Source organism: Peromyscus leucopus, chromosome 8b, assembly GCF_004664715.2.
Source record: "Peromyscus leucopus breed LL Stock chromosome 8b, UCI_PerLeu_2.1, whole genome shotgun sequence".
Lineage (NCBI taxonomy): Eukaryota > Metazoa > Chordata > Mammalia > Rodentia > Cricetidae > Peromyscus > Peromyscus leucopus.
The window spans coordinates 59,987,009-60,272,389 of NC_051086.1; the positions used below are offsets into that span (position 1 = coordinate 59,987,009).

The following is a 285,381-nucleotide window of genomic DNA, read 5'->3' on the forward strand; positions in this document are numbered from 1 at the left end:
GGAAGGCAGACATGGACGGTTTGGGGGGGGGGGGGGCGGGGAGGAAGCAGCTCTCTAGCTGCTGGGCGCCACAAGCAGGGGCTGTTTTCCCGGGGTGGGGTCCTGAGGGAGCATTGGCAGGATCACCAGGCTGGGCAGCCAATGGGCATGGAAGGAAATGCTGAGAAGCCCAGACACGGGAGGGGAGCAGGGAAGGAAGGGTCTTAGGCAGCAGAACAAAGTGGGTCAGGTTATGGTGCTGGGTTCAAATCTCAGTTGGCTATTTACTAGTTGAGGCCCCCTGGGGAAGCTCCTAACCTCTCTGAGCCTGATCAGATCTGAAGTGGGAGCATCCAGTGAAATAATCCATGTCAAGATGAGAACATCGCCTCCACAACCACCTCAGACCTACCTATCGCCCAAGAACTGAAGCTGGAGTGCACATGGTCCATGAGGCTGGCTGGAGGCTTAGTCCTCTCTCCCCATGCCTTAGGAGGATTGTCCACGCCCGTGCTTGGAGGCCCTGCTTCCTTCTGCTGCAGAAAAAAATCAGTGCCTGGTCTGCCTGCTCTATACACACGTGTGGGGGAGTTCATGAACAACCATCCCTAAGGTAGATCTGGTAGCACAAACCTGTAATGCCAGCTACCTGGGAAGCTGAGGCAGGTGTACTGAAAGTTCAAGACTAAATTGATTGCTGAATAATCTCAAGCCCATCATCCTAGGCAATTTAGGGAAGTCCCATCTCAATATAAAAAGCCTCGGGACACAGCTCAGTGGTAGAGCACTTACTTAGCACATGTGATGCCTTGGGCTCAATCCCCAGCAACACACACACACAGGTATACACACACACACACACACACATGCACACCTCCCCCTGCCTTTATAGTATCCTAGTCACACCCCATTCCTTGGTACCTGCTTCCTGTGGGGTCGATGGGGTACCACATGATTAGCAGCTAGCTCCCCTTCCACCTGGTCTCACGTTCAGTCCTCATCTGTGCAACAAGCACCCTCCCTCCTACATGTGATGTGAATGCGCGAAGTGAGGCAGTGGGTGAGGAAGACACAGCGCATACTCATGGGGACCTGTGTGGGGTTTCCAGAGCAGGAGGAAGTCCCAGGGTCTGCCTGGAAGGGGAAGGGGGGGGGGAGGGGGGCTTTCCTGAGGGGTCCCTCCCTCTCTCCCTCTCATCACAAACTTGTACTAAAGACTTCCTGTGTATCAGGCCCGGCACTGGATGAAAAGGACAGGCTTCCTGGATCACGTGATCTTTGATCTCCAGGAAAGCTCTAGGCAGGAAGGGGTGGTTTTGTTGTGGCTGGGGGAGCTGCCTGGATCGGAGATGGCAGCAGTTTAGCGGCCTGTCCCAGGAGGTCAGGGGAAGCCATCAGGAGAGTGGCCCCCTCAGGAGCTTCCCCCCCTGGTATCCGGGGGACAGGCAGCCCTCTCACTGTCTTGTTGAGTGGTAATTTCACAGTCAGAGTCGTTCTTCTTGAGACTGGCCCTGGGTAAGGTGCCCTGGGTCCCTGGGGTCAGGCTCTAGACGTCTGCATAAGACACCCCCACTCACATTCCAGAGGGCCCCGGCCTGATCGGTACAGTATGGGCCCTTGCTTCATGCTTGCCTTTGTCTCTGAAACCCTAATAATGGTACCCCCGTAAGGGCCTGTTCACCATAGTGTTGCTGGTGACATCACCCTGGTGGCATTTCTCCTTACTGTAGACCCTCAGTCAAGTAGGGCTGGAGCTAGCACTTCCTTATACTGGGCACCAGCATCATCTTAACCCTCCTAACACCTGTGAGAGGGCTCATTCATTGTCCCGAGATGAATCAGGACTCAGAGGCACAGAGTTAGACAGGGAGAAACAATGGAGAAGCAGAATGGTCCTTGGAAAAGTAGGGTGGGGGCTGGAGAGAAGGCTCTGGGCTTAAGAGCACTGGCTGGACCTGGGTTTGATATCCACTGCTCATGGCAGCTCACAACTGTACGTAATTCCAGTTCCAGGGGATCCAACACCCTCTTCCGACTTTCATGGGCACCAAGCATGCACGTGTTTTCCATACACACTGTTAGGGTCCACAAGACGTCCCACAAAAGACCACTGGACACGTATGCAATCAGCAGGTGTTTATTATCTCAAGAGTAAGAGTTCCAGCATGCTGAGACCACACATCTGACACAAAGGCAAAATGGTGACCCTGAGAGAAGCTCCCAGGCTCCTTTTATACACAGCTAAAGGAATTCTAGAAGCAGTTAGGTCATCCTATCTATGATTGGCTTACGTAAGTGGCATCTATGTTAGTACATTTCTAATTGGCTAGGGCTAGCAGGGGCTGGCTAGGGCTAGCAGGGGCTGGCTAGGGCTAGCAGGGGCTGGCTAGGGCTACAGCTTTACCATCGTTGGGCAAGTTTGGTCAAGTTCCAAGGCGGGATAGAAGATTTGTCTCTGGTCATTGCCTTGAGATGCTGTAAGGGATGGCCCAGGCTTGGTACATGCCATCTCCCTCATCCCTGCTGTCAGGGGTGTTGAAGATTGATTGTCCACGGTTCTTGGTTCTTACAGGAACTGCTTGCTCAGTCTCAGGAAACTGAAACTGAGGCTTGGTCTCTGACAGAAGACTGAGTGAGCAGCCTGTTATGGCATCTGCTTGCCTCTCTCATATACATGCATGGAAAACACTCATATACATAAAATAAAATTAAAAAAATTTTCTCCTAAGACAGGGTTTCTCTGTATAGCCCTGATTCTCTTAGAACTCATTTTATAGACCAGGTTGGCCTTGAACTCACAGAGATCTACTTGACTCTGCCTCCCAAGCCACCACTTCAGGCTGCTGCTGCTACTTTTCTTCTTCTTCTTTTTCTTTTTCTTTTTCTCCTTCTTCTTCTTCTTCTTCTTCTTCTTCTTCTTCTTCTTCTTCTTCTTCTTCTTCTTCTTCTTCTTCTTCCTCTTCTTCTTCTTCTTTTTCTTCTTCTTCTTCTCCTCCTCCTTCTTTTGATTCTTCTTCTCTTTCTCTTTCCTTCCTTCCTTTCTTTCTTTTTAAAGGAAATAAAAGCAGTATGGGTTACAGGAGCCTCTCTAGGCCTTAAAAAGCCTCCATAAAGATCAACAACCCGGCAGTGGTGGCACACACCTTTAATCTCAGCACTTGGGAGGCAGAGGCAGAAGCAGAGGCTGAGGCAGATGAATCTCTGTGAATTCGAGGCCAGCTTGGTCAGCAGAGCAAGTTCCAGGACAGTCAGAGCTACACAGAGAAACTCTGTCCTGGAAAAAAAAAAAAAAAAAAAAAAAAAAAAGGAAAGATGGACAACTTCTAAGATGGCAGGCTTCTTCCTCACCCTCCTGCACTGTGACTAAAGCAGCTTGAAACAAAGGCCTTGTGGACGTTTCCTTCCAGGAATACGGGCCCCCTTCTGATGGACCAATAAGTTCAAAGCCTGGTCAGGACACAGTTACATAACAGCTATGGCTCAATCAGCCACCATCTAGACTTTCTTCAAACTGATCAGCCCTCAATTAGGGAGGAAGATCCTTCGAAGACATTAAAAAAAACAAACCAAACCAAAACACCAGCCTTGGGGGAGAGGCCGGGCTTCCTGCATGCCCCCTCTGCTTTGGGCAGGGTCTTTCTCTCTGTGTATGGGTGCATTTCCTTTCTCCTAATAAGAGACAGGTGCTGGCTGGGGAGTTGGGGAGCTGGGGACCTGGGGAGCCTGGAAACCTGCACTCTCTTCCCGGAGAACTGGTCGTTTTAATGTACGTCACTACAGGGCTGGGTATATGACCATCGCATATGGTATATGACCTCTGCCTTAGGGATGCATGACAGCCATCTTTTAAAGAGCATTAACGCAATCCCTGAAGGTCCCCAGTAAGGAGAAATGCCACCAGGGTGATGTCACCAGCAATACTATGGTGAACAGGCCCTACGGGGGCACCATTATTAGGACTACAGAGACAAAGGCAAGCATGAAGCAAGGGCCCATACTGTAACGATCAGGCCAGGGCCCTCTGGAACCTGAGTGGGGGTGTCGTATGCAGACATCTAGAGCCTGACCCCAGGGACCCAGGGCACCTTACACAAATGGCCAGTCTCAAGAACGACTCTCACTGTGAAGTTTACCACTCGACAAGACAGTGAGAGGGCTGCCTGTCCCCCAGATACCGGGGTGCACAGTGGTCCTTGGATGATAAGAATGGGGAATCTCCCCCTCAGCTGCTATGAAAGTACTTCCACCCCGTCTCTGTGGTGATGTGCCCTCTGAGTGAAGTGATCCCCTCTTGGAACTTAACCATTGCCTTCACGTAATGTGTTTCAATGCATTCTCTCCCGTCCACTTGTGTCTTAGTAAATTCTTTTACTGCCCAAGTCTTCAGTCTTTCCTAAGCTGTTTCAGATGACTGTGACCACACCACTTGGCTTGGTGGTCTGAAAGTGACTCTGGGACCATTTGCCTGAGACAATCAACTTTTGGAAACGTAAGAGTGGACCGGAAGGAACTTTGGAACCAGCAAGGGGGAAGCTGGAGCCCTCAACACAGGAAGTTTCAAATGACCGAGGTTGTGCTAAGGACAGAGGGTCTCCCTTGTCTCCCATGGGCTCTGGCATTTGAACACCCCAGTTGGTGGTGCTGTTTGGGGGTGCTTAGGAGATGTGGCCTTGATGAGAAAGTGTGTCCCTGAAAGTGGCCTTTGAGAGTTTAAAGACTCTCTCCACCGCTAGTTCTGTTTCTTGTTGCAGTTGAAGATGTGAACAAGCCCTCAGCTTCCAGTGCCTGCCACTATGCCTGCCCCTTACTGTCACGGTCCCCTGCCGTGACCGACTCTTATCCCTCTGGAACTGTAAGCCTGCCTGATAAGCTAACTTGGTCACGGTGTTTTACCACAACAATAGAGGAAACTAACACACCATCTGTGCACAGGGCGATGGTTCCCCACCACCCAAGGAAGCTGACAGAAAGGACAAGAGCTGTATACATACGAGGGTCATGGATAGCATTGTCTTAAGACACAGCCTGGAGGCCTGTGCATCCTAGAACCTGGTCCCTGCTTCCTGCTCCCAAGTCCCGGCTGTCTTTCACCCTCCTCCTCTGACCCACAGCCCTGTTTGCCCGGCAGCGAAGCTCAGGAACCTCGTGCTGGTCACGTGTCTCCAGCTCTCAGTCCTGCTGTCCTCTTGAGACTTTCAGGCCATAGAGAGGCACCTCAGGCCTCATCTCTCCAAAAGTCCTCATCTCAGGTGACCTTCCCTGTTCAGTCTTTTCCTGATGGTGCTGGGGATCGAACCCAGGGTCCTGTACATGCTTGGCAAGAACTCTACTCCCCAACCATACCCCTCCTTCCACTGGTCCCTCTTAGTCTCCTTCCTTTTAAGGGTTTATTGTAACAACCTGAGAACACCCAGGCAGTCTTGCTTCTCAGACATCTTTCTTGCTTGAGATGCACAGGGAAGGACAAGATAAACCCCAGCTCAGCTTAGTGGGTGTTTCTTAGCAGTGGAGAACTTCACCCCACTTTCTAAAGTGTTTGCCAGTAAGGTCGCAGCCCAGGTGTGAGGGTGGGAGGCTCAAGGTGGGTATATCCCCAGATCGCAATACCTGAGGGATGGTAGGCCTTCTGGAAGCTTCCTCAGGGCAGAAGGAAATCCAAGCAGGTGTCTGGACAGAAATTTCTACTTACAACCGAAAGAAGGCTCTAGGCTCCCGAGGGCCTTTTTTCTCAGCCTCCAGGACTAGATGGGGCAGGTGGAGGAAGGCACCTTGGGAGACTCATTTCCTCCTGCATTCCTGGCTGAATAGGCATTCCCATCCCAGAAGGGGTCCAGGTGCCATTCCCAAATGGCTCCCGGTAGGCAGAGGAAGCAGGGAAGTTGCAAGAGACCTTGCTTCCTGTCTGCAGCCCCTGACACTGACCCTGAGCCGCCGCCGCCGAGGCCAGCTGGGTTTCAGAGGCCTCAAGTAACACCCCACAAGCGGAGCAGAGCACAAGCCTTTCCCCAGAGCCTTTAGCAGCTGAGTGGGTCAACTGGAATCTGGGCCCTGCCCAGGCAGCTGCCTGCTGCATTATTGATGTGCCGCCTGGCCACGAGGATGAATAATTCACCAGGACAAGGAAATAGGAGGTTCACCAACTGGAGGCATCCCGGCTCTTCCCCACCCTCCCCTGGCTTTGGGTTTACGTTTCTTGTCTTAATGGGTCTATCTAAACCTCAGGTTTTTCTTCCCACCTATGGGGGAGGCATGGGCATGGCCTCCTACACTTGAAATTGGTCTAACCCAGGATGGAGCTGCCAGCCACCTGGACACACGGAGCCTCGCCTCTCTGAGCCTCTGAGCCTCAGGGCCATATTGGAGACTATGCTATAATGTGGATGAGTGGGGCATCCCCGGACCTGCAGCCCATGGTTGTGAAACGTGCTGCCCATGTTGTTTATAATTAATGTTGGTTCCCGTCAGTGTCACCAAGGGCTTGGGAAAGGGGACGCGCTGGACAGCTCAGTGCTTCAGGAGAGTGGTTGCCTCTGAGAGTGGGGAGCCCAAGCCAGGGAGTCTTTGGGTGGGGTGGGCAGGAAGGATCAAAGGGCAGACATTGGAAAGTTATAGAATCACCCAGAATCCTGCAGTGATTTCTCCTCCCTGATCAGAGTTTCTGAAGTCTAGTCTCGGGGGGCTTCCCTCTAGGCTGGAAAGACAATGCCATGGAGCTACTGCAGGAGGATAACAGTGGATCTGGCCAGCTCAGTCCTCATACATTAAAGACCCTAAGCTCAGTTCTGGTCAGCAGAACATTACTGAAGGCAATAGAATGCCTGACTCTAAGGCCAAACTCACTTGTACAAGAAATGGTGGCATTTCCTTATAGTCTAACTTAATTGTCCCCATTCTGCCAGATGGATGCTTTAGTCAGATCCCTGAGGGTTACAGCAGGGTCACAGTAGGCTAAGGCAGAAATGATTTGGCCCTTTCATTTGTCACCGAGATCTCTCCATTCCATTGTCCTTAATACCTGTGATGGTCCTGAGTTATCTGTCCCTGGTGTGGATTATCATTTTAACTATGTAAAGATGTGCTACGTTTGTTTCTGCTGTGGAATATTACTTTACCAACTTGAAGGTGTGTTATATTTGTTTCTGCTGCCTTTGTTAAGGATGTAAAGATGTGTTACATTCATTTCACTTTGCCTGCTTAAGGCTGATTGGTCTAATAAAAAAACTGAAGGACCAATAGCTAGGCAGGAGGAAGGACAGACAGGGCTGGCAGGCAGAGAGAATAAGGAGGAGAAAGCTAGGTTTCAGATGAACGAGACAAAGAGAAGGAAGAGAGAAGGAGGGAGAAAGAGGGACATGCCCTCCAGCCAGCCATGGAGAAGCAGTGTAAGATATACAAAAGGAGAGAAAGTGAAAAGGCCTGAGACAAGCCATAGATGAAGAGAAACAGGTTAAGTTATAAGAGCTAGCAAGAAATGAGCATAAGATAAGGCCAAGAATTCATAACTAATAATAAGTCTCTGTGTCATGACTTGGAAGCTGGTTAGTGGCCTAAAAGGAAGCCAGATACAAGTCTCCAAACTGTTCTTCTGCTCTCTCCTGCTCAGGGACGATTTAGTTAATTCCATTAGGAAACATGTTTGGAATATTACTTTAAAGTAATGCACAGGCCTTCCAAACACTGGTGTAGACAGGATAGGATTGTTTTGTGCTCACTTAGCAAGAATGATTTAACATGGTCAGGTGCATGGCTCGGTGGTAGGGAACTTCAGACCCAGCCTTAGGTTTGATCCCTGGTACTGAAAGGGGAAAGAAAGAAAGGGTCCAGACACAGGCAGTTCAGGCAGGTTCAAGGCCTCCACGATGTCATCATTCATGTCCCAGGCACCTTCATGGCATTTGTCTAGCTACAGACTACCTCGTGGCCACAGGATGGCTGCTACAGTTCCAGCCATTGCATGCATCAAGGAGGAAGAAAGGGGGAAGGCATACGGGCATATGGCTGCGGAGTGGGTGGCTTTTGAAGAGCTTCCCTAGAGGTTCCAACTTCTGCTTAATGTTCTCTGACCGTGATATGCACGGCACCAACCCTAGTTGTGGGTCAGTCACCGAGAGAAGAGTTGCTAAGTGTCTCCTGTGTGACAGCCTGTGCTGAGCTTCCAAACTTACCTTCCAGTGTTTAGAGGGACAGACAGATGGACACATACTCACAGTGTGTGTGGGGGATGTTAGGAGGCATCTATGAACATGTGTGCTGCGGGACCACCTGATGATCAGCGACCTGAGGAAGACGCTTATATCATCCTGGCATGTGGAAGGGCAGGTGTCCAGTCAGAGGCAGGCCAAAGGTCAAGGTCCAGTCAGAGCAGGCCAAAGGTCAGGGTCCAGTCAGAGGCAGGCCAAAGGTCAGGGCCAGGCCAAAGGTCAAGGTCCAGTCAGGGCCAGGCCAAAGGTCAGGGTCCAGTCAGAGCCAGGCCAAAGGTCAGGGTCCAGTCAGAGCCAGGCCAAAGGTCAGGGTCCGGTTGGGCCAGTGTGGGGTGCTCCTGTGGCCATGTCAGGCCGTGGCTCATGCCCGTTCAGTGATGCAGCCTGGTGTGGGTGGAGGGATGACAGGGCAGGTGGAGTGACGGCTGACATGCTGTGCCATTGGAAGGAGAAGGGACCGTGAGGTCCCCAGCAGCCCTGTCCTATAGAAAAGGGCTTTGTCACCCAATAGAACACTCTGGATTAAACAAGTTGAGCAAGTGGCCAGAGTGGTGAAGACTTCTCTGAGCCTTTAGTGGGCTGATGGGCCTGAGACCTTCCAAGGTCGAGAGAATAGTCAGTATTCCCCAGTTCGTGGGAAGCTGAGCTTTCTTTGAGAGGCATTTCCCCCTCAAAACCCATTTTAGATTTGCTATCCCAAGTATTTCTCTCTTTTATTTAAAAACTCTTGTAAACACCCTTTATTTATATATTTCAGACTCCCTTATACGGATTAGGTTGAACGCAATGGCCCCTGCTTCCGCTAACTGCTGGGATCACATCCTTTTAAAATGGCTGAATGTACTGTGTGAACCATACCCGTTTACTGACCTGCCTTTCCCCACAGTGCTGGGCATCCCCATGTCTAGCCTTGTTCTCCCCACTTGTTTTCCTGTCTACAGGTTAAACACCAGGCTGTGAACTCTGAAGGCACTTCAGGGCATCTCCTGCTGCTCACACCTGAGTTGCTTGCTCTTCTGGACCGGTGATGACATCCAGAGCCTGGCTTCCCACAGGGGCAGCTGACCTAGTCCCTGTGGCAACCCAGGAGTCAGGAACGGGGAAGCTGCTCTTGGATGGGGCTGGAAGCCCATACCAGACAGCCAGGAGCCTGGCCCTGAGGTTGTCTAGACCAGACCGTTGGGGATCCCTTGGGAATGATAGCAGTCATTTTCCTCATGACTCTGGAGAGTGCCAGGCAACCAGAGTCTCAGCTAGAAACCTTGTTCTTCCCTGAGAGTGCCCGCTGGGGTGAAGGTCAGGCTGGGATGTTGAGTGGTTGGGGCTGAGTAGCCTTCACTCCCACTCAGGGCCTGGGTACCCTTGGTCCCTAAAGGTCTGCCTAGCCCCTGCATTTTTCACTGCATGGAGATTTTCTTCTAGAAATAGTTCAGTCTGGTTTAAATTCTGGGGTTCTTCAGGAATTTGTAACAGGGATCCCCTTTTGCATAGTGGACTGGGTGAGAGGAGACCTTGGTGTTCTTGGGACATTTCTGGGAATGTAGCCAGCAGGGGACCAGTGTCCCAGAGGTCCGTGTCTGGGGGTTCAACCCTCACCCGACTCTCAGACAGCTGTCCAATTCTGTACAAGGGTGGGACTGGGGGGGCAGCTCAGACGCTGGCCTGTTGTGTGTGAGTTTCAGGGTTCCATCCCCGCACCTCACAATGAAAACCAATGCAAGTTCCATGCGCCAGGCTGCTGGCTGCAGTCACGTGGGGTGGGCTTGGCCGGGGAGAGGTGAGGAACCCAGCCTTTGGGCTTTTTGTTTTCCAAGACAGGCTTTCTCTGTGTAGCCCTGGCTGTCCTGGAACTCACTGTGTAGACCAGGTTTGTAGCTCAGAGCTCTGCCTGCCTCTGCCTCTGCTGAGATTAAAGGTGCGTACCACCATGCCCAGCTTTTTATTTTTATTTTTTTTTATTATATCTTGTTGAAGCCTTTGGGTTTTTATTCCAAATACATCACATCATCAGAAACTTACAGCAAGCCTTTATTCCTACATTACTTTTATAATTCATAATTTAATTTAAGAAATAAGAATGTATGAGGGAGGAAGGATTATTCCCCGTGATCCATTAGCTGAGGCAATCAATGTGAATATCTGAGCATTTGTCTCCGGGCTTTTAAAAGGGGGTTTGTTTTGAATATATAGTGAGAGCCACTTTGCGACAGGCCTTGGCTAAGTGCTCTCTGGCCGCTGGACTTCACGGGCCTCTTCTGTCCCTGCAGCCGGCCTCCTTCAGATGTTAACCTCACACACTGAAATGCAGGAGTCCTGGGAAGCGGAACAGCCTGGGAGGTGTCAGAGAGGCTGAGTGTCCTGGGCCTGCTCCACCCACTCGGGGTACGGGGGACGCTGCAGGGAAGTGCCCAGGCAGCTCACCACCGGGTCACACAGGGCCCACGCCGTGGATTTCATGGTCCTGGAACTGTGCGCACCCGCCTCCTGTCAACAGTTTCCCCTAGGCCCCACTCTGTCTTTGTCTGAACACTGTCTTCTTGCCAATCCAGATGCAGAGGCCCAAGTCTGAACCCCGCCCCCTGGCTGAGAAGCCAGTCCCTAGGACAGGGCTGGGGCAGCAGAGGAGGCTTTTTTCCCCCCAAGTCAGATTCTAGAGACCTGTCCATGTTCACGTCACCTTCCTTGACTGGATTCGAATTCCCATGGAAACGCCTCTGGGCCCATCTGTGTGTGTGTTTCCGGAGACGGAGGAAGAAGACCCAACCCGAATGTGGGCAGCAGCATCCCTTGGGCTAGGGTCCCTGACTGAATAAAGGGGAGCAAGCCAGCTGAGCACCAGCATGCATCTCTCTCTGCTTCCAGTCCAGCAGCCTCCCCTTCCCTCTGCCACGCCTTCCTCCTGCCAATCCTGATGAATGGTACTATCAAACTGAGCCCAAACCCTTTAGTCCTGAAGTTGCTTTTCTCCGGTATTTTGTAACAACAAAGAGCAAAGTAACTCATGTACCCACCCATCTGTTGGGGGTTGGGTAGACTGGAAGGCCCTGGGCCTGGCTGGGAGGTGGAGACACTCCCCAGAGAGGGGAACACACAGTTCCAGGCAGGCCAGGCTGTCCTCTAGGGGACCCAGGCTGGATGAACTCATGTTTTGATGGTGACCCGTGGGAGCTGCTCTTGGGATGGTTAAACAGGCAAGAGGTAAACACATGCCAGGGTGACAGAGGAGGGTTTCATCATAAGCACAATACAATGACAGCAGGGCAGACTTGGGGACATGGAGTGGGGGGGGGATACTCTCTCTGTACTTGTGGCCTCCGTGATCTGCCTCTCTGGGGCCTGGCTGGGGGGAGGGGAGCTTTGTTTCTTCCCTGGTTTCGTTTTCCTCGCATCATCAATACAGTCTCACCGCAGCAAACTGGGAGAATTCGAACGTGCAGGGTAGAGAACGACGACCCTTGCCCCACTTGCTCGGCGGACCTCCTCACACTCAGAGCCTGAAGCCCTTCCCACAGTGGTGGCTCCTCTTGCAGACTTGTTGACTGCCGGCTTCTTCCTGCTGCGCTCCTAAGTCCCGTGAGAGCAGGGGCCTGTCTGCTGTTTGGGGGGGACGGGACGGGACACACACAGAGTCGGGGCTCGGTTTGCTATATGGTGGTTGATCGGTGAGCGTTTGTGCTCAGGTGTGATCACACAGTTCCTGCCATTTTGCACACGGATTCCTACCCTTCCTACCCCTTTCTCCTTCCCTCTCCTCTCTTCCCCTCTCTCCCTTCCTGTGCTGGCTAGTTTTAGGTCAGCTTGACACAAGCTAGAGTCACCTGATAGGAAACAGCCTCGGTCTGAGAAAACGGTACCATAAGATTGGGCTGTAGGCAGACCTGTAGGGCATTTTCTTTGTTAGTGATGGATGTGGGAGGGACCAGCCCATGGTGGGCGGAGCCACCACTGGGTTGGTGGTCCCGGGTTCTGTAACACAGGCTGTGCAAACCATGGGAGGCAGGCCAGTAGGTAGCACTCCTCCATGGCCTCTGCATCAGCTCCTGCCTCCTCGTTCCTGCCCTGCTCGAGCTGCTGTCCTTATTGCTTCTGACGATGAACTGTTGTGTGGGGATATGAGTGAAGTAAGCCCGCCCTTCCCGTCTCAGTCACTGTTCTATTGCTGTGAAGAGACATCACGACCAACACCACTTCTATAAAGGAAAGAATTTAACTGGGGGCCTTGCTTACGGTTACAGAGGGTTAGTCCATTATCATCATGGGAGGGCATGGCTGGACCATGGCAGTACTCACCATGCTGGAGCAGTAGCTGAGAGCCACACCTTGATCTGCAGGAGAAAGAGACTGGGCCTATCATGGGTGTTTAAAACCTCAAAGCCCACCTCCAGTGACACACCTCCTCCAACAAAGCCACACCTCCTAATCCTTCTAATCCTTTCAAACAGTTCCACTCCCTGGTCTATGAGGGCCACTTTTATTCAAACCACTACACCTCCCCAAGGTGCTTTTGGTCATGATGCTTCATCGTAGCCATAGTAACCCTCCCTCAGACACTTCTTTCTGCCTTGTCTCACTGGGCAGTCACACTGCCCTCAGACCTGCAATCCTCTTGTCTTAGCCTCCCATCTGCTGGTGTTGCAGGTATAGACTGTTAACACCCAGCTTCCTATACTAATTTCTTTTAATTTGTTATATTTATTCCCCACATGATTGTCATTTTGTTGTTTTTTAATTTAAATATTGTTAGTGTGTGTGTGTGTGTGTGTGTGTGCAACACGATATGTGTGTGGCCATGTGTCGTCCACAGTATCATTCATGTGTGGCAGGTCGAAAGGACATATCTTTGGTTGGAGTCACTGTGTTGCTCTTCTCTTCACCTTTTTTTTTGTTTGTTTTTTTAAGGTTTATTTATTATATACAGTGTTCTGCCTGCAGGCCAGAGAGAGCACCAGATCTCATTACAGATGGTTGTGAGCCACCATGTGGGTACTGGGAATTGAACTCAGGACCTCTGGAAGAACAGTCAGTGCTCTTAACCCCTGCGGCATCTCTCCAGCGCTCCACCTTTTTGTAGGTCTCGGTTGGACAGGCTAGCGGGGCAGGTGCTGAGCTACACTGTCGGTCCCTAGACTAACTTTACTACCCGAAATGTCACTGGGTTCTTCACCGCAAGTGGGATGGGGCTGAGGTCATGCCCAGGATGGCGGCTTAGGTTCAGGATAGACAGGGGGGGCACAGAGAAGGTTGGTCCCCAACAGGTGCTATTACAGTGAGATGTTACCAAGAACTCCGCTGAGAGGAGCCGAATGGGAGCAGGCCCCTGTCAAATCCCTACCTCGTGGGGTGGGGGGCTCCATCCTTGGGCCCCCAGTGGTTCTGTACATACATCACAGAGGATCACTGGACCTGAGGTCTCACAGCTGGTCAGCAGTGGAGTTGAATGGGAGCCGCAGATCCAATAATGAAAGCGACCGCTTAGGGAAAACATCAAAGCAGAAATCTAGGCCATGTTGTGAAGAGGCTTTCAATTACAAAGGAACTGGGAGGATGTTTCAGAGTGCTAAGCGCCTGTGCAACCGGGACTCTGTGGAGAGCCTTAGTCTGGGCCGGTGAGAAAATGGAGTTCATCAGACTGACTACAGGGGCCAGGGCTGGCCAGCTGATTCATGAACTGAGGCAAAGTTCCCAGGGACTTTAAGATGGGGTGACCCTTGTTCTTGTATGACACGTGAAGACGAGGAGGCTGGCTGGCTGGTGTAGTGTGTGGGCTTTGCCCGTCTGAACTGCAAAGCTCTATAGAACACAGGCAATTGTGGAAACATGCAATGGAGGCTGAGTGGACCAAAGTCCCTCAATTATATACATTCATCACCTCATTCAAACAAATATTAATTATGCTTGCTAATTCAGAAAGAACTTTCCACAGCTCTTGGTCTCATTCTTTCAAGACTACAAATTTCTCAGTGGCTTCAGAGATGGCCACTGAAATGGGCAGGTGCCACCAAGAGGTGACCATGCTCCAACAGAGAACCCTTGACTTCTAATTTAAGAACCTTAGGTCAGGGGCTGGTGGTGGCTTAGCAATGTCCCTGACCTTGCAGTGACCCAGGTACAAGTCGCTGTGTGTAAGTGTTTTGCCTACATGTATGCATGTGCACTATATGGATGTTTAATGTCTGTGGAGGTCAGAAGAAGGCATTGGATCCCCTGGAACTGGAGGTATGGATGGTTGTGAGCCCATGCGGATGCTTGAAACAGAACCTAGGTCCTCTACAAGTGCCCTTAACTGCTGAATCATCTCTTCAGTTCCCAAATAAAGAAATACATCTTTAAAAGAAATGCACAGATAGGTCTTTCAGCCTCCCCCCCCCCCCCCCCGCCCCCCCCCCACCACACCCAGTCAGGCTTCTTCCCTGTCTGCCTCCTTTCTGGTCACCTACTGCTGTTTATTACCCAGTCAGAGCTGTCTCTGGGCTAGATTTACTTCCACGGGCCACACTATATCTTTGGTTCTTCTTTTGGTTGTGGTTGCTGAACCCAGGGCTTTATGCATGCTAGGCACAGGCTTTTGCATTAAGCTATACCCCAGCCCAATTCTGGTTTTATTTTGGTTTGTTAAATAAGGTTTTCATCCTCCTGCCTCAGCCTCCCGAGGGCTGGGTTTCCAGGCTTGTCACCACCAAACCCAGTTCCCAACTTTAATGAGAAGCCCTAGTGTTCTCATCCCTGGATTCCTGCTCATGTTCCTAGCAGCTTGGAGCTCAATCCTGGCCTAATTAGTGGTCCCAAATGGTCCATTCGAATCAGGGGCAGAGTCCTGCCTGCCCAAGGGAGTCCCTGAGGAACTTGTGACGCAGCAGGTGGTGCCCCAGAGTCCTCTGCCCTGCCTCCCTTACCCAGAGGCTTCTCCCCAAGCAGATGATGGGGAAGCCGGCCCTGGAGGCTCATCCTCTGATAGACACATGGTCCTTCAAGGGACGGAGTCTCCTTGGAGTCTTCTTTCTGATGGAAGGAGGGATTCAGGGACACAGACATCAAGAAGCTTCCAGGATGAAGGCACGGCAGGGTATGTGGGTGGAGAGCAGAGATGAGCCGGTCCTCCCTGTTACACAGCGGGGGAGAGGGAGATAATGGGCATCGGGAGTCACGCCCATAGTGAGCCACAGATCATTTTCACTAACTATCCTATGCTTTGGGTGAGTGTGGCATGTACTTGCCATGGTGTGGATGTGGAGGTCAGAGGACAACTTGTGAGAGTCAGTTCTCTCCTTCCACCGTGTGGGTCCTGGGGGTCAAACTCACGCCGTCAGCCTCGGCAGCAAGCTCCATTACCCATGGAGCTATCTCACTGGCCCCAGACTTTCTTTAAGAGAGTCACATACATCAGGTGTGGTGGCACACACCTTTAATCCCAGAATTTAGGAGGCAGAGACAAGTGGATCTCTACGAGTTTGAAGCCTACATAGTGAGTTTCAGGTCAGCCAAGGCTAGACAGGGAGACTTTGTCTCAAAAAACTAAAGAGAGTCATACAAGCAATGCTTCATGAGAATCTACTGCTCACATTCACATACCTTTCATTTGAACCTCATGACTATGTATTTTATTTCTAATTTTTTTTTTTTTGGTTTTTTGAGACAGGGTTTCTCTGTGTAGCTTTGCGCCTTTCCTGGAGCTCACTTGGTAGCCCAGGCTGGCCTCGAACTCACAGAGATCCACCTGGCTCTGCCTCCCGAGTGCTGGGATTAAAGGCGTGCGCCACCAATGCCTGGCTATTTCTAATATTTTTAAATATTTGTTATTTGTGTGTGTGTTTACATACACACACACACACACACACACACACACACACACACACACACACACATCATGACCTGAGTATGGAGGTGAGAGGACCTCAGGGCAGGAGCTATTTCCCTTGCCCTTGTTGGTCCGGTCTCTCTTGTTTCTGTCACTTTTCACACTCCAGATAACACTTCTGTGCTGTGGAATAGAGTATTTGTTTAACTATGTAAAGATGTGTTGCATTTGTTTGTGTTACAGAATAACTGTCTAACTGTGTAAAGATGTATAGCATTTGTTTATGCTGCATTTATTTAACTATGTAAAGATGTGTTGCTGTTTTACCTTGCCTGCCTAAAGCATTTGATTGGTCTAATAAAAAGTGACCAGCCAATAGCTAGGCAGAGGAGGGATAGGTGGGGCTGGAAGGCAGAGAGAAAAGGGGAGCTGGCCAGCAAGCAGGTGGGGGGGGGGCAGCCAGCTGGGGGCCAGACAGACAGGGAGGGAGGAAGCAAGGAAGAAGGATAGATAGTATGTAGATGAGGTAAATAAACCACGGGGCAGCGCATAGATGAATAGAAATAGGTTAATTGAAGCTAAAAAAAAAAAAAAAAAAAAAAGAGAGAGAGAGAGAGATAGCTAGAAAAAAGCCTAAGCTAAGGCTGAGCATTTATAAGTCTCTGTGTAATGACTTGGGAGCTGGTGGTCCAAGAAAGCCTGCTACTCTTCTGTCTTCCCCTCCCATCCCCCTGTACAAGTGCTGGGGTGACAGGTGCGTGCCACCAAATAGGACTGTTCAGGTCCCAGGCTTCAGATTCAGATCATCTGGCTTGTGGGGCAAGTGCTTTTCTCTACTGAGCTGTCTCAAGTTAATTTAACTAATTTATTTTTTCTTATCACTTTTTGCAGCATTGGAATTGAATCCAGCACCTTGTCCATGCTAGGCAAGCACTCTACCACTGAGTTATATCCCCACCCCCAACAATGCATTCTATTTTATCTATTTTGAGACAGGGTGTTTCACCCTGTGGGCCTGGCTGTCCTGGATCTTGCTCTGTAGACCAAGTTGGCCTTGAACTCACAGAGATCCGCCTGGCTCTGCCTCCCCAGTGCTGGAATCACCCCTGGCCCCAGTGTCCAAGGGCTTCTAGTTTGTCCACATCATCACCAGACCTTATCATTTATTTCCTTTGGTAGCGGCCATCCTAGTGAGTGTGAGTTGTAAGCCCATGGTTTTATGTCCTGTCTCTTGTCCCTATTGACAGGCAGGCTATTAAGGGGACGTGCATGGACCCTGTCACAAGTTCCACCAATGAAAGACCACGAAGTATTAATGAGATCTAAGGCAATGGGAGAAATGTGTGTGGCTGGTCGGTGGTCAAACTGCAGAACTGGTGTTCCAGTTGACTTGTAGAAGCAGGCAGACCCAAACCAGAATCCAGCAGGGTTTCTAGGGACCTACGATGTTCTGAAATGGAGATAAAATTGCAAAGGATCAAGAAGTAGCCCAGACAGCCCTGGGCAAGATGAACATATGTGTAAGATTTATGTACCTACATGTCGAGATACATCATACCATTTTAGTAATTATGATAATGTGGTAGTGGCTCAGGAGTAGGAAAATAAACCCGTGAGAAAGATGGGAACATCTAGGAGGAGACAGATATACTGGATTCCCAGCACAGTGGGTGGTCCAGTGCAGTGAGGGCAGGAAGGCTCTCCATAGGAGAGGGAGTCTCATCTCCTGCCTCACATCATCGACAGAAATCAACTGCAGAAAAATAAGAGCCCTAAACATGAAAAACACAACAGTATGGCTCCTGGAAGAAACCACTGGAGCATGTCAGAACTGGAATGTTCACTCATGGGTGGTTGAAATGGAGACTGGACGGCCATTTAAAAAGACCTGTCAATAGTACAGCCTGAGACTGAATATTCACATACTCCTTCTCTAGAATGTTCAGAGCAGCATGGCTTATAGCAGTTCCGATTTGAGAGTAAAAGGCAGCCTAAGCTCCACATGGTGGCTTACACCTTAAAGTCAGCACTTGGGAGGCAGAGGCAGGAGGATTGCTACAAATTAGAGGCCAGCCTTGGCTACATAGTAATACCCTGTCATACATGCACACACACACACACACACCCAACAAACAAAATAAAAAACCCAAACCAACAATCAATTAACCAAAGAAACAACTGACCAACCTAGCAATAATGTCCCCAAACTCCTGGTCCTCCTGCCTCTATTTCCTGAAGGCTCAGATTACAGGCATATGTGGTACTGGGGCTTGAACACAGAGCTTCAGGTATTCGAGACACTTCATTAACTATCTGTATGTCTTTTATTTTTATTTATTTTTGTGATAGCCCTCACTATGTAGCCCAGGCTAGCCTTTAACTTCAACTTCCCAAATGCTGGAGGCTTTGAGTTTAAAAGGAGCCTATTCCTTTCACTTGTCTGACTGATTAACCAATTCATTAATCGACACAGACTTGTATTCAATGGTAGCCCAGGTTAGCCTTGAACTCAAGACAAGCCTCCTGCCTCTGCCTCCCAGGTGCTGGAATTACAAGTCTGCATCATTACACCTGGCTTTCTGGCCTGCTTTAAAAGGGGCCTTGCTCATCTTCTCATTTGGAGGTCCTTTGTCAGTATATTCTCAAGTTCAAAAAACAGCTAAGCGTTCATTAGTAAACTGCCTCAGTCCAATTCATAAAACAGACAGAATGAAAGGAAGAGGCTGTGCACTTAGCAGCAGAGGAGTGCACAGAATGATTTGTTTTCAGGATTTTTAAAAGGAAAAGTCAGTGCGGCTCATTTATTTATAATGGGCTAAAACTTGGCAGGCATAGTTTAAAAGTGTGCGTGGGGTGGGGTGGGGATGTAGACTTGAAAAATTAATCAGGCTCGGCCATCTGCAGAAGGAAAACAGTGCAGCTTTTGCAAAACATGGTGTGGATGAAGAATTAATGGCTCGGGAAGTTGTGGGCATCGTTATGTGAAGACGCTGGCCACAGGCAGTGTGGGGCCGGGGCGCCTCAGTGGCAGAGAGCTCCCTGATATGTGAGCATGCCCTGCCCTGAGGAGAGAGGGAGGGAAGGGGGAGAGAGAAGGGGGGGGGGATATTTTTTATGATACATGATTCAATTTTGTAAAAGGGCTGGAGAGATGGCTTAGTGGTTACGGGCACTGGATGCGCTTCCAGAGGAATCAGTTCAGTTCCCAGCACTTCCATGGCAGCTCACATGCATCTGTAACCCCAGTTCCAGGGGATCCAGCATCCCTCTTCTGGCTTCTTTGGGTGCTATGATGTACAGACATACTTGCAGGCAATCCACCCATACAACAAAATAAAATTTAAAAATATTGGGAAATACATCTTTTTCCCCCCCTAAAACTCAGTCCATGTATTCTACCATGAATAAACACTATTTTTTGTTGGAAAAATGTAATCTGGTCCATAAGAGCTCGCCATTTTCAACAGATTACAGGGAGCTTTTGGGCTCCATGAGGGCCTGTCTCAAGGAAAATAAAAAGGCCTCAGTCTAGGAGATGAATTTTAATTTATGTGAAAATTTTATGATCTAGTTAATTAATGGATTGGATCAAAGAGCAGGGCCAGAAAAGAGTCTCTGTGAATTCTCCTTTGCTTTTTTGGATGAGGTCCTTGCCTAGTCAAGGTCTCCCACACCTTCCCAGATCTGTTACCTCTGTAAACCCGTATCACACCCCAGGCAGGAAGCAGAGGGGCAACAACCCAACATGTTTTATTTCATTATGATTTTTTTTAAGTCGAAGCAAACTGGGTCTCTGAGAGTTTGGAGGTCATCTTTAGCAGGGACAGGTGAGGACATCACAGGAACATCATTCCTTCAGTACAAATACTAGGTCCTGCTTAGAGGAATCCTAGCCCAGACATCTGCCAACTGGGCAGCACCATAAATGATTGAAAACAATCGGATGCAAGATGCTCACGGTTCCATTAATGGCTCAGCGCTCCAATTTCCTAGCAGCGAGGAGTTTCTGAAGCGCTCCTGGCTAAGCAGGCAGCCTCTATACATCCATTAAGAGACACGCCTTCAATACTGATGTTTTCAAAGCAGCCTATTTCTTTTTATAAGAATGTAATTTAGGAGGCTGGGGGAAGAGGGAGGGAGGGAGGGAGGGAGGGAAGGAGAGACAGAGAGAGAGAGACAGAGACAGAGAGCTCAGTGGTTAAGAGAACTTACTACTTTTGCACTGGACCAGAATCTGGTTCCCAGCACCCAGACGGTTGCCCACAGCCCTCTGTAACTCCAGCTCCAGGGATATGATGCCCTCTTCTTGCATTTTCAGGCACTGCACAAACACGGTGCACAGACATACATGCAGGCAAGATACTCTACATACAAAATTTTAAAAAAAATTAAAGTTCAAATGTATCTAATTTAGATTATTAAAAAAATACTATCTGTGTTGTGTATAGAATCAAATCCTTCTTGTCTGTCTGGGACTTCCAGCCTGTCATTCTTTCCCCCAGGCCACTTTGTAAACCGTTTTCTTGAATATCTTTCTCAATAGTCTACATATAAAACAATCTGTGAAAATGGGTAAAATATTTGAACAGTCAAGCACACTGTGGTGGTGCACACCTTTAATCCCAACACTCAGGAAGAAGAGGCAGGCTGGTCTCTGTGAGTTCAAGGCCAGACTGATACAATGTACTTGAATAGTTATTTTTATCAAAGAAGATATGTAGGTGATAAGCAAACTCATAAAAACAAAACAAAACAAAACAAAACAAAAACCCCAACATCCACAGCAAACAAAGAAATTCAAACAAAGACTCAACGGGCTGTCTAAACACTGGTGAGGATGGGGGTGAACTGGGGCTCCCTGTGTGGCATGGCACAAGCTGAAGAACAGCTTAGCATTTCTTAAATACTCAGGCATACATTTGCCACTGTTGTAGTTAAAAACGGTGGGCAGTGGCCTTGGCCAGCGGCTGGGAGCCAAAGGGCAAGGCAGAAAGTCACGCACACCTTGCAGACAGTACTCCCATAGAGGATTTTATTAACGGAAGGGAAGGGATGCAGAGTGCACCTCTGGAGATAAAGGCTGAGGAGAGAGGAGGAACGAGAGAGGAAGAGAGAGGAAGAGAAGAGACGGAAAGGGGGAAGAGAGGAGGTGTAGGAGCAGCCTCGTGGGAAGAGAAAGGAAGGGAGAGAAAGGTGGGCAGAGCCCACCTCTTAAAGCAGGCTTCGAACACGTACAAACGGGCTATGCAAATGGGGCTATGAAGGAGGACGTTGTCAGGACCCTGAGTGGGCCAAGGTACTGCCTGCCTACTGGCTAGGTTCCCAAGGGGCCGGCCAGGTAACGTCTAAATGCTAATATTCCCCCTTTTGTTTATTATTAAAAGGCGAGGAGTTAGAATCGGGTAGCACGTGAGGTGGGGATGGGGAGCTGAGTTCTTGAGACTGCTTCCTGCTGACTTGGGACGAGGTGGGAAGAGGGAAGTTGGGAGTCAGGGTCATGCACAGAGGGAGGGAGGTGTGAGTGAAGAAGCATTCAGTTAGCTGTCATCCTGGAGAACTCAGGCATCTGTTCCTTGAGGGAGTTGAGAAGGCAGGCTGCTAGGAGAAAAAAACAGATTCTTATCATTGGCCCCATGAGCTGGGCTAGCCATGGGAAGAGTGATAACTGTCAGAGAGAATGAAATGGAGATGTGCCCTGGTTGTACAGAAGAGGCAAGGGTGAATGAGCCAGATGAAAGAGTTGATATGCTCTTGAGTCTGGAGTGGTGGTACCAGCAGTGAAGTCCCAGGAGCTTGGAGGGATGGCACACCGAATCGAGGGATGATGTATTCCAGGGGTACAGGGGCCGTCACATCTGCTGTTTTTCTGGAGATGGGAAATGCTTCTTTCCATTCTGTAAAAGTGTCAGTAAGTTAGGAGATAACAGAGTTTTTATAAGTGGGCATGTGGGTGAGGTTAGGTTCCTGCCGGTACTCATCTGGTTAGTGTCCTTGGAGCTGGTACAGGGGCTGGCATATCTGGAGGACCCCTTGTGGGTTGGCCCTGGCATAAGTCTGGCAGGAGGGGTGGACCTGTGCAGGAACCTGCAGGTGTCTAAAACAACTGCAACAGATTTACATCTTGGTGTCATAGCAAAGGGCTAGAAACTTAAGGACTCCTGAAGATAGTTTATAGTCAGTACTCTATCAGTTTATCAGAACAGCATTTATCAATGCTAAAATTTTGAACCGCTGAAATTACATCGGAAACCAGTTTATCCTGTACCCTGAAGTCTGTGAATGAGGCATATCTGTCTGTACTTTTAACAGGAAACTTAATAATGAGCTACCAAGGTGCTTGTAGCCTTGGGGTTGGAGGGGCGGGGGGGGGGGAGCTGTAAAAGTGGCAAATCTATTAATACCTTGGTCATCAAACACTGTCAGATCTGAGAAGGACAAGTAAATGAGGAGTGAGACAGCTTTTCAGCTACCTAGGCACTCTTAAGTCTCTACATGGCTGTTGGGGGTAGGGGCCATAAGTCTCAGTTCAGCTGCTAAGCCCAGAAGATCTGACAGATTTTTTTTGGAGTAGGCATTTGGGGAGACTGACCCACCTTGACTTCGCAGCATGGGACAATCAATTCCCCAATGTCCTTTTTTCTAGTCCTGGCAGGATCTAGGTAGCGGTTGGGGTGAAAGGTAGTTTTTTGCTCAGTGGCTAGGGTTGCCACATCCAAAGCAAGCCTCCAGGTGAAAGCTCTTCCGTGGCCATACATCTTCTTGGAGGAGATACAGGATTCTGCCAGGAGCTGGCATGTCTCTCTATCATATTAAATGCCATATTCTCAGATCTCTAAAGGTATTTGAGGATCAGGGGAACAAAATCTTTTAGGTATATCTAAATTAGACAAATGTACTTTGTGCTTAACTTTGAGAGCATATATAAGGTAAATCTGAACATATAATTTTCCCAATTAGTTACAGCTTACTAATGTTAGTAAAAGCAAGATTAGGCATATATTTTTAAATTGGTCTCTGTTAGCCCGAATAGACCTTAGATAAGGAGAGAGACTAGGTATCATCAAATAGGAATATCTCAGTCTCTGGCATTTAGCTGTGGTCCTAAGATATATAAGGCAAACCAAGTTTTAACGTTGCAAACAATTTAGTTTCAGTATCAACGGGCTTATTCTTAGGTTACACAATCTGGCTGCCAGCAAGAGTCATCCCTGTACATGAACGCAGAGTTGCAGCTTTAGTATCTCAGGAAACCAGCATTCTTTTAAATCCTATCATTTACAAACCTTGTTTTTAGGACAGGACAGGAATTATCACATAGAAATCTATTTAATCCAAAATAATTCGAAGACCTGATGTCTCCTGGTGGACCCGTCACCCTTACTAAAGATGGTGGTGAGGTCATGACTCTTTTTAACCTTAGTCAAGATGGCAACTGACCACCTGATCACCTCCTCACCATGGCAGACCATGTGGTGTTTTCCAGAGCAGTTTAATCTGGAATTACAAGGTTTTTTTATTTTTATTTTTATTTTTTTTAGGTCTTAAACCATACCAAATTTCTTAGCTTTTTTTTTTCCATAATGAGGTAGAACAGCATAAATAACTTTCTCTGTCATGATAAAATCCGAACCCAAGTGGCTAGAGAGCACAGCCGAGCTGTTAGCAAGACACACGGAACAGGTGATTAAAAAACAAGCCAAGCATACTGTAGCCACACTCCTGCACTCCAACAGACAAACACAAAGTTTTCAAAGGAAACGGTGTCAGCTGACCAACTTAAAATCCTAAAATACGAGTTTCCAGTATAAAGCAGCACGTGAGAGTCCATAAGAATAAAAGACGATTCCTGGCCAAGGTGGCGGAGGCTGTGGCGCGGGATGCTGCTCTTATCGGGCCAGCCCACTGCTGGGCATTGTCAGTCCAGGGGCAAGCGGAGGCGCCTCATGCAACTGGGAAACAGAGTAGCAGCACAGCTGGGCGGGAGGGAGGGGAGGGACCCCATCCCTCCCGGGCTGTGGCAGGAGGGAGCAAACAGTGACAGGGCAAACAGAGTCAGTACAAACAGAACGAGACATGTTGAGCGAAAGCATGAGACGCCAACAGGCACAGAAGCAGGGAGCAGGACCGAAGAGCGGCATCCAGCAGGCCAGAGCCCAGGACCCATGGCTTGGGAGAGGAGAGCGAACAGGACAGACAAGCAGAACTTTGGAGGAAGCGTTCCTCAGTCTGTCGTTATCACAGGAGGGTGGGGTAGACATTGTTGTCTTGTCCAGGGAAGGAATTTTATCATTCCTTTACACACTGTGCTAGACACTGGGGGGCTAGGGATGCTCCTCAATAGCCTTGACAGGTCATTCGTTGTTCAGAAAGCCAAGACAGGCTGCTACGTGCAGGGGGCCAAAGAGGACAGACAGAGGCAGGGCATGCCCACAGCAGGTGCCAGTCGGGCAGTGAGAACCAGCTCCAATTTGTGACCATGAGGGGGAGAGGGAAATGGAGAGGATGGTAGACTTATTTAATCTAGGGTGAAAAAATATAGAATGCTATCTTCACGTTGAGGTCTCTCATTTTTAGGAGACAACTGTTTAAACCTTAACCTATTGGCACTGGGTTAAAATCAGGTACCAACCATATTGGTGTGCTCAAGAGAGAAGAAATTTCTGCAAAAGGTTGGGTGTGTAAAAATGTACAGAGTAAATGGGTTGAGGTAAGTGCTCATTTGCTAGAAGCCACATCTCTGAAGCAGGCAAATGGAAAACCACAGAATGTCAGGGTGACGGTTATCAAAGGACCATGTGGGAGGGAAGAAAGTCTCCCAGCCATCGTGGGAATTCTTCTAAGCAGGAAGTTCAAACTACATCACCTGGTCTTTTTAGATTCTAGTGTCTTCTGAGAGTTAGACTAGAACAGAGATTTGCACACTGAGCAACTCTGCTGAGCCAGGAACTGTAGCCAAGGCGAAGAATCCTGTTGGTCGCAGCTCAGCCACACCATCTGTCCTCAGGACACTTGCTTTTCTCCCAGCTCTCACGCTAAGGAAAATGTCCTGATGGCAAACATCTTCAGTGAGCGTCCAGTCATCTCTGGCTATGAGACCAGGGTGCCCTGGGCCAAGCTCAGGGCCTTTCGTGAGGAAAGAGTTGAGCAAGCAGCAACAGCCTCCTTCAGAGGACTCCCCTTCAGCAGGGTACCTCTGCCTTCTCTCTTGGATGGCCTTGGTGCTGGCCAGGGCTACGAGTGAGGGTGCGGGAGGGCGGAGAGAAGCTGCACTCTGTCAGTGGCCTAAGCATTTCCTTTGACTTCACTGCAGCCCAGCAGCACCCATAAGAAACGTAACTTACAGATGGGACCCTCTCAACAGCACTTGGATAGTGGCATGCCTTTGAAATCATAAGGCTATGAAACTCTGAATGATTACTTTTAAGCAAAATCAGTGATTTTTAATTTCCCTTATTTCTTAATCAGGCAGCTAGAGTTAAAAGATCTGGAAAACTAGTGTTAAGATTTGACATCAAAAGTCCTCAAGAGCCAGGGGCATAGCTGGGTGGTCGAAAACTCGCCTAGCATGCACAAAACCCTGGGTTCCACCCCCAGCGCCGGGAAAAACAAGCCCTCAAGACTCGAATCCTTTTACCACACACTCAGTGACTGGGCAAAGCCCCGTTGTGCTTCCTATCTATGGGATGGAAAAGCTTCCCGCACGAAGGCGCTGGTCATTATCTGTGTCTACGTGGCAGTGTGCACACACATGGCAGCACACAGTGGTTGTAAGAAGGTTAGGTCCCCAAGGAAGAGGCGGGTGGCGCCTCAGAAGCCATGCCGGTCAGGAGGGGATGGCTACGGTGCTGAGAAAGGAGAACCCTGTGGTCGGATACAAAGGACTGTGGAGCGTGGGCTGCTGTGGAGGGCGGGGCTTCTCTCTGCAGTGAGGCAAGGCTTTGGCCAGTCTTGCCGTTGGAGAACTGGCACACTAAAACCCCATCAGTACACTTTACGAGGGCAAACTTTACCTCCATGGACTGCACACCTTATACTGTAGTTAGTTGATTTCTGTGGTCCTGGGACTCAGAGCCAGGGCCTCCTGCATGCTCAGTGAGTACTCTAGTGTTGAGCTGTAGGCAGCCCTGACAGTGTTATCTTACAAAGAGACAGAAAACATGACTAAGAACATTTGGTTCAAGACTGGGAAATGAGCTATTTCCGTTTTCTGGAGAATCAAGTTCAAACAGTCATTTAAGGAGGTGAGGGCTTATGTTTCTGACTAAAATACACATCTTTAGACTTTTGTCAGAACCCCTGACATGTTACGATAAAGATACTCTCCTTCATTAAAAAAAAAACGGTGTGTAGGTAAAGCTACCTTCATGTATGTCCATTCATGTATGTCATGTATGTTCAATTCCCACATATATGCTGGGAATTGAACCTGGGTCCTCTGGAAGAGCAGCCAGTGAGTGCTCTTGACCACTGAGCCATCTCTCCAGCTCTTCTTTCATCTTTGAGCTCAAACACCACCCAACTGTTCATTCACAGCTTGGGGCACCTTGAGAAGTCCTACACAGCCGTGATGTCACAATCCCAGAGGGGCTCAAGGTTATCTCGCCAGTACAGACAACCACAGGTCTGACTATTTAGATATTTAATTTATTAAATTATATAACAAAGTTTCTTCTATACAGTCAGAAAATGCACATTTAGATGAGAACAAAAATTAAGTACAAATACAATAATATTGGTTCCAAGAAGCAATTTTAAAAGCAAAAAATTAGAAAGTGCATTTGGAAAAGAACAGATTAAAAAAATCAGTATGGCATTTTTCATGAGGAAATCGTCTTCCATCAGAATAAAGTGTGATCAGAACTGATTCTGCTCCCATCTCTAAGAGATACTAGGGTGTGATACAAATATTTTGGTACTACAATTTTAGATCAGATGCCAAAAGAAAAAAAAAAAGAAAGATCCTTTAAGACAGGGCTCAGCCTCCCCAGCTTCTCACCCAGACACCATGCTTAGACCCTGCTTCTTGTTCCTGACTCCCCGAGAGGGGTGTGGGGGCACACACAGGAATGAACAAGTCGAGTTCGGGAAACTCCCCATCTTTTCGGAGACCTACTGTAAAGGAGAACGGAGCACACTCAATCACTTGAGCAGGTTTGACTGCTCTGTCACATTTACAAGTGACTGGGCACAGCATTTACCCCAACAACTTACTATTACAAGTTTGAAAACTCAGTGACTTTCCAAAAATCTTGTCTAGTTAATGATAGATGATGAAGTCAGAAAGGTCAGGCCCATTCTTAAAAGCCACTTCCTTAGGTTCCAGTCATCAGCGATGAGACAGGGTAGTAATGGGGGGGGGGAGACCAAGGTCGCTCAACTCGATGGCCCCAGGTCACGGCATCACGGGACCAGAGAGCACTTCCACCCACAGATCCACACCAACCGGGAGGTGCTCAGGTAAGTATCGGGTTCTAGGTACCTGGTATCCTCAAGGTAGTTCTTTGCTTCCCTGTTTCCATTCTTAACTCCCAAGATTCCCACATTTGATCTGAGTACCAGAAGAAAGGGAAAAGACATTCTCAATAAAAGGAAATTTGGTATCAAGGAGAAGGGAAAAATCCAAGGTGACTGATGTAGGTGGCAGAGAATCCCTCAGCATCACTGAAGTCCGGGGACAGCCAGGGCAGGCAATCTGCCGCAGTTGTGGATCTCAGGAACAACTTAGTGAACGTCTTTACTAAGTCACCGGTACACAGCCAGACAAAACTGTAGGAACTTACTGTTGGGCCCCGGCATGGTGGGCGGTCTGCATCAGGTAGCAGTCCAAGGTTCTCAGGAGGCTGAGGCAGGAGTCACTCTCGAGACAAACACACACTTGGAATTTTCTCCTGTTTGTTTCCATTTTTTCTATCTTTTAGTGAAGTGGGAAGTTTTGAATGGTTACTAAAACTTTTTTTAAAAAGGTATTCTGTAAAAATGATGGCTACGGGAATAAATCTTTCCTAAGAAGCAGCATTTCACTGGGATCACAAGTCAAAAAGGCCTCTGACCTCAGGCTCTGACCAGAACTTCTTAACTGCCAGCTCTTAAGCCTGAAAACTGGGTATGTAAGCCCAAAGGGGAGAAACGAAGACAAGCTGAAAAGTTACAGGTCATAAAACTGACGTTCCTATAGCTACCACAGGGTCCTGGAAAGGGCAGAACCGGAAGGGAAGGAGCCCCCTCCCTCTTGAGCACCGCACTGGGAGGTCAGTCAGACCCCAGCCTCTACAGCGAGTGTTCTCGGCATCCTTGGAAGAACTGGTTTACTCAAAAGGAAAACAGGCAACATAATTCTATTCGCTCATCTGAGCACAGCCTCCCGGAGCAGCCCACCCGGCACCAGCTGCGTCGTGTGCTGTGGCCTCCTGGCACCAGGCCCTGCCCTGGCTTCCTCTCCCTCATCAGCTTTAGTGGATGAACCAAGCAATCAAACCAGTAGAAGACTGGCAGTATATTTAAATAAATAACTTTATTTAGGATACTTCAGGTTTTATATACGCCCACTATATACCAACCAAACTCCCATAAAGTCTAGCTGAGGCACAACCACCAATCAAGGCCCTTTGAAAAAAATCAAAGATAATAAAGTGTCAGGGAAGAGAAGTTCTGTTCTCCCAAGGAGAATTTAACAAACAAATTTCCCTGATTCTTTAAGGTCCACAGTGGGAAATTTAATTTCCTTTTAAGGGCATACCCAGTCAACAAGCTGATTAACCCATACTTAGAAAAATAAACCCCATAATTAAGAAAAATATATCAAATGCCTCTCATACCCAGAATGTACTAACACTTCAACACTAGAATGACAAACCTCTCCTCTCAGTCAGTCCCAGACCGGATGTCAATCTACCCATGAGCAGCACTAAGTACATCAAGTCCATCCTGTGGCACCATGCCCACACCATGAGGTGGTCAAGAGCTATACCCTAACATCCTCTCATTGCCCGGGGTGCCAGAGGCTACTCCAGTGGGACTAGCAGCCTTCTCTCTCAGTGAGCGGATGCCAGAGGTCTATAAAGTATCTGCTAGTTCAGTAAGACAAGTTATCGATTTCAGATGCTGAGAAATGGCTAACCTCAAAAAGCCTTTACAACTCTGTCACTGTCCATAGCAATAAACAGGTGCAGACAGGAGTCACAGGCACCTTCAGCAACGAGACTGTGGCCTGGGGTGCAGAGGATCCTAACAGATGAGGAATGAAGAGATAGATCCTCCCAGGGCAGAGTTCCTGTGAACCAGGCTGCAGGGCACTGTCCCATGGGATGACATGGAGAGCCACCCCTCAATGTTTTCTCACATGTGGCTCATGAGCAGACTTCACTGAGAGCCACAGTTCCCTCTCAGTTCCTAGTACTAATCTTCACATGATGAGGGACCACTAGGGGCAGTGACAGGCACTGGCTGTTTGTCTGTCAGAGTGGAAATGCAATTTTATCGTATAGAAGCAAATATTAACCCAGGGGAAGCAATAATAAACAATGATCAGCTCTTCGGTGCAAGGCCTGCACTCTTGATATATTCCCGGTCGGTCGTATAGCTGACCCAGTGCTCACAGTGAAACAGAAAAGACACGCCCTTTCTACAGCGCTCTCCATTTCAGACGACCTCAACCATGATGAAGCTGGACTATCGGCATCTTACAAACTGGTGCAAAATGGACTTTTTCTTGACTGCCAAGAGTTAGGGACACAGAGTAGAATCTAGATCACAGAGTATCAGCCAAGGACCGCTGATTTCTCATCACAAGTGTTAAATAAAAGGACAAGAATTATTTTTATTCACATCCAATCTCGTGGCTGAAAGCAAAGCCTTCTTTGGATGTGGAGAGCCTGGTGCTGTGAGGAGTCCAGCTATGAGGCCCACTGGTCATCAGGCTCCACCAGTAACTGAAGCCCAGTTCTCGGCTTTTGCTTGCTTACCTCCTACGGAGACACAAGCAACTGAAAACCTTTTGTTGTTGTTGTTTTTAAAATTAAAAACAGAGTAATGTGTATTAGAAAAGCTAGCACAGAAAAACTGTGGCTTCAGCTCAGTCTGACCAGGTCCGAGTCATGGGTGGCATTAGAATTCATCTGACTGGCAGGCTTGTGGCCAGGACAGTCTTTCCCTTCCTCGTTTCCCCACTCCAGGGCACGGCATGAAGGCAGTGGGCAGAGTCCTGGGGCCGTCCTTTCAGTGGAATGCGTACAGCAGCAACAGAATGGTACAGACTCCGATGACCCCTCCAAGGATGAGCGAGTCGCGTCGTTTCCTAAGGTTGATCCTTTGTATCAGGCTGTTCACGGCAGGAAAACGGTCTTTGAGAAATGTGGTTAAGGTCATACTTGAGAAGTCTCTTTAATGAAAAGGCACAGGAATCCCAAACAGTAAATGATCCCAAACAACAAATGTCGAGAAAGCATGGGAAAGAGAAGAGCAACCCGCATTCCCAAACTGGGGGAACTCAATCCACGCAGGCTGCAGGGTGCACCAGCAACACGAACGGGCAGAAGAGAACCAGTGGAGAAACAGGACATGCAGAGTCCGCCAGGGCCTCTGGGCCGCCTCTGCAGTTCCCTTTCTGTCCTGTGCCCTCCCCTCAGAGATGGGTTCCGAAGAAAACCCAACCCTTGCTGCCCCAGGAAGGACTCCTTCTTGGACTCAGGCATTTGGGCACCAGTGAATTATTCAAAATCTTAGGTTTACTTTGCAGCACTCTGTAATAGGAAAATGGGCTAAATGCTCTAGCTGCTCTATTTGGGGAACATTTTTAAAAAAGAGAGAGAGAAAGAAATTAGGAAATTTTCAGTATCGGGCTTTGATAACCACCCCGACCCTATTTTAGTTAGCACGTCAAGTCATTATCACACTCCCTGCACGTGCAGACCAGAGCGGCCGCACTGCTCCGTTTTTCTGGCGACACACCCTCTCTGTTGGCAGAGACATTACACCAAGTTCAGAAAGAGCAATGACCATCCTCTTCTTGAGAAACGTCAGTCTATTTCCCCCATGACTATTACAGGGACACGTTTACTTGTGTATGTACAGAAGCTACATCTTGTATGATCATGACTCTAAAATGTCTTCAATGTCTAGAGTACATACTCCTGGCATTAGTATATTTCTGAATGGGAAACAAAGTGATAACTGATAGAGAAACAAGTTTTAAAATCAGGAACAGGACACACATATCAAAGTGACAAAACCTTTTACAAAGTAAAACCTTTTCACAGAGAAAAACCCTTCACTTTTTCGTGTTCAATGCAGGGACAAAGGAATTATCAGGGGCAGGAGAGATAGTCAGAGGTTAAGAGTGCTTGCTGCTTGGCCAGAAGACTCAAGTTCTGTTTCCACAACCCACAACAGGCAGTTTAGAGCCACCTGTAACTCCAGTTAAACCTTCCTTTGGCCTCTGTGTGAGCACACACACAGAGAGATTAAAAAAATAAAATAGCATCAAATTGTAGTATCAGAAAACCTTGACTGTAGTGGATACAGTTTTTAGTTTAATCTCTGGGAACTATTCCTCTCGGTTCTTTCTTTCTTTCTTTCTTTCTTTCTTTCTTTCTTTCTTTCTTTCTTTCTTTCTTTCTTTCTTTCTTTCTCTCTCTCTTTCTCTCTCTCTCTCTCTCTCTCTCTCTCTCTCTCTCTCTCTCCCCCTCCCTCCCTCCTCCCTTCCTTCCTTCTTTCCTTCCATCCTCCCTCCATTCCTTCCTTTCTTGTTTCAGTTTTTCGAGACAGGGTTTCTTTGTGCAACAGTACTGCCTTTCCTGGAGCTCCACTTGTAGCCCAGGCTGTCCTCGAACTCAAGAGATTCACCTGCCTCTGCCTCCCAAGTGCTGGAATAAAAGGCGTGCGCCACCACCCGTCTCCTCGCTTGTTTCTAATAATGCAGTTCAGGGTAAGGCTGAACTTAGGCTCTCCAGGCAGGAGCATCTGTACTCAGGTGGTAAAGAGTCCTCCCCTCGGCCAGTGGCTTTGCTAGGAATGGGCACTGGGATAGGCTAGGGGATTTGGTGACAGCTGTTAGAAAGTTAGTTCTTTCCCTTTGGCCCTCCAGCTGTGTTGTAACCATCTGTCATCATAAGGGGAGAGGCAGACTAACGGAGAAAAAAAGAGATCTGTGACGGGGAAGGGCGGAGACACCGGGAAATGACAGCCTCCTGCTGATGGTTACGCTGATGCTGTCAAACCCAGGTCCTCAGGTTTTGTCTTTTTGTTTTGCTTTTTACCACTTAGCCATCTTCCGAGGCCCTGAGCACACACTCTTTTGGAATAATGAGTGCTTTATCTGTGGTAAGGAATATACCGGGCTTGGATACTGCTCCTATAGTAGGACTTGGAGGACACATACATTCAGAGAGAAGGCACAAAACACAGTGCTAACAGATTGGAATGGACAACTCGGTTTCAAGCAGTATGTAAAATAACCCAACTATCCAGCTGCCACTTCAACTTTTTATTTTTTGAGAGAGGGTCTCACTGTGTAGCCCTGGCTGGCCTGGAACTTGCTTTGTAGACCAGGTTGGCCTTGAACTCAGAGATCTGCCTGCCTCTTTCTCCCAAATACTGGAATTAAAAAAGAATTGTGCTACCACACCTCGTTTCTATTTTATTTTCAGTGGTTACACAAAATACAAATACCTTTACATTCATTAAGTTGGTTCTGCTCTTGCTAGTGACTAAGCTTATAGTTTATAATAAATATAGTATGCCAGCTTCTTCTGGGCTGAGGCAGGAGCATCACCTGAGTACCTGAGTCTAGGAGATCTTACCAGGCTCTGTGTTATTTAACAGTTTCCTGTGAGACTGAAACATTCCATCCAGAGAAACTGAAAGCTTCCATGGAAGATCCTTAAGCCAGGAGGTGAACAACTCAGAAATAGCTTCAGGAAGTCCCTGAAACTGACCGATTCACTAGGCCCCTCCCTGGGAGAGGAAGCAGAGCTAACATACAAAGAAGACTCTTAAAACCAGATCAGCTACCTACAATAGGTTTAGACCAAAGTCACCTGGAAAGGACACTCTCTAACCTGTTGAGCTGCCTGCAGCTTGTGCTGTGTGCTCCAGGCTTCCAGCTTTTATGAGCTGTCACCCATGCTGGGGTGGGCCTTGGAAATACAGCTGTCTATGAGTCACTTCTGCTCCAGTAGTAACCCTGCATCCATATTCCTGTAAGTAGCAACAATAAAACTCATTGGTTCACCAAGCTGGACTTTGGTGGTATCTGTACTCTGGTCTATAGTGGTCCCCATATATGGGGTGAGTAAATGAGTATGTTGCATCACCCCAGAAATGACATGCATTGACCTTTTATATGAGTTCTGGAGATGCAAACTCACACTGGGGACAGAGCGACATCACCTGAGGGGAGGAGGAAGTATGGTAATGATTTGATTTCGTGGAAATGCATTAAAAGTGCACTGGGGGCTGGGGAGAGGCCTCAGTAGACAGACATGCTTGCTGTACAAGCTTGAGGAACTGAGTTTGAATCCCCAGGACTCACATAAAATGTCAATGCATAGTGCAAGCATCTGTAATCCTGGTGCTCCTGTGGAGAGATGGGGAGGTAGAGACAGGAGAATCCCTAGAAGCTTAAGGGCCAGCTAGCCTGAGGCATATAACTTCATACAAGAAACCCTGACTGAAACTAGGTGGAAGATGAGGACAGGCATCTGAGGTCGTCAGATGCCACATGTGTGCCGCAGAAACATTCAATGGATGCATGTATATACACACACAAAGAAAGAAAAATCATGGGAATTTAAAATACAAATCTTTTTATATATATATATATATATATATATATATATATATATATATATATATATATGCCAGGCCACTTTTCTGAGCCTAGCTCTTTATCTGCAAAGTAAATAATTTTCTGTTTTTTCCCTTTTATGGAAATGACAAAATGAGATATGAATAGTACTGTAGAAATTGTATAGCACTATATGAACTATGAATGACTTGGCATTGTGGTTTTTATACTAGACTAAGAAAACTAACAAAGGATTAGAAAACGTCAAGCAACACATGGTATATTCTTTTTTGAAGGGGTCGGGGGATAGATTATCAGGATAAAAGTACCCTTAAATTACTGTGGACCAGATGAGTTGGGAAGGTAAAAATGTAAAAACTAACAAGCAGAGGCTGTACTCTGCACTTGGGCATGTGTGGTCGCCATGTTCTGCCAGCAGTTATGTGCACCGCAGTGTCCCCTCCCTTCCAGGTACCTGTGACTGACTCCAAAGTGGCAGGTTAGAAACACAGTGTTGGGGAGGTTAAGAATAACACAGGCAGGGAGTACTAACTTGGATCCAGAACTTTTAAGGGCAAGGAAAATTTGTGACAAATTTTACAAATCTAAGTCTTTAGTATTAAATCTCTGGGGTGCTGTCCCCTAGAAACGGTGCTAAACCTAAGTTTACCACACACAGTAGGAAATCCTCACAGGATTTAATTGCTTAGGGGTCTTATAGTTACTGACAGTGCTGGTGACCTGCACCCCACCCCATAAAACAGAAGAAAGCAAGAAAAAAACCTCACCCCACCAACAGATTTCAGAAAGGATACTGGCCAAAGTGTTCATTTTGCTGTGAATTGACTTGAGCATTCCTCTCTGGGAAGTCATGTTTTCTTTTGTTGCCATAGCAATGCTTCAAGAAAGGGGGAGAAGAGACAACTGAGTTGGCACTGGAGAGTCACCTTGCTCAATTCATCACATCTCTAAAAGTACAGTGAGCAACCAATCTTGGAATGACCAGGCAGGAAATGGGTGCAGACCACCCAGCTACCTTTCCGTTGTCTTTTTTTGACTTAACGTTACCACTGTTACCCAATGTGGTCTTTGTTATGAGTCACCTCGCGTTTTCTTCAAGTAACTAATGAAATGAGACACTAAGACACAACTCACCCTTACAAAGTGCTTCTAAAGGCTTGAAAAGGACCAACTACAAAAACACTCTTCATCAGGAAAAGCTGCTAAGAATCACAGCCATGAAAACAGCCCAGGTACATCTCCACATTCCAGCAGCTCTCCACAGAGACAAATGAGGTTTCAAGAGGCTAGGCAGGCAGTAGGCAGATTTGGGGTTTCACTAAATGTAAGGGAAAATGTCCATTTTTCACAGAATGTAGCCTCTTCACGTGACCACTCTGACATCCTGTGGAGAATCTGAGATAGTATTCCTTTTGCTATCACTTCTATGACCATGTTTTCAAGTCTTCCTGCCCCAGATATTAGACTCCCAGAGGGCAGGGTCAGTATCCACTGTGACATGTGACACATAGGGGAGGAGTGCTTTAGATGTGAATATTAAGAAAGTTGGAAGGGGGAAGTTTTGGGTAGGTATGATCAAGAATCACTGTACATATTTGAATAGTCAAAGAATGGAAGACACTCTAAAATGTATTTTAAAAGAGTCATAGAAATTGGGGAAAATGGTAGCTAGAGACACTGTCCTGGTTTACCTTTGACCCATTTTCCCCCACGGAGTGACACCAGAACAAAAGTACTCACGCTGGGGAAAACCGTCTCAGGAAGACAGCCGGCTAGAGGGACTCATGTACCTTCCCAAGCGAGAGACCCGAACAAACACAGGGAACCCGACGTAGGAACCTGCGAACCGTGTGCCCTGAGGTTACAGTACTGGACTCAATTCCCCCTGGCGTCTGTACTTGCGGGGAGACTTAGGGGCTACTAGTGAGGTGCTCAGCCCCGAAGGGGACAACCCATGGGGCCACCATTGCTGGTAAGCTGCTGGTCTCCATGGGCAAAGGCTCACAGAACCAACTACCAGGTGTTCTAATGAGGGGGTGCTAGAGGGATGAGAAATTAATCAGCACTTTAATTTTACGATGGAGACGACAAAGAACGTGTAAGGGGATACCTAAAAGGGTATTTCCTGAAGCATTTTAGAATAGTGGGGGAAAGCAACAGAAAAAATAACAGAAACACCCCACAAAGCCAGTGACCTCACAGAACAGAATCGGAACGGCAAAGGACGAGCTCAGAGTGGCCCAGGCTCTTTGGAAAAACCAAGGAGTAGCCGTCAGGAGATGGTCACTGAAGCCAGGAAAGGAAGTGAGAGCTACTGACAGGCCAACAGGCGATACGTAAAAGGAGGCAGAAGAGTGGACTGTCCTCTGCAGTGCAGCCAGGAAGGCCCAGAAAGGCAGCTGTGGGGCTCTGGCCAAGGAAGGCTCTGAGCAAGCTGTCTCTACAGCACACGAACTCTCCACTGCTGGCCTTGTAAATGGCCAGTTCCCTAGAGAGGCAGTGATGAAGGCCAGACAATGTCACGAAGCTCCTCGAATCCAGGCCATCAGCTGGGAGCTGAGGCCTCAGCTTCCTGAATGCTGGGATACAGGCATGTGTCATTTGGCTCGGAGGATCAATCCTTTGAAAATATCGGGAAGAAAGGGAAGCAGCAAAGAGATGGACCCTGACCAAATTCTGCCTGACAGGACAACAGGGCCGGGAACCAAGCACTCCTACTTTAAAGCAGCACTATGGTCTTACAGAAAGGACCAATTCAAACACATCTGAGTCGTGAGGACCATCTGAAACACAGAGGCCTCTGTTTCTTAAAGGGGGACTACCATTATCTCATGTGCACTCTGACTCACAAGTGGATAGACATTAAAAAATAATTTCCACAAAGCACTTTGTATTCCTTGGAGAGTAGATATTACATTAAGTTATTACCTTGTTGAATATGCATGATTTCCAGTACCACATAAAGTCTATCTAGACATACTTTCCCATCTTATCCCATCATCTGGAGTTGAGCTGAGTGAAATGTAGGCTATTATTTCAAGTCAAATACTTAGAGATAAAACATAAGCTTCATATAATATATAATGCTTTAAAAATGATAAATCATTTATATATTTACTGGAACTTCAGATTTCTTACCAGTATTATGAACTAAAAGCATAGTTACCTAGCTAAAAAAATTAATTTACCTTGTGTGTATATGTGTGTCTGCATGCATGCATGTGTGCATGTGCATGTTTCTGTGTGTGTCACATGTGCATGCCAAGGTCAGAGGATAACTGTCAGGAGTTGGCTCTCTTCTTCCACCAAGGAGGTCCCAAGGGTCCAGTCATCAGACTTAGTGGCAGACACCTGTATCCTTTGAGCACCTCACTGTCTCAGAGCACTGGTTCAGTAGAGATACTGCAGCTCTAGAGTTACAAGAGATTCCAATTTGGGGAGTTGAGTACTTATTAGTCATGTGACCACAGCAAAGTCCTTAATTTCTTTTCATTTTGGAGACAGTATCTGCTGATCAATGTCTATCTCATGAACCGGTTACTAAGAAGATTAAATGTCCCTTATAAAGGGAGGCCACAGTAGAAGTAAGTGCATTACCATCTAGTGAAATTCTCATCTCTTGAGGAGCATGACTGACCTTCCCTTTTGTGAATGGGTTGACTTGATCTGTTCATTGATCTGTGCAACAAACAGCAATGAAGTAAAACAAAAACTATTCCTACCTTATTGTTTCTTCTATCAGACGGTCAGAACTGAAAAAAGGGAAGAAAATTCACAGTTTGGAATTATTAAACATATACTTAAAAACATTTCTTATTTTTTCTATGTTTATAAACTTTACAGCCTTTTCTGTACATAGAATAATTAAGATTTTTTTTAAAGTGCATCTTGAGAAAATCCTGAACTCTGAAATTAATTCAGCCACACGTGAAATAATTTACATTTTGCTTAACTTAATTTAAACCTTCGGTTTTTTTGGGTGACACTCCTTATTATTAAAGTCTGGCTAGTTTTAACGACAGTATCAAGAAGCGAAAGTTCTTCAAGCTACATAACTCAAAGTTGTCACTACTATCCATTCAAAAGGTAAGAAGTACAACCAGCTTGTTGAGACAAGGTAACACTGTTCTGGTGCCTCTAAGTAGCAGTGTTCAAACCTCAAAGTTCCTTCCTTTTTGGGGAAATAGTTTTGTTCTGTTTGAAAACAAATAAACAAACAAACACAACTAAACCAAATCTCAGCTCCTGAAACTTGAGAATCCAAGAATGTGAACAAAGAACAACCATGCCCCCAACAGCTCACACCAAGTAAGAAACAGCCACTCCAGGCTGAGATAAGCTTGGGACTTACTTATGGGCCTTTACCAAGCTTAACATCAGAAACAGATTTCCAGAATTTGGCATTTATCTGGCAGCTACAAAGCATGGAGTAGCACAGAAATAAATATTTGCATTTCCCCAGCCACTTTCTTCCAAAAGAATTACTCTGGTTACAATTTATCAGTGATATAAAGTTCAATAAAGATGAGTTCCATAAGAATGCCATAAATACCTTACATAAGTTCTACAATTAAAAATTTTAAAAAGTATCAAAGATAGTGTCTTGGAACTCACTACAAAACCCAGGCCGTCCTCAAACTCAAGAGATCCACCTGCCCCTGCCTCCTGAGTGCTGAGATTACAGGCCTGCACCACCATGCCTGGCATACTTCAAAGTATTTCGATCAAACATTTTAGTAGGTAAAATAAAGAATTTAAGCCAGGCGGCAGTTGCAAATGCCTTTAATCCCAGCACTTGGGAGGCAGAGCCAGGTGGATCTCTGTGAGGCCAGCCTGGGCTACAGAGTGAGATCCAGGACAGGCACCAAAGCTCCACAAAGAAACCCTTTTAACTATAACAGAAATGAAGTGCTTCGGAGTTTCCATTTATTTTCTGTTATATAATGTTTAAAAAGGATTGGAGGACTGGGAATGTAGCTCAGTTGGTAGGGTGTATAAACTAGGTGCAGTGGCACATGCCCATAACTCCAACACTTAGAAAGTAAAGACAGGAGAATCGCAAGCTGAAGGTTATCCTCAGCTACAGAAAGAGCAAGGTCAAGTTGGCATACAAGAGACCTTGTCTCCAACAAACAAACAAATGAACAATCAATTAAAAAAAATGAATAGGACCAGAACTTTGAAAACCAGATGAATCACAACATTCTATAAAATAGCACTTTGTAATTGGTTTTGAATCCTCTTATATATAGAGTAAGAGCTAACCAGAAATACATTTTTTTTCTTCAGCTCAACCTACATTATGGTCAAGGTTCAAGTGTGTGGCTATCTGAGCCCATCTCATGGACTTTTCATACCATAAGGTTAAAGAAAATAACCTAAGGGAAAGCAGCTTGCAAATGGCGTAACCTATAAGTCGGCTTGCTCTAGATCAGGCACTCTGATGTCTCTTAGCTGCTCTTTAGTCTAGGGTCTCCTTTCACAATTCTAAAGACTTACACATGTAGTGTAAGCGTGTATGTGTTTGTGTGTACAGGTGCCTGTGGAGACCACCAACAGGCAGGCCATCGGATCTCTGGAGCTGGGAACGGAATGCAGGCCTCTGGAAGAGCAGCGAGAGCTCTAAGTCATGCAGCTTCCCTCCAACCCTCGTAGTCGTTCCCATAAACAACTTCCATCTCAGTCTAACTCAAAAGCTGTGCCCTTATGAAGCTTCCCCTTATGGACCAGTGTATACAGGCAAAACCATTCTTTTTTACATTATGACAGTATGTCCTCACATCAGTTCACTCGAGAATATAATATGTAGTGTACTTCGGATATTATGCTACAGAGAAAGAAAAGGGAAGGCTTTGAAAATACACCATCTCAGAGGATATCACACTTATTTGTTTACTACTTCTCTAAGCAGTGTGAGTTCCCAGGGGTAAAGACTGAGTCTGATGCATCTTTGATTCCCCAGAGTCTAGAACAGTACCTGGCACACAGGAGATACTCATTAAATGCTTAATAAATGAATGGATAAAACGAGTAACAGACACTTCTTGCATTAATAAAATATCAATCAAGATTAGCACTGAAATAATCCTTATAATCCTATAAGTTTTCCACAGAAGCACACACACACACATTTTATAATCATAATTTTATAATTCCTCATTAGACATAGTTCCTCCATTTGAAGTCTTTTGTTTAAGAAAGGCGTGTGCCAACTAAAAACAGATTTCACTACTGAACCAGCAAGTTCAAAGTAAAGAAAAATGAGCTGTGTGTAATAGCTCATAACTATGATCCAGCTGTGGGGCAAACCTATAACCCTAGTTCTGGGGACATGGAGGCAGGAGGATCCGAAGTTCAAGGTCATCCTTGGCTAACCAGGTCATTCTGCTTTGCCATTTATTTCAATATTGGAGGTAACTGGACCATTTGAGACAAATCTGTAACAGAGAACCTTGAAATAGCCCATGAATAGAATGAAAGACACACAACAGAACAAATTCTCTACTATGCAAATGAGCCCTGGTAGAGCTGAGGGATTCCTTAGGGTTTCTTCAATGTGCTTCCCAGGTTTTCCCTTCAGAACGCTGCTGTCTGAGAACTACTTAACTACCACCATGTCCTTCTTGTCACCTGGGCTGACAACTCTGAACTCAGGAGCCAAATCAAGTCTTGGATTCCCTTTAAGTTTCATCTAGCTGGTGATCATAGCAATGATAAACATTTTTTTATCAAATAATGCTTTGTAAACATTTTCTCTCTGCCTATGGTGTTCTCTCCTTGGAGTAACATTTCACACATGCATGCACAAAAACAAAGACTATGTATGCATGTACATAAATTGTTTCCTTGTAGTTACATGTGAATAACAACAGGAGCAACTAGGAACTTAGCACCAAGGCTGATGTGTAAACCTGCTGTCCAGATGGGTGAGTGGGACTGTTAACCAGCCAGCCAGGCTTCCCTGCCAGCAACCCCACAGCATATAATACTCAGTAACACTCAATACTCAAGAAAGCCAAGGTCAAATCCTTAAATGCCAGGATTCTGTATTATTTCTCTCATTGATGTTATATCTGACCATTATATAACTTGAATTCTGTGATACTTATTAAACTACCTCCAGTGCAACCATGTAGAAAACTTTTGAGACTTATTTTAAATTATGCTACTTATGTGTGCATATGCATGTGCTGAATGTAGGTGCCTGTAAAGGCCAGATGCATTGGTTCTCTTGCAGTCAGTGTCACTGGTAGTTGTGAACTGCCTAATGTGGGTGATTGGGAAATGAAACTCCAGTCCTCTGCAAGAGCAGCACACACACTAAACTGCTAAGCCATCCCTCAAGCCCCCATAAACACACAAACACACACACACACACAGAGCATATAAAAAGGGTTGTTGGTGTAGTCCCTTTCTCTTTCAGTATTTACAGTTGTCTTGTCTTTCTGGCTGTGATCCTAGCCTTCAACGGCTAAGCCATCTGTCAGACCTACTATTTACTTCTGTTGATCTTACACATGTACCATGTTCTTATGTGCATGCAGGATGGGCTGACAAAACCTTGGCATGCATTATCTCTGCAACCCTGGGCGGTCTTTGCATTCAGAACCACTTTGAGGAATAGCACAGAAACAAAAAATCGGAGGACTTGGACTCAAATCTCTGTGAGTTCCAGACCAGCCAGTACTACACAGTGAGACCCTGTTTTTCAAAACAGAAAGAAAACAAAACGTCTAGTGGTGATTAGCAGAGTACTTGCCAAGCATGCATGAAGCCTGAGTTCAAACCCCAGTGCTACATCAGCTGGGCATGGAAGCACACACCTGTAACCTCATCACTTAGTACAGGCAGGAGGATCACAAATTCAAGATACCTGACTATATAGTGGGTTCGAGGCTAGTCTGGGAGATACAAGACCCTGTCTCAAATAAAAAATCAAGCCTAACTAAAATATTTCTGCAAAAAACTTTAGACTATACAAATGACATGGCTGGTAAAATTTAAAATTAAATTAAAAATACCAAAACGCTAAACATAATTGAATAATGTATATGAAAAATAATCAATAGTTAAAAGGCAATAAAATAATTCTTTCCTCATTCACAGACATGGTTAGACCTAAGGTAACACAAATAGATATGTGTACATTCTCAGTGTCTGCTAAGCGGTCAACAGAATGAAAACAAACAAGTTATCAACTACACATTGTATGACGTGCTTTGTACAATGGTTCTGCTTCTGAAAAGTTACCGGAAATAAATTCTGTGACATTTCAGAATGCTGTTAACTTTATCAAGTGACTTGACTTTAATGGCATTCATCTTTATGTAACACAAGCTTGCATTCCACTTTAAAGGTGAAAAATGAAAGAAGCCAAGTAATGCGCTTTCATAGTAACTGGTCTTTCAGTTCTCTATAAAATCAGGTCATGACGGTTCCTTGTTACAACAAATATAAAAATTTAAAGAAACAACCCACAGGAAGGCAGTGAGGCCTGGACAAATAGCAAGCATTAGGAAAGGTATGTTAAGTAAAAGCTACAGTATTAAACAGTTATGAGACCTCGACCTACATCCTCTCCAAGTCTTGTTTCTTCATCTGTACACAGAGGGACGCTTCTTAGAGACTTACTGAAGAATTTAAATTTGCACACTTTTCTCTCTCTGTGCGTGTGGTATATGCACATATGTGTACAAGTGCATGTGTTAGTGGACATGCAAAGCCAGAGGAGGGTGTCAGGTGTTCGCCTTTTATCACTCTCTGCCCTAGTCCTTGGAGGTATGGTTTCTTTCCGAACCTGGGGCTCATGTTTTCCAGCTAGCTGGTGGTCAGCAAGCTGCAGCAGCCTGTCTCCGAGCTCGGGTGCTGGTCCCAGGCACGTGTGAGAGCACTTCAGAGTGCTAGGAGTTGACTCTAGGCCTTCATGGTTGTGCAGCAAGTGCTCTGAACCAGAAGCTATCTCTCCAGCCCCAGAATTTAAAATTTCAAAAGGAATCCACTTTACAAAGCAAAAGATAACTGGTTACATGAATAATATTTCCTATAGTCCTTAAAATTAATTTCATATTTGTGCATGTGTATTAAGTATTCAATAAGTGTTTGTAGTCTTCTACACTAGGGTATAATGTGTACTCATGTTTATGAAAATAAAATCAGTAGCTTTGCTTAAAATCACAGATGCATACAGCTAGGTGTTAAGTGTTATGGGCACAGCAGGGGCTGGTGAACTAAACATGCTAACGGCAGACTAAGTTCTCCCTCATGAAATTCACATTCAAGAAGGGCCTGAGAGGGAAAGGACAGAAAGAACAAAGCGTCAGACACTGTCATGAGGCTTTGTTAGGCCATAGATGGGTGGCCTGGCTGAGTTAATGCGTAGACATGGCCTCCTTGAGGAGGGGCAGGTAAGCACAGAACCTGAACTTGTCAGTAGACAAGCTCTCTGGAAGAGCAAGAGAACAGTGGATCACACAAAGCAAAGACACAAAGAGGATGACAGGGAAGGGCTTGGCCTCTGGGGAAGGAAACGACCCGCATGGCAGGCAGCTAGCTGCAAAGGGATGAAGATGGAAGTTAAGACGGTTAGGTAAGATGACCCACATGGAGGGCGCTGCAGACCCTGGGGAAGTTAATTCAACTGAGGGAACGGGGGAGGAGGGGACTATCAAAGTAGAACTTCTTTCAGGGAGTGGATGAGGTGAAGAGGCTCTGCTTCAGCACACCATGTCTGCTCAGTCTGTAGGCTAGCAGAAAACAGAAAGCCCAAACGGATGCTACCGGCTGGCTAAAAACCTCACCGGAGCCCTGAGCATACCCACCCCTCTGGCAACAAGAATGATTTATGCCTCACGCTGAGCTGATTACAGTGAGCCACCTACTGGCCAGGGATATTCAGACTTCTTGCCCTTTATCTACAGATATCCACACAACTTATAGCTAGGAAACCTTCCCACAAAGGAAACCCCGAGCTGGATGGACTCACTGCTAAACCCTACACACGTAAGAAGGACACAACACTGAGCCTGCACAAACTCTTTCAGAAAACAGAAGGGACACATCCCAAGTCACTTAAAAGGGACAGTATTACTCGTGATAAAAACCACACAGGGACATTCCCAGGATAGAAAACCAGATTATATTTCATACAAATAATGCAAAATTCCTTAAAATAAATCCAGCAGTTACAGAAAAGAAGTATTTCATGATCAATTGGGATTCCATAAACGCAATACTAGTTTAATGTTTGAAAATAATGTAACTGATCTATATTACAGTAATTAAGGAGAAGCAATTGTTCTCCTCAACAGTTGTAGTTAATTAATTAATTAAAACACTGAACACCATTCATGATAAAAACTACTAGCAAAGAGGAGCATGGAAACAATGCCCTCAATGGCAATAAACAACAACAAACCCTCCTTATGCCTATATCTGAGCTCCTGAATAACACTCGCTAATAAAAGAAACTGAGGCTGCTTAGTCAAGTGGCTGAGCTGAGGGAGGAAAATGTAGCATGAGCCATGAATGTTTCATGCTACCAGATGTCAAATGACAGATGCTAACCCAAATGAGGCTCCATGATGTAAGTAACAAAGTAACTACAGTCCCAGACAAAAGCATCTGACTCTATGCTGAGGAACATTCAGACTTCCTTACAGATCTAAAATCAACGGAAGAAGGACGAAACAACAACCAGGAGAAAACACTGCAGGAAGAGTGAGATCAGACAGGAAGGGTAAACGGACAGAGTGAGAACATTTTGAGGAGAAACAGTATTGCGGAGTCTCCAAGAATCTTCTTTTATATCTGTTTTTTGTTTTTTTTTTTAAATTAAGGACTAGGGGTCGGGGGCTGGAGAGATGGCTCAGCGGTTAAAAGCATTGACAGCTCTTCCAGAAGTCCTGAGTTCAGTTCCCAGTACCCACATGGTGGTTTACAACCTTTTACTACAATTCTACAGGTCTACCACCCTCTTCTGACCTCTTCAGACACCAAGAATGCATGCAGTACACATATATGTAGGCAAAACACTCATACAAATAAAATTACATTTTAATTTATTGTGTGTGTGTGTGTGTGTGTGTGTGTGTGTGTGTGTGTGTATATACATACAGGTGTCACAGTATACAAGCAGAGGTCAGAGGAAAACTTCTATGAGTAGATTCTTTCCTTCTCCCACGCAGGTCTTTCCCTTGACCCCAGGCTTGGTGGAAGACCTTTATCCACTGAGCCATTTTTCTAGCCCTGCTTCTTATTTTGGGACAAAGTCTCAATATGTTGCTCAGTCTTGCCTCAAATTTACAATCCACACATTTCAACCTCCCATATAGATCTCATTATACTTATTATAACAGGAAATATATTTAGCACAGTGTACACACACACACAGAGTCATAGGGCTAGGGGTGTAGTAAGTGATAGCATGCTTGCCCAGCATGCAGAAGGACCTCTGTCCATTTCTCCTGGAAGAGGAGGAACACATTCATCATTTCTAGCTGTGAACTCTGTAAGCTACAGTAATGACTGGCCCAGCAAGACATGCCCACCGGTGCAAGAGCAGCATGAACACCATGGGGCTAACCAACTACTTTCTGACCAGATGAAATCTGGACCTGACACCATTGTGAGGCTAAGTACCTATGGCAAGATACATCATAGGCTAAAGGAGAGAATTTACTGTTGTTATTCTGATAAAAAGGACTTAATATTAAACCATCATTATACCCATGGATTAAGGCATCTCTCAATCCTCAAAAGAGAAGCTTCTGTTTGCAGCAGGTGATGATTAAAACAGATCTGAAACTAGGAAAGATGCAGAGAATAAGAGATGACAGAATTTTCATCTCTAAGGGATTATATACACCACATCCCCTCTTCCAAGTCTCAGGATCATTGTGGAGGTCAGGGCAGAAAGTGTGTAAGAGCCAGAGTCAGCTGATGACATGGTAACAATGTTTCTGAACGCAGCAGGGCAGGCACACATAGGAACTCACACCAGTTGTGACATATGCACAAGATTTGTGCAAGCCCAGGCCAGACCAAATCCCAGCAGAAAGAAAGGGTCAGTTTCCTCTAAGAGTGTAGCCCATGATAATGAAGCACGTTCCAGCAGAAGGACACACCTCCAAGAATATTTGGGCTGCACAAATTGGTTTTGATGGGGGCAAAAAAATGACACAAAGTTGGGTGGGAAAGGAAGCGGAAGTGTATCTGGAAGAGCTGAGGAAGGGTAAGACCAGAACTCACTGGGAAACTGTGTTCTGACACTGAGAAATGACTAAATCCTCTAATCAAGACCCTGCTCCATTTCACTTCTACTTGCCTCTGTTTCTTTTCTATAAGAATGTTGAAAGGAATACATATAAAGTACTTTGAAACCAAGATACATTCTATTTTCTCATCCTCTTTTATAACTTTTAACAATTAGATTAGATACATGTACTTGAACTGCTTCACTTTTCCCTGTAAAATAAACAGTATCAAACTCTTACAAGATTTACTGTGAATAATCAAAATAAAAACACAACTTCCTGAAAAAACTATTATAAAATATAGTGTAGGAAATATTCTGAAGTCTTGAAATAAAAGTATTAACATGAATTGTTATTTTGGTATACTCCTTTAGACAATAATTTTAAAGTATTTTTCATACATCTTACTTATTTTTGTGTGCACACGTGTACGATTGTGGGCATGCACATGTCACAACGCACTTGTGGAGATCAAAAGACAATTACTAGGAATCAGTTTTCTCCTTCCACTATGTGGGTCCTGGGGATCAAATTCAAGTTATCATGCTTGGCAGCAAGAGACTTAACCCTCTGAGCCATCTTGTTGGGTTTCAAATAATTTTTTTGTCTTATGTGTGTATATGTTTGATATGAATGCATACGGTGTGTGTGTGTGTGTGTGTGTGTGTGTGTGTGTGTGTGTGTGTTAGTGTTAGTGGGGGCATATGTGTGTGTGCAGAGACCAGAGGACACCCTCGGGTACCACTCGTCCTTACTCACCTTGTTTAGGAAGGGTCTGTCTCTTGTTGGCTGCTGTCTACGGCAGGCTAGCTGGCCCAGGAACTGAGCTCTCTCCTGTCTCCTCCCCCTCCTCCCACCTCACTGTTGAGCACTGGGATCACAGACACTGAGAAATGACTAAATCCTCTAATCAAGACCCTGTACCTGGTCACTGGCCACTGTACCTGGTCGGAACTCAGGCCCTCATGCCTATGCAGGAAGCACTTTCCATATGCCGCACCAGCTCTCCAGCCCAAATCACTGCTGCTGGAGGAAACTATTGGATTTCTGATGTCTTCCTTACTTTCTCGAGAGACGGTCCCACTGCATAGGCTAAGTTGACCTGGAATTCACTACGTAGCTCAGGCCGGCTTTAAACTAGTGAGCCTCAGGCTCCTAAATGCTGGGATATTTAAACAGCCCAACTGACTGTATTTTTTTGAGGCAGTAAATACAGGAACACTAATACAATCTGATTTTTTCTTTTGTATTACTTGAATATAGTACCTTTTGAATTACTCTGTACTCTAGGAATATATTGATATAGTTATGGATGCAATGAAAATTCTTTCACAGTGGTCTTACCCAACACATAGACAACTCTCAAGGCCTATAACTGTATACTCTAGAAGAGACTGCCCCTGTGGCAATCAATATGCAACAACTAAAAGAACTAGGGCCCAATACGATGGTTCAGTGTGCTGCCAAGGCTAGGGACATGAGTTTGAGCCCTATAGCCACATGGTGGAAGGAAAGAAGAGATTCCTAAACCTTGTTCTCTGACCTTCATGTGCACGCTGTGGCACAAACCCTGCAAACACAAAATACATTTTAAAATTGTAATTTATGAAAAAGGAGCTGGAGAGATGGTGTACTGGTTAGAGCAACTGCCATGTAAGCATGATGACCAGAGTTGAGACCCCAGAATCCATGGAAGTACCAGGCGGGTGTAGTGGCCCAGCTGGAATTCAAGCTTCTGCATGAGGAGACAAGGGGTCCTAAGAGCAAGGTGGCCAGAAAGACCAGCTATACTGGTGAGTCAAGGGCTTGGGAGACCCCGCCTTAATGAATAAGGTGGAAGAGTGGGAGAGGATCAGCCCTAGCCTCAGGCCTCTACAATCATATAGCCACACATGTGCGTGTGTACACACACACACACACACCCCATGATGGATAATAAAACCAAAAAACCAAAAACCAGTTCTAACACTAGAAGAATCATGGCTCCTAAAGAGATCTTAATTGGCCAAATTGGTAGTTCAGAGGTGGAGCACTTGCCTAGCATGATTCAATCCTCAACACCCCATACAAGACTTGATATTACTCTGTGTATGTGTACATGGTACACACAAAGTGTGCTGAGATATGCTCTTACTCTGTTGCCCAGACTGGTCTTGAACTGGTGGGTCAAAGCAACCATTCTGACTCACTTTCCTAAGTAGCTGGGATTGTAGACATGCCACCACACTCTGCTCTATATTCCATTTTATTTTTATGTGTATGTGTGTTTTTGCCTACTTGTGTGCCTGGTGCCTGTGTAGGCCAGAAGTAGACATTAGATGAAATTACAGACAGTTGTGAGCCGTCATGTAGATGCAGGAAATTGAGCCCAGGTCCTTTGCAAGAGCAGCTGGTGTTCTTAACTGCTGAGCTATAGCTCCAGTCCCTCGTGTCTTGATTTTAACAGCTTATATTTAAAGTGGTGGCCTTTACAGGGAAATAAATTCAACAGTACCTTAAGCTTACCAGACATAACCAACTAATGACATTCAGTAACAAACAGCAGACGAACTCCTAACATTGACTATTATGAATACTCAAGAGCTGACAAGCTGAGTTCAGAAGACCATTTTGATCCTCAAGTTCTACCACAAAATACAAACAAGATAAAAAAAAAAAAATCATGGAGAAAAATAGATGACACAAGAGCAGAATGTGGGGACTTGTTTTAAAACACATCTATACTTCATCTAATCATCAACTGAAATCTCGGGAAAGAAGCTTTTTTTTTCATTTTTTTCCTTTCTTTTTCTTTTTTGATATTTGGCCTTGTTCCCCTTTACAAAGCTTCATTAATAAGGAAGTGGTACGAGACCATTCCAGCGTGAGTTATCAGTATTCTTATGGTACCATTAGTAACTTGCAGAAGGGTAGCAGCAGCACAGCAGCAGTCTGGTAAAGAGAAGACAGGCAAAGAGCGGAGTAAAATCCTCAAAGGCTATCTTTTAATTATGGCCGATGAGCTGGCATCCATTTCTACTGAACCCACTTGGAGCAGAGATAAATTCTCACCAGCAAAACCCTTACTCTATCTAACACAGGCAGCACTTACTTCCGAAGGTGGTCATGTTCTTTCAAAAACAGTTCTGTTCTCCTGTTGTTCACTCCAGACCCACTTTTATACGACCTAGAACAACGTCAAGAAAAGGCAAGAACACTTTAGAAGATGCTGCACCATCAGGTGAAGGGGCTAACCCTGAGATAGCAGAAGAGACCACAGTTTCCAATAAACAATCAGAACACAATGCTTTTCATTTCCCTCGAAAAACACTGTTACAGACGTCAACACAAATGCTGCTCCAGATTAGATTTAGGGGTGTTCTGGTCTTCACCAGCCCAAGCCAATCTTAAGAGAGGACCTTACTTTCCTTCGTGAGCTATCTTCTGCATCATTTTCTCCAACAGAAGCAGAACTTTACACTCGTCAGCACATGGCACACTGGGCAAGAGAGCTACTCAAACGACGTAAGCCTTCCTAGCAGTGCCAGCCTGAGGAACACTGAGACCCAACTGTTCCATCTTGGCTCACTTCAGGAGTTCCACGTTCATTGCTAGCACAATAAAGTTACCAAAGTGACATTTACTTCTATCAATATTATCTTTTTCCTGCTTTCCACTAGTAGTAAGAATCAAGAACACTTTGTTTCTTTTGTTTTTCTTTTCTTTTCTTTTTGAGGCAGGGTCTCTCTATGTAGCCCTAGCTGGCCTTGAACTTACAGAGGTCTGTCTGCCTCTGCCTCCTGAATGCTGAGATTAAAGGTGTGTGCCACCACAACTGGCCTTTTAGAACAAATTTTTTAAAATTCTCAAACCGTACCAATGCCTACAAAAACAGGATCTGGTGAAGGTATCGAAGAAAAGAGCAAATCTCATGGACTGAGGTCATTGTAAAATGCTCAAAGCCCTTAGTTTCATATAAGGTTTTGATTTTGTATTAAACCTGGGAACTTCTACCCACATACAAACATATTTCAGAATTTCAGGGATGTTAATAGTTATCTGAATATGTAAGTGCTAGGGCAACAGAGAGAGGCCAAAGTCAGGGAAACGGACAGTTACTGGCAATCAGCCATTCTTAGCACATCATTCAAGCTGGACTTAAGACCAAGGTTGGCAGGGGCTCCTGGGAAGACTGGGAGAGGGCAAAGCAGATTCAGCCCATACTGTAACAAGGCACAGAGGACAATGGAATGGAAATCAGAAACCCCAAATCTAAATCCTGGTTGTGCTACTCAATTTGCAATTAACCACAGATGTAGCCCAAATCCACATAAACATTCTATGAACATGAAAGGTAACTTACTCAATATCTTTTCGTACTGATCCCATGAGATTCTCCCTTTCCCGTATTGCCATAAAGTTTGCTTTGGTTTTATGGAATTCATGTGTATAATCCTGAAATAAATCAATATCCAGTCTCAACACAAACTATTAATGTACTTTTATCCCTCTAAAGTAGCTGTGCGTGGTCATCAGGTTACACGATTCAAACACTAAGCATTCTACCACCTAGTACCATAGCACACAGAATTATAAAGACAAAAGTCTAAGACAAAATGACTTCAGATAGCACAGGATAAAAGAGCAGAGAGATTCTTCTACTCAGTGATGTACTTAATAAGACTCATGGCTCATTTTTTTCAAACCTTTGCCCCCATCCCCATCTTTCCCAGAGTGTTGGGGATCCAACTCAGGACTTTACAAACGAAAAACAAATGCTCTACCACTGAGCTATACCTTCAGTTCATTTTCAAGTAAGTTTATAGTTTTTGTCCATTTTCCTATTTTGTCTTTTATATTTATATGTTTATATTAATTTTGTGTATATTAAACAAACGAGTCATTTGTTGTAGTTTCTGACATTAGATCTTCCTTAGCTCTTTACTGCTCAGAAATTATATTATAAATTTCATCCAGGCTCTATTTGGAACTTTGATGGTTTTTCTTTCCTCTCCTCCTTTCTTATGCTTTTTCTACATTTAAATCTTTGGCCTGGGGGTGGGGGGAGATCTGCCAGTGAAGCACTATCTGATCACAGCTGGGCTGTCAAAAGCTGGGTGTTGACAGTGTACCCCTGTAATCCCAGCAGTGAGGAGACAGAGAAAAGAGGAGCCCTTGGGCTCACTGGCTGGTCATCCTACCCAAATTGGCAAGCCCCAGTTCCTAGTGAGACCCTTCCTCAAAACCTAAAGAACAACTACTAAGGAGCAACAAACAAAGGTCGACCTTTGGCCCGCACGCGCACACACGTGCGCGCGCACACACACCCCTTTAAAGAATTTTTACAATTTATGCATGCATGTTTGTATGTGGGTGCATGTGTGCATGTGTGGAGGTCAGAGGACAACCTGCAGGGGTTAGTTCTCTCCCTCCACCATGTGGGGTCCAAGGAGTGAATTATCAGGCTTGGCAGCCAGTGCCTTGACCCATGGAGCCACTTGGCTGGCCCCTAGATACAAACTATCAATTACCCTAATTTTTAAACAGGCCTTAACATGTGGTAGAATTCAGTACCCCTCTTGTGCACTTTCAGAACTGTATTAAGCTGTATTCTTGGTTACTCTTATATGATGGACTAAATGGACTTTGGTGTCATCTTGCTATTCTAAAATAAGTAAAGAAAGTCATGCTTGGCTGCTGCACACCTCTAATCCCAGTACTTGGGAGGTGAAACAAGAGGATCAGGAACTCAAGGTCAGTTTGTGGTGAAGGAAACTCTGTCTCAAAATAAAATTAATTCATTAATTAAAAAAAAAACAACAAAGAGTTGGGTATGGACACACAATTACACACTTGTAATGTTAGCATTTGGAGGCTGAGGCAGGAGGATGAAAGTTAAGGACAAGTCTGGACTACAAAGCTAGACCATAGAGCCTGCCCCAAACAAAAATCACTTCCCATGTTTCCCTTTATATATGTGTATATAAGTTTTCATTTACCCCACAAGAGGGTTTTGAACTCCTGATACTCTTGTCTACCTCCCAAGTACTGGGATTACAGGTGTACACCATCACATCTGGCTGTGTTTGTGTGTGTGCGAGAGAGAGAGAGAGAGAGAGAGAGAGAGAGAGAGAGAGAGAGAGAGAGAGAGAGAGAGAGAGAGAGAGAGAGAGAGAGACACACAGTTCATTTTCTGGTGCTCATGACTGAATAAGGACTTCATTTACACTATCACTATGCTGCCCCACCCCCAAGCCCCTTTCATTATATTTTCTAATAAGTCATTGTTTATACAGAGGATAATGGCTTGCTTTAGATATACGTCTTTACTGAATTTGTTTCTAGCTTTTCTCACTTAACTTCTTGGTTTATCAGACATATATGATCTTATCATGCCACATATTAGGAAGTTTGCCTCTTCCTTTCAAATATTTATTTCTCAGGTTTTATTAACTGTACCAACAAGAAACTCCAAAGCAATGTCAGACATTTATGTTGGTTATAAGTACTCTTTTCTTGTTTTGTTTTTTTTCTTTGAGTCAGGGTCTAATTTCGTCTACTGTAGCCTTGAACGTCTGATTCTCCTGCCTCTTCCTTCGAGTGCTGGGATTATAGGCCTGCACCAGCACATCAGTTCTACGCAGAAGTGGGACTTGCACTCAGGGCTTTGTGTATACCAGGCAAACACTCTGCTACCGAAGCTGTATCCCCAACTCCCTTTTTCTTTAGTGAGAACGCTTTTAGTGTTCTACCATTGGCCATAATCCTAGTTCTCAACCTGACATTCACATTTTTGCATTAGGCAAATTATTTTTAATCCTTCTTTGTATGTGCGTTAGTGCATATGTGGTAGTTTGAAAGAAAATGGCCCCTAAAGAGAGTGGCACTATTGGGAGGTATGGCCTTGTTGCAACAGGTGGGTCTGGTTGGAGGAAGTGTACTGCGGAGGCGGGCTTTGACGTCTCACATATGTTCAAGCCATGCCCAGTGAGACAGATCACTTCCTGTTGCCTCTGCAAGATGTAGGACACTCAGCTACCTCTTCAGCACCATGGCGGCATGCATGCCGCCATGTCCGACCATGATGATAATGGACTGAACCTCTGAACTGTAAGTGAGCCACCCCAATTAAATGAGTTGCCGTGGTCATGGTGTCTCTTCACAGCAATAGAAATCTTAACTAAGACAGCACAAGTACACACTTGCACTTCTGGAGACTAAACTTGGAGCCTTGTGCATGCTAATCACAAACTATTCCTTTTTGTTGTTTTTTTTTCTCCCCTCAAAACATGGTCTCACTATGTACCCCTGGCTAGCCTGGAATTCTCTACACAGACCAGGTAGACTTCCAACTGTGGCAACCCTCTGCCTTGCAGGTGCTGGTCAGCTACATAATAGCTACGTGCCACCAAACTCAGATTCCTAGCTGTGAGCCAGCAAGATGGCTTAGTAGGTAAGGGCACTGCTGCCAAGCCTGACGATCTGAGTTCAAGCCCAAGATAGAAAACTAGAACTGAATCCTGCAAATTGTCCTCTGACCTCCACACATGCACCACGGCACATGGACTGTGACACACACACACACACGTACACACACAAATAAATGTAAGAAAAGAAAGTTTTAAAAAGATTCCTATCTTTGTGTGTGTGCGTGTATGCATGTGCATGGTGTATTTCCTATACATATGTATGCAGAGGCCAGAAATGAATGTGGGTATCTTCTTCTACTGTTCTCCCCCTGCTTTTTGAGACATGCTCTCTCAGTGAAGCTTGCTGTCTTGCCTAGGATAGCTGGCCAGCAAGTTCTTAGGATCATCTGTGTCAGTCTCCCACAGCACTGGAGGAACAGGACATGTGGCCTCGCCTGGCTTGTATGTGGGTTCTCGGGATGTGAACTCAGATCCTCTTGCTGTCATAGCAAGCACTCTGACCAATCAGCCATCTCCCCAGGCTCCAATTACCACCACCGCCACCACCACCTCCACCACCACCTTTAGACATGGTCTCACTCTGCAGTCCTGGCTGACCTGGAACTCATTATGCAGACCAGGTTGGCCATGAACTCACTGAGACTGGCTTGCCTCTGACTCCTGAGTGCTAGGACTTAAAGGTGTGCGTGCATCAATTCTTTTTTTCTTTTTCGAGACAGGGTTTCTCTGTGTAGCTTTGCGCCTTTCCTGGATTTCACTCAGTAGACCAGGCTGGCCTCCAACTCACAAAGATCTGCCTGATTCTGCCTCCCAAGTGCTGGGATTAAAGGCGTGCGCCACCACTGCCTGGCTTAATTTTTAAAGAGTTCTTAGATAGGCTGGAGAGATGGTTCAGCAGTTAAGAACCCTGGCTGTTCTTCCAAAGGACCCTGATTCAGTTCCCAGCACCCACAGGGAAGCTCATAGCTGTCTGTTACTCCAGTTCCAGAGGATCTGGTACCTTCACATACATACATACAGGCAAAATACAAATGTACATGAAATAAAAATAACTAAGTTATTTTAAAAAGTTTTTAAATTGTAATGGTTGATTACTTTTCTTGGTAATAAAAATGTTTGCCTTCCAATTTTCACTTCTGTATTTTAATACCACCTAATAAATCTTCAAACATTTATGTTGTTTTGCTATACTTTGATATTCTAAACACAGTTAACTATTCCTCTTCCCTGTTACCTTGACAACATAAATACTATGCCGAACACATTACCTGTAGAATGTCTCTATGTCGCTGCAACGTATGCATCAGTGCTGCATTCAAAGAGGGGACCCCTGCACTGTTGGTATATTCTGCCATTTTGTCATTCACCCCCGTAAGCTAGGAAGAAAGGGAGAAAGCATCTTAAAAAGCACCAAAAACAACGCAAGTAAATCATCTGTCTACATGTCCTCTTGGCGGACAGAAAACAAGGTAAGACTCAGTCAATCAGCATTTCCAACAAATGACATCTGTTACAATTTGGATGGCTGCCATTAAAATTCAAGCGGATGGAGGAGAAACACATCTTGAAGGAATAAATGGTTTCAACAAACAATATAATTCAGAACCATATCTAACAAATAGCAAACTAGCTGTTTACCAAAAGCACTTACCCTTGCCAAAAGCTGTTCAATTTCAATGGCCATTGTCTCAAACATTCTATCTTGACTTGATCCATTTAATAGGGGTGTTGTGTCAGAACTAAAGAAAATTTAAATAAAAAAAAAAATCCATTACTTAGTGCTTTAAAACAGCCTTAAACTAATGAGGTAATTTTTCTTTTCTTTTTTTTTTTTAAAGGTAGTTTTTCTTAAAGAGGTCAAATGAACCCTGAAACATCCCTTCTGTTTCTTTAAAGATTATGCTTTACAGCCAGCAAGATGACTCAGTGGATAAAGGTGCCTGCAGCCAAGCCTGATGCCCCCAGTTCAACTCCTGGGATCCACATGGTAGAAGGAGAGAACTGACTCCTGTAAGTTGTCCCCAGACAGTCCACACTGTAGCCCTCTACATAAATAAGTGTAATTTAAAAAACAAAACAAAACAAAACTATGATTTTGTTTTTCTTTATAAAAATATCCCACATGTCCTAAAATACTAAACACAGTGCAAAATATAAATGAATATAAAGACATTCCGAATGCTGTGTACTATTCCCCAAATGATAGAAAATAGCTGAAGCAACTCAAACTCTGAATCTGAGAGAACAAATAATGGGAAAGAAGCCAAAAACTTCTTAAAATGGTGAAGAAAAAAATGGATTATAGATTCCATTTGGAGCCTGTGAGAAATAACCTTTAGCTTTTTTCCAAAATTAGTTTACGCCTTTAAATTCTCTCTTCCTCTACTGACTCTTAATAAGAAATAAACCTGAGATTTAAGTGACTTGATTAGATAAGCAGTTATTAAGGAGTCAGGAGCTAGCATTCAGGCCAACAGAGCCACGACCAGCACACTTTCATACCAAGTTCCCACATTTCCATCGTAATACGCGTTCACCTCATACTATTTTACAAAAACACCTTTAATGTCTTTTTATACCACGATAGCCAGTCAGAAATCTGACTTTTTACAGATGAAAGATGTCTGAGACTCAAATTTTAAAATCACATACCCTGAGAGTTTCATTTATTTCTTCTGAAAAAAAAAAAAAAACAAAAAACCAAAAAACAAAACAAAAAAAAAAAAAACCAGTACCTTTTATCAGGAATCCAAGTAGTGTACATATAATCACACGAGCAGCTTCATAAAGATCAGCTATTCTTCACACAAATAAAATGGATTACACTCTCCAATCTGACTTAAGACCTTTTCCTGCCCGTTTATAGCATTTGAATGTGGAGACTCAAAGAATAAATCATCGATTCATTGTCAAAAAGAACCTCAACTACCACTGTTCCCCTATTTACTTTCACAACAAAACAAATCAGTGAAACAGCCAAAAAGTAGCTAATGAGAATTATTTAAATGATTATTTATTTTACTTTACGTTTTTTGTTTGTTTGTTGGCCTATGTGAGTTTACATGCATCATGTGCATGTAGGAGCCAGAAGAGACCCAGAAGAAGGCATCAGATTTCCCGGACCTGGAGTTATAGGCAGTAGTGAGCATGGTCATGTAGTTGCTGAGAGTCAAGCCTGCGTCTTCTGCAAGAGCAGTAAGAGCTCACGGCCATCTCTCCAGCCCCAGATTCTTTGTCCTTAAAGACAGAGGTTTACTTTGTATACACAGGCCAAGCTAGCCTGGAACTTGTGACCTTCCTGCTGCATTCTCTTAAGTGCTGGGATTATAGACATGTACCATGCCTGGCTTTAATAAGGATTCTTATTAGACGTTTAACTGGGTTTTAAGCTTTATTTCTTCTTCAAACATTCCCATATATATTACGCCTTGCAACATGACATAAAAATATCTAGTTCTTAGCCAGGCATGGTGGTACACGCCTGTAATTCCAGCACTTGGGAGGCTGAGAAAGGAGGTAACAGGGTTGAGTCCAGCTTGGGCTACACAGTGATAAAAGAGCATGGTGTAGAGACTGGGATCAGTTCTTTACTGTGTCACAGCTAAGCTAAGGTTGTGAACGTATCTCCTAGAATGTGCAACCACAAAAAAGCTGTTGATTGCTAATATAAACTCTCCCCCACCAGGTACACTTAAAAGAACAGTGGGCCAATAGAGGTCAAGGAAGGAAACTGCCTCTGTCTGCTTCATAGTTACATGCCTCGCACCTGGCAAATTCTGACACGTTACTGTTCTTTAAATATTTGCTGAATGAATGAGTAACAGGGCATCTCTACTCTGGATATTCCATATTCATTATTCTTAGGACAGTATAGAAGTCCAGGGAAATGGTCAAAAACTCCATCTCTACAATATTAGGATTCTGTTAAATTAATTCACTTGATAGTATGTGATGATCCACAGACCTTCTGATTTTTTTTAACTAATTAATTAATTTACTTATTTATTGAGACAAGGTTTCTCTGTGTAGGTAGCCTTAGCTGCTCTGGAACCTGCTTTGTAGACCAGGATGATTTTGAACTCACAGATTCGCCTGCCTCTGCCTCTCAAGAGCTAGGATTAAAGGCGTGTAACACCACTGCTCAGGGACCTTCTGATTTTCGACATACAGCAAAACAAAAACAAAACAAAACAAAAAACCCCCAAGATTCCTAAAAGCTCTGGTGACTGCTAACTTTATTCATGTGACATGTGACATGCTTCCAATCTGGGCATCAAACAGAAGCCTCAGCATTCGAAGTCAGTCTTCATTTTCCAGTGCTGGGGATTACAGCCAAGGCCTCACACCCACCAGCTAAGTGCCCTGCCACAGAGCTCCAGCCTCAGCCTGTGTGCTCACAGTCTTAGGCTCTCTAGTGAAAGCAGAATCAGTCCCAGTTTGTAGCTGAACTCAGAATGTTTTTAACACATTGTTTCTTTTAAAGGGAATCTAAGCAGAGACCACAGAAAAAAAGCATCCTGCAATAGTATTTCCTGACAGACTTGAGTTTTAAAATTGTATACTTTTTGGCAAAACCAAATGTGAGCTTTAAATCTGGTAAAAAGCTTTCTGAACAGAAAATTTATTCATTGGGAAAAAAAAAAATCCTCACTCCCTCACTCTCCTTACTTAGTGAATGAAAGTGTGCAAAGCAATGCCTTGCACTGGAGTCCATGGGGTATGCTACTAACATTTTTAGGTCCACAAAGTTAGACTTTGCAAGCCACATGTCCTTATAAAAAAGGGACACTTTTGTTGTAACAGTGAAAGAAGCTCTTGCTGGAATGTGTTTAATACAGTGGCTTTTAGAATGTGGGGTGGGGGTGGGAGAAACAGGGGGGGGGGAACAGGGGCAGGAGCCGGTGCACGCCTTTAATCCCAGCACTTGGGAGGCAGAGTCAGGAGGATCTCTGTGAGTTCGAGCCAGCCTGGTCTACAGAGACAGGCACCAAAACTACACAGAGAAACTCTGCCTGGGGGTGGGGTGGGGGGGTGGTGAGAATGTGGGTTCTGGAGAAAGAAGGTATAAGTTCAGATTCAAGCTCAGTTTTGTTGTTTTAATTATTAGCTAAAAAATATCCATCCTCCACTACTCTTTGAAAAATACAGAAATAACTGCCGACTAACAACTGAAAACTCTGCTATCAATGCTATCATCGATTGATATATATGATGGGCATATACATAAGTACAATCTGGGTGGAAATATTTACAGCAGCATTTTTACAAGGCTCTAAGAATGGAACTTGCAATACAGTGATTACTCTATGTTAGCTATTAAAATTATTAATAAGCAAAAATTAGAAATGTCCATCAAATAGCTAAATCCTAATGCAGTTGTTTAATATGTGAAGCAAATGAAGACAGTAGAGTTAAATGTATCAACAACTGAACCTCAAAGATAATGTTAAATAAAAAAAACACACTGCAAAATAGCTTTTGTAAGATACTATGAATTGCCCAGGAATACTAAGATATGTAACAAAAATAGTAATATTTATATGTAAATAGGAAAGACAACATGGTATGCTATTAGGGGCTTCACTGGAATCTGCAATGATTATTTTTTAAAAAGAGACAGAAACAAAAAAGGGTTCATTATATTATTCCTTATATCTCTCTAAGCATCTCAAACATTTCCTGATTTTTTTTTTTTTAATGAAACAAGTGGATAACTTAATCACAAGACTTAAAAATGTGAATAAATTTTTCTTGGGTTATAATATGCTAGTTTCTCAAAAAAGAAAAATATATCATTGTTCTTCAATTGTTATCCATTCAGAAATTACAAAATAAAAATCAGTCAGGTGGTTGGGGGCACACTCCTTTAATCTCAACACTGGGGAGGCATTGGCAGAAGGATCTGTGAGTTTGAGACCAGCTTGGTCTACAGAGTGAGTTCCAGAACAGCCAGAGCTATACAGAGAAACTATCTTGAAAAAAAAAATCAAACAAACAAACAAATCATTGTGGGCAAATCAGACATTTCCGTGGACCGAGACTGAAACTGCTCTGGATTTGCTATGGAGCCCAGATGAGTTTGCAATCATGTGGCTCCTGTCAGCCTCCACATGTTCACAGGCCTGGCATCAAAAACATTATGGATATAAACTCATTTCTAAACTCTAGAAGTTTCCTCCTGAGCTATTACAATCTTGGTCTAAAGCTCTCAAATGTTAGTCTTAAGAATTACAATTTCGATAAGACACCCTCCACACATACACCACCCCCACAAAGACAGTGACAAAGAAATTAAAACATCAACAATTCACCAGCACACCAAGTCATGGAGTTCTATAGCTCGGTTTACTTTTACAAACGTCATACAGTTAAGGTACCCGAGAAGCTGGCAGTACCTGTACCTATCGCGGCCTCCATCCCGAGCGCTGCTGTGACTGTGACTTGTGCACAGTTTACTGAAGGAAACTAGCTTCAGGTCAAGTTCATTTTCCAGCTGTCGAGCTTGTTTCCTGAGATCTGTAAGGAAATTACAAAAGCAAATCATTTTCCACCAAGAGACATTAAAATCACAAGACAATTTTGAAGAAAGCCAACTATCGTATACTGATCTCTGATCTAGTTCTCCAGAAATGGAAGACTTACCCAAGAAAGTAAATTAGCCATGTCTTTAAACTTCAGACAGGAGCGCTAAGAGAAGCAGCAGTAGGAGACACACAACCTGTCTGCCATTCTTTTTTTTTTTTTTTTTTGGTTTTTCGAGACAGGGTTTCTCTGTGTAGCTTTGCGCCTTTCCTGGAACTCACTTTGTAGACCTGGCTGGCCTCGAACTCACAGAGATCCACCTGGCTCTGCCTCCCGAGTGCTGGGATTAAAGGCGTGCGCTACCACCGCCTGGCTGTCACTCTTCTTTAAGAGACAGCTTGACAACCAATGCCCTAACATTCCTGAGATTACTTTTACAGCAATAAACCAAAGTTGTAACTTGAAGGAAAACAAGAGAATATAAATCACAAAGATATGAAAATGGTTTATGACCACCACATCAATTTACCAGCTAACTTTATAAGAAGCCTGCATTCTTTTGGTCTTTTTTGTTTTGTTTCGAGACAGGGTTTCTTCATGTAGTTTTGGAGCCTGTCTTGGATCTCGCTCTGTAGACCAGGCTGGCCTTGAACTCACAGAGATCCACCTGCCTATGCCTCCCGAGTGCTGGGATTAAAGGTGTATGCCACCGCCCAGCTTGCCTGCATTCTTTTTGAAAGAAATTTCCTTTTATGTTTCAAAGCTTTGTTAGGATTTATTATACAGGTAAAATACCTTAGCAATTAAACACAAAGAAAAAGCAAGTCAACAAAAATTAAAAATGCTTTTTCAAAAACATAGGGGAAAAATAGAGGTTAAAAACAAACTGTTCTATGAACAAGGCGAAATACAAATCTAACAGGTTTATTTAAAAGCATATGTTTTAAAAGTAAAAGCAAACAGATAAAAAGGTGTAACAGCTTGGCTTCTAAAGGGCTGAATGAAAGAAGCCATACCAGGAAATTCATATATATATAAAATCTGAGTATTCTTATTCATGGTAGAGTTCGAATGAAAGGCTAAAATACAGGAAGGAATAATGTAAGAACGTCTTAGGAATACAAATGCAGTGAAAGGCAGGAAGCAGAATTATATGATGGAGTAAACCTACCCAGCGACTAAATCCCACTTCGAATGTCAGCTCTGCCACCTACTGTCTTTGAGATTTACTGATGATTCAGTTCATCTAAAAACTTCAGCCTTCAGCTTAAAGAATCTAGCACAAGGTATATTGCCAATAATGACTTGCTATAATTATTACAACATAGTGTTTCATAGCCTAATGACTGTCAAAGATACCAGTAGCCACTTCTTCATAATTTAAAAGTAAATTTTAGCTACTACAACTATTCCCAATGGGCATTTGAAATACATATTTTAAGCTCTAGGCATGTTTCTCTAACTATAGTTTTGTCCAATGAGAAATATCAAGTAAAAAGCACTTTGAAAATATGACAGATAGGAATTTAAAATTCAGTCCTTTATGTCAAGAGGTTGATGATAAGAATACCATACTTTCCAGGGGCTTCATCAGTCAGAAAGAGGAAATAGGTTAAAAAAAAAAAAAAAAGAAAGAAAGAAAGAAAGAAGCAAACAGTTAAATGAAAATGTGAGCCATTTCTGATCGTTGTGGCTCATCGTGGTCTAGGAATGTTTTATATGACCTCACTTGATGGGACCAGATTTTCAGGAATTAAACACACCTGAATGTTCTCTTGGTGAGAGAAGGATAGCAAATGTATCAATTAGGACTCTTTATCGTCTTAACAAAACCGATCTTGGACTCCAGGACAGAAGGTAAAGTTATTTTCAGTATTCTGTCCCCCCATCCTCGGTGAAGTCTCAATCTTAAATTGCCAACAGGGGTCCAGGAGGAGACATTCCACGCAAACTTTGCCCAAGGCCGGGACTGACAAGTTCCTCTCGCTCTTAGTTTTCTGACAGTGCCCGCAACTCCCAGGCTCTGACTACTCGTCTTCCGGGCTCCACACTCGTCTCCTGGCAAGAGTTGGTCCCCAAAGTTCCACCGCGGAGTCTCACCACCCCTCAGCTACGTCCACCGGAGCCTCGGGCGCCTCTCCCTCCCCTTCCCCGCTCCCTCCACGCCGCCCAACCCCTTCCCGGATCCGGCTCACTCCGCCCCAGCCTCTTGCTCAAGTTCCCAGGCCCGGGGCTCCTCCCGGACCACCTCCTCCCGCCGTGTGGCCGTTCCTGAGGTCTGCTTCTTCCCTCTGCTGCCTTCCTCAAGACCCAGCCCCACTCAGTCCCCTGTGCACCTGGCAGGAGCCACCCGGAGGCCTCGCCCTCACCTTCCCAGTAATTGCTGGACCCCGCCGCCATCTTTGTTGCCCAACGTCAGTCGGGACAGGAGAGTAGAGGCGTTGCGGGCCAGAGAGTCACCTCCACGCCTCCTTCCACCCAGAGCGCCAGGGCTGATGGGACGTGCGAGTCTCCGTCGATAGCTCCACCTGGTGGACAGTTCGCTATTTTACAGCCTGAAGTGGCACGTTAGAAAACTTCGGTTTAGCTTATGACGCGGCCTGAATCTCTCTTTTTACGGCCTCCACCTTCGATTCGTTCGTCTTAGGCTTGCTCCTCCTTTTAGCAGGTGACTGAGAGGAGAGACACTCACAGTTCTCTCATGTCCCCCTAACTAGATGTTTGGGCACTTGGGGGGTGGGGTGTAGTTTAGTGTGTAAGATGTCTGCCTTAGATGTATGTAAAAGGCTCTGGGTTCGATCCCCAGCACTCCGTAAACAGAACATGGGTAGGTAGCACATGCCTTCAATCCTAGTACTCAGAAGGTGGGGATAGGAGGATCAGAAATTTAAGGTCATCCACGGCTACGTAGGAAGTTCGCAGCTAGGGATGAATGGAACCCTGTCTCAAGGGGGAAAATGCATCTTCAGTCAGCATTTTCCTTTCTTGGAGCTAGAGGCTCTTTGCCTCATCCCACCTCTCCACCTGTGCCTATCTTCCTCTCCCCAGCATGTGAGGCTTTCTTCACTCCCTGGTTTCCTTATGTCTACAGCAGAGCTCAGTCTTCTGTCTCCTTTCTAATCAGCAAGGGTGTGCTAACTGCTTCCTTCCCTTTCCTAATATGCCCACAACCCGAAGCTCACCGATTGGGTTAGATTGGCCGGCCCGCGAGCCCCACTTCTGCTGCCCCGTGCTGGGATTAGAGACATAGGCAGCTCTGCCTGGCTTTTCATGTTTGTGCAGGGATCTGAACTCACATCATGCCTGTATGCCAGGCACTTTACGGGTTGAGTATCGTATGCATTATATTAATAAATGGTTATGTGTTGTTTATTGAGAAGCTAGCTGTGGACATAGGGTTGCCACTTCCTGCCCCCCCCCCATACACACACTTCATACCCAAGAATGTCTCTCTTAAAGTGTCTCATCAGATGGCCCGTCTGGGGATGGGCTGGCTGGCTGGTCCTTTGAGGAGGGAAAAGTAGAACAGCAAAATGGCCCAAAGAGTCAAAATACCATGTCCATGAGAACAGAAGAGAGTAACGTGTTTGAGTCTAAACAGTGTGTCCTTGATCACAGCTGGAGGGCCAATCATTCCCATTCACCTTCCCAGAATAAAGACGCCTGTGGTGGGGACAGCTCATTGGCAGTGTCACCTAAGAGAAGACTTCCTTCCTGGAGCCCTTCTGTGGATCAGAGGCTCCAACTGACTGTTTCTGTTCTCCAGGCTTCCGCAGTTGCTTTCTGCTGGATGACGTAAGTGTCTGATCTCATGAACTATTACCTCCTTCCTGTTGGCTGTTTCATTCTTTTACTTCCACTTGCTGTGTACCTAAAAAGTGCATTCATTTGAAAAGAGCATGGCTATTGCAGATCATTCTTCAGACAGAACACTGAGCCCTCTCCCCTCCAATGCCCACCAGTACTCATTTCTAAAACTCTATTCCCCGTTGTTCTGTTGGAGAATATCCATTCTTCTGTCTACACGTTGATTAACAAACAACTGGGTCCTTCCTCTGCCCCCTCCATGTCGCTGCTGAACCTATTTGGTGAGTTTATTTCAATGATTGAATTTTTCAGATCTGAAAACTTGCACTCACATCCTCACGTTCTTTTCCTTGTGAACACAATTTCCTGCTGAGACTCTGAAACATCATTTGTTGCAAGTTTGTTTATAGCCGAGTGTGGTGGTGCACAGCTTTAGTCCCAGCACTTGGGAGGCAAAAGCAAGTGGATCTCTGTGAGTTCGAGGATGGCCTGGCTTACATAGTGAGTTCCAGGACAGTCAGGGCTGAGTAGAAAGAGTCTATCTCAGAGAACAAAATAAACAAGCAAAATCAAAAGAGTTTGTTTATAAGTGCTCTCCAAATTGTTTTCATCATAGGTGTTTTTAATTCTTCGTCAGATAATCCTGACATCTGGATGTTGGAGTCCATTGGTTGTGCTCTTTCATTAGTTTACATTTCCTGGGGTCTTGGTATGAGTGATATATGTCTGTCTATGTATGCGTCTTGAGTATTTTAGGGTGGGGAAAAGATGCATCAGTTGGTAAAGCAAGCCCAAGGACATGAGTTCGAATCCCCTACCATCCATGCACCTATGTTAAAAATAAATAATCCAGGAATAGTAGATTGAATTTGTAACTCTAGTGTGGGTGTTGGGGGTAGAGTGGGGAGATGGCCAGATCGCAGGAGCTCATTGGCAGCCCCCAACCTTGTGGAACCTGTGAAGCTCCAGGTTCAGTGGGTGACCCTGTCTCAAAAATCAAGTAGAGAGTGATTAATGGAGACATCCAGCATCCATGTCAGGCCTCCACACGGACACAAATGCATGCATATCTGCATGTATACACACACACACACACACACACACACACACACACACAAATGTATCTCTCACACAAAATAGAAAATTAAAGATTAAAAATGTATTGTGAATATTTTAGGTATTATAAATTTCATGGTTGGAATGTAAAATGTCCTCCCACAGAGTCATGTATTTGAACACTTGGTCTCCAGTGGGTGGTGCTATGTAGGTTGTGGAACCTTTAGGAGGTGGAGCCTTGCTGGAGGAGGTGGAGCCTTGCTGGAGGAGGTGGAGTCTTTCCAAGTAATAACATATTAGAAAAAAATAGTTTTCTTTAAATGAGCCCATGTTCCCTCGTTACTAGGCCTCTGAGTTTGTTCTCCCATGGTAGGTGGGGAGAGCCCCACAGCAGCTGTGCACGAGCCTAAAGTCCAATGGCACTTTAGACCTCAGCTGAAGACCAGCAAAAAACATCCATATGCAGACTAGAGATGGAGACATGAACCAGGAACTAGGGGAGATGGTTAAAGTGTTGCGCAAATGTAGGGACCTGAGTTCAGATTCCCAGCACTGGCGTAAATGCCAGGCAAGTGTGGTTGCTTGCCTGTAATCCCTGAAGCAAGCTGGCTAGCTAGGCTAGTCAATCAGTGAGCTTTGTTCAAGTGAGAGAACCAGGAGAGCAGTGAGGAAGACACTTGACAGGAACCTCTAGTGTACACATGCACATACACATGTATGTATGCCTATACACATGCAAACATGCATATATACATGCACAGATACCACACAAACATAGGCATGCAATATAGAAGAATGAATCAAAATCCATGGTATCTTTTGGTGAGTTAGAGGATCTGCTCCTACAGACTTAATAATCTGTAATTCTACAGATCTTAGTCTCGTATTTACTGCTATTAGTGGTAATACTGAACTGAAGATTTCTTGAGGTGTTCCTGAAGCCCTGGCAGACAGCTTTTTTTAACTGTTCAAAAATGTGCCATGACTTTCCAACAGAGTGTCTTCTTGGAAGAGACAACAGGGTATCGACATTGGGTTTCCTACAGTCTCTGTCTACATTGAAAGGTAGGGTTTTCAAACACAGATTTACACATAGAAACCAGGTTGTGTGGACACCATGTGTGACAAGAAAGCAATGTTCAGGTCAATCTCATTTATCTAGTAGAAGACATGGAAGCCTCTAAACCTATCCCTCTTAGTCTATTGAGAGTTCCTTTTCATGCTTCAGGGTGAGTATGTAAGCAGGCTTCCCATAGAGTGGTTCAGAGGACCCAGTCATCTGAAAACGCTTCATTAATTTGAAAATGAGAAGCAAAGAGCTATTCTCCTTTATTAGACCCTCCTCCCCATTAACATGTAACATAAGCATTTATACTTTTCTAACATAGAAACACCAACACAAATATGTAGCATCATTACATAGCAGTTCTTTAATACAGAACCAGTTACTCTAAGGGTGTGCAAGAGATTTAGAAAAATATCTCTAATCAAAGCTCCCAGCACTAGACCATGCCAAACTTAGAATGTTTGCCTTAGAGAGCTCTTTACCTGTTTCTTTGGATGCACCAAAGATCCACACCAGGCAGCTCGGCAGCACAGAGGTGTGCCAGCAGCTCGGCAGCACAGAGGTGTGCCAGCCCCAACAGGAACTTCGTTGTCAGCAAACTCACACCTCAGGGGCAAGGAGAGGAGACACTGTGACTGTGCCATTTAGGACCCAGGAAAGGCCCTACCTAGCTTGGAGGACCTGAGAGATGAACCCTGGCAGGGGGAATGAATGGGAAATGTCTTAGGGTTTCTATTGCTGTGAAGGGACAACCATGACCATGGCAACTCTTATAAAACATTTAATTGGGTGGCTTACAGTTCAGAGGTTTAGTCCATTATCATCATGGTGGGACATGGTGGTGTGTAGGCAGACATGGTGATGGAGAAGGAGCTGAGAGTTCTTCGTCTTGATCTGCAAGCAACAGGAAGTAAACTCTGTCACTGGGCTTAGCTTGAGTATAGGAGACCTCAAAGCCCACCTCCACAGTGGCACACTTCCTCCAACAAGGCCATATCTACTCCAACAAAGACACACCTCCTAATAGTGCCACTCCCTTTTGGGGGCCATTTTCTTTCAAACCACCACAGGAAATGATATGTTAGAGGTGGGAAGCTGGATTCTCTTTCAGACTAGGAGGAGATCCTGCCTGTAGATAAGGTGTAAGAGTCAAAAGCTTTACAATCATCATGTAATGGAATCTCTATCACATGAGACAAACAGCAAGGACTCTGCTCCCTGACTGATTATGGCATCCTCTAATGCCTGGCTCAGCAGGTCTTCAACACTGTAACCCATGAAAGAGTCAAGGAAACGGGCACTAGTGCTGGGTGTGTTCTACGAAGCTGTCACTAAGATTGTTGGGGTCTCACCAGGTCATTGGGGTTCATGTTGGACAAACCTACAGATACAGTATGAGTGCCAGGGGATAATCTGCAGTGTTCTATGAGTCTTTCCTGATCAAAGTTTTCAGGAATGTAGGATATGATATGATATGATATGATATGATATGATATGACATGATATGGTAGCAGTACAATAGTTTGGGGTATTCCTTGGCTTGGCAGAAGAACTACATCCCTAGTAGTAACTTTTGCCTCTTCCATAATATACTTCTGGTTTTGGAACAGGTAGCCACATGGGTTCAGATCTCAGATAGAGTGGATTTTTTTCCCTATAATGCTGGCATTGGACCTAGTCTTCCACATCTAGCATGTACTCTATCACTGAGCTATAACTCCAGCCCTTGTGCGTGTGTGTGTGTGTGTGTGTGTGTGTGTGTGTGTGTGTGTGTGTGTAGGCCAGAGGTTGAAGTCAGTGTTTTCTTCAGTTGTCTGCTTTATTTTTGGAGACAGGAGCTCTCACTGAACTGATCTGGCTAGACTGGCTAGCCAGCGAACCGAAGGGATGGTCTTGTCTCTGCCCTCCCAGTACTGAGAGTGTGTGCAGCCTCAGCCAGATTCTTATGTGCGCGCTGGGCAATCAAACCAGGTCTTCATGCTTGCACTTTACTGAATGAGCCATGCCCACCTCCCCTTCCCTCACCAGCCCTTTTTAACTTCAAATTTTGCGACAAGAGTCTCACTAAATTGCCTGGTTTAGCCTTGAACTTATTCTGTACCCTAAAAGCCTTGAACTCTTAATCCTCCAGAGTAGCTGGGGCTATAGGCCTATAGTCTGGCCGGCCCGTAGGAGTTCTCAGGGTATCTAGATGCCTCTGTTCTTTGTTTACTGCTTGGGTGCCACACCTTGGATATTCATCCTGCTCACATCCCACGACACTTAGGTTTCCCTGGCTTCAGACATTCAGGTAACCAGAGTAGCTCTCTCCCTTGCTCCCCAGCACTCCTTACCCCATCTCCCCCCAACCCCTTTTGAGATGGATGGTTTCAGTTTGCAATTTAGGGAAGGATATTGGCACACAGGCAGCCATGGTGCTAAAGAGGAGCTGAGAGTTCTACATCGTGATTCCCAGGCAGCAGGAGAAGACTGTCCGCCACACTAGGTGTAGCTTGAGCATATATGAGACCTCAAAGCCTGTCCCCACAGTGACACACTTCCTCCAACAAGGCCACACCTCCTAATAGTTCCACTCCCTATGGACCAAGCATTCCAACCCATGAGTCCATGGGGGCCATTCCACTTCAAACCACCACACCCCCTGAGCCATTTCTCTGACCCAGAATTTACCTCTGTCTCTTGCAGACAGTTGGAGTAGGGACAGATCAGCTCAATTCACTGTGGGTGGAACTGGTACCAGGTGTGGTTCTCTGTGGAAGTTGATTGCTTTAGGTTAGCCCTTACTTTTACTGTGAAGCTCTTCCTTTTCTAACAGAAAGCAGGTCTACCTGTGTCCACTGTGTGACATGCTGGATTATTGTCTGTAGCATGAATTCTCATTGGTCTTAATAATAAAAACCCAGAGTCAGATGTTGGGGTAAATGCTGAATGATCAGAAAAGCAATAATTACATTAACAATGTCTAGTCCATTAGCATTTGACAAATTCAGAGAAAATACTCCATTATCTATCATAGCTTGGTGAATCCAAAGTGTTGTACCTAATTTACTTTCAATCCTAACTTGCATTACCAACCCCAAACTAACTTTTTATGTTTCTCAATCTTATACACTTTACATTTCTTTAGTGAATTTCTTTTCTGAATATGTTCATAAGGAAAACTATAACTATAAAGTCTCCAACTCTATCAGAGACCAAGAAAGAAATAATATTACCCAAGTAAGCAGGAAATGCAAGCAAGTGACTTCTAAAAACTGTGAGAAATGAAAAAAACATCTGGCTGCCTGGACAGTCGCCCAAGATTCCTCTGTAACATTGGGGTGTCCATCTTTGGCCTACAGGTCTAGCATATCTGACAGACTTTCCTGTGAAGCAGGATATTCTGAAGGGCTATCCCACCTTGCCTTGGCAAAGTTTGGCAGCCACTTTCTTTGTGTTCTGCTTGTCCAATTTGGAAAGCATATTGTTAGCAGTTGAGGCAAGAGCACTTTCTTGCCCAGTGGCTTACTTTTGCCACAAAGAAAGTAAAGTCCATGTGGAATTTCTTCGATGCCCATCATCTTCTCTGAAGTAGATTGGTGTTTTCAGGAGCAGACATGTCTCATTGCCATAAAAAAAAAAACCTGTTATTAAATCATCTTAAATGTCATATTCTGTAGATCTCTGAAGTATTTGAAGACCACTTGCCTATCTAAAAATAGCTCTCTGTTTGACCTTGAAAACATACCTAACATGATTTTAATAGGTGGCTAACTACTAACCTGAATTTCTTTATTATCCTAAATAGTTTGTAATAATAACTTTCAAGGACTAGAAATTTACATTACATTGTTAAATGAGCTGTATAGGTACAACACCTTGAACAAGAATAGAAACGTATGTACAATATGTTCTAACAAAAATAACCTTAAATTTGTATCAACATACAAAAATTCATATTTAAGACTATTAGTTGCTTTTTTTGTTTAAAAGTAGATTTAATAATGTACCCTTATCCTATCATATCTATTTCCTCCATTTTTCTTTTTAAAACAAGAACTTTGAATCTAATCTCCTTTGTTCAACTTTTTTCCTGACCATTACCAATAATAACTTATAACCAACCACCCTAAACGATGACAGATATCCATAACCCAATGAAAGACCAAAAACCAACCATTCTACCTTTTGGGAATGTGGGTGTCATGTTCTTTTCTTTTTTTTTTTCAAGACAGGGTTTCTCTGTGTAGCTTTGCGGCCTTTCCTGGATCTCGCTCTGTAGACCAGGCTGGCCTTGAACTCACAAAGATCTGCCTGCCTTTGACTCCCAAGTGCTGGGATTAAAGGCATGTGCCACCACTGTCTGGAAGGTGTCATGTTCTTAAATTTACTTCCTGCTGTCTAGCATCTTTAGGGGATCCTGAAAAGAAAAAAATTGGGTTAATTATCAAGTCCTGGGAGAGGTAGCTGTACCATTTTTTTTTAATCCAGTTTCTGCATAATGGGAAAGTGCAAGGCTTGTCTCAAGTCCTGGCTAGAGTAGTCTGTAAGGCTGGATCATCACAGTTAGCCACCTCAAAATGTTCCTGAGCAGTTAGTAGTCCAAAGCTAATCTTTAGGTGGTGTTTTTCAACTTAGTGGTGCTATTGTATTCCTGTTGGAATCCTCATTGTGGGACCCCATCATCCTTTTGGGGACTTCAAAGGTCACTGTTAGGCATGGTCAGGGTTCACTGCAGAAAATATAAACATTTTAAAAGTCATATGCATCAGATGTCAAAGAGGTCAATATTTGCAAACCTGAAATCATGTGCAGGAAGCTAGATGAAGCCTTTTTCTAAAATTAGTTAGTACTCTATATGACCATTAATATCATGACAAAAAGTTCTAAACATATACATATTAATCTTATAAATATAAATCTTATAAATCTTGCTATAATATTTATACTTTAAGAAAAGTTTTCAAGAGTCAAAATAAAACCAAAGGATTATGAGATTAGTAGCAATAGAATAGTCCCTTAATTTTGGTTTTCTTCTGTCCCATATCAGGTGGCTCTTCTTACATGAGACAGAGATTTTGGATTTTCCTTCAACAAGCATGCTTGGGTTTAGAGAAGGAGAGAGCCACACTTCAACTCCAAAGCCAGCTTTAATTTCCAATTGGACTGAGACTACAAAAAGACTTTTTTGCATTATATGTTGTAGAGAACAGCAGAAACAAACATTTAGGAAGATTTATGGAATTTTATCCTGTTGGAGATGTGATATACCAATAGGCCAATATACTCTTTTTCTTGGGACATTTTTTTTTTCTGGATGATTTGTCCTTTTCCTTCACATGTCTCATTTGTCCAGTGGTCTTCAGATTCCTTAGCTGGATGCCTTCGTTCTCCTGAAAAGACAAAAACAAAACCCTTCCCCAATCCTAATTTTGAGGAGGTTCCTTTTTGGCAAGTTATATCTGATCAAATGAAAAGTGTTTATTAGTTATAAAGTTAGTCTAGATTGAATGGCCACGTTGTTTGATGAACTATAATCTCTTCTAATTAAGAGGTCTCTCTTGTTCATATTGAACCTTTATCAATTTTGATGGTATCCATAGCTTTTCTTCTCCTGTGGAAACAAAAGCAAAACCTCTTCTTCAACGCAACACATATCCTGGTTTCCATTCTGAGGTCAACACATCTTTAAAGTATACAGCCTGATTTAATTCTGTAGTTTTTGTCTGTTATCCAATGGAAAATTCAGTTATTAAAGCATTATGCAGTCTATTTCTGGGGGTCTTTATTACTCCTTTCTGTTTATTTAGCATATCCATTAGAGTTCTGTTTGATCTTTCTATAACTGCTTGCCCTATAGGATTATGTGGTATACCTGTAAATATGCTTTATATTGTAATAAGAAAAATATTTTTTTATTTTACTAGCGACATATGTTGGAGCATTGTTAGTCTTAATTTGTACAGGTATTCCCATGATGGCCAAAGGTTCTAGCAAATGCAGGATTACAGAATCGGCCTTTTCAGAACTCAAAACAGTTGCCCATTGAAATCCTGAACAGGTTTCAATGGTGTGATGTACATATGTTAATTTTCCAAATTCTACAAAATGAAACACATCCACCTGCCATATTTCATTCCTATGAGTACCCTTTGGGTTATTTCTTGCAGGTAGTGGAGTTTGGTTGTATAAAGAACAAGTAGACATTTCCTTGGCTTCTTGCCAAGTAATGAAAAAAATCTTTTTTCAAACCTTTGCTAGTGACATGGTGTTTTTATGAAATTCTGAGGCCTCTAGCACATTTCCTATCAATAGTTTGATCAATTTCTTCATTACTTTGTGCTAGAGGGCCTGACAGACGCATATGGGATCAGATGTGTGTTGTATATATGGGATGATTCTTATTCCTGATTATTTTTTTGTAACTGAATAAATAATGAATTCTGACTCATCAAGATAAATTCAGCAGTTTCAATGTGTAAAACAACTCTTTCTGCATACTGAGAGTCAGTAACTATGTTGAGGTTCTGTAAAATTCACTAATACCATCAGAATAGTGTTGATGTAACTAACCGTCTTATAAAAAAAAACAAAACAATGTAAAAGAGAAAGCGAAGGTCAGAGCTCAGAGCTAAAATCTCACCTTCGCTGTGTGTCTCAGCTTCCGAAAGAGGGCTACTTCCTGTCTGTACGTTTTTTTATAGTATTATTGTTCTGCTTCTCATTGTTGTAACCCACACGTGACTGCCTCGTCACTGTCTGAATGTACAGCCCCTATCTTAAAGGCATATGTCTCCAATGCTGGCTGTATCTGAACACACAGATATCTATGGATTAAAGGCGTGTGCACCACGCCACACTCTGTCTATGGCTCTATAGCTCTGACCCCTGGCAACTTTATTTATTAACATACATTCAAAATCACATTTCAGTACAATTAGAATACCACCACAGAATAGCATATAATTTTGACTTTTGGACAGAATCATAAGGGTTTTGAGCCACTTTACTTAAATTTCCTGACTTATAGCCTTCCTTTACTGACTTGTTTGCATCAATATAAAATGTAGGGCTCCAGAAATTGGAATTCCCATATGATATGAGGAAGAGTCCAGTCAGTTCTTTTATAAATTTAATTCTTTTGCTTTTGGGGTATTTGTTGTTAATCTCTCCAAAAAAAACTACTGCAAGCTTTTTGCCAGTGTTCATCTTCTGCCCATAATGAGTCAATTTCATCATTAGTAAAAGTTACTGCAATTTCTGCTGGGTATATTCCTGCTAATTGACAAAGTCTCAATTTTTCTTTTAGAATCAACTCAGAGACCTTTTCCACATAGTTTTTTTTTTTTTTACTCTTTTTATGTGGTAAAAAGATCCATCCCAAGATAATATCTTTCCTCCTGCATTAATATTCCTGTAGGAGAATGTGTAGAGGGTAAAATAACTAGAATGCAATCAAGCTCTGGATCCAAACAATTCACATGTGCATCTTGTATTTTCTTTTCAACCAAAGCCAGTTCTCTTTCAGCTTCAGCTGATAATTCTCTTGGACTATGTAAGTCTTTGTCACCATTTAAGGTTTTGAACAAATTACTCAATTCATCATTTTTTACCCCAGTGTGGGCTGTAGATTAGAAATGTCTCCTAGCAATCTTTGAAAGTCATTAAGAGTCCACAATAGATCTTTCCTAATTTTCACCTATGGGGTCTAATTTTTTTGTAGACATATTTTATATCCTAAATAATCAATAGAATCTCCTCTTTGTATTTTTTCAGGAGCAATTTGTAATCCCCAACAAGGCAAAATTTTCTTTACTTCTCCAAACATTCTTTCTAAAGTATCTACATTTGAATCATCTAGTAAGAGTAACTATAGATTGAGGAAATTGTTACAAATCATTTCCAATGGCTGATGTACAAAATATTGGCACAGGGTGGGGCTATTTAACAGTCCCTGTGCGAGAATCTTCCATTGATATCTCTTAACAGGCTGAGAATTATTATAAGTAGGCACTGTGAAAGTAAATTTTTCTCAGTCTTTTTCTTGTAAGGGTATTGAGAAGAAACAGTCTTTTAAATCAATAACTATAAGAGGCCATCCTTTAGGTGACAGAGAAGGCAAAGGAATTCCAGACTGTAGAGAGCTCATTGGCTAGATCACCTTATGAACAGCTCTTTTATCTGTTACCATTCTCCATTTTCCAGAGTTCTTTTTAATAACAAATACAGAAGAATTCTTGAATATGCTGAGCATAGCTGCTCCTGTACCAGCTGTTCTAAAGCCTGTAATTTCTCTGATGTTAAAGGCCATTACTCAAACCCATACAGGTTTATCCATTAACTATTTTAAAGGTAGGGCTGTTGGTGCCTTTGAAAGATTAGCAGCTGTGTGTCTTTTTCTTATACAACCTGAATGATCAGTGACTATTCTTTATAATACCTTCTAATATTTCCCCAGACACATATGCTAATTTATGGTTTATTTCTGAGATTAGAGGAATGTTAATCTGAGTATTCCATTGCTGTAACAAATTATGTCCCCATAAATTCATTGCTATGTTAGCCACATATGGCTTTAATTTTCCTATCTGTCCTTCTAGCCCTATGCATTCAACCCATCAAATGCTCTGTTTTACCTGAGATAACAATTCCTAAAAGCTGAACATTTACCTCCTGAAGAGCCCAATTTGGATGCCAAGATTCTGGTGCAGTTATTGTTACATCCACATCTGTGTCTGTAAGACCTTCAATGACAATGTCATTTATTTGTATTTTAATTTTGGTCTTTGTTCATTTATAGAAGTTTGCCAAAATGTTCACTTTACAGTTTCTCCTGAAATTTTTGTTCTCTCTTCTATAGCTATTCTATCATCCAGAGCTGTATGATTTTTTTACAATAGGCATTAGGTTCTTTAATTGCTCTAGGAAGGAGTTTCCTCCATGATGATAGGAAATGACTGAATTGAATTTGACATGGAGGCCTGTGAGAGGCCCCTCAAGGTGTTTCCCAATGGCAAAGGATTACCTTGATTGTCCCTTGTTAATCTATATTCATTATTCCAGCGTCTGCCTTTGCCACACCTTCAGCATACTCCAGAAGGGAGGGGCTTTCTGTTGGGATTATTCTTAGAAAAAACATTGGTTTTAGGAATGTCCTGTTTAGAATCCCTTTGTAGGTGACCTTGTTTACTGCAATTGAAACATTTGACATTACTACTTTTGTTCAAACATATGGAAATCACCTCTCCTACCCAAGCATCATTGTGGTTATGAGATTCAATATTGACTGTATCTAGGATCCATTCCTCTAAGGTACTGATCTTGCATTTAGTGGCCCAATTATCCTTTTGCATCATGCATTAGCAATTTCAAAAGCTCAATTTTCTTTCTACTTCTTCAATTCTGTCCCAGGCATTCAAGGCTGCTGTGTGGTATAAAGCCAGGGTGTGGTCATCATATAGAGATTGTCTGTGTACATTAGCATAATCTTCCTCTTCAAGAAGTTGGTCTTGGGAGATTTCCATGCCTCTAGCCCTACTTCATTGTTCAATGGTCTTAGCTTCATCTTTCTACCAGGTCCTCCATTGTAACTGAGGACCAGGCTCCAAGACTGCTGTAACCAAGTCTCTCCTGTCTTGAGGTATAATTCTATTACAAATTGCCCACGAGTTTAACATCTGCTTCACAAAAGGTGAATGCATGCCATATGAGACTATCACTTCCTTGAATCTCCTCAAATCTAACATTTGCACAGGAATCCATTCAGCTCTTATACAACCTTGGGAATATCTATCATTTGGTAATTCCTGTTACTGGATAAATTAATGTTGGTTGTTTGAAAACCTTAGGCTGTTCCTCTCTAACCTTATAATGCAATGCTGAGATTGGTTCTCCTTTAAATTTCTCTGTCTGGGTCTGAATATCTCTATGATCTGTTTTAATAAGTTTTCCCAAAACTTTTATCTTGGCACACATATTAACCAACTTTAATGATTAAACAAAAATGATCAAACAGATAACATTTATAATTGACATCATGTAAATCCCACCTAAATTAATTGTCCTCTCATTTAATTGCTCCATTTCCAAACTGGCCAAAGTATTATCATATAGAGACCCAACTCCCTCCATTGTAATAGTGTTTCCCATTTTTTAATGGGGGAAAGGAGTCCCTCTTTTAACTAATTTCCCACTTTAAGAATTCCCAGTTGTCTCACCAGATCTGCCAACATGACGACTCAGATGACAGTCAAGTGTGGGGCTGACTGCTCTGCATAGAACAGAAGCCTGAGCAGTTTTCAAGGCAGCTACCTAGTGTGGCAGCAGCCTGAGGAGGGGGCCCAGGGAAAGCCCACAACCCCCTGGGAGAGAAGCCAGAGAGCCTGCCATCTGCAAAAGGGAACACATGAAGGCAGCTAACTCCTGTGGATTTTGGAGTCCAGAAGCCTATGGTGTTTGCTGCAGAGAGGCTGCAACTGAAAAATCCCAACTCACTCAGAGGCTTGAGGAAAACCTTAGCAGGCGGGGTGACTCCGGCCTCGTGCAGCTCCAGCCTGTCCTGGTGGCTGCAAAGCCACAGGCAAGAGGCTTTTTTGTGAATTCATGCCCAAAAAGTTGGATGCCAGATGTAGCACTAATTGGTCTTAATAATAAAAACCCAGAGTCAAATATCGGGGTAAATGCTGAAAGATCAGAGAAGTAAAGGAGCTAGCCACTAGAGAGCCTCTACCAAATCCGCTGACCAAAAAGGAAGAGCTCCTGCCTCCTCCCACCTTATATTCCTCTCTCTGCCCAGTCGTATCACTTCCTGTCTCCACCTCCCTAGTGCTGGGACTAAACACATGTGCCTCTAAAGTACTGGGATCAAAGGCATGAGATCCCAAGTGCTGGGATCAAAGCTGTGTGCCACCACTGCCTGGCCTAGAGGTTAACTTGTGGCTAGCTCTTCATTCTGATCTCCAGGCCAGCTTTATTTGTTAGAGCACAAACAAAACTTCACACAATTGTCAGTCAGTGACAAGGCCCAACCTATTGGGTGCTCTGCTCTTGCTTGGCTTCTCTGCTGTTAGATAGCACTCCCCCCCTCCAGACAGGGTTTCTCTGTGTAGCTTTGTGCCTGTCCTGGAACTCACTTGGTAGTCCAGGCTGGCCTTGAACTCACAGAGATGCACCTGGCTCTGCCTCCCTAGTGCTGGGATTAGAGGTAGATAGCACTCTTTCTCCTCACTCCATGTAGGAAACAGCAAATGCCTATGGCAAACATTTTATTATCCTGTTCACAACTCACTTGCTTTAGGCTACTAAGCTCTTAGTAGTTCACCAATTCTTTAGTGTGTATTTATTTTTCCTATCCCAACTTTTTTTTTATTTTGACTCAGTGGGACTCACAAAGTAGCCCTGGCTGTCCTGAATCTGTACATAGGTCAAGCTGGCCTAGAACTCACAGAGGTATACCTGCCTGTTTCCCCAACTACTAGGATGAAGTGTGTGTGATCATGCCCAGCCCAATTTTTGTAATTGCTCTTAATATAGTCTGTTTCAACTCAGTCTACCCAGAGTTACAAGTAGAACTAAATTATATTATTTATAATTTGTAAATTATTTTGTATTTTCATATATAATCATATTATCTGCAATTAAAAGAATTTTTCCAAAAGAAGTTATTTTATATGTAAGAGTATTTTACCTGCATGTATATGCACTATGTGCATACTTGGTGTCCAAAGATAGGAGAGGGGTGTCAGATCCCCAGGAACTGGAGTTAGAGATGGTCAACCATCATGTGGGTACTATATACTGAACCTGGGTCCTCTCCAGTAGCAACAAGTGCTCTTAACCACTGAGCCAACTCCCAGCCCCTGGTATCCATATCTTATTTTCATGCAGAGATTTCTTGTCACAGAGAAAAGTTCAGCTACTTCCGTAGTGGTTTGGTTTTGGTGACAGGGTAGAAAGTCCTCCGACTCTGCAGTTTTCATCTGACAGGATTCTAAAGCATGCCTTTTGCTTTTCTTTCATCCCCAATTGTCAAAAGGGTGCTTCTCCTTATGTGTTCTACACTTCATTAGAAGCTACATCTCAAAGATGCCCTCAAGTCACACCTAGCCAATTCAGATCAGGCTTACATTGAAGCCCTGACTCTCCAGTTTGTGGTCTGCTCCACTTTGACGTGTTTTAGACCATGTGGTGATTCTACATGGGCCCAGCAACCCAACATATGCTTTATAGAGTTGACAGTGGTAAGAGGTTTCTGAACATGCCACCACTAAGAATTGATCCAAGGCCTGGAGAGGTGGCTCAGTGATTAAGAGCACTGGCTGTTCTTACAGAGTACCTGGGTTCAATTCCCAGCACTCACATGGCAGCTCACGACTGTCTGTAACTCCAGTTCCAGAGAATCTGACACACTCACACAGACATACGTGTAGGCAAAACACAAATGCGAACAATATAAAAATCAATCAATAAAATGGTGTGGAATAATCATATAAAAAAGAATTAATTCAAAATCAAATATATGCCAGGTGGTGGTGGCACGTGTCTGTAATCCCAGTACTTGGGAGGCAGAGGCAGGCAGATCTCTGAGTTTGAGGCTAGCTTGGGCTACAGAGTGAGTTCCAGGACAGCAAGGGCTACACAGAAAAACCCTGACTCAAAACGGACTCCCCACCCCAATAAAGTGTGCAGCGATTCCAAGGTGTCTGGAGCTGTGCTTGCCTGTCTTCTCACAGTACTTCATGAGTTTTGGTTCGAGCACACGGCCCAGACTTTGCACCGTGCATGACATCACACCACACAAAGGCAATGACAGCTGCCTGAAGCATCCAGCTCAGATTCGAGACTATGTTATAAAGTTCAGTGGTGGTGCACGCCTTGAATCCCAGCATTTGGGAGGCAGAGGCAAGTGGATCTCTGTGAGTTCGAGGCCAGCCTGGGCTACTGCGTGAGTTCCAGGACAGGCTCCAAATCTACACAGAGAAACCCTGTCTAGAAAAGAAAAAGAAATTGACGACGCTGTGTCAGTATCACAGATTTAGGTAAAAATAGACAAGTGTATTTGTCTCACTAGCATGTAAGTGTTTTCATCTTTAATGGTGAAGTTATGTGTACCAAAGAATTAAAATAAATTCTTTATGATTGACTATCACTGGATGCTTGCTTTGTATATCTACTCTTTGTTCTTATATGCCAGGATTGTATGAAAATTCCTTGGGCTGCAAGTGGACACTGTGAACAGCTCTATCAGACCCTTCAGATGCACAGCCTTGTCTGTCTGGCGGTAATTCTAGATCAACACTGGAGCGGCACATCCATTTGCTGGCATTCCTGTCTTCCTCTCAGTTCGCTTCCCAGCCTGGTGGCGCCACTGAGGGGGGGAAGGGTAGAGGGGTATTAGCAAGGACATGCTGTGATGTTTATTTTTCTCATCTTGTTCAATTTTGATTAAGACATTCTCTACTTTCATATTATATCAAGTGTATGATTTCTATATACATTTTTCTTGGAGGCAGGTTCTTGCTATGAGACAGGCTGGCCTCAAATTAGGGGTCTTCCTGCTTTCTTGCCTCAGATTACTGACATTTCAGGTGTGTGCCCCCACGCCCGCCCCTTTTCTGTTTTGCATTATTCTGAAATGAAATACTGGGAGACAGCCAGGCTGCTGACAGTGTTTCCAGCTATCTGCAAGTTCATCTTCATCCTTGAAGAATGTATTACATTCTATGTTGGAATCACTCAGGCATCAGCCAGTATTTTCAAAGTAGACTTTCAGTCTATGTTTGTTTGTTGTTGGGAATGAGTTTTCCTTCCTTCCTTCCTTTTCCTCTTTCCTCCTCCTCCTCCTCCTCCTCCTCCTCCTCCTCCTCCTCCTCCTCCTTCTCTCTCTCTCTCTCTCTCTCTCTCTCTCTCTCTCTCTCTCTCTCTCTCTCTCTCTCTCTCTGAGACAGGGTTTCTCTGTGTAACCCTGACTGTCCTGGAACTCACTAATAGACTACACTGGCCTCGAACTCAAGAGATTTGCCTGTCTCTGCCTCCAGAGTGCTGGGATTAAAGGCATGCACCACCACCACCTAGTTAAAATTTCTTAAGACTCCTAAGAATGTCTACAAGTCTATCTTCTGGCCAAAACAACTCTCTAAATTTATTTTTCATATCTTGTTTCCAGAAGTCTCTTATTTTATAGTTTCTTGTGATAGTCCCTGTTGACTGTCTTTTGTTTCTTGTTTTATAGCATTTGATAATGCCAACACCCGAAACAAAGAGAAGCTTTTTTATTTGTTCCTACGGTGGTGAAAAAGTTGTGAGGTCCCCTCTGCCTCTATGATGGAGACACCTTCCACAGAAACTGAGCTCTGTGTAGCTGGGCAGGCTCTAGGCATCCTCCTTCCTATGCCCGGCTCCTCCTCAAATGTACCATCATTCAAGTCCTGTTTAAGAGAAAACAGTACAGAGTCCTTCCCTGTACCCCCCTGACACCCACATCCTCCACATTAAAACTCAGCAGTCAATTCTGCATTCGCTTTGCAGATTCACTATCCGAAACCCCCAATCCAGCAATCCTCTAATCCTGCCATTACCATAACCTGCCCACACCTCACTCATTCCATACTGTCTTTAGGATTAATTCTAGGTTCCTTATGTCTTTTCAGATCCTAACCCAAAAGCTTGTTTGAGGCTGGGCTCTTCCAGAAACAATATGATCATCCCAAGTGACAGTGTGTACAGATGCTGGAGTCCTGGGAAACACTTGGAATTCTAACAGGTGGTGATGCTCAGGCTGAACCACGAACCCTGGGCCTTCTCCATGGTAGGCCGCTGCTTTACCACTGAGCTACGCCCTCAGCTCTGCTCTAGCAGTCTAAACTTCCCTCACACCTCCTTCACTTTGGCTCAAGCTCAATAACAGTCCTAGAATATGAACAATGTTATCAACAGTGTGTTTATTCTCTTCTGTTTCTAAATGGTCCACCTTAAATGTATACAACTATCAGTCTTCTTTTCCACTACAACTCTGACTTTATCTTGGTCTCTTCATACTCTTCTATTTGAATACATTATTTGCACTAAAGTTGAGGTATCCATTCTATGCCTACCCCTGCCTTTGGAGACAAGGGGTCTGACTATATAAACCAGGTTGGCCTTGAACTCATAGAGGTCCGCCTGCCTCTGCATCCTGAGTGCTGGCATTAAAGGCGTGCGCTATGCCCAGCTATACTGACACTTTTAATTACTACGAGGCCTTCAATCTATTCATGAACCTGTACCCTTGTGTCTTCAGTCTTCTTCCAAGAGAGACTCAAAACTGCACTCGACTCTCACACACTTCTCCATCACTCTGTTCCACTGAGGCCGACCTGTCATTCTTATTCATCTCATTCCCATTTGTTTACACTGTACCAGGGAACCAAATTCCATTTGACCTAGCCAAAAGTACTAAAGAAGTAGCGTGCTTGCTTTAAACCTATTACTGGGTAATGCTGGTGGAAACTGTAATTTTAAATGTCATTCCATTGCTTTTTAAGTTTTAGGTCACTGATGGCATAGTTATTTAACATTTATACTAAGTAACAGAGAATCAGCAGTAGAGTTGGATTTTAAATGGAAGTGAGAATGGGACATGCGGATCTGCATGCTGGCTTTTATTCATAACTGAGAAGTGTCTGAGCAGTGACTACTGTATTCACAATGCTGGTAACAGCTCCTAGACATCTGAAAACTGAACACAACTGGTAGACCGTGTTTATAAAAAAAACCAAAAGACTTCTGGATTCAGGCATGAAAAAAAATGGTCAAACTCAGGACAGGATTTCAAACAGTTAAACAAGCTTTTACCAAAGAAGTGTAAAGACAACCTAATCTCACCTAAGGACAGTCTGAAGCGTCTGGAAAATTAAAACTTCTGCCACACTTCAGACCACCTACTGACCCACACGGTAGAAGAAAGTTCCAGCAAACTGTCCTATCTAAATATGTCTTTTAAACTGAAAGGATGACCTCTAAAAGAGCTTTGTTCATATTGCTGGAAAAGTCCTTTCAAGTGGATCAGGAAACAGATGAAGGAAAATGACACCGGCCACTCCAGGTATCCAGTTTTGAGCCAACTCCACCTCATCAACCCACACTGTCATTCTACTGAAGACTTAACAAACATGAAAACGAGCCTCGGAGCCTGATCTGAGAGTCCTGAAATTCAAGGTCACATTGCATAGGACATCAATCCCAGGCTGGGCCAGGCTGAAACCTTTCCGAACTTGCTCAGGAGACTTTCTACTGAGAGATGCTAAAGGCTACCGAAGCACAGTCTAATGTCATTTCTGTTCCTCTAGTCTGAACTATGAGTTCCCTGTCAGCACAGCCCATGCTTGTTTACATAACTGTTTTCCAACTCGGTAGAACAGCAAGAGCGAAGAAACCTGTTAAATAACAAGGGGACACTAAATGTTATCACCGCCACGCCTGACATCAGGGCAGGTTATTCTAAATGGGCTTCACCTGGAACAGGGACCATAATTTTAACAAACAAGTTTAACATGGGTCTATAAACCTCTCGTGCTTTCCTGATCTGAAGGACAGCACACAGAATAGACGTGTGCTGGGCACAGTGTTAAAACCTGGGTTGTTACTGTGTGTGTGGTACTTCTGTGGAGTGGCTGAACACATCATTCTGGGCGAGCTACGCAACTGTGGCTGCTACGTGATACCGTCACTTCTGAAACAAAACCTGTTTGTCAATTCCTACAGAAAGAACATTGGATAGGTGACTCCCTGTTCTCTGACTTTGGTACTGTTTTCTACTTAAGTCAGGTAGAAAAACTTAACTTAAAACTTTCAAAATTAGAGCAATAACTTTTTTTGGCCTATTGTTTTTGAATAAAGATTATGAGACAACACACAAAGAAAGACAAACATCATAAAATAACTTTTATACAGGATTAGTAGATCTGTTTACATATATAAAAAACAAAGGACCTCATTACAGTTAGATTTCACATAAATTACACAGATTAACTTTTTAAAACTACTATTCAATTCTTTTAAAGTTCCTTTTAAATTTTTCGTTTTGAAGGCACAGTGCATGAAATCCAACAAAGACCAAAGCACTTAGGAGGAATGGGTGTCAGGCATGCCACAGAAATAGCTAAGGGTGGTTTGGGAGCTGGGGAGGATCATTCTGAAAGAAAGCAGAGAGGTGAAAAGAACATAAAAAATTCCATGTCATACCTCCAAAAAATCTGCAGCACAGAATGTAGCTAGTACATTCATGTTATGCCACTTATAAACATCGTCATTGTCTATATTTACATAATTTTTATCCAACTGCCTCAAAATGGTAACCTACTTTCAACTTTCAGAATCAACCAGGGGAGTATTCTCAGAGTCAGTGGAACCATTAATGATTTTTTGCCAAATATAAAAAGAGAAGTGGGTGTTGGGAAGGTTTTCTTCAAGAACTAGAAATCCAAACTCAATTGACATTAATCAAAGGCCCTACTCACCCTCTCCCCCAAAACCTGCTATAATTAAAATTAACCAGAAACCTAAAGTTATCAACAAGTTGCTATACAGAAAGATCATTGAATATTTAACTATTAGTGGAATTTTAGTAATAATAAAGAAAAAACTGGGGAAAATGCCGGGCTGCTACCGTAAAACAATCCCGCCAGAGACCCACATCACAGGACAGCATGACAGATTCATAGCCAAGAAGCTTCTAAGAGAGCAGGGATAAAACCTGGCACAAGTGTGAGTGTGACAAGACAATAAACATATTTAATGCTGGGGATAAGTAGAAATCAATGGAGTAGCGAGTCTTGGTTTCTGGTAACCTGGGGCTAGCTCAAAAACACAGCAAGTTCAGACATAAGTACTACCTTTTTATTTTTCCACTCATAATTAGTTTTAAATTTAATATTCACTAATTCAGCAAATCTCATTCAGATGAAATCACTAATCTTTAAAGATTAACCAAGCACACTGAGCCAAAAATACAATGTTTCCTTCCTTGAGGCTGACAGAGTCCCAAAGCCAGTTCCCTTCAGTGAGGACCAAAAGTCCTCTTTGCTGGATCAGATCCCATCACCACCCAGAGTTCCACCAGATACACTTGGCAATCTTTGTCAGTACAAGTGCATCCTCACAGGCAGACACTTTAAACATCACCTACCAATCATGTAGCCTTTATTAAGGAGCAGGGAGGGGAGGCTTATAAACTCATCACCAGGACAAAACAAAGCCTGTGAGCAAAGGAAAGGCACATCTCAGACTGGGGCAAAGTTCCTAATACTGTGACACTCGGGTCCGTGACTACAGAAATGGCAAGTCTCCAGGAGAAACACTGAAGGAATGCATTCCCCATCCCATATGGCTTCAGTGCCCTCTGCTGCCAAAGCGGTCCAACATTCGATTAGATCCACAAACAAAAAAAGGCAGGGCTAAGAACACAGTCTTAGTAGGCATGGATCGTGTACATTCATGTTCATAGGTAACAGAGGGTGGAGAGGGCTGGCTTTCCAGCTCAATGCATTAGACGTTCACCAAAGACTTGAAACTTAGAGCAGAATTTGGGTTCATTTCAGGAAAAAGTATTCTGTATATTCACCTCTAAAAATTCCACACATACTTTAAAAGGCATGGCCTCTGACCACTGAGATGGACTGTTAAGAACACACTTAATCCGAGAACAAGCGGCAAGGTGTTCTTTGGTGAACACCAACGCTAGTAAAGCAAAGGCTGTCATGTCTTTGTAATGTACTCTAGCTGTAATGTCCCGAGCAGGGCCCAGCCACAAGCCCCTTGTTGGTTTTCTGACTTGGCACTTTGAAAAATAAAGCTGAAAAAGAGCAATACACATCATTTAGAAAAACACAAAGTGTTATTAGAAGAAATGAAACCATGTGCCTTTCACTAGTATTAACTTCCACGAACTGTTCTGTTCATATGGTAAAACAAGGGTTCAGATCTGCTGATACCAGCACTAATTCCAGAATGGCTGAACCTAAGCCACCTAACCGACCACACCTAACAAATATCATGATCTCATTATTCCCTTCCATGAACCAAGATCTGGATTTCATACAGCCACTTTGATGCATTCCTCACCAATGTGGCCGAGTGGCCAAGGTGAGCTGAGGCTTTGGGGTAACTGATACATTAATGGTATGAATACAGTTTGGAAAGGTAAGAGCTAGTTTTTTGATCCCCTGATTTAGTATAAGTTCAGCAGCAACTTGGCCATTAAAACATTCAAAGTTATCAAACTGTTACGTCATTGGTAAGACTCACACTTACAAAAAGCATCATTCTACTGAACAGCATTAAGAGACACAATAAAATGCAAATCTTTCAGGTCTTTGCCTGACTGGCAGTGAAGAAGACACCTTCACACCACTGTCCCATCACACGGCAGTCCTTTAGTTGACTCTTTTAAATGGAGGGAGCCATATTTAAAAGCTTTGAACTGAAAATTTTAACATAATCGCCTGATTAAAAAAAAAAAAGCTGTCAAAGGAATCATTAGGACTTGCAGAGGCCTGTACACACAAGGCCACAGTATTTCTTTAACAGTATGCCATCACACGGTGAAGGCTTGGGCTGGAGCATCAAGTGTAGACATTATGGATCCAGGTGTATTAAGAATGTCCAAGGAGGTCTCTTCCACTCCTAGATATTTTCATCAGTAGAATTCGGGGCCTTTAGGTGTGGGGTCATCTGGAAACAGTAGGTGTACAGTACGGAAAGGGGCTGACTTAGGAAACATTAAGGAACAGGCATTCCTAGAAGAACGAGTGCTTCACAGATAAAGCAGCAGCACCTGTGGGTTTTCCCAAGTTAAGACAGGCAAGTCCTTACTTCTGCTCCATCTCCTTCTGACCTCTACACACGGGGACACCTGGTGCCTCCACAGCAAAGCCAGTGAGTGTTCCCCTTTAAGATGAGGATATTTAGAGCTTTGATAAACCTTACAAGAGAGGTAGTGAAATCCTGCTTAGAGCACAGCCCACCAGTTCTGATCCAGCTTGGAAACAGGTAGAAAGATAAATACGGAAGCCCATTTATTCCATTTTCTAATGTCATATATGTTTAAGAATCATCCAGCCTCCATTACCTGAATAAGAGAAACCCCAGCTATTTGCTAACTGGAGAAGAGAACTCCTCAGTAGATGGAGAAATATCTCGAGTTTTTAAAGCTTTATGTCAGAGTCTGACTGGTGTCCCTGCCTTAATGTTTCTAGATTCTTTTGGCCTTTAAAGTAAAGAGAAACAATACTAAAGCCACTAGTAAATACCTGATGTACAAAATACAACATCTACTAGATGGCTTTATGCTGTTACTATATAAGCTCTGAACAGCTCATCTTAAATTAAAAAGGAAAACAAAGTGGCTGTCCCATCTTCTGCTGCATAAATAGAAATCAGATTTTTAGAAAAGGTTAAGAGTATTTTAAGGAAGGGAAGTTCAAAACTGCCCGTGATATTCAGAGAATAGGAATTTAGCAGGATAACTTCCCAAAGCTCTTTGAAGAAGGAGGAATCTTTCTTCTCACTGCAGTCCTCCAAGAGGAGCTGTCGCTTTGCTTGGTGCCTATGGAGGGAGATATGCAAAACGTGTTTTTCAATGTTTGCTAGAATACAACGTTTCCTCTTCTGTGTCCGTTTCATCTTGGAACTCATGGCTTAGGAGGGACTTCTTGGAGCCAGTGGACATCATGCGAATTTCATCCTCATACTCATCATGATGCTGCCGTAGCCGATGGAAGCCATCTTTGTGTCTGTTAGACTTGATGGAGCAGATGCACCAAATGATGCAAGCAGTTAGGATCAATGCAGACATGGTGGCACCTGTCCAACAAGACCACACAGGGCGTTATGAGTAAGCAACTACCTTCAGAGCACTTTAAATAATATGTCATTTACTGTAATTTCATGCAACTAGGAGCAATTTGCTTGGTCTGGAGATGTTCTTCTGTGGTAGACTGCTTGCCTGGCAGGCAGGAAGCCTGGGCTTCAATCTCTGGGATCTCAACAAAAACCACCCTGTTATCCTAGACGCAGCACATGCACAGGGTGCGAATTGGGAAACAATGAGCAAACCATTACATTCCTACTACCTCAAGAGAACTTGTAATTACTTTAGTGTTATTTCCCCTACATCTCCTTTCTTTCTTTCCTTCTTTCTTTATTTTCCTGGGCTGGGGATTGATCCTAGGGCAATCCTAGAGTTGCACTCCCAGCTCCCCAGATTGTTCGTTCATTCTTTCTTTCTTCTTTTCTTTCTTTTTTTGAACTTAAAAATAGTTACATTTTGTTTATTTATATTGTGTGTGTATGTGTGCATATATATGTGTGCACACATGTGTGCATATAGAGGTCAGAGGACAACTTGTAAACGTTGGTTCTCTCTACTGTGGGCTTCGGGGATTGAACTCAGGCCATCAGCTTGTGCAGCAAGAGCTTCTACCCACTACACCATCTCACTGGCATCATTTGTTTGTTTGTTTGTTTAGGCTGTATCTCAGTGTTTGTCTCACTGTATCTCAGGGTGAGACTTGCTATGTAGTCCTGACTGGCCTCTAACTTGCAGTGATCCTTCTGCCTTAAGCTCTCTCTTATTTTAAACTTGTATACAAGGTTACCAAAACAACAGTCTTACAACAACAGAAAAATAATAGTCATGAAATAAAAATTGAGTTCACAATAGCTAGTGGCTGCCAAAGCTAGATTTCACCCATGGCTGAATCCAATGCCTGTGCCTTTACCCACCAAGTTCTTTGTATTTTGCCAGGTTCCTATGAGAATGTTAAGAACCCCACAAGAGGTCCTGTGACCACACCATGTTCCCAAGATTCACCGGAGAACCCCACCCCTGCAACAGAGCTTGGGCTTTTGCCTTAAGTCCAAGTCAAATGAAGAAATGAATGAAAGATCACTGTGTCAAACAGATGCAGTGGAGTGGAACACTGTTTTTCATGTGTTTCCCCCTTAACCTTTCAGTAATTCAAACAATGGCACATTAACCCAGGGGGGAAATGTTCCCTCTTTCCTGGACCTTGAAAAACATAAGTTCTAGCAGCCAGTGTGATCTTGATACAGAGCAACATTTGCTTATTTAACAATACCCAGTAAGAGCCACTGTGCTGACTATGACTCGAAGGTCTGGGGATACAGATCAACTCTCTGTTGCCTAGAGCTTTTGTTTTGGTGGGGGACATTAAATGTAGACAGTACAGTGGACAGATACGTACAGTATCAGTGATGACTATTATAATGGAAAAAAAAAACATAGGGTAGAGATAATAACAGGGCTACTGTGTTAGCTAGAGCAATGAGTGAAGGTCTTTTGGTGGAGGTGAATTTGAGTATGGGCCTGCAGAAGTTAGGGGCAAACCAGGAGAACATATAGGATAGGAGCTTGGGGAAAACAGGCTTAGGTAAATAGACTCTAGGGAAAAAGCAATCAGCTAGAGGTGTTTGTCGGGGCTAGCCACTCTCAAAGCATAACAGCAGAACTGGTTTTAACTTTAAGTACTAAAAACTGAAAACCTTTACCTGACACAGTTACCACGAGTTCCCTTGGCAAACCAAATATCCGGTTATCTGTATCAAAGACTATTAGCACAGAACTGGGGGCATCATGATGCACAAAGACCTGCAAGGATAAAGTGTAAGAATCATAAAACAGTCACTAAGGCCTGGAGAGATGGCTCTGCAGTGAAGGGCACTGGCTGCTCCTCCAGAGGACTGGGTTTGGTTCCTAGCATCCACATGGCAGCTCACAACCATCCATAACTCCAGTTCTACAGAATCTAGGACTCCAAACCTTCTTCTGGCCTCTGCTGGCAATGCATGTGCTGGATGCATAAACATATATGCAAGCAAACATCCATACACATCAAATATTAAAATTAAAATTTAAAAAGTCACTTATGGTATACTATAGCCCTGCTTCACGAAATGCTTTTGGGCCTATAAAACAAACCAGGAAGGTAACTGAGTGTCATCCTAACTATACAAAATGCTATGCAAGTTTTTATGGTTGTTGTTGCTGAGGAACAGAAAACTTTTGGCAACAAAATGATAATAGATGCTGTAATCAAGAGGTGGACATATTTTTCATTTCTTTGTTCCTTTCAAGCTCTCTACAAGAGTTTCAAAATAAGACACAAATGTTATTAACAATAAATACTTATATAATCTGACTTGGGTTTCTTACCTGTGAATGCTGCTGCTGGTATCCTTCAGCAATGGCATTGATGTTATGGACACCGGGAGCTAAAAGCACATGGAAATAACCCCCCTCTTTTGTGTGTACTTTTATTCCTTCATTAAGTACAATGACTGCTTTAGAGATCGGTTTACCACTCTTGTCTTTAACCAACCCATGGACTCCTTTGTGGACCTGAAAAAAATGATAACATAATTTATGTTTCACAATGTCAGCAGATATTTTACAGGCAATAGCTTGAGGCTTGAAACACACACACACACACACACACACACACACACACACACACACACACACACCCTACACAAAACAATAACAAAATCCTTGTAGTGGAGCACATCCTATAATCCTAGCTACTTAGGAGGCAGATGCAGGAAACGGAGTGCAAGGCCACCCTCATCAAATTAGCAAACCTGTCTAAACAAAGTAGGGGTTTGATGGTGTATTATAGCTCAGTGGTAGAGTGCTTAACGAGCATGCCAAGGGTTTTTGGTACTGCAAGGTTCTGCAAAAATCAAACCGAACCAAGCATGCCCCTGTCAGCCTGGCTTACCCTTCACCCCACTGACCCGGACCACATTTGCTCATTAGTCAGTACTTCAGAGCCAGAGGTAAGAGAAAGAACTTTGTCTCTGAAAGCCTAAAGCATTAGAAGCCAGCCTTCAAATGCCTTGAATTGTTTCCTTCCATGGTACAGTGACTGTATAACTGTATGATCCTCAGCTGGAAGAGCATGAAGCTCGCAGCCACAGCAGATTCAAGATATATGAATGCACAGCATCTATTTTGGCAACAAAAAGATGAACAAAATTCAGCCTGGGGAGATGGATCAGAGGAGGAGAGTGCTTCCCACCCCAGTGTGAGGAGGGCTGGAGTTCAGATCCCCCATTACCCATGTAAAAGGCCAGGTGACCATGGCAGCCTACCCTGACCCAGTGCTCAGGAGATAGGGACAGGGATCCCAGGGTCAAGCTGGCTAGCTGGACTAGCTAGATTACTGAGCTCTGGACACATCAAGACATCCTGTCTCAGTATATACAGTGGAAAGTGAGCTCAACCTCTGGCCTCCATGTACGCATGTCCACGTGTATGATGGCCCATGTGTTAACAGCATACACATACACACCAATACCACACACACACACACACACACACACACACACACACACACACACCCCTTTTCACACACAGAACAAAATCTTTCTATATACATTTAAAAAATGTTTTAATAAATGTTTTCATTGAATACACTCCTCTGATTAAGCCTAGCATGGATGAGGCTTTGGGTTTGATACCTAGTATCAGAGGGAAACGGAAAACTCAAAACCAGCTCACCTCCACCAGCATGCTAAGGAGAGACTTCTTGTTCTCTGCCCACAAGGCAGGGAGTTGAGCTGCACTTGGGAAGTAGCAGCAGCTTGTGTACACGGTGATTTCTGGGCAATGGCCGTAGGTAACACTGTAATCCTGAAACATAAAGTTCAGAATCAAATTAATACATGCAAAATTAACTTTGTAAACGAAATGAAAAGAAATGGGTGATAGAAGCAGCATTGTGATGCATCTTACACCAAATACAAACAAGTCACCATGTACAATAACGGGTCACAAACAGGACAGTGGCGATGTCTCGTTCCTTCTGATGCAGCAGTGCTTCTCACAATGCCTCTACGTGTGGGTGATGTTTATTGGGGTTGCTGAACGAAAGAGTCCCCACGGACAGCCAGCTCGCCTCTCATCTCTAGAATTCTCTGTTGCTCCCACGGCACTGGAGGTGGAGGACAGCACTTGCGCCTGATACCTTCAGTCTGAACCAGCTGTGACAATGGCCGTGGCCACAGTCGAGCTCTTAGTCAAGTGCAGGAACCACTTGTGCAGACAGATTTCAAACTTTACCTGCCATCTTTCCCTTCAACTTGTTCTTTTTCTCATTTCCCTAATGATACTATCTTTTGTTAATAACATTTTTTCTCTTATGTTTTGAGATTACAATGTAGTTATGTCACTTCCCTCTATTCTCCTTCCGAAGCCTTCCTAGCTCTTCCAAATCCATGACCTCTTTTTTCATTGATTGTTGTTACACATATTCTGTATACATACAGATACCCAAACATAACCTGTTTAGTCTATACGATGTTACTAATACGTGTGTTTCCAGGGCCAACTATTTAGGATTCTAACCAACTGGTGTGGTATTTGATAACCAATTGGTATGCTGTTCTTTGGGGAATATTATATCTTCCATTCTAACCATTCCTAAGTTGCCTGTAGTTTTTGTTTGTTTGTTTGCTTGTTTGTTTTGTTTTTGTTTTTGTTTTGGAGACAGAGTTTCTCTGTTTAACAGTTCTGGCTGTCCTGGAACTCACTCTGTAGCCCAGGCTGGCCTCGGACTCACAGAGATCCACCAGCACCCAGCACAGTGTCTGTAGTTCTGTGTATAGGGTTGAGGCCCTGTGGGTTTCCCCCCATCCACTTTAGCATGTTTACTGTGTTGTCCTTGTTCAGTTCATGTTTAGGCAGTCATGTTGGTGAGATTTTTATGGGTATAGCTTCTGACATTCCTAAGAGACACAGTCTCAAAGCAAGCTCCTTGATTGGCTGGCTCTTGAAATCTTGCCCTCTCTTCTGTAATGTTCACTAAGCCTATACGTGCTGGAGTTGTTTTATAGGTTTATCTATTGGGATTGGGCTCTGCAGCTCTGCATTTTGATTGGTTGTGGTTTTCTGCAGTGGTCTCCATCTGTTATAAAGAGAGGTTTCCTTGATGAGGGTGAGGACTACACGTATCTGTGGGTCTAAGGACAAGTGTTTAGAATAAGGATTGTGCTGGTGTAGTAAAGTGGTGGTTGTAGGTTCTCCTCCAAGATCCTTGACTTCACTAGCCCTGAGAAGTTGGCCAGGTTTCTTTTGTTGAATGGGTCTTAAGTCCAACTAGAGAGCTGTTGGTTACTGCCAAGGTATTCAGGCCACTACTGCGCCCTCAGGGTTGCAGTGCCAGAAACTTCACCTTTGACATGTTTCACTATCACCCATAATTTCCAAACCCTGTCAGCTCTACTACAGTACAATGAAGGGTTTAAACTTTCCCACTTCTACAGCTGAATTTAGGTTTCAGGTCTCTGAGAGGGGCAGACAGGTGTCTCTCCCAACAAAGGGCCATTTACCAACAAACTACATTCAGGGACGAGGGAGAGAGCATGAACAAGGCCTGAGTCAGTCGCACAATGTCTTAAGGACCCTTGAAACTTAACCAAGTATGTTCAAAGATAAAACCTCAGCCAATGAAAAGTGTACTCATGTAACTGCTCCTTGCTTGACCAATTATGTTTGAGATGACCTAACCACTCCTGAAATTCCCTTAGCTGTGCTTAAACGGAGCCTGCACGCTCCTCTCAGGGTCGCTGTCATTGTGTACAGATGTCGACCCTGCATGCTGGAATATTAAACACTTGTGTTCTTGCATACTATTGGAGCTGGGGTCTTCCTTCAGCGTCTCCTCGGATGCTACAACCAAAACTTCAACCCTTGGTTCCTAGCCTAGTGTCACTACTGCAATCAAAGCCTTCCTTGATGACTGCTTGTCTAGACTAGTTCAAACCAGTTTCTTCGCAGCCTCCCTTCCAAAGTATCCAGCCCACTATTATGAACTTAATTTCCCCTGAGTACAAACTGAGATCATGTCACCATCGCCTTGCTCAAAACCTTCAGTGGCTTTCCATTCCTAATGCAAACACACTAATTCAAAGCTCTAAACTCTTCACTCTTGTCTCTATCTAGCAATGGCTCCTCAGTCAGCTGCTTACTGGCCCCAGTGTATGCCACTGAATCTTTCTGAACATCTTGCTTCACCCTCTGCATTGCAAACATATCTCCATATAAAGAGAAGGCTATGGCTCTGACTAGGTATAATATTTTCTGTCTTTAAATTTTCATATATGTAGAAAGATATTCTCTTCTAGGTCAAACCAATTAATTCTCTAACAGTTACTTGTTCAGTAAGTCTTGAAAAATATTTTGTCATTAATATGAAAAATCTTTCCCACATAGTAAATTCTTTAAGGAATTTGTTAAGGATTTGTTTTATGTGTATTAGTGTCTTGCCTGCATGTACCTATATGCACCACATGTATGGAGTGTCCACAGAGGTCAGCAGGCATTGTCCTAGAACTGGATACAGGTGGCTGTAAGCCAGCATGGTCCCAGCATGTGGGTGCTGGGAACTGAACCTGGGTCCTCTGGAAGAGCAGTCAGCATTCTTAACTGATGGACTAGCTCTCCAGGCCCCACATATAGTAAATTCTTAAAAAGTAAAGGAGCAAAGAAATGGGAATGAAGTCAACGTTCTGTTGCACACATGAACCAAAGACCAGTTAATCTCTCATTGTCTAATTGTAAGAGCACAGACAAACCAATTAAATGCTGTCAGAAAGAAGATCTATAGGTTCAACACGACCCCTAAGTAAATCCAAACAGCCTTTTACGCAGAGAAAGAAAAGCCAACCTCAGGTTCAGCTGGAATTGCAAGGACCCTTGAACACCCTAAACAACCCTAGAAGAACAAAGTCAAAGGGCTTCTGAAGCCTCGTTTGGAAAGATATCACAAAGCTGGAGCAAACAAAAGGACAGACTGTATGCAGACGAGGGACAGCATGTCTGGGTAACCCGCACATCTGTGTTCAAATGCTTTTGGAAAGGACATCAAGACCATTCAATGAGGAAAGGCTTGCATTTTTAACAAAAGACAACTAAAGACAACTAGATCCCTACCCTCCAATAGACTGAGCTCCTGCCTTACCCCATATACAAAAGGAACATCTACCATATCAAGAACTAAAGCCATAAACTCTGACAAGAAAAACAGTCTTAATAACCAACAAATCGTGAGAAAAAAAATTAAGGTAAGATAAACTGGACATCAATTAAAAAAAAAACCAACCTTTTCCTATCAAAAAGGCATGATCAAGAAAGTAAAAAAGGGCCGGGCAGTGGCAGTGCACACCTTTAATCCCAGTACTCAGGAGGCTGAGGCAGGCAGATTTCTGAGTTCGAGGCAGCCTGGTCTACAGAGTGAGAGTTCCAGGACAACCAGAGCTACACATAGAAACCCTGTCTTAAACAAACAAACAAACAAACAAACAAACTAAGAAAGTAAGACAGGCTCAGAGAAATGAATCAGGAAGTAAACGTAGTTGTCACCAAGACTGACAACCTGAATTCCATCCTAGGACCCACACTGTGAAAGAGAGAGCCAACACCCAAAAATTGCTCTCTGCTTCCACAAGTAGCACTTGCTTGCTTCATTCTCCAAATAAATGTAATTTTTATTAAAGTTAAAAAGGCAGCCTATAGGATGGTAGTTGAAACTATCTGTAAGTCATGTACATGATAAGGATTTAATATGTAGACTATATGGAAAACTAACAACCCAGTGAATAAAAAAATGTTTTAACTTTATTCTTATTTCATGTGTATGGGTGCTGTTCTGCCTGCATGAATGTCTGTGCATGTGTGTGCAGTACCCAAGAAATCCAGAAGAGGGCATTGGATCCCCTAGGAGAGGAGTTACAGATGGTTGATAGCCACCATGTGAGTACCAGGAGTCAAACCTGGGTCCTTTGGAAGAGGACCCCAGCCCCCAATTGAATTTTTTAAATTAACATTGTGTGTGTGTCCATCTCATGGTACGTTTGTGGAGGTCAGGAGACAAACATATACAATATGCTATGTATAATAGAATTATATTTTGTTCTAAAGTTTATGTGATATGTGCTATGAAATGAATAAACTTCAAAAAATATGTTAATATAAGAAGTTAGACACAAAGGATTACCAAGTAAGTCCCTTATCAGATATTTAGAATGGGGAAATTCCTAGACCTAGAGGTGGAGGTTACCAGGGTCTGTGGAAAGGGAGAACAGGGAGTCACTGTGTATGTGACTGGTACAGATGCAGTTTGAAGTAATGAAAAAAATTGGAAGTATACTTGGTAGTGGTGGTACAAGACTGTAGGTATAACTAATGTTATGAAATTACACAGTTAAGAATGTTTACAATAGAAGATCACTGTCAGGTTAATTTAAGGCTTAAGCATGTCAAAGAAGTCACGAGGCAGACGCCAATCACTTCCCTGTCTTAGAAAAAGGACCTGCTTTTTCACCCCATGACCATCATTCTGAACCCATTCTAACTGTATCCTCTGAAACCTACCTTCATGCTGCCCAGATGACTGTGCCATTCTGCTCCACGCATTACTCCTCCTGGAATGTTCTCATCTATAAAACCGTTGGGAGATGTATGATCAACAAGACCAAAAGACTCTCTTCTCCCAAAAGCAATCAATCAAAATGAGTAGCACAGGGTAGGGGGAATGCCTACCTGACTTATTTGGGCAACTGGGCTGACCCATGTGCATCGATGGATGGTTATTTGCATAAAGAGATGCCAAATGCTTTAAAGTTTCTTTGTTTTCCACTACCAAGAAGAAAAATTTGAAAGTCAGTGGAGAAATTGAAAAGATTTTTGTTCAAGTTCAGTACTGTGGATTCAAGTCCTCTTCCTCTCTTTCTAGCAAGTTCTGCACCCCACTGAAGTTTACTGAGGAGTTACCATAAATAACAATATTGTTTTGTTTAGTCCAAGATAATCATACTTAGGAGCAAACATCTTCCTCACATTAAAAAAATACTAAGAGTGAATTTATACAACATGCTACTACACTAAGATACGATCTTTTGGCTTATTGTACCTCAGTTACGGACAAGTGGGGCCTAATAGCAATATCCCTTGTAACTGCATTGAAAATGACTCAAACTGTCTGCGTATGCTGTGACCTGGTGGAAATTCAACAAGCAGCTGTTTAGCTTACCACAAGGCACAACCCAGTAGGCAAGATGTCAAGCATGGGAGGGAGAGCTTAGACTGTTCCCCTGAGCATCTGGCACTGTGCCATATTCTTTTTGGTATTCTCAAGTTCTACAAACACTGTTTCCTCAAAACCTGTCTGTAGACCACACTGAACAGATAGGACTCATAGAGCTTGGCCTTCATCAGGCCTTCCTTCTCCAACCTGCACCAACACTTTCAGTACAGGATGGACAATTGTATAAGGTTGATTATATGAGCAGACAGCAAATCAAATGCTCACTCAAAAATGTTTAGAAGGGATGTTACTTAGTGACTTGGAATTTCCTACATGTGTGGACTGATACTCAACATACCTGTCTGGACTGGCTTGTCATAGGGATATGTGACCAGCACAGAACCACCGTCTAAAGCAATGGAAAGGCTGAAATCCTGTTTTTGAATCAAGTTTTCAATGATGGCTTTGGTCTCAGGTTGGGAAGCATTACCTAAAAAAGAGAAAAGTTAAATATCAAGTTCTAAATTTTAGTGAAAGCATAAAGAAATACTCTATTTGAATTCCATTATAACTCTGTCTTACAAAACTTGTAGGTAATTATCTCTCCATGTGCTACCTCAAGCAAAAAAGACATGTTCTCACAGGGAGGTTATTCTGAGTTGCGCATAGTTTGAGATAATGTGTGCACATTAGTAATATATATAACAACATGCAAACATCCTGTGTATATACACATATTCAGAAGGGTAGAGAGAGAGAGGGCCTATGCTACCTCTATATGCACTGGAACACCCCAATAATCCTGACTAAGTTTCTTTTAAAAAAAAATTACTTTTGCAAAGTGAAAGGAAAAAAGTTCAAAATATTTTCTGGAAGTCTGCATTGATTTATACTTCACACTCATAACCTAGACAAGTACCACCCCATTCCTCATCTACAAAATGGGGCTGATCAGTCTCCAGTACAGAAAGAGTTATCCCAAAGTCCTTCAACGTCCTCAAATACAGTCCTACTTGTGAAGTCTGTGTCCAGGTCTTTGCCACGGGCATTTGCTTGCCCGGTCTTTGAGGTACACTCTTTCTCCTGTGCGCGCTCTCGCCCATCTGGATTTAGAGAAGGCACAATCACAATTCTAGTCCTGTCAACCAACTAAAATGAAAAGAAATCAAGAGTCCATTAGCTCTATGTGGAACTGACATGGACTTCCCCCTCAACACAGTCTTTATTGTTCACTTTAAATAGTGTTTTTAAAAGGCAGAACACTAAAAGAAACTAAAATGTAAAATACAATTCTCATTGCCTTCAAATAAATAAATAAAAAAATGAGACAACACTGTATAATTAACGATCCTCTTGGTGACAAACGGGTCACAGAAGTACTCCAGGTGGGCAAAATCCAGTTTGCTGGCTGCTTTTTACGCAAAAAAACTGTGTAAGTTTTTACTGGAATAACCAAGCCCATTCATTTCTGTTTAATTATTTTGTGTGTTATAATGATGGAGCTGAGTAGCTACAGGATGTCTGCTCCTGCAAAGCTTAAATATATACTATCTGGCCCTCATAGAAAACAATTGCTGATCACTGACTGAATAGTAATGGTGGAACTCTTTTCTGGATTAAAAGTGGGAATGTAATATCTGAAAATACCAATGCCTTTTCAGACAAAGAGAGTTGAAAACAGCATGTCCCAAAACCCAAGCTAGGGTATCTGCCTTGCTATAATTTCTCCTCCAGATGCTCCATAGGCAGTAATACACATGTAATACCTATAGATGTGACATGAAATAATTTCTGAGGTGCTTCACCCTACGTATTTCTAATGTGCAACACTTAATCTTGACTGTCATTTTGACTAGATTTAGACTCCTTCCAGGAACACACCTCTGGACATGCCTGGGGGTATTTTTAGAGAAGTTTAGCTGTGGACCCACCCTCACTGTGGCACCATCCTTCGGACCAGGGTCTCAGACAGAATAGAAAGGAGGAAGCAAACAGACCACTTCCTGTCTGTGCTTCCTGACTTTGGACCACTGTGACTGGCCACCTCTTGCTCCTGAACACTACAGGCCTTCACCATCACGATGGGCTCTGACGCCCTCAAAGCAAGAAGCACAATAAACCCTTTCTTCCTGAAAATACGAGACCCTTTAACTCACTTGCTTTTAAATCTCTGCCTTTGGGATATTCTAAGATAATTTACACTTCATCACAGACTTACTCAATAGAATCTTTGGATTCTGTCACTGTGTTTCTCTTTTGGCAGGTTCTACTGTATCCCAGACTGGCTTCAAAAGCTTTGTGATTGTTAAGGTATTTTACCTATGATATGGTCTCTCTCTCTCTCCTTTCTTTTTTTTTTTTTTTTTTTAAATATGGTCTCTTATTACCATAAAACCAGTAGGTACAAGTTTAGCTATATATAAGAACAGCCTGGGCTGGGGTATAACTCAGTGGTAGAGCATGTGCCTGACATGTACAAGGTCCTGAGTTTGATCTGTAGTATGTGAGTGTACATGCCTAAACCCTAGAGCTTCAGAAGTGGAGGTGGGAGTGTTATGGTTTGAAGCCAACTTGCGCTATATAGCAAGTTCAAAGCCAACCTTGGACATATAGTCAAACTGTCTCAAACAAATAAGCAAACAGCCAAAAGCTGTGACACGTTTTGTGTGGCGGGGGGAAGGGAAGCCTAAGGAGTTATAGAAGAAATATTGATGCCTTCTGGGGATGAAGTCCAAGCCCTGGTATTTTTAAAGGCTCTGAGGTATTCTAATATGCAGCCAGAAGTTTCACTATCTTATACTCTCTCATTTTAAGAAAGAACAAACAAGTGTCTGGGAGACACTTTGGCAACCTGTAAGAAGCTGTTGATGGAATTTCCTTTGCTGGAGATGCTAAAATAAGTTTTATTAAGTCTGATCTCACCTAGGCACACAGGTCGCTTCTAATCCTGATCAAGACACCAGTTCATTCCCAGTCTCTTGTGGGAGAGTGGTACAGTATGGCAGTACTGCATGGGCTTTATAGCAAGATAAACTTGGTGTTCGTTTTTTAATTATAAGAAACACAAACAAGAGACTTTATATGTTGGTTTAATTACTGCCTTCCAGATGTTTTGTAAATTAACAAATACCTCTACCTCAGTCTCCACTTGTATGGAATAGAGAATCCCATCCTTGAAAGGATGAGGACCGAATAACAATATATCCAAAGTACTGGGCAGTGTGCTTGGCACAGTCAGTGTATACTCAAAGAGTACTGGTTCTTCCCTCTTTCTCTAAATCCAATACAGGCAGTGCTAATTACTGAGTGTCTTGCCCCTTTCCCTAAGACAACACAAAGCAAGACTTCTTAATCATAGATGCCTAAGCCCCTAGGACAAACTTCTTTTCTTTCCTACAGCCACAGATGGCTAATTAGATAATGCTGTATTAGTTTGTATACAATTACTTACAGCCAAGATTCCCAAAGATTTTATATATTATATGAAAAGGTAAAAAGAATTCTATCTTTCACTCTATTTTTCAACATAGTAGCTCATTTTTAAGTAACTGAGGATGGCAGTTCCTCAAGTCAGAACACACAGAACTGTGGGCAAGGTCAAAAGGAGCCTCACCCTCAAGGAATACAGGGCTGAAGACAAACTTTTAGGACTTTTTCTTCTTTGCCTCTCAACATACACAAAGAAATATACTAGGAAGACACTATGAACAGTGAGGATATTCAAAGACTGTTCTTTTTCTTACGATTGTTCTTTTTCTTACAATAACACAATGTGCTAACACTGCTTTTGTGTAATATAGTAAGAAATTAAAAATTTTTAAATGGTGCCCTGATATCAATGATTCCAGAGCCTTTGTCTTTAAAGTATGGCAAAACAGACTATTCTCTTACTTGGGTAACAACTGGGTTCTTTTTGTAATTCAGGCAAAGAAATTCTGCCAGAGCCAAAAGCAGTTCAGTTCCAACTGGAGCATTTCCATGGATACCAGCAACAAAACGAATCTTCGGTTCTTCAGGTTCTGATATGTTGGGTTTATTGGAGATTTCGAGGGACCAAATGTGACGATACTCAGCACTCTGTCCCAAACTTTTAGAGCCAGAAACAAAAAGTCAACAAGTAGTCAAGTGTTACGTGAAACTTAACTTACGGACTTTAAAAACAGAAACAGATGAAGACAACAAAACACAGAACCCTTTAAGTATTTTAAAGAGTGAGTCACTGTCAGAAAACCTTAGGAGGAACAGTTTTACTTGAGCAAAGAAAGTGAAACCCAAGTCCCGCATTGCCAGGTGCAGAGCTCATGACCCTGCTGGGCAGCCCTGCAGACTCTAGTCCTCATTCCTCACCACACTGCTCTAGCTGGCATCTGTCTTCTTTATGGAGCAGACCCACCTGGCTCTGCCTCCCGAGCTGGGATTAAAGGCGTGCACCACCACTGCCTGGCTTATCACTTCAGTTCTTTTATGTAAATATTTAACTATACTAAATGTAGGTGTCTCCTTTTAAAACCTAAATTAATCTACATAAATAACACAGTTAACACACTTTACAATAAATGCAACACTAGTTTGACAGAAAAAAGCTAAGATCATAAAGTCAAAATAAATGATCAAATTTCCACTTTCACAAGAGTTTTGAGCTCAAGGCTGGCTTTCTTTACTGTGACAGAAGATTTACCAGGTCAGGAGTAATGTATTAGCACTAAATTGAAAACCACCAATAGGGATAAAAGTCATTGCTTTTTCATGATGCGATTCAATGACACTTAGTGCCTGGTGATAGACCACCTAAAAAAGTCTGTCCCTAACAATGGCAGACATGCTGTATTTTAAGGCAATATCTAATTTTCAAAAGCACCTTGAATTAGAAACCTTTGAATCAAAAACCCTTGAATTAAAAGGGTTTTAAAAATGTACTAAGTCAGCTAGCAGAAGACTGTTCAGTCTGGGTTTATTCGAATTACGCAGACTAAACTGCAGGTGGTAGTATGGTAGATGACTTTATGCCCAACAAGGCAGAAATGCTAAAAAAATCAGTTCAATAAAGGAAGTTAGTTGGTTCTGCCAAATTAAGCATTGTCCTACATCTATAAATACTGTAAATCAGAATTTAAGAAGCAAAAGTTTCTGGCAAAATTCAAAGAACCAATGCAATGAGACAAGTGAAAAAGTAAAAGGCTACATGATGCTCATTAGGTATGCAGAAGGCAGCTCATAAGCCTGGGGCAAAAGGTAAACATCCTCCCTACAGCAGGCAAAGCACATCGAGCAACTCATCGTGGATGCTCTGGAGTAACTGTAACAAGGCATGAAGACCTAGAATAATGACACAGGGAACCTGAGCAGAGAAGCCCCAGAATGGAAGGTAAAGCTGTCCCAATCACCAGTTTGACATGAGCTAGTACTGTGGCTTTCCCAGGGTCGCAATCAACCATGTCTTTAAAATGTCAGCTGAGAGACTATGAACAGACCAGAGTGCAGCAGCGACAGCAGCTAAGCCTCTTTTCTAGTCGACAAGTCTTAGACATGATCCCTGGCAGATGAGCTCAGAGTTCCAAAATGTGCCCACTGCCCTCAGCAAAATAAAATAAGCTAAACAACATTTAGTCAGGATACAAATCTGCAGATGGAACGTGGCAAGTGTGTGAAATCAGTCGGAGGAAGCATTAGGAAGAGAAACTTTACTTTCAGAAGGCTCAGTCTATACAACTCTAACCCTAAGCAAGTCTAAGGTCCATTTGGATGTGGCAAAGCATGAATGAACCCGCTTAAGGAAAGTGAAAGAAAAACAAAGTGATCCTCACGTGGTAAGATTTGTAATGTGTGGGTAGTTCATGACAAGTCCTCTCAGGAACTCGGATAAGTCTTTGTATGAATGGTATCGATAGAGAGCCAGGTCTGAGGACGAGCTGAGCATGAAGCCCTCCAAACCATTTTCAGCAGAAAGGTGTTTAATTAAGGCTTCGAACTCTTTAGTAGTCGGGTCACTGGCATCATCAGTGCTGGCACTGTCCCCCTTTCCTTTCTTTGATTCATTGTTTGCATCTGTTGAAGATCGAACGAGCGTGAAGTTGACCTGAATAGCACCTTCACTCCTGACGGTCACATTCTTGGTCACGGGGTTATACCTGTAATAAAGCAGACAGATCAGACCCATATTTCCTCAGTATCCAAGCACTGGGAAATAGAGATGTGTAGATCCAAGGAATAAATGTGATGCAGTTCCCAAAAGAGTAATTTTCAACTTTGAGGCAACTTATTATTAAAAAAAATTACCAAAGAACAAACCCAGGTAAAAGTATAATATGAATGTGTTTCTAAGATTTCAATTAGGATTTCATGTTGGGAGTGGTGGCACACAACTTTAATCCCAACCGAGGGAGGCAGTTCTCTATGTTCGAGGACAGCCTGGTGGCTATAGTGAGTTCCAGGACAGCCCCTGCTATGGAGAGAGAACCTGTCTCAAAACTAACAAACAAACATAAAAAAATAAAAAATAAAAAAATAAATTTAAAAACAGAGGATTTCAGTGGTTAAGAGCACTCACTCACTGACTACTCTTCCAGAGGACCTGGGTGCAAATCCCAGGACCCACATGGCAGCTCACAATCATCAGTAACTTCAGCTCTAGGGGATCCAACACCCTCTTTTGGCTGCTGTGGGCAACAGACATGCACAGACATATATGCAGGCAAAATACTCACACACTTAAAATAATAAAAAATTAAAATATAATTTCAAATGAAAGTTTGAGCTTATTAAGATACCCAGTGGCTCCGGGGTCTGAATACACTCAACAGCCTTTAAAGTATGTGGGTGGAAAAGTCTGAGGTAGCAACTTAGGACATTCTCTTCCAAAGATGACTCTGCCTGCTTCTCAGACACCCTGGTGCTCTAGTTTCTCTAATATTCTCTGCCCAAGTAGAAGAAAACAGAAGAACCTTGTAATGCAATAGTATGGGCTTCTGAGCCTGTTTGTGAGACACTAGATATTTAAAGGCTCTATTCTTTGTGGGGAAAAAGGTACTAATAACTCTGTCTCCATGGATTTAGCTTTCCTCCAATGGATGGTCAAACTAGCTTCACAAGTATGTTGGCTAGAAAGGAGAGGGGAATGTTCTGTGGTAGCGCCTAGCCTCATTAAATCAAGAACAAAGAAAACTAGCTGAGTGTGGTGATAAACCTGCACCCTTAGCACTCCAGGAGAAGGGCAGGAGGGCCAGAAATGCAAGGCCAGCCTCCACTACATAGGATGTTTAAAGCCCAACCTAGGCTACACCAGCTCCTGCCTCAAAACAAGAAAAGAGAAGATTCAGAGTAAGTAAATGTTCACAATTCTAGGCCACTTGTAAAGGACTATAAAGAAAATCAGGTTGTTTGAGTTTTCTACCATAGGCTTATTTTCTTCTTTTTAATAAATAAATCTAGTTGGGGATGCACTTGAGAGGACTAGGAGTTTTGGGGTCAGCCTGAGCTACATGAGATCCTATCTTTCAGATAGACAGACAGATAAAAAGACAAACAAACCCTTAAGAGGAAAATGGCTTTACTCAGAGCTTGTAATCAGCAGAAATTTTCACTGAAGCAATGATGTAAATGTATCACAGAAAAATGAATGCATGTGAGAGCTTGGAAAAGCTATAAAAGGGAACATATACAGAATTGTGTTCCCTGTGGGCAGCATGAACTAACTCAGCAGAACAAGAGTATTTGCCTTTTTCCCTGCTTCTTCCAACAAGTACATCCCAGAATTACTACTGACTGAGGGAGATCACAGGGAGAGGGCAGGTGATCAGAACAGAGGCAGGCCCATGACTTCAGAGACTATTTGACGGTGCAGGGCCATAGGCAGCAGATACTCAGTAGTGAGACTAGCTCTAAATCTCTCTGCATTAAACTCCACGTTCCAGGCTCTCTGGGACTTTCTGGAAATAACCTTCTAGAAGGGAGCCATGTTTGTCTTATTCCCAAGGCCTGAATCTGAAAGCAGTCACCACTCACCCTCGAGCAGATGCTGTGATCTTGTAAGTCCCTGGGACCAAGAGGCGCCAGTAATCTCCAGCTTTGTAAGTAGTCACTGGGTGATTGATTTCAGCAACACTGAGGGTAGCATTTAATATGCCCCTACCATCTGTGGCATCCAGGACAAACCCTTTGACCCCCTGATGAACCTGGAGAAAGAACAACACCAGATTTTGAATGATCATCTAATTCCTTAGGGAGCACATATCCACAATGACAGATTGCTAATAATGCAGACAAAGGAGCTTCCAGGACCTTGGCTTCTGAATAAAGCTAAATGTAAATGTTCATTAAAACATATTTGTGCTTCTGAAAGCAGAGACCATGTGAAGAACATAACACCTTAAATTTTAGGACATTATGACTACTTCAGAATATAGGATGCTGCAAAAGAAAACACGCCAGGCCTGTTTCAAATAGACTGCTTTAAAAAGGGAGAATGTTCTAAATTTAAAAAGATAAGGAGATACCACAATCAAATATACTATATCCTGCTTGTAAATATATCTATAAGATTACATGTAGGGCACATAGAAATTTGAATATAGACCAGATATTATGTAATATTAGAGAATTGGTATAATTTTCTTAGGTGAGAAAATAGCATTTAGAGATGCTATACAGGAGAATATTCTTATTTTTAGGAAATAGATGCCTAGGGGCTACACAGATGGCTCAGCAGTTAAAAGCACTGGTTACTCTTCCAGAGGACCTAGGTTCATGTCCCAACACCCACATAGCAGCTCACAACTGTCTAGTAACTCTAGTTCCAGAGGATCTGATTCTGATGCCCTCTTCTGGCTTCTATAAGCACCAGATATATATATATATATATATGCAAATACCCAACATACAAAAGTAAAATAAATGAATGAATAAAAGTAAATAGATGTATAGGTGTTTAAAGGTAAAATACTCTAACATCTCTAATTTCCACTGAAATAGTTAGCCAGAAACATGCATCTGTATAGTTTTTATATAAATAAAGCAAACACAGCAAAATGTACAAAAAATGTTAAACCCAGGTGTGGAGTGGTGTGTGTTTACTGTACCAGTCATATGCCTTCTCTATACATGTCAATAACAACACATAGTGGTTTTAATATTAGTATACAAACTCAGGAAAACTATAGAAATGTGGTAGCATAACATATCAGGTTATTCTAATTAACTATTCACATATTTCTGAAGACTCTTTACCTGCTGGCCACTGTGCATATTCAAATAAAAGGATCCAAATAAAACTGTTACACACTTGTACATGTTACACATACACATAATCAATGACAATAAGAAAAACATCCCTCCTATCACCTAACAAATGCTGGTAAGCAGCTAATTCATGTCAGCTTTTTATAAAGACAGGATTAAAAAGTAATCACTAACCATTACAGCAAATGGTACCTTGTTTAATCACTTTTTTCTTCTTCCCCAATTAAACTCATCTACACCCACAAATTTTCTAGGTAAATATACAAAGCAAACTGGAATATAGAAACAGAGCAAATATACTAAAACAAATTAGAATTAGAAAAGGTATATTCTGGGGCTGGAGAGATGGCTCTGTGGTTAAAGAACACTTGCATCTCTTGCAGAGGACTTGGATTTGCTTGCCAGCACCCACACGGCCTCCATGGACACTGCACACATGTGGTACACATACATATATGCAGACACCCATACACAGAAGAATGTTTTAAAAACATTCTCTAACTTCACTATAGAAAAGCTACATGTACATAAAGCTCTTCTTGGTCTTGGAAGGAATCGTGTTTGTTCTTGAGTAGTTACCTGTTTCATAAACTGAATTAGAGATCTTCGATTTTGCTCCCAGTACTTTGGCAGTTCATTCTCAAATGGGTATTTTACACAACCTAGTTCGATAGTTACTTCAAAGCAATTTGTCTGTAAATAGTTCCAGTCCTGCATACCACCTAAAGACATGGAGTGAAAATACATCACTGGGAATACATTTGAAAATTGTTTAGACAAGGTAAGAATCATTCCTAGCAAAAAGTCAAATTATCTTGTCCCTGCAGTGAATGAAGAACAGTACTAACTCATGGGAGAGCTCTTTGACGCTGTGTTTTCATTAAGAACTCATTGTACTGCACGGCCTTCCCACTAGCACATGAAAGACCTATAATGGTTTGGAGATAAAAATCTAGACCCTGGTCAGGCTGTAATGCAGTGTGTCTATGCAGAGCTCAAAGAGCACTAAACGCCAAACAGTTGAAAAGGTTATTGCAGTGTCTAAATCATTTGAGCATTTTATAAAAAACAATAGTTCTTTTTCAAAATTGAAAAAGATCATTAGCAAGCAGCACCATCCAGGGGAACAGAAAACCCAAGTTGTTCGGCCTTGATCTTTACCTGGGACGTTATACCAACTAGCTCCGTTTGTTATCCCATGAGGAAAATACTCATTAAGGATACTCTTATCCTTGCAAGGTGTTCCTTGAAACATCTGGGAATTTTCCTGAAAAAGAAAAAAAATGTTCACTAGTATTTGTTTGCATTCATATTAAAAAAAAATGCTGGATGGATACAGTAAAAATTTTAAAAGGTTACCAAAAGGGATATATAGAAGTTTGAGACTTTTCAATGTATAGTATTCTGTCAGTTGAATTTTGACTGTGAGTTTATTTTTTTTTTAAATAAAAATCAAAGGCCACTGAAGTGATTCAGTTGCTAAAGATATTTGCTGCACAAGCCTGGAGACCTGAGTTTGACCCCTGGAATCCACATTGACTCCAGAGTTGTCCTCTGACCCCCTCCACACATTGCCATGGCAGGCAACCTCTTTCTCCTGCTGCACAACATACATTCACATACAGTAATAAGGAAAAATAATTAATTAAAATTAAGAGCTTGGTGTGGCAACATCTGTCTACACAAGACCAAGCCAGTCAACATTCCTGTACAGAGTGGGGAGACTGGTATTTTTTTCTTATTTTTATTTATTTATTGCCATTTCTGCAGCCATTTTTCTTCTTTTAGGACAACATTCCTGGAAACAATTTGTGTGTTGGTGTCTTTAGTATGCAGCCTGGCATGTGGCATGAAGTATGTGTGTAATCATTTACAGTTCCGTGAGGGCACAAATAAATGCTACAGAATCCAGAGGAGAGAAGAGGGCTTTGACTGGGGAAGAAGTTTCCTGAAGAAATGCAACTCTACAAGATGGCCAAAGCTGCATCTCCCTCCTTGGCAATAGAAAAGAAGGACAAAAAAAAAAATGGTGACATTCCCTATCACCTTAGAACTAGCCGTTTAACTTTAAAATATATAAACAAGCTCCTAACAGAAACTTACTGTGCCCACTAAAGGCATCTGATCCCACCACACTCATGTAAAAACCATTATTTTAGGTCACTGTAATAATGTACATATGCTTTTTTTAGTGTGGGTCTTACTGTGTAGAACTGACTGTCCTGGAACTCTCTGTGTAGACCCTGGAGATCCTGCTTCTTCCCAAGTGCTGGGATTAAAGGTGTGCAGTGAATACCATACCCAGCCATACTTTGCTTTCTGGTTTTCTACTGAAGGTTGCCACCACAATCTGCTATCCTCCTGACTCCATCAATGTCTATCCATGTCTATCTACTCATCAAATTATACGACAGAGATGTACTGTTCTACTATTGGACCAATATGTAGTGCCACCCTGTAAGCAGGTGGTCCTAGCTGCTCTAAGAAAGCAGACTGAGAAATCCATGAGGAGCAAGCCAGTAAGCACCATTTCCCCACAGCTTCTACTTTAGCTCCAACCTCCAGGTTCCTGTTTGGCTTCCCTCAATGGACTGTGATCCAGGATATGCAAGCCAAATAAAGCTTTTCCTCCATAAGTTGCTTTTGGTCATGGGCTTTATCACAGCTACAGAACCAAATGAAGACAGTGATAACTACTGAGGACTAGATATTGGGAAAGCAGGTATGTGAAAAGGATGTGCAAGATCCTTAGGAATATCACTGAAAGATATAGCTATAGGGCTAGGCTAGGGAGAAAGATAAACAAAAAAAGTTTAATAGTCTAAGGAAATAAAATTAAGGTAAAGAATTGTTGGGGCAGGCAGTGGTGGCACATGCCTTTAATCCTAACACTAGGAAGGCAGAGGCAGGTGGATCTCTGTGAATTCGAAGATAGCTTGGTCTACAAAGTGAGTTCCAAGACAGCCAGGGCTGTTACACAGAGAAACCCTGTCTCAAAACAACAACAAAATATATTAAGTCATGGTGAATGAGTGTAGAGTATGATGGGAATATGTGAAAAAATCTGATCAGTTAATTTTGATTTTTGATAGATGGTAAAATATTCATTCTTCTTATTGTATGCATGCCCCCCCCAGATATGCCACACCCAAATAAAAGGTAACAATTCTTTAAGGTAAAATCAACAGCTGCATTCTTTTATTAGCAACCCTGAATATGAATCTCACAAGGTCCATTTGCAGAGCGGGAAGGAGTATGAAGGTGGGATGATCAAAGGTTGTAATCAGAAAGCAGAGTTGCAGTAGTAACCTTTATGATCCATAGCCAATAAAATCACAATCGGCTATGAGAGTACCTGATCTGAATGTTTTATTTTTTTTAATTTATTATTATTAATATTTTGGGTTTTCTCTGTGTAGCCCTGGTTGTCCTGGAACTCGCTCCGTAGATCAGGCTGTCCTGGAACTCACAGAGAGCCACCTGCCTCTGCCTCCCAAATGATGCGATTAAAGGTGTGCACCACCACCACCACCACCACCACCACCACCACCACCACCACCAAACTACAAATGCTTTATTTTAAGGTAGTTTTTACTGAATTAACTTTCTAGCATCCAAACACAAACCTACCTTGGAATAAGAAAGCGCTATTTGCTGAAACACGGCATCATCTGGTGATTTACTGTATATAGCCACTCCTTGTTCATTATCATCAAAAGGATAGTTAACCACCAAAGAACCTACAAGGGAAACAGGAAAAGGCACCATTAACTGTTCTAAAATAAATCAGCAACACAAACAGGCTGGCCCTGCTATCTATAAGTTGCTTAACCTGTTTTAGATTCCATGTCCAAAATAAGGGATGACTTAGTTGGATCTTAAGGGTCTGTTCTTATTTTAAAATTCCATGACCTTTAAAATGTGTTACTGAAAAAGTATCAAAATTTACTCAGTTTTTATGATCTAAAATATCATCAAAGCACTTTACACATTCACTAAAATCCAGTGTGAAGCTCCACAGCTTCAGAATGGCTGTTCTAGTCATTCTAGAAGTTCATTGAGCTGGGTAGACTTTGGGCCCGCTTAATTTCACCGTGTGATATTTTTTAATTGCAAGTTCTTTAAGACCTATTTAGTTAAGAGAGCCTTTTGATTCTTGTATGCTGTGGGATGGTCTGTATGTCAAATCTGTTGCTCTGATTGGTCAATAAATAAAACACTGATTGGCCAGTGGCTAGGCAGGAAGTATAGGCGGGACTAACAGCTAGCAGCTGCCACTCTGTTCTTCCTGAGTCTAATTATTCCACTGGAGTTGCACCATCTGACTCAAGGTAAAGACAGTGATGCTTTCAAGCACAAAAAAGCTGTTGATACCCCTCATGCTTTCCACCGGAGGAAAGTAGTAAAGGTGGGTCTAGGGAAAAGCTTTGAGCTACATGTGTCAAAGGACTGATCCTTTAGTTTCCAGCTTGTCATACTGTTCTCATGTATCCACTTATTATGCTTTCTACTGCATGAGCACACATGTGTGGAAGTCAGAAAGCAATTTGCTGGAGTAGGCTCTCACCTTCCACTGTGTAGTTTCAGGGGATAGAACCTGTCATGAGCCCATATCTGCTGGGCCATCTCTCTGGCCTGATACCTCACTCTTAGTCACATAACTCTAGCTGGACATTGTGATGTTTTGTTTTGTTTTGAGACAAGTTCTCATGTATCCCAGGCTGCCTTGAACTAGCTATGTAGCTGAGAAGGATCTTGAATTCCTCCTCCTGCTTCTTTTTCCTGAGTGCTGCGATTATAGGCATATGCCACCATGCCAGGTTTATGGGGTGCTGTTCATGGATTCCAGGGCTTCATGATGCTAGGCAAGTACTCTACCAGCTCAGATACAGTATTTTTCCTAATAGTGACCTTTTCTGTTCAACTGACTCACTCCTGATGAATCACATTGACATATATAGTTCCAAACCCTCAATGAGAATGAAGTCATTATGCTGCAGTTAAGTAGCTATAGCATATGTGTGTATATACATACAGAGAGAGAGAGAGAGAGACAGACAGACAGAGTGCACAGTGGAAGACAGGAGAATATCAAAACCTATACTCACATAAGAGAGTTTATAAGACTTTAGAAGCGAGCAAGACTGAACATTTGGATCTGCTGGTGCTTGGTTTTTATGATGGCAAAATGCATGGTGCCTAATTAACAGGATAACGAATGAACATGAAGCCCTTGAAGAACTATTAGAGGAAGGGGAGCAGGTGACAGGAGAAAAAGAAGAGCAAGAAAGGGGAAGGAAAGATGGGGGGAGGGGAAGAAGAGGGAGAAGGAGGGGAGCTGGCTCAGTGGGAGAAAAGCACTTGTGGGCAAATCCACAACCTGAATTAGATCCTCAATCCAGTGGAAGGCGAGAACTTACTTCTGAAAGGTGTCCTCTGACCTCCACACACATGCCATAGCACACACACACACACACACACACACCATACATACACAATAATAAACAGCATGAAATGAAAAATGAGAGAAAGATGAGGAGAAGCTGAGCTTGCTGTTTGCCTGTAATCCCAGCACCATGGAGGCAGAGGCAGGAGGAGGTTGGCTCTGTGAGGCCAACACAGTCTGCACAGTGAGCCCCAGGCCTGTCTAAAACAACAACCACCACAAAGGAAAGAAAGCAAGCGTGTGTGGGGAAGGAACAGCCAGCTCACTGACCTACAGAGCAAGGAGGAAGGTTTTAACTGTTCTCTGTCACAGAAGCAGTAGAGGATACTCACTTGAAGCTAGCCTAGGACTAGATAGAATTTCAGCAGAATTTTCAAATGCTCTCAACGAGAGCTACTTAGTCCATACGGAGCTGTCATACCTCCATGCAGATTGGCCGACAGCACAAATGGATAGGCCTTCACCCAGCTCATCACCGCGATGGTCTCTGGCTGAGTAGGATCTGTGATTGGAACAAACTGGTCTGGGAAATTTCGATTTAGGTCAAAGTTGTTGCTGTTGTTTCTGCCAACTACACTTATTGAGTCTCCTGCAGGACAAAGGATTAAAATTTAAGACATGTTTTATTACATGTTAATGCCACACACACAACTTCAACCATCTTAAATGTAAGCACATCAGGCTCATTGCTACCAAACCCACTGTGAGCAAAATGTATCTTTTTTTTACATTGTATATTTTTTAAAAAAATCTCTTTTCTAGATCTCTAAAGCAAAGAGGTAAAATCATTACTCTTTAGCATCTGTCCTCTGCTCATCCTTTGAAAGGAAAAAAAATCCAAATTACACAAATGATACTAAAGCATTGCTCAAGTGTTAATAGTAAACACACAATAGCATAAGCAACCCCTTGAGTTGGTGGGACTTCATCACAAAAAACCAGACCAACGAAAAGAAAACTGTGGATGCTGACATTAAAGTGGTCACAAGAAGGTACCATCAGTAGAGAGCATTGTATCGGGATATTTCACCCGATAAAGGAAAAAGGTTCCACTCAAGCTTAGCTGTGGAGATTCTTACATGAGCAGGAGCCCTGTGCTGTCATTATAACGAGAGACCTGAGGTGAGGAGGAGCTAACTGAGGGACCTAGGGGTACCGGGCTCTCCCTTTCAGAAGACTGGAGGTGTGCGTGTGTGGATCTGTGATGCCGGCAACTGAGGAGCAAGAACCCCAGAATGCTAAGATCACCCGGAGCCTGTGTGTGAGAGAGCCACGTCAGCGCGGTGGGAGCTACCCTCCTGTCTGCACATCCACACTGTGGGGCCTGCTCCATCCACAGGAGACGCTGCTAGGAGCAGCCGTGGAGAGTAAAGCATCACGCCCACACAGATGGCTGGCCACCCTCAGGTTGGCTATGGAGAGACTGCAGAGAAAGAATAGCTCTGCAAAGCTGTCCTTTTATACAAAAGCTGTCCTCCCTGACACCCCACTTTGTGCCTAGGAAAGCCATTCCCTTACATAGAAGGGATTGGGGTCTGACACCTGGCCAGAGACGGTCACAGACAGTTGTCACCTGGCAGACTTTATCTGCCTGACAAAACCACCCTTGCTGGCTGTGAACATTCTCTCCTCAACCTTCCACACCCCATAACCACCTGCCACCCAATCAGACCCAAAGCCCCTGGCTTAGGTATATATAAACATCAACTGCTTAGTTCTCCCTTGAGACTTATATGAATCTTATGTTTCTCTATATAAATACATTTAAACTTTCCCCGTTAAGCTACCCTCTATCAATTCATTCTAGATGAAAATTATCAAACTTTTAAGGGAAAAATATTTAAAAGTTTCCTATGGAGTCCTGGGTGGGAAAAGATGGATTCTTACTCTTCTGGGGTTCCGCAGAAGGCGGCCTGAGTAAGCCTGTCCTCCAGCTCTCTCAGCACTGCCTCAGGAGAGATGGGCCTGCCTAGGGAGGCAGGCAAAGGAAAAGCACTCACTTAGCAGGCATGGAACATGGATGAGTATGGGAGCTGCTGGTCTGAAATATTATCTCGTTTGATTTTCCAAGGATAAAGTAAGGTTACAAATGTAATAATTTAATAAGAACAGTTAAAAATGAAACAATTTAGAAAAGTCTTCCATTTTTTTTTTTTTTTTTAATAAATGATGGTTAATCTTGCTTGTCAACTTGACTGGATTGAGACACGAGACTAGCAAAGCACACTGTGGGGTGTGCCCTCAAGGGTGTTTTACATACATGGGACAGTATGATGAACAGGGCTGGCCCTGAACATGTGTGGACCGTCCACTAGGCTGGGGGACCCAGAAAGAACAAAACCCATGAAGGAGGAAGCCAGCTAGCAGCTGCCACTCCGTTCCTCCTGAGCAGGTGCATTCACTTCGGCTGCTGGCACCCATGGATCTGACTTTGGCTTCAAGACTTTCAACAGCAACTCGGATCAAGGACTCCAGGCAGCTGCCAGGGCTTCAGCCTTGGACTGAATCATTGGTGACTTGGTTTAAGGCTTCCACCTTCTTGTTCTGAATAGCCACCAAGTTATCTGGTTCTCCAATGCACACGATTATTGTTTAACTACCCAGCTTCTAATCATATAAGTCAATCTGACTAAGCCCTTTTTATGGTTTTACACACACACACACACACACACACACACACACACACACACACACACACATCTCTATCAGTTCTGTTCCTCTAGAGAACCTTGATGAAGACAAATAACCACTACAGAAATGCAAAACCAAACAAGGACCCCACATCTTGGTGAAGGGCTGGAATGAATACCTGTTAGGACCCCGGACACCCACATTAAAAAGCTAGGTACTCAATGTGCATCTGCAACTCCAACGCTAGGGGGCAGAGTTAGGTAGATCCCTGGAGCTCATTGACTAGCAAGTTGATCTGAATCAGATTCCAGGTTCTCGAAAATAAGGAGTGGAGCAATTGAATAAGAACCCAACATCAACCTCTACCTTCCACACACATACTAGTGTACATATACCACACACACACATTCTATACATATGCTTCATCACATAATGAAAAGTCTGCCCTATTTTCTAAGTACATAAAAGCTAAAACCACTCACAAATCATAAAAACAAAAAAACTTCAATGTCTTCTCTATTCCAGAATAACCATGCTATACAACAGTCAACAGATGAGGCTTTAATAGTCAGCTGTGTTTTACCTTCCTGGGACTTTTCATACCCATCAGGATTCATGGACGGCATAAGGTGAATTCTAGTGCTGCGAACCAAATCTGTTACTTCAGGGTCTGTTCCAAAGTTCTTGCAAAGGTATTCGATGAGGTTTAATAGCAGTTCTCTTCCAACCACTTCGTTTCCATGCATATTTCCAATATACTTAAATTCTGGTTCCCCTGAAAACAAATAATTACATGGAAAAGCCTGTTTTTCCTCTTCAGTTAACATGAAGTCTGTTTTTTCCCTAATATATATAAAAACCATAAGCTAAAATATTAAGTAAATATGTATAGCCAACATCAAGAAAAATCTACATAAACATATTGTAGCTTCCTTACCAGAATATATGTCTGAGCAGGGGTATATATATATATAGAGAGAGAGAGAGAGAGAGAGAGAGAGAGAGAGAGAGAGAGAGAGAGAGGTCTTTCTAATATGCATACATGTATATCCACATGCCAAACTGAACTCAGCTGAATGAATCCAATCTATGAACACACTAATATCATGCAAATATAGATTACCAAATGGATTTTCTCTTCTGGGAACAGAATGGATCTGTTATTTTTGACCATGTGTTCTTAACTGAAGTTACACACTATACAGATGACATTTCTGAACAAAGCACAGTGATACAACACTAGCTTTGAGAGGAACTACTGAAATCATGTGTAAGGCCAGCCAATTACCTGGTTCATGGACACCTGGGTTATCAGATATCTCCATCACATACAGTTCTCTTGACTCTACTGATTTTCCCAGTGAGTAAAGACGAGTGATATTAGGATATTCGTTGGCAAATCTTCTCAAGAAGATTTCCATATCAGGGAAATGGTGGTGGTGAAAGTCTTTAGGCTGAATTGGCTGATGAGAGGATGATGTTCCAGAAGGAATATTAGGGACAGCCACTGTGCCAGGAGTTGCTACACCCTCAGTTGAGTCAGGAATTACTGAAGTCACAGTTGGTCGAAGGGAAAAATCCATTTCTGTGGCTGGTCCTTCTTTCACCATTATATTATTAATAGTCAATGGCATATACCTTTAAAAAATTAGAAATGGAGGTGGCATAGAGTTAAGACACACAATGTTTTAGCATTATAAAAACACAGTGACCTTTTTTTCATACTCCTGCACTTAATGATCTATCAAAACTCAAAAACTAAACTAAGACAACTGCATAATTTAGCCATCTTAGAATGTTATTTCCCAGAAAATACTGTTAAGTCTTTAAGAGTTATTTCTCTCACAAAGCTTCCCGGGTATCAAACACTAGAATGTGTGTCAAAAAAAAAGCTGCTGTGATATTCAAGGGACAGACAAGCTATTGCCCCATGTACTGCTGCCACGGTGTTCAGAGGCAGGTGCTAGGCATCTGGCACAGCCTTGCCAGACTAGCATTCCCACTTCCTTCCATTACAAAAGCTCAGAATTAAAGATTAGTAATAAAATCCCCATGACGTGAGCGTGCAGTAAGGTTTGCCCAGGTGAAAACCACTGCTTTAATGTATCAGAAAGCTGCGAGGACAGACCTTCAAGCTCCATCTACAGAGCCCGGGCTGCTTCTCTCGGATTCAATTAGCAGAATCTCTCGTAAAGCTTTTACAATCGTTCTGCCGCCCACTGTTACAATTATGCTCCACACTGTTGGACTATGTGAAAAAACACTCTGTGATAGTACTTTCTCATTATTAAAGAACCAAAAAGTCAGAGAACAAGGAAAAACAGAAGCCACACTTGATGAGTAGCATTTAGATAATCCCTCTGTCTTACATCTAAAGAGAGGCTTGGCATTATAATTAAGAGTCTAGTTTAAAACTTTTACCCAGTTGAAACTGCTGTAAGATTGTAAATTCCAGGAATGAGTAATCTATGGAAATCACCAAATCTTCCAGTTGTGATATTATGATTAATACCAGCCACTGAGATGGTTGCATTCTCTAACCCAGCTCCTGTTACTGAATCTTTAACAAATCCTTTAATTCCAATGTGGACCTAAAAGACAAAAATCAAAACTCAGAGGCAATCGGTTTGGTGCTAGAGTTTCTAAACAGTAAGACTATTATACTAGTTTCCAATTTTTCTTTTTCTTTTTGGGACAGTCTTATTACGTAGCTCTGGCTTGCCTGGAACTCTTTATAGAGACCAGGCTGGCCTCAAACTCACAGAGATTCACCTTCATCTGCCTCTGGAGTGTTGGGATTAAAGGTGTGCACTACCATGTCCAGGAGCCAAAGTATTTTTTAAACCCTTGAGGATGAAATGAAATATAAACCAAGTACTCAAGTAAAAATTCTTTTTATTTTAAAGAATTTGTTTTAGTGTGTGTTTGTGTGTGTGTGTGTGTGTGTGTGTGTGTGTGTGTGTGACCTGCATGTATGTATGTGCACCATGTGTGTGCCTGGTGCCCCACAGAGGCCAGAAAAGCATATTGGATCCTCTGGAACTTGAATTAACTGGAATTACAGTTGGTTGTGAGCTACCATGTGAGTGCTGGGAACTAAACCTAGATCTTCTGAAAGAACAGCCATTGCTCTTAACCACTGAGCCATCTCTCCAGCCCCATCACTAAGTTCTTAAATTTAAATTATAAAAATCTCCATAGTCCTGAAGTGCTTTTGAAATTCCCTCTCTTTGAAGACAAGCTTCTAATTTTCTCTCCAAACTATAATATGGCATAGTCGATAGTTAGATAAACTTTTCTGATAATTACATTAAACTGATGTCCACAGTTCATATAGTGGTAAACGGTCTCTAGCAAATATGAATAAATGGCATTGTCAAGGTGACAGTACGAATTTGCAGGGTTTTCTTGGTGCCAGGAATTGAACGTAGGGCTTCATTCATGCCAAACACTCCTTCTACTACTGAGCTATATCACAAACCCCCAGTACAAATTTGGCCAATTATTTCCATTTGTAAAAGTGTTCTAAGACTGCCAAAGGAAGTTTCCATGTAGCACAGAGCCAGGATTGGACATAGGGATAGAAAAGGTGGATCTTGATGTACTCTAATAGATCATAAACTAATAATTTCTAGGGATAATCTACAATCTTAAAACACATAAGATAAAGAACACCCTATTTGGATTGTTATTCATGTGCATTCAAATTTCTCTCTTATTTAACCCATTATTTCTAAATCCCAACCTTCTAGGCAGCAATTTTTACCTTTTCAATCAATGTGATCAAAGACTCACGATTATTCTCCCATTCTTGTCGAAGCTGAGAAGCAGGTGGATACTTGCAACAAGACAATTCTAATGTGATCTCAAAACAGTTGGCCCACACATAATTGTAATCTTGCATACCACCTGCAATGTGAATGGAAAACAAGTTTATTTGCAAAAGGAAAGGAATTCCACCCTCCAAAGACTGAAGAAATTAAATCATCTAGTTTTTTTCCTTTGTAAACATTTTTGTTTACATTAAATTGTTTGAAATTGAAAGAAGGCTCTTCAATTACATAAACTAAGAAGGAAGGTTTATATACACTGGGAAGGAATTCCTTCCATATATACATACACACACACACATGAGAAATACATTTAACTAGTATGATGAGTAGCTATAAAAAGTATGATTAAATCAGTTAGTAACAACAACTGTTTCAGTTGCTTACAATGTCAGACCAGTTCTGTTTTGTAGTCACAGTATTTCTAGCAGTTGTATAAGGGAGGTATTACTATTTTTCCCATTTTACATATGTGAGAGATCAGGCACAAAGACGTTAATATTTAAAATAGAAGGACACAGTGAAGAAAGAGGTCACATTATCCTAAAGCTATGAAGGACATTCCCTGCTAACATGTCATTAAGCATCTGCTATTCTAGCTGTATTCCCTTTATCAAGAAGGTGGCAAGAGAAAAAGGCTCCATTTAGGGAGGTACAGGTCCATAAATCAGGGAAAATGAACTCTTCAAAAAGTGTTTAATGGGAGGCAGAACTGGAAGGAGAAGAAGCACCACAGTCAGCCGCCTTCCCCGCTTCACACCTACACAAGCCCACACACACTTCTGCACAAGCGATTCACCCTATCGTGCCTGCCTGCCACTTGCTTTTCTCACATCTTGTTTTAGGAGGATGAATAAAGAGTGGCGAAGGAGGGTGGCATAACTTCTCTATAAGCTCACCTTGCTCTAAAATGTGGGTAGGCAAATACACACAGAACCAGGAGCCTCCCACCCTTTTTTGCATGTGAAACAGGCCCTGACTTTAGTCATTTCCATTATCCCTGAGAAGGATACCCCAAAGTTCAAATTTGCTGAGTCAATACCTAGAACTCATCAAAATGGTCCTAGGTACCTGTCCCAGGCAAAGAAGGCATCCTCTTTCAACTGTCCCTAGAGATCTTGACTCCACCCCCTGACAACACAAAACACAAATGTACATTCTGAGGGTTATCTTTCTCTAACTCTTGGTACATTTTAGACCTGGGTTGGATACCAGATACCCTGCATATCAGATATTTATTTACATTATGACTCATAACCATAACAAAATTACAGTCATGAAGTAGCAAAGAAATAATTTTATGGTTAGGGTCACCACAACATGAGGAACTGCATTAAAGGGCCATGGCATTAGGATGGTTGAGAAATATTTAGATTATAAAACTCATAATAAAAGAAACTGAGCAAAGAACTTTAAATAGAATCAGAGTTTTGTAACTCCAACAAAAGCCATTTAGAAGAAGAAATACAAAGAAGGAAACTGGACATATGCATGTAGCTAGAGTTTTCCTGCCTTGCCCACAGTCAGGACAAATCTCTGTCACCCTCCAGTCCCACAGCTGCTCAGACCCAACCAAGTAAACACAGAGACTTATATTGCTTACAAACTGTATGGCCGTGGCAGGCTTCTTGCTAACTGTTCTTATAGCTTAAATTGATCCATTTCCATAAATCTATACCTTGCCACGTGGCTTGTGGCTTACTGGCATCTTCACATGCTGCTTGTCATGGCGGAGGCTGGCAGTGACCCCTTCTGCCTTCCTGTTCTTTCTTTTCTCCTCTCTGTTAGTCCCGCCTATACTTGCTGCCTAGCCACTGGCCAATCAGTGTTTTATTTATTGACCAATCAGAGCAATTTGACATACAGACCATCCCACAGCATATGCAATCTGTTCTCAGAACACATAAAGGAAGCTATCAATATACTCATGCCCATCCATTTTAATCAAATACTTGTAAACAAGGATGGGTTTTTTAAATTAATTTTAAGGCTAGCATACAAAGCGTAGAGTTTCACATTTATTTTATTTTTAAATTATTTTGAGGTACTGGGAGATGAACCTGGGACCTACATGAATAGACAAGTACACCACTGCTCAATTAGATCCCCAGCAGAGGCCAAGTCTTTGTTTATAATCTAGAGGTGACAACTACAGCCATAAAAAAGAAATATAAGCATGATTATACAGGTCACATGATGGCTACACAACAATGTGAATATACCTAATGCCAATAAGCTGCACACCTAAAATTATTAAAATGTGCTTGTGGAATACTCCCTTAGTACATTGTAAAGATTTGTCACTCAAATTGGCTTAATAAAACACTGATTGGCCAATAGCCAGGCAAAAAGTATAGGTGGGACAGCCAAACTGAGAATGCTGGGAGAAAGAAGGGTGGAGTCAGAGGAGTCGCCAGCAGATGTAGAGAAGTAAGATGGGCATGCTACACTGAGAAAGGTACCAAGCCACATGACAGCATAAATAAGAAATATGGGCTAACTTAAGTGTAAGAGTTAGCTAGTAACAAGCCTGAGCTATCCATTGAGCATTTATAAATAATCTTAAATCTCCATGTTGATTATTTGGGAACAGGCAGTCAGGACAAGAAAACATCTGCCTACAAAAGTGGTTATTTTTATATTATATATATTGCCATAATTAAAAAAAAAACAGCATGCCGGGCGGTGGTGGCGCACGCCTTTAATCCCAGCACTTGGGAAGCAGAGGCAGGTGGATCTTTGTGAGTTCGAGGCCAGCCTGGGCTACCAAGTGAGTTCCAGGAAAGGTGCAAAGTTACACAGAGAAACCCTGTCTCGGAAAAAAAAAAAAAAAAAAAAAAACAGCAACGGAGAGACTATAGGCCTATGCTGGTAGTTTCAATTTTAAGATTGAGGAGAGACCTAAAAGGCTTCTTGGGAGGTGTTTTGTTGCTGCAGTTTTTCTAGTTAGGTCTCAGAGAAAAATGGGTAACTGAGTCAGAAAAGGAACCTTGCGGAATCAGAGGAATCAATGAAAGTGGAATTATAAACTTCAGGGTAGGGTCTGGCGTATGTTGGTTAAGTAGTAACTCGTGACTAGGAAGCTACGAGATGAACAGAAACGTGGGAATCCTGTGAGAGATCGGGCTGGAGAGAGAGCAGGTCTAAAGGGTCTGGGGAATAGAGGCTGCACTACAAGTCTGTTTCTCTTGTTTTGAACAGAAAAGTGGCATCAGAAATGGGAGGTCCGATGGTCCAGAAAAGAGGAATAGGGAGAGAAAAGAGGAGAAGAAACACTAGAGAAGAGGACAGGGAAGAGGAACAGCCTATTTTGGCATTTTTTTTTTTTTTTTGGTTTTTCGAGACAGGGTTTCTCTGTGTAGCTTTGCGCCTTTCCTGGAGCTCACTTGGTAGCCCAGGCTGGCCTCGAACTCACAGAGATCCACCTGGCTCTGCCTCCCGATTGCTGGAATTAAAGGCGTGCACCACCAACGCCCGGCTCTATTTTGGCATTTTTAACAATGGTTCGAGTCAAACGTGATTTGACCTAAAGGTGGTGGCAAATGGATGGGAAGGATGCAGGATGAAATACTGACAGGGTCTGCTGAACAGTGGAAGGTGATGGAGAGAAGAGAATCGGAAAGGACCTCAGGCCTGACAGCTGAACTACAGACAGAGCTTGGCAGAGTGGTTGGAGGGCTGTGACAACAGGTTTGGAGCAGGCTAAACCTGAGTTTGAAGTATTGGCAGAGCGCTTAGATAGAAACATCCAGGAAAGCATTTTAAAATTCAAATTGCAGGCTTTAGTAATGGAGTACAACTTTCTCAAGAAATGGTCTGTGGTGGTCTGAAAGAAAATGGTCCCCAAAGTGAGTGGCACTATTAGGAGGTGTGGCCTTGTTGGAGTAGGCATGGTCTTGTTGGAGGAAGTATGTCACTGGGGAGGCAGGCTTTGAGGTCTCATATAGGCTAAAGATACTGTCCAGTCTCTCAGACCACTTCCTGTTGCCTACAAGATTAGAACTCTCAGCTACTTCTCCAGCACCATGTCTTCTTTTATAAGAGTTGCTGCAGTTATGGTGTCTCTTCACAGCAACAGACACCCTAAGTACGACATAGTCATTGAGGCCAGGCGGTGGTTGCACACGCTTTTGATCCCAGCACTTGGGAGGCAGAGCCAGGTGGATCTCTCTGAGTTCAAGGCCTTGTCTACAGAGTGAGTTCCAGGACAGGCATCAAAACTATATGGAGAAACACTCTCTTGAAAAACCAAAAAGACATAGTCATTGAGGACTAGGAAGTTAACTCATTCATGGCAGGCCTTGTTCTAAGTACAGGGTAATACAGTTATGAAAAGACAATGTCTACACCAAGATAACTTACATTCTTAGACAAATATGAAAAGTATCAAATAGTGAGGAGTGGTGTACAGAGTTCAAGTAAGATGTGACTACAGTGGATAGCTGTTCTGTCTATGACCTTGAAGTGCCACCCCTAGAGATGCAGCAGGTAACTGCTTTACCTGCCTATGACCTTGAAGTACATGCCTCTGAGGTGTGGCCTCAAGGCAACCCTTAAGACCTGAGATGCACATGGGCATCCTCTTTTTCCTCCCTCATGGTTTGGATGTGGGACTGAGATAGGCGGCTGGAACAGCATTACAGAACCTGTGACAATTTTGTTTTGTATAGTGAGTTTTTCTCCCTTAATAAATTCCTTTGCCCTTTAAGCAGACTCTGTGGATTTCTCGATATATGTGACAGCCAGAGGCTGGTGACAGTGGATGCTGGACTATCAGGAAAACTCTGGTGAGGAGGATCTTCGTTTGGAATCACGTGGTAGACACCCTTTGGGCATGTCTGTGAGGGGCTTGCCAGGGAGGAGTCACTGAGGTGGGTAGGACCCACCCTGAGTACGAGCAGCAGCCTTCACCTCTCACTGTTTCCTGACGGCAGACAGTGTGACTAGCCCATGCCTTCTCTGCCATCGTGGAGTGCATGACAGAGTCCAAAGAAATCCTCCTTTAAGTTGCTTCTGTCTAGTACTTCATCACATCAACAAGAAAACTAACACACACTACTGAGCCAAAATAGGAAAACAAGACAGAACCAGCTGGGTAGAAGCCACAGAGAAGAGACTTGTCACTTTAGGGAAAGGGAAAAGTGGCTGTCGTGGTTCTACATGACAAAAGAGAAATGGTTCAAAATGACGCTGAGCAATGTTAGTAATACAGGGTCACACAGGGCTTTGATACGCAGGATAATGAGTTTAGAATTTTATCTCAAGTACAATAGAAACCATTGAAAAGCTATCATCTTGGTCTTATTCTGTTAATATATTCATAACATAAAATTTAGTGCCATAATCATATTTAAGTGCATATTACAATAATGTTAACTGCTGCCATTGTTCGGATATGGTTTGTCCTCCAGCAGCTCATGTTCTGGAAGCTTAATCCACAGTGTGGTGAGATTTCAGTGACTGAGCCTTCAAGAGATAAAGTCTCACAGAAAGTAATAAGGTCCCTGGGGCACTGTCCTTGGGAGGGATTAATATAGTTCTGAAGGAATCCCAGTCAATTCTCAAAGAGTCGTTACAAAGCAGGCCATCATCACCTTGCTCTCCTCTGCATGTAGCTGGTTCTCATTTTATTTTTCTGCCTTATCACGATCTAGTCTAGAGGGCCCTCACTAGAGGCCACTGATGGACCTGTCTGACTGGAGCTTTCGGCCTGTGTTAGTTACTTCTTCATAAAAGTGACCACAGTGTCTGAGAACAGTCTAGCGGAGAATCATTTATTTGGCCTCACAGTTTCAAATTCAGTTCAGGGTTGTGTGGGCTCAGGTGCTTGGACAGAAAGAACATCAGGGGGGTGGGAGTGGCAGAGTGAGCTCTTCACTTCATGGTGATCAGGAAATATTGATAGGGAATACAAGAAGAGGATAGGGTGAGATGTAGTCCTGAAAGGCCTTACCTCCAACAAGACCCTACCTCCTCCAACAAGGCCCTACCTCCTCCAACAAGACCCTACCTCCTCCAACAAGGCCCTACCTCCTCCAACAAGGCCCTACCTCCTCCAACAAGGCCCTACCTCCTCCAACAAGACCCTACCTCCTCCAACAAGGCCCTACCTCCTCCAACAAGGCCCTACCTCCTCCAACAAGACCCTACCTCCTCCAACAAGACCCTACCTCCTCCAACAAGGCCCTACCTCCTCCAACAAGACCCTACCTCCTCCAACAAGACCCTACCTCCTCCAACAAGACCCTACCTCCTCCAACAAGACCCTACCTCCAATTTCTTACCACCTTCTAATAATGTCACCAGATTATGAATTCATTCATTAGGTTAGAATCCTACTATAACTAATACTGGAAATACATTCCAGATAGACCTAAAAGTGTGCTTTCCTAATCTCCTAGATGTTTCTCAATCCAAGCAGATTATAATTAAGATTATCCATCAGAATCGCCAAAAACATAAGCTAAATAAGCCACTTTTCCTTGTGGCTTGGATATCTTGTAATAGCAATCAGAGAATAACAATATCAGTATTGCTGTGTGACAGATCTCTAGAACTTCATCTTACAAAACTGAAACCTTGAGCCCAGTGAACAACTCTCCTTTTTCTTCTCTCCTAGGCTCTTGGCAGCTACCATTCTATTTTCTAAGATTTTTTATTTCAGCTACATCCTTATGACTGGCTTATTTCATTTAGCATTACTGATGAGAATACAATGGCAACTATGTATAAGAGATTAAACTAGATTGTTATAAAAATAAATTTAAAAAATACTACTAGCCAAAGGCTAGCCTTGTTGAAAGTAAAACAGAGAATACAAAATAACAATGTGAGAACAATATTAATATGAATTTGTCTTTTGCATAGGTGAAATTTAGTAACTACTTTATTATAAATATGGCCAAACCACACTTTTTAAAAAATATTTATGTGAGTGTGCTATCTGCATAGATCCCTTTAGGCCAGCAGAGGGCATCAGATCCCTGTGAGATGGTTGTGAGCCACCATGTGGGTGCTGGGAACTGAACCCTGGTCGTCTGGAAGAGCAGCCACTGCTCTCAACCACTGTGCCATATCTCCAGCCCCAAGCCACACTTTAATTAAGCCAGAGGGCAGTGAAACAGACTGTAACAGCACTGAAAGCGATCAAGCTTGAGTCCTAGCATCCTTTTATCTGTTTGTTTTTTTAGTTCAGTAGCCATTTTTGAGATACTAACTAAAGAAAGGAGGATCAAGTTTATTTATTACAGAGTGTTATGTAATCTGGTTTTCATATTAACTTTTATAGGACTGTAAGCAGCCAGTTCTAAGCACTGGCATATCCAAATACATCCTCAGGGTAGTGAGCAGGAGAGGGCAGAAGTCTTTTAACAAAGATGAGATCTGGGAGCTAGAGAGATGACTTTTGGTTAAGAGGGGCACTCATTGCTCTTTCAGCGGACCTGGGTTCAGTTCCCAGTTCACTGGGCTGGAACTCCAGGTCCAAAGGTCTGACGACCCCTTCTGCCCTCCACAAGCACTGCACACACAGGGAGGGGTGCACTTACATCCAGGCAGGTAAAACACTCATTACATAAGATGAAGTTAAACGAAATCTTTAAAAAAATAAAAGTAAGAGCTGGGCAGTGGTGGCGCACACCTTTAATTCCAGCACTTGGGAAGCAGATGAAGGCAGATTTCTGTGAGTTCAAAGACAGCCTGGTCTACAGAGTGAGTTCCAGGACAGCCTGGTCTACAGAGCAAGTTCCAAGGCTACACAGAAAAATCCTGTCTCAAAAAAAAACAAAAATAAATAAAAGATTAAAAATAAATAAATAAATAAATAAAAGCTTTAAAAGTACATCTTAGTTGTCTCTAGTCCTAAAGATCACACATTTTTTAATATTGATTATTTAAAAAATAGTTCTATGAACAACACAAAACTAAAGGTCAGATTCTTGGAGATAAGCTTCTCTCTGTAGGTCCTTTACACCCAAGAAGAGACTTCAGTAAACAGTATACCTAAGCATAACTTTAATATTAGCTTCACAGTGCAGAACCTAGTGAAATAGAGACAATCAAAATCTTGACATGCATGCCCCAAATTTTCCTTTGCCAAACTCTATTTAAGATAGACATAAAACCATGTGAAGTGACAGCGGAAGTAAAAAGGACAACAATGTTTTCGGCTGAGTGTGGTGGCACACACCTTTAATCCCAGCACTTAGGAGGCAGAGGCAGGTGGATCTCTGAATTCCAGATCTATGGAGTCAGACCTTATCTTGATAAACGCAACAAACACCAACATACTATTGGGGGGTAGTGAAGGTACCTAGTGTTAGAAGAACATGAAGCAGAGGCACTGAGTTCAAACGCCAACATCACACCAAAAATACATACACAAAAAGCATCTTTACCATAATCAGAAAAAAGGATAATAGCAAAAGTTGTAGGATTAAATATAATAAAATGTATGACACATATCAGTATCATAAAATTTACTGAGGGACATAGAAGATCTTAAGAATATTAGGAGACTTGTATAAAGATATAAAATTTTTCCAATTTAATTTGCAAATATTAAATATTATATTAAGCAAGGTCACACAATTTCAGAAAGAAATAAGCCACATGTTTTCTCTCATATGTTTGAAGATATTTACCCAGAAAGCATGAAAGTTTTACTATGTAACATATCAAATAAATGTTTTAATCTATATGGCATTTAATGTAAAAATTAAGTCATAAACAAAAGTAGAAGCCAATATGAATACTTCTATATTCTCAGAAGAAAGGCTTTCTAATTATGATATCAAAATGTGAAATCATTAAAGAATGATAGATTTAGATACCTAAAACCTATAAAGTATCTCTAAAAATAAAAATTATAATTATGTGGATATAGTGCAATCTATCCAGTCTCCATGTGACGAATGAATATTCCAAATTTGATTTTTTTTTTTTGGTGTATATGATTGTTAAAAAGAAAAAAAGAGAAAAGAAAAGAAAAAAAGTGGGTGCTGGAGAGAAGGCTCAGCGGTTAAGAGTACCAGCTACTCTTCCAGAGGTCCTGAGTTCAATGCCCAGCAACCACGTGGTGGCTCACAACCATCTATAATGGGATCTGATGCCCTCTTCTGGTGTGTAGGTGTACATGCAGATAGAGCACTCATATATGGAAAATAAATAAATTAATTAATTAATTAATCTTTTATTAAAAAGTTACACATAGATCTTATAGTGGAAGAGTTCTCATGTCTCTGAGTAAATATCCTCAAATGGCATGAACAAATCATAAAGTAACTTTATATTTAATGATGTAAAAAGTCTGTTTTCCAAAGTGGCTGTCACATTTTCACAATCTCACCAGCAATGGGTGAGCTGCTATGTATTACCTAGATAAGTTCTTAAGCAACTGGCCAATTTTAAATGGCTTAGGTGTATATATGTATAGTGTGGATGTATAGATGCAAATAGCATTCTAGGAAATGTGTAGATATATAGTGGTATCTCACTGTGGTTTTAATTTATATTTCCCTGATGATTGATAATATTACATATCCTTTCCCATGAAGGGACATCTTTCACTTACATTTTTATCATCTGTATTGGGAAGCCAGACTTGAAAATGTTGCAAATATGAGGATGTTCACAAAGGGGTCTCCTAAGGTTATCTCTCAAGTCCTGGCTCCTGAACTACACTCCGGAAGTGCATGTCTGACCTGAAACAGCACATTTCCAAGACTGGCTTGAGCGATACAGAGGACAGATCTCGACAGCACCACACGGCCTTTGAAAACTGAACTGAGACAGGGGTCACACTCCACCTAAGGCAGGTCAGAACTTACGGTTGAATCTCATTAGGCCATTTCCTGCTAGAACAAGCAAACAACAATTTTACCATAAAAATAAACAAGGATGGGAAGAAGGAAAGAATGGAGAGAAGGAAGGAAGGAGGGAGGGCGTTTATGGACAATGGTAAGGAGCTTAGCAGCACTGTTGCTGCTGGAGTATCAGCTGAGAGAAAGCAGAGAAAGGAAACTGAAGGAACAATGGCAAACACTTCACAAACTTGACAAAGGTCAAAAAGACAAAAATCTCTTCCTAAACTTCTAACAACCAAACACAAATGAAACAATCCCTGAAAGCAGACCGACAGTAACACTGCAGGGAGAATTCTGGAATGTTCAGGAAAGGCAGTTTAAATGACTGTGGCTTTCTCAAAAGAAACTACAGAGGTCAGGTGGCATGAGGCAAACATTTTAAAGTGCTAAAAAAAAAAAAACCAACAAAACCACCAATAACACCTGGCAACCCATAACCTGGGGTTTTATAGCCAATAAAAAATATCCTCTAGTAAAAAAGATAGAACTGATAACCAATAAGAGAGAAGCAGAGAATCTACTACAACCAAACTGACCTTAATATAAATTAACCAGAAAGTTCCTCAGATAAAAGAGAAATAATGCCTGGATTTAGAGAACAAATAAAAAGCAGTAGCTGTAACTATCTGGGTAACTATATAAACTATTTTTAGCCAGGTGGGGTGGCACACACTGTAATCTCAGCACTCAGAAGGCCAGGGACATCTAGTAAGACCCTGTCTTTAAACACCAAGGGCTAGGCCTAGCAGGCACAAGGCCCTGGGTTCAGTTCCCAGTAGACATACACACAAAAAACTAGTTTGCTTTCTCAGCAATCAGGAGGCTGAGGCAGGAGAATCATAAATTTAAAGCCAACCTGAGTTACATAAAAACATTCTATCTCAAAATATAGCTTTACCCCAAGCTCCCAAAACCAAAGGCATAACAGGAAAATTAATTAAAATTTAAATCCAAATCTACCAGTCATTATACATTCAATGTAAATGTTACAAACAAAACAGAATAAAAGCAACAGTAACACCTGGAAACCCATAACCTAGGTTCATTCATTTCGACAATTTTTTTTAGTTGATATAACCCACAACTTTGTCAAAATGAATTAACATTTAGTGTTGGAGATCAGATTACTTCATATATACAGTATAGATAAGTTAAAAGTAAACAACAACAACAAAAAAAAAAACCTGAAAAAAAGATACCATGTAGACACATTTAAAAGAGATGAAGGGCTTGGGATATTAGGTCACTAGTAGAGTACTTGATTAGCATGTGCACAGTCTTAGGATAAATTCCTAGCACCACAGGGATGAGCAAAAGGAGGAGGAGAAAGAAGGGGAGGGGGAGAGAAAAGGGGAGGAAGGGAGGGAGACAGGGGAGAAAGCAAACAAAAGAAATAAGAACAAAAAATGAAGTCTGATATCTTAACTCAGAGAAATAAAAACTGTGAGGAATAAGATTATATAATGATAAAAGGGCCACTTCACTAAGACAATATAGCCCTAACTGTACAAGTATTTAAAACAGGAAGAAGAACTGATAAACCTAGGAAGAGAAATGCACAAATCTACAGTTACAGCTGCAAACTGGCATTCTCTCAGTCATCAGCACAAGCAAGGGGCAGGGGCCGCAGAGGACAGAGAATCCACAGCACTGGGAACTCACCAGGTCTAAAGGCTCGTTACACTGTCCCCACCCAACAGCAGCAGAGCACACATGCTTTTCAAACACGTATAAGCAGTCATCAGATACACCACATCCTGGTCATGAAACAAACACAAGTTTAAGGAAGTGAAATCCTGCCAGCATGTTCTCTGGCCATGATGGAAGTGTAGAAACCAGTAAGGGGTCTAAAAAAGTATCTTTTTCTTGATAAAAATCTCATAAAAGTAAAGCACATTTCCTTTAAGAACGAATGAACTACCTTCAGAAGGTAATTCATGGATTGGGTTACGTACTTTAATCTACATTTTTCTAAAACTCGTGACTTATCAGTTAAAAGAACAGAAAACAAACTTATTTCACAAGGCAAAGCAACACAAAAGCTATCCTACCTTTAGAAAATCAAAAAGTCTTTTGTCACCAGCTTCAATTCATAATTTAGAAATTTCTTCTAAAATTATCTAGAAACAAATGGAGATACTGTCTGGCATGAATAATTTAAGAATTTTTTGTGAGTTACCACAAGGAGTCATCAGTTGACATCTATATTAAATTAACATTTGTTTTTCTGATACTAAATGTCAAAGATCTCATAAGTAATTGTGAGAAACCTAAGTAGTTGGCTTGGATCTGTTGTCTTGATTTCTTTCGTCAACACAATACTGATCCACACAAAGCCAGCCTTCACTGTAACAGGAAGCAACCACTGATGTGTAACTCATCTGACATTGCCACAGCAGCCACTGCCAAATTCAGTTGAGACATTTACTTATTTTTTTAGGCTAGTATGTAATTTGGCTCAACATAAAGGAGAAATGCCAGACTTCACAATAACATCTTATACAGGCAAAGAAAAATTTAATTTGGGGAGTAAAATATTCAGCTATAAGCATACCTCAAGGCAATAAAACACCTTAATAATAGTAGAAGGGATCTGCTATTTGTCTTATTAATAGTTGTATATAAGCAAGTTTCTGTGATCAATTAATGTCTTAGGGAGCTATCTAAGCCAATGATCTTCAACTTGTTCACACTAAACTGAAAAAAAAAAAACAACAGTTTACAATTTATGGATTTTTGTGGCACTGATGATCAAACCCACAGAGGGAAGAGGGGGTCAGATACCCTGGAACTGGAGTTATAGACAGGTGTGAGCCACCATGTGGCTGCTGGGAATGAAACTCAGATCTTCTGGAAGAGCAGCCAGTGCTCTTAACCTCTGAGCCATCTACCCAGCCCCTTATTGCATTGATTTTCAACTATTTATTTTTGAAACTTAAATTTTTAAAAATTTGTGTGATATATGAGTGTCTGCTCATCTGTATGTGCATTGCATGCATGCAGATGCCCACAGAGGGCAGAGGAGGGTGTTCAATGCCCTAGAACTGAAGTCATAGGGACTTGTGAGCTGCCATATGGGTGTTGGGAACCAAACCCAGGTCCTCTGGAAAAGCAGCCAGTCCTCTTAACCACTGAGCCATCTCTCCAGCCTCCAAAGTAATTATTAGAATCTGTCCGGTGCTACAACAAATTGTTATCAATACCATTATTAATTGCTACAGTAGCTAAAGGTTCTGATCAAATTATCTACTCATAGCCATTACTCTTTGTAATACTCAATTCACCTCTCTAACAGAACAAGTCCCTGTTACTGATTTTAGCACAGAGATCTGGCTTTAAAGAGGAGAGAGACTTCAATCCAGTCAACTTTTTATTTATTTATTTATTTATTTATTTATTTATTTATTTATTTATTTACTTATTTTGGTTTTTCGAGACAGGGTTTCTCTGTGTAGCTTTGAGCCTTTTCCTGGAACTCACTTGGTAGCCCAGGCTGGCCTCGAACTCACAGAGATCCGCCTGCCTCTGCCTCCTGAGTGCTGGGATTAAAGGCATGCACCACCACTGCCCGGCTCTAGTCAACTTTTTATAAGACACTACCTATTTACTCTTCTACCTCAAGCAGAAAGCTAACGGAAAGAATACAGTAAAAGTGTCCCTGTTAAAAACAGCAACTATCAAGCTGGGCATGGTGGTACCCACCTTTAATCCCAGCACTTGGAGAGGCAGGCAGATCACTGAGTTCAACCTGGTCTACAGAGTGAGTTCCAGGACAGCCAAGACTACACAGAGAAACCCTGCCTAGAAAAACCAACCAAACAACAACAAAAACAAACCCAACAACACCAAAAAAAACTAACAACGTTCCCCCTCTTCCAAGGCTTAAGGAACATCCCAGGAGAGTGTACTTGTTTTATTGTACCAGTTGTTGTTACTCCCTTACAGTACCTGTTGAATTTTAAGTTAGGTACTATAAGAGATTAACAACTGATAGAACAAGTGTAACAATATACCATACTGAAAGTCATAGGAATGTGTTATCTCCTCATGTCTTACTGGAATGCACTCATGTCTCTGGTGAGGAGGTGATGTGACGCCAGACAGTGCTGAGCTACTGTGTGAGCACGGCTTGACTGGAGCACTACAATATTTGAAAGTCATGTGAAAAGCCAGACTATTGGGCAGGTAGCACACACACTGTGGATATTCTCATCAAAGGAATGAGTCAGGTCCCAGGCAAGACAAAAGATTCATCGTGCTACGCAGAGCAGTGCATAATTTAAAGCTTATGAATTGCTTATGTCTAAAATTTTCCATTTAAGACTTTCAGATTATGATTGATAGCCAGGAACTGAAGCTTGGGACAGCATAACTTCAGATAAGGACAGACTTCTTAGCATTTCAAAAGGCAGTAAGAAATTGCCATAATTTGGATTTCTGTTAATTTCTCTATGTGCAATAAATGATAATTCTGCATTCCCCCAAGACACTTTTAAAAAGTTCATAAACATGACATTCATTAAAAAGTTTAAGGGGAAACACGGAACCAAAAGAATGAAAAGTACAAATTGGCCTTTAAAAAAAATCCCCTCAATTTTAAATCTTTAAATTCCTCTCTGAACTTGTTCTTTGTGCCCTGGTAACTTCCTGTGAACATCCGTTTCCTCACCACTCCCACTAGATATATATTTGCTAATGATTTGATTCTACAGAACAAAACTAATTACACAGTCCTGCCTGCCTGTCCTCGCTTCCCATTTGGTCAACACTCTCTCACGTCTCTGAATTGTATTTATCCTTCTAAAATTATTCCCGATCATGAATTACACAGAAAAGAGATCAAGGACTGAAAACATCGAATTCGTAAACATGAGCTCTGAAAACCTGGGCCACAACCCTACCAGCGTATCTGGCTCTCTCCTGAGCCCATCATCGTGTTACAAAGTATACAAGTGTGCTGAGCCTAAAGGTCAGACTGTGGACTCGGGAGAACTACAGCTCACAAAAGCAAACGCATGACTCAAGTAGAAGCAATTGTTCTGTTTGAATGTGGTTTCACCTTTTTCTTTCCTTTTACATTAGGTAGCACTCGGACTAAAGAGGAGAAAGATAAAGGAGATAAATTCAACCAGGTCTTCAATGAACAAGATGAGGTAAGACTAAAAGCACTTTATAAGACACATCTCACTATCAGTCGTGCTTGTGAAACATGAACAGGTTCAGAATTAATGTTTGAATTGTCAGCATTCCTTCAAGAAAACTTCCAGGTATAAAATGCTACAAACGTTTTCACTCGGGAAGTGAAAAATCACCCATCTGTTCAACTATGTTCTAGTTGGATTTTGACTCTAAGCAATTAAATTATGCCAGGAAAGAGTATCAATTCAATTTTCCAAATCGTGGACTGACATATGCCGTTCACATGTTTCACAAGCCCGAGCCTCTTCATTTTGCTCCCACCCATGCTCTAGAAGCTGTTTCTTAACAGTTCCCTTGGCACGTGGGACTGGACCACTAAGTACTACCCCTGCTGCCCTCTTCTCCCACAGCAAGGCTGGGGTGGGGGCATCTCTTCTGTGGGTTCTCCTTGACACTTAACTAGTGGCTAGTCTTTTGATTCTTCTCGCACAATTTCTTTCTTTCTTTCTTCCTTCCTTCTTTCTTTTTTTTTTTCCGAGACAGGGTTTCTTTGCATCTTTCTTGGATCTCGCTCTGTAGCCCAGGCTGGCCTCAAACTCACAGAGATCCACCTGCCTCTGCCTCCCGAGTGCTGGGATTAAAGACATGCGCCACCGCCACCCAGCTCATTCTCGTACAATTTCTTATACCTCTCCCATTCCCTTTTCCTTTCCTCATATTCTTGTAGATAAAGCCCTTATCGTCAAGAGATCACATTCCAAATAACAATAAAAACTTCCCAAGGCTCCCTTTGCTCTAGACTCTGTCCCTTTCTGCATGTTAAACAAAGGTAACTCTGAAATGGGCAGGACCACCCTGCCCAACACAAGTGGGTAAGATTGACATTCATGACTTAGAAAGAAGAGGGTGCTCTGGGAAGGCAGGAGAGTTGAGTTACTGCATGGGAGGCTTTCCAGAGGCTCAGTGACCTGGAAAGGTCCTTATTTGCCCAGGAAGGACAAGGAGTCTGGTGCACAGGAAAGGCTGGAGACAGATAAGTAGGCTGAATAAGTAGGTTCAGACCTGATCTACTGAAACGTGAAACCAGCGGAGCCAGAAGAACCCTTTAAGATTGCCTTCATGTGTTGTTTGTTTACGACATAGTTTTAGAAAACAAAGTCACACTTCCTAGACCCAGACACAGCTTTCCCAAGCCCTACAACTGTATCTCATTAGTAAACAGAGGTCAGGAAACACGCTGTGAAGCAGCTCTCTGCACACGTTTGCTCTTCAGGTTGGACTGGTTTGTCTAAGCTGTTTAGATCCACTAGTCTTCATGATCTAACAGTTACTGGAACACAGTTTAAACCCCTACCATCCTTAAGGACTCATCTTTTGTTGTTGTTGTTGTTGGTGGTGGTTTTTGAGACAGGGTTTCTCTGTAACAGCTTTGGCTGTCCTGGAACTGGCTTTCTAGACTAGGCTGGCCCCGAACTCACAGAGATCTGCCTGCCTCTGCCTCCTGAGCACTGGGATTACAGGTGTGCACCACCACCGCCTGGCTAAGAATTCATCTTTTATTGGTATCAAAACTGTGTTGTTGTTTTTTTTTTTCAATTATGCATTGCTTATTTAATTTCTTGTTTTCGATCCCAGTTTTCTGGTATATGCCCTATTTAACGAAATACAAAACTCTGTGTTATTCTCTTCACAGCAGCAAGCTATTTCAAGTGTGTGCACTTCAGTATTTAGAGCACATTAGTGCTGCTCAACGTAATGGCCATTTTAGAAGAAGAATGATGTCCACATGATCAAAGGAGCTCACACTTACACAGGGCTGCTCTGGTTATGTGATGTGGTATCTGCTCACATTTCATAACTCTGCCAAAAGTATAAAAAGAGGGAAGAAGGTTGGATAAATCAACGGAATGTTTCCTTCTTCCAAAGGAAGAAAAAAAATCATAATTGCCAGTTTGAAAAGGCTCAGCTCCATGTTAGCAACGGCTTAAGAAACAAAACAAAACCCCATAAATATAAGGCATTATAGCAGCTGTCCTAACTAGTAACAATATTCATAGATATGTGAACACATGAGGCTGGTGGCTATATTTCTGACTAATTTCCTGTCTCCATACTCATTCAAATTATAGGGAAAGCAACCCACAGTAAGTTGTAGCTCAGACTTCACTATAAATGACTATAAGTGAAGTAAATAAACATGCCAGGACAAAAAGGAAAAAGAAGTTATTATCACATAAAAATTACAAGGTGTTTTGTTCCTGTTAGAAAAAATTGAAAGTAATTCAGTTCTATGGCAGCAGAGATCAAGAGCAGAGCTGTTTCAAACTGCAGGCCATTGCCCATTACTGGATTGTAAGATACGTTACTACACTTTCAAAATAAAATGAAATACAACAGACTAGAGGAAATAATACCATATATATTACAATGGTAGATCAGTTATCAGTTCTCTGCAGTGATAGTTATTTTTTTTGCAGCAGAGCCAAGGTCCTGCTGTGTGCTACATAAATGCTCTACCATTGAGCTATATCTCTAGCCCCACATTTAAGTATTGTTTCATAAAGGGTTTTTGTTTGTTGTTGTTGTTTTTTTTTTCAAGACAGGGTTTCTCTGTGTAGCCTTGGCTGTCCTGGAACTCGCTCTCTAGTCCAGGCTGGAACTCACAGAGATCCACCTGCCTCTGCCTCCCAAGTGCTTGGATTAAAGGTGTGTACCGCCACCACTTGTCTCATTAAGTTAAAATAAAGTTTTTAACATATATACCCACAGATGAAATGCACATAAGCAACCAAAAAGAGGACTGGGAAGATACTCGGTGGGTAACAGGAGATATTGCTCTTTGTAAGAACCCCAGTTTGGTTCCCAGCACCCATGCCAGGCAGCTCACAACCACCAGGAACACCAGCTCAGGGAACTAGACACTCTCTGGCCTCCATGGGCAACAGCACTCTTGTACATACACATGTAAGCATACACATAATTTAAAAAAAACTTAAAGGCATTTCATACTACAAGATATTAGTGAAAATTTAAAAACCACAGTGACCTACCATAAAGCAAACTTATTTTCTCAGGGGAGGAATAATATTTTTATAAATTTTGAGTACAAAGTTCATGTATCTAATATTTTAAACAACCATGTACCCATTTTTTTGTGATAACAAGAATTTGTTTATTCAACAATTCACAAAAGATGTACTGCTTGCCTTCTATATACCAGGCATGATTTTAAGTCATGGGAATAGAAAGCCAAATAAAACAGAAGTCTTGCCTTGATGAAGTGGAAACTCTAGCAGAAATAAGTAATTTCAGTAACTGATGGAAAGCTAAGTGCTTAAAAATAGTTCTCAGTCAAACCTTATATTCTGATGAAATAGATTCTGTAGTTTTATCTTTATTTTATACATAGGAATTGAAGGTTAAGGAATCCGTTAACATGTTCAAGATCAACTAATCTCTCATACACATGCACACACAGAGCTCACCAGCTGAGCTAGAATGGCTGTCCCACCAGCACACAGAACTCAGAACGAGGCTGTCTAGAAGTGACTTTCTGGCTAGACACAACCACCAGGCTGTGGCAGGTGAGTGTGACTATTCACAGGCTATTAGGACAGACATTCCCTAACTGGATCCTGTGGGCTTGAAAGACGTGAGAGAAGCAAGGACTGCACATGGGCAGCTAGACATTCGAGTCAGCCTTAGCAAGGAAGGTAAAGGTGGCAGTGGAAAAATCATTCCCTCCCCCACTACTTATCTGCTATCTGAGCCTTCCAAGTAGCAACTGTTTCTGCCCTGTTCTTACTGTGTCCCTATCACATAATACAGGATATGAAACATGGCAGGTAGTCAGAACCATTTGCTAAGTGAATAGTTAGACTGTAAGTTATTTCATCTCTTACTTCCTGCATTTCTATAAAGCAAAAGAACTGAACTAGATCATTATAATCATTTTCAGCTCTAGACATCTACACTTCTTTGAGCAGGAATTCATATATATATATCATATGGAACATTAACAAAATCATTCCAGGTCATCGGCTTTGAAAATGTGCCCAGTCACAGGTTTACAACATCTCACCGAAGTCTTCCATGAGATAAACAAGATGGTTTTGCCCTGTTCAAGCTACTGGAGCCAGCACAGCTTTCTCTTTAAGGAGCGGTTGCTCTGGCAGGAAGAGAAGCTAGCTACTGTAGAAACAACAGAGCACATCTGACAGACCGTTCAGCTCAAATAAGAGTGAAGTTAATGCTCCCAAAACAATGAACAATGGCAGCAACAAAGCTCAGCTTCATCAGATGTGGGAAGAAACAGAAAAATTTAATAACTGGTTTAATCAAATAAACTGTGACTATGTAGCAAAGTACACTTCTTTTCTCTGAAGTTAGGATGGCTATTTATCAAACAGTATGTTTTAGTATATTTTTCAATCAATGGTCAATTAGGAATTATTTTTTAACCTTTTAGGGTATTTTTTCCCCAAAAGATAAGGTAAATTATCTTTTATCCCATTGTCTTAAATAGTATCTCTCATTCATAAAGTAACTTAACCAACTCACAAAACTACTAGTTCACAAAGTTAGATTTTAGTATATATATTTACTAAAGATTGAAATATAAGGATTGCACATTAAAGTATGCTCCTTATCAAAAGTTTCAGTGGTTTTCAAATCACGTCTAACTTTAATGAGAGCAAAGTTTACTTTCTAAATATTTCAAGCCTTTTTCTAGATGTTTGTTACACATAAAATATGGATAGAAACTATGGTGGGGGGCAGGAAATTCAGCCCTCAAACTTATGACTCATTTTCAGGATATGCAGATGGATATACAAAGTAAAAAAGTAATTAGCCAGGCATGATAGCAGCACACAACTTTGATCCCAGCACTTGGGAGGCAGAGGCAGGTGGATCTCTGAGAGTTTGAGGCCAGCCTGGTCTACACGGTGAGTTCCAGGACAGGCTTAAATAAAGGTGTGTTAACAGATACGTCACAGGACATTTTCTAACGAGAATGCCGGTAGGAGGGTAAGAAGACCAAAGCATCTCCCCATGGGTTCCAATGACATCCCCATGGGTTCAGCTGTCCCTTCTGCTTACTATTTGAAGATTTTTTAGACAGTCTGTGTAGCTCATGCTAGCCTCAGACTTGTAATCCTGCTGCCTTGTCTTCTGGGTGCTGGAATGCATGTGAGCCGCCATGCCCAGCTTCTTGTGCATATTGCTTATATTTGGGTGTGATGTATGCCCCTGTATGTATGAAGAGAGGGTGTACACACCCATGGACATGAATAAGGACAGAGGAGGATGTCAAGCACCTTCCTTTCCTCTCTAGCTCTCCACAGTGGGTCTCTCCCCGAACCTGAAGATCACCTTTTCAGTTATGTTTCCAGGATCTTCCTGCCTCTGTCTGTCAAGGCTAGGTCACAGGCACACATGGCTGTACAGGACTTTTATGTGGGCACTGAGGATTTGAACTTGGGTCCCCTTGCTGAGCCATCTTCCTAGACCCACTTCTGCATATTCTTAATCAAACATTCTATGCTTTACTATTCAAAGTATACTGAAGATTTTAAGATAATAATTACTTTCATGAGTTTTGATTTTTTTTAAATTTACCTTTCATGAATATAGGTATTTTGCCTGCACGTATGTCTGCACACCGTGAGTATCAGGTGCACGTGGAGATCAGAAGAGGACTACACATCCCCTGGAACATGAGTTAGACAGGTGTGGGAAGTTGTGAGCTGCCACATGGGGACTAGAAATCGAACCTCTGGAGGAGCAAGCAGCAAGTGCTCTTACCTGGTGAGCCATCTCTCTAGCCCCACTTTCATGACTTTTACAAGAAAGGCAAACAATTCAAGCTTGCTTTAATAACTTTTTCAGAGACAGAGAAGGGGGTGTACATCCATGTGGGTAACTGTGTTTGCAGATGGACATGCATACTGGTATATATGATTGTGGGTGTACGTGGGTAACTGTGTTTGCAGATGGACATGCATACTGGTACATATGATTGTGGGTGTACATGCTTATGTGTGTGGAGACCAGAGGTTGACATCGGGTGTCCTCTTTCATCACTGTCCAGTTTATTTACTGAGGCAGGGTCCCTTGTTGAACCCAATTCACTAGCCTAGCTAGTTTGAGGGATTCCCTTCTATGTCTCTGGAGCTCTGGGATTACAGATGGGCCACGGTGCCCTTATAGGTTTTTGTGGGTTCTGGAGATCTGAACTCCAGATTTGTTCCACAAACATTTTATCCACTGAGCCATCTACCTTTAAAATTCTGTTAAAATAGTATTCTATGAAAAATAGGAGCCCTCATATATTTCTGCTAGGAAAATAAATGGTATAGCTACTATGGAAAATAGTCTGATGTCCCCTTAAAAACTAAACAAAGAATTAATACATGACCCAGCAATTCTACTCCTAGTCATATACACCAAGAAAACTAGGATGTATACAATAGTGTTCATTACAGTGTTACTCAATGCGAAGCAGAAATGAGTCAGTGCCATTGAGGGAATGACTAGACAAAACCTATTACATATCTGTGCATACATGCATATATTCTACAGAGAGAATATTCTTTAACCATAGAAAGGAATGATGTTCTGGTACATGCTACAGGATGGATGGACCCTAAGAACATTAAGTGAAGCACACTAGATGCCAAGTACAAACAGTTTATGACTTCAGTCATGTGAAATATCTATAACAGGCAAATTCACAGAGATAGAAAATAGATTAGCAGTTTCCTGCAACTAAGGAAAGGGGAATATAATGGGAATGATTACCGAGTCATTACAGAGTGTCTAAAGTGATGGAGTATTTTGAAAATAGAGAGTAATGGTTGTATATAACACTGTGAATGTTGTTACTAACACTGGAGACTTATACCTAGAAAACTGGCCAGACATCATGGTGTAACCTTGTAACTCAGTACTTAGAAGGTGGGAGGCAAGATGATAAAGAGTTCCAGGCCAGTCTGAGCCACATGAGACCGCCTCAAACCCAACAACAGTAGAAGCTGGACTGCTGGGCTGACGAGCAGTTCGGAGCTGAAGTACTTGTCTAGGTTGCATGGGCTCCTGGAGTTTGATTGCCAGCACCACAAAAAATAACAAAAAAGCACACCCACATGCATGGAAAACAACCCAAAATGGCAAATTTTCTGAGATTTATATAAAATATTAAAAAGTAAGCTGGAATTCCATGATCACCGCACAACAGCAAATGTACCTTTATGTAAAAGGTAAGACTGGTGGTCACTGTACACTCACTCAACAACTTAGACACATAACTTGACTTTCTATGTACCCTGACATGTGATATGGTCTATAGAATGATTTTACTGGGAAATTGGAGTTGAATTATAATATGGAAAGTGACAAGCCTAAAAACTGGAATGTTCTAGAGGACAGTAACTTGGACTTTTTTTTCCTTTTCATTACAATTACATTTATTCCTGTGTGTGTGTGTGTGTGTGTGTGTGTGTGTGTGTGTGTGTGTGTGTGTATAAATACATGCACACAACAGTACATTTGGTGGAGGTCAGGGGACAACCTTCAGGAGTTGGTTTTCTCCTACTATGTGGGTCCTAAGGACCTAATCCAAGGTGTTAGGCTTGGTGGCAGAAGCCTTTATCCACTGGGCACTGGGCCATCTTGCTAATCTCAGCCTGGACTCTTTACAAGATCAAATGCAATGGCTGAGCCTTAAGCAGATCTTGGAGAAAAAGGAGCTACAGAGGATGGTTGGGGACAAGAAGGGGAACGAGCTGCAGGCAGCCTGTGGATGATAGTACTGGGTTTCTAGTGATTTCTCAGTCATGATAATGGTGCATGACAGAACAAAGTCTGGGCTGGTAAAACAGTGCTGAGGAACTGAGATACTTCAGCAGCAGCCTATTTTTGAATGGTCTGGCAAAAGATTGCATGTGTGGGTATAAGTAGGTGGGGAGGTAAAGCATATGGCAAAAGAGAACAATGGATTAATTTAAATGAAGGATGAATACATGTTTCTGTGGTCATCTTTTAATTTTACTGTAGTTTTGGAAATTTCAAAAATGCAAAGAAATAACCTTTTTAAAATTGAAATACCACACTTTTGTCTTATATTCAGAATATACAAAAGAAAGCTAAGCCAGCAGAAGGCAAATAGAGCTGTTTCAGTGCTTTGCATACCTTCCACGTCATACCAGTGTGCACCGTTTGTGATGCCATCTTTGAAAGTCTCGTCTTCTTCTCCGGGACAGTGGGGCTCACCGGTCTTCATTATGGGGTGGTTAGAAGCGTAGGCTTTCGCCAAGTATCTGAAGACTTCATCATCGGATGTTTTGCTGTAGACTCCCGTGGTCGCGTGCTTGGGAGAGTCATCAAAAGGATAGCTTGCGACCACTGAGCCACCATGCAGATTTCCAGAAAGCACAAACCTTTGAAAACACAATCAAATTACGTATCACCTTCAAAAGAAACTACCAAGCATTTAAAAATTTCACAGGAATAAACTCATTTTTTTATTTCTTCATTCTTTTTTTAATTAATTAATTAATTCATTCATTCATTCACTCAGTCCTGAAGATGAACCCAGGGCCTTGGCACATGCTAGGCATGTGGTTAACACTGACTCCATCCTCCACAAATGAATACTTACCTTGGGGCTGGCAAGGTAGCTCAGTGGGTGGCTACCACCAAGCCTCGAGTCCTTCTTTTAATCCCCTGGGCCCACAACAGTAGAAGGAGAGAACTGAGTCCCACAAGTTGTCTTCTGACCTCCACATGCACATTTGGCATGTGCATCCCCCCCATAAATAAATACAAAAAGTTACTTAAAATTTCAGAACTAAAGATATAGCTTAGTGGCTGAGTACTTGCCTAGCATGCATAAGCAAGCCCTGGGTTTGATCTCCAGCAACCAATAAATAAATAAAGGTACTTTGACATTTCAAATACATTCCACTTTTGTAGTAGAATATTATTTTAAGATGTGTTACTTTTGTTTATGTTGCATTTGTTTAACTCTGTGAAGCTGTGTTACTGTGCCTGTGTAAAACACCTTATGGTTTAATAAAGAACCCGGCCAATAGCAGTGCAGGAGAAAGGATGGGCGGGGCGGGCAGGCAGAGAGTATATATAGAAGGTAAAAACTGGGAGGAGGAATCTAAGATCAAGGAGGAGCCAGAGAAGGAGGAGGACTCCAGTGCCCAGCTACCCAGCTACACACACAGCAAGCCACGGAGAAAGAGTAAGATTTACAGAAGTTAGAGAACAGGAAAATCCCAGAGGCAAAAGGTAGTCGGAATAAGTTAAGTAAAGCTAGCTAGAAACTAAGCTGGCTGGGCATTGATAAGTAAGAATAAGCCTTCGTGTGCAATTTATTTGGGAGCTGGGTGGCAGGCCCCCCAAAAGACCAAAAGAGCAAAAATATCCAACACACTTTGCATAGTACTTTACAGGGTTTTCTATCATTGAACATGCTCCTAAATAATACAGCATTAACTAATGTTTTAGGAAGTGTCTCACATGAGGAATTTCAAGTTCATTAATTAGATTGACCTTCAGGAACTTGCCAGAATTAAACCTTTTCTCTTCCTACCTACGAAAGTGACAGTTTCATATAGTGTAATCTCGAACTTATGTTTCACAATGTGTCAGTTTCGTAGGAAAAGTGACTAATATAATAAATACTTGTTGAATACAGGAGGTAAGTTAATAACATGTTTTGTATACTTACTGCCCAAAGAAAAATTTTAAAATAAGGTATCTAATTTAAAACACAATGTATCTTATATGACTCCAGTTTCACAAAATCCTAATACCAAATTATATTTTCAAAGCTGAAAAAAAAAAAAAAAGAAAGAAAGAACAGCATGATACAGTGAGCCTCCTTCAGAGAAAACTAATCCAGCACAGCAGAGGCACCCTCTGCTACAACAAGACTACTGACTGAAGAAAAAACTGACACAGACAAGGCTGCTTCTATTTTTTTTAAAAAAAAGTTTCTACTTGGGGTGGGAGTGGGTTCTGGGAATCCAACTCCATGTTCACGTAAGCCACACATCCTAACACTGAGCTACAGCCCCAGCCTCATTTCTGTGTCTAAGTGAACCACTTATGCACTCAAATTTATGGATACAGAAAAATCACAAGAGCTCCTTTAGTGGAGAAAACTAAAAATAAAGGCATATTCTATTTGTACATCTTTCCCTTATGTAACAGTTTAAACCATTACTACAAACAGAGATTAAATTCTTTCTCTTTGCATTTTAACTAGAATTTTCCTGCACCTGCTTACTTGTAGTTGAAATAAACGGACCTTTAGAGAGTCTAAACATTTCTCTCTGTATGCATGAAAGAAAACTAAAATTATCACATTGTAATCTGAAAGGCTACTTTAGGCATGATCGGTACCATCTCTGAGGTGAACAATGAAAATTATAACAGAGGAAAGAACTTAGCCAGTAATGATTAAGACAACAATTGAAAATAAAGGCAATTAGTTGAAAATGAATACAATTCTAATTAGCTCCCTTCCAGACAGCAGAGTACACTGTTTGCTGTAGTGGCATTAGGACAAACTTTGGAGCTGGGCAATGTCTCCCAGAGCTGGTGTTCAACAGCAATATGATCAGAGTCATTGCCTCTAAATCCCAATTTCTCTCTCATCTATAAAATGGGAATATTCTACCTACCTCTCAGAATTGTTATAACTACTAGAGACAACACACATGAAACAATGAGGATAACTACTACGTGCTAACTTCTCAACAAACATGCGTTTCTTGGGAGCTATCTAGCATCCTGGTGAGAGAATAACTGCCATACAGATTTTCATTCTGCTCGACTTCCACTGCCATTTCTTGAGTGATAAAATAACACAGAAACAACAATGAAGGTCACACTCCAGCTTTCAACCTTCCCCTAGCTTCCCCGCCCCCTGGCTAACGTATTGACTATTTACTGTCTGGTTGTATTTCTAAAACAACTCAAGTATTTTTTCCCCCTCTACTTACTTTGGGAAGACCATCAAAAGGTTCAGGCACTTCATTTAGCAACAAGCTTTTTTTTTTTTTTTTTTTTTTTTTTTTTGGTTTTTCGAGACAGGGTTTCTCTGTGTAGCTTTGCGCCTTTCCTGGACTCACTCGGTAGCCCAGCTGGCTCGAACTCACAGAGATCGCCTGGCTCTGCTCCGAGTGCTGGATTAAGGCGTGCGCACCACGCCGCCTTTTTTTTTTTTTTTTTTTTTAAGTATTAACTATGAGCTGACTACTACTGTAGGCACTGAGAATACATGAACAACAAAAAGGCTCTGAATAGTCTGTGTAAGTGGGGTGTGTTACTTCGTGTATTTTAAGTTAAAACTCTACTAAATGAGAGATCATTTTGTTCAACATTTCTTGTAACATTTCTCACAAAGATCATAAAGAGGACCTGACAATTCAACTACTTGTATTGCAGGGAAACATTAGTAATCTCTGATAGTGATTAAATTTGATTTTCTGAATTCTAATTACATAGCTTTAAGATCCACTGTCACTCTTCTGGGGCCAATTTCAAAACAAAGCAATACCTCTCACAGTAGCTGTAAAACTACTCTTTAGTATCTTTGTCAAGGCAGCTTTGTGTATCAATTCCAATCCGATTTGAAAGATAGTTTAAGACTTCCATTCACATCCTAAGTGTTTCTCATGCCTGGCTTCAGTATCATAAGATTTTTAAAAGTTACTAAATATACAATATTAAAAATAAGAATCTTGCCAGGCAGCGGTGTCACAGGCCTTTAATCCCAGCACTCGGGAAGCAGAGGCAGGAGGATCTCTGTGAGTTTGAAGAGAGTATGGTCTACAGTGACTTTCAGGACACCCAGGACTACACAGTGAAACCCTGTCTCAAAAACAAAACAAAAACAAAGTAGTTTTCTCATATAGACTAATGTCTGTGTTTTTCCTTTTAATATCCCTCCCATCCATCCATCTCAAATTGTGTTTTTAATTTTATTTAATCAACATCCTTTGTTATTGATTAATCATTAATGAATATGTATTTTGAGTTAATTTTTAAGACTAAGACTATGAATGAATTTTCCTTTTTGATTAGAGTTACATCTGAAAACAACAAAATTTGGGAGTGACTAGAGTATCCAAAACCACTGCCACAGGCAAAGTGACTGTGTAATACCAATTGACTCCATGAACTTTAAAAACCTCACACACTCCTTTCAATGACCTAACAAGACCATGACATAACTCGTGATCATTAAACACTACTACTCATTTGGAAGAGTTGCCAAAGAGTGAATTTGGGGCTTGAGACTTTCAGTATAGCCTCAAGGTAACATATACCAAAGGAAATTCTGCATGTTGGCCACAGCAGAGCAACGGGAAACAAAAGTCCCTGCAAGAGTTCTGGCGGGACACGTTAGACCCAAGCAATGGAACTAGCGCAGCAGACACAGGTTCTCCAACAAGCCCTAGCTGGCAATGGCAAGCACCCTTAATTCCAGCAGGGGCAAGAGGATCTCCATGAGTCTGAGGTCAGCCTGGTCTATGCTGTGAATTTCAGGCCAGCCAAAACTACAGAGTGAGAGAGACCCTGTCTCAAAACAACAACAAAACATAAAATAAAAAGTCCTGCTCACTATAGCTTCTGACAGCAAGTATTATATCAAAATCAAATTTATATAGATGTTCAGAGATCTCACATGGTCAGGGAAAGGAAATTGTCCTAGAACATATAAACAAATTAAGTATCTGCAAGGGACCTTCTAACCACTAGTAAAGTGGAAGGTGGATGATTAAAACATTTGGAACCATCATAATGTCCACAGATTTTCTAGACCTCATAGCATATGACTGCAATCTTACAAAAAACATCTCAAGAGGGTAGGGTACTACATGGCTCAGTTGGTGCAATGCTTGCTGGCATGCACGAAGCCTTGAGTTCAACCACAGGCACAGTGGCCGCACACGCCTGGAACCCCAGCCACGGCAGAAGCAGGAGGCTCGGGAGCTCAAGTCATACCTGGCTACACAGCCAGTCCATGGCTATCCTGGGCTACATAAGAAAGGATTCCAAGTCTCACAGAGAAATTTCTTTGTTCATTTTTACCTTTGCCTCATCCACCAGTCCCAAAAAACCCTTCATCTCAAGACACAAAGGTCATAACTACTGCCTTCAAAAGCCTTCTGAAGACAGGACGTGGGAACACGCTGGCAACGCTGATGCTTGAGAAAGAGGCACGTTCTTCACTTCAGATTCCATCTGGAGTAAGTACCATCTTCCTTTACTCCTTCCTCTTCCTCTCTAAAGACTCAGACCATATGCTACCTCTCCCACAAGAGATGGTCCTTACCATTGCAGCTCATGCACATTTTGTCAGGGGGAAGAGTTTCTGCAAAGTTGTAACTGAGTAAACACTATATATATTTAATATATATATATTTAATATATATATATTATATATATATAATATAATCTTGTTACATACTAATTTCTGAAGGTCCTTCTAGATCTTAAGTCTTAAAATCCCACACAATGCTTAAATGTTGTCAATGTAAATGATTAGTTGTGCTGCCCCCAATAAGAAGGCGCACAACCGGCATCAGAAATGAAGCAGTTCTGACCTGTGGGAGTCTCCCCTTATTCCGTTCTCCCCTAAGCAGAATCGGAAATAAAGGCAGGGAAATCGGTTTCTGTCCAATGTCAGAGGAAGTGCTTGGGGGTGTCATTTGCTATTTCTGAGCGACATTCTGTCTCCCTGGCTTCGGAGCACTGAGTAACCAGGCTTATATTGCCCGAGTCTAGACAACCAGTTTGCCCCTCAATTTCCCCCGTATGCAAAACAAGGGTATGAGCGGTGTCTAGCGGATGTGAGTGGTGTCTAGGTCGCCCGGTTGTGGTCAACATCAAGTGATATAATGCAGTCACAGAAAGTGCTCGCCACAGTGTTTCTAGTGATGACATCGACAGCTTAGCCTCATAATGAAGGTGTTAACTTAAGAATCCTTAAAAATCTTACCCAGCGCTCCTTATACGGTGGTCCTTCAAAAATAGGGGCGGAATGACAGAAAGTCTCCCCTCGGGCTATGCCCTGCACAAATGACAGCCCCAGGGCAGGCTTCTTGACAATGAGCAAGATTAGGATGCATTGCAGCCCGGCCTTCGTTCCAGTTACAGAGTGTCACCCTCCACCCTGACTGCCCCCCCACCCTTAGGCTGGCAAGCATTGTTTGAGCGCCTAGTGGGTGCCGGGATCAGCCTCCTGCCCTTGAAGACTTCACGTGTGTGCGAGAGCAGGGTCAGGCAACACTCACTTGTTCTTGCGGATCCAGTCGATAAGGGCGCGCACCTCTGGCACCTCATCTAGGGAAGGGGGCTTGCCGGTGCTGAACTGGTCCGGGAAGCTGCGGTTGAGGTCGCGGCCTCGGCTGTTGTAGCGGCCACTGGTCCCGGGCGGGCCGCTGTCGCCGAGGCCGCAGTCGCCCTCGCGGGAGCGCTCGAAGCCATCAGGGTTCAGGCTGGGCAGCAAATACACGTCGGTGGTGTTGAGCAGGCGGACCAGGCGCGGGTCCCCACGGCGGTAGCCCGACGCCAGCTCACGGGCCAGGTAGACCAGCACCTGGCGCGACACCGTCTCGTCGCCGTGCATGTTGCCTACCAGCTTCACCTGCGGCCGGCCGGGCAGCAGCGGTCCTGCGGCGTCCAGCCCCGAGGCGGCGGCGGTGGGCGGCGGCCCCAGGCCGGCCGTGAGACGCAGCACCCACAGCGGCCGGCCCTCCACCGAGCTGCCGATGCTGAAGAGCCGCGCCAGGCCGGGCGGCCCCGCGGCCGCCGCCGCCTCCAGCGCCTCGCCCAGCGCCGCTTCGTGGTAGTAGTGGTCGAACTGGCCCTCGGCCGCCTCGGAGCCGGCGACGGTCGTCGTGGTCGCCTCAGCCTTCTTGATGTGCGCGGCCTGGGCCGAACTCCTCAGGAGCAGCAGCAGCAGCAGCAGCAGCAGCGGTGGCGACGGCAGCAGCTGCAGGCGACCCAGCCTCCAGGGCGGCCGCTCATCCCGGCCGCTCGCCATCTTCCAGCAGCGCCGCTAACACCGCTCTGCTCCAGCGGCTCCGCACTCCGGGCGGCGGCAGCCCGCCGGATCCCCTCCGCGCCTAGCAACCCCATCCCGCCCTCCGGCCTCAGCCAATCGTGGCCCGGAATGTCTGGACGTCACGCTAGGGGGCGGGGCCTTCCTTAAAGCGGTCGATTTCCCTCTGGGCGTGCCTTCTCCACTCCAGACCCCAGAGACTTTAGTCACTTTCTCTTCTTTCACTAAGGTTCTCTTCTCTGTCTTCCCCGCCTCCTTATTTCCTCTTCTGCATCTGCTCTACGGCTTCTCTCTTCGCTCAGTCTCTTCTTTATAGCTTCTCCCCTGGAATTCTTACCCCCTTTTTCTGAGAGCTTTTACTATCCGCCCCCTTCTTTGTTGCTGCGTTTCGTTCTCAGCTATGCTTTAACGCTTTAGAGTCGATAATCGAAAGAAGTAAACGGTTCCAAAAATTCAGAGGACTCCCGAGAAAATCAGAAAGTTAGGAAGAATCTGCGTTGAAGAATCAAAGGCCTCCTTAGTCCCATCTCCTTTGCACATTTCCCCCCCTCCTGCCTAGGCTTGAGCCCACCTGCCGGCATGCAATGGAAGAGAATGAGACACCTGACGCACCTCATAAAGCAATCCATTCTATTTCTGACTTGCCACGTGGCTAGATGTCTCCTTTCTGAAATGGAAAACTGTAGTAGGCTCCCCCGGTGTTAGTGCGGTCTGTTTCATTGGACACCCAAAAGTGTTGGACTGCAACTGGTCTTCTGTGTGTGCTGGTCTCAGCCCTCGTTGGGGAGATAGCATTTTATAGTAATCCTTCCCTCCTCTCACACTTCTTTTGAGTAAGAGCATCTAGATCACCTCTGCACAGCTATAACTGCAGTTTTGGAACGCTGTTTTTAAGAGAGAGGTTTAGCATTTCTAGAAATAACTGCTCAGCAAGCATAATTCCCCTAACCCAGTGTTTGGGTAAATCCAGAAAACCTAACCTTCCAAGTAGGCTTTAATCACTTTAGCGTGAAGAAATTTGAAGTTTGGCAATCCTGTTACTAAGTGTGAAATGCTAACCCATCTAACCACATAACTGTGATAACCATTTTTTATTATTACTATTATTATTCCCCGCTTTCAGTGCTGGCTACTTCAATATCTCTTTTCTGAACTATAACTGACTCTTCATAGGACCTGTGGAATTCACTGATTACCAAATATTTGTTGAGTAACCAGTGTGTGTCAGAGCTGGATGCTGGGAAGCAATGCATAGCTCTGCCTAGATAGAGATTCAATGCAGTTTGTAATGTACAACTGTGGAGGCATTCCTGAGGAGAAACTCATTTAGCCTGAGGAGGAGGAAAACAGGAAGACAGGGAAGAAGCCCAGAGAGAAGTGAAGAACACTGGGTAGGAGGAGGAGCAAGCACAGCAGGTTGCGAAGCTTGAGAGCAGAGACTCTGTGTTCTAGAATTGTCTGTAGGTCCAGGTTACTCGTAAAGGGGATCACAGAAGTGGAGGTAACGAGAAACAAGGTATGTTGAACCAAAATGGAAGGACCCTGCGAACCAGGACCTGGGAACTACATTTGATCCAGAAATCCATAGAGTGCAAAGGATGGGTTTGAAACTAACTTAGAAGAATCCCCCTCTGACAATGACTTGGAGTATGGACTAGGTAGACAATCTCAAAGATGAGGCACATAATCCAAGAAGACGACGACGAGGCTTGAACAAGGGCAGAGCTGGCGGAAGTGGGAAAGAGGAAATGGATGTAAATGGCTTAGGAGTGAAATGGAAACAGTTCCTGCCGCCCCAGGGAGAGGATGGTAGGCTGGCTCCAGATAGAACTAGTGCTTTGCCATGGTAACAAGCAGTGGCGTGTGACTCTACTACAGAGACGTGAACAGGCGTCTGCTCACCCCAGCTAAGGAACTGGTGACAGACCAAAGCAAGGGCACCACCAGAGTCTGACTTGGTGAACTAATGAAGTTTATTGAGGCTATAGGAATATGGGTGAGGGGTCACTGACAGGAACAGAAGTGACTCAAAGACAGCAGCTGCATCGCCAGAAGTCCACCCAGTATGGGTGATGGTTCATAAACAGGAAAACTGGAAGGCACTCTACAATGTCCAGACAGTGCAGCAGGTTGACAGTGTTTGTCTTTCAGTCAATTCGGTTGGTTTGTGCCTCCTCCAGGCAGCTCAACTGATCGCTGTGTCTTCTAAGCAGCTCATCTGGTCTGAGCCTTTTCTAGGCAGCTCAGCAGGTCTGAAGAATGTCCTTCAGCCGTCTTTATGGCTTAGGTGCTGAGGGAGGGAGGGTCTAGTGAATCTGGTCAGTTTCAGGGACTTCCTGAAGCCGCTGAAGTGTTTCCTTCTAAAACTTCGCAGCAGGATGGAAAGTTTCTCCTCTCCTTTTGACATTCTGCCTCTTAATGAGATTTCCTCCAAGATGGAAGGTTTTAATCTTGGAGGAAATTGCTACAAAACACAGTCATTCTGATGCTGTGAACACTTCTTCTCCATGTCCCACTTACACTGCATCATGCACAACAGCTGTAACTTACCCCAACAGCATGCAGAGACCCTCTTCCCCTCTGGGAATGCTTAATCATTACACTGTGCATTTTTGCAATCACCCAAATCCAAAGAGCCCAGGGAACACATCAACCTCTAATCATATGTTTCCTTCTTTATCGTGATCACTCTTCTTTGACTGCCCCTCACTCTGGCAGAGCAGCTTCCCTAAGGAGGAGTGGCTGAAACACAAGTGTCAGCGAAATAATGGTATGTAACTTGAGCCAGTGCTCTCCCTGGCATCCTTAGGCCTCCCACAGCGCACTCCTGGGCCCTGAAAGGGCTGGAGCTTTCTTCTTTTCAAGTACAACTTGGCCTGTCATGAAACCCAAAGCTACAGACCAGGTCACTGACTGCTCAGTGAAGGGGAATAGAAGGGTGGAGGGCTGGCTTTGTAGTTACCCACAGCTGAATACCGCCTCTGTTCCAGAACTCTAGGAGCTTGTGATAGGTGTCCCTTTCCTAGTCCACCTCCCACAAAAGCATTGGCTCACAAATAAGTAAGCTTGGGGAAAGCTCAAAAAGGTTAAAAAAAAAATTACTGGCTTCCTGTTTACAGTAGCTGAGTAGTAATAATCTGGATTAAAAAAAAAAAACAGGACAGAAGATAGCCTGCCTTATTCAATAACCATTTTCTTCAAAAGATTTGTAGATAAGGGACTGGAGAGATGGCTCATAGGTTAAGAGCACTGACTGCTCTCCCAAAGGTCCTGAGTTCAATTCCCAGCAACCACATGGTGGCTCACAACCATCTAAAATGAGATCTGGTGCCCTCTTCTGGTGTGCAGATATTCATGCAGGCAGAATACTGTATACATAATAAATAACTAAATCTTTAAAAAATGCAGATAATTACAACAGCATGATCATGCACTTGTAAATGTCTTATTGTCTGGCATAACACCTACATGTTTATAAACTTAATGTGACAGTCATTTATGGAACACACAAGCTAAGGAAAGTTCTGCTTTGTGGGCACAAGAGGATTGGAAGATGAATGGGGAAGATCTCTTCTCTCTCAGAGGCAGAATCTACTGAGGGACCAGCACAGACATAACAAATGACAAGAATATGTCATCATGGCCAGGCTATAACATGTACTTGTATAACCCTGGTAACTCACAGTCCAAGGAGGCAGGTACTATTTCCATTTCAAAGATGAAGATATTGAGGTGCAAGATCACTCCAGGGACAAGCTCTAGAAATCTGGCTTTGAAAATCTGGATGTTTGACCTCTGTTACAAACATTATCTCAATGTCATGAACTTAAAAACAAACACTTGCTTTTGGAACACTAAAGAAAAAGCTTTTATGGAGAGTCAGAGAAAAAGCTCCATCATGTTGTTAGCCAGTGGCTTTGATGTCAATCCTGAGTTCCTGTCCTCCATTAATCATTTTCTAGATTCTTCATCTTGAGCAAGTTACTTTATTTTTATGAAAATCAAATGAGATGATTTACATGTACAATACACACACAAGTGCTCTGGGGATTGAACCCACAGCTTTATGCATCCTAGGCAAATGCTGTAACATTAAACTATACCTCCAGCCTTAGTTTTGTTTTAATAGTAATAAAAAATTCTCAAACAGAAAAAAAAAAGGTAGAGAAAAGCACTCCATGGAGAAGGGACAACCAAGGTATGCAGGGAACAGTGGCTAGAGCAGAAGCCACAGTGCGAGAAGCAGTAAGAGGCAAAGCTATAAAGGTAGGATGGTCAAATAATGAACGATGGAGAATGCCATGCCTAGAGGGGTTTGTGCTATTCTACTTCCAATAGGAAAGGTGCAGAGCAATGTGTGAGGGTGGTACAGACAACACCTGTGCTTTAGCAAGAACGTGCCACGTGTGTGGAGTAGATTAAAAAGCTCCGTTTAGACAAGAGCTGATTCTGCTAAATTCAGAAAGACAAAAGGATTTGGGGCTGGAGAGATGGCTGCTCTTCCAGAGGACCCAGATGCAATTCCCAGCACCAACACAGTGGCTCACAACTGTCCATAACTCCAGTTCCAGAGGATTGGACTCCCTCTTCTGGACTCCAATGGCACTGCATGCCTATGGTACACATAAATGCATGCAGGTGAAACACCTATGCACATAAATTATTTTTAAAAAGAGATGGCTTGGCAATTAAAAGCATGTGCTGTTCTTGTAGAAGACCCAGTTTTGTTCCCAGTATCAACTCACAACCACCCATAACTTCAGTTCCAGGGAATTCAATGCCCTCTTCTGACCTCCCCAGACACACATGTGTTCTTATACATACATGTAAGCAAAACTCTCATACACATAAAATGAACAAAACTTAAGAAGAGGAGAATTTGAAGTATGTTTAGGTTGTCGGGTTTACAGGATTTAACAATTACCCGGATAAGAACGAAGGAAGGAAGAAAAAAGAAAAACCAGGGAGGGTGACCAGGTAGGTGACTTTGCCATTATCAAAAAGAAAGACTTCAGAAGGAAGGAAGCTAAGTGGGAGGAGCTTGGGGAGAGGGAAAGGAACTGGGTATTGGGCTGGAGACCTTTCAGATTTGAGGTGCCTGTATGAAATCCAGAGTGGCCATGCCTGTTCATCTGTATGCTTTTCCCTTTGAGACAGAGTCTCCTGCAGTCTAGGCTGGCCTCCAACTTATTATGTAGCTGAGGATGGCCTTGAACTCCTATTCTTCTTGCCTCTAACTTCTGAGTTCCAGACTCATTGTGTGTGTGTGTGTGTGTGTGTGTGTGTGTGTGTGTGTGTGTGTGTCTGTGTCTGTGTCTGTGTCTGTGGTGTGTGAGACCAGGTCTCAGAGGGGTGGGCATGTCTAGAAGGTTTGGGAACAATTTCGGAAGCAGTGTCCCAGAAGTAGGTCTTCCAATGAGTTGAACAGGCTGGATGATGTCTGAGCTTGTGTAGCTAAGGTACTGAAGAGAGGCACTGAGGCCCATCTGAAGGCAAACAGCTTTCTTCACAGACCAAAGCTGCAACTCTAAGAATTCTCAATTTAAATGTGAGATACTATATTCATTTATTCAATAAATATTTATTATATGTATATAATATGCATAATATATACTTTTTACCAGACATAATTGGACAGAAATAAATAAAATAGAAGAAAATACTTGGACTAGGGTTGTAGCTGATTGGCAGAGTGCTTCCCTAGCATGTGTGCATGAGGCCCTGAACTTAATCACCATCACCACAAGAAGAGATCCCTTCCTTTGGGAGAGCTTATATAATAAAAGAGGCATGACTATGAACAGATGGAAAGGGAATATTCAAAATAAATGGGTTTCAGACAGTGTATTAGCTATTACCCTCCCTGCTGTGACATATTTGACAGAAGCAGCTGAAGAAAAATATATGAATTATTTGGGTTGATGTCAGAGGAATATGGTTCGTCATGGTGGGACAGCCTGGTGACAAGCATGTGAGCCAAGTGGTCATCACTGCAGTCACAAAGCACAAATGAGTGCCAGGGCTCAGCTCACTTTCTACTTTTTTTTTTTTTCAATCCAGTGCAGAGTCCCTGCCATTGGATGACTTGGAACAGGTCATGGTAGAGGTCAAAGTGTTGAGACATAGCCGTACTCTACATATATCTTGAAAGTAGAATGATAAAATTCACTGATGGATTAGTGTGACAGAACTAGAAGAATTGATAACTCCAGGATCTAATCAACTAACAATAAAAAGAGAATTACTATTTACTGGAGGAGGAAGGTTTGGGGGAAGGGCAGGCCTGTGGAGAAATAGCTGAAGCCGAATTTGTAGAGCTGCCTATTAGACATCCAAGGGGTGAAGCAGGTAGCCGCACGTGTAGATCTGAGGTCCTAGGAGAGGTCTGGGCTGAGGGTCTCCGTTTGAGTCCAGGGCAGGGAGACATTTCAACTGTAAGGCAGGACCACCACAGGAGTGAGAGAGAAGGAAGAGAGCCGGAAATGGAGATGTGAACACCCGATCCTGTCCCCTTGGGGCCCTTGGATGTGCGCAGGTGGGAAACAGAGGAATGAAAGACTGAAAGTCTCTGGGTGGTCAGTAAGTGGAGAAAAGTCAAGAGAGCAGGAGTTCTTGGAAGCCGGGTGAGGGATGCGCTTCACTGTCAGGTGTGGTCGTGGGTGTCTGGGAGGGAGGGAAGGCAGGAGAATAGAGAGATCCAGGCCAGTCGGGGCTATATGAAGAGTTCAAGGTCAGCTTGCCAGTCTCAGAAAAGGAAAAGCAAAACAAAAAACAAGGAAGAAAGGAAGAGAAAAGGTGGAGAGGGAGAGGGATGGGGAAAACAGCATATTTAAAGGAGAAAGAACGAATTGTGTTAAATGTTACTCAGGGCCAAGTATGACTTGACTAAACTAAACCATTGAGTTTAGTAATGCAGACATTACTGGTGAATTTTCTTTTGTTTTTGTTTTGTTTTGTTTTGTGAGATAGGGTTTCATGAAGCCCAGGTTGGCCTCAAACTCTCTAAGTAACTCAATAAGTAACATCAAACTCCTGACCCTCCTGTCTCAAAGCAAATTTGAAATAGGCAAGAATAATATTATTATTTGGATGGGAACTCCACTTCAACTCTTGGCACCCTATATTTGGGTTATCCCTATACCCAAAGAGTCTGGAATGTTCTGATGGAAGATCCACCTCAATTCCCCTCCCCTATCTCTTACCCTAAACCACCCCTTCAAAGCCCACCAAACACAGCTCCTCCCCCCAGAGAGGCTCAAGACCATTCCCACAGGATATTTAAGCTGCATCCCAGAAAACAGACACATAGTTCTTCCCGTCTCTGTTCTGGTCTCCTCTCTGAGGGGCCAGGAAATCATCTGGAACACTTTACCCATTAAACTTGGCCTTTTCTAATTCACTCCGATTCGGTTTAATTTGGATAGCTGCATCAGTGGAGAGGCCTTCAGGGTGCAAGACATCAATCATGTCAATCGTCGTCTGTGTAATAATAATCCCCTTATGTTTATGTGTGCTTTTGTGTACGTTATCTCAGGCAATGCTCACAGCAACCCTGCAGGCTGGCAGGGCACCCTGAAAGGGTCCTAGTTTTAAGTTGCCACTAGCTAGCTCAGGTAGGAATCCAGCAAGACACACAGCAGAGCCACAGACATCTGCCGCATCTGGGGAACCTCTCCAGAGCGCCTGTTACTGCACCGTGGACTTTATTTGTTCCGCATGAAGTATATGCACATTATAAACTTACATAACTCACAGTGGTTAAAAGTGAAGGGCAGTCACAAGCAAGCCTAGAACAGAGACACGTGTCTGTGAGAATGGCCGAAAGAATGTGTAAATAATTTTAAGGTTCACTGATCACTAACAAAGAAATACAATGCAATAATGCAGGTGAGCTTGTACGTGGTTAGTGCCTGTGAAGGAAGAAATCTGAAGAATTAACTCGGGACTCCAGAGACCCATTAACTTAAAGAATACTAGAGGAGCTGACAGAAAAGATAAAGAAACCATGCAGCACAGCTAGAATTTTCACGTACTTGCTGGGACATTGCATGGGAAAATAAAGTGAGTTTCACTCTTAAAGGGGAGTGTTAATGAAGGGAAAACTCACGGTGGACTCTGACCCATCGGTTCTTGCGGCTGTTGTCATTACCAACCTCCGGGTTCCGCCCAACCCTCCCGTGGGAAGATTTCTCTTATCTAACAGGCGTGGCCTTTGCCTCCAACCCACCCTTTGCCAGGTCACAGTTTACCTCCTGGCCTCTGAATGGGACACCACTTTCTATGGAATCAGACTGCAGTTCGAGCTCGTTTATCCTGCTTGGCTTCTTCTGTTAGCTTGTTTCCTTTAAACCTTCATAGGTTTCTCCTCAAGACACTCCCCCAGTAAATCCCTTCTACAAGCTTCCTGTCTCAGGAAATGCTTCCAAGAAACCTGCTTTTTAGACAGCCCTGTGTGGAGCTGGAGAGATGGCTCAGAGGTTTAGAGCCCTGGCTATTCTTGCAGAGAACCTGGCTTTGGTTCTTAGTACCCACATGTCTGCTCACAAGTGCCTGTAACTCCAGTTCCAGAGGATCCAACACCCTCTCTGGCCTCCACCCACACCAGGCATGTGCATGGACACATACATACATACATGCAGACAAAACACTTATACCTGTAAAAAATTAAAAACTGGAATATGTTTTTGCTTTCTTTTGTATTTTGTTGATGTTATTATTTGCTTCTGTAGCTTTTTTTTGTTTTACAGAATTCTTAATTCCCTTAAGTCTCTTCCTTCTATGCCAAAGGGAAATGAAATATGTTTATTGAAGCTTCAGATTTGATTTTGGTTAAGTCGGCCTATTCTAGTTCTTCATTTGTTTTGCTCTATTTTGAGATGAGGTCTCACACTGTAGCCCAGGCTGGCCTTGAACCCACTAAACTAGAACCATAGGTAGGACTATTCTGTTTTAAAGGAGGTTTTTCTTTTCAGTAGTAGAGATGGAAGCCAAGGCCTTGAGTAGGCTAGGCAGATAGATGCTCTGCCTAAGCTTCATCCCCAACCCTATTTTAAATGGCAGTTAGAGCCAGTTTCTAGGGCATAGGTCACTGCTACTGAATCATGAAACCAGGTTAGTAATTCCGATCTATATTTCCAAAAGACCCTGAGCCAACACCAGAGGGACAGTTCTGTTGAGACAGGCAGGGAAGGGAGCAGGTTTCAGACACTTTCAGTTGTATACATTGGAAAATCTGACTCAGTCTTGCTTAAATAATAAATGGAATTTATTGGCTCGTATAACTGAGAAGTCCAAAGTGAAATCTGGTTTCAGGCATTGCTTTATCCAAGTGCCTCGTTTATTTTTGCCTCTTGGCCCTGCCTTCTGCAATGTTTACTTTATTCTGAGTCTGGCTCCCCATGTGATTCCAAGAAGGTTGCTGGTTGCCACGTGTTTTCTCATTCATACCTGGCAAGAAAAACTGATCACGCCTTTGGGATAGCCAAATATCTGGTTTCACTCAGATTGGAGAAACTTGGGTCTCATGCCTACCCATGAACTGATCACTGTGGCCAGGGAGAAGACCCCTGTAGCCTTTGCTGGGGTCAGGGATGGTGTCTAATTCCCACGAGTCACCTGACTCCACAATGGAAATCAAAGTTCTGGCAAGGAGACATCAGGGAACAGAATCTGAGGAGACCACCTGGAAACAATGACCTGCAGGACATCTTCCTCATGTAACATCTCCCAGGGTGCCTTGCCTGGATTGGAGGGGGTGTGAGTGAGCGCAGGACAGAAGAGGAGCGGTACCCTGAACTAGCACCAGTAAGAACAAAGCACTAATAGCCTGGGCCTGCACGGCAATTTAGTTTGCAATATACATCTCATCCAGTTTATCTTGATAATCGCCAGTTTGAAAGGAAAAAGGAAACATGTGTCCCGTTCTTGGCTGTTCGGTATCTGAGCCCCTCCCCCGATGGAGCAACACCCCCCACACACACACACACATCCCACCCCCCACCCCTCCCCTTAGGAGTCTCAGGCAGCACCTTCCGGGCTCCTCCTACGCAGGGCAGGGCCGAGCAGATGAACCCGTGACAGAGTTTACATTGGGAGCTGGTGACACAATGAAGCATGGGCTGTGGCTAATTCTAGCTGGGGTGGAATAGAAAAGGCAGAAATACGGTTTCTGGGGCGACACAGAAAACAGGACACTTGGCTTCTGGAGCCAGAGGTGACGGCAGGACAAGTCGCAGCAGATGGCACTCGGTGACTGTAGCTGCTTTAGTCCGGCCACTTACGTTGTTCTTATCTGTGTATAATCTGTGGATTGTCCAACATTCTGGCAAATCTATGAATGAGTCAGTGTCTTTTTACTCTGCTTTGTGTTTATTTTAAGCTAAATATATTCATGTGCTGTCACGGTTCGGGTCATAAATAGCATCCCATGTGTTAAGGCTTGGTCACCAGACTGAAGCACTGCTGGGAACTGACAGAACCTTTAGGAGGGACTCGGTGGAAGAAAGTCAGGTGACTGAGGCCTTGTCCTTGAAGGGGATAGGGGACACTAGTCTCTTCTTGTGTTCCCTAGTAGCCAAGAGCTGAACAGATGGCCTCTGCCATATGCTCCCATTATTATGGACTGCACCACCACTGGTCGGTCCAGGGCCAGGGGCCAGTCAACCAGGGACTGAAATCATGAGTCCAAATAAAACATTCCTCCATTTAGACGAATTTAATCTCAGCTGTTCGTCACAGCAATGGGACACTAACACACGCCATAAGGGTTTTTTTTTTTTTTTTTTTTTTTTCTGTACACCCTTCTCTTCAGGGATAATTTGGACCTCTAGATTTGTGTGGTTTTGTGGGGCTTTCCAAGTCAAGTAAATAGTAAAGTATTCTTTGCAGATCATCTCAGGCCACTTACAGAGAAACAAATCTTGCTTACTATTTTTCTTTCGGGGAGTGCCAAACCTCACAAACCAGGCAAGTGCTCTGTCAGAGCCACGCCTCAGCTCGCCACTATCCTCATACTGAATGCATTTCCCCCCAGAACTAGTTTCTTAGGGCTGCACCTTATTGAAACACAACCCTTGGAGGGCTGGATTATTCTCATTTTCCAGGAGAGAGGACAGGTCCTAAGAGATTAAGTGGGGGCACTTAGGATCATGTTTGTCACCTTTCTTTGGAAACTTCAAGCACCACCCCCTTTTTAAAGCATATGCATTACTTACTCAAGGTAAGGAGTAACCAGAACAGGATCTTTTGTTTCCCAAAAAGCACCCTTTCCTCGCCCCATCTGTCTAGTGCCTAAAATGCACCATTAGGAAAGGGCTCCAGCATTCCAAAGCTTTTCTTCCATTAAAGAAAAAAAAAAAAAAAAAAAAAGCAAATGAGAAGTCATTGAAGAGAACTCTTTAAAAGTGTGATAAGGGTGCTGAGGTATAGCTCTCCACAACTGATGGCTTCCAGTGAGGGTTCGGGAGGGGAAGACCCAGTTCTATTCAAGGGGCAGGCCACTGAGAGTTTGACTATGCTGCAGTGAGTATATGGATGATACAAATTGAACTCGTTAGCTGGTCATGGTGTGCACGCCTCTAATCCCAGCACTCAGGCTACAGAGCGAGATCCAGGACAGGCACCAAAACTACACAGGGAAACCCTGTTTCAAAAAACCATAAAACAAATTGGACTTGTTTTCTTATTATTATTTTCCTATTTTTTGGGGGGAGTCACAAGGGAGGGGGTGGACGTGGAAAGACTGGGAAATGAGTGTGACCGGGGTGCATGATATGAAATTCCCAAAGAATCAATAGAAATATTATTTTGGGGGGGGGAAGGAAATGAGCTGGAGAGATGGCTCAGCAGTCAGAACACCTGCTACTCTTGAGGTTCAATTCCCAGCACCCACACGGCAGCTCACAACTGTCTATAATTGCTGCTCCAAGGGGTTTAAAATCCTCTTCTGACCTCCAAGGGCAACAAGCAAGCACATGATGCACATGCATGCATGCAGGCAAAGCATGCACACACATACAATAAAATAAATAATTATAAAAATATTTTTTATAAAAACAAAAACAAATACTCCAAGGGGCTTGCAAATGTGACTGCTGATATCTATGGGCGGGGTGTTGTTGTGTATGACCTTTTCGTGGGGCAGTCTGAACAAATGGCTACTGACCAACAATAGATGGGAATAAAGAGCCCACCTAAGTCTAGCTTGGTGAGCCAGTAAGTTTGTTGGGCTTAATTACAGAGCATGGGTGAGTAGTTACTGACAGAATCCGTGGTGACCTTAAAATAGTTATACCACCAAGTCTCAGCCCGCGTGGATAATGACTTCCCCCGAGCTGTATAGATGGAGTCCCTCTTTCAGGTAACCTTCTATACCTAGAATACACGAGCCCCTCTGAGACCATGAGACCGCGTGCACCTGAGCAGGAGAAGCCCCAGGGAGTCCTCGATCTCAGGTGAGGAGCTCAGGACCCTTCCGGCCCTCCTTCCAGGCCTCCACGCCTGCGCATCAACAGGCTGGATCTTTACCGGGGGCTTGCAAGAAGTTGGGCTGCTTCTGATAAAGAAGAAATCTGGCTGTTACTCTTTGAAGACAGCATTCCTCAAAGTCCTCTGACCCCAGAGAAGATATAACAGACTGCATAGGAGCTAGAGCCCTGAAAGCAGACTGCGTGTAGAGAGCACAGAACAAGGTAAGATACTAAAAGGAGAAAACTTTGGTTCCCAGGGGCTACTTACGTGGCTGGGGCAAGCAGAATTTTTCCGACATTTCTAAAGTAGATCATTGGCTTGGCTGCCTCTCATCTAGAAAAAGAGTGGCGCTCTATGTAGGAAAGCCCCAGGGAAGACTAGATTACTTGGGGGCGGGGGTGCAAAAATTTGTGGTTTGAGGATTTAGCTCAGTGGTAGTGGTCTAGCAAGCGCCAAGGCCCTGAGTTTGGTCCTCAGCTCCGGGAGTGGGGGGGAGGGGGGGGGGGAAGGGGGCACGAGATTACTGTCAAGTGATGGGTGCTCATCCTAATTATCCGTTAGAATTTAACCAATGTAATTACAAACAAAATCAGGTTCAGTGGCGAGACTGACAGCTCAGCGCTTCAGTAGTCCTCCTTGTTCTTGAGAGAGAGAGAGAGAGATCCTGAGACTCCTGGTAGGTGCCTAAAGCCATAGATAAGCTCCAGGGTCCCGGTCTCAGCTTCTTCGAACCCTGGAGTTATTGATGTATGCTGCAGTACCCAGCCCTGACGAGGGTGCTGGGGGATCTGAACTCAGGTTCTCTTATTTACATGACAAGCACTTTATCACTGAGCCATCTCCTCAGACTAGCATTTGGATGTTTTTTTTTGTTTTTGTTTTTCCTGCCCTCACTAAAGTATTTTGTCAGTGTCCCTGCTCCCATGCTCTGAGACCACTACTAACTAAAATAAAAGTTAACTGGACCCAAACACTGTAACAGTGGAGCCGATGACCCAGGTGGCCATCAACTGACTCATAACAAGGTAGCATATGCAGTGTAGAAACTGGACAAAGGATAACTCATGTTCCACAGTGGTCAGAGCAGGGCAGTGTAGGATTCCATCATATTTCTCAGGATGGTATGCGATTTAAAACATCTAAATGGCTTATTTCTAGAATTTTCCATCTCGCATCACTATGGTAACTGAAACTATTGAAAATGAAACCAGAGATAAAGGGACACTGCTAAGTAAGTTTTCCTTTCCAGATTATAAAACTTGACAGCACTCAGCAGAGCTAGTCATGAGTATACGAAATGCCGCTGGAACATGCTCTTTAAAATGGCTGAGATAGCTAGGCGTGGTGACTTTATCCACTCAACATCTCCTGGGCCCTAGAGCTTCCTTCTGGATATCCCCGAGGTAACTACAGTGAATATTCACCAGTTTAGTTTTTACAGTTTTTATAAGAGTGGATCTATATTTCTTTTATATGTGACTTTGCTGTTAGGACTCAATGCAACTGGGTTATAACTTCAGTTGTATCTTACACTTATTTTATAAGTTTGCCAGAGACCAGCCCTAGATTCTAGCAACAAATTCAAATGCTCCCAAGTGTTTGTTCTCTTGCCGAGATATATATATATATATATGATCATACCCAGAGTCAAAGACCTTTTCCAATTAATGAAAAATGACAAGAAATCAGAACTGTTCTGTTGCAGATAGAGCCCAGAGTACAACTCACAACTCTTTAACCACACACACCAAAAAAATAAAAATAAGTAAATAAAAAATTCAGTTACTAAATGATAACCCGGCAGGCAACAATACCCGCCTCCAACTTGGATGAAATGCTTCAGTCGGCATAAATCACATTCACACCCTGCCAGCTGGATTGTGTCCCAAGAGGACAAGCTGAAGCACCAGAAGGTGAAGAAATTGATGCTATTTCTGGGGACAATCTGCAGCCACCTCTTTGTCACAGGTCTGGGAGAAAAGTGATGCTTAGAGCCCTGGAGAAAGCAGCTACCCACATACCACAAGCCTGCACCAGAGAGCCAGAGCACCCGAGGAGACCCCTCTCACAGAGCAGGGCGGAAGGCTTGAGAAAGTACCTCATAGGAAAGAATTACTAACTCATTGCTCATTATGCATTGGAAATCCTCAGAGAGAGGAATGAACAGATAATGAATCCAGATAAAAATTAGGGAAACTGGTGCAACCAAAGATAAGACAAGATTGGCGGAAATTGTAGCAAATTTCCAAGGGCAGTTGATGTTCCGGCTAAGCCTCCAGTGTTGCTTCCTACCCTGGTCCCCAGATCTTGTTTTGATCATTTTCTTGCTCCTTAGTTATGCTCTACAAGCTCTCCCAGCCACAGAGTAGCTCACCCAGCAGATCTGGATTAAGCAGAGTCTCTCTGTGGGCATACGGAAGTAAAGAAAACACAGGTCAGATGAATTAGAGCCTTGGAGGCTTTCACACTGTAAAGATGAGAGTGTCCCTTCCAGCAAAAGCATTCTAGATAAAGTGCTGTGTTCAGGATGACATGGACACTTACCTGTATGCTAAAATTACATAACTTCTTTCTATGCTATGAAATTGAGATTTTTATTAATTAAAGACGAACATTTCTGTCACTCTTGTTTTCTCCCTTAAAGGATGACCAACAATAGACATTCAAAGCTACTAAGGGAAACTATGTAAATCTGAAGAACTCACGATTCAACGGCTTAGGTGGAATTCTCCTCTTTCAGAGAGGTCGAATAGCAAGTACCTAACATCCCTTTGCTGGCGTCCTTCTCTCAGGCCCCCATAAAAACCCTTGCTACACATGGTTGCTCCTTACCACTTCCTGTCAGCTACTTGCTGACTCAGCCTCCTGCTCGCAGGTTAATTTTATTTAGTCAAACACATGTGTGAATTGTTAACAAAATCTGTAGGAAAAAATTCAACACACTTTCAAATAATATTCCCCAACCCAATTCTTTCCAGCAAATCCACTAGATTTTTTTTTTTTGTAATTGATTGGGGGAACCAATAAAAATTTGCACAGAAGTAACACACCACACACACATATGCACACACACACCCTAAAATGGTTAAAATTCTAAAAACTGGCAATACCAAATTGTGAACTGGGGAAAAAAATGAGACTCTCATGCATAGTTGGGAGAGAAGGGAATAAAGAAAAAAAGCAAAAACTTTTTGGAGTGCTTGGGGATGTAGCTCAGTTGATGGGGTACTTGGGGATGTAGCTCAGTTGATGGGGTACTTGGGGATGTAGCTCAGTTGATAGGGTGCTTGGGGATGTAGCTCAGTTGATGAGTTTGGGTAGTTATTGCTTGGGATGTAGCTCAGTTGATAGGGTGCTTGGGGATGTAGCTCAGTTGATGGGGTACTTGGAGATGTAGCTCAGTGGATGGGGTGCTTGTGTAGCATACATGAAACCCTGAATTTGAACCCCAGTACTGCTTAAATCCAGTGGTAAATGGTGGTAACCTTAGAATTTAGGGTGTAAAAGCAGGAGGATCAGAAGTTCAAGATCATCCTTGACTACATAATGAGTTTAGGGCTAGCCTTGACTATCTGAGATCCTCTTTCTCAAAAAAAGAGGTGGCTAGAGAGAAGACCTCATGGTTGTAGCATGTACTACTTTGAACTTTGACTTTGAGAAGGTAGTGTTGTTGCAGAAGTCCTGAATGCAGTTCCCAGCATCCCTGTCAAGGGGCTCACAACTGCCTGTAACTCCAACTCCAGGGAATCCAATGCCGTTGACTTCAAGGGCATGTACATGTATGTACACACACATAATTTAAAATTAATAAAATAAATATTATAAAAAACTGCTTTAGGGGCTGGAGAGATGACTTAGCAGTTAAGAGCACTGAATGCTCTTCCAGAGGACCCAGGTTCAATTCCCAGCACCCACATGGCAGCTCACACCTCTCCATAACTCCTGTTTCAGGGGATCTGACACCCTCACACAGACATACATGCAGGCAAAACACCAATATACATAAAATAAAAATAATAAATTATATTTAAAAAAACTAGGCCCTCTTCCGACTTCCACTGGCATGAGGCATACACACAGTACACATACATACACACAGGCAACACATTCATACACAGAAAATAAAATAAATACATCTAAAAAAGGTCTACAAGAATGTCTGGAGATGTAGCTCAGTGGTAGAGCATGTGCTTAGGTTCAATCAGCAACAATACACACACACACACACACACACACACACAGAGAATTTGTATAGTTTATTTATTTTGGGGGGGGCAGTTGGAGACAGGGTTTCTCTGTGTAGTCTTGGTGCCAGTCCTGGATCTCGCTCTGTAGACCAGGCTGGCCTTGAACTCACAGAGATCAGCCTGCCTCTGCCTCCCAAGTACTGGGATTAAAAGTGTGTGCCACCACCAGCCGGGGTATAGTTTATTCTTATCCTTAACCTGGATGCCAGCAAAATGAGTCTGAGTTTTAAAAATGGTATACAATGAAGAGGAATAAATTACAACCATGTAGCTGAATCCGAAAAACATGGAAGAGTCCAAGGAGCCAGACACAAACAAGTACTTCCATGCTGTTGTAATTCCACTTGTATCAAGTTAACAAGATAACTAACCAACGGTGATAAAAGTCAGAACAGTGGTTGTTTGGGAGAGAGTATTGATTTAAAGAGGCACAAGGGAGCTTCCTAGGATAATTTAGATATTTTGTATTGCAATCTGGGTGACAATTAAACTGATCAAAACATGTGTGTTAAAAGCTCATCAAACTGCTCATGTGTGTTTTATTTGGGCATGGCAACACAGGCCTGTCATCTAAGCACTAGAAAAGTGAGGCAGGAGGATCAGGAGTTCAAGTCCAGCCTTGGCCATCTAAAACTTTGTCTCAAACAAATTAGAAACAAGAAGAAATAAATCCATACATTTGATTGTGTATAAATTATTGTTCAGTCTAAAAAGAATATTCATGCATCTGTGTTTATAGCATGATTATTCTCAATGGTGGAAAGATGGAGATAACACAACTATCAACAGATGCATGGATAAACAAGATGTGTTAGATACAGACACTGAGGTATTAGCCCTAAAAAAGAAGGCAGTTTTAACATACATCCCAACAGGGATGAACCTGGAGGGTGTTACTCCAAATAAAATAATCCAGGCATACCCGAAAACATGGCACACATTTGGAATAGTTAAATCCATAGAGATGGAGAGTCAAATGATGGTGGCAGAGGCTGGAGACCTGGAGGAGTGGGGAGACATTTGGTAGGCAGAGACTTTGAATTTGGCAAGACAGTAAGAATTGGGGAGACAAATGGTCAGGAGGCTTATGCAACAGTGTACACATACTTAACATTACATATAGTTCAACATGGCTGAAAAGGTAAATTCTAAAGTGTGTGTATTTTTTTTTTTTGCCACATTGGAAAAAGTACTAAAAAGCAGTTGCACAGGACAAAGATGAGGTTGCCTATTTCACATTTTGCTGGATGAGGACCCCAGAAGCAACCCTTCTAGTGTCTACCACTTATATTTCATTGCATAAGGGATGTTTTTTATACTAATAAACATACAGAGGACATAGTGCTGTGGGATGTCTTTCTGTACACTGTGAATAGGTGTTGCTCTGATTGGTTGATAAATAAAGCTGTTTGGCCAATGGTGAGGCAGAATAAGGTTAGGTGGTACATTGGAGCTGGAGAGAGAAGGGAGAAGAAAGGAGAGGGGGCAGACGCTGGAACAGCCTCCAGGAGAAGCAAGATGTGAAAGTACCGGTAAGCCATGAAGTCATGTGGCAGTGCACACAGATTAATAGAAATGGGCTGATTTAAGTTGTAAGAGCTGGCTAGTGAGAAGCCTGAGCCATTAGGCCATACAGTTTGTAAGTAATATAAGCCTCTGTGTGTTTCTTGCATCCAAGTGGCTGTGGGACTGAACAGGACACAGGAAAACTTCTGACTACATTTTGGCACTCAATGTGGTAGCAAGAATTTCCACCCAAAACCCAAGAAAGCTTTTTTAAAAAGATTCTAAAATGGAGCTAAAAACAGCTTCCTAGTTGTGTCTCTCAGGCATCTCTACAGAGATGCCACGGTGTGTGGTCTTGAGCCACACTATGGTGGGCTCACAGCATGTGGGCTTGACCTACAGCATGGTGAATTCCTGCCATGGTACACAGAGATATCTCCAAGCCATGCAGCACACTGCATGGTAGATTTAGCTTTTGCTAGTACAGACAAAAAAAAAGTTTCTGGGCTACATACACGCTACTGGCATAGACCCACTGCTTCCCAGAATCAGTGGTGTTCACGGCTCTCAGAGCTGGCAGTTAACGTACCTCCACCATGTTGGAAAAATGAGGGGGGCAGAGTCAGCAGCTAGGGCTGCAGCTTTTGTCCCATCCACACAGCTTAACAGTTTAAAATCTCTTCTGGCCAGAAAGGGATTATAGATTCACAATAAGGCAGATTCAGATGGAATAAAACTTTAAATGGTTTACAGTGTGTTTAAAAATATTCATAGGCTTGGAAGAGAGAGGGAAAATGAATATAGACAGTTATATAAAGAAATAGTTTTAAAAAATAAAGTGTTTAAAGAGAAAATAAGAAGAATATAAAAGTTAAGCCACATAAGGATGGAATTACACAAAGAATCTGGATACTACATATTATTATATTGTTTTGGGGATTTTTAACTGGAGAGAGACATTTGATTATAAAGGCTGATGAGTTAAACATATAAAAAATATTTTGACTTCAAAATTTGGGTCTAAGGATATGTTGCTTTGGAAAGGAGGCTCTGCTTTTGTTTCCACAGGAAGCAAGAGGCTATGGATTTGTTCCAGGTTAAGATGAATCAGATTTGATCAAATGAGACCTCCTGAACCTTGACAGATGGTATCTATCAACAAAGGTTATAAACAATCTTCCCAGGACTTGACCATTATCTTGAATTTTCTCAGAATCCCCATAAGATTAACAGCACCCCCAATCAGCAGGAAGTAGCCTAGAAGACTATGCCCACATTCTTCTTCCCCAAAAAATGGATTATGGACGTTTGTCTTTGTTTAGGAGTTTGGTTACAAATTGTTATTGGTAGTAGACAATCTCTTTCTAAAAGAAGAAAGGGGGATATAATATAGAAATGTAGGATATAGAAATGATAGGATAAAGGGGTAGATTATTGAATCTACTTTTTTAAAAAAAAGCAACAACTAGTGTGAAAAATTTTACATTGCTATGGATTTTAGTTTACTGATACAAATTTAAAATTAATTTTGGTATACTGTATGTATATTTCTTTCTTTTCTTTTCTTTTCTTTTTTTTTTTTTTTGTTTTGTTTTTTTCGAAACAAGGTTTCTCTGTGTAGCTTTGCGCCTTTCCTGGAACTCACTTGGTAGCCCAGGCTGGCCTCGAACACACAAAGATCTGCCTGCCTCTGCCTCCCGAGTGCTGGGATTAAAGGCATGTGCCACCACTGCCCAGCACTCTGTACGTATATTTCTGTACGGTGCTCTGTACGTATATTGGTTTAAGGGGTTATATTTATGCAACTCATTTAAAATTGTAACGTATAATTAAGAAATACAGATTAATAATTAGTCATCTATGATAATCAAACTTATAGTCATGTTAGTTAAGTTTTATAGGTATACATAGATATATTTCAATTAGGTAGGTAATTTTCAAACACTTTAAAGATTTACAGAATATGGCATTTAAAATGTTTTAAATACTTAGACTTTTCTGGACAGTGAGATGTGTTTGCTCCTGGCAGCACCAATTTACTTCAAAGAAGAGGATGGGCATCAAAGACACTCTATATGGAGTGTATCTTCTTCTTGGCAAAACTGGCCATTTGGGCAAGAAACTGCTCTTGCCTGGACTGCTTGACAGTATGTTATATAGATTGGACATTCAGTACCCATGGGAAAGTGACCACTGAACTTTGCCTAAACAGGGTGAGATGGTCCTTCAGGAGACAGTCAGACATTGAGCAGGACACAAGGAAAAGCAACTACTGAACTCTGCCAAGACAGTGTAAGATGGTCTTTCAAAATCCCTGCTTCTGAAAATGGTCTGTCAGATATTCTAGGCCTGTAGCCAAATTGGATGCACCAATGATGCTGAGAAACTTCAGTTGACTGTCCAGGCTGCCAGCTGTGTCTGTCTATTCTTGCAAGAATTTTTGGAAATTGCTTGCTTGCATTTCCATTTTCTCAGGTATTATTATTTTCCTTCTCAGGTCTTTGATGGAGTTGAAGAGTAGATAGTTATAATTATAGTCTTTTTTAGTTATGATAAAAGATAAATTAGATATGAAACTTTAGACTCACAAAAATAAGATATATGATAGATTATTTTCTTTAATTTTGCTAAATACAAATAGACTAGGTATTGTAACTATAATTCTTGTTTGATAGCTGTTTTGTTATACGTAATTTTACTATGTTAAAGTTAAAACCTTTGTTTTTGATTAGACAGAAAAGGGGAAGTGCTGTGGGATGTCTTTGTGATACTGTGAATATGTGTTGCTCTGATTGGTTGATAAATAAAGCTGTTTGGCCAATGGTGAGGCAGAATAAAGTTAGGTGGTACAATGGAGCTGGAGAGAGAAGGGAGAAGAAAGGAGACTGTTGTAAGAGCTAACTAGTGAGAAGCCTGAGCCATTAGGCCATACAATTTGTAAGTAATTGTATGTTTCTTGGGTCTATGTGGCTGTGGGACTGAGCAGAACACAGGAAAACTTCTGGCTACAATATAGCCTCACGATAAATAGAGCTCCTTTCCTAACAATGACACCCACTGTGACAGCTACTTAGGTTGTCAACTTGGCTACATCTGGAATTAGCGAAGACTCAAAAGTGAGCACACCTGTGAGGGATTTTGCTTAATTGGATCATTTGAAGTGGGAAGATTCACTTCTCATTGGGATCTTTGAAGTGAGAAGACATGCCTTCAGTCCAGATCTTTTGAGGCAGGAAGACTCACCTCTATTCTGGGGTCCATCTTCTGCTGGCAGCCTATATAGGAAATGAAAGAAGGAAGCTTCACTCTTTGCCTGCTTGCTCCTGCCCTCGCTATCAAGTCCATTCCTTGACTGGCATTGGAGCCTACTTCTTTGGGATTCCAGGGTATCCTGAAGAGCAGCTGAGACACCCAGCCTCATGGACTGAACAACTACTTGATTCTTGGACTTTCCTCTTATAGATAGCCACTGTTGGATTGGCTGGATTGCTGCCTGTCATTAATTCTAATAAATTCTCATCATATCTATGTATGTGTGTGTGTGTGTGTGAGTGTACACCTGGATATATTCTCCTATGTTATCACACTCTTGGGGGTTTGTTTGTTTCATCATAGGTTATTAATTAAAAAAAAATCTTTCCAATCAGCTCCAGTTTGAATTAGAGTTTGGAACCACTACAGATATAAAGTGAGTTGATGGTACTACCACTAATTAAAAACTCTGAGCCCGTAGGACTTTATTTTGATGCAATGTATCTTTTCCGTCCTGTCCTAGAAGCTGCTTCACTCAGGTATAGTAGGAAAGTGTGCAGTGTGAAACTGTCCTACAGACAGCTACTGGAAGACTGAAGGCCAGAGAGGCCTCCCTTCCAGAGCATGAGTAAGCGCTGGAAAAATAGGTCATCCTTGCCCCATACATTTAGATAAGTGCACTTCTGGCTACCCTGCGTCTAGATTCTAATGTGTGCGCTTTTAATGCGGCACCAGCTTCCACGGCAATAGCTCTTGCAACTTGGGCTTCTCAGAAGACAGGAAATGAAGCAACCCGAAGCTTGAGGCAGCCTCGAGGCTACATCTCTGTGGAGGTGTCAGGGTAGCATGAGAAGCTAGTGCGGGGGCTGGGGATGTGGCTTTAGTGGCAGAATGCTTGTCTAGCATGTGCAGGCCCTGGGTTTGATGCCTTCTACCACAAAAGGAAAAAGAAAAAAAAAGTGTGAAATCAAATGAATTTAAAAGTTGGCTCCAACATTCAACCATGAAATTCTGAAAGTCGGCCCCGTGCCTAAGCTCTGTGTGCCTATGAGTGGTGGAAAGGAACAAGGAACATGTCGGCAAGCTGAGGTGGTCAGAGAAGTCTCAGGTTCTATATGTGCAGTCTGTCTTTCCAGACCCTTGTAGTGGTTTTTAAATGCTTGTAACAAATCTCCACACTGGTACACCTAAAATTATGTATTAGGAAAGCAAGACATAGTTGAAAGGGATTAATGTAAAGAATGTGATATACCTTGCATTTCTGTACATGTGTATCAAACAGTAGTTTAAGTATATTTTAAGGTTGTTTTTTCCCCAGGTAGTTATCTGTAATACCAAGGAGGAAAAAAATATCTGGTGAGTTAAGACTTTTTTTTTTTTTTGAGAAAGAACATCATGTACCCCAGGCTGGCTTTGAACTCACTGTGTAGTAGAGGATGATTTTGAACTTCTGATCCTCCTGCCTCAGGCTCTCTAGTGCTAGGAATGCAGGTCTGTGCCACCATACCTGGTTTACACAGGAAAGCACTCCACCAACTAAGATTCATCCCCAGCCCGCACTCTACCAACTAAGATTCATCCCCAGCCCATGGTGTATTTTAAAAATCAGTCATGTAGTTTAAGAAAAATGGCAAGTAATAGTACAAACTTAAAAAACAAAAAGCAAAACCCAGAATGCTAGAGATTGGACCCAGGGCCTCGCAGTCTAGTCAAGTGCAATCCCCATCCCAGCCCATAAAATGAAACAAAAAGAAACTTTCTGTGCCCCTTTCCAAGGACTCGGGTCTTCTCTGTTGTCACTGTTCTCACTGTGTTGCTCCAGCCCAGGATATGTCCCCATGGGGATGACTTCCCTGCCTGGGGTCTGACAGCACCGCCTTCATGTCTGGACACTTTCCTCATCTGATTCAGACTCCGATACACACTGAGCCACCACCCCACTTCACACCCCCTCACCCTGCACTGAAGCAGCCCTCCAGCACAGGGATATCATCTTAGCTGAGCTTATTGACCTTCCCTCGCTGGAGAGGTCAGTTTGGGCCATGGGGCCCTCGTCTGGGTATCCAGCTGCCTCCATCAACCAGCTGTATGCAATTCTGCTCCATTCTCTACACAGAATGGGGTCTTAGGGGAGAAGCTAGAGGACATAAGTGGGGCAGGACTACGGGAGAGGGCAGCTATGGGAACACCATTTCCCCTTCCGTATAAAGACATTCTAATGTGGCCTTTTGATGGCAGAACACCCACAGTCCTGTAAGTAACATCTCACCCATTGCTTTGTAAATAAGCCCAGTGAACTCCTTGGTTCCCCAGAGTGAACTTTGGTGAAAGTGTGCCTGGGTTTGCCATTGGAAAGGCAAAGGAGTAGAGGCAGAGGGGTACCTCAGGCAGAGGGGTAGGGTTTTTTGTTTTGTTTTGTTTTTTCTGTCTCCCCATGGGAAGGAAGTTGAGCAACACTTGACATGTGGCTGGTAGGAGAATCTAACAAAACTGAAGATGAGCTTGGGAAGAGCATTGGTGTCCCTGGTGTGGGAAATGAGACAAACAACTGAAGTGACATTGGTAAAGAGGGCGGAGTTAATGTTGAGGAAATGTTGACATGGTGGTCTGTCTCTATAGGGCTCGTAGGGGGAGTGGCAGAGGTATAAAAAGTACAGGGGATAGTGAGACATGTAACTAATGTAAGGGCACCTGGGCAGCGGGGGACAAGGGTGTGGGGTGTGGGTGGTAGTCTGGGTGATATAGGGTGGCATGCTTGCTGGGTAGGGTCCACGCTAGGAGTACGGAGAAAACTTTGAGAACAGTTAAAGGTCTGGAGCAGACGTGACGGGCCCTGGGAGAGGCACATCAAAGATGGAGGTATCAGCAAGAGCTGCAGAGGCAGCCTGACTGCTACTCTGGACAGCAAGAGGTCTATCCCAGGCAGAGGTGACTACCCAGAGGGAGACTGCAGGTGTAAGGGATGAACTACAGTGAGAAAGGGATGTAAATGCTGGCTTCCGTATTGGCCTCAGACTTAGCAGGTAATTGGATAAAAGATAGAGAAATGGAGATGCTGGCCCGCCATTTTTCATGGTGCTAGGGGGCCAATAAGGGAAGGGGCCCAGATAAGAGCACTAATATATAGAGTCCCTTCTGGGACCACAAAACGTGGACTCCTTGGGACAAGTCAGACAGCAAGGAGGAAGGGAGAGTGACCCCCAAGTGACAGAAGATGCACCTCAGGTCTGACCTTCAGTGCAGAGAAGGGGAAAATCTGTGGTCCAGCACACCAATGGAGGTCTTAACAATAGTGGTGTGTGGGGGCCCAAATTACTCAGGGTCAGAGAATCTGAGCTTGCTTTACCCAGCAGGGCTGCATAATGGGATGATTTGGCTAGGGGCGTGTTTACTAGGTGTTTGGAATGGGTCTACACTTGGCTGTATGGGTGTGCTTTGATCTTGCAAGAGGGGAGATCTTTTGCCTCTCCCCTTGGCATGTTATAAAAAGCCCCTTTGAATAAACCTCTGGGTGGCTGGATATTGACCTAGGGCCCTCCCGAATCGATTCTGTGTCTCTGTCTTTCTTATTATCTCTTTATATCTTTCTACCTAATATTTCCTCATTCCTCTCTCCTCCACCCAAAAACCCTTTGAAAGGTGGGAGTAGGTCAGAGCGGGTCTTCCACAGACTCCCACACTGGTGCAGACCATGGTAATCAGAATATCTGGCATCAGAGCTGTTGGAGCTAAGGAAGACTTTGAAACAAGCACTGAAGGAGCCCTTGTAACCTGGTTTTCAAGGCTGTGGAACATGGAGGCACACGTGACCAGTTTGGTGCTGCAGAGGCAGAGAAGCTGAGCAATATGATCACACATCCTCCCTTGAGACAAAGGCTTCACAATCTAAGGCAATACTAGGTAAACTTTGATGTCAGTTCATGTGAGCCATTGGGAACATAAGGTTATCTCCAGCTGAAATGCCCGTGAATATCAGGAACTAGAAAGCAATAGACAGGCACTATGGAGGGAACTGGGTAAGCAGGAATTGTTATCTGATGCCTAGTCCACAGGCCCAAACTGAGTATATGGGAGACCTAAGAAAGAAACTGATTCAGCAAGGACCTGAGACTGGTATGGAGCATTGGTGGCAGTGCTGAACACCTTAGTGGGGCAGGATCTTGATGAAACATTCCTTCCTGTAGAAGGTGATGCTAGAGCTGGAGATGGTTTGCCCAATCAGGGTCTCCCCTAGCATCCAGGTGTGGATGGAGAGTCAACAGCTGTGACTGTAATTACAATGCCAACCCAGGACCCTTTGGACACAGGAAACCATTAGGTACCACAGGGGACAGTGGGGCCTAGCTTTCCCTTGACCCTGGAAGGGGATGAGCACGTTGAGCCAGCCCTATGGAGTTCATCAGAGCAGGAGAAATACAGGAAGGTCCCATGGGAGAGTTCCAGGACACAGAAGTGGATGGCTTGGAGAGAATGATGGAAGATTGTGGAGAGCTGACTAAGTTAGTGCTTGTGTTCCATGCAACCGTATCCAACACTGATCCGTGGAGAAATCAATGGATATAAAGGGATGGAATCTTTCTGTGCTTTATTAGACCTTACTGAGGTTTGACTTCATTATCTTTTTAGTTTTAAACGTCTGCGGTCACTTGACACCTGCTTGGAGCGACTGGCGATGGACTTTCAGAGTGCTTCCCCAAGGAACAGTGGCTCGGACTTTGCATCTTTGTTCTGCCCACCCTCTGTGTAGAGGTTTTGCTATATAGAGACAGCATGATACTGACCCTCAGTGGGCCTGTTTACTGTTTACCTTCCCTCATAGGAGGCAGTGGGGTGGAGCATCATGGGACCCTCAACCGAGTAACAATGGCACAGGAGCCCATTTATTTTCTAAGAATTATAATGAACAATCGTTAGAATAAATTTTTTTAATTTGTTTGTTTTGAGACAGGTTTTCTCTGTGTAGCCCTGGCTGTCCTGGAACTCACTCTGTAGACCAGGCAAGCTTCAAACTCAGAGATCCACCTGCCTCTGCCTCCCAAGTGCTGGGATTAAAGGCGTGTGCCACCACGCCCAGAGGAGTGCCCATGTTTTAATAAGTCAAATTTGTTGTTTCCTATGATAGCATCTTGTACCAGGTTTTTTCTTTTAGGCCACCAAACAGCTCCCAAATCATGACATGGAGACTTATTAGTTATGAATGTTCAGCCTTATTTTAACCCTTATTTAATCTGTTTCTCTTTATCTACATTTTGCCTCAGAGCTTTTTGCCTTCATATATATATATATATATATATATATATATATATATATATGTATATATATATATTTAATCTCTTACTTCCCTGCTGTCTCCATGTCAGTCTGTCTGACTGGTTTCTGACCCTGGGTGTGTCCCTCTCTTTTCCTTGTTCTCCTCTTTTCAGTTTTCTTCTTCCTTTGCCTAGATTCCTCCTCCTACTTATCTCTCTGCCCGCCAGCCCCACCCATTCCCTCTTCTGCCTAGCTATTGGCCGTTCAGCTTTTTATTAGACCAATCAGGTGCCTTAGGCAGGCAAGGCAAAACAAATGCAACACGTCTTTACATGGTTAAACCAATGCAGCATAAACAAATGTAACGCACCTTTACACAGAGTAATATTCTGAAGCATAAACAGAGGTACACATCTTTGCCTAGTTAAAGCAATAGTTCACAACAGCATCTTTACAGTATCGTACCGTAGAACTGTAAAACATGGATTTGGAAATTTCTTTAAAAGGTCATTTTGCCAGCTGTCATTTCTCAACTACACCGCAGGCCCTTTCACTGGATGTCCGAGAGGCACTTTGGTTCAGCAGAGTTAAAGAAGAATTCGTTGCTTCCCCCCTCCATACTTTCTCTTCTTTTCCATCCAGGCCCGTCGATCCTGCACCGTTCCGTAACTCTCTGTGTTGCTGGTTGTCAGTGGTACTGTCTGCGCTCCGCCACATCCCCAGGACTTGTTCCTTCTCAGCCGCCGCCCGACCTCAGCCGCCTCTGACCGTGGACCTGGAACACTGCTTTGTTGAGACAGTGACTGCTCCTTATCTCCTTGTTCTCTTCGTTCTGCCTTCTTGCTTCTCTCATACATGGACTCAGAGCTGTTCTGAGGCAGGGGTCGCCAAACCCTCTGGGAAGCACAATGTACCTGTGAAAATGATTGAGCATAAATCTCTAGTATTATATGAGTATTTTAAATACTATATATTTCTAAATTATGTACCTGGGTAACTAAATGTACATAATTACAAAATAGAAGTATATATTAATATGAAATGAAAAGGAAATAGGAAGTGAACATCCCCCCTGCCCGGTACTGAGGAGTAAACCCAAGGCCTCTAATATTCTAAGCTAGCATTCTACCACTGGTCTATATCCCCAGCAAACCTTTAGCCAAGGTTTTAATTTACATTTTTGAGTTTTTAGAGGTCAAAACTGTTTGTTCTTTCTATAATTGAGAAATACCCACTATTTTCAAAACATATTGGCTTACCAACTTGTGAGGCGGTAATTCAGATGCACACTTCTAATTTCAGTTCACTTTTAAAAATAGTTTTTAACTGCCATCATAGCTGACAAGGATATTCTTAGTTACAAGCACCAAATGCACCCAAAGTGCATTACTAAATTCCAACCTTCATTCCCATACAACAGCCATGAAAGGTCTTACTGAGTTCGGCCAACAGGGAGGCCAGCATGTGCACTTGTAATTCCAGAACAGCAGTCTGTTGTTGTGTTTGGCGGTGCTGGATTGGAACCCAGACAGCATTCGTCCACTGAGCTACACCCTCAGCCCTTCCAACTTCGAATTCACAGCAATTAAGAAAAAGAGAAGGACTAATGACGGTGTCCACTGGCAGTCGTGATGACAGAAGCATCCATTCCCAGAGGCAACTTCAGTTTCTGTACTATAATAGCCCAATGTCACTGTGTAATAGCCCAATGTCACTGTGTAATAGCCCAATGTCACTGTCACCTCTCTTCCAAGCAGTAGAGAATGCAGAGCTTTCTGGCTGATTCCGGTTTATGATGTTATTTAGACTGCTGTCTAGATGCTATAAGGGCCCTCTCACGCTGCCCATTCTCAGAGCCTGCGACTCCATCTTCATCAACAGTATCTCTTTTTGTAGATTCTTTTTGTGCACAAATAAACTAGGGTCAGCTTCTGTTCCTTGTGACTAATAACCTTGGCTAAAGGAGGATAAACTTTGCATGTTCACTGAACACAGTGCACGCGTGCCATAAAATTGAACAACAAGCCCTTAAAAGAATCCATCCCTAGATAGTGGTTTATTAAAACATCGTAACTATATTATTATGGTACTTAATGGTGAAACACTGAAGTCTTTTCCCTAGAATAAGGAACAAGTGTTCCCTTTGGCAGTGCATATACTGAAATTGGAACAATACAGAAATTAGCATGGCCTCTGTGCAGAATGACATGCACATTCATGAAGTGCTCTATATTTTAAAGTTGGATGTGGTGGCACACCCATCAATCAGTCAGGGTAAGTAAATGAGGAAAAAGAAAATAAAAGTCATCAAAAAAGAAAAAAGGTACAACTACCTCTATTTGTAGATGATATGACCTGATCTCTAAATAGACAAGCCCAAGGTATCCACCAAAAATCTAGAATAAGTTCAGCAAGGCTGCACAAAACAAGAGGAACATGAGTTGTACTTTTTAATGTTTTTGAGACAGACTCTTGTTGTGTAGCCCAGGTTAGCCTTGAACTCACTTCTCCTGCTTTAGCTTCTAAAATGTTGGGATTATGGGCCTATGCTACCACACTTGGCTTCAATGTATTTCTGTGCTCTTGACACGTATGTATGATGAGAAAATGAAAACAAGCCATTTTATAATGGCACCAGAAAGAGTAAGATGTTTAGGAATAAGTTTAACAAAAGTACAAGGTGTTTACACTGAAAAGCTATGAGACCTCACTGAAAGAAATTGGGACCTAAATAAGCAGAAAGGCTTCCCCTGCTCATGATCAGATGACTAGACAGTGTAAGGTGGCACAGCTCTAGGGGCTGGAGAGATGGCTCAGCGGTTAAGAGCATTGACTGTTCTTCCAGAGGACCTGGGTTCAATTCCAAGCACCCCATGGCAGCTCACAACTGTGTGCAACTCCACTTCCAGGGGACCCGACACCCTCACACAGACATACATGCAGGTGAAACACCAATGCACATAAAATAAAAAATAAATTATTTTTAAAAAGACAAGATGGCACAACTCCAAACTTCTACACATCCAGTGCAATGTCTATCGAGATGCCAGCAGCAGCGGTGGCTTCATTTTCATCTTCTTACTCTTTTTTTTTTTTCTTTCAGAAATTAGTGAGTTGCTTCTAACGTTTATAGAGAGATGCAAGACTCAGAATAGCCAAAACTCTCTGGAAAATGTAAAAACCTATCAACCCTATCAAAAAGCGGTAGGAACTAAGAGTTCAGTTCCCCAGTACTCCATAAACTGGCCATGGTGGTGCACATATCTAATTCCATCACTCAGGAGGTGGAGGCCAGAGAGTCAGAAGTTTAAGATCACCCTCAGCTACATGGTGAGTTTGAAGTCAGCATGGGATACATTAAATTCTGGAAGAGAGAATAGCAATCGCCTAGGGGTAGATATTAATGGAATGGAAACAGGTGTCCAGAAATCCTTCCCAGTTCTTGTCAACTGATTTCCAGCAAGGGTGCTAAAGCTACCAGAGGGAAATAATTGTCTTTTAAGCAAATGGTGCTGGGTCAATTGGATGGTAACTTGCAAAATAATGAATGTGAACATTCTCATGCTGTATACAGCTAAATGGATCACGGTTTAAAACTCTCAGAAGAAAACATAGGAATAAATCTTTGTGATGGTGAACAAGGGAATAATGTGTTAGTATGTCATCAGAAAACACAAGTAACAAAAAAGAGCCAGGCATAGTCTCACATGTCTGTAATCACATGTGAGAAGTGGAAGTAGAGGGATCAGGAGTTCAAGGTCATCTTCAGCTACATAGCAAGTCAGCCTGGACTACATGGAACCTTGTCTCAAAATGAAAACTAAAACACAGAATAGGGGTTGGGAGGGATAGGGCTCAGTGATAAGACTGCTTGCTGTGCAAACATTAGGACCTCAGTTTGGAATCCCAGAATCCACATAAAAATCCAGGAATGGCCTTGTGCTTGCAACCAGAGTGCTGTGAGGTGCCTTGTGCTCACAACCAGAGTGCTGCAACAGCACACACCACACACATACAAATCCACAAAAGCAAAACAGCAGCTAACCTTTTAAAACATTTCCGTGTGTGTCAAAGGATGAACTCACATGCTACCATTCACGTGTGAAGGTCAGAGACAATTGCAGAAGTCCTTTTTCTCCTACCGTGTGGATCCTGGCAATTCAACTTGGCTTGTCAGGCTCGCAATTACCTTAACCCACTGAGATATCTTGCCAGCCCTCTGTTTTTATTTTATATTTTAAATTATATGTACATATGTGTGGGGGTGGCACATGAGTGCTGGTATTTGCAGAGAACAGAGGGCATCAGAGCCCTGGGAATTGGAGTTATAAGTGGTTATGAACCACCTGACAAGGTACTGGAGGAGAACGTGGGTCCTCTGAGAGGAAGCTGTATGTGTTCTTAATCGCTGAGCTATCTCTCCAGCTCCGCTCCCCTTTAAAAAAGTCAGCTGGGCGGTTGTGGTGCACGCCATTAATCCCAGCACTCAGGAGGCAGAGGCAGGTGGATCTCTGTGAGTTTGAGGTCAGCCTGGCCTAAATGTTAATCCCAGAACAGCCAGAGCCACAAAGGAGACCCTAAGTCTTCTGACGGACAGCTTTAACATCCTAGCCTTTAAGTGTCTCAGTTTCCCTAACAGAAGAAGACTACTGGCATACACACCAGCCTCCTCTACTCAGCTGAGACTTCTTTAAAATTAAAAATGTTTATTCCATAAAGAACACTAGAAAGAAATTAAAAGGCAACCTACAAACTGATGGGAAATATTTGCACATCATATATATGATAAGGGACTTATAATTTGAATATATAAAGATCCTTATGACTCAATTTAAATGCCCAGTTTAAAAAAAAAGGCACAGGATTTTAACAAATATTTTCCTCTAAAGAAAAATAATATACAAATGTCCAATAAGCCCATGGAAAGATGTTCAGAATTATTACCCACTAAAGAAAAGCAAATGAAAACCACCTTGAGACTAGCAGTGTTAATGCTGTAAGGCGGATTGTAGTGATTGCTGCTATGACTTGTGAATGTAGAAAAAAAAAACAAACAAACAAAAATTGAACTGTGAATGTTACAGGGTGAACTGTACATTAGTGAACTATAGCTCAGTAAACTATTACAACTTCCTGCACCGCATATCACCTCCACACAGACACTTATACTGAGATGTCACTTTCCGACTGTTAAGTTGGTGAAAAATTGCAACTCTCCATGATTGATGATTCAATAAAATAGTTCCATTTTAGAAAACTGGGGTTTAGTTCTTAAAAATGTGAAACAGAGTTACCATCTGACTAGCAATTACACTCACAGATATGTACCCCAAGGAAATGAAAACATGTGCACTTGAAACTTCTGTTTGGGCAGCATGGTCCACAATAGCTGGAAACAACCTAAAAGTCTGTGAACTGATGAGTGAATAAACCTATATAATGACATTTTTTTTTTCAGAGCTGAGGACCTAACCCAGGGCCTTGAGCTTGCTAGGCAAGCGCTCTACCACTGAGCTAAATCCCCAACCCCATGACATTTTAATATAACAAAGAATGAAGTCCCTGGTGTCTTATAGATACCATGCTGGGCTGTAAAGATGCCTCAGCAGTCAAGAAAACTTGCTTTTCTTTTATTATTAATATTTTTCATTCTAGTGCATGGGTGTTTTGCCTGAGTGTATGTCTGCACCATGTGCATGCCTGGTAGCTGGGGTCCTAGACAAGGGCATCAGATACCCTGGAACTGGAGTTACAGATACTGTGAGCCACCATATGGGTGTTGGGAATTGAACCCAGGTCCTTTGGAAAAGCAGCAAGTGCTCTTAACTGTTGAACCATCTCTCCAGTCTTGAGAACTTGCTTCTCTTGCAGAATACCTGTGTTGGGTTCCCAGCTCCTATGTTGGGTGGCTCACAACTGCCTGTCACTCCAGCTCCAGGGAATCTGATGGCTTTTTCTGACCTCTGTGGATACCCACACTCACATGCACACACACATAGATTCATATACAGCATAGTTAATAATAAATCTAAAAACAACACTTATGATAAAAGAAAGAGGTTAGTTAAAAACTGAACACAAAGCCAGGCGGTGGTGGTGCACGCCTTTAATCCCAGCACTCTGGAGTCAAGCCAGGTGGATCTCTGTGAGTTCGAGGCCAGCCTGGTCTACAGAGCAAGATCCAGGAGAGTCACCAAAACTACACAGAGAAACCGTGTCTCGAAAAACCAAGACAAACAACAAACAACACTGAAAACAAAAACCACCATTTTGTGTGGTTATGCTCATCTAAAATGTTCAGGACAAGCAACTGAAGAGCCAGAAAGTCAACTAGCAGCTTCCAGGGCTGGAAAACAGGGAGGAAATAGGGAGAGATTGCTGAGGATTTCTTTTGGGGCAGTGAAAATGTTCTGAAATTAGATAACAGTGACAGTTGTACAATTCTGTGGATACGCTAAACAGCACAGAGTTGTAATTTCTAAAATGTGTTGTTTCCCTGCAAACACACATGTGCACCCTGTATGTGTCTGGTTCCCATGGAGGTCAGAAGAGGGCATCAGATTCCCTGGAACTGGATGGTTGTAGCCTCAACATGGGTGCTGGGAACCAAACCCAGGTCCTCTGCAAGAGCAAGTGCTGTTAACCGGTGAGGCATCTCTCTACCCCACAAAACTGTACTTTTAAAGGCAAGTTTTATATTAATTGTATATTAAGTTTTTGTAAAATCATAGCTAATAATGCAAAAATCACACACCAGAATAGCATTCTAGAGCCAAATAGTGAACAGAATGCTAGTTAGAATGAAATGTGACTCTATATGAGTATCTGAAAATATGATTATTCTACAAAAGTAGGCAATAAAAAAACATTCCAAATAATAGAAGGATGGTATGACTGCACTGTTGCATTTCACTGTGTGTTGTATCACTGTTATTGTGCGAGCCGATGCCCACGAAGCTGGAAAAGCATTGTTTGAGGGTATCTAGGAGATGCTCTTCTGGTGAAGTCTCAATCAGTAGATCAAGTAAAGAAGACCAGACCACTGCCAATCCCTGCCATCATCCAGGTGACCATCATCCAACCCACAGAGGGAACAAAAGGGCAGCAAAGGCCCACATCTTCTCTGTTTGAGCTGTACCATCTACCTTCTCCCTGCTTAAACCAGGCTGTCCTGTGTCTCAGGCCTCTGGACTCAGAACGGTTACAGCACCAGTTTTCCCAGGTTTCAGCTTGCAGGTGGCAGATGGTGGGACTCCTTGGCCTTCGTGGTGCTAGGAATCAATCCCAGAAGTCTCATCACGGACAGATAAAGATAGACAGGTACATAGAGTGAGACTTCTGGTTCTATATATCCCTGGAGAATCCCGACAGATACACTGGGTTCACAATTTATTTGCCCCTATTTCTGAATATATTGTTAATTTTTAGTTTATATATGAGCAAAACACTACCCATCTTTCTCTTTTCCTTTGCTTTTTTTTTTTTTTTTTTTTTTGTGTGTGTGTGCCTGTGTGTGTGTGGGGGGGCGGTGTTTTCGAGACAGGGTTTCTCTGTGCAGCCCTGGCTGTCCTGGAACTCACTCTGTAGACCAGGCTGGCCTTGAACTCAGGTCCGCCTGCCTCTGCCTCCCGAGTGATTAAAGGCGTGTATCACCACTACTGGGCTCTCCTTTGCTTCTTATTTATTCATCTTTGTGCTGAAGCCAGAGGCCAGGTCTCACACAGCTGAGCACTTGTTTTCCTACTGAGCTGTCTGTCCCCCAGATGCCACCACGGCTGTTCCTGTTGAGTTGTCTGTCCTTGTTTTACTGTCATTTTCAAACAAATCACAGAGACTTGTCCAGTGCAGAAATGTTTTTTCCCTCCTAGAACAAGATCTTGCTTTCCAAGTTGATGAGTTTTTATGTCTAATGGACTTAGTAAACCTCAAAACCACTGGAACATCCCTGATGTCTGTATTTATTGAGTCAAAACAAGGCTGTAAATCAGTCTATTGTTAAAGTGGCACAGGCCTGTTCCCAAAGCTGACAGGACTCATGTGCGATGAGAAATCGAACAGAAGTCTTTTATAACAGTCTAAGCTGTTGCATAAGTTTGACAGCACACAGAGTGAAGGCATCAGAGAACATTCAGGAAAAAACAAACCCAGTTCCTCTACTCTTGCTCAACAGCCAACCGAAGAAAGACTTGTGTGATCAAATATTTGGGTTTTCTCTCACAGACACCAAACAAGTGATCCTTCCTGTAACAGACATTCTCTGATTCTGTTGTGTGCTGACTCTGGTTAGACCACACCGCTCAGCCCCCCATTCTGCTACCCTCCCCCACGTCAGCTCTGGTCTCCAGGCCCAGGCTGTTTCATTTGTGCTTTTGACTTCAGACTTTACGGCCTCATTCTCCACTTCGGTTAGTCTTCCGGAGTAGCTCATAGAACTCAGGGAAACATTTAGGATTACTGGTTCACCACAAAAGTACCTATCAGAGACCGTGACTTGTTGGCTCATGTTTGTAATCCCAGCACTTGGAAGGCAGGAGCATTGCCATGAGTTGGAGGTTGGCTTGAGCTACATAATGAGTTCCATGTCAGTCTGAACTACACCTGTACTCACATGCACATACTCATACACAGATGCACACATATACACATAATTTAAAACTAATAAAAATAAATACTTAGTAAAGCAAATAAATACATAAAATTAAAATACATAAAGTTAAAATGAAGGGGCCATTGAGGTGGCCCAGTTCAATCCCAAGGACCCATAGAGTAGGAGAGGACCATCTCCAGCAAAGTGTCCTCTCTGACTATTCGGGCACACACACAGACGTGCGTACATATAAATAAATAATAAAATAACACTGACAGATATTAGGAAGGCACTCAGTGGTAGAGTGATTGCCTAGCATGACAAAGGTCTGGATTCAATCCCCAGCACCACAAAACAAAACAAAAATGAAAATCAGAGGCTCCTGATAAATAGCATCGCATGAAGATTGGGGTTAAGTAAAGCACAGAGGAAGAGATGCAGAGCCTCCATACCCTCTCCACCTCTCAGCATCTCTGTGTTGGTCAACTACCTGGAAGTTCTCCAAACAGACTGCTGGGGGTTTTATGGAGGCATCATTATACCAGGCTGGTAGAGTCTGGTATAACACTGCCCACTGATGATCAACTTAACTTTCAGCCACTCTCCTAGTCCCCTGCTGGAAGATTGAGAAGTAGGGCTCATAAATCCCAACCCTCTAATCACGCCTTGGTCCAGACCAGCCATCATCCTGCAGGAATCCAGAGGCTGCCAACCACCATAATCACATGAGCATGTATGAGGCTCATCACTTTGAAGATTCCAAGGCTTTAGAAGTTGGTATACCAGGAGACAGAGGAAGACTACATATATGTTGCATGATATCACAAAAAAGTAATTACTAGTATGTGTACATCTTAGAGACATTTCTTACCACAGAGGAAGGAAAGGGCTGACACTGAGCAGAGATCAGCCTCTAGCAAATGTATGCAACCCTCGTGTGGGAAAGTGTGTGAGGGCATTTTTTTTTTTCATTCTATCATCGCAGACTTGTACTCTGGGAGAAGGTATTTTTCATCTACAATAATTGTTTTGTGAGAAATATATATGTTGGGTATAATACCTATGGAATCCTCACTATTTTTTATTATTGGTTTTTAAATGTATGTGTATGAGTGTTTTGCCTGCATGTATGTCTGTGGACCACATGTGTGCCTGGGGATGGCACAAGACTTTCTAAAAAGAGGACTGTTGGTTATCAGGGCATTTACCACAAATTCTTTTTAAATATAGGAAGTGAGTGAGCCTGGCCTGTCAGCACATCCTCTCTGGGTGGCCTATGCAAGAGGATCACAAGTAAAGGTCTTCCTGGGCTACAGAGTGAGTTCAAGTCCAGCGATTTAGTGTGAGCCTGTGCCAAAATAAAAGCTGAGACTGGATGTAGTGGTCTAGGCCTGTAATGTAACACTAAGGAGTTGGAGGCTGGAGGATTAGGAGTTCAAGTCCATCTTTGATTAGATAATGATGCTGAAGCCAGCCTAAGCTACCTAAGACTCTATTTCAAAAGCCAATAAATAAATGAAAAGTAAAAAAATATGTGTATGTGAGGGGTGGGGTATAGCTGAGTGGTAGAGCATTTGCCTAGCATATGTGAAGCCCTAGGTTTAATCACCAGGACCTCAAAATAATTAAATAAAATTTAAAAGGCTGTGATTTTAACCATTGACACTCTTGTTTTTGTTTTTGCTTGAGACAGAGTCTCACTTTGTAGCCCTGGATGTCCTGGGACTAACTAAGTCTGTTGAGCAGGCTGGTCTTGAACTCACAGAGATCCACTTGCTTTTGCCTCCTGAGTGCTGAGACTAATAGCATATACCACCACACACAACAATCACTGGTGTTCTTTTTAAATTTTTCATATGTATGAGTGTTTTACCTGCGTGTATGTCTGTGCTCCATGTGTGTGCAGTACATGTAGAGACCAGAAGAGGGCACTGGATCCTCTGGAACTGGAGTTACAGATGGTTTTGAGCTACCATGAGGGTGCTGGGAAAGGAACCTAGGTCCTCTAAAGGAGCAGTCACTGCTCTTAACCAATGAGCCATCTCTCACCATTGACACTCTTACTGCCTATTTGTATTTCTCCACTCTCAAGTCTATTTGTATTTCTCCACTCTCAAGTGGTTTATTTCAAACTCTGTCTTCCCATCTGGCATGACCTGAACCTGTTATTTTCAGGACTGATGGGCACAACAAACTTTATGAGATGGTGAGAATAAACAAAAGAATTTCTTAGGAATATCCAAACCTGTATTGCAAAATAGGTTATATCAAAACTTACTGGGTAAGTACATAAAAATATATATTTGATAGTGAAAGTGTAAAATCCAAAGTGAAGTTACACAGCTGATGTCTGGGTTCACTTGGTCAGCTTGACACAGCCTAGAGTCCTGAAAGAAAGCTCGACTGGGGAATTGCCTAGGTCAGATAGACCTGTGGGCATGTCTGCAGGGCTTGTCTTGATTATTGATTGATGTGGGAGGGCCTAGTCCACTGTGGGCAGCGCCACCCCTAGAAAGCTAGTTAAGCATGAGCCTATGAGTCACCCAGAGAGCTAGTCAGTAAGCCGCCCCCCTCTATGGTTTCTGCTTCAAGTTCCTGTCCTGCTGTCCCTTGATGGATTGTGATCCAAGGGTAAGCCAAATGAGTTCTTTCCTTTCTAAGTGATGTTTTATCACAGAAACAAAGGGAAACTAGGACACCTGGTCTGGCTCTTTGACGGGTCAGACCTTAGCCTACTGTCCCTTCCTCCCATGGCCAGGACCAGGCTGCCATATCAGTCTTGAGCTATCTCTGGGCTTGTCAAGTATGCAATAGAAAATGAAGTTTCGTTTCTAAAGCCTCTTTTAGTTTATTCTGTTATTCCTGGTGGAACATAATGTCAATTAATTGGATGGTTTTCTTTGTTTAAGTCCAAATGCTAAATTTATTCGAATTAAACCTAGCTAGGTCACAGCCTGAGCAGCCTCCTACTTCCTACAGTGTTCTTCCAGTGGGTGTGTTGTCTCTCTATGGTGAGCAAAAGGCACAGCAAACATTGATGGGGTCCCCCTGGCAATGGGTACGAACTCAAGCTGTGCAGATGGCTGGCTGTGTGGGGAAACTGGCAGAAAGCCGGACGCCCCTCCTGAGCCACAGGGATGAGGCTGGGTAGAAGAAGGGCTAGTGTTTGGGGTTTCAACGTGTGGAGCCCCATGAGAAGCTGTTGCTCCCCTGCTGTCTGCCCTATCTGCTGCCTGAGTCCAAAGGCCTGAGATTCCCAGCGCCAGTGTGTACCTTTAAGAACAAAGAGTGGGAGGGGCTGGGGATGAGGAAGTACAGACAAGAGATGCTTTTCTACTTCAGGGTGGAGAAAGGCTACAGACAAGAAGTCTGTACTGAGGCATCAGGGTGGACAGTGTTTGCTTTGTGCACACAGTGCTAACCAGGGGCTCTTGGAAAACAAAGGCCCTGCCTGATCTCGGCTCTCCTCTGATCCGCCGCCGCTGTTAGTGTAACCCGCACCCAGGCTGATGGCAGGGCTATGTTCACCTCCCACCCTCCTTTTCATGGCATGCCAAGAACACATAGATGGCATCTGCAGGATCCAACAATAGCAGAGGTGAGCCCAAGGTGCCTACCAGTTTCTTAGGCCCAAAGGATTCTTATTGTATGAAGCAGGTTCTGTGCTGTAGAAAGGTCAGGAGTCCACTTTAGGTAACAGGAGACGGTTAGCAAAAAGCTGAGCTTTTTCAAATTACATTTAAAAACTCTGTGAGAGTGTGTGTGTGTGTGTGCGCGCGCGCGCGCGCGTGCGTGCGTGCGTGCGTGCGTGCGTGCGTGCGTGCGTGCTGCACATGTGTTATGTGGGAAGGTAGAGGCCAGAGGAGTTTGTCCTTAACTTCTACCATGTGGGTTCCAGGGACCAAACTCAGGTCATCAGGCTTGGTGACAGGTACCCTCACTCTCTGATCCATCTCCCCGACCCTTAAAAAAAAGGGGACTGTGCATGCCTGGCATGTGCTCTGCTGCTGAACTACATTCCCAGTCCTCAGGATGTGGACATATACTTATTTCCAAATGCCTCTGAACTAGACTTAATGCAGTGCTGAGAACTGAACCCAGGCCCTCATGAATGCTAGGGAAACACTCTACCACTGAGCTATCTCCCCAGTCCTAACACCTAGCCTTACTCTAATAATCTAGGAAGGGCTCCCCCCATTAGCTTCCATCTGTTCTTCCTTGGGATGCACTAGCTCCAAAATGCTTCTAGTCCAAAATCCACGTCCCACTGCCTATCGATGTAAAATACGTTTCCCCTGCTTATGCAGAGGAGCTCTGGCCCAGAATTGATCAGTGTGAGAAAGTCAGTGTAGACTGGAAAGGCATGGCTCTCAAGTCGGGCAGACTGGCTCAGAAACCAAGATTCCTACGTAAGAGTCCAGAGATATCATCTGTAGTTCTGGAAGAAGAAACGAAGCTATAAAGGGCATCACAGAGAACTAATAAACCTTGGCAAAACCTTGAAGCAGCTGGGGACATAAAAAGGAAATGTGGTTAGTATATGAGCGAGTTAAAAAGTTATTAGGGTTGGAAATGTAGCTTAGGGGCACTGGGTTCAAACCCCAGCCCAGAGGGAGGGACAGTGTGGTTTCAACAGATATTTACCATGTGCCAAACACTGTTCTAGACATAAATACACCAAGAAAACCAAACGAAGTCACTGTACTCATTATTACAGTAACAAACCTTGAAGACAGTGACTACCAGAGCAAATAGTTAGGAGTCTTGAAAAGAGATGCCTTGGGGAACAGGTTTGGAAGTGGGGAGCCATGGACAGAAGCACAGCCTGGGGTTGTTTTTCCTTATGAGTCCTGCTGTGCATCTTGATTTAAAGTTTTAAAATTTTTCCATTATTAACTATTTATGAGCTGTATAGTGGGTTTTTTGTTTTTTCTAGTTTTTTGAGACGGGGTCTCACTTTGTTACTCAGGTTGGCCTTGAACATAAGGTCCTCTTGCCTAAGCCTCCCAAGTGCGGGGTTTACAAGGGTGTGTTATCACACTCAGCACCCCCCCAGGTATATAATCACACCCAGTGTCTCCCCACCTGCTGCGTGTGTGTGTGTGTGTGTTGTGTGTGTGTGTGTGTGTGTATGTGTGTGACTGATGACTGAACTTAAGGACTTGCATTTGCCTAGTCAAGTAAGTATTCTACCACAAAGCATCTCTAGCACCTCAAACCATTATAAGAGTACTTGGTAGGAAGGGGGCATGTGGGTGACCACTCCCTCCTGTATATCTTCCCATGGTATACCCTGAGATATCCATCCTCTGGGCTGGCCTGAGCAGATCAGGTGACTTCTCTTTGCCTGTTTCTATCTGACACTAAGATGCTCATGTAAATTTCCCCAGAGTCCTAGAGGGACAAGATGTTGTTCATTGTGGGACCTCTGTAAGGATTTCAAGCTTCTTGGAAGAACACTGGTCAGGGCACAGGGTGGAGCTTGGTAGACAACGTGTGTCAGTTGGAGTGGTCAACTGCAGTGGATCCTGGATGGTTGACATTTCTGTTTTGAATTTTTTTTTTTTTTTTTTTTTATTTTTTTTCAGAGTGCACAGAAAAAGTTCTTAATATAAGGATTTGTCACATTAACGTAGAATTTTTTTTTTTTTTTTTTTTTTTTTTTTTTTTTTTTTTTTATCATAATTCGTTGCTTGTTTTGTGCTTATGTTTCGTCAGACCAACATCAGGGATGAAGCCAGGTGGTGCAGTCTACCATCGCAAAGGCGCCCAGACAGACAAATCACGACCTAGCTTCCATCTGGATGGTACTGTGCCGTCGTTGATGGCATCTGTACTGCTCACTCATGGAAAGACAGGGTAATTTGCTGTCCTGGCTGGATTATTGCCACAGACGATTTCACAAGAAAGCATTTAATCCCTAAGGCAAGAAGGGCCTCCAAATGAGGTGCAAGAACAATTATGTATTATAAAAGAAAGAAAAGAGATAACTGTCTGGAATCAGGATGTAGTTAATAGGAAAACACTTAAAATACCTGCGTAACAGAACAAGGAAGATTGCCCGGGAAGGTGAGCAGGTGCTCCTCTGTGAGTCCATGCCCAGACAAATACAGAGGCTTCGGGCCGTTCGGGTGGCACACACGCGTGCTGGGGTGGCACACACGCGTGCTGGGGTGGCACAGTGATGCTCTGGTAAATGTCTGACAGCTCCGGAGAGGAGAGCCTGGCTTTGCAGCGCTTACCAATTTCAATTACATAAATTCTTGCACCTTAGCCAATTTCAAGCTACCCAATTGATGTGGAGCTGGGAGGGGAGCCGTCAGTTCTCAGCGGTGCCTGTTGGCTGCTAGGTCCAGCCAGGTTCCAGCACTGTGGTTCGATCGAAAACCAGAGAGGCCCTAGGTTCCTCAAGTCATCTGCCCCTAGCCTTGTGGATATTGCTTGGACTTTTATCCCAGAACCCATTACATCTTCCAAACAGAACTGTCTATCTTGTTATGGAATTGTACCAAGAGCCGTGGCTGGCTTCCCAGATGTCCTAGGTCTCTCCAGAGGCAAACAGAGCATTGAGGGCCCAGGGACAAAGGAAGTAAAGACTTCAGCAGAGAGCTGAAGACAGGTGGTTATTGAAGCAGAAGCAGAGAACACCCTGTCAGGAAGGGTGGGGTTTCCAGAACGTTTGGAGGCTCTGGGCTGGCCCCTGGCCCCTCTCCTCCTCTGATCCTCTTTTCTCTCGCACCCCCTCCTATTACATCATCTCCTAAGCCGGGATGATCCTTGGCCCAGGGAAACACCAAAGGCAATGCAGCAACCCAGCTGCGGAGTAGTTCAGCTGTTACATGGGAATGTTAGCACTTCCCCTCCGGCCTCTCCACACCGCCCCCCGCCCCCGCCCCCACTGCCTCTTCCCTGAGAACTCCTCACAGAACCAGGTCCAGGTCCGCTTGCCCACTACACAGTACACCAGATTCTGAAATGACAGGTTTTGCAAAAGGAGATTACTGGCAGGGTAGCCAGGCTCGTGAACTCAGATTTCAAATCCACTCCCGGGAGGGTGGGATTTGGGGCTGTTTATAACCTCAGGTGTGGGGTAAGGTGAGCAGATTCTAATCAAGAACTGATAAAACAGGTATTCCGGAACTGCGAGTACGTGGTTTCCTTGTCATTTACCCCTTTGCAAAGTTCACAGCACAGGAATTCTGGGACTGTCCTTTTGGTGTTGGACTTTTTCTTCCAAAATCGACACAATGGTTGGCAAGAGCATTGTTTATTCAGAAAACAGCTGACAGGATGCGGCAGGCAAACTGCTGCCAGCCACAGGAACCTTTAGGCCGGCAGGAGGAAGGACCCCCTCACCTCTGACTGCCAGCCATCACCCCTTGGAAGTTAAGTGGCTGCTGGGGTCTTTAGCCCTTGAATGAACCCTCCTACTCCCACAGGAAGCCCTCCCTGGTTAGTCTTGGGGCGGGTGCTCTGAACTCCTGGCCTCTTTTTCCTCTCTCGTTAAATCCTCTGTACTGGAGCCAGTGGGGCTAAAGCCGGGTCCCACGGAGCTCACTGCTTATATGGAGAGGCCCCTTTAAGGAAAAGAGTACCAAATTACCAGCATTCATTGACCGACCATCCGGGCCTTTAGAAAGGGCCTGTGTACATCATGGTGCCTGGAGCTGGAGCTCCATTAGATTTTACTAGGCAGTTCGAGAAGGAAAGCGAATGCTTGCTTGCAGGTGACGCAGGTAGCAGATCATCTCATCTGGGGGTGCCGCCACCACCTCCTCTTCCTCTCCCGCTTTGGATAAGGAAGTCTCAGAACTCTTTCCACTTCAATCAAGACTGACAATAGAAGACATTGTCCCCTCCTTCTAAGGGACTCAACTTTATTCTCCCCGGCTTGATCAGAACAGACCAGTCCTGCCAGTAACAGAGACCAGTGAAGAACCATTGTGGGTGAGAAGTGACCTCTAGTGGTCAGTCGCAAAGGTCACCCACTTTGGCTCTAAACAGTGCGGGGGGGGGGGGGGGGGTGTTCCTCAAGTGGAGGAAGAATGTGGTGGCCAAAGCAGGTTTGGAGTTCGAGGCCAGCCTGAGCTACATAGTAAGATCCTGTGTCAAAGATAAGATAAAAGGGTCAGGGAGATGTGGGAGTGGATACAGTGCTTGATACATATGGGAGCCCTTTTTCAGGTTCCTCTTAGCTTTACCCAGCAGGTCCGCATAGAGGATGATCAGGACCACGGGCCTGAGTGCAGGTGTCTGAGATGGTCTACACTTGGCTGTGCTGGGGAGGGGGGGTCTTTTGCTCCACCCCTTGGCGTCTCTATAAATACCATGGGGCAGAGACAGTCAGGGCTCTTTGGAAAAGATTCCAGGTCTTCTCGAGGCTGTACTTTATTTTCTAACTGTTTATCTCTACAGTCTAAATCCTTCTATCTAATATTTCCTGCTGCTCGCACTCAAGAAAACTCTGGGGAGCTGTGGGGTTGGTGGGTAAATGCCCCACAGATATACAAGTATGAGGACCTAAGTGTAGATCTCCAGTAACCAGGTCAAAACCAGATGTGAAGAGTGCACCTGTCATCCAAGGGATGGGTAGGGCGGGGAGACAGGTGTATCTGGGGGCTCCTTGACTAGCTAGTCTAGCCAAGACTGTGAGCTCCAGATTTTGTGAGAAATTCTGTCTCAAAAAAGAGGGTGAAGCTTGGCATAGTGACACACACATTTGTTCCCAGTATGGGGGAGGGGATGCGAAGCAGGTGGGTCTCTATGAGTTTGAGGTCAGCCTGTACTACACAGTGAGTTCTAGGCCAGCCATGGCTACATAGGGAGACCTTATCTTTAAAAATAAATAAGTAAATAATAAATAAATACAGGTGAAGAGTGATAGAGGAAGACGTTTGATGTTAAAACTCGGCCTCCACACATGTGCATACATATGCACTCACACACATATATATCATACACAGAGAAAAGATTAAAATCAGATTTTCACCGTCACTACTGTGCTGTCTACTTTGAGGACAGGGCGTGTGTCTCCCGGGAACATTTGCACTTGGGTTTCTGAGTTACTAGTATTTTTGTTTATTGGTCTTGTTTGCTTTTGTTTTTATATTGCCAGTAAAACCCAGGACTTTGTGCGCACGGGGTGAGCGCTCTGTCACTGAGCTACAGCTGCCGCCCCGTCTTAGTTTCATCATCTTTAACCCAAGGTCCATTAAGCCTAGCATCCTTCCGTGGGAAATGATAACTATCACGGGCGCCTTCTAAATGGAGGCAAAGGCTGACTGAAAGAGCAGGTGTCAGGTGTAAGGAAAGGGTCAGCGCGTGATTGGACTCAGTCAAAATCAGTTCTCGGTCCTTCCTTCAGATCCAGAATTCATAGAGGCTGAGGGAGGAAGGGATAGATCCAGGGGAGGAACTGGTTTTGGTTTTTAGTACAGGTAGGCTGTGGAGGGTAAGAGCCCAGGACGCGAGACCATCTCCCTAGGAAAATGTACACACATACACACAGATTTGGCAGTTTTCCCAACACTCCAAGCCCGTTTGTAGTAGTTTAAGAAGTCACATTAAGATACAAGATGGCTGGGCATGTAAAGGTGCTTGCTACCAAGCCAGAAGACCCGAGTTCAATCCCCAGGACACACATGGGACAACGAGAGAACACCTCACCTTCCCACATGAGCAGTGGCACATACATGCCCTCCCCCTAGAAAAATAAATGTAATTTTTTTTTTAATTAAAGAAAAACTAAATACATCTGGAAAAGCATGTGCAGAGGGCAGTTTTCAATGGATTCTGATCCCCAGTTGGTCACTAAAGAGGTGTGTCCCCTTAGACAAGTCCCTTTTGTGGTGATATTGTGTTCCCCAAAATACTGTGCACCCTAATAAACTTATCTGGGGTCAGAGACAGAACAGCCACAATATTAAACTAAACATAATAAAGATAGGCAGTGGTAGCACACGCCTTTAATCCTAGCATTCCAGAAGCAGAAATCCATGTGTTCAAGGATACAGCCAAGCATGGTGACTCATGCCTTTAATCCCAGAAAGCGAGCCTTTAATTCCAGGGAGTGATAGTAGAAAGCAGAAAGATATATAAGGCATGAAGACCAGAAACTAGAAGCTTTTGGCTGGTTAAGCAATCAGGCTTTTGAGAAGCAGTTCAGCTGAGAGCCATTAGGATGAGGACACAGAAGCTTCCAGTCTGAGGAAACAAGATCAGCTGAGGAACTGGCGAGGTGAGGAAGCTGTGGCTTGTTCTGCTTCTCTGATCTTCCAGCATTCACCCCAATAACTGGCCTCAGGTTTGATTTTATTAATAAGACATGTTAAGATTCCTGCTACATATTGGTGCTCACCTTGGCAGTGTGTGTACAAAAAACCGGAGTGATAGCATGGTACCTGCGCAAGGATGACGTACGGATTTGTGAAGCATTTCGAATATTTTTTAAAGGGAGAGTATCACAGTGATACTTGGCTATGTAGTGAGCTAGAGGTCAGTCTAAGTCACGTGAGACTGGGTCTCAAACACACACGTGAAGAAGTCCTGGAAAGATGGCTCAGCATTAAGAGCACTGGCTGCTCTCCCGGAGGATTAACGTTCCATACACAGAACCATATGGTGGCTTATAACTTTGTGTAGCTCCAGTCCCAGGGGATCCAACACCCTCTTCTGGCCTCCCTGGGCACTGTACACATGTGCTGCATAGATGTATATGCAGACAAAATACCCATACACATAAAATATAAAATAAAAACAATTGTTTTTAAAAACAAGTGAAGGTTAAACTGATGTAAACTTGCCAGATACAGGATAAGATGCCTAACTACATTTGTATTTCAGAGAAACCATGACTTTTTTTTTGTTTAAGTATTAGTGTATACCAAGTGTTGACTCTGTCATGAATTACCGCATTAATCATTATACTGGACATAACACCATTTTTAAAAGTATTATTTACCTAAAATTTAAATTCAATGGGGTGTGTTCTATATTTTCACTTGCTAAATCTGGAAATCCTAGACATGATTTTGGGTCTTTTTTTTTCTTAAAGATTTATTTAATTTTATTTTATGTGTATGAGTGTTTTGCCTGCACATATGTATGTATACCATATACATGCCTGGTGCCCATGGAGGCCAAAAGAGGGCACAGGATCCATTAGAACTGGAGTTACTAGTTAGAACAGACAATTAGAAACCACCACATGGGTGCTGGGCACTGAGTCTGGGTCTTCTGAGAAAGCAACAAATACTCTTGACAGCTGAGCCCTCTCTCTAGCCTCGAGTCTCTGTTTTATGCTTTTGGTGGTGGTGGTGGTGGTGTGGTGGTGGTGGTTATTTGTCCTAGGGCCTGATCCAAGGGCCTCCCATAGGCTAAGCATTCTCTCTAACACCACTGAGCTATAGTTCTGTGGCAATTCAGGTCTTGATTGAAGGGCTATAGTTTTTTATGATGAGGAATCCTAATAATAGGGAATGGGAAGTTGCTTAAGCTAGAAATTCTGGAGGCCCCATGCCTTTTTTTTTCTTTTTAATACACGGGATTGAAGCAGGGCCTATGCTAGGCAGGCACTCTGCCACTGACCTACATCCTCAGCCCTTCATTTTCATTTTCAGACAGGCTTTGCTAAACTGCCCAAGCTGGCCTTGAACTCACCATGTCATCTAGGCTGGCCTCAAACTTGTGGTTCTTCTGCCTCAGCTCAAGCAGCTGGGATGATAGCTGTACATCATGCCTGCGAGTAACTGAAGGCAGTTTAGTGGGCACTGTTGGATTCTGGGTAGAAAAGACAACAGCCTGGGTCTCTGTGTTGATCCAAAAGCTGCTCTGTGATCACTAGGGTGTGAAGGCCAGATGCCTTGCTTTTGGAATGTGGCTCTCAAGGAGACTCACAAGCCACTCTGCCAGAGCTGCTGGGGGGGCTTGTTCAAGTAAGACTCTGAGTCTCTTCAGAGCTGATGAAGGAAAGGTGCCTAGATATGTTCCTGAATGAGCATTTGTGATGGGGATGTGTGAGTGTGGGTGTAATGTGTGTATGGGATGGTGTATGTGTGTGTATGTGAGGGATATATATGTATGTGTGTGTGTATATATGTGTGATGTGTGTTATAATATCTGTGATGTAGGGGGTATATGTGTGTGTGTGTGTGTGTGTTGTGTGTATGGGATGGTGTATGTGTGTGTATGTGAGGGATATATATGTATGTGTGTGTGTGTATATATATGTGTGTGTGTGATATTATATGTGTGTGAGGGGTATTGTGTGTGTGTGTGTGTGTGGTGTGTGTGTGTATGTGGAGATGTTTATGTGGGGGTATATAATATATATATATATATATATATATATATATGTGGGTGTGTTATGTGTGTGTGTATATATATGTGTGTGGTGTGTTTATGTGTGTGTGTGTTGTTGTGTTGTTTTTGTTGTGTGTATTATTTTTATTGTGTGTTGTGTGTGTGTGTGTGTGTATTATGTATGTGGTTGTTTATGTGTGTGTGTGGTGTTGTGTTATTTGTGTGTTTGTGGTTATTGTATGTGTGTGTGTTTTATGTGTGTGTGTATATATGTGTGTGTTTTGTGTGTTTGTGTGTTGTGTATGGGGTGTGTGTGTATGTGGAGACTGTTTATGTGGGGGGGTATAAATATATGTGTGAGAGAGTGTGTGTGTGTGTATATATAGGGGATGTGAGTGTGTGTGTGTGTGTGTGTGTGTGTGTGTGTGTATTGCTGAGGATAATCTGAGGGCCTCACATGTGCTAAGTACATACTTTACTACTGATAAGGAACACATCTGCCCACCCCAACCCCATAATTCTCATGCTCACCTTAATCAGAAACCCACAACTTCCTGGTCTCCTTCTCTGGCATCTTTCCAGAAAGGCCTGGGTCTGGGGAATGTGGAGCACGTATGGGTCACTGTTCTTAGAACTTTCAAAGTGAAAGCTGTGGAGTAATAAACTATATTTTTTTTTCAGTGCTTGTGTTAGAATCCAGGATCCCGTGCATGCAAAAGAGGTGTTCTGTTACTTGTTCCTACCCAAGTCTTGAACTCTACTAATAGTCCAACCACCCATACTCCTTAGGCTTGGGTTAACTTCTAGACTTAATTGTTAGCAGAAAGATGATTTTCCTTTCCCTCCATTCCAGGAGGGGGACTGTTCCAGGGATTTATATGACTTTGGGCAATCACATCACTTCCCTGACTCTCCAAATAGGGTACCACCACACCACCATTTTCTTGTTGGAAATCCCTCCTCATCACCTGAAAGCCCTCTGCAGGGTTCACAAGCTTCCTTATTAGTTTCTTTAGAATGACTAGAGCCATTTCCACCTTGGAGTTGGGAGAGTTGTCCTGCTCATTAGAGTATCCTCTAGAGTACCCACCTAATGTTGTGAAGATTGGGGACATCAGAGCTTTGTAGAGTTACTTCAACAATTTTCCATAGGGGGCAGTAGAGGGACTTGAGAAGACACCTTTCAGGACAGAGCCATCATAATGGGCTTGGATGGAACTGGCATTCTAAATACTTAGTAAACAATAGGTACTCAATAAATACTTGTTTAAAACACTGCTTCAACATTTTAGTATTAAAACTGTCAAACATACACAGAAGTTGAAAGGATAGCAGTTAAAAGGAAGATCTATATAACCCCTGGCTGGATTCAGTAAACGTCAATTAACATTTACAGTGTTTATTCTGTTGATTGGCTGTTTGTGTTGCTAAAGATCTCACCCAAAGCCTTGCACATGGCAAGCACCCACTCTTTCACTGAGCCAGGTCCCCAGTCCTGGTTTTGCTGACTCATTTGAAAGTCAGTTGTCATTCTCATGACACTTAACCCCTACACAGTTTGCCGGCATCTCTTGAGAATTAGGGCATTCTTCCACATAACTGCAACATTGTTATCGCACCTATGAATAATCAACCATTGTTTCCTAATATTATCTAATATCTAGGTACAGAAATTGCTGTGAGTGCCCTGCCCATAGCCTCATGGCCTACATAGAAGTTGCCCACAAACAGTTCCCAGAGAGTGAGTAACTTCCTGTGTGTCTTGAAGCTGGCTCACCAGGCAGGCTGGAAGTGCCGGAGAGGCATTGGCTCTCAACCAAAGACGGAAAGACACTGACGGCTGATTGCTCAAGCTCTTGCCCTGCATGAACTGACTCTGGGCTGTATTGCACAGGACTCATTGAAGGCTCCGCAATGGTCACTTGCTCACTAGCACATCCTTTGGGAGTTCTCTCCTTTCCCGGTCTCACTGGTGATGCCTCCTGAGATGGTCGTTAGGGGAACTGTTTGGACTCAAAGCTTTATCCTAAGATCTGCTTTGGAGGGATCCAAACCCAAGGCATCGGGCCTTTGCAAAATTCATCCTTAAAAGTTATTTGTGTCAGGCTGGAGAGATGGCTCAGAGATTAAGAGCACTAGCTGCCCTTCCAGAGGACCCAGGTTCAATTCCCAGCACCCACATGGCAACTCACAACTGACTGTAACTCTAGTTCAGGGGATCTGACACCCATGGCAAAACACCAATGCACATAAAATAAGAATGAATAAATCATTTAAAAATGTTTTTTAATGTTATTTGTTCCTGTAAGTGAGTGTGTGCAGATACCCGTGGAAGCCAGAAGAGGGCATCAGATCCCTTGGAGCTAGAGTTATAGGCAGTTGTGAGCCAGACATTGATGCTTGAAACCAAACTTAGGTCCTCTGTGAGAACAACAAGCACTCATAACCATTTCTCCAGCCCTGCTAAATTCATCTTTCAATGATAATAGTAGAATGCGCTGCTCTTGTATCCGCTGAGAAGCATGCCACAAGCCTGCTCGGGGTGGGAGGCTTGCACCCAGTCAATAGGAGGTCTTCTTGATGATGATCCTTACTTGAACAATGCTAGAGCAAGGCTGGGCCGCAACCAGCCTATCTTCCTAACAATAATAATTACAGCTTATGAAGAGCCTACTGTAAAGCAGCTTTACATGCTCCATTTCACTTAATCCTCACAGTGACTCCGTAGGGAGGGTACTATTACTAATTCTATTGTGTTCATCAAGAGCTGAAGGCTCCTAGGGTTAGATAACTTTTCAAAGTCACACAGTCAGTAAGAAATAGATCTCTAGTATGGTTACCCAATGTGTTAAAATACATGCAAAGAGCCAAGTGTGGTAGTACACACCTGCAATCCTAACATTTGGGAGTGGAGAGGCAGGAGGATCGGGAGTAATAGTAGCCATGGCTACATAGTGAGTTCAAAGCCAGCTTAGGCTATATGAGATCTTGCCTAAAAACAAATAAGTAAATAAACACAAAACAAAAATAGAGAGAGTTGAGGGTGTACCTCAGTGGTAGAGTGCTTGCCTATATATATATATAAGACTGGGTTTGATTCCCAGCAACAGAAAAAGGGAGGGGTATGGATAATCATAAGCATTCTTCTATTTTTTTTTTTTAATGAGTGGGAATAATAGTACTTGGCAGATAAAATGTCCATTAGTAATACTACCATAAAGTATGGGGGGTGAGGGCTGTGTGCACACACATGCATGAGCATCCATGCATGTGTGGAAGTCAGAGGACAACTCTGGGTATCAGTCCTCATCTTGCTCCTTGTTTGAGACAGGGTCTCTTGTACATGGAGTTAACTGGCCAATGGCCTTTTGGGGATCCTTCAGTCCCCCCCCCCCCCCCCCCCCCCCCCCGTCTCCACCTCCCATCTCACCGTAGAAGTGCTGGGATTACAACTACTGTATCAGGCTTTTATGTGGGTGATAGGAGAAGCCCCACTGAGTTATATCTGGCCTGGCTCCAGAGAGCCCCACCAAGCCTTAATCCACCTTTGTTTCTCAGTTACCCTTGTTTCTCCTGTTGCCCTCCATGTGAATCTTGTCTGAGAGTTTCCCAAGGATACAAAGCCTTTGCCAAACTTGTTTGGGAAAAATCCCTGGCGAACTGTGCTATTCCTTGATTGAGTATTTGCCTTTGGCATTGTCCCTTTTGGAGGCCTGGTCAGGTTGTTTTGAGGATATGGAAATCAACTTGCTTAAGTGTAAATTTGGAGAACAATAAAAATGCCCTTGGCTAAGGGAAAGCGTCTCAGTCCTGAGAGAGGCTGAGTCTCCCTGCAGCTGGAAAGGCTAGAGACATCCTAAAGGTGCAGCTGTGTCTTGTTGCCATGAACCCACAACACAACAACAACATGTGGGCTCTGGAGATCTGTACTCAGGTCCTCATGCTGGCACCTTACCCACTGAGTCGTTTCTTGAGTCTAACTTAAGTATTTTCATCAATAAAATCAGTTTAGCTCATTCTTGAAGTATCGGGCAGTGGCTCCTCAATCCAGAGAGAGCCTCGAGGAGCTAAAACTGTCTCTTGTCGCTTGGTACAACTTCAGCACTGGGCTCAGGTTACTGATGATAAAAAATTTTCCAGAATTAAGTTATGTGAAATCTTCAAGTGTTACTGTGATTGTGAAAGTCAAACCTCTCCTGAGACTTGTCTGGTCACAGTCCTCAAGCTATCAGATCGTCAGGCTCAGTCATCTCAGTCGAGGTGACAGTGTGGGGTGAGATGTGCTATAGGTTTTTGCACAAGTTCAGGCTTCCCTGGAACAATACACCCCTGTTAGTAATATCTGGCCCCACCCAGTGACCTAGGTACACAGAAAGGCTTAGGTCTTGTGAAGATGTCATTTCCAATTCCTGTCTTCTCTAAGAATCCAGAAAGGGAATGGACTTTGCACCCAGTTTATCTCAGTTACTTGACCCCACTGTCATAAAGTGTTCAAATTCAAGCATTATAAAGGTCATAACAGGGAAATAATGCAGGGTTCCTGGGCAGAGGAAGAGTTAGCTGAGAAGCTCAGCTGCTCAGAGCTCAGCAGGTAAGAGACAAGCTTGTCTTTTATAGAAAGTGAAGTCCGGTGAGGCAGGTGGGTTTCTGTGAGTTCAAGGACAGCCTAGTCTACATAGGGAGTTCCAGGACAGCCAGGGCTACAAAGAGAAGCCCCATCTTTAAAAAGGCAGGGAGGGAGGGAGGAAGGGAGGGAAGGAAGAAGAAAGGAAGGAAGACTCTGTTTTAAAATAAAACAAGTAAGTAGTTGTAGGGCTTAGTCGTGATTGAACAAATATATATATATGAAGTGTTTAACAGTGTCTAGAAGTCATTTCAGATAGATTTCTGCCATATGTGGAGTTGTACTCCGTACTCTTTTCTTTTCTGTCTGTCCATCTGCTGCAGTTCTAGTTTTGGGCATCAAACCTGGGACTTTGCACACTTGAGGCAAATACTCTACTACTGAGCTATATATACTCCTTGCCCTTAGCTCTAAGGGAAATCGTATATACATGCTTTTCCTGGACAGACCTGAGATATCTTAGAAGGATGGAGCATCAATGTGCAGAAGATCAGAAAAGGAAGCCTCGACTATCCATTCTTGATAGTCCACATGTGACCAAGGGGAAGAAATATTAAGACGAGGCCATGTTTACAACAAGTGGACACCTTTGAATCTGTAGTAATCTCATGAACTCTCCATGAGGGGCTGGAGAGACAGCTTAGTGGTCAAGAGCACTTGCTGCTAATACAGAGGATCTAGGTTCGATTCTCAGCACCAGCATTGCAGCTAACAACCATTTGTAACTCCAATCCAGGGGACCTAACACTTTCTCCCTGTCTCCTTGGATACCCAGCTCACAAGTGGTACACAGACATACATGCTGGCAAGATGCTCAAACACATAAGACAAAGATTTTCTTTTGAAGGAATTCTCTGATTAGAGAACAGCTTTCCAAATGTGATGCAAGTTAGACTTTCCAAAAAGAATGACTTCATTCAGTTCGGACCACCTGAGAAAAGAGAATTCATTTGTCTTTCTGTTAAAGTGATAGTTTTCTCACTTTTCCCTCTTCAAGACCATCTGATAACTTGTCTGTAGTTTCTTTTTTGTTGCCATTAAAAAAAAAAAGTCTTAAAAGTGAAAAGAACTTAATCAGAATTGTTTAATTAAAAAACTGGGAGTGTACGTTACAGCTGGGGTGACTCACTTGGGACTTTATTTTAAGGGCCTAATAGGAAGAAAGTTCATAAAGTCATTGTAGATCAAAGTACAGAACCCACTGCATTCTTTGCCTCCAGGAGAGCAACCTGCATTCATTAAGGATGGTTTTGAAGATCATCTGGCCACTGCAAGCATGCAAACTTCTCCTGGTGGTTTTATCTTTGCCACAAGTGAGGACAAGTAAGTTAAAGATTTTCTATGACTTCTTTTTAGATTAAAAAAATTAGTTAAAATAATAATCTATGGACATTGGGAACAACCTTAAGTTCCATTTTGGAATGGCTACCCAATACAATGGGTTCAGGCAATAGGAGTCAGAAAACTTTTTTTTTTCTTTTCTTTTTTTGTTTTTTGTTTGTTTGTTTTTCGAGACAGGGTTTCTCTGTGTAGTTTTGGTGCCTGTCCTGGATCTTGCTCTGTAGACCAAGCTGGCCTCGAACTCACAGAGATCTGCCTGGCTCTGCCTCCCGAGTGCTGGGATTAAAGGAGCGCGCCACCGCCACCCGGCTCAGAAAACATTTTTAAAAGTGGAAAAAAAAACAAAAACCTACTGTTTTATGGCTCTGATTGTATAAGAGGATGAAGTGTGCTATTCTCTCTAGAACTGTAGTCAGAGTTTTCTCACATTTTAATATATTTTAGTACCGATTTCAGGAGAGATAATCTTCTGTCGATTTGAACACATCACTTCGAGGAAAATATTGCCCCCATCTTCGTCTCCATCTCTGCCTTAAAGTGGCTTCTCTCCTCTCTCGGATTTTTAAAAATACTTATTCACAATAGAAACAAATTAGGCCAAAGGCTTAGCTGTAGCTTGGTAGTAAAGTGGATACTTAATTTGCTGAAAACCTCCAGGTTCCATGTGAAACACCAGAAACCAAAACAAGGGGGCTGGGTGGCTGGCTTAGCGGCAGCTGGCAGTGTCTTCAGCCCTCACTGTAAAAGCTGGGCAGGTCTCTGTGCACTTGAAGCCTCGGCACTGGGGAGCAGAGACTGGTGGAGACTGAGAGCTTACTGACCTGCAGAGGAAGGCTTCTGCCTTAGTGGGAGACTGCCTCAAGGCAGTAAGGTGCAGAGAACAGAGGGAGACACCTGGAGTCCTCTGGCCTTTGCGGAAGTGTGTACAGTTGCAGGTACTGGCACACTTGTAGTCAAGTTAGAGGCTGTGTTAACACATATTTGGGGGGACAGCCTAGCAGCAGCCAGAGCTCTAACTTCTAAACCAGGAAAAGAAGAACTGAAATTCAGGTATATATTACTATACAATGAAAAAAATTTATAAAAATCACATCGAAAAAGCAGAACCCAAACCCTACAGGGCACGGTGGTGAATGCTTTTAATCCCAGCATTTGGGAAGCAGAGGCAGGGGGATCTCTGTGACTTTGAGGCCAGTCTGGTCTTCATAGCAAATTCCAAGACAACCAGGGCTACATAGTGAGACCCTGGCTCAAAAAACAAACAACAAAAGAGACCTGCTGCAGATCCTGATTATGCACCCCACAAAATCTTGTCTACCTCAGAAATCATCGTCATTTAAACATTTTTTAATTTTACTGTACTGTCCAGTATTAAAACTGGGAGTTTTAATGAGAAACGCAAGAACAAATTCATCCATGTTCCTGTCCTCTAACAAGAAAAGTATTTTTAAGTAAAGTCTTTGTCAATTTTGATGCTTGTGATAATTATTAGAGATGGAATTTGTATTCTACCTTTGGACTTTTGTTTTAAATATTTTTCCATTTTGATAATCTTTTTCAAGTCCTTGCATTTCTACTCTATCCACCCACCTCAAAAAAAAAAAAAAAACCCACATCAAACCTGATATTTCTCCACTTTTTACCTCTGTTTACCAGTTTTAGTCTATATAAATATAAGATATTTTCCTAAGACTTTCCTTAGTGAACATCCCAGTTATTATTGTTTTCTCTATCAGGTCACTCTGGAATTGTTTTGTACACACTTTCTAGCTTGGTGGTTGTCAAACTTCACTGTACATTTGAACCACCTAGGGAGCTTTTGAATAGCCCCAATACCTAGGTTGTACTCCTGCCAATCAATCAGATGATCAGGGTACGAGCCTAGCACCAGGATGTAAAAGATCTCTGGGTGATTTCAATGTGCAGCAAAATATGGTGGCCACAATTTTTAACGATTTTCTTATTTTAGCTAATAATCATGCCCTCACACAGGTAATCCTAGCACTTGGCAAGCTGAGGCAGGAGGATCCTCAGTTTGAAAACAACTCATCAATCAACCAACCAAACAAAAAACATTGTTTCTATCTCCTTGTAAAATCACATAGATCTATATGATTGTTTTTAATTGTCCAGAGTGTACTTGATTGCATTGATGTAACATAATTCATTTAACCAACCCTCTGTTGGTGGACATCTAGGTTAGACATTTTCCTATCTTAACAGTTGTTTGTTTGTTTGTTTGTTTTTTATATCCTCAGGTTCTGTTTTAACTGTGAATGGTAAAACTGAGAACTATGTCCTGGACACCACATATGGTGGCCAAGCATCTCTGGAATGTGCTGTTCAAAACCACACCAGAGATGAAGAACTTCTCTGGTACCGAGAAGATGGAAGAGTAGATTTGAAGACTGGGAACAAAATCAACAGCAGCTCTGTCTGTGTCTCTCCCATCAGCGAAAACGACGATGGAGTCCGCTTTACCTGCAAGCTGCAGAGCGATCAGCAGGTGTCGGTCTCCGTGGTGCTCAATGTTATTTGTGAGTGGCGGGAAAAGAAACTGCCAGTCAACCTTGCATGTCTGCATTGTGTTAAGTGACAGTTGAGGTCTCAGTCTTGATTCGGCCACACTGTCCCATTCATGTTCCCATATGAAACATCGGAATGCCTATTCCCCCATCTCCCCAGGAGCACCAAGGATCTGCCAGTCACAGTGAAATTCTACACCCACCCTCCCACATGCATGTCTCTCATCTCACAATGTTGCCCAGGCTAGCTTCAGACTTATGAGCTCAAGCAGTTGCTCTATCTCAGTCTTTCAAAATCAGCCACCGTTGCTGGGCGGTGGTGGCGCATGCCTTTAATCCCAGCACTTGGGAGGCAGAGGCAGGCGGATCTCTGTGAGTTCGAGGCCAGCATGGGCTACCAAGTGAGTTCCAGGAAAGGCACAAAGCTACACAGAGAAACCCTGTCTCAAAAAACAAACAAACAAACAAACAAAAAATCAGCCACCATAACTTGCTTACTCATTTTTTGAATTAAAAATGAGGATAGTCACCCTTTCCTGTACTTACTGACTGCTCATGTTTCTTCTCTGTGAAATGTCTGCCCATGCCTTTTAACTATGTTTCTATTTGGGTATTTGCACCTTTTAGTCATTAACTTGTATCAGCAGCAGGGCCTGGTGCTTAAACATTCATTAATGTTAAATGACTAAAGGGAACGGTTAATAGGACGTGTCCAAAAGTGGGACTGTTATGTTTGGCAGTTCTGTTCTCTACTCCAGCAGCTTCCTGTGTGTCTGAATACCACATAACACCCTTGTTGGATATGGATACAGAATTCAAGCTCATTCCAAAGAGCAACAAAATGTCATTCTTCTGAGAAAGTTATTAATAACACAACCCACTCAGGGTCTAATTATTCAGTGTGCAGATGATACAAGCTCCTTTTCCCTCCTTCTCCAGGTTTACCTCCTTCCTTACTGCCCACTCTAACCATTGATTAATTTCTGGAACATCTACCAATAAACACAAGGGGCAGAGACAAGAAGGGAAAACTGGCTTGGTCATTTCTCCTCCTGGATGTGGGTGAGGGTTGGAATCACCAGATGAGGACGAATGTGTCTGACTATCCACAGTTACAACTCTTGCTGGGGAGGATGAAAGAGAAGAGGCATGGGGATTTATTAAGCTTCTGTAGAGGCAAGATTTACCATACCTAGAGGCTTCCTGAAGCAGGACGTTCTTTTTAGAGGGCCACTGAGCCTGGGCAAATGTGGTCAGACAAAATGCAAAACTTGAGGGTGTGACTAGCTTTCCAAACCACCACCACATTCGTACTAGTAGTCAGCATGATATCAGCTTCTTTGCAGGGATTGTCTCAATTAACCTTCACAGCAGCAGGAAGGTACTATCATCCAAGTTTTTTTTTCTTTCTTTTTTTTTTAAATGAGGAAATTGAAACTTGAAGAGTTGAGTAGCTGTCACAAATTCACACTAGAGGACATACATGGAATTAGTGCTAGCTACCATGTCTGTCTTTAGTACTGTACTGTTTTAGCCAACCCTTGTATCAATCAGACTATTACATATGCTCAGAGAGCAAGGACTGGTTTTGAAACAGGGTTGCACTATGTTGCCCTGGCCAGCCTGAAATTTTCTATGTAGACCAGGCTGGCCTCGAACTTACAGAAATCCACCTGCCTCTGCCCCCCAAGTGCTGGGATTAAAGTCATGCGCTACCATGCTCAGCTATTATTATATATATTATGTTCCGCATCATATACAGCTTTAGGTATGTCTTTTTTAGGAAAAACTTCTACATTTAAATCATTTTATTTTATTATTATATGTGCATGAGTATTTTACCTGCACACTTGTCTGTCTACTGTGTTGCCCAGTGCCCACAGAAGCTAGAAGAAGCCACCAGATCCCTGGAATTGGAGTTAGAGATGGTTGTGAGCTGCCATGGAAGCAATGGGAATTGAACCTGGGCCCTCTAGAAGAGCAGCTAGTGCTCTTAAGCGCTGAGCATCTCTCTAGCCCTTCAAGGTCATCTTTCCAACCTTTGAAGTTCTATGACGTTAGGAACTGAATGCTTGTCATTTACTTTCATGTCCCGGTTACTAACTCTGTACCTAGCGCACAATAGCTGGCCCGCCCAATTTTTGTCTAAGGGGTGAATATACTCTGAGAAAGACGGAAGGGAGATCTCCAGTTGCTGACAGAGAACTAACTACGGCTTGTTTCTAACTAACCTTCAATGCTTGAATCTTACAGTCCCTCCTCTTCTAGACGGAGATGCCTTCCAAACCATAGGGGAAGACAAGGATGTAAGCTTGGTTTGCATTGTGAAAGCCAACCCCCCAGCGCAAATGACATGGCATAAAAACAACAGCGTCCTGATTTTAGAGAAAGACCGTCACCAAATCCAAGAGACAAGGGAATCTTTTCAGCTGTCCATCACCAAAGTCAAGAAATCTGACAGCGGAGTCTACAGCTGTGTTGCCAGCTCATCTCTGAAAACGGAGACCATGGACTTCCACCTGGTTGTTACAGGTAATTCCTCTTAAGTAACTGCTCAGCATGATGCATCACTCAGAAGACGGCTCAGGAAATATGATCAGTGACAACCGATGGTGGTGACCATTATGCTCTGTAGCGAAGATTTTCATTGAAAAATTATCCCCACCAGGAGAATTTCTTTAGGAATTCTAGTCTGAGTCAGAGCTGGGTGCCACAAGCCTATAATCTCAGCTATACAGAAGGCTAGGGGAGGAAGACTGTGAGTTCAAGTCTTGCCTGGGTAACTTAGTGAGATCATACTCTGATCTCACTGGGACTATAGCTCTGTGGGTAGGGTGCTCTCCTTGTGTGCAGGAGGTCTTGAGTTTGATCCTGGGCACTGCAAATGGCTGGGATAGCTCAGTGGTAGAGTATTTGCTTTAAAAAAAGAAAAAAAAATTCTAAGCCTGGTGTAGTGGCCCATGCTTTTAATCCCAGCACTTGTGAGGCAGAGGCAGGCAGATCTCTGTGCGTTCAGGGCCAGCCTGGTCTACAAAGTGAGTTCCAGGACAGCCAGGCTTACTTACATAGTGAAACCTTGTCTCAAAAAAAAAAATTTTTTTTTTCTATTTTAGAAGAATTATGCCCATTCCATATAGACCACTGGCTTTTGAGCAGAGATCTGGGGCCAAGGTAGAAAGCAATTCTGGTGTGACTACAGCTTCGCTCCAGCGTTGATGTGTGCAGGAACTAGCCTTTTGAGTTCACAGCCTGTAACAGAAGAGAATTCAGAAATACACAAAAGAAAAACATGGATTAGATTTTAAAAAAAAAAAATCTCTGAAATCATTCCTAATTCTTGACTTCTAGCCTGTTACCTGATCAGCAGAGGGAGTGGGGAAACATGGTTAATCAGAGGGCATTCTGCTCCATTCGCTCAAGCTTATCACTCATGGAGAACCAGTGAGGTTTAGAAAGCAGTCTCCTTAGATTTTGTCTCCTTTTAAAAGATTTCTTCGCTTTGTTTTATGTGTGAGTGTTTGCCTGAGTGTATGCGTGTGCACCATAGGCATATTTTCCTTGGGCTTGTTGCTCAAAGAGGAGATTGAAGTGCCTGATGGATGCCACAGTGCACACCATTCCTCTGTACACGGTTGGTCTTGGCAGGTACTCAGGGAGCAGGCCAACAAGTCCAGGCTCCTGCATCCTCTTAGAGCATTACTCACCAGACCTACTCATCGCCATTCTTGCCACTTCCCGGGAAACAAACCAAGCTCCTTCCTGCTATCTGGACCCAGATATATGTCACCAGAGCATAGCTTCTTCCTCCCCACCTCAGGGAGCCAGGGATACAAGCACAGTGGCCGCGGGATCGAGAGTGGCCGTTAGCTGACAGCCCCATCACCGTGGTTACTGGGTTTTTCAATAATTTGTCCTGCAGAGCAACGACAGTATGCCTCGGGCTATTTGATTAAAACAACAACAAAACCTGCAAAAGAACCTGTGTCCAAAGGGCAGAAGCAGTGGAAGAGACACCACCTTGGAGCTTGTGACTTTTTTTTTTAACCTTCCCCAGAACCTTTACAAAAACATGGTGGGGTGAGCCTCATGTGGTACTATCCTAATTAGATATAAGACCACACTTGAAGACTGAGTGATTATAGCATCCTTGTTGGTTAGGAAGAAAGCATAATTGCTCCATAAACACGTTTTTGGTTTTTTTTTTTGTTTTTTTTTTTTTTTTTAAATCACGCAGCTTGTGTGGCAATCAGCACATTGCCTTTTAGGTGGGCAGAAACGTGTTTGGGTGGAGTTCTGCCAACCCAGCCTGTTTTCTTTTTTCTTTTTTGCTGTGTTACTTCCCAGGCTGTCAGTGTGGCTTTTATAGCACACGTGGTCTGCTGCTGGTGCTCAGTGGGGCTTGAGGCCGAATTTTCCGGCAGGGGGTTGTTTCTAAAGGGCTGTGAGATGCTGGCAATGGCCTGAAGCTCTTTGCCAGCGTAAGAGTTAGCACACATGTTAGGAACGGTTTGACCAGAACGGTCTGAGGGGAGGGACATCAAAGCAGGACAAGGGAGGCGTGCAGACAGTCACACGTGTGTCAAAGTCACTTCAACCAGGAACTTGGAATGCAAAGTGAGCCAGGAGGTCAGTCGTTGCTTTCAGCTTGGCTTGTAGAAGGAAAACGGTTACATGTGGCTTCATGACTTCCAGTGTGGTCAAATGTATTCCGATCTGGGACTGCTTTCTGATTTCTCCTACTCATCCGATCGCCCCTTCCTCTCTGTTCTTGTTGGGTCTGGGGTCTCACGATAATGGGGGACAGACCGCCAAAGTCTTTTAAACCAGAAGCAAATTTTATTCCAGAAAAATAAAGAATAAAAAATTATAAAACACGGAGGGGTACGAAAGCTTATCGGCTAGCTGAGACCCCAGCCAATGTTGGAATTCTGGGCCTGTGGCAATGGAGGCGGGTGCTGGCCCCCTTTAATAGTATCAGGCATGGAGTGGGTGCTAGGAGTCATGTAGAAACAACTACTGAAAGTTAACTTTGGTTTCAGTAATGAGTGGTAGGGGATCATCAAAGAATAGCTAACCCCAGGGCTGCAAAGGGCAATCTCTAGTAAAAGAAAACTAATATTTGGGTTGTTGACAGAACTGCCCACCATAAAACACAGAAGGGTCAGTTAAAGGTTAATCCTTCTTTTTTTTTTTTTTTTTTTTTTTTTGCTAGCCAAGCTGATGGCTGTCAGTTTTTATTCCTTAAGTTTATAATGTTATATTCCTGGACCCTTCATTCTGATAGCCTTCCTTGGTGAGCAAGTAGAGGTCTCCAGTAAAGTGATAACCCCAGTTTGTCCCAGAGTTTTTTTTTTTTTTTTTTTTTTTTTTTTTGTTTTCCGAGACAGGTTTCTTGTGTACTTTGTGCTTTCCTGAGCTCACTTGGTAGCCAGGCTGGCTCGAACTCACAGAGATCACTGGCTCTGCTCCGAGTGCTGGATTAAAGCGTGTGCACACGCGGCTTGTCCAGAGTTGATGAGTATAGAGGAGGGTTTTCTAGAAGGCTCATCAGGCCAACCTCTAAGGAGGGGTGGCACTACCACACATGAGAATAGTTTGGAGAAGAGCTAAGAAAGGGCAGAAGTGGAGGATACTGTAGCTCAGTGATAGGATTTCTGCTTGGCATGTGTTAGGCCCTGGGTTCTATCCCTAGTATTCCCATACACACAAAATGAGGACTATTTTATCCATTTACTCCCCCCCCCCATTATCCTGAGCAGGAACCGAAAGAAATAATTGGAAGAAAATGTTTAAAAGATAATTGGTCGGGCCAATAAGATGGCTGAGTGTGTATTCACTGCCAAGCCTGACAACCTGAGTTCTATCCCTGCTTCCCACATGTTAGAGGAAGCGAAGTGACCCCCACGAGTTGTCCTCACACACCCACCCACACACAAATAAATACATGTAATACAAATAAGCAAACTTCATGTGCGAGTGGCCTTCACTTCCAAAGCTGTCACGGCTGCTGCGGCCTCCCTCACAGTCCTTGTCGTTTAGAGAGCCATGGGAATCTTTGCCAAGTTGGGAGGGCTGATGACTGAAATTCTTCTTCCTTTCAGACACCAAGCAGCCGCTCTCCACATGTCTCCATATCTGCCTGGGGCACTAGCACATCTCGGGACCGCAGTGTGCGTTGCTCCTTGGACCCATCCACGCCTCCTGCCTTTCTTAGTCTAGGGAGCCCTTTCCGCCTCTGTCTTCTCACTCCCCCAGCCTCCTTCCCTCTCTTTATCCTTCTGAGAGTCCCCCTAAAAACCTTTGTGCTTTTGAGAAGGCATTCACTTCACATTTGCTTCTGCTTTCTGTGGCAAAAACAACAACAGAAAAATAAAGAAAGCACAAAATGGCCTGAGTGGTCATTTGGGGTGAGGTACTCATATTTCAGAAACTTCTTTCACAAAGGAATGGGTTCAAAATCTGCCTCTGCCATCTGTTAATTCTGTCATTTTGGATAAGTAACCTAGCCTGTCAAAGACCCTCATTCCTCATCTACTGGGGTTGTTAGGGGGATTTAATTAAAAGGGTGGTGTATGCAAAGTATAGGAGGGGGCATGCCTGGTTCATATTACAAACACGTAAGTTAGAAGTTGACTGTTCCTCCCTGCATTTGCTTTCCCAACAGACAAGGTTCCGGATTTACCGATAGAAGCAATCATTGCCGCCTGTGTGGTGGTCGTCCTGACACTGGGTTTTGGACTGCTTGCTAGGAGAAAAAGAATAATGAAGGTACCTAAGTAGTCTAAGTTACTGGGTTAAAACGTTGTCTGAGAGGCTGGGGCTACGGCTCAGTGGTAGATCGTGTCCTGCACATACAAGGTTCTAGCATCTATCCTGTGTATAGCTTTACAAGAAGACAAGTGCCCATGGACAAAGCCTGAGTGGAAATACCCATGGTGTCATAGGTGGGAGCTTCGAAGTCGGTTTGTCCTCCTTTCAAATTTCTCCTGACAGGTGTGGGTGGCAATGCACACCTGTCTTCCCAGTGCTGGGGAGGGAGAGGCGGGAAGATCTGGGATGTAAGTCCAACCAGGGCTGCATAGTCAAATCTTGTTTCAAAAACAAAAGCCCCAATCAATAATTTCCCCTTTTATTGTTGCTATGGTGCCCTCGGTACAATAAACAAACACAGGGAAGAACAGACTGCATGCTCTGCTCTTGAATACAGCCACATGCTCTACTGCTGTGGGCTGGAGTTTGACTCGTCCAAGTGTTGACATCATTGTTTACTGCGATTCAGAATATGTGCGTGCTTAGGTTAATGCCATGCATTCGACTCTGCCAGATCTCTCAGGGCCAAAGAGGGCACATGTGGCAGAAAACCTCTAAAGAGAGACAGAATGCCCTAGGCTGAACTCATCAGTCAGCAAGTGACATTCTCGGTGCAACAGTAACTAGATCTGATTCAGGGCAACAGTGTTTCCCAAGAAGAAATCCGCCCCACCCTGGATTCCAGTCCAAAACATTTTTTCCAAAGAAAGAAAGGAAGGGAGGGAGGGAAGGGAAGGAGAGAGAGAGAGAGAGAGAGAGAGAGAGAGAGAGAGAGAGAGAGAGAGAGAACAGACTAGATAGAGAAGATGGCTTAGTGGGTAAGGATGCTTGCAGCCAAGCTCGATGATCTGAGTTCAATTCCCAGAGCTCATATGAGGAAAAGAATGAACATCTGCAAGTTGTCTTCTGTACTCCATATATGCACTATGGCATGATACTCTCTCACCATATATGTGTACACACACACACACACACACACACACACACACACACACAGATTTTTTTAATATATATATAATGAAGACCTAACTGTGAACCTTAGAAATGTTCTGATTGAGACCAATATCTTCTCAACACTCAATAAAATCTATCCATGTGGTCAAAGATACCTGCGCCCACACAGAGATGACTGGCTGCCTTGTAGTTCCGCAGCACCCGTTGCCATGCTGATGCATTCAAAATGTTCACTCCTGACCTTCGGAAAGGAGGCAAACCCCTGAGCTTGTGCTTGCCTTTTAGCTCTGCATGAAGAAGAAAGACCGGAATACAGACACAGCTCTGTAAGTACTCCGGCAGGGGTAGAGGGTGGGAGTGGGGGATGGTAGGGGCAGCAATGGCATCCGTCATCAGCCCATCCCGGGCATCCTTCTCTAGAGACTGCAGGTGCTGGAAGGTGAAGGGGGTCCAGAGGAGACTAGACAGTGGGGGGAAAACCTGCCTCCACTTTAGAGGAAGCACTGGGAAGGTTGCCTGAAGCAGGAACACCTTGGGGCCTTCTGCCTACTCTCTGAGCAGGTTTGGCCAAGGCTTGCACAACAGCATTGCCACACAGCAGCTGAGGGAGCTTGTCCCGGAAGGAGCCACTGCTGCCCTATCCTCACAGCCAGGCCAGGGCACTTGGCCTCATCCTCCATGCTGTGACCCCTGGGGACTGTTCCTTTTGTTCACACATGGCAAGTGGGCAGCGGGAAAGAAACAAAAGCATTCTGCCTGAGAGGATGGATTTTGTTTTGAATTTTTTTTTCCTTAGTACTACAATCATGGCTCAAATTAATTTCTTGATTCATTTCAGATGAGAAAGCTGAGCCGCCACCTAACACGTGAAGAGTTTTTGCATCAGGACCACCTCAATTTGTGAAATGTCATCTGTATTTATTGCTACTTTTCAATTCACTCCGATCAAATTGTCAGAGGTTATGAAGAAGTATTTAATTGTTAATTACTAAACAGTAGTTGTTATGACTAATTCCATCTACTTATGGAACTATTTTATGCACAAGGTTTTGTAATGAAAAGATTCTGTTAAGCTCCTTGAAGTACATGTTAATTGACTGTGATTTATTCCTGATAGATTTGTAACTACTCACTATCTGACTTATATTTTTCTAGATAGGAGACTAACTGACATTGGGGTTTTTCAAATCAATGCAGTAGCAAAAAAAAAAAAAAAAAAAAAAAAAAAGGAAAGAAGAAAGAAAGAAAAGAAAATCAAAGTAGAGAACATCATGGAATGATGACGTTCCAAAGTTGCCAGGGAGCACATAAAGACGTAAATTATCTCCTGCTTGCAGTCTCGTTAATGTCTTAGGACTAAAGAAGGAAGGATCTAATCTCAGACTATAAGACATTCCTTCAAATGGAATAAATTTAGTATCATGGAATTTTTAGCATATGTCCTTGTTTTTCTTATCTCAACCCGGCTGACACTGTCATAAAACTGACAGGTGGCATGGGATGTACAGAGGGCAGGGTGGCTGGACGGTGCCTTGCAAGTGTCCTTCACCTCTTTCCCCGTCGTCATTTGCATAGACCTTTCTGTATGCATTGTGACTCAGCCTGTACTCAAGCCCTAGAGATCACCTTTAAATTGCAGCTCACTTATCATTCATCACTGACTCCCTCCGCATCCATTCTTGGCCTTCCTGATTTTTTTTTTCCTCATAAGAACTAATGCTCCTCTCCCATACAACTGGAGTGAGCTGGGCAAGAGACAGCACTAGCCAGAATCATCTTTAGTATGTTTACATCTATCCCCTTCTAACTTGAACGAAATTTCTTTTCTGTTTGTGTGTGTGTGTGTGTGTGTGTGTGTGTGTGTGTGTGTGTGTGTGTTTAAGTACTTGGAGTTAAATCTAGTTCTCTTTACATCCTAGACAAGAGACTCAGCCTCTCTCCCCTCTTCAGAATGTGTTTAGTGTAATAAATATGCTAGAAAGGGGATGGGGAGAGAGGAGATGGGTGGGTGGAAAGATGGTCTGGCTTCATGTAGGATTTCTCCAAGTAGAGTCTGGAAGCCCTGGTAAGATGTTACAAGGGTAAAGTAGGAGAACTGTGGATAAGTCAGAATGCTTGGATGATTAGGTGGAAGCCTAGAACGTATAAAGACAACAGATCCCAGGCAATGACAGCTTGTGGCAGTTTGTTTTGAAAGGCAAAGGAAGTAAAAATGTACATATAGAAACGGAGGTAGAAGGGAGAATCCTGGTTCTGGTCTTGGCTGTGCTGTCTTGGGCAGTCCTTTTCCCTTCCCTGGGCGTTTGGAAAACGAGGGGACTGGATTAGGAGAGCTTTAATGCGTTTACATTAGCTTGGCAATTCTGATGCCCACATACTTTAGGTAAAGCGCTGACAAGGACTGAAAAGGTAATACCTTTGCCCCACCTAGCAAAATTATGAATCACAATATGTTCTAGCACATATAACAATCCTTGAGAATTGCAGGTCATCAGGAGAGAGTTTCTTCACCCATATACAATACAGTGGCCTTGTACATTGGCACAGACCGTGAACTACACACACACAGCAAAATCATAAATGGACATTGCATTTCATTTTGCTTTTCGGTTCAGAGAAAACAGAGTCAGTATTAATACTAGATCTCCAATTAAAATCAAAGTGAGTTTGCTAAGGCTATGAAATTACAGGCCTTGGAAACAGATCCCATTTGTCGCCTCTACCCCAGGGTTTTCTCTACCTACTCTGAGATAACTGAAATCTTGACACTTGGACTTCTAATTTTGACTTTAGATCAAGTTCCAGCAGAAAGGACAGAGACAGTTGGTCCTTTCTCAGTCTTTCCATTAATGAGGACTCCTTTTATTGTTATTTTTCTTCTTTTTGAACTTCATTCTTTTTTTTAAGGATTTTATTTTTATTTTAATTGTGTGTGTGTGTGTGTGGTGTGTGTGTGTGTGTGTGTGTGTGTGGTGTGTGTGTGTGTGTGTGTGTGTGTGTGTGTATGTGTGTGTGTGTGTGCATGTGAGTGTAATGCCCATGGAGGCCAGAAGAGGGCATCAGATCCCCTGTAGCTGGTTGCGAGCCACCTGACCATGGGTCTTGGTAACTGAACTTAGGTCCTCTGCAAGAACAGTTTGTGCCTTTAACTGACCAGCCCCTCTTTTTTTCCTCCTCCTTTTCTTCCTCCCTAGGGCTAAGGATCAAACCCAGGACAAGTGCTCTACCACTAACCTTTATCCTTTACTCCACCATATTTTTGCCAGAAGTAATCTATCAAGCAGATTCTACTTATTGTAGTAATCTATCCTCCTAATTTTAGAAACACTTATCAATAATATTTGCTTGTTAGGCTGAATTTGCATTAGGATAATCCAATTACCCAGTCAATATCATTCCACCGAAAAGCAAAGAAAATGGTACTTTATTTAAACTCTGCAGTCTTTTAGGGGTTAACAATATAAGCCAGGGTAGCAAATGCCTGCATTCCAGCCCTTGAGAGGTGAAGGCAGGACTATTAGGAGTTCAAGGTCAACTTCAGCTACATAGTAAGTTTGAGGGTAGCCTGGGCTAGATGAGATCCTGTGTCAAATAACAACTACCAAAACCCAAAAAGAATAGTGCTGGGGGGTGGGGGTGGGAAGCAATATGACAAAAATATACTGTATAAAATTCTCAAAGAATAAAAAAAAATAAAAATAAAAGGAGCAGCAAAAACACCCAATATAATCATTAGTGTTTGGCTGAATATTTAAGATGGCTCCCCCTCCCGGCCATCTTTACCCCTTCATTCACTCCCTGTTATGGAGTGATAAGGATTGTTGGCATCCTCAGAGAGGTCATCTGTCTGCTAGAAGCTCATTTTGACCACTGGCGACAGAGTCAAGTCTTTAGAAGAAGTCAGAAATGTGTACTCATATGCCTAAGTCTCCTAAGTGAATATTTTTGTTGTTTGTTTGCTTTGCTCTTTGATGTCTAGGAGTAGATGAGTCCTCTCGTGCTAACGAAAGCCATTTCCGGACACAGGTCCTAACCTGGTGTTCACTTGAACTTTCACCAACTCAGTGGGGTTTCTGTGGCAAAGCTCTCACACCAAACTCAGGAATGCTCATTAAAATGTATCCAAGGATAGACAGTTACACTCTAATGTGCTGGGGACTTGATCCCAATTATTTTTTAATCTTGTAGCAAACCCTGTGAAACAGTCATGACTGCCCGATGTTAAGAAGCCTTGAATCAATCTCAGCACAAAAAAAGATGAGGACACTTGGGCCCAGGACACTTGCTAACTAAAGAGGGTGACTAAACTGGGATTCACACCCAGGCTGATCTAACGCTTGGGCCCTGGAGTGGGGGACGGTATCACAGAAGGAAAAGAAAGTTACACAATAGAAGGAAACCACACCTCCCATTATACCAAGAATGGTGTCGGTATTCATCCTATTTTGAATGACTTACAGAGAATTTATAAGCAAAGGTAATTTGCAATAATCTTGGTCATGATGCCTTTGGAAAATGTCACCATAGTCTTTGAGAGAGTCTGCCATATCAGAACTGTTGGGAGAGAATTGCTGCCTTAGCTATTTTGTGCCCTCCCGGTGACAATTATAAAGTGTCTCTCGAACCTGTGCAGAGGTGGATGTTGGAATCTCCACTTGACAGGTGTAGAAATGGAGGACAGAATGACTTGCTCAGTCACACAAGTAGCACGGGGCTGAGCTGGGAGTCTAAACCAGGGCGGCTTGCTCCGTGGTGCAAGGATGAGGATAAAGGCGGGCGAGTCATCCAGAGCCTCTTGCCTCTTTGAGGGGCTGAGGATTGTGGCCAAGACATGCTTTCTGAGTGTCTCTGTACTCATCATGTTTCCTGTCTGTTTGACATCAGTACATCTATATGACTTCTAGTCATCGAGTAGTGTCACTTCTGAACAAAGAAAAGCAGAACAGGCTTTTTAGGTTTTTCCATTCCCAGATGTGGCAGCTGTGAACAGATGTCAGGGTCTTAATAACCCTGTGGACCAGAGCTTCCTGTTCATGTGTAAATGAGAGTTAGACTTCTGTGTTAAGCCACCGGATTGGAAAGGTGTTTGTTTTTGTTACTTCTGACTAATACAGATATTTTCATCATAATAAGAACTCAAGAGAGTTAGTGTAGCTCCGTGGCAGAGCACTTCCTAGTATGTGTGAGGACCTGGGTTCAATCTCCAGCAATGAAGCAAATCAAAACAGTTTATAAAATGAAAAAAAAAAGTTTAATAAAATAATGTTTAATGTCAAGGCAAGTTTCTTTTTAATTTTAAAATTATATTTATTTATTTATTGTGTTGGGAGGTAGCTTGCTTGCTTACTTCAGAGGACATCTTGCAGGAATCATCTCTCCTTTTTTACCATGCAGGTCCCAGGGATCAAACTGAGGTCATTAGGCTTGGTGGCAAGTGTCTTTAACCTCTGGGCCATCTTGCCAACCCAAGGACAGTTTTCTTAATAATCCTATCCCTCCTACCCCCTATGGACTCTGAGTCATAGAAAATGCTGACTGACCTGCCAGAAAACCATGCTTATCTCTTTGAATAGGTTTATATCTGTTGGGAACACATCTTTGAGGAGACAGGGGAGCAATGATGTGAGCCAAAATAAAATCAAGCCACTTTTCTCATTTTATGAAAAACAAATATCCAAATTCTACTTAACTTCATGCCAGGGACTGAAGAGAACGCACACTCCCATTAACCACAGATGTCTCAGCACTTAGGGAATCTTTTGGGGAGAATTTATCTTGGCAACATCAAGCATGTACATGTGGGCACATAGCAAAGGACTTGTATCATGGGTTGTTGCCTTCCATAGCGCTGTAAAGCATGTAGTTCTCAGAGCATTTCCTACCTGTATGTATACAGCTCGGGTTGGGGGTGGAGTCGGGGGCGGGGGTGGGCGGTGTGGAGATCTGAGCCAGTACCAACAGATTCCTAAAGTGTTGCTCTGGAGACTCATGGCTTACTATACTACTGCCCTTTATTTCTTCCGATGCTCTCAGCAAATGTTAGCTCCTGTCTAAATAAATGAGGAAGGGCGTTCTCTTATGTTTTCTTGTTACCTTGTAGTTTATAAAGCATTTTACACCTGGTTTTTCAGGGTTTGGTTCTTTTTTTGACTCACATAGCCACTCTGGTAGGTAATGCTGGCATTATTTATGATTGGAGATACTAAAGTTCAGAAAGGTTAAGTGATCTGTCCAAGGCCACACAGCTAGGAGGGAGGGCCACTCCTTTCTCTCAAGCCTTTGGCTGTAAGTACCACAATTATTCTTGGTTTTACAGGACACCCAGCTCTTTGGCAAGTTGACAGGAAGAACAGAGACAGGAGGTGGAAATTTTGACCATGACACATAAGCTCCAGCTGTTTCTATTTGGCGCCCTTAGGTTGTTAAAGGGTCCATGGTAAGATTAAAAGAATTTTTGGATCTCAAACTACAACGTTCCCTCTGTCCACAAGCCAGCCAAGGGCAGTCTGGAGACTTACTTCATATAGACAACAGAAACCTCAGTTCACATCTGCCTCCTACACCAAGAATAAACATCTATAAGGTACTTCCTATATCACAGAACACACATATAGAGAGGAAGCACCCAGGATCGACACATTAACATCAAATAGAAAACAGATGTGGACAGACAGGGAGAACAGAATGAGAAAAAAAAAACGGGGAGAGCAGGAGATGGAATAATTTAAAGGGCCAGTGATCAGACTCTGCTTGTCCACTCAAAGAACAGGAGCCCTGACGTCAGCAAGGAGGTGAATACGCCCCCAGGCAGGTCCTGGGTTCCTTCATGGTTCTTAAAGAGTGAGTAGATCATGAACTGCGTCTTGTGTTCAGGATTTGCTGTATAGGGAATGCAGGCAGTCATTGGAGTTGCTTGCCTAGTGCCTGGGTTTGATTCAGTCGGTGGGGCTCCTGGGAGGTGGTGGGACCTTTAAGATGTGGCATCTAGTGGGCGGTCTTAGACCAGTAGGGGTGTGTCCTCAAAGGGGATTGTGGGACGCCTGCTTTTCAGCAAGTGTGGAAGGGAAGAAGGGCTCCACTGCAAGTTCCTATCGGCCACCAGCCTAAAGCAACAGGATGCAATAGCCATAGACGGAAACCTCTGAACTGTGAGCCAAAACGAAGCTTTTATTAAGTTGAGGTCTCACCTGTTCTGTCACAGCGATGGAAAGCTGACTTACACCCTCGGCTTTGGAATCATGTCCTTTGGGAGGGCGCAGCTCCTCTCAGAGCTTTGGTCAGGGTTAGGTACTGAAGCAAGTAGGCAGGTTCCTGCAGTTTCAGGCTATGCTGTTGTGCACAGCCAACATCGCTCATGGGAATGCTGTAGCTGCCAGACAGACATCCACGACATATAGTATATGAGCAGTGGCTTTGAAAACTGGACGCTCATCCTGGCTCCAGCACACGGAATCATTCATCTCTTATAGATTCAAAACGGAAGGACCATTCAGGAGCATCCTCTGTACAGCCCCATGAGCTCCCGTAATACACAATTTAAAAAGTATATATTTAACAATAACGACTCTCAGGTGTTGCCACCTTTAATGCCATTTTTTGCAAACTGCAAGTTCCTTCCAAAGCAAATTCTCAGTCCCAAACAGGGCATTTTCTGTCCAGCTGTTGCTTGTGGATCTGATGGGCCGCTCAAGGGCATCATTAAACAATTTCATGAAAGAGGACATAAACTTTGTTGCTGCTGAGGCACCATAACCTTGGATTCCAGAAATGATTTTATAGTTATGAGACTTCATAAAATGGCTTGATAACGAAACTTGGCTCACATGGAAATCACCAGGCTGATGGACTTTGTTCCAGTTGGAGATGTGAGTTGCGTTTGTTTTTAAGGAAGTATCTATAGATTGACTGCCAACTTTGTCTTTCTGCTAAATTTACAGTTTCTTTTGATCACTCTAAAGGTGGGGGATGATGCTTTTTGATTTCACAGTCGCCAGTCATTTTACTGATGCTTCTGCTGTGTGTTCCTTGTTTGAACATTGACTGGCCATTCTTGTTTTCCATCCACATCAGATGAATGGGAAAACTTAGCATCTACAAATACATGCCGAAGCTTCATGATAATGATGTTCCATCTGCCTGTCAAAGCTTGGAGTAGAAGCATCAGTACATCTCAACTATTCATCTTGACTTGCAGGCAACAGGAAGTGGTCTGACTCACGTCTGAGTCAAGATGCAGGAATTTCAGCTCCTCCATGTCTGCCTGCTCGCCACCATGCTTCCTGCCACGATGATAATGGACCAGACTTCTGAAACTGTAAGCCTCCACCTCAGTTAAATGTTTTCCTTTATCAGAGTTGCCGTGGTCATGGTGTCTCTTTGCGGCAATAGAAACCCTAAGACGAGGGAATAGTGACAGAACCCACTTCAGACATAGGGTTGTTAATGGGGAATACATGACCAAAGACTACTGAGCAAAGTCTGTGACGTAAGTGGTGCCGGAATCATTTTGCTCATGTCTTGTGTTAAATAGGAACATCCCTTTTTAGAAGAGGAAATGGACTCAGCAATTAAGTAACCTCACACCTCTAAACGATAGAGCCAGATGGAGTGGATTTCAAATATTGGCCTTTTTTTTTTTTTTTTTGGTTTTTCAAGACAGGGTTTCTCTGTGTAGCTTTGCACCTTTCCTGGAACTCACTTGGTAGCCCAGGCTGGCCTCAAACTCACAGAGATCCGCCTGGCTCTGCCTCCCGAGTGCTGGGATTAAAGGCGTGCGCCACCACCGCCCGACTTGGCCTGTTTTTTTATCTCTGTTTCTTTTCTTCTGATACTGTTTTGTGAGACAGACCTTTTCTCTGTAGCCTAGACCTCAAACCTTGTAATTCTCCTGCTTCAGTTCCTGAGTGATGATGGGATTACAGACATGGACCACATGGACCTCCAGGTGCTGCTCTCCTGAAGAAACCTGGCCCCTTACCAGGCGGCCTCCAACTCAGGGACTTGGGCTTGCTGGGTAATCACTCACCACTGAGCTACATCTCCAGGTTTTTTTAATTAAGGGGTTTTAAGAAATACTTTTTTCTTTTTTCTTTTTTTTTTTGGGGGGGGGGGCCTAAAAAGAGAAACTTCTTTTTTTCCTTCTCGTTCTCGGTGAGATGCTGCCAAATCTTTTTTGGTTTTCATCTGGGCTATGAACACACTCAGTTTCACTTCTGTCCGATGAATCCTTCTTTCCTGGGACAAAGAATAAAGAGAAACAAAGCGAGAACGAAGACTAGAAATTGCTTGGCAAACAGCATGTGAGCTCCCACCGGAAAGGGTGGGACACACCCCCTCCTGTGTGCTTTATTTAGTAACATTTTCACTTTTTGTCCCAAGAAAAGGAAGAAGACAGGAACATCACGACTATTGCTCTGCACCATGCCTTCACTTGAGCTAGAATCCACTTCACACACAAGGGAAGAGTGAAAACCTTGGCGTATGTATGCGGTTGAGCAAAGCCGGTCGGACAGCATTCCTAAAAGGGAACAAAGACCTGTGGTCTCCAGGGGAAACCTAATTAAGGTTCTCCCTCAGGTCAAATCTCTCCGGCTTTGGATCTCCTGTTATTCACTCCTCTCTTGTTTTTATCTTCTGTCCAACTTTTCTGTATTTCAGTAGTATTTCTGTCTCGGTGACTGTAGGTGAACGTTTTGTAAGAGAAGGGAGTAACTTATTTAATTAGAGAAATTAGGTGCTCCCCAGACCTCAACTCCACCCCTAGCCTCAGCCTACCTCAGGGGCTCACACATGAAGCATTTTCAGAGCTCAGTCAGGGCCCCCTTCTACCTGATTTCCACAATACTGAGGACACTCTATATCCTGTTTTTTTTTCTTTCTTTTTTTTTTTTTTTTTTCTTTTTTGGGTGTGGGCGCCTATGTTCATGTGTGTGGAAGCAGGAGACACCTCTCCTACATGGTGTCCCTCAGGAACCATCTACCTTGTTTTTTTGAGACAGGACCTCTCACTGGGACTAGGACAGGCGGGGTGGGCTAGGCTGGTTAGTGATTACCCAGCAAGCCCCAGGGACCGGCCTGTCTCCACCTCCTCAGCGCTGGGATTACAAGTGTGGGCTGCCACACCTAGTAGCTTTTTATTTGGGCACTGAGGTTAAACTCAGGTCCTCGTGTTGGCAAGTGCATCACTGATGGGCTATGTCCTCAGTCCATTATCCTGTTTCTCACAAGGAACTTCCTTTCTGCCTGGAGGAAGATAAGAAAAATGAAGGCAGTTCCCGTGAATCTTTCAATTTTGGGTTTCAGTTCCTCAGTGGGCACAGTGGGCCCTCCAGCCCCTCTCTTCACTTCCAGCAATGCTCAGCCTTCAGTTTCTGTTTAAACTGAGACCTGCTGCTTAAGTCGTTGCTGGCTAAGTCCTGTCAATGTGACACCAACTAGAGGTATCTGAGAACAGGGAACCTCAACTGAAAAATCACTTCCAATAGATTGGCCCATTGGCATGTCTGTGGGGTATTTTCTTGATTAAGGATTGATATGGGAGGGCCCAGCTCACGACAGAGTTGAGCAGGTGGTCCTGGGTTGTGTAAGAAAGTAAGCTGAGAGGCTGGAGAGATGGCTCAGCTGTTCAAAGTGCTCGCTGCTCCTTCAAAGGACTCGGGTTCAAGTCCCAGCAGCTCACGATAGCCTGTAACTCCAGTTCCAGGAGACCTGATGCCTTCTTCTGGCCTCCACAGGTCCTGCGTGTACATCTAAACAGGTGAAACACACCTACTCATAAAGAAATCAAGAAAGAAAACTGAGTAAGCCATGGAGGCCAAGTGAATGTGCGGCTTCCTCCATGGTTCCTGCCTCTGCTCCCTCACTGACTTCTATCCATGATGGGCTGTGACTGCGACAGGTTAGCATAAACCCTTCCCTTCCTGAGTTGCTTTTGGTAGGTGTTTTATCACAACAGTAGAAAGCAAACTAGAATACTTCAACTAGAACACCACCCCCCACCCCCCACCCCGGCATTGTCACTTGACAAATTCCTAATTGGACAAGACCTGGTAGTCCTTAGTCTCTCTAGAAAAGCTCTCCCCAAATTTCCCACTCTGACTTCAAAAGTTCCTCCTTCATGCTCCACATCACATCAGGCAAACATCCTCCACTGCACCACTCATTGCCAGTGCGTATCCCAGATCCAGCCAATTCCACCCCATGCCGCACCCCCTGGAACACGCTAAGTAAACTAGGCTTCCCTCAAACTCAGAGATCCTCCAGCTTCTGCCTCCTGAGTGCTGGAAGTAAATGCCTACACCACTGTGTCCAGATATTACTGCCTTCTTGATCTTGTCTGGATAAAATTATCGTCTCCTGAGATGTCTCCCAACCCCTCCACTTTCTCCTCCCATTCCCTCTTCCCCTTCTCTCCACTCCTCTTCTATCTCTCCCTTCCTCTTCTCCTTCCATCTCCTCCTCTCCAGGTCTCTCTCTCTTTCCCAGGCTGGCTTTGACTCAGAATATTCTTGTTCCCACCACTTAAGTGGTAAGTTCTACACATGCACACCATACATGCAACTTATATTCCTTCCTTTCTTTAGTCTTATTATTTATACTGCAGTCATAGTGACCTTTTTAAGTAGAGAGACTCCATTTATACAAAATTCAGATAATACACAGAATTAGTTTTAATGAATAAAGTGAGTACCTGTGAGCCAACTTAAGAAGTAGAGAATTGCCAGGTGGCAGTGGTGCAAGCGTTTAATCCCAGCACTCAGGAGGCAGAGCCAGGCAGATCTTTGTGAGTTCAAGGCCAGCCTGGTCTACAGCGCGAGATCCAGGACAGGCACCAAAACTACACAGAGAAACCCTGTCTCAAAAAACACAAAGAAAAGAAAAAAAGAGAATTAAGCTGGGTGGTGGTGGTGGTGGTGGTGGTGGTGGTGGTGGTGGAGGATACACCTATAATCCCAACACTTAGGAGGCAGAGAAAGATGGATCTCTGAGTTCAAGGCCAGCCTGGTCTACAGAGTGAGTTTCATGATAGCCATGACTATACAGAGAAACCCTGTCTTGAAAAACAAACAAATGATAAATAAGTAAATAAATAATAAAAATTTAAAAAAGAAAGAATGAAGAATTACAAATACCTTTGAAGTTCAGGTTGTCTCCTCTCTGTTAACTATACTGGACTTGATATTAACATTGCTTTGTCTATTTGTTTGTCTTTTTATCTATTTGTTTGGCTTATTTGATATGCTGGGGATCTCTGTCTTTGTCTGTCTGTCTCTCTGCTAATAGGAATCAAACCAAAGGCAAGTACTCTACCACTAAACTACATATACCCTCATTATTTTGTCATTTTGTATGTCTTTCTAACCAATACATTTTTTAGTTTGCCTTGTTTTTGAACTCTTAAAAAGGGCAGCATGGTATTCACATCATGATTTGTTATATGCAGTAAGATTGTTTTGGAAACTCATCCATGTAGATTTTTATTTCTGTGTAATTTTTTATGCAAGTGTCTATGAATGAGCTAGTGGGTTTTGTGGGGAGGATTCTGTGCAATCTCTAGCAATGCTAAAATACACAGTCTTGACCATGACACCTAATGAGCAATTTCTCCTGGGAAGCGCTGTCTAGCAGAACTTCCCCTGATGATGAAAGTCTCTACTGTACAGCAGCTTGACACTGTGGCCTTGCCTCCAAGCAGATATGGATATTGAACACTCAGAATGTGACTCCTCCATTGAAAAACTGAATTTTTGTTTTAGTTCTTGTGCTAGGGGCTGAACCCAGAGCCCTACACTTACGAGGCACTCATGATTACCACCGAGATACATTCCTAATCTACATTTGAAATTTTACTTTAAATAGCCAACAAACTCCTGGTAGCCAGAGTGGCTCTAGAATGGACCTGCTGAGTTAGAGAGCATGTACACCTTGGATATTATGAGATATAGTCATGTACTACATAAGGATGTTTCTGTCAATAACAGATAGTATACAAGAAAGTATCTACATGATTATAGTGGAGCTGAAAAGTTCCTTGTGTCCCAGTGCACAACACAATAGGTTACAAGTTTATGAGGTGCTGCTGTAAGCAGACCTGCTGGATGGCCAGCCATGTGATCGCATAGCACAGATATGATGTTTGATGATGTTATGTATCCATGATATGATATTCTCATTGTTCATTTAGAGGATGACCCTTCCACTTACGTAAACTGTTTTACTGCCGAATAGCATGCCATACTATACTAGCTTTAACCTCACACGTCCCCTGTTTACTGTTTACCTCATCTTGATTGTATCAAGAGGTCATATCAAAAGATTGACTTAGGCCATCCAGGCTTGTGTAAGCTCACTGTGTGTTTACACAACAACGAAGTCAACAACACAGTTCTCAGGATGTGCTCCCGTCAGTCAGCAGCTGGGACTGCATTGACAAATGCTTTTAAGCTGGCAATGTTAAGTTATGCTCCCATGAGCAGCATAGAAGAATTGTCAATGGTGCTTTTGCTTCTTTGAACCGTTTTAGTCTAGAGGTGTGCAGTGGCGTCTTATTTCAGTTTTAGTTTGTAGTGCTATCATTCTTGTCGTCATCTGTTTCCTTCTTGTGTGTTGCCTATTTAGGTCTTTTGTGCCTTTTTTCTTTGGGCTTACTTTTAATTTTTTTTAAATTACATTTAACTACTTTATTTGTATTTTATTATATGGGTACATATGTGCACACACATGCTTGTGGAAGTTGGAGGAGAGCTAGAGAGAGTCGTTTCAACCCTTTTCATCTGCTTTCAGTTGACCTTTGAGAACCACCCATCTGCCAGGTGGTGGTGGTACACGCCTTTGATCCCAGCACTCAGGAGGCAGAGGCAGGCAAATCTGTGTTTGAGGCCGGCATGGTCTACAGATGGAGATCTGGGACAGCCAGGGCTACACAGAGAAACCTTGTCTTGAAAAACAAACAAACAAACAAAAACAAAACCCCTAAAAAACAATCCAACAAACCAACCAAACAAACAAAAAAAACCACCCACTCACCTAAGAGGTATAGATAACACTCCTCTGTGGGCCTTGATGGTAAGCTGAGGCAGTCTGTGTGTGCAGAGCATTGGTGACTTCTAACCCCAGTCATTTTCTCCATCCCCATCCTGTCAGCACCCCCAACCCTATCCTGCTCCTGCAGACTTGAAATTTGCTACCTGGTCTCCATGTGTGGTCACTTGGCAGACACACACACACACACACACACACACACACACACACAGCAGTTACACAAAATTGTCTCAATTCAAGACGATTTCCTCTTGGCAACAAGTATAAGTTCATTGAAGAGCAGATACTATTTTCCCAGCTAAAATGCTCCTCCATGTGGCAATAGCACAAATAGTTTCTAGTTCACTTCACTACCACCAATTTCAAAAGTATGCATTTCTTTTAAGACTTATTTTTATTTTACGTGTGTGTATGTGTGTGTGTGTGTGTGCACACACATGCACGCACGCGCGCGCACACACAAGCTGATGGAGGCCAGATGAAGCATCAGACCCCCTGAAGCTAGAGTTATAGATAGTAAGCCATGGATGTGGGTGCTGGGAACTGATCTTGGTTCCTCTGGAAGGGCAACAAGCATTCATAACTAAAGCATCTCTCCAGTCTCCAAAGTATGCATTTATTGACAAATGTTAGATATTGTGAGGACTTCACCTTGCTTGGGATTTTGTGCATGTCATGAAGTATTATTAGTGGTTATAATGAACTATTTAAAATGTACTTAATCAAATGTAGCTGGTCCTCTATATCCATGGGCCCCATATTTACAGATTCTGCATCTATATACAATTTAACTGATTGCTGATTGGAAATATTCAGAGGAGAATGCCCCTGGAAGCTGGAGAGGTGGCTCAGCAGTTAAAGTGTGTGTTACTCTTGCAGAGGACTTGCGTTCGGTTTTCAGCACCCACGTCAGGCAGCTCATAACTGCCTGTAACTCCAGCTCCAGGGGAGCCGACGCCTCTGGCCCCCTTAGACACTGCATTGAAGCACATGTGCCAGTGCACACACATGTGCCAGTGCACACACACCATCTTTGAAAGTGCACCTCTGCTGAACATGTGCCAACTTTTCTTATTATTCCCTAAGCAATATGATGTAACAACCTTTTACATAGCATTTATGTGAGGAATTATCAGCAATCTAAAGATAATTTAAACTACCTGGGAGGTTGCCTAGGTGGTAGGTAAATACTATGTGATTTTATACAAAGGAAGTGGGCGTCCTGAGAGCCTGAGAGCTCCCCGTGTATTAATGTGTCCCTGTGGGGCTCGAGGAGTGCACTCTAATTTGACCAGACTCTCTCATTGTTCCTGCATCACACCTGAGTCCATCCGGGCCCCTTTCTCTGTCTGTGCCCTTTTCCCTGTCTGGTCAGTGGATTGCGAGCACCTGGGACAATGGCGATTGGAAGGAGTTGTCTTATCCAGAGGCAGGAAAAAATTTGCAGAGACAGCCTCATTCAAGATCCCTGGGTGATATTTCAGGAAACAAGGCAAAGCAAACACCCAGACACAATTTACAACTAATGTTGAGTATGCCAAAAGGCCAAGTCTTTGGGCCAAGAGAGAAAGGTCAAGTGTGGGGTTGAATTTGCAAGGGATTTAGGAGGGAGCAGGGAGCACAGAACTCCTGAGAAAGCAGTCTGCCTGTGCTCGTGTGTTGAAAATGTAGTGAAGGGCCAGGCAGAGTGGCACAGACAGGTCTCTGTGAGTTTGAGGACAGTCTGGTCTACATAGAGAGTGCCAGGCCAGCAGGGGATACATACTGATACCCTGCCTCAGAATACAAAAACAAAAACAGAAAGTGTGGAAAAGGGATATATGTTCCTTTGTCTCAGAAAGTTCTAGGTCTGGCCTTGGCAGATCAGTTCCTAGTGGCTTTCCTCATTCCAAGGATGAAGGTAAGGGAAAGAATGGAAAGAGAAGTAATATCTCCAAACTCCACTTAGGTAACTCTACACCAGACATTAGAAAACGCCTACATCCATAAGCTATCAAGATAAATGTGAAACAAGTTGTACACACACACATCCACACACATGTGGACCCCCTTGAGAAAAATGACAATTTTGTATGGAAGAGATGCCTTTGTATATCTACACATGTACATGCTGGGTGCATGCACCCAAAGGTCAGAGGTCAATGTTGCATGCCTTCCTCTATCTCCATCTTATTATTATTATGTTTTGTTTTGTTTTGTGTTTTGGTTTTTCGAGACAGGGTTTCTCTGTGTAGTTTTGGTGCCTGTCCTGGATCTCGCTCTGTAGACCAGGCTGGCCTCAAACTCACAGAGATCCGCCTGGCTCTGCCTCCCAAGTGCTGGGATTAAAGGCGTGCGCCACCACTGCCTGGCATGCTTGACTTTTTATATGGGTGTTAGGACACTAAACTCAATTCCCTCCTCTTATGCAGTGAGCACTTTAACAACTGGGCCTTCCCCCAGCCTGGAAATGACAGTCTTTTTAAGACAAGTCAGCTACCCAGAGTTTTATAGAGAACTTTTCCATTTTAAATATTGATTCAAAACATTGAAATCATACTAGGTGTGGTGGCGCAGGTCTGCAATCCTACCATGTAAGAGGCAGATGGAGGAACTCTGAAGATGGAGGCCAATTTGGATTGTATAACCAGACCCTGTCTTTTTTTTTTTTTTTTTTAAGATTTATTTATTTATTATGTATGCAGAAGAGGGCACCAGATCTCATTACAGATGGTTGTGAGCTACCATGTGGTTGCTGGGAATTGAACTCAGGACCTCTGGAAGAGCAGTCGGTGCTCTTAACCTCTGAGCCATCTCTCCAGCCCCAGACCCTGTCTTAAAAATAAATAAATATTAAATCACCACGAGGGGCAAACAGAGCATAGGGAAGCTGGAATTATTCCAGTAGGCCTCAGATGTGTAAACATTGAAGCTTATCAAGTCAGGAGACTTTTGACAAAAGCAAATAGCAGAGTTGTTTGGGAAATGCTTAATTGTAAATGATTTTCATGAGCTTGCAAAGTGTTGGTGTTAGATGCCGGTCCAGGCCTCTAGCCACCATAGAAGGCTGACTTGTGCCATCAAAACAGAAGCAGCTGACCCGCACCAGTCAAAGACCAGTGGACAGCAGAGGAGGGGCCCGGATGGAAAATTTGCCGGAGACTGGCCCTGTTTGCTCCGCCATAGGAGCGCTGGGCAGAAAGTCTAACCGCACTGGCGCATTGTGCTGTTCCCTAGGGTGTAGCTTTGTCCCACCGTGAGACGTCACTGGGTCCCACCGCATTTCTTCTGGCTGGAGTTAAAGGAGGGGGAAAAAAATACACACATTTTATTTGAGGGGAATTGTCTTCCTGGGTGGGTGCCTTGGGGGAGGACCCAATGGAAACCAGTTTATTATATACCTCCCCTCCTTGCCCACACGAGGGCTGAGTGTATGGGTGTGAGCTGCTGGAAAGCTAGTACAAAGGGTGTCACCCTGACAACAGGGCAGAGCAGGAGGTCTGGGAGGAGATGGTGATAGGAATCTGCAGGCATCGGGTGGGGAAACGTAACTATCGGCATGAAAGGGGTGGCAGTAGCTGTAGAACGAGTCCCTTCCACTTCTTGGGTGATTCCATCTTCTCTTGACCTGAGTGCTTACGTTAGCAGATGCATGTTTTTCTGACACACAGTCCCATCTCTCATCTGTACCGGCGTCTTCCCCACAACCCCAGTGGACATAATTCCATCTCCGCTTACTACAGTGAGGCTTTCCCCACCCTTGACTGCCGCTGCGGCTGCCCTCTCAAGACTGGAGTTCTCAGCACCAGCAGTCTCATTGGCTTGGTAGATTAAGTTGACAACCAAGAGTGGCCATCCCATCTGGCCACTGTTGAACACAGAGCTCCCCAGGCCATCTCTAACTTCCTCGGCTGCTCCTTTCCTCCCAGCTCCTTGGTTTTCACCGATGCTCCCCTTGCCCACAGCATCCTTGTAAGACTTACCATAACCTGATTAGCAGAGCCCTGGGCCAGGGAAGGTGTGCAGCACACAGAGGCTAGAATGGATTACAACCCTCTGAGCACACTTAGCCTGGTGCCCTCGGGACCCCTTGTGCAGTAGTAATATGCTGAGGTCCAGGGTGCTAGCCTTGGTCTTCATCTTTCTGGTTCTGGCCTCTTCTGCAAACTCCCGTGGTCACAGCTCTAGTCAGGGTGTCTTACCTCATTTCTAGACTTCCATATGTCTCCTGCAGTCTTCGTCTTTGCTTTCCTGTAGGAACCTCAAAGTTGTCATGGTTCAAATAGACTTCAGACCCCCATACCCCCACACTTCTATACCCCCATACCTTCATACCCCCAAATACGCTGGTTTTTCTGTATTTCTTCTTGATTCTGGGTTTCTTAAACTTTTTCCACTCACAACCACTTGTCACTTAAGTACTTTTTATGTGACCCTAGGGTATGTGTATATGTACCAAAAATGTATTGCTAATAAATCATAAACTTATTTTGATACAATTCTTTGATATGCCTATAAGACCAAGGTGAATTTTCATACTGAGAAGATGGAGGTGCTTGTTTATTTTTCTTACAAAGAATTAAATATTGACTGAATGCTCGATATTGCAGGGCATGAACCATCCTCAGCATTTCTTAGAGTTGATCAACAGTTTGGTTTTATCATCTCCAATGCTGAGAATGATGCTTTGCATAAATAGAGAGTGAAAAATGGCAGAAGTGGGCTACTGAGGTGTCTTAGCAGATCAGGGCACTTGGAAGGAGGTGTACATGTACACACACACACACACACACACACACACACACACACACACAACAAATAAATGTAAAACAACTTTCAATGGGAAAAGTACAGTTAGGGCCCCTTTAGAAATTGCTGGAAGAGCCAAGAGTGATAGCACATGTCTCTATTCCCAGGCAGAGGCAGGGAGATCTCTGAGTTCCAGGCAGCCAGGGCCACATAGTGAGACCCTGTGTCAAAGAAAGAAAGAAAGAAAAAACAGTCAGAAAATGTTGGGAATATTTTTTTATATGAAACAAGTCAGCCACTCAAACAGCAGTCTTTAAAATCAAACATCTTAATGATACACTAATTTGACATTTACATGAAGAAAATGATAGGGAATATTTTAAATGTGTTTTTTTTTTGTAATTAAACCATTATGTTTCAATAAGAGCAGAACATCTTGCATGTACAGTAAAACACTGCAGTTTATAGTATACAGCAGTGTATACTCTATCGCTGAGGTGTCTCAGGCAATGTTCACTTATGTTACCTGGTGTGACAGCACACACAGGTCAGTGTGCCTATCCTGTATTCAAATACCAGGCTGCAGTGACGTCCTATGAGGCAGGACAGGTAAGTTTGCCAGATACATCTCAAATACATTGAGTGCTGGATTTTGAATGAATTTTAGTCATTACGTGTTCAGAAACCCTTTTGCAATTGCCAGTTAAAGGAAAGATTTAGTTCTTAAGAAGTATTATGTGTATGGGTGCTTTACTTGCATGTATATCTTTGTACCACACATCAGAGAGCCCACAAAGGCCAGGAGGCATTAGATCCCTGGAACTGGAGTTATAGATGGTTGTGAGCCACAGTGTGCGTTCTGGGGTCTGCTCTCTGGAAGAGCAGTCAGTACTCTTAACCACTGAGCCATCACTTTAGCCCCTGCTGAAAAAATGTTCATGATCCCCATCCTACCTCCAGTTACATGATCCCATATGGGGTTAAAACCTAGAGTTGTAAAAGCCAAGCCTTGGTTAATGACATCATCTTCTAGCCTCTAGTTCAACTGCAAGCTTAGAGGCTATCTATGCTTCTTCCATTTCCACAATCTAAAGCTGCTGTTGTCTCTCAAGTGTTCTACTGTAACAGCATTCTGACTAATTTCCCTGTCTCCAGAATCTCTCCCTTCCCCATAGTCACCAGATTTTTCTTTACACAGATCTGAGACTATTGCTCCTTTGTTTAAAACATTTGACTCCTAATTAAGCATAGAATAAAGTCCAGATGCTCAGGTGTGGCATATAAAAAACCCTTCACATCCCAGCCCAAATGTACTTTCCCAGTCATGCACCTTGCCTCTGATCTTAACACATTTAACCACACCAGATAGTGATGCACAGAGGCCTGCGTGTGATGTTGTCATGTGCTCCCATGCCCTGTGTCTTTGCTGTTACCTTGAATGCCCTGTCTCCTCTTCTTTGTCTTGTAAAATTCCATCCACTCTTCAAAATTATGATCATTGTCCCTTTTTTCTTTCTGTGGTGCTGAAGACTAAATTCAGGGTCCCTATGCCTGCTAAGCAAGTGTTCTACCATTGATCTTGGCCTTATCACCTTTTTCCCCCCCCCCAAGCATCTGGCTCTAATAACTAGCTGCTACTTAGACGGCATTACTGTGTGGTTATTATAGATTATGTCCAATGTCTTTCCCACCACATTTTAAAAAAGATTTTATTTTTTAGTGTGTATATGTGTGTGTGTGTGTGTGTGTGTATATGTGTGAACATGTGATGGGTGCCATGGTAGCCAGAAGGGAATGTTGGATCCTCCGGAGCTGGATTTACAGTTTTCTGACTTGGGTCCCCGGAAAAGCAGCAAGTACTTTTTTTTCCCTGGTTTTTCAAGACAGGGTTTCTCTGTGTAGTTTTGGCGCCTGTCCTGGATCTTACTCTGTAGACCAGGCTGGCCACGGTCCCGAGTGCTGGGATTAAAGGCATGCGCCACCACCGCCCGGCTGTGCAAGTACTCTTACCTGCTAGCCAGTCTCTCAGGCCCACATTAGGAGTTTCTTGAAGGCAAGATTAAACTTTTTAGTCTTTATATCTTCAGAAGATTGACGAGGATCTGTTATACTGTAGATCTTGAGTAAAAGTCTATGATTTGAATTGGGCAGGAACTTTGGACATGATTTTACAAAATGATCAATGATTTCTTTCAGCACGAGTTTTAGCTGTTTCTCTTTTTCAGAAAATGGAAAAATCTCAGAACAGGGTTGTTGATAGGCTGGCTCTTTTGAAGATGGTTGCTATGTCCGTTGCCAGCCTTTAGCGAAGTCTCTCAGGGACACAGAGACTGAATTTTCAAACGACAGATGAGTGTCTGCGTGTGGCTTTTTCCAAACATCAGAATTCCTCTGAACCGCGGATGATTATCAATTTAAGACTTAGATTCTAGGCTCCACAGAAAACCGAATAATAAGGTTACAGTGAGCAGTTGTACTTATTTTATATGCAGTGCTCCACCCACCCAATCTTGAAAAACTGATTAGTTATCTTGAAGGGTGTGTGCTTCTTTTACAGGTTTTGTAGATATTGGGGGGAAATTTTTGGTGCATAAAACTGACCTAGTCATTCTCCTTAGCCCAAGCTGGGCTCAGTAGCAGCCGCTCACGAGCTTTGTGATGCCCAGAATGTGTAGATGAAATGAGCAGATGTGTATTTGTAGAACCGTGGTAGTAGCTTATGGGTGGGTGGGAAAGAGATTGGTTCCAAAATCCTTTCAAACACAAGAACTTTGTTCTCACTAGAATCCAAGCAACAAGTTGCAATTGAAAAATGAACAGATTGGTCAGCCAAGTGTTTACAGGAAAAGCTTTGGGGTGGATTTCTTGAGACCTGCCAACCTATCCTAAGGTCCCATGCCCAATTTTGGGACCCCAGGTTCCTTTTCATCTTCTGGAGCCTTCTTTTGGCTTCTCAAAAGAGTTCTGGGCATTAGTTTCCCCAGTGTTAGAATGTGAGGGATCTGGGCTCAGCACAAAACCCTCAGCCTACTTCCTCTGGGAGCTTGGGATCCTGGGAGGGCGCCCTTGTAGGATCACAGATGGCGGAGGGCGCCGCTGGGGTGAAGAGTGAGCAAACTGGCTACTGGGGTTGCCAACGTGGGTGGCTTTGCGGGGCCGCGCCCCGGGGTAGGGTGCCGGCCCCGGCGTCAGCAAGGCCGCCCCCCGTCGGCCCTCCCCCGGGCGGGGCCAGCCCCGACGGCGCTGACTCAGCAACGCGAGGGGGGAGTTTTGTCCCTCCGCGGACCCCGTTTCTCTCGGCCACCATTGAGCGGGTTTCCTTTTTCCGGCGCTCCGGGTGCAAGAACTAGGTCCGAGCAGCTAGGCAGCGGACTGTAGTGTAACCCCAGAGCTCACCTGAGGACCCCGAAAACTAACGTTTCCCCACGAGGCAGCGTGGGCGCCATGAACAACGCGGGTGAGGCGCCCCTCTTCCCGCGAGTGTTTCCCAGGGTCTTCTCCCAGGCTCGGTGGACCCGTGAGGCCCGGCGGCGTGAAAGGCCGGGGTGCGGGGGTGAGACCTAGGCAAGGGCGGGGATGTAGCCCTCCCGGAGGGCCAGAGAGCCAGGAGGGAGACGGCATCCTGCAGGAGGATGACGGGGGAGGGCTTTCTGACTTCAGCACTCTCCAGGATGCTCTTGCGAAGTTAAATCCAGGATCTACAGTGACTCTGTCCTAAAGCTGCCTCCGTCAGCCTCTTTTTTTTTTTTTTTTTTTTTTTTTTTGCAGGGGGGGGGGTTATAATTATAATGGCGTTTGATCTCCCCACAGGACTGAATTCGGAGAAGGTAGCTGCTCTGATCCATAAACTAAATTCCGACCCTCAGTTCGTACTTGCCCAGAATGTTGGGACCACTCACGATCTGTTGGACATCTGTCTGAAGAGGGCCACGGTGCAGGGTGCTCAGCATGTGTTCCAGCACGTTGTGCCTCAGGAAGGCAAGCCAGTCACCAACCAGAAGAGCTCTGGTGAGGTCTTCGACTTCTTGCCTACTTTACTGACTGCAGCCTGTTTTATTGTCCTGAAAATGGCCTTGGGAGAACAGAGCTTTGTAGCACATTGAAAGAACTTGTAATAAACCAGAAAAGAGGCACAAGAACACGCAGGCCCAAGAACGTTGCTTGTGTGGTGGCCTGTTAGCGTTTAGTTTGAACACTACAAATGGGTGATAGCCATTGACTGCTCATCGCCATATTGTCTTGATATTATGTGGTATTGGATTGGTGTGGTTTGTTCTCATGCCATTTTTATCTTAACAGTTCATCTAGAAGTAGCTGAAGAGACAAACAGTTAGAGGGGAGAGGTTGTATACAAAGATAAACCAAAAATCGAAGATGAGCTATGCCCTTGGTCACAGATAGTCCATACAAAAATATCCATGCCCTAGAAGACTTCCCAGAATTATGCTAAAATCCAAATATATAAAATAGAAAAGAAAAATGTGATTACAACAAAGTGTCACTGACTATTATTTTAAAATGTGCTCCATGGTTGCAGCTGGAGTTACTGGTCTCATAGGTCAGTTCCCATCAGTAGGCTACTTTCTAGTACTCTTGAGTTCTCATTCCTGGCTGGCAGAGAATTCTTGTTTTGCTGTACACTGTCCTGTTACCACTGTTAGAAATACATCTACACTGAGAGATTGGGTATCCAGGAATCCAAAGAGGAGAAATATTCTCACAACAAAATTGAACTAAAAGGACCTTGCATTATTTTTCGTTTTGATACTTCTCCAAGTCCATGTGTACTTACAGTAAACACATTAGTGCTACTTAGAGCAACTCAAAACTCAAAAGGATACATTTAACATGGGCAATGTTTTGCTGTATGTAAATTATAGATTAAAGATTGATTAAGGATTGATTTTTAAATTTTGAAGGGAAAAAATTCTGACCTTGCAAAAAAATCTTTTTATGTAGTAGAAAGTGCTTACTTAGCATGCTCAGGCCCTTCCTTAGTTCAGAAATGTTTGGGATGGTGAGGTCTGCCAGGCTACAGACTATCTAGTTAATGTATTACAGTAGCCCCACGTGTTCTGATTGCAATGGTCTCCTAGGGTAACCTGGGAAATGTGGTGTATCTCTTTAATTTACTCTAAATACTAACAGTGCATGAGCGATGTAATTTGTTCTTGTGATGTTTTCATCTTAACAGTTCACCCGGAAGTAGCAGAAATAGAAATAGTGTACAGGAGAGAGGAAGTGTACAGATAAGCCTGAAGTTAAGATGACACTATTCAGAAACACCATTTAATTTTTCTTTCTTTGTTACAAAATCATTCTAGTTCAGTGTAGAAAATCTGTGAAGTACCAGTAGGGGAAGAGTTTTTGTTTATCCATCAAGCCTTTATTCGCTGTACAAGTGGTTTTAATATGAGATCATCCTTGAAGAATTTTTATATGTGCCTTTTATAAACCTCTTCATTTGTTCATATGTTGTAGACATGGTTTCTTATCTGTAAAAACATTGTATCCAAATATGTTGAACATTTCCCCTGAATTTTCCTCCAGAAGAGCGTTACTCTTTCTTTATTCAAGGCTCACAAAGGCTTTCAGAATAGACACGCTGAGTTTATCTTGAAGTAGAGTTGTGTTTTGAAGTTGCCCTAGTCCACACTAGTTTGGAATGCTTACAGATATTAGATTCCATCAGTTTCTGAGAGGCAAAATACTTGAATGTTCTGGACATGACTTCACATAGAAATGTTGGGTATCATTGGAAATAGACCTTTAGAAACTCACTTACATTGGTACAGAAAGCTGTGAACTATAGAAGCTCTGGTTATGCATTTATAGGGGTAAACGAAGACATGATTGTATTCTCAGTGCTTGTTACAAAGTCTTCAGGGACATCATCATGTATGGGTTTAAAACATTGCTATGTCAGAAACTTACTAAGTAGAAGAATGATGGTGTGTTGTGCTTGAAAACGTGGATACTGATGGCCAGGTGCATATAAAGAATATGGAGCTGAAAATAGAGTAGAGAAGTAGAAAAATAGTCCTTCTTTGTAGCCAACAATGACCTTGAACTTCTCATCCTTCTGCCTCCACCTCCCAGGTGTTAGATTATGATTGCAGCCAGGTACTACTGTGTCTGATTTATATGGTGCTAAAGAGGAATCCAGGGCTAACTCCATGCTAGTTAAGCATTCTACCAACTGAGCAACATCTCCATCCTGGAGAATAGTGCTTCTAAGTAAATTTACTGTGTTAACATGATTTTAAGAGGAAAATATTTCGTTGTTTCATTTATGTCTCAATTTTTAAATTATATATATTTTAGCTCTTGAACTGAAGTGATCCTCCTGCTTCAGCCCTCCCAAACTTTTCATTTGTATTTAAATATTTATATAGCCCAGTTAGTCAAATACTTCCCTTAAAAACAACTCAGTTTTGGGAAAATAGGCAAGTGCTCTATGTTAAGCTTAGCACTTATTGAAGGATGCACTGTCTATTCCAAATCAAGGTTTCTTGTGCATTCCAAATCAAGGTTTCTTGTGCATTCCAAATCAAGGTTTCTTGTGCATTCCAAATCAAGGTTTCTGTTCATTTCAAATTAAGGTTTTGATTTCCAAATCATTCTCAGGTGATTTGTATTTCCTTAGCTCTCTGTTCAGAAGTAGAATGCTTATTGGGCAGTATCAAGAAGTAAAAGGATATTTTCCCACTTCACTAATGTCTTATGAAGAATTTAAAAAACAAAAGTTTCTTTATTCTGTGTGTCTTTTTTGGACATCATGTAATTTATTCATGATCTCTCTTTATTTTCTTTTAGTGTTCCTAGGTTATCCTAGAACTCACTGTATTATCTAGGCTGACTTTGAACTTATAGCAATCTTCTTGTTTCAGTCTCCTAAGTACTGGGATTATAGGTATAAACCACCATGCCCAACCTAAAAGGTTCTGATTGGTTTTTGTTTTGTTTTGATTTTGTATTTGAGTGAATGAGTGAGTGTGTGTGTATATACCATATAGTAGTAATCAAGACATGTCTTTCAGTTTGCTTTGGTTTCAATATTTCTGTTTTGGACTGAAGATGTAGTTAAGCTGGTAGAATGCTTAGCATGTACAAATTTCTGGGTTCAGTTCCTAGTATCACATAAAACCAAGCATGGTGACACATGTCTATATTGTACTTGGGACATGAAGCAGGAGGATCAGGAGTTCAAGACTACTCTGGTTATATAGTGGGTTATAGGAGACTCTGTCTCAAAAACAAATGAATCTAATATTTCTGTTCTTTCTTACTTAGTCTTGATGTCCGGATCTTAGGGATTTGGGGTTAGGAGGTACAGTTGGCAGTGGGATCTGTAAACAGTCTTAACTTCTTGGTTTGCTTTCTCATTTTAGGACGATGCTGGATCTTTTCTTGTTTGAATGTTATGAGACTTCCGTTCATGAAAAAATTTAATATTGAAGAATTTGAGTTTAGTCAATCTTACCTGTTTTTTTGGGACAAGGTAGGGGACTGACCTTGCATGATTCTTTCTGTTTCAATAGCAAACTAGTTAGGGGCAGCCTTTATATTATTCTGCTTTTCTCATTATAGTGTACCTTTTGATTATAGCTGTGATACCATTCTGATTCCCCAAATATCAGAAGTCTAGCTTCTCAAAGCAGAAGTACTTTTCCTTCTGTGGTGCCAGGCTCAGGGCCAGGGCTTCTGGCGAGATTTGATGAAGCTCTGACCCTGACCTCTTGCCCTACAGCTGCTTTCTGTTTGGTAGGTGGCCGCATTCTCTGAGGAAATAACAAATCTATTGACTCACTGCCAGTGTTTTCTTTATTTAAAATGTAAAAGTTTGTTTCCAGCAATTTCCCTTTCTAGCATCTTTACTTAGGCCATTGGATCTTTTAAGCACTCAGTTTCTTTTGGTAACACCTTTCTGAAAAAAAAAAAAAAAGCAGTAAATATTTTTATTTCAGTTTAAAATATAACTGTTCATTAAATGTTTACTGATTAAAGACTAACAGAATTTATTTGAACATTAGAATATATGTGCAGCACATGGATGCAGTATGTTGCAAAATATATGCATGTATAAGAAAAGACCAGATATTCTTTTGAAGACAAATACCAATATTTAATTGCCAACTTCAGTTTTAAAAATCTTATATGTTGCCAGGCGGTGGTAGCGTACGCCTTTAATCCTAGCACTCGGGAGGCAGAGGCAGGTGGATCTCTGTGAGTTCAAGGCCAGCCTGGGCTACCAAGTGAGTTCCAGGAAAGGCGCAAAGCTACACAGAGAAACCCTGTCTCAAAAAACCAAAAAAAAAAAAAAAAAAAAAAAAAAAAAAATCTTATATGTTGAATTCTTAGTTGTCCCAAGTCTCCCATTCTAGTGATCATACATGGCAGTGACGTGATTGGCTCTCTTTGCCTTTATTTATTTATTTATTTATTTATCTTCTCTAACTTTAGGTTGAACGCTGTTATTTCTTCTTGAACGCTTTCGTGGACACAGCTCAGAAAAAAGAGCCTGAAGATGGGAGACTGGTGCAGTATTTGCTTATGAACCCTACCAATGATGGTGGACAATGGGATATGCTTGTCAATATTGTTGGTAAGAATTTGTGTCTGAATGGTATTGCAAGCTCTGCAGGTAGGACTAGGCCGTTTCTTTGGTGTTATGTGCACAGCGGAACTGGCTTTCCAGAGGCTGCATGGTTAGCTCTACAAACCTTTACGTCTCATTCTCACTGTGAAGTCCCTTTCTTTAAATAACTGATAAAGAAATAGATGCCGTGTAGGCTTGACTGGGAGAAGAATTAAGTAAAAGTAACTTCCCATTAAAAAAATCACTTGAGCTGGGCGATGGTGGTGCACGTCTTTAATCCCAGCACTTGGGAGGCAGAGGCAGGCGGATCTTTGTGAGTTCAAGGCCAGCCTGGTCTACAGAGAGAGATCCAGGAAAAGCGCAAAGGTCCACAGAGAAACCCTGTCTCGAAAAACCAAAAAAAAAAAAAAAAAAAAAAAAAAAAAAGTAAAAAATCATGAGGGGCTAGAGAGATGGCTCAGCGGCTAAGGAGCACTGGTTGCTCTTCCAGAAGACCCAGGTTCAATTTCCAGCACGTACAGGTGGCCCATAGCCACCTGTAACTCTAGTTCTAGTGTATTAAATCCTCTTCTAGCCCTTACATAGTGCACAGATACACATGCAAACAAAACACCCATACTCACTAATTTTAAAAGAAAGCACCGAGGAATCGGGAAGCATATTACTAGGGCTAATGAGACGGGTACGTAGTTAAGAGCACTTACTCGTTTTACAGAAGACCCAGGTTAAGTTCCTGGTACCTATGTGGTGGTTCACAACCGTCTGTAACTCCAGACATTCTTCTGGTCTCCTCAGGCACACAGGGTGCACGTACAAAATGCAGGCAAAATACTCATAAAATCAAAACAAATCTGAAAAAGAAAAGACAGTTGGTTTGGTGGTGTAGATCAGGGTAGAGCGCTTGCCTGGCATGCACATGGCTGTGGGTTTGATCCCTAGCAGTGCAGACAACACACAGGCAGAGCAAGCAAGCAGACAGGACCCTGCATTTGTTTGGAAGTGTCTTGATCCTAACATTTTCTTTTGGGAGGCCGCATGCTGAGTATTTATAAAGTATCATAGGTCAGAATATTAGAATTAATTTCAAGGTAGATAGCTGTGCATGTTAAAAGTCTGGGACTGGAGGTATAGCTCAGTAGTAGTAAGGGACTTTCTTAGCATACAGGAGGCCCTAGATTCAGTCCTTAGAATCAAACAATCCAACAAGACTGGTAAGGGCTGGGGATGAAGTCCAGTGGGCAGAGTGCTCCCTGGCATGCACAAAGCTCTGGGTTCAATCTAGCACTGAATAAACCAGGTCTAGTGGTGTATGCCTGTAATCTCAATACTCAGGAGGTTGAGGCAAAAAGACTTGAAGTTCAAGGTTATTCTTAGCCACATAGAGAGTTTGAGGGCAGCCTGGACTACATGAAATCCTACCCTTGTTTATTAATATAGCCTATTTAAAGAAGCCAATAATTTGGACAGGATTTCTAATACTAGAATTTATTTTCACTTTATTGAACACTAAAATTTGTTGTCTCTTAGAAAAATATGGTGTTGTTCCCAAGAAATGCTTTCCTGAATCTCATACAACAGAGGCAAGCAGAAGAATGAATGATATTCTGAATCACAAGGTACGGAATATGAGGAGGAGGGACTGGGTTAGTGCACTGGACCTTAAAACTGTAACTGACTTTTTAAAAAAGAAACAGGATAACTATTGATGTCAAGGTCTATCAAAAGCAATGTGGCTACACATTAACCTCAAGGAATTAAGATTACTGTGTTTTGTTTCTGTTGATTTTAGTATTTTCTTATATGTGTTCCAGTGAAAAGGTTCTGGGGTCAGGTAACCTGGGTCTCGAAGACACAGGCTTCTGTGCTCCTCACTTGCTTCTAGTAGAGGTGTGCTGGGCTGCTTCATGTACCAGCAGAACCAAGCAGAGCAATTTGTTAGACTTCCTTTAAAAGTGTGCTTTGTTCTTAGGCTTACCCAGACCACATCAGTGTGGTTTAGCCACCCACTGAGGATTTGATGTAGTCACTGAGCTGTTTTTTATGGCTTAAGTTACCCTAATGAATCATTTCTCCTCCACATTTTCCCAGGGATGATTATAAGCTCTGTGCGGTGGTGCTCTGCTTGCCAGATCTCTTTTTTGAGAACTGGAAGTTGCCAAAATCTGCCGCCCAGATCTTCAAGGCTGAAATTAGATGTTATCCCCAGGGAAAAGAGTGTATTTAAAAATAAGCATGGATATGTTTCCCCAATATTAGATGTAGACTGTTTCCTACCCAGGGAACTCTGGGTCTCTTATCATAAATCTTAGCTTTGGATTTCATTTTGATTGAGAGCAAGTTACTTTAGCACTGCAGTTCAGTTTCAGAATCTCTTAAATTTAGGCTTCTCCCAAAATTGAAAGAAACAGAAAATCATGTTGGAGGTTGATGTAGTCACTGTCACAGTGACTGGCAGAGAAGGTAAAGTGGACAGCAAATAGAATTCTAAATGAGAACTTGTTAAGATCATGCCTAGTGCTGCCATGATCTGTCTCCTGCTTTCCTAGGGGTGATGGGTACCAGGACCAGATGTTCTCCCATGCATACACACAGGGGACTGTCAATTGCAGAGAAAGATCAGTTCTGTCCAGTATTTGGGGGCATAATCCACATCTGTGTCCTTATTGAAAGTACTTTTCACTATCTGTCTTAGTGGACCAATTGGGGAAAATCACTTGTTTCTATAAACTTTGCCCAGGGTGTTAGCTGTGTTGTACTTTCAAGTGTAGCTAGTGGTGATCTGTTAGGCTTATTAACCGCTTGTGTAACTACTGGAATGCTGAATAAGTTTCTATCGTAGATGAGAGAATTCTGTATACGGCTACGGAACCTGGTGCACAGTGGAGCAACCAAAGGGGAGATCTCATCTACACAAGATGCCATGATGGAGGAGGTAATAAGAGTCTTTGGACTTTTGTGACTTGTCTAAAAAGCTCCTGGAAACATCCTGCTAAACTGATTATGGAATGCAGTCACTGCAAAGGAATATTTAATTGAATGGAAGCTACTTACTTTTCACTTAAGAGGCAGAGACAAAAGGATCAAGAGTTCCAGGTCAGCCTTGGTTGTATAACCTTGGCTACAGGATACCCTGTCTGAGTAAAACAAAAACTACTTATTTTAAAGCTGAAAAAAAAAAAAAAATGAGATTTATGCTTGCTTGCATTTTAAGGATTTGTACTGACGTTCCCTAACTCCTAGTTTAGGTTCTATAGAAACCTTTTTTTTTTTTTTTTTCATTTATAAATAATACCTTCTGTGAGTTTGGCACTGAGGGAATAAAGATGAGAAGGCAAGTTTCTGCTTTCAAAGAGCTCAGGTTTTGCGTGCCATTTCCTCCCATCTTCCTCTCCCGGTACTGGAGATGAACTCGAGGCCGGGCCTCTTGCTCTACCATGGAGCTGTATCCCTGGCTTTACAAGTTTAGTCTTGGGGAAAAAGAAAAACCATGAATCATGATAGTCATTGTGTGCTAAATGTGTAACAGAGTTCTCTGGTCATGGAGGGGAAGTGACTGACTCAGGGAAGATAGTTGAACTGTGTGACTAGCAGGGACTGCCACCCCAGGCAAAGGAAGTTTTGTATCCAGCAGGTGGGATGTAAGGGCTCTTGGATAGACAGCCGAGCAGCTGGGTTTATTCTGTAATGAGGAGCTGTCGATGGTTGTATCTGTTAAAAGTAATGTGTGTTGAACACCTAGAAAATTGAAAAGTCACCAAATGTAGGTATTTACTAAGGCAGATAAGAGTCTGTATTAATATCCATATTCAATACTAATAGATGTGAAGCCGAAATTCTCTGAGAAAAGAACAGGTTATCTTCTCCAGCCCGTGGGCACAGTGGTGAGACCACAGTTTAGGAGCAGAGCGGCTTCCCATTTTGTCACTTCAGTGGAAAACATGAATGTTAAGGGAGACAGTGCAGCATGGTGGAGCATGTCTACAGAGTCAGATTGGTGACCTTCCTGCTCAGCCACATGGCCAGAACAAGTTCCTTCCTCCTTCAAGTCTGTTTGTTCATGGTTACATGTCAGTGTTTGATATGGTAGCTGTTTCTTACATACTTGAATAGATGAATGAATGCACATTGCTTATTTGCCAACTGTATTTAAATTATATTCAACTTTCTTAAATATTCTGTTGAAGAACCATTTTTTAGTACAGAAGGAAAGAGACTTTAGAGTTAGATGTACCGTGGATTTAAATCTGACTTGGTTAGATTTAAATCCTGTGATCTGCTCACTAACCTGAGACTCAGTTTGAGATTTTAAAATACTTCCCTACTACTTTTTTTTTTTTTTTTTTTTTTTTCAAGACAGGGTTTCTCTGTGTAACTTTGGCTGTCCTGGAACTTGCTCTGTAGACCAGGCTGGCCTTGAACTCAGCTCACAGAAATCTGCCTGCCTCTGCCTCCTGAGTGCTGGGATCAAGGGTGTGTGCCACCACTGCCCTGCCTTTTTTTTTTCCTTAGGAGTTATTTTTACTTCTGAGTGTTTTGCCTGCATGTATGTGAGTTCAGGAAGTACCCACAGAGGCCAGAAGACATCAGATCCCCTGAAAGTGGAGTTATGGATAGTGGTGAGCTGCCATGTGGGTGGCTGGGTCCTCTGCAAGAACAAATGTTCTTAACTGCCCAAGCCGTCTCTCCAGCCCCCAGATACACTACTTATAGATTATAAGTATCATATTGGTCTGTGGTGTTTGCTTTAGTGATCCTTGCATTAATGATATACCTTAAGATTTATGTCCAACCATAGAATTAGAGGACAATAAAATGATACAGAATTATAACCATACATTTTTACATGTTTTGTTTTGTTTTCTTCTCCTACCCCTACTTTGAAATCCAAAACGAATACTTTACTATGTCCTGAGTCTGGGTGTTCTGTAGTGTTGTTTACTTAATGACTTATTTCATCTGTTCACTACAGATCTGTGTGGTAGGTTTTTACATTTTTACAATCTTCCAAATAACTCCTTAGTATTGAACCCAACTCTTTTGTAATGAAGAGTCTAGCTTCACTTAAGCCACAAATTAGTACCTATGATTTACCTAGCCTTATGAGCAAGTCTCAGTGATGACTTCAGTGAGTAACCATGAAGCTGAGGTAGTTTGAATGGAACTTGTTTATGCCAAAGGCATTCTTTCAGAGAGGAGCGTAGGTGGTTTGTGGATGAGGTAGACCCAGCAGATCTTTTGGAATCATGTAGCCACTTCAATTACAGGTGTTTTCCATGTGCTCACTTTGGAAGCCTCTGTATCCCTTTAGGATTACTAATGTATTCTTTTCTAAAACATGCTCTATTAAAAATAAATCCTCAAGGCCGGGCGTTGGTGGCGCACGCCTTTAATCTCAGCACTTGGGAGACAGAGCCAGGCGATCTCTGTGAGTTCGAGCCAGCTGGCTACAAGTGACTCAGAAAGGCGCAAAGCTACACAGAGAAACCCTGTCTCGAAAAAACAAAACAAAAAAAAAAAAAAAAAAAAAAAATAAATCCTCAAACAAAGACCACTAATACTTACCAGGGCCCTGAAAAGGGACAGGAAGTAATTTTGACAGCTTAGGAAATTCTATAGCAGGGGTTCTTAAAAATAATAATGGCACTGGAGAGTTGGCTCATTGGTTAAGAAACACTGGCTGCTTTTCCATAGGACCCCAGTTCTGTTCCCAACATCCACATGGTTGCTCACAACCATCTGTATTTCCATTTCCAGGGGATCCTATATCCTCGTCTGGCCTCTGGACACCAAGGACACATGTAGGCAAACTCTTACATAAAATAAAAATAAATAAACCTGTCAAGTGGTGGTGGCACATACCTTTAATCCAAGAGGCAGGTGGACCTGGGTTGGAGGCCAGCCTGGTTTATAGAACAAGCTCCAGGATAGACAGGGTTACACAGAGAAACCCTGTCTCAAAAACCTTAAATAAAACATTGAGCCAAGGATATAGTTCAGTGGTATAGTATTTGTCTAACATGCTTAAGGTCTTGAGTGTGCAGAGGAAGAGAAGTGGGAGGAGCTGATAACACATTCCCAATTATTTGGAGATTATACTGATGTCCGTTCGTATTATCAGTGACAGTTAGATTTGGGCCAATCTGATAGGTAAACAACAGTATCTCATATATAGTTTTGGATGAGGCTGAGCATTTTTATAAACTATATTAATATCCTAAAAATTATTTTTAGATATATATTTTTAATTTTGTGTGTATGTGTCTGTGTCTGTGTGTATGTTTGTATACCATATGTATGCAGGAACCTGCAGGGTCAGAGAGGCTGTTGAATCCCCTAGAACAGGAGTTAAAAGTGATTGGGTCCTCCACAAGAGCAACAAGCACTTTAAATCATTGAACCATCTCTCCAGGTCCTAAAAATTACTGTTAAGAAAATCATTGTGTGTACATGTGTGTGTCTGTGTGTGGATATGTGCATCAGAGTACAGTGTCAGAGGACTCCAGAAGAGGGCGTCAGATGAGACATGGTGGGTATCAGCCATTGGATGTGGGTGCTGGGAGCCTAAAGCAGGTCCTCTGCAAGTGCAGCAAGCACTCTTAACCACTGGACCTTCTTTCCAGCCCAGGATTCATATTTTACCTGTCTTCCTGAGGTACAATCTGAGCTGAGCTAAGAGGAATAAGAGTGTGCCAGGCAGGGGGCAGCAAGGACAGTGCCCCAGGATGGAAGAAGCTGGTATTCCTGAGTAACAGAAAGAAGGCACTGTGGCGGGCCGGTGGTGGCACACGCCTTTAATCCCAGCATTTTGGAGCAGAGCCAGGCTTCTGAGTTCGAGGCCAGCCTGGTCTACAGAGCGAGATCCAGGACAGACACCAAAACTAGACAGAAACCCTGTCTCGGAAAAACCGGAAAAAGAAGAGGAGGAGGAGGAGAAGAAGAGGAAGAAGGAAGAAGGAAGAAGGAAGAAGGAAGAAGGAAGAAGAAGAAGAAGAAGAAGAAGAAGAAGAAGAAGAAGAAGAAGAAGAAGAAGAAGAAGAAGAAGAAGGCGCCACTGTGGCTTGAGTCTGGGAGGGTGGGATCCAGTGAGGACAGGGTCGAGTGGGACAGATCGCAGTGGGAATGGGAACTGGCTTAATATAGGACCCAGAGCTGTGGTGAAGAGCTTGCATCTTATTCTAAGTAAGGTAGCCTTTAGGGAGTATAAGCTAATATTTTGTTTAAAATATTTTTTACTCTGAAGCTGTGCATAGTGGCACACACTTGTAATTGTAGGGCTAGGGTGGCTGAGACAGGAAAAATCACAAGATTGAGGCTAGTATGGCTATATATAAGCCTGTTTCAAGGAAGGTAGGGGTGTGTGTGTGTTTGTGTGTGTGTGTGTGTGTGTGTGTGTGTGTTGGTCGGAGAGACAGGGACAGAGAGACGCCTTCACTCTGTATTTTGAGAACAGATTGTAGAAATAGAGAAATAGAGAAACTAGATGGAAAGTTAATTGTAACCCACAGGTTAGAGGTTATAGCAGTTTGGGTAAGGCTAGAGAGTGCGACTCCTAGGCAGCGACATCTCTGGGTTTGTCTGGAAGGGGTGGTGTTAGGACTTGCCAGTGAGCTGTGTGGAAGACAGGGAAGGGGAGATATCTTGGTGATGTCATGATGTCTTGAGGGAAGATTGTAGATATGAGGAAAAGCTTTTTATCAGTTAAATCAGGAGTAGGGAAATTGTGGGAAAGAATAAAGGAGAGAAATAGTAGTTGAGACGATTTGACAGGAGGGAGAGATAGATTGGTCTAATGAAGTACTTAGAAAGTTTCACAGTCTGTGTACAGCAGTTCAGAAACTACAGACTGAGTAGGTTTGCAGCGGAGGGGAGTCTGCGTTTCTAGTTGTTGAACTCACACACTGCTCTGGAAGCCATCTCAAGAACACTGTTACCCCAGGAGCTCATTCTCTTAGCATCCCAGAGCAGCATTTACCTTGTGTATTCCAGCATGTGCCTTACACGCCTTTCCTCTGTCTGAAGATAGATGTAATGCCTCTAGGGTGTATCTGCTCTCTTTACTTAGGTAGTGTTTTTTTGTTTTTAAGCATCTTATTCCATCTTATCCACCAGGAAGCAGTAGGAAGTGCTTTTCTCCTGTCCTCTTCCTCCATGGCTTCGTCACAAAGGTCCATTCCATGCTTCTCCAATGTTCATTGAACTCCTGAACTGCCTTCCAAATTCACTGCCTTTATGAAGACTTGTGGCCAGACTGATCAGTGGTTCATTTTACCTTTAAACTTTGTTTCTCCATCAGCAAAAGTAGGAAGTTCCGGTAATTGATTTCTTAAGAACATTGTAGCAAGCTAGACACTGTGATACATATCTGTAATCTCTCTACTTGGGAAGCTGAGGCAGGAGGATTGCAAATTTGAGTTACTAGATAGTGAGACAATATCTCAAAACAAAACAGCATTGTAGCTTTGTACTTTATAACAATGGAAGTAACTAAGTTTCCCTGTGCTCTAGATTTTTTCTGATTTTTTTCTGACAACCAGTGCTTCTAAGATTGTGCCACCTCTGCAGAGTTCCAGCCTCTGAATCTTCAGATTTACCAGTTTCCTCTGACCTTTCATTCTCCTAACCTTTCATTCATTCCTCGTCTCCCTCTGGTTGACTTTCAATTCTCTAGTTCTCACCTTGGGAATATTTATGATTGCCCTCCTCGTACATCCTTTCTCCCTCACCTGTCCAGCTTCTCTGTCTTCCAGATGCAGCCGTGTGCATGAGAGCTGACTCGGCTCCATCTGGTGTCTGTACATTGAGGCGGGTGGGCTGTGCTTTGTTCCGAATCCCATGCTTTTTGTGCCTTTTTTCCTTTTTCCTCTCCTTATACTCTTTATGCCATTTGCCATGTTAGACCACAAGTCAATGAAAATAAATCTCTGCTAGAGGAAAATAGTTTTAGAAGCTGATTAAAAGAGGATTTTTTTTTTACAAACTTAAACTCTATCTTCTTAGAAGATATATTTTTTAAAAATTATTTATTTTTATTATTGTATGTGCATTGGTGTTTTGCCTGCATATATGTCTATGTGAGGGTATCAGATCTTGGAGTTACAGACAGTTGTGAGCTGCCATGTGGGTGCTGGGAATTGAACCTGGGTCCTCTGGAAGAGCAGCCAGTGCTCTTAACCACTGAGCCATCTCTTGAGCCCCCTTAGAAGATATATTTAGCTAGAGATAGGAATTTGATCTTCCTTATACAGACTTCAGCTTTTCTGAAGGGTTATATGTTGGTAGACAAAGATTACACATTCCCAGAGTAAGAGTACTTTAAATTTCCAACTTAATTAGCAGTTAAATTAATCAAGCATTAAAAGCCAGATGGACTTAAGAGACACGTGTAGCCATGCTCAGCATGGCTTCTCTTGACTGCCTTCTTCCAAAGGTACGAGGGAAAACGGTCTCAGTGGGTCAAAGACATGAGAGAATTTTCCCAATAACTTATTACTGAGAAGAATAGCTAAATGCATTGGCTTATTTTTTTTAAACATAAAAATAAAAATGAACAAGACGACATAAATGTTGGCTGGGGGGTTGGGAGAGTAGAATCAGGTCCAGGGGTCTCTGTGCTGAAAGCCTTTAGCTTTCCAGTATTTTGGAAAGCCAACATTGCTTAAGCTCATTGCCTTGACTGTGTTAGTTTTTTGTTTTGTTTTTTTAGATCAGGTTGGATTGTACACCCGTTTGCTCTGAAATCACAATTGGAAGGCACACACAGTAAATTCTGTGGACATAGTACTCTGGGCATTGGAGACTTGGCAGTGAACAAGTCACAGGAATTCCCACCTCTAGCTGACTTTGTAGTAGGTAGAGACAATGTCAAAGTGTAATACCCCATGGAGAAGACAGAGGGAGAAGCAGAGGTGGGGGGTGCGTTCCCCAGTGCCTTCATGTGGATTCTGACTGTAATTCTATTCTGAGGAATATCTTCTACGTCATGAATGTCAGTTCAGTTTTGTGAGAATCGGGTGACACTCCTGCTTTGTCCACCAGAGAGCAGACTTGGATAGTCAACGTTAACTGTCATTTTTTTGTGCCTTTGGAAATAGCATCATTTCCAAACAGAGACTCTTACATACCAAGAAAATACAGTCTCTTGAGCCTTCGAGATGATGCTTTGGAATATTCCTTAAAATTATCCCCTTCACATTGGTACAGATGGTTCAGGGGTGACAAACAACTGGTTGGTAAAACTCCATGTGGTTTTGATTGATTGTTTTTCGAGACAGGATCTCACTGATGTAGCTCTGGCTGTCCTAGGACTCGCTGTGTAGACCAGGCCTGCCTCAAACTCTCAGAAATCAGCATGTTTCTGCCTCCCAGTGCTGGGATTAAAGGTGTGTGATACTCCTGGCTTGCAAAACTATGAATCTTAAGTTGAAGAAATTTTCTAGAATCTAAAAGGAAGTGCTGTCAGCCATATCGTGTATATTTGATTAAAAGCTTTAGATTTCTAAGAGGTGAGCAACTGGGTAGCTATGGTCTTGAAAAGGGGCTTACTAGAGAATTCAGTTTGATAACATAAATGCAGACTTCTTTTTTAAAGTTTAAAAAACTTTATTATTATTTTATTTATTTATTTATTTTGGTTTTTTGAGACAGGGTTTCTCTGTGTGGTGCCTGTCCTGGATCTCTCTCTCTTTAGACCAGGCTGACCTCAGACTCACAGAGATCTATCTGGCTCTGCCTCCCAAGTGCTGGGATTAAAGGTGTGTGCCACCATTGCCCAGTTTATTATTATTTTACTAATGCTTGTGTGTATGCTGTGTTTGTGGGTGGACATATGCCATGGTGTACATAAGGAGGCTGGAGGGGGCAGCTTTGTGGAGTTGATTCCTTCCGCCTTGATGTGCGCTCTGAAAATAGAACTCAGATCCTCAGGCTTGGTCAGCCAGTGCCCTGACCTGCTGAGCCATCTTGACCAGTGCCAAATTTCTTCTGATGCCTTCGTGTGTGTGTGTGTGTGTGTGTGTGTGTGTGTGTGTGTGTGTGTGTGTGTGTGTGTGTGTGTGTGTGTGTGTGTGTGTGTGTGTGTCTGTGTGTGTGTTGCCTCAGTTGTAGCTTTGGGGAGGAGGTAGTAATTTAATACTTTTTACTTTGGATATTTAGGGACAGAGAGAGAATATACTATAAGGTACAATGCACCTTAGAGAGGAAACTGTTCTTACTTGTCTTTAAAATATGTTTAGAAATAACCAGAAATTCACTTAGTTGTCTTAATCTTTCACTCTGTTTTATTTTGGCCAGAGAGTGGTGGATTCACCACCTTTGGATAACTTGGTAGTTGACCAGAACAATTTCACTGAAAGATATTTATACATACATGTTAGCAGTTAACAGTTGAACATACAAATCATGGTCTCTACCTTAGTTATCAGTGGTAATGTCCTCATGGTGACAGAGTCCTAAAGTTGCCTTCTGTAGTCTTAGCACTGAGCAAATCCAAGATGCTGTATGATCCATGTGAGGCCCAGGCAGAGCTCACAGTCCATGGCTGGGGCAACTCAGTTACAGTTGCTTGTAGCCGCTCTGCCTCTCTGCTGTGCGGAAACCAGCCTGAGAATGTAGTATTAGAGGATGGGGGTTGATGTCCAGCTGTGGCAAGCTCATAAAGCACACAGCAAATCCTAATAAAGGACTCTTCTCTCCCAGAAAACAGAACAGAACAGGATGAAAAGTAAGTGTAACGTCTCTTTTGAAGGTTAATCTCCTGTAAAGATAGTGGAATCATCATAAAAAAGAACAAACTGCTTGTATGCACGGAACACTAGTGAAGCCTGCAGGCATGTTGACAAGAAGAAACCAGACACAAAGAGCTTGCTTTGTGATCCAGTTGTATGAAGTTTAAGAGTAGGCAAGAAATGAACCATGACTCTAGCAATCGAATGACAGTTACCTTGGGAGAGTGTGTGAGTTGTTTGCTAAAAAAGAACCAGGGCCCATTCTGTTCTGGATTGTGGGTACTTCTGTGTATGTTAAAACAGGGAATTGAGCCCCATAGTCAAGAGTAGGGCATGCTACACTTCCTGAGCATGTGGACAAAAGTAAGACAGAGAAATTAGTTCGTGGAGTGTGGATTTGTTATAGGAGGTGAGCGGCAAGTTTCATCGAATTCTCAACAGGAAGTGACTAAGAAAGTGATGCTTCTAAAATTATTTACCCTGAGGTGATGTGGAGAAGGAGCCAGGTGTGCTGCTAATCCAGGTCACATGCTCAGCATGGCTGAGGTGCTTAGGGGACACAAAATAGCCGTGATGGAGTGGTCTTCCCCCCACTTCCTCTTTTTGTTAACAGGGAGAGGAGAGAATATGTGTGTACGTTTCCCTGAGAACGTGTACATGTGGGCACAAGCATTCTGCAACACAGGTGTGGAGGTCAGAGGACAATTTACTGGTTCTTATTCTTAAAAGCCTTGTGCTGTGTTATAGAAGAAAAGTTCTATGAAACCAGAAAGCCATGAGGTAAATTTATAGCATTTTAAAAGTTGAGTCCGAACTCAGTTCTGATCTGGCTCTGGGACTTCAAGGATGCCACTTACTTCCTGAGCTTTCTCTCTCAAGTGACAGTAAGAGCTGCCATCTTTGTTGAGAGGATTGAGAGCTACAGTATATAGATTGTAGTACAACACAGTAGGCCTTTGGTAGATGGTCCCTTTTTAAAGCTTGTAGCTTTAAAAAAAGAAGCAATATTTTTCTGCAATAGCACGTGACTTCAGTTCTGATCGTGATCTCATAGTTACCGGCTCTATGATTTTAAGTAGATTACTTCATTTCTTTGATTCACAATCTCATCTGAGAAAAGGGAGGGAATGAGTAGATTACCTTGAGAGTGTTATCGGTAACTAAGTGAGCCTAGTAAGAGGTTTATTCCACTATCACCATGGCAGGAAGCAAGGTGGCATGCAGGCGGGCACTGGAACAGCAGCTGAGAGCTATGTCTTGATCCATAGGCAGAGAGAGACTTTGGGTTTGGGATGGGCTTTTGAAACCTCAAAGCCCATTCCCAGTGACACACTTCCTCTAACAAGTCCAGACATCTTAATCCTTCTAATGCTTTCAAATAGTGCCACTTCCTGGTGACTAAGTGTCCAAATGTATGCACCTGCGGGGGCCATTCTTATTCAAACAACCACAGCAGTGTTCTCAAAGGAAAAAAAAAGACAAGGAAATGGGAGAAGAGAAAGAAATATTTTATATATTCTGGCCTTGTACAAAGTATTTATTCCTTTTTTCTTTGTATAAAATGAAAGTAACACAATCATATTTTTAAATTTTATTAATGCTAACACAAAGGTCTTGTTATAGCTTTAAGAAAATATATTATTTGGGGCTGGTTAAGAGCTCTTGTAGAAGATCTGAGTTTGATTCAGTATTCATATGGGGCAGTTTAGAAGTTCCTTTATCTCTGGCATTGGATGCCTCTGGTCTCTTCCAGCACCTGTGCCTCCCTACACAGACACACATATGCACATAATTAAAAGTAAAAATAAGTATTTAAAAAATGCTTTGGGGACTGGTGGTATTGTTCAGAGTACTTAGCTAGCATGAATAAGGCCTTGGTTCAATCCTCATTAATGCAAGCATACACACACACACACACACACACACACACACACGCACGCACGCACGCACACACGCACGCACATACACACACGCACACACACATGCGCACACACACGCGAATGAGAGTGGAAGAGGATCATGAAACAGTGCGGTATTTTCCAACAATCTTTAGCAGGGTTGGAAAGCCGGCTCAGCTACCCTTGCTGTGGGACCAGGTATACTCCTCCCAGTTCCTTGAGGCAACTCACAACTGTCTGAACTCCAGTTCCATAGGATCTGACCGTTCCTAGACTGTGGGCACCAGGTACATACGTGCTACAAACATACACAACTTTGCAAAACATCCATACACATAAAAAAAAAAATCAGATCATTAGTAATAGGTTTTCCTTTTCCCGCTCTCCCACCCCCATAAGTTTCTCCGCTGATGCAGTAAGCCAGATCAATCCAAATTGAAAAACTATAACTGGTTTATTTGAGCAGAGCAACTCCTGGGCAGGTTCTCCAGTCCCAGAGATAGAGGCCAAAGAAGTTGTGCCCCCAAACGAAAGCAGGGAGATTTTATGGGTTGTAGGTAAGGATGATGACGGGTCCACCACAAGCTGGGTTTGTGCCCACATATGGTCAGAAACTGAGCGCTTGGCAGGGACTTGGGCAGCTGGCAAGTTCCTAGCAGGGGTGGGGGTGGGGGACGACCCTCCCCACAGTAGCCTCCCAGAATGTGGAACTGGGCTTTTGGGCACCTTCCCTTTGTTCAGAGGCTCTGAGCAGGTGGGGTTTGGAGAGAGAGACAGGAATGGGGCTTTCTGGATTGGGCTGGGGCAGCTAGAGGTTCCAAATGAGCAATTAGCAGAGTAACAACTTGGATTTTGTTGGGCATTAGTGGTGGACAAGCTTCTTTCTCTCTTTTCCTTCCTTCCTTCCTTCCTTCCTTCCTTCCTTCCTTCCTTCCTTCCTTCCTTCCTCCTCCCTCCCTCCCTCCCTCCTCCTCCCTCCCTCCTCCTCCTTCCTTCCTTTTCCTCCCTCCTCTCTCCCTTCTTTCCCTTTCCCTTCCTTTCTTTTCTTTTCTTTTTTTTTTTTTGAGACGGGCTCACTATTTATTCTGACTGGCCTGGAATTCACAATGTAGACCAGGCTGGCCTCGAACTCACAGAGATCCACCTGCCTCTGCCTCCCGTGTGCTGAGATTAAAGGTGTGTGCCACCATGCCTGGTGTGGGCAAGTTTCTCAGCTAAGGCAATTTAATTTGCAACACATTGCTAAGAATATTACTGTATTCATATTTGGAGTTGTATTGTTCAGAGTGCTTGAACTGATGTTGACTGTGACAATTTCTGAATCTTGGAGCAGTAGAAGATTTCTTTTGCAATTTCTGGGTTTGAAACATGGCTGTTAATTCCTCAATGCTGTTTAGGCTTGTGGAAATGAAACCCTTAATCACCCCTTCTCTTACAGATATTCCGAGTGGTGTGCATCTGTTTGGGTAACCCACCAGAGACCTTCACCTGGGAGTATCGAGACAAGGATAAAAATTACCATAAGATTGGCCCCATCACACCCTTGCAATTTTACCAGGAGCACGTGAAGCCACTCTTCAATATGGAAGATAAGGTTAGAGACTGGTACCGGTGCTGCTGGCTATTTACTTTCAAGTGTTTGTTGTTTACACACAGGGTATAAGATGTCCAGGTTAACGTGTGCATCTGTCAAACTAGATGTTAAAGACACTTTTTGTTTTCAGTCTCTGAAGTTTGTATGCACCTAACAAAAGTAGGCACACCAGGATCACTTTCCCCCAGTGGTTCTCTTCAGAGAATTTCTAACTCGAGGCCGAGTCAGCTTATTCCCACATCTCCAACCTTCTTCCCTGTAATGCAGGGTCCAGATCAATCTCAGGACAAAGAAAAATGGTGGTATATTGGATGTTGCATATAGGCTCAGAACACCCTAATCTTCTGGCCTTTCTGGGAACTTTCTTGTTAAAGGAGGCGTCCACTCTTAGCTCTTCTTCCTTCTTCTGCATCTGCCTAGCAGGATGACCAGGGCCTCCTTCCTTGATGGGCTTTTCAGCCCTCTTCCAAGAAAATTGCATTGCTTGAGCCTCTCTTACACTTTGAGGAAGGGCCTGTGGCAATGTTCCATGATTGGCACCTTATGTATTCTATGCATTATGACAGAATTAATTTGGGGGGCAGTTTTTACCAATAGGGAAGACAAGTAGAGACAGCTCTCAAGTGTGTTCTTTGTGCTAATTAGAATATGCAGTACCCTTCTTTATATGTGTTTGGCCAGATTTTGCTTGTTACTTTTACCTTGTGGCTGTAGTGTTTATTTTTGTAGTTGGAGGTGATGAGCTTGTAACCATAGCAGCCTAGCAGGGAGGGTTGTGTCTTGCTTGACATCCCTTGGTCTTGTGCTCTAATACACATGTTCTTGATCTCAAAAGATTTGTTTTGTGAATGACCCACGGCCCCAGCACAAGTACAATAGATTGTACACAGTAGACTACTTGAGCAATATGGTTGGAGGGAGAAAAACGCTGTATAACAACCAGCCCATTGACTTCTTGAAAAAGATGGTTGCTGCCTCCATCAAAGATGGAGAGGTTAGTACTGCCTTACGTTTCCGTGTCTCCCACATGGGGTTAACATAGCTGCTGCTTTCCTTTCACTGTTTGGTTCATGTTGACTCTCTTCTATTTCTAGGCTGTGTGGTTTGGCTGTGATGTTGGAAAACACTTCAATGGCAAGCTGGGCCTCAGTGACATGAATGTGTGAGTGCCCGGAATTCAAATAGAAAGTTCTTTGTGGGTTGTTGCTGTTGGCGTGCACTCGTGTACGAAATGCCTCTGCTGAGGTTCATCGAGACACTGAGGTTGGCCTAAGGGTGGGTCTTTCTCTGCATCTGCTCCTGGCAGAGACTGCACATGTGTACCTGCTGTAACCCAGGAAACCAAGATGTACTAGAGCAGAAGTCACTGTGTTCCTAAAATGCTGGCCTGTGTGGAAAGACACTGAACATGCAGTGGGTCGTCGGGAAAGCTGCTCGGCACATTTGGGGTGTAAATGAGAGACTTTCCAGAGCTCTTTAATGATCTTTCTTTAAATGCTTCTCTTACTTTGATGCCTTATATATTTTCTCTTCAGGACAAGTTGGACTAATTTATATATTTACCTTAAATCATTCTCCTTCATCTTTGGTGACATTGAAGGTTCATTTCCAAGCTGAATCAGACAAAATTCCTTGGTTTTAAAAAACATCATTTTAGGGGCTGAAGAGCTGGCTGAGCAGAAGACCTGAGTTCAGTTCCCAGCTAATGTCAGACAGCTCACAGCCACCTCTAACTCCAGCTCTGGGGGATCTGATGCAGACATGTGGCATATACTCTCACAGACACACGAATGCAATCTTTACAAAAATAATAAAATAAAATACATCATTTTAGATTTACCCCTAAATAAATGTTACTAGTAGGAGTAATGTCTTAATATTTAACAAAAGGAAAGAAACTTCTAATGGTGAAACTTTGTGGTTTTATATTTGAAATTAGTCTCCAATGTTTTAGCATTTATATGTTTAAATGTCACATTCAGAGCAAAGTGGTGGCACTGGCCTGTAGTCCCAGCACTTGGAGAATGAAGGCAGGAAGGATCAAGATTTCAAGTCAAGCTCTGCTATATAGTGAGTTCAAGGTCAGCCTGGGATACATATACATATGATCCTGCCTATAAAGTAATTAATTCCACAGTCAGTGGTTTGATTCAGTAACTGGGAGGGTCTACCAACTCAAAAGAGACCATTTTTATAACAAAGAAGTTATTTTAAAAGCTTTCATTTTTTTAAAAGAACGTTTTCTTGCCTATGGTGGTGGTGCACAGCTTTAATCCCAGCACTCAGGAGGCAGCCTGGTCTACAGAGTGAGTTCTAGGACAGTCAGCTATGTAGAGAGACCCTGTCTCAAACAAAAACAACAACAACAACAAAAAGAAACCAAAAACAAACAAAAAAACAAAATTAAGTTTTCCTTTCAAAATAACAGTACAAATTGAACTGTCAATGTTTATTATTGAGAGTTTTATGTGGTCGTCTTCTGTTGTCCTGCATGCCGTAGTAACACGTTAGGAGTCTCTATAGTGGTTCTGTGTGACAGTGCTCTGCAGAGCCAGTCCTCTGTCTGGAGCTGGGCGGCTCAGTGTCCTCGCGAAGTCAAGCTGGCTACACTCTCCTTAGTTTACTCTGTCATTGTTTTTACAGCTATGACCATGAGTTAGTGTTTGGTGTCTCCTTGAAGAACATGAACAAAGCTGAGAGGCTGGCCTTCGGTGAGTCACTCATGACCCACGCCATGACCTTCACTGCTGTCTCAGAGAAGGTAGGCCCCCCAGCATGCCACTAATTGATTGGGCTATTGATGCACAAGTGGATCCACATGCTCCTGCAGACTGCCAGTCCAGCAGAGCCGTAGGCATTCTGTGTTTGATTTCTGTTGAATGTTAGCTTCCAAATAGGATGCTCCTGTGTCAGTCACTTGGTGCTCGGCTACGTGCTCAGTGGTAATAAAAACAATAATATACTGTGAGAATGAAAATTTAGACCAGCAAGAAGCAAAGAGGTAACTTCTTTCCTGTAATCTGGAGGGTTAGTAAAGGAACCTAGGAGAAGATGTAAGAAACTGAAATAGCTCTTAGAGTAAGCATCTGGATGGCCTTGTTCAGACTCACCCTCTTTGCATTGCTCAGTGACATTCTCAGGTTACTGGTGTACACAAACATCTGTGGCCTCCATGCCCATCACTGGATTTACATAGCTGTAGGAATTGGGATGTAAATGCTTTGAGCTCTCTGTGAATGATGGTTTTGTTGTTTCTTGGACTCTTTCACAACTACACTCCGTTCTAGGCTGTGGAATGGTCAGGGAACACAGGAAAGAGAAGGCTTGAGCTACGTGGGCTCTTTACCCTTACAAGCAAACGTGTTCTGTCTCCGGCACCGTCCCCAGAAAGGCACTCACAGGCTAGCTACCTTACCTAAATTCCTTTAGGAAGTCTTTTCAGGAAAGCCATCTCTTGTGGTTGTTTTTGCTATGCTGCCCACTAGATTCATGATCACTAAAGCATTCAGAAGTACCTGGCATATTGTTATGCCAGACTTTCTTAACCATTCTCCATATTTCTGAGCCATTTGTCTGAATTGTTTTGTGTGTTCTGTAGGCAAGCTGAAGGTGATGGAGCTTTCATTGTATACTTTCCTCCCATCCCTTCCAGCTACTTCATTTGACCTCACAGTGTTTCAGAACCTTGTGCTCTCTTATTCAAATCCAGATCTTAGCTGGCTGTAGTGGTGTGCTCCTACAGTCCCAGCCCTGGGGAGCCTGAGGCAGGCAGATTGCGTGCTAGGTCCCAGTTTGATCTGTATCTCAAGACTGCCTCAAAATGGAACAATTCTAACCCAAACCTGCTCTTAGAGGTTTAATTACATTTATATAAGTTATAGGGTTTGGTCTTTAAGTAATAAGACTCTTAGATGTTCTGAGGGTTTTTTTTTTTTTTTTTTTTTTTTTTTTTTAGTTCAAGCACACTGTGGTGTGTAAAGCACCCTGAACTAATTAGGCAGCCAGTAGTCATTCCTGATCCTCATGTGCTTTCCCTAAATTGGTACAGAAGGGGAGGTCTCCAGCCAGGGAGCTATTTTCTTCATCATTGAATCTTCTTAGCTCTATAGGTAGAGAGGTCGCCACACCAAGATACAGACAGATGTGTGGAGTTCATCGCTGTTGCCTTTGCAGATTAGAAAAGCCGTTCACACAGCATGCCACAGTACATTCCTACACATAATTTTTTTGTTTAAAGGAAAACATTTGCCAAGCATTGTAGCTCATGCATGTAATTCTAACATTCAAGAGATAGAGGCAGGAGGATTGCCATGAGTTCAAGGCCAGCCTGGCTATAGTGAGAGACTATAGCTAAATAGCCTGGCTAAAGAGAGAGAGAGAAAAAAAAAGAGAGACAGAGAGAGAGAAAGAAAAAAGTTTTCTTTCCTACCATTACGAGTTTTTGATCACTAAAACTAGTTTGAACTATATTTTAATAATCATACTGAGGTAAATGCACACTAGTGATATATTCCTAAAATATCCTTCTGTGTTGACGATTTCATGGAATCTCGATGAAGTAGGACCGTGTATCATTCGATTTGTATGTGATCTAGATGACAACTTGACCTAGGTCATTTACAAGAATGTGCTGCTAAGATAAAGAGAAGAGCAGACATTGTCAGACTTTGACAGGTGAACAGATGTGGTTGTAACAGTGATGTTTTGGAGGAAGAGAAGAGGATTACAGTGGGCGGGGTAGAGAGCAGAGCAGACATTTAACAAGCTGGGAACATGGCTGGTTCGGCGTTATTAGCACAGGTATTGGATGCCTGTCGGTTGATTTGTTGGCTCAATCTGAGATCTAAGGAACTTGCTAAGAGTAGAGTGTTGGGGTGGGCAAAGCCAGAGGAGATGGAATCCCACATGGGTGACACTCATTGGGCAGGAACATGCAAGTGGGAGCTGACAGTTGAAATCACTGGAAGATGATACGAGGGTCAGTGCCCTTCTCATGCTACAGGGATGGGAACTGTTCTGACTCTAGCAATGTCCTGGGTAAACACGAGGAAAACTTTTTTCCCAAATAGAGCCTGCCTTTTGTCCCTCTCTGTGTCTCTAATAAAGACTGAATGAGGGTTTTGGTGAGTGTCACTGTCTCTTTAGGAAGATGAAAACTGAGCTGAGTTTATGAATGAGGACAGAAGAGGGAGAACAGCTGAACTGGCTGGGCTTTGGTATGAGATTGCTCTTTTTATTTTTGCTTTGCCATTCAATCTCATACGAAATTCAGTATTCATGTAACTGAATCAGTAAAAACACATTGGGAGGGTATCATTACCTAGTTTCCTTAAATAGAAAACTGGTATCATATTTTTGTTTTGCTTTTTAAAAACTTTGATCAGGTCTTAGAATCTTTCCTGAAATGAATGGGATGCTTTTCAAAGAATGTGAGTGAAAGCAGGAGTTCCTGGGACAGCTTTGGGCTTTGAGGGGTGGCTTCTCTCCATCCGCCTTGGCTTGGTTCCAGAGAGCCAAGGTAGTCAGGCTTCATGTCAAGTACTTTACCCACTGAGTTCTCCAGCCGGCCCATGTGCCTTTTCTTTCCTGTGTAGAATAGAAAATAAAGGAGGGGATTTCGGGTGCAGGGGGATGGCTCAGTGCTTAAGAGAGATTATTGCTCTTTAGAGGATGAGATTTTGTGTCCCAGCACCCATGGTTGGAAGTTCAGAAATTAACTAGCTGCCTGTTACTCCAGCTCCAAAGGGTCTCACACCTGCTCGCACCTACACGTATGTGTGCGCACGTATGTGTGCACACACACATACACGCACACACACAAATAAATAATTTATAAATCTTTGAAACAAAAAAGAGGTAGTGTTTCTTATTTTACTGTATTTTTACATCCAAGAGATTAAAATTCACTAATATTGGAGTGTCCTCTTGGTGACATATGGCCCTGCTCCTTACAGTCCTCTAAGCAGTTTGAGATGACCTAAAGTGATGTGACACCAGCTAAGAGAATCTCATTTCACACTGTCCACTGTTGTTCACTTTCTGGCAGGATGATCAGGATGGTGTATTTCTGAAATGGAGAGTAGAGAATTCCTGGGGTGAAGACCACGGCCACAAAGGTAAGGTTCAACCACGGACTCAGCGAACCTGGGGTCTGCTGCCCTCTGCCTCTCCGGGTGGAAAGCTGTCCCAGTGTAGGGATTTGTCAGTACTCATGCCTCTGGCTCACTGTTCTACAGGAAAACAGCAGGCTGTTGTTTGCCCCAGGGTTCCCATGGCCTCCATGTACTGAGACCAACGTGTGTTGTTACTGGTTCCACACCACACTGACTCTGCAGGACTGTGACAGAACATCTTGGTTGAATGGAAGGTAGTGAGTCCTTGGTGTGTGTCATTTCATACATTTTGGTCTCTGCACCAGCATATTAGAGAAAGAAGCCTTCCAAAGGGGAGAATGGAATTAGCAAAACGAAACTTTCTGTAGGGAGCTCTTAGGATTTTCTTAAGTTAGGAAGCCTAAAGTTACCATTTAAAACTTTTTTATACTGCAAGTTCAACCCTCGTAGAAATCAGAGTAAGCTACAGTGGCAAGGCTAAACAGAATAAGTAGGTATATACAAGTTGTAGAAAATTTAAAATATGGATAACTAAAAGAAAATTAAGATCTCTAACTGACCCCTGATTAATAGTTGGGAATGTTCTTGGAAACCATGAGATTGTTTTGTTGATATATAAAAGCTTTTTAAAGGCTGCTTTTATGCTTTAAATTTTAGAGCTTCAAGCTGAAAATGGGGGCTGGGAATATAACTCAGTGGTAGGGTGCTTGCTTAACAGGCACGGGACCTACCTAGTCAGTCCTCAGAATGGACAGAGCAGGGAAGGTGAAGGAGGGAGAAAGAGAGGGAAAGCCGGGCGCAGTAGCACAGCCTGTTACCTCAGCTGAGCTTGTGGGAGAGTTCAGTCAGCCTGGGCAACTTCGTGAGGCCCTTTTTCAAAACAGAATCCCCAAAGTGGGCTGGGGATATAGCTCAGTAGAGAGTGCTCACCGGTGTGCAAGGCCCTATCTAGGTCAGTCCCCAGTATCGTAAAACTAAAGTAGTAGCTGTAGTCACGTGCGATAGGACCACGTACATGTGTGGACTGGTAGTATTTTGTGGCCTGCTCTTTCTCGTCATCGTCTGTCTTCCTTACTTTGGGAGAAAACATTAACCACATAGCCTATTAGACTACTTACAAGAATGAAAGGTGTGAGTGTGGAAACCAGAGATACAAGATAGACACTTAGAACCAAGCTTAAGTACACATCTCATCCAACAGGGACCAAACAGATCAGAAGAAGGGAGGGTTGATCTCCGCCTTCCTTGTGTTAGAATAGTGACTTTCCAACTGTGTTCTTCAGAATGCTTATGTCCAAGGCTGGAAGCTGAAGGGGGTGAGGAGGTTGGAGATGACCTGATGGTGCTTCTCTTGCTCGTATTTGGAAACTGCCTGAGACTAGCCAAGGAACTTGCTTTGATCCTGACAGGACTTCAGTGTCTAACTGAGCAGCATAGCCCCGTCTGTCTATGATGGCCAGCATCTGAGGACTGTTAACTGCCCTTCCAACTCTCTTCCTTCTCCTTGTGAAAACGGTCACTGGTAGATTTTGGTTAACCATCCCTGGGGACCGTGAGAAGTCCGGCAGCTCCGTGTTTATATAAACAAATAAAACCCTGCTAGTACACTTCTGTCAGTATTTGGTGATCACACGTCCCTCCTCTATGATTCTGTAAGTTTTAAGTTCACTGTTATGAATTACAATGCAGTGCTTTAAAAAGCATGATTTCTTATTAGGTCAATTTCATGTTAATACAAATACAATTGCTTTAAATATTGAGTAGAGGCTTTAAGCCTTAACAAAGCTAGCAAAAAGAGTGAAGGTGACTGTTAAATCTGTAAGTCAATGATAGTTAAGAAATGGATATAGCATGTCTTTCTCTGTACCGCCAGCCAGCTCCCAAATAACAACATGGAGACGTCTTATTAATTATGAAAGCTTGGTCATTAGCTTAAGTTTATCCCACTAGCTCTTATAACTTAAATTAGCCCATTTATATAAATCCACATCCTATCAAGTGACATTACCTCTCTTCCATCTTGCACCTCCTATTTCCTCCCCATGTCTCCCACATGCCTAGATTCCTCCTCTTCTTCATTTTTCTCCCCATAAATCCCACCTATACCTCCGGCCTAGCTCTTGACCATTCAGCTTTTTATTAGGCCAGTCACAGCAATACATTTTCACACATTGTACAAATATCCCACAAGAAATGAACACTTATGTTATCGGCAGGGGAGATGCAGAAAGATGGTTTCCCAGAGCGAGGCTTATCCTTTGTACTCCAGTGTTGATCCCCTGCAATTTCCCCAAATGCAGAAAACTCACGTGCATAATCTGTAGAAGTTGGGGCTGTGTTCATGCGTCTCCCATTTTAATTTTTAAAAAAGAAAGGGATGCTTGTTTCAAAGGATTGGATCACTTGCAGCAAACCTAAAATACTGGGTTCCAGTCATTTCCTCTTGCTTCAGGTGAGCGTCTCTGGCTCCTGTCCCATCTTTGTAAATGGGTTCCATCCAAGAAGGGACTAAAGTCACAGCTTGCTTTTTGGGCATTTTCATTGTGATGTCACTGGGTTTGGGGTGTAAGGGAGGCTGGAGAGTGTTGTGTGTTTCGTGTGGTCACTACTCTGAAGCCAGAGGGTTCTGGCCCTTTGCTAGCTTCCCCTGCAGCTGGACCCTTGTGCCCTGGGTAGTAGAGGTTGAACTTCTCAGTCCCACAGCCTCTGCTGTGTTGAGAGAACCAGGGTCTTCATGCTCACACTCTCTGGGATCTTCGCTGTTTAGTGAAGGCCGAATACTGTTTGGGTGGTTGTTCTCAAATAGCTAAAATGCCTGAGATTGTAGAGCCTCAAAGATAAGAGATTGAACTGGGGATGGCCAAGGAATAGTTCATTCAAAGCCAAAATAAATAACCCTTATGTGTTTCTTGTTAATGTCCTTTCTGACTTACCAGGAAGGAAGAAAAACATGATCTGATTTTATTGGCACGCTTGCCTGGCCTTTAGAGAGCACCAGTGTGTTATCTGCTGACAACATATGTTTACTCCAGCAAGGTCCTCCTGTCTGTCATCCTGGTGGGCATTGGCAGGCCCTGGGGAGCCAGGCCTTGTAATTTGTGTGAAGTGGGACCCTGGAGTCTTGTTTCTGTAGACATTGTTAACAGTTTGTAACTGTTTTCTATGGGATTTTTGTCTGTTAAGATCCATGATTCTGAAAAGTGGCTTTGGTACTATAAGCTAGATGTAAACAAGCAAAGCTATGTAGGCAGATTGCCCTTGCTCTCTGCCCTGGTCTGGCTTCAGTCTTATCCACTGGTCATGTTCCTGGTATTTCCCACCCAGAGACTGCAGAGTAAATCAGATAATCTGTTTCACAGACTGGGCAGAGGCTCCTTCTGACCAAAAGAGACAGAAGGAAGGGTCTTGCCTTGCTGTACCAGTTGGGCTACTTGATACTGGTGTCAGTGTTCAGTCTGCTGTGCTACAGAGAAATGGAATTCATGTCGAGCAGGCATCCCACACAGGGGTTTTCCTCCCCTGCTTGAAATGCTGGCCTCATTTGATTCTAGTTATTGGATTGTATCAGAGGTGGATCTCTTAGTGAGATAAGGAAAAAGACTGTAGGATTTGCCACCTTATTTTTTATTTTAAAAAGGTGATCTGGTAAAATAGTTTATAAGCTGTTGAGAAGTGTAAGTTCGAGGAAATAGTGCTGAGGGTAGTGGCCTATACTGTAACCCTAGTACTTGGGAGGTAAAAACAGGAAGATTAGGAGTTCAAGGTCATCCTGTGCCATATGAGACCCAGTATCAGCCCTTCTCCCCAAAAAATAATAGAGGAAGTCGCCCCTGGTTCCTCTCATCCTTAGTCAGAAATTTACCTGAGAGAGTGTAGTCTTTAAGACCCAGTGACTGCAGGCCCTCAGTGATCTGTGATGGAGCCCAAATCAGAACCTAGCCTGCCAGCAGAGCTGGGTTTCCTGACTGCTCAGCTGTGCTTTCTCTGAATTTCTGTTTTGGAAACATCTGGTCCAGTCACAAGACAGTGCATGATTGAGTGCTTGGTCATTCAGACCATTCCCAGTTCTCTCTCTCTTTGCCTTAAGCTTGTTGTCTCAAGATGGAGTTCTCAGCTACGGCTTTAGCGCCTTGCCTCCCTGCTGCCATATTCCCTGCCATGATGGTCATGAATTCTAACCTGAAACCACAAGCCCCAGATACTCTTCTGTAAGTGGCATTGGACATAGTCTCTTATCACAGCAATCGAAAAGTAACTAAAACAATGATCGATCTTTGGTGACCAGAAACAGTGGCTGAGGAGACATTATCTTTGTGGTTTTGAGACAGGGTAGAGTATCGTAAAACATAGTTCTTAGTGCTTATTCAGTCTGCTTTCGTGTGTGTGTGTGTGTGTGTGTGTGTGTGTGTGTGTGTGTGTGTGAGAGTGTGTGTGTCTTGAGGCAGAATCCCACACTATAGCCCAGGCTGACTTTGAACTCTCAGCGATCCTCCTGTCTTAGCCTTCTGAGTGCTAAGATTACATTAAAAAAAAAAAAAAAAAAAAAAAGGAAAAGAATAACCCTTGAGAGATGGTATTTCCAATATTGCAAATTCTCTTCATTGGATGAAAATCTTTATCTTTTAAAAGTTGCCTCGGCCGGGCGTTGGTGGCGCACACCTTTAATCCCAGCACTCGGGAGGCAGAGCAGGTGGATCTCTGTGAGTTCGAGGCCAGCCTGGGCTACCAAGTGAGCTCCAGGAAAGGCACAAAGCTACACAGAGAAACCCTGTCTCAAAAAATCAAAAAAAAAAAATAAAAAAATAAATAAATAAAATAGAATAAAAATAAAAATTGCCTCTTAGCCAGGCAGTCGTGGCTCACACCTTTAATCCCAGCACTCAGGGAACAGAAACAGGTGGATTTCTATGAGTTAAAGGCCAGCCTGGTCTATAAAGCTAGTTCTAGGACAGCCAAAGCTACACAAAGAACCCTGTCCTAAAAAACAAAACAAAACAAATCTCTTACTCACTTTGAGCCAAGATAAAATTAGTTTGCATCTTTCAGGTTTTTTTTTTTTTTTTTTTTTTTTTTTTTTTTTTTTTTTTTTGGTACATTGAGCTTTTAAAAATTTTAACCCTTTTTTACCTTGCAAATAAAGGTTTTTGATTTTTTTTTTTTTTAATGTGTGTCTCTCTGTGTGTATGTGTGCATAGTATACAGGTAACTTTGGAGGCCAGAAGAGGGTGGGTTTTGGATCTCCTGGAGCTCATTACAGACGGTTATGAGCCACCCAACATGGGTTCTGAGAACTGAACTCAGGCCCTCTGGAGAAGCAGCAAAGGCTCTTAACTGTTGAGCCATCTCTCCAGCCTCTACTGCTTTTCTTTTAATTTCTCCACACATGTGTTTGTGTGTGCACACATGCCACAGCCAGCATGTGGAAGGCAGAGAGCAACTTGAAGGGTTCCATTCCCTCCTCCTACCATTATTACTGAGCATGAACAAACAGCCCAGACTTCAGTGGTTGGGGGTGATTCACACGGACCTGACACTTAGAAGGGAGAGGAACCGGAAAAGCAGTGTGTGGTGCTTTGTAACTATGGCTGTTGCACCTCATCCCTTAGGATGCACTCTGTAGGTAGAGACTTCTGTAGTATTATTACTAGTAATAATACTAGCAACACTAACAATCCTTCTGGACCCTGTATCTGCATTCTCAACCTCCATGTGTCTTTCCTAGAGCTTGGATAGCTAACTGCCAGCTTTCTTTTGGGTCTGTCTGAGCCATTTTTAGGTTTCCTTGTATCTGACGGCTCTCAAGATGGCTTAGTGGGTAAAGGCACTTGCTGCCGAGCTCAGTGACCTGCGTGTGATGCCTGGGACTCACGTGGTATTGAGCCTGGGTGTGACTTTCATCTCTAAAGCTGGTGTGTAACTGGTATGTGAAGTGCAGAGGAAGCACGCCTCTACCTTGGCTGCTGCCGTTAATGCTCTACACTGACGAGTGCAGGAGCGTCGGCTCGCTCACTTTCTCCTTTGGAAAGGACTGTCTAACTTGGCCATGGTTCTGGCCTCAGAGCTTTGAGAATACAGCTCTCAGCATGACTGCTACTACGTCAGAGCTCCAGTGTGAGCCCAGTTTCGTGAGAAAAGGCAGTGGAGATGAGTAAACCCGTGCTGAGGAGAAGCCATTAGCAGTGGCATCAGCTCACATTTGTCAACGGGATGCAGAGACCCGTGCACAGACCGTGATGGAGTGAATGTCCCCGACCCTCAGAGGAATTTATACTTAATCTCCTGGGACATGGGAACAGGATTGGAAGAGGGCTGTGATGTGATAGAAGTGGCATTCATGGTGTGCTCCTCAGACTGTAAGATACAGGACAACTAGACCGAGAAAAGAGAAGAAGGTGATTTCTCCAAGAGGCAGGTGACTGGAGAGAGGAGGGGCTGGGCACGGTACCTCAGTGGGGAGATGTGGGAAGGCAGGGCTGAGGTTATTGAGGAGGTGAGGGCGGAAAGGCTACCTCAGCAGCCAGCTTGGTGTTTGGAGATTGAGGGCCGTAGTCATGCAATGGCAGAGCAGTCAGAGCAAAGGGAGGATGCTCTGGGCTTAGATTCACAGGCGGTTTCGGGAACTTTAGGAGACTGGGGTGCTAACTAACACTGTCCTGTGTGCCAAGCCAGCATGTCAGCGATTGTGTCCTCTGGTCTAGTACAGTGGAGGCTGGGGTATTGACGCTGGCATGGTTGAGACTGTAAGACACTCTGTGTGTGTGTGTGTGTGTGTGTGTGTGTGTGTGTGTGTGTGTGTGTGTGTGTGTAAAACAAACATAGGAATACGTGCTGGGTAACAGAATGATGAGTAGGGAGAGTGAACTGTGGCCCTCCTTAGGAGTTCTCCAGGAGGAGGCAACTTGATGAAGGGTGGGGCTTCTTGCCAGGGCTATGGAGAGGCTAGGGAGTTGGTAGCTCAGACAGCAGTTCTTGGCATTTGGAGCATGCTTTGGGTAAGTCAGAGGTGTGTGGCCAAGTAGTAATGTGGCCCGCCATCCAGGAGACTTACCCTAGAACAAGGAGTGATGGGTTGAGGGGCAGAGAAAATTTACCTGTGAAATCAGACCCTTGGGCAGGAAAGACCCTGGCCTGACCCAGTTACATGTAGTCTCAGGCTTGCTCAAGGTCCGGGGAGAGGTAAGCAGCTGTCTCTGGGCCACTTAGGGAAGGGCTTTTCCTTGGGGTGGGTGCACTTTTGCTTATTGAATGGAAGCCGGGTATGGTGGCGCATGCCTTCAATCCCAGCACTCAGGAAGCCAGAGACAGACGGATCTCTGTAAGTTCGAAGCCAGCCTGGTCTACAGAGTGAGTTCCAGAACAGCCAAGGACAGGTAAGGCTGTCCCCCAAAGAGGACGGAAAAGTATAAATGGGGCCAATGAAATTGGGTAAAGGACCTTGCTGCCAAACTTGACACCGTGAGATTGGTTCCTGAGATCCATGCTTCCGGTGGAAGGAGAAAACAGTCTCCCACAAGTTGTCCTCTGACTCCCACCCCATGGCATGTTCGCACTTTCAATAACGTAGTTTAAACACTTTTAAAGACAGCCAGGCAGCCCTTCCCTGTGTCTGCTCTTTTACCATGCCTCACTTTCCCGGGCCTGGAGCAGCACCTCCTTGTGTTTTCTAGCCTTTGTGTCTGAGAGAGGCCCCCGTAATATCCGGCTCTACAGATATCTCTTCTGTTATCAGCAAAGGTTCATGACCATGAATGTGTCCTCAGCCCAGCCAGACATCTGCGTCTAGTCTGGAGAGAGAAGCAGCTTCTTAGGTCACCATCCAAGGGACAGTCATAGTGCAAGTGGTTGTGTGGTTACCTCCCTCTGCCTTTTTCTTTATGAAACATTGATTCATTATGGGGGAAGACAGCTCAAATAATGTATTGCCTCTCCCTTTGTTAAGAGGTTTTTGATTTTCTTTTTTATGTGTCTCTCTGTGTGTATGTGTGCATAGTACACAGGTAACTTTGGAGGCCAGAAGAGGGTGGGTATTGGATCTCCTGGAGCTCATTACAGACGGTTATGAGCCACCCAACATGGGTTCTGAGAACTGAACTCAGGCCCTCTGGAGAAGCAGCAAAGGCTCTTAACTGTTGAGCCATCTCTCCAGCCTCTACTGCTTTTCTTTTAATTTCTCCACACATGTGTTTGTGTGTGTGCACACATGCCACAGCCAGCATGTGGAAGGCAGAGGGCAACTTGAAGGGTTCCGTCCCCTCCTCCTACCACGTGAGTTCCAGGCATCACATGCAGGTCACTGAGCTCGGCAGCAAGTGCCTTTATCCACTAAGCCATCTTGAGAGCCGTCAGATACAAGGAAACCTAAAAATGGCTCAGACAGACCCAAAAGAAAGCTGGCAGTTAGCTATCCAAGCTCTAGGAAAGACACATGGAGGTTGAGAATGCAGATACAGGGTCCAGAAGGATTGTTAGTGTTGCTAGTATTATTACTGAGAATGAACAAACAGCCCAGACTTCAGTGGTCGGGGGTGATTCATACAGACCTGACACTTAGAAGGGAGAGGAACCAGAAAAGCAGTGTGCGACGCTCGTCCCTTAGGATGCACTCTGCAGGTAGAGACTTCTGAAGCTGCAATGTAAAATTAACAGGTTCCTCTAGTGGTGTAGATAGCTTTGGAATTACTTCTTCCTTCTCTTCTTCCTCTTCTTACCCTGTTTCTAAAAATATTTTCTTGTAGTAACCTTGAATCATTTGAGTAACTTTTTAAGTAGCAAAAAAAAAAAAAAAAATCATTGAACATTTCAAATATCTGGGAGAGAACATAGATTACCTCATGGTGTGACATGCTGTTTGGTTACCATTATGTGTTGGACTGTGTGTGCACAGTGATGCTCTGTGTGTGGAGCCCTGCATTTGTAGCAGAGGAGACATGCTGTTCGGTTACCATTATGTGTTGGACTGTGTGTACACAGTGATGCACTATGTGTGGAGCCCTGCATTTGTAGCATAGAAATGATGGAGGATATCCGTGTAGGTGTGCTTTACTCTTACTTTTCCAAGTCGCCGTGTGTGTGTGTGTGTGTGTGTGTGTGTGTGTGTGTGTGTGTGTGTGTGTTTTGCAGTATCATCACAGTGGCTGGCTAACATCTGTAAGGTGTCTCTCACTCTGTCTTAGACAGTTTGGAACACGAGACAGGCAGCTTTCAGTTTCCTTTCTGGGAGCCTTGCTGCACCCCTGAGTTAGGGCATCGGGTGACAAGTTGGCATCCTTAGGTCAGTGCAGTTGGACACACTCACCAGAGCCGAGCAGGTAACATCTCACTGTTCATTATACACAGAGTCTCATTGAGGCCAGCCTCAAGTGTGTGGGCTTCCTGTCTGGTCCTCTCTGTGCTGGGGTTACAGGTGTGCACCACCACACCTAGCATAATGACTTGGGGTTTTTACCATACTTGTTTGTTTTTTAAGATTTATATATTTCATGTATATGGTGCTCTATCTGAATATCAGAGGAAGACACCAGATCTCATTACAGATGGTTGTGAGCCACCATGTGGTTGCTGGGAATTGAACTCAGGACCTCTGGAAGAGCAATCAGTGCTCTTAACCGCGGAGCCATCTCTCCAGCCCCCAACCCTTTTAATAGCAAAATAATAACTAACTACAAATTGTCAGTGAGGTAAAGTATATCTTAGAACAAAGATGACAAAAAACTAGGAAATATTTCTAATTTATAAATGGCAATATTGGGGCTGGAGCTGGCTCAGCAGTTAGGAGCACATGCTTCTTTCCTAAGAATCTGGGCTTAGTCCTCAGCACCCACTTCAGACAGACAACCCACAGCCACCTGTAACCCCAGCTCCAGGAGCTCCAACTTTGTCTTCTGGCTCCATGGGGCTACACTGTGTGTATATATACCCTCATATATAAATATAATTAGAAATAAATAATTAAAAAATAGGTATTAGCTAAAAAAATAAATGGTAATGTTTTGTTGTTTAAATCTCAGACCCCTGGCAGAGGGTCAGAAACTCAGGTAAGCGCTCCTGTCCATAAAGCAGCCATCTGGGACTCTTCCATGAGTGAGTCTTAGCACCTGGCTCTGCAGCTTTATTCCAGACCCTGCCTGCCCTTCACAGTGGGTTCTACCCTTTCCCATACAAAACTCTGAGGCATTGCCAACTGCTTTAGAAATTGCTTATTTATTTTATTTGCTCAAAGAATGTAAATAAGCTTAATGCTTAAGTGAAATTCTATCTCTTGAAAGTTGACTTCATTATACATTGCATTGTCTGTCTTCCTAAATGTTAACTTCGGGATCCCAGTTTGCTGTTCTCTCTTGGGCTGGGAGCTGAGTTCAGTTCAGAGCCCCGCACCCACAATCTGCTGTGAGAGTGCACCACAGCACCTTAGGGCTCCAGACTCTCAACAGTCCTGGTTTCAGCCTCACTGGTCCTCATCTTCTTGATAAAACTCCAAGACATGCAGTGTCAACAGTTGGAGCGGCCACGTCCGTTATCTTCCCAGGGTGCAATTACTTGGCAGCTTTCACACTGTGAGGGTGTGTGGGTCTCCGAAGAACTCATATCCTGCAGAGAGAGGCTAATCAAGGCAGGTCCTCTTGGCAGGGACATGGAAAGGGTGGGCTACAATTGATAGGGGATTTAATTTGTGAGGACTTAATCTGATCTGCTTTTGGAACAAGATAGTGCAGATGTACTTTCTGTCCATTCTCTCTGGGCAGTCTCCGAAGACTCATTTGATTGTGCGCCGATAGTATTGTTAGGACACAGAACTTTATTACAGGAGTCTGCCTCCGCCCTTTACCTGCTGCACTGCCCGGAGCTGGTCTAGGACATGTTCAGCCTGCACTGTGGTGAGGGCATGATGGCTAATGTCTCAGATGGTGTTGGGAAGCTTTTGAGATGGTCTCGATTTGTAGCCTAGGCTGGCCTCAAACTTACAGTAATCCTCCTGCTTCAGCCTGTTATATGCTAGGATTCCAGGCATTGGCCAGTGCATCTCTTTGACAAGGCAAATGCTGAGTTTCTCAGGCAGTACATACTTCAAATGTAGCAGGAGTGGGTTTGGGTACACTAATACAGGTAACAGTAAGGGCCTCAGTACCCGATAGAGCAGAACCAGAGGCCCGAGTGTGGAATCAGGGCAGATCAGAAGCAGCACAGGTCATGCTCTGTGCTCTCTCCTTACCCACCATTGGAAGAAGCAGCCCTGCATCAAGAGGGTACTCACCAGGTGAGCAGCCCTTGACAAGGCTTGGTTCAGCCCCTCTGAGAGCACCCACATGTGTGCACATGCCTCTGTGAGGCTGGGGAATGGAACCCAGAGTCCATTGCACATTAGGCAAGCGCTCACCACTGAGCTCATTAGAGCGTTTTCTCCTGAGGGAGTGGTCTTGCTGGTATGCACATGCCATCGAGCTACATCTTCCTCTATCATCTCCACCCTAATGTTTTGAGACAGTATTTCTCACTGAACTGGGAACTTGCTGTGGCTGGCCAACAAGGCCCTGGGATCCACCTCTCTCCATAACTACCAGGGTCATGGTTTCAGGAGCTTACAGTCATGCTTAGATTTCCATGTGGGTGCTGGTAATCTGAACTCAAATATTTATGTGCAGAAAGCACTTTACCCAATGAGCCTTCTCCCCAGCCCATGGAACTGTTTAAGACTTAATTTTTAGTATAATCCATAGTAATTGGCATACAGACATAACCCACATAAGCTAACTTATTTTTTAGATTTGTTTATTTAATTTTGTGTGTATGAGAGTTTCTCCTGCAGGCATGGGTGTGTACTGCATGTGCCTGGTGCCCTTGGGGATCAGAAGAATGCATTGGATCCCCTGGAAATGGAGTGGGTGGAATTAGACCTAGGTCCTCTGCAAGAGCAACAAGTACTCTAAACCACTGAGCTATCCTGCCAGCCATCTTTAATTATTTTAAGAGTATAAACAGGTCTTGAGGTCAAAGAAGTTTGGAAACTGCTTAACTAGAGAACCTTTTGGAGTTTGGGGGGTGTGTACATGTATGTCTGCGTGTGCTTGTCTGCATGCATGCACACATTTGTCTTTATGTCTCCGTCATATATTACTTGCTTTGTTTTGTTTTTGAGTCAGGGTCTCATGTAGCCCAGGCTGGCCTTGAACTCCCTATATAGCAGAAGATGGCTTTGAAATCTTGATCTTCTCTCCTTCACTTCCCAAATGCTGCTATTATAAGAGTGTGCTACCACACCTGACTTTAGAAGACCCTCTTGGGAGAAACAGCTATGTCTTCTCCCTTACTCTTGGTCCTGTGTAGGAGTTAACACCACAGACCCACATTTAGAGAGAGAGAGAAAGGGAGCTAAGGGTCCGTAGCAGGTGCCAGCCTCACCTCGTGGGTAGTGGATGTTCTGTCCTGCAGATCCTTTGGTGGACCTTTGATGTGCATGCAGTGCTCCTGGAGAGATGTGCTTTGTACATGCTTGTGCTCTGCATTCCCTCCCTAGCTCACAATCATGCTTTGTTTTTAACACACACTTCATTAGCCTCTTATTTTCATTTTGTTCTTCATACTGCTAGTGGCTCAGGCAGAGTATTTGCCCACACGAGCTTGCTGGAGGTATGGTCCTGAAGAGGAACTTGTGGAGGCTGAGATTCAGGTTAATCTCTCCGATGGGAAGAGGCAGGTTGCTAGTGTGGGTACCTCTATGCAGTTCCCCGTGGAAGGGCCGTGCTGGGTCATGTGGGCCACTTGCTGTCTCGGTGTTCTGGCACTACACATTCCCTTTCAGAAAAGCAAGGGCTGTGATCACTCAGTGTCACCTGCAGATGAGTGGCTGGCTGCTGGGCGTGGTGACATGGCCCATCTGCATGCCTGTAGTAGCTTAGCTGGTTGCTGTAGGAGTGTGTGAGACAGGAAGAGGAGCCGATGATACAGGCAGTGTGGGTGAGGTGAGGTGAGAATGGAGCCGCTGTGCTTGCTCTGCTGCCTAGAGATTAGTCCTCCCGGGGCTGAATATGAACAAGATGCTGTCCACTAACCTGCTGGTGTACAAGCCAGCACTCACCTTCAGTGAGGCAGGGGAGTGTGGGGCAGCATGGGACCTGCGGAGCCATAGGTCTCTGAACAGAACTTCCCTGGTACCGGCACATCGGTTGCTCTGAGTCCCCGTTTCGTAATTGGTAAAAATACAGCCATGTCTGTCTTGTCTGCGTCACAGGATTGCTAGTAAGACTGAGATTCAAATGAGGTTGTAGGTTAAAGCTGGAAGACACTGTATAAAAGACCTTTTGCAGAAGGCTCCCGGTTCTCTGCCGCCCTCCGAACTCACGAGTCCTCTTCCCTCCTCCGCAGGTTACCTGTGCATGACCGATGAGTGGTTCTCTGAGTATGTCTACGAGGTGGTGGTGGACAGGAAGCACGTCCCAGAAGAGGTGCTGGCTGTGTTAGAGCAGGAGCCCATCGTCCTGCCGGCATGGGACCCCATGGGGGCCTTGGCTGAGTGAGTGGCACTGCCTCCAGCTCTTTCCTCCTCCCATGGCATCGGATGTAGCTGCCAAGGACAGAACCAGGGACTGAAACCAAAGTTACATGGGTGGCTGTTCCCACAGGACACAGGCAGACTCTTGGGTTCCCAGTCTCCTCCAGGAACCTCTTTGGGAAAGATGCTTTATGTTGAAACAAATATTCATAAAGGAAAAAAAAAAAAAAGGGAAAGATCGGGTCACACTGTCTGCTCTCCTCATCTCTAACAGCTTAGGATCTCTTAGCATTTGAATCGGAGGTAGTTGTCCTAACTGTCTTGGTCTTTGTGTTTGTAATAAGAGGAGAAGATGAGCAGCTGAGGTGTATGGAGAACAAACAGACCCGTGCTCCTGTTCCTAGAGTAGATTGGGGGAGGGGTAGCTAGGATTTGAACTCTCAGCGCTGCATGCTGCCTCACAGGTCCCTGTCCTTCCTCCATGGCAGTCACTAATTCAACTTTTGCAGGGTTGCTTCATTGGTTCTACTAGCCTGAGAAGGGAAGGTTGATCAGGTCTGACATGATTCCTTCCTGTGGGGCCCAGCTCCGCTGTGGGTCAGGTTGAACAGAGGCTTAGAGCAAACCTTGTCGGGGCCTCAGCTGTCATCGCTGGGCGTCCCACTGACAGGTTTAACTTGTGTCTCTGCCTTGGGAGTTGGGTGGGGAGAGAAAGTGATGCTCATTCTTTCTGATAACTCGATGGTGCTGAGAAGCTTTTGAATAAAATACTTTGCTAAATGAGACTAAGCAGTGTGTTTGCTCTGTAAACTCTAAAAAGTGTGTATTTAGCTACATCTAAAACATCGGGAGCAGCCAATGGTTGAGATTCTTCAAAGTTGCCGGGCGGCGGTGGTGGCACACGCCTTTAATCCCAGCACTTGGGAGGCGGAGGCAGAGCCAGGCGGATCTCTGTGAGTTCAAGGCCAGCCTGGGCTACCAAGTGAGCTCCAGGAAAGGCGCAAAGCTACACAGAGAAACCCTGTTTCGAAAAACCAAAAAAAAAAAAAAAAAAAGATTCTTCAAAGTGAAGAACCAGGAGCAGAGCCCAGGCTTCCCCGCTTCAGCTGCTCTGCACCGTATGCCCCACCCTCATCGTTCTCATGGCTTCTGCAAAGGGCCTGCAGGCACCAGATCTGAGAGCCCGTGTCCCTGCCACCAAACCTGCTTCCATCCCACGCAGATCCGGTGTCTCTACAAGGTGGGGTCTCCATGGCTCTGGCCTTAGGGGCTAATGAGTATGGGTGGACAGACTACATCTGTTTCAGTGAACACTGAGCAGGGTCTCCATGTAGCATTACATCAGTGTCTGCGCCCCAAATTTTTCTGGCTCCCCAAAATTGTTCCCAGCCCTAGCAGGGGATGTTGTTTGCCATGGCACTTCCCAAGGTCAAATTAGATAAAGACTCAAGCCTTAGCCAGTGTGTCCACAGTATTTGAGTCCTGCTATTGTAGGGTAATAATCCATCTCTACACATGTGAAAGCACAGATCTGAAAATATGGGTCACCTCCAGACTGAGGTCAAGGAAGCTGGCAGCTAACTTCTCATTTTTAACTGTGTATACCAGAAACAGTGCAGTGCATCCTGGAGTGCTGTGAGAGGTGGCGTATAGTTGCTCTGGCACTGAAGGGCTGAGTCAGGAGGATTGCCAAGAGTTCAAGGTCAGCCTAGGATACATAATGAGTTCCAGACCAGCCTGGACTGAGCTCAAGAGCCTATTTCAAACAAAACAAACAAATAAGAAGACTGATGAGAAAGATGAACGCTAGAATTCTGTACTCAATAAAACTGCCTTTCAAGAGTGAGATGAAATAAAGGGCATTTTTAGAAAAAGAGAAAAATTGAGTTTTCCTTCAAAGAAGGAGTGATCCAGCGTGGGAGGGTTAAAATGCATCAACGAACACAAAGCAAAGACTGCTAAATACAGCGGTCATCTGAACAGATCATGACTGGCCAAGTCTCACAGAGTTCACAAGAAAACTAAGAACACGAAAACCCAGAGGCAGGTGGACAGCTATGGGTTTGAGACCAGACCAGCTACATAGGAAGACCTTGTCTGAAAATAACAAATGACCCTCCCCTCAAAAACCCCAAAATTATAAAAGTAGCTGGAGAGGCAGGTCATTGGGATTGATACATTGCAAGTCTTATCATCTGGGTAGGAGATAAAAGTGTTAATTTTAGATAGTCGTGTGCTAACACGTGCTATCTGGATCCCTAGGTAGTAAATGTAAGATAGTTCCCAGACAAGGATGAATAGCATAAGAAAACACAGTCTGCAGAAGATGGAGGGCTGGTGAGGAGACTCAGCTGAGAAATGAGTGCTGGGGAAGCCTGACATCCAAGTTCAGTCCCCAGGACCAACCGAAAGTTAGCCTCTGACCTGCCAATGTCATGAGCATGTCTGTGTTTAACTACACACAGCATACAGTCCTATACACAACAAATAATAAACATTGGCTAAACATTTAAAAGGAAGACAGGATAGGGAAAAATAGCAAGAAAAATAGAATATCAAGATAGGGTACATGACCAGGTATGATGTGGCTCATGACTTAACACTTAGCACCCGGGATGTGAAGACTGGAGGATCTCTGCTGTGGATGTCCCTCTGTGTAAACAAAATGCTGATTGGCCAGTAGCCAAGCAGGAAGTATAGGCGGGACAAGCAGAGAAGAGAATTCTGGGAACAGGAAGACTGAGTCAGGAGACGCTGCCAGATGCTGCCATGAGTACCAACATGTAAGATACTGGTAAGCCACGAGCCATGTGGTAAGGTATAGATTTATAGAAATGGGTTAATTTAAGATAGAAGAACTAGATAACAAGAAGCCTGCCATGACCATACAGTTTGTAAGCAATATAAGTCTCTTTGTGTTTACTCAGTTGGGTCTGAGTAGCTGCGGGACTGGCAGGTGAGAGAGCTTTGTCCTGACCATGGGTCAGGCAGGACTGGAGAAAACTTCAGCTACAGATCTCTGTGAGTTCAAGGACAGCCATGGTCTGTAAATCGAGTTCCAGACCAGCCAGGGCTGTCCAGTGAGACCCTGTTTCCAAAACAAAAGAGAAGCATATCTGACTGTCAGTAAGTTACAATTTATATAAATGGATTAAATGTTCCTTTAAGTAATATTTAATTGCATTTTTGAAGGAAATTGAGCTATGTGCTGAGTATAAGAGACATGGGTGACTTGCAGTATAAAAATGGCAGGCATTGTGGTGCACATCTGTAATCAAAGATGTGGGAGGTGGAGGACCCAGAGTTCAAGGCCATCCTCAGCCACATAGCCAGTTCCAATCCAGCCTGGGATATAGGAGACCCTTTCCCAAAAACTCTCATCAGGTACTAACCAAGATAAGCCTAGTGAAGCCACAAGCCACAAAATGAGGACCATTCAGAGTAGCCCATGTGTCCAGCCGCAGTGTGACTGCCTCCCTTGTATTGGGGAACACAGTGGCCCTGGAAAGGTGACGAAGCAAAATCGTCCATAGAGATGGGCTCACTGCACGGCTTTACTCAAATTCCCAGAAAAATACGAAGACCTTAAGTTACTGCGCTCCTAATAACACCTCAAAATAGATGAAAAACTGAAAACTATATGAAAAAATAATCCACGTCGTAATGGGAGCTTGTCAAACTTCGTGATTATCAAGACATCTAACAGTTGGTGAGTATATAAAAGACAGAACATCTGTTTGCTGTGAGGGTGGTCTGGGGACTCATCTCACAGCTGCGTGCCCGTTCTGGCACCAAGCATTGAACCTGGGGGCCTGCCCTAACAGATGCTCTCAGGGAGCTATGTCCACAGACCACATGTGAAACTTTCTTGAAATTCCACCATTATAGTCTACTCAATCTCACACATCGCAGGGTTGTTATGTGGCCCACACTCCAACCACAGGACACTTAGGTGAAGAACCAAAATTAGAAGACTAGTTGAAGTGTGTCCCTGTGTTTAAAAATTAACTCAAGGCCCAAGAAGAGATTGCACAGGAAATTTAACCTGAATTATTAGATTAGTTATACCAATGCATATCAAAAGGGATCAGGAAGGAATAAGCCGAAAGGAAGAAATACCAGCAGAAGCTAATGGATTTACAAAGCCAAGTTCTTTTTTAAAAAATGAAAGTAAATTAACAAATCTTTTGTAAGACTCGAAAGCTTTTAAAAATAAACAAACAAAAGGACACCTGACTGGCTGTAGTGGTTGATGCCTGTAGCTGCAAATCTTGGGGCGGAAGTAGAGGCAACAGGATCAGGAGTTTGAGGTCATCTGTGGCTATACCAGTCTGCTACAGGAGACAGGCGGGTCCTGAGGGCTGCTGGCCGGCCAGTCCAGCAGAAACAACAGCTCAGGGAGACTGTCTCCCAAACTATAGTGGAGAGTGAGTGATAGAGGCCAACGCCTGCCATCAACCTCTCGTCTCCTCATGCACGCGTGCGTCAGGTGTGTGACATATAATAAACTATCTTAGGGCATAGAGAATTTTTTTAAGTCTGGTATAAGTGATAACAAAAGAACAAAAACCATGTAAATTTCAGCCATTTGTCAAATAAACAATAACCTCCAAAAACAAACAATAAAAGCCATTTTTTTCCCCAAACAAAAACAGGATCCAGATGAGTCCATATGGCGGTACACACCTATAATCCCAGCACTCCAGAGGCTTGTAGCAAGAGGATTGCTGAGAATTCAAGGCTAGCCTGGGCTAGAGTGAGACACTGTAATCCCAGTACTCAGGAGGCTGAGGCCAGCAGATCTCTTAAATTCAAGGCTAGCCTGGTTTACATAGTTCCAGGCCATCTAGGGCTGCATAGTGAGACTGTCTCAGAACAAACAAAGAAAAACCCCAAACAAGATCCAGTAAGTAGTAGCAAAGAATGGCAACTGTGTCCTCTGGGTGCCCAGAACGGAAGGTGAAGGTTTGCCCTTCATAATGTATCGCCGGAAGGCTGAGTTGGTGACTCTGGAAGGCCCCCAGTGCTGAATCCTCCTGAGAGTCATGCTGACTGTGCCAGAATCCAAGACCGATAATGGGACATGCCTTCCCATGTGGTTGTGGGTAGCGGGTAGGCGCACTCTTCAAGCGCCTCCTCTGGGAAGGGAGTGCCTCAATGCCCCAGGGCTGCAGTTCGTCATTTGTTGATCTTGTTCTTAAAGCAGTTCCAGATGAGCCCTCTCATACTTAGGACAACATGTTCATAACTTCCCTGCTTTTTATGGAGATGCCGCTTCCTGTGTGGGATTTGTGGGACACATGTATTACCAGCCTGAGGGAGGGTGCGGTCATCCTCCTTAGCTTACCTAACTCTTGCTTAGCTAACCTGGAGGGACCCTTATGCAGAAGACAGCAGGAAATGGGCAAGGTGGACTCTGGTCCTTTCTTTTCAGCTGTCCCATGACAGTTGCTTTTTGAGACCAGCTGCTGAAGGCTAGGACAGCCAAGGCAGAAGGACTGAAGTGATATCCTTGGGCTGTGAGGTGTATAACGTCCATAGAGTGCTTCCTGAGCGTGTGTGAGGCTCTGGGCTCCATTTGCAGTGTCCTTGAGGGAGCCTTATGGCTCACCTGACCTAAACATTCCTAAAATCTGCAGAAGTCCTTAACTTCTACTTGGACATTTTCAATGCAGAGACACAAAGTCACACCCAGATCACCTCTCCAAACCCATGATTTACTCACCTGGCTCCAGTTTATCTCCAATACGCGTCTGTTCTCCCTTCCCACTATTCCCTCTTCCTAATGCTCTTCCCTGGGTCTTTGCTGGCTTCTCAGAATTCAGACAATAGATAATGTCAAAGGCCATCAGATCACCTCATTTAAGGAGCCAGTCGTGCCCCCCCCACACTTCCCCTGGACACCTGTCACTCTGTCCTGTTACTGAAGTCTATTTTCATTGCAGCACTTAAGGCCTTCTGAATTTATTTATCTATTTATATGTTTATTGTCTGATTTCCCCAGAGTCAGTTCTCCCTGCCAGCTTCCCAAGGGCAGGACCTGTCTGTACACCCCCACCCTCACCCCACAGTGTATGCTCCACGCCTGGCTCCAAGTAACTATCGAAGACTGACTGATGGATCGTACCTCACATTCTGATGGCTGTAGTCAGTTACAAGTTTATACAGAGATCTGAAGCCTGCTTCCCTGTAAGCGGCTGGGTGGGGACAAGTTGAACCAGAGAAAAGCCCCCGTGACTCCATATTCATTCTTAAAGTACCTGGGACTGCACAAGCGGCGGGCTCTGGGGCAGGAGAGGCGGGGGAATGAGCAAAAGCCTGCTCAGCTTTCTTCTGGCCTGAACCCTTCCTGTTTTTAGTTAGCTCAAGCCCAAAAGAGGAGCAGAGGGAAGATGTGACCGTCAAGCTGGCCTGGCAACTCAGCTTGGAGGTGCTGGAAGCCCGAGAAGCCGCTGGTGGTCCCTGAGCCTCGGTTTCCATGTTCCTCATATTAAAAAGTTATCTTAAAATTCGTTCGGTATGAAAGCTCTGCTTGAACATGAGTAACACTAATTTATTTTTAATAATCCGGCATTTAACCTATATAACAGGAAGAGGACAGAACATTATGCACACGTATATTTGCTCCACAAATGGCGGATTTCACTAAAACCCTTTCTCCCAAGCTTTCCTAGCATGCCTGGTGTGGCACGAAGGCTCCCTGGGCACTTAAGACAATTCCCTGATCCCCAGCTAAGTCTGTCACTGAGGTGGAAAATGGGCACTTGAAAAGGAAAGTAACCATGAGGCTTCCCAGCAGCACCATGGGGGCCGTGACAGCCTGAAGCTGCAGAAGGGAAAGCTTGGCCGCTTCCCACCACAGAGACCGCAGATCTCAGGGAGGAGGGTGACCAGCTTACCAAGGAGGAGCTGTGGGGAACTCCTCAGATGCACAAGGCCTTGTTATCACGACGTGGGGGCAGGGTGCGGGGAGAAGAGTCCAAGAGAGCTCAGACAAGAGGGGGAAAGGGGAAGGAGACAGAGACACAGGGAAATGGCTCCTGCTCACTTCTGCAGCCCTGAGCTGCTGAGCAGAGCTCTGGCCTTCCCTCTAGGCTCACAGTGCCCACCCCATACACACACACACACACACACACACACACACACACACACACACACACACACACACACTCCGCAGGTGAGGAATCACTGCCCATGTGGAGAACTATTGTCTACGTGGCAGTTTCCCAGGGCTTGCTTTCTTTACAAGAAGCTTGGGCCGTTAGGATGCCTTTCTTTCCTCCCCATTTTTTTTTTATTTATTTATGTATTATTTTAAAGAAAGAAAACTGCTTTGAGGGCAGGGCCGTGGGATGCTGGTAGAAGCCTTGCTTAGCAGGTACAAAACCTGCTTTTCTGGAAAAAAAAATATGAAAGCATTTACTGCAGATTTTTTAAAGATTTATTTTCTTTTTTTTTTCTTCCGAGACAGGGTTTCTCTGTGTAGCTTTGCGCCTTTCCTGGAGCTCACTTGGTAGCCCAGACTGGCCTCGAACTCACAGAGATCCGCCTGGCTCTGCCTCTTGAGTGCTGGGATTAAAGGCGTGCGCCACCACCGCCCGGCTTTATTTTCATTTTTTGTTTTTGTTTTTTCAAGACAGGGATTCTCTGTGTAACAGCCCTAGCTTATTTTCATTTTATGTGTATGTATTACACACATCCTCCACATATGTGCATGCAGGATATTACACACATCCTGGTGCCTGCAGAAGTCAGAAGGACATTCTATCCCCTAGAACCGGAGTTACTGATGGTTGTGAGCTGCCCTCTGGATGCTGGGGACCCCCTGGTCCTCTGAAACAGCAAGTGCTTTTAACCACTGAGCCATCTCTCCAGCCCCTACTGCAAATTCCTAATAGTATGAAAAGTGCCCAGTGGGCTAGAGAGATGGCTCTGTGGTTAAGAGCACTTCAGGTCCTTCTGGATGTGTGGGTTCCCGGCACCCACATCAGGCAGCTCACAACCACCTGCACCTCCAGCTCCAGGGAACCTGATGCACTCTCTGGCCTCTATGGTGGGCACCTGACACATGTGGTGTATACTCACCCACCCGCACGCATAGATAATTTTGTTTATATATACCCATAATATATATAATAAATTTACTTATATATACACACAAATCACTTTTTAAAAAAGATGTACCATGAACAGAGTTCTTTCCACCTCCAGCGTCTTTCTTACCAAAGCCTCAACTGTGTCCTGATTTTTCTATTTAGTTTGGCCCTGAGTGAGTACACATAACCCCTATTGTGTGCGCCTACCCCCCAATATCAGTAAATCTTGGGGTACTCTCATGTCAAACTGCATTAAGTTTTAACCACTGTATGAGACTTCCTCCCCTCTCTTTCTCCTCTTTCTTCTTTATAGGACACAGAGTCTCTCTGTGCAGCCCTTACCTCAGACTCCTAGGCTGGGTTTAAAGGCATGCACCCCACCCCCCAGCCCTGGTCCCAGGCTGACTGTTGCTATACCATGGTTTCCCTTCTAGCCCTAAAGGCTGGTTTTGATTTCTACATCAGACTCCCAAGCGGCTGCCCCACCGCTCCTGACAATCCTGTATGCCAGGCACCAGCAACCTGTGGACAATGGCAGGTGCTGAGATGCACTAAGAGAAAGATCTCAGAGCTTTGTGGGGGACTCGGGTAACTGGAGACAGAAGTGCTGTACACAGGGGTACACAGGGGTAGGGCCCTCCTGGAATTCCGTGCTTCTGGCGAGTCGGAAACCAGCTGCCACCAGAATGTGACCCTAACTAGGGGTGCTTACAGATAGGGGAGGGAATCTAGTAGAATGGGCATAAAAATTAAAAAAAAAACCCTTGGCTCCAGAGATGGAGAGATGACTCAGCCAGCAAAGTGTTTGCTGCTCAAGCAAAAGGACCCAGAGTTCAATCCCCAGAATCTATATTAAAAATAAATAAACAGCCAGGCATGGTGGTGCACGCCTTTAATTCCAGCACTCAGGAGGCAGAGGCAGGTGGATCTCTGTGAGTTTGAGACCAGTCTGGTCTACAAAGCAAGTTCCAGGACAGCGAGGGCTGTTAAAAAGAGGAACCCTGTCTTGAAATAGACAGAGGTAGGTAGGTAGGTAGGTAGGTAGATAGATAGATAAGATAGATAGATAGATAGATAGATAGATAGATAGATAGATAGATAGATAAAGCTGGGTTAAAATAAACATGTTTGTAACTCCAGTGCCGGGAAGACAGGATCCTTGGAGCACCAGTTAGTCAAATGGGGAGAGATTCTCTCACAAAAACCTGTGTAGAGCAATTGAGAAAGACACTGATATCAACCTCTGGCCTCCATTCCACCTGCACATACACAAAAAACCTGGTTCAAAGCTGAGTGGTGCATGTCTGAGCCCAGCATGAGGGAGGCGGCCTCTGCCTGGCAAGAAATTTTCAAAGTCAAGGTCAGCCTGGACTACAGAGTGAAGCTCGATTTCAACTAGTCTTAATAATAAAAACCCAGAGTCAGATATTGGGGTAAAAACTAAAAGATCAGAGAAGCAGAGCAGCCAGCCACTGGAGACTGCTTACCTTTATGAATTCTCAGATTGAATAGGGCATCCTGTCTCTACGAATCCTGAGACTGAATGGGCCCGAGATCCCAGCCAACTTATATTCCTGTCTCCATCTCTTGTGTGCTGGGATTAAAGGTGTGTGCCACCACTGCCCAGCTCTGTAGATTATTGTATCTACTAGTAAATTAATTTAGCAAACTATCAGCCTTAGATAATTTGCACTGATATGGATTCTTGTATATTAATACAAATGAAAACTATTTTTATATTCCTAATTAAGACAATTTGTATATTGATGCAAATTCAAAGCTATAATTGTCATATTGTACACATGTTCCTACTCCTATTTGAAATATTTTGTGTATTGATACAAATGTAAAATTATATTCTTCATACTGCATATATATTCTACCTCTGTTTAGAATATTTTGAATATTGATACATATTAAGGATATTGTTATCATATTGCACTATACATTTCTACCTCCATTTAAGATATTTTGTGTATTGTCACAATTTTGAGGCCATTGTCTTTATACTGTACATCTGTTTACAGACTGTTTACCCTGTTTATGTGAAGCCTTAGTCCTTAAGTTATTTACGTAGATAAGAATTACAGAGCTATAGTCACCCATGCTTGTCATATCTATAGTTATGTTAGTTAGGTTTTCCAGATTTACAGAAACATATGTCAGATGGATAGGTAATCTTCAAACACTTCATAGACCTGGAGAACATGGCATTTGAATGTTTTGATAACTTAGAATTCTGTTGACATGAGATATGATTGCTCCTGGCAGCACCGATCTACTCCTGAGAGAATGTTGGGTTTCCAGACATTTCCATTTGGAAGTTTGTCTTCTTCTTGGCACAAAATGGCCTGCCGGGCAAAGAACTGCCCTTGCCTTGACTGCTGACAGTACGAACGCTGGGTGGTGTGGTATTTGGAGGAGGCTGGGTTTCTCAGAGGCATTAGACTCTTGAAGAATGGCTGAGAAGACACCAGGGGGAAAAAAGTGACCAAGACAAAGTCATTGACTGTTTCCTGCCATTTTCAGAGCTGTAGCTGCCCTTCCCAGTCTCTCCCTACAGCCTGACAAGGTCAGCCCACTGACATCGATGGAGCCTTCCCTGGCACTTCTTCCCTGATGATGATGATCCATTTTCATCAGCTGGATCAGCCTCAGATGGCTGCTGGAGAGACGCCAGGCCTACCGAGCAGGACATCTGAAGAGGGAGGGGTGCTGGTAGCCATTTCCTGGGCTGGAGAAGAAGCCCACGAGGAAGGGAGGGCTTCTGCCTTCTGTCACTGACAGACAGATCACAGGCAGACAGACAGACAGACAGACATGACACCGAGAGCTTCCAGGGGGAGTGGCTGGCATTCATAGGGCTTTGCCCTGGTCATATCCTCAGTGGATCACTGTTGGGCTTTGGGTCTCCAGCCTAGTCTTCTTGGTTATGGTGGTGGTGGTGTGTCTGTTGCTGTGGAAGATGGCTGCACCTAGCAGCTGAGACCCATGTCTCTGGGATGGAGCTAGTGAGCAAAGAGAGAAATAATGCCTGGCATTCCTCCTCTCCATCAAAGTCTCAACCCTTTTGTCCTTTCTACAGTTCTTATGTACGAACCCAAAGCAATGCCTCTGTGGGTTTCTGGCTTTCATTTCCTCCCTGTGTCCCCACCAAATATCAGAAACAGGGCTCTGGGTGTGGGAGGGAGGCAGGGCAGCATAGCCAAACAGAGCTCTGAAAGGAATGGGGCCAGATCTGCTGAAAGGACTGTTGGACAGTTGCTCCGGCAGGGTGGCCTCCGGGGTAAGAGGAAAGAAGACGCTTGGAGAGAGGACATGCGTGCACGCTGGCCAGGGGAGCTGTGGGGAGGGAGGGATAGACGTAGTCTGGGCAGCAGCGTTAGTTACCTTTCTTACAGCCCTCAGCCAGTGAGTCGGAGGCGGGACCACTTGGGGCTAGTCCCAGCTGAAGGAGGAGAACTTCTCATTCCCGAGTAGAGAGCCTCTCCATTCCCCACAGCCTGACTGGACCAACATTGCTATCATTCTCCAAGCCTAGGGCTCTGTGGTTAAGGGGTTGACCCAACCCTCAACAGTAGAAGGTTTGCAGTCCCCTATCTCATCCAGTTCGGAGGAAAGTCGCCGACACCCAGCGCATGCAAGTTGGCAGTAGTACCAAGAAGGGGGAAACAGTCGGGCAGGAGGAGGCAAGGCCTAGGGAGGTCGGGAGTGAGCTCGTGAGAATGAATCCACATGGGGACAGCCAGAGTGAAGACAAGAGAGCCTTAGCTGCTGCTAAGTCACCCCTGCTCCTCTGTCTGCCCGGAACCCTCCTCAAAACGACCTTATTTTGGGGGCAGCCTTGTGTCTGCAAACTAGTTACAGTCTCCCCCGGGGCGGAGAAGGGGCAGCATACAGACACTGTGTTCACTCGAAAGGAAGAGCCCCGTGAAGGCCCTGCGACCCTGGCATTTGTCTAGATCACGGAGTGGCCAAGCCTACCCAGGGTCACTTCGCCAGTCCACTCTCCCCAGAGCTCGGGAAAAGCTCCGGCCTCTCCTTGCAGTCCCCCGCCCTGG

General features: G+C 43.5%; 4 protein-coding genes, 1 long non-coding RNA gene, 1 other non-coding gene and 1 pseudogene across 8 annotated transcripts; 5 read left to right on the forward strand and 2 right to left on the reverse strand.

The window, feature by feature from the left end:
• Positions 1 to 28,467: 28,467 nt before the first annotated feature.
• Gosr1 (golgi SNAP receptor complex member 1) lies at positions 28,468 to 62,435 on the reverse strand. Of its 2 annotated transcripts, none has more exons than XM_028866795.2 (9): positions 62,330 to 62,435; positions 59,840 to 59,954; positions 55,090 to 55,177; positions 54,707 to 54,814; positions 50,372 to 50,463; positions 49,121 to 49,195; positions 37,501 to 37,530; positions 34,573 to 34,655; positions 28,468 to 30,314 (listed from the first exon to the last, which is right to left on the reverse strand). In XM_028866795.2, the coding sequence occupies exons 1-9, from the start codon at positions 62,358 to 62,360 to the stop codon at positions 30,190 to 30,192; spliced, it is 747 nt and encodes a 248-aa protein (XP_028722628.1). In that variant the 5' UTR covers positions 62,361 to 62,435; the 3' UTR covers positions 28,468 to 30,189. The 2 variants fall into 2 exon arrangements, with proteins under 2 accessions (XP_028722628.1, XP_028722627.1); XM_028866794.2 differs by having other exon boundaries at positions 59,834 to 59,954.
• Positions 62,436 to 63,469: 1,034 nt separating this feature from the next.
• Positions 63,470 to 84,745, forward strand: LOC119086997. Its single transcript, XR_005090412.1, has 2 exons — positions 63,470 to 63,755; positions 80,517 to 84,745. It is a non-coding gene; the product is annotated as an uncharacterized LOC119086997 (long non-coding RNA).
• On the reverse strand, positions 82,772 to 147,226 carry Cpd (carboxypeptidase D). Its single transcript, XM_028866796.2, has 21 exons — positions 146,410 to 147,226; positions 140,282 to 140,529; positions 117,026 to 117,168; positions 115,681 to 115,850; positions 114,548 to 114,897; positions 113,843 to 114,034; positions 111,050 to 111,217; positions 108,813 to 108,922; positions 106,344 to 106,449; positions 105,762 to 105,904; positions 103,950 to 104,119; positions 101,753 to 102,076; positions 99,840 to 100,035; positions 96,962 to 97,097; positions 96,307 to 96,438; positions 95,465 to 95,560; positions 95,297 to 95,361; positions 90,425 to 90,556; positions 89,078 to 89,263; positions 88,414 to 88,513; positions 82,772 to 86,706 (listed from the first exon to the last, which is right to left on the reverse strand). The coding sequence occupies exons 1-21, from the start codon at positions 147,159 to 147,161 to the stop codon at positions 86,480 to 86,482; spliced, it is 4,146 nt and encodes a 1,381-aa protein (XP_028722629.1). The 5' UTR covers positions 147,162 to 147,226; the 3' UTR covers positions 82,772 to 86,479.
• A 28,810-nt stretch (positions 147,227 to 176,036) lies between these two features.
• LOC114691615 lies at positions 176,037 to 176,139 on the forward strand. Its single transcript, XR_003734228.1, has one exon. It is a non-coding gene; the product is annotated as a U6 spliceosomal RNA (small nuclear RNA).
• Positions 176,140 to 199,308: 23,169 nt separating this feature from the next.
• On the forward strand, positions 199,309 to 212,470 carry Tmigd1 (transmembrane and immunoglobulin domain containing 1). The gene is made up of 7 exons (XM_028867033.2): positions 199,309 to 199,380; positions 200,634 to 200,736; positions 203,013 to 203,291; positions 205,533 to 205,811; positions 209,944 to 210,047; positions 211,329 to 211,369; positions 211,882 to 212,470. Exons 2-7 carry the CDS (start codon positions 200,658 to 200,660, stop codon positions 211,883 to 211,885), a joined length of 786 nt encoding a protein of 261 aa, XP_028722866.1. The 5' UTR covers positions 199,309 to 199,380; positions 200,634 to 200,657; the 3' UTR covers positions 211,886 to 212,470.
• Positions 212,471 to 233,036: 20,566 nt separating this feature from the next.
• On the forward strand, positions 233,037 to 274,009 carry Blmh (bleomycin hydrolase). Of its 2 annotated transcripts, XM_028866797.2 has the most exons (12): positions 233,037 to 233,268; positions 233,622 to 233,819; positions 237,203 to 237,312; positions 238,275 to 238,416; positions 239,938 to 240,026; positions 241,250 to 241,342; positions 253,470 to 253,625; positions 254,461 to 254,619; positions 254,720 to 254,787; positions 256,269 to 256,386; positions 259,672 to 259,741; positions 273,098 to 274,009. In XM_028866797.2, exons 1-12 carry the CDS (start codon positions 233,256 to 233,258, stop codon positions 273,247 to 273,249), a joined length of 1,368 nt encoding a protein of 455 aa, XP_028722630.1. In that variant the 5' UTR covers positions 233,037 to 233,255; the 3' UTR covers positions 273,250 to 274,009. The 2 variants fall into 2 exon arrangements, with proteins under 2 accessions (XP_028722630.1, XP_037057488.1); XM_037201593.1 differs by lacking the exons at positions 233,037 to 233,268; positions 237,203 to 237,312 and having other exon boundaries at positions 233,661 to 233,819.
• LOC114691608 lies at positions 261,940 to 262,092 on the forward strand (annotated as a pseudogene).
• Positions 274,010 to 285,381: the final 11,372 nt, after the last annotated feature.

What these genes read in the sequence shown, in the direction of transcription:
- Tmigd1 (XM_028867033.2), top strand. Translation starts at nt 200,658, where the DNA reads ATGGTTTTGAAGATCATCTGGCCACTGCAAGCATGCAAACTTCTCCTG. An exon ending in TTTGCCACAAGTGAGGACAA is followed by an intron (nt 200,737 to 203,012) that starts GTAAGTTAAAGA and finishes TTATATCCTCAG; the next exon opens with GTTCTGTTTTAACTGTGAAT. An exon ending in GGAGAAAAAGAATAATGAAG is followed by an intron (nt 210,048 to 211,328) that starts GTACCTAAGTAG and finishes CTTGCCTTTTAG; the next exon opens with CTCTGCATGAAGAAGAAAGA.
- Cpd (XM_028866796.2), bottom strand. Translation starts at nt 147,161, where the DNA reads ATGGCGAGCGGCCGGGATGAGCGGCCGCCCTGGAGGCTGGGTCGCCTG. An exon ending in CTTACAGCAGTTTCAACTGG is followed by an intron (nt 114,898 to 115,680) that starts GTAAAAGTTTTA and finishes AATTTTTTAAAG; the next exon opens with GTATATGCCATTGACTATTA. An exon ending in ATCACAGCATCTGCTCGAGG is followed by an intron (nt 102,077 to 103,949) that starts GTGAGTGGTGAC and finishes GCTTTATTACAG; the next exon opens with GTATAACCCCGTGACCAAGA.
- Gosr1 (XM_028866794.2), bottom strand. Translation starts at nt 62,360, where the DNA reads ATGGCGGCGGGGTCCAGCAATTACTGGGAAG. An exon ending in TTGAACAGCTTTTGGCAAGG is followed by an intron (nt 54,815 to 55,089) that starts GTAAGTGCTTTT and finishes CTTTCTTCCTAG; the next exon opens with CTTACGGGGGTGAATGACAA. An exon ending in TCAGTACGAAAAGATATTGA is followed by an intron (nt 49,196 to 50,371) that starts GTAAGTTACCTT and finishes ACGTTGTTCTAG; the next exon opens with GTCGTATAAAAGTGGGTCTG.
- Blmh (XM_028866797.2), top strand. An exon ending in TATGCTTGTCAATATTGTTG is followed by an intron (nt 238,417 to 239,937) that starts GTAAGAATTTGT and finishes GTTGTCTCTTAG; the next exon opens with AAAAATATGGTGTTGTTCCC. An exon ending in TCTTCAATATGGAAGATAAG is followed by an intron (nt 253,626 to 254,460) that starts GTTAGAGACTGG and finishes TGATCTCAAAAG; the next exon opens with ATTTGTTTTGTGAATGACCC.